This window comes from Lepisosteus oculatus, chromosome 10, assembly GCF_040954835.1.
Source record: "Lepisosteus oculatus isolate fLepOcu1 chromosome 10, fLepOcu1.hap2, whole genome shotgun sequence".
NCBI lineage: Eukaryota > Metazoa > Chordata > Actinopteri > Semionotiformes > Lepisosteidae > Lepisosteus > Lepisosteus oculatus.
Genome location: NC_090705.1, coordinates 28,419,461 through 28,680,777, shown reverse-complemented (window position 1 = coordinate 28,680,777; position 261,317 = coordinate 28,419,461). Strand labels below are relative to the sequence as shown.

Below are 261,317 nucleotides of genomic sequence, written 5' to 3'. Positions count from 1 at the left end.
CTTCACACCCGAAGAAGGCTTCTCCACAGCCGAAACGTTGTTTTCTGTCTTCTCTTTTCAGCATGGAATAAACCTATTACTAGTTCTTTATGTACAATATATTATAATAACATGTACGGTATATGTATTATAATTTGTATACAGTACATTATAGTACAGTATAGCATATACACATACCCATACGTACAATGTGAGCTGTTAAGATTTGTATAAAAGGTAATAATTTGGACAGAAAGCAGTGTTAACATGTATGGGTATCAATTGTATAAATATTGTCCTTCATCATGCTTGAATTACTGCAAAAGCCCTTTAGGGCTTATCAACCACATGTTTCTTTATGGCAGCACTTCAATATTCCCCTTATCATTTCTGATTTCTGGTCTAGAAAGAGATATTAAGATAGTGTTGAGGTACATACACCAAATGAAACCTAGTGCAGAGAAGAAGTCAGATGTAGCTGTACGATTATACATACCACTATACCCACTTTGAACAAACAGCTTTCTGTAGAAAGGATAACTGTGTTATTTACTATAATTTTCTTTAGCTAGATAAAATTGATATGTGTTAAAAGTAAAAGAAATAGAATTTCCATTACAGAGATACAGAAAATAAAATAAATTTTCTTAATGTCCAAAAAGAAATCAAGTCCACCCATAGAACACATCAAGTTCAAATGCAGGAGTATTTAAGACTTAAAGCAATAGACACTTTTTTCCTTGAGTGTCTATAAGTAGATGAACAGAATTTACCTAGTCTTGTTGTTGAGGCTTATGTTGTTGAGGCTTTAGGTAACAAGCTGAATGAAAATTATTGGACCATAAACCTCCTAGCAACAGCATAAGCAAGTTTTATTAAAAAAAACTGTTTAGCCATTCAAATTCCTTTGATCCCTATGTCTTAAGTAGAAATTGTAATTATTTTAAAAGGCAAAAAAAAACTTCTGTCTGTACCTTAATGTTTTGTCTGTCAAATACTTGTGCTCCTAGCCAGGTTATTCACCAGATTAAAGAATCATCATACTCTATCTGCCCACTAGCCTCTGGTTGTCTCATTAAATATGTAAGGAGAGATGTTTAAATAAAATGTTGTATCCTGGAAAACTCCTTCTAGATCTATTCAAAGTTTAGTAGAGATATGTCCTGTATACTGTAGTTTTCCCCAAAAATATAATGATCTTAAAGTAATTTTGTAGTAATTCTCCTTTAAAATAAATCAAGGTTGAAAACTACTCAATTTAGTGGCATTTTAACTGTTGTTTATAACAGTTATTTAAAGGTAGAAAATTCCCATAAGAAATTAACAAAGTTGAGATCAAAATGTTAACAGCACAATGTGCATTCTTGTACAAATTACAATATATGTTTTAAATTGTGACAAATACATTAACTATAAAAAGTGAAAAAACAAGCCCTGTCTCGTTTCTCTCTGAATACTGTGACAGAGTAAAAGATTTAAGTGAACAGAGAAGGCCTACACTTGTGTCAAAATCCTCAGATGTCAACAATGTCAACGCAGTTGACTTCTTCAGAATCAACAGTGAAACACAAACCAGAGGAAACAAGTGGAAACTATGTGGCAATTCATTTAAAACTCAGAAAAGAGTGGTGGATCTTAAATTACTCAACTTTGTTTCTGAAATTCATACTCCAGATTTTTCTGAAGGAGCAGCTGGACAAAATCCTGGTATCACTTAACTACTTGCAATCAAACAATACATTGGCTTATAGTTGTAACGGAGTGCCAATGACACCCTCCCCCCCCCAAAAAAAAAATCTCCACAGGGTTAAGTATATTCCATAAATAAAACTGAGATGAATCATCAGATGATTTGGCGTTCCAGAGCAAAGAGACCATTCTGCCCATTTTGCTTAATTGTTTGCTAAGTGATCAGAAGCTCTCATCCATGTCTTGATTGAAACTGGGGGTATCTACCTGTGAAGGTGATTATTCAGTGATTTAGTAAGGCAAAGGTTTACAGTATGTAAACCTGTAGAGAAAAAAAAGAAAATTCTACTTAGCTAGAAATTATCAGTTTTATATGAAAAACTGTCTGCCTTACCTATCAAAATAAGTTAAAACATTGGTAAAATATTATTGTGTAAATAATGGCATAGACAGAAGAAAATAAGTGCCAGGTAAATTAGAATGTGAATGGTAGCACAAAGGTAGTTGTCATTATTCAAAATTGCAAAAATATTAATAAAAAGCAATATTTTGCAGATGATTGAGGAGTACAAATACCAAATTAATTTACTTAAATTATGCCTTTCCGCCAAACACAATTTGTACAATGGTCAAATAATTTCAATTCTACCTTATACCTTCAATCATACACACTAGTGACAACAAAATATAGTACTATTTAAAGAAATCCCTCTGGAAGACATTATGAAACAAAAACCTTAAACTCAAATCCATACAAACCCCTATTGCTGCAATGCCCAGTAGAACAAATGAAGAGAAATGAAAATTAAAATTTGGTAGAGACATTCCTTCTGTGGATTTAACACCCTGTAATACATGGATGCCTTTCCTTCCACAGAAATTTAGAAATTATTAATTGCATCTTACGCTAGTATCCTGAATGGAGAGGGAATGGAAACATTGAGCAATATGTAATTGTTTCATTTAGAAATGGGTAGATTTCCAAACAATCCCCTCATTTTCTAAGCCACTTCACCCAATTGAGGCTCTGGCTCCCCAGTGACTGTATATTGGCAAGCAATGGGTGCTCTCAGGGATCTGGCAGGTAGTTCTCTGGGGATTCTGTGCGTAGCTGTGAGCTCTGCGGGATGCAGAGGCAAACAATCCAAAATCGTAATCCAGAAGGTCGATAGGAGAGGCTAGAGATCAGTAAACCAGAAAGAGCTGAGACAAACTGAGAAGACAATCCAAAAGGTGAAATCCAAGAGACAAGATCAAAAGGGAAAAGTTAAGTCCAAAAACCAGGAAATCCAACAAGACAAAAACGCACTAGAAAACTCTAACAGAGGCTATTCAATAGTGAGCAAGGTTTGGTGCATGAGGGAACTTTAAATAGTGTAGGGAGAGGGACGTGGTTGGATAATTGGTTCAGGAGCGAGAATCTGTAGAATCTGGTGCATGTGAGAATGTAATGGGTTCAGTTAGGAATGGGATTGTGAAACAGTGGGTTTGGGTATATTATGGCGTTTGCAAGGGAGAGTACAAGGCGGAATACATCTTGGACTAGACACAAACTCCTAATTGGAAATTTTCCCAGAAGCCAATTAACCTACCAATATGTCTTTGGACTGTGGGTGGAAACCAGAGTACACAAAGGAAACCCATGGAAACTCCACACAAATAGAACCTCAGGTTTAGAACTGAATGCAGGGCCCCATCACTGCACGGCAGCAATGCTAACAACTGGCCACTGTGTCTCTAAGTTCCCAATCCTAAATAATAATAATAATAATAATAATAATGCTAACACTTACAGTATATAGCACTTTTCTGTACACTCCACTCAAAGTGCTTTACAGGTAATGGGGACTCCCCTCCACCACCACCAATGTGGTGGTATATTTATAGAGCAGCATCGCAAATGGATTTGAATATAAAAGTTTGATTATTTTAATGAATTGCCACCTATTTCATATGAAATAAAATTGACCAAAGATAATCCACCATATGATCTTAAATAATAGGAAGAAGACAAACATGTCTGCCACTGACCAAATTTTATTAAATCCTGTTTGGTTATGATGAATTTATGTAATAATCAAGTATACATTACATGCAAGGACACATGCAGCTTAACATCAGAATTTATTAGGCAAGGTCAATAGCTGGCACAAAGAAATGTGGCATATTTTCAATATTAATCAAATAATTGAACATTTGTCTCTTTTAAAGGACCAGTTATCTCTGTATGTTCACATCATCTTAAATAGTAAGTGTTCCATCTCATCCAAAAGAAATAACTCAGCCATCCAATCTAGGGGATTTGCTTTTGTTCAAACACAGCAATGCTTCCTTCAATTTGCTCAGAAAAAACAGACCCTCCCAGAGAAGCAGATTGACTCTCAGGAACATGGCACCAGAAAGCCTTCATTTGCCCATGTCATGGGGGATGTTAGAACTATTTAATTTTGAATACCAAAAAAATACAATTTACTAAGATTGAATTTGAGTCTATAACTCTACTTGTACTTTTGATATCAAGTTTAATTGTTGCAGAGTCCTAAATCTAGAAGATCACCCCATCTATCCATCAATTCTCTTTCTTACCACATGACCAAGTCTGAATGAAAATAAGTTCAACCAGTCTAATGAACAAGAAACTCTTAAAGTCATGTTTCAGAAAAAGAGACTTTCAATGTGCGCTTACATTATTCCAGTTCTTTATTTTGTAAGTTTTTGTTGTAAGCATTTCTTGAGATTATCATAATAATGTAATATAATGTAATGTTTCTTTATTAGCCCTATACAATTTCATGCATTAGGAATTAATCTTTTCACATACCCCAGCTTTTCTCCATGGAGACACAGACACACACACAGGGAGAGAACTTGGGGTCAGAGCGCAGGGTCTGCCATTGTACAGCGCCCCTGGAGCAGTTAGGGTTAAGGGTTTAAAAGGGTTACAAAGTGTTGAGTAAACCATGCTCTGATGTAAGTCATTCCCTGTTGTCTACACATCCTGTTTTTAAAAGAAACAGGATTACCTGATTCAATGTCAATGCCAACAATTAAATTATGGTTACAGAGGTCTGAAAGTAGTTTAGTTAGAGAATCAAACTAGAGCTGAAAACATCTGTGCCAAATGCTGCCAGTTCATAAAGGAGAGCAAAGACAAGTTATTTTTCACCGAGATGCTTGTTTTCAGAAATGCAGCACTTTCTTCTTAATTGTACCCATTGACCAGATCAGTAAACTCAGATACACTGTAACAGGATTAGAGAATTACACCTCATACGTTTAGTTGAATAAGTGGCCATGTAATAGTATTTATTAGGAACAAGTAATAGGTTTATTCCATGCTGAAAAAGAGAAGAGAGAAAACAACGTTTCGGCCGTAGAGCCTTCTTCAGGTGACAGGTAGACACCTGAAGAAGGCTCTACGGCCGAAACGTGTTTTTTTCAGCATGGAATAAACCTATTACTTGTTCCTTTGCAGCCTACGCATGCTGACGCAGCTACCCACCCAATAGTATTTATTAACTAATCACTCAATAGTCAATCCCATGGATGGTAAAATCTCCTCTCAGCCAACACAAATGTCAGAAAAGTAAGACCACTGACAGAATATTCCAGGCCATCATCATCCCTCATCCAGAGAATGTGCTATCCACCCCTTCCCAACAATACACAGTGTCGTCAGTCACTAGAATGCCACTTCCCATAATTTAGTAAAAACTTATCACTCATTCACAATCCCGTAATCTTATCTTTATTTAATCCTGTGTTGGATAAAATGTGTTATCAAAAGCAGATCTCTTCTTGAACAACTGAACACCATGGACTCAAAAGAATACTTATCGTATCTACATATGACTCTAAACAGAGTAAATCAGAAAATTATTCAGTATTTCTTATGAGAGTCTGACCTTGACTCAGGAAAAAGCTTTATGCTTTACTGCAGTTGTTTTAAAATAAATCATGAAGAAGCAAAGGTAATGATGAGCAACATCTACTAGCTGTGATTCCTGTGTAACCTGGAATATGGCCTGTCAGTTGAACATAGAAGCCTGAAGATCAAAATGTTGGGTTTTATTTCATTCAGCTGGTTAACCACCACAGTCAGAACTGTGCATCTCAGTTTAGCTGATGAATAAGAGGAGAGGCAGAGGACCCAGCAAGGAATATTTGAGGAATATTTGCAGCAACATAACTTATTCTCAACACTAGCTTGACCTGAAATTTATTGACCACAAATAAGAACTATTCCTAACCAGTATAAAGTAAGAAAAAGCAGTCTCTTATCTCAAGGGATAAATTGATTGCAGAACAAAATCACAAACATTTTTCCCCATCTGTAATGTCCTGTCCAAATTTCCCACAAGATTCCTGAAGTGAAACCACAGCAAACTCGCAGAGTACAATAATCTAATACACATCTAAAAAGTAAAATAAACTATCCAATGATGCCTGAAAAGTGAATGTTGATGTTGATGTACCCAACAATGGTACAATCATTAATTTCACTGGGGCTTGATAAAAGAGAACACAATCCCTTCCCCAGGCTTACCCAGACTTCCAGTGTTTCCTTATTCTTCTTGTTAAATTAGACTGTTCATAAAAAGTCAATTCAAATATAACAGAAATATTTTATAAAAATTATTAAAAATAAACCTTCTAAGGCCAAAGCAGGTAACGGTAGATAATTGTAACTCAGAGACACCTAATGAAACCAAACTCAGTAAGATATAACCGAAACCACTCTAACAGTATTGAATTCCGTGTAATGGAAACAAATAGCTGGGGAACCCATGTCTCACCAATAAATCATTCAGTGCTTTAACTAGGTCACTACAATTATTGAGACCAACTCATAAGACAAATTGACAATTGTGCTTCATTTTGATCAGAAAACTGTTGTTTTGTATTAATTAGGCATTATTTCAGTTAGAGAAGGAATAGTAACAAAATTGAAGATAGTTTTATATAATTCCCACTTCGTAGTATTTGTGCTTAAATGTTTTGAGAATAATAAAATATGCTGCCATCAAGGTTTTATTGAACTTGAATTAAATTGTCTCCAATCAGCAAAGTGATTAACCAATCTTTTGCCAGTTAACAATATGAATGTTAACTAGGTATGTAAATTTGCTATAGCAAATGTATTTCTGAAGATTAATGTAACAAGGATTATTGATTATTGTACCAAGTAACACATCCATGGACAAGAACATAAAATAACATAAAAAACTAGTAAATGGATTTAATATGATGACAAAGCTGAAGGTAAAATTAAAGAGAAACCTAGCAGGCTATGTGACTGTGATTTACAGTAGGATTTAAAACAAAGTATACAGTCCCTTGAAAAAGTATTCAGACCTTTCCTATTGTGTCACATTTTGTGACATTCCAAAATTATACATAAGCATGTTTTTAACTTAAAATGTTAATATTGTGACAAATAGGGGTTACGAAAGAAGAGAAATACAAGAAATAGATCAAGTGGATTAAAAATCAAGTAAAATAAATAATCATACCCTAAAAAAAAAGATTTTGCCAAGAATATACCTGAGGAGATTTAGGAGGATCTAAGGTGGGGCCAGCAGAGGGTTGAGTTTCAGAAGTGTTAGTGAAAGAGATACCTAGAAAAGTATGTCTCCACTGGATTGGTGCTTCCTAGATATACAGTAGTAGTCAAAGTCGTAGTTTTAAGAAGAGTGTTACCCGTAGCCTTTAGCAGTACAGCTTAAATGTCGGAACACTGATCTATTGGAGAGTTCTACCTTGAATATTCCACTTAACCAGTGTATTGACTGCCTCATTAATAAATATTTGTTCTAATTAAGAGATGACCAGATCTTGTTTGCACAGGTCTGGAGGAAGGCTAAATCCCCATGCCAATATGCTGGTTGCTCCTGGCTATGATACAAGTCTCTCCCAGTCAGGAAAGTCAGGATTTGATCACTGAATCTTGCACACTTACATCTCAGCAAAAATCCCATTGTGTTGAAGCTCCCAAGAACTAAATATTTTACTCAAAACATGCAGCTGAATATTTTAACTGTAATTAACTGTCAACAAAAACTAAAGAAAAAATTTAATTCTGAAATAAGCTGCTTAACTCAATATTTGGTGGAAGAACCTTCGGCAACAATTACACAAGTTTTTGCACAAGTCTCTATCATTTTTATTTATTGTCCTGGTTCAGTTTTTCCCCATATCTCTAAGATACAACAGGTTTCAAATCAAGTTTGACTTTGTCTTTGACTGGGACACTCAAGGATATGCTCTTTTGATTCTTAATCCATTCCAATATAGTTCTGCTAAAAAGTGAGTTTTTGACCCAGATTCTCATTAGGATTCAAACCATTACTTATAAAAATGCAAACTGGAGACTATAAAAGGCAAAATGGTGACTTATCTAATTTTCCCTAAATAAAATAATTTAGTAGTCAATCCTGCTGAATAGGTCATACCATTAAACAATAAAAATAATGCAGTTATTTCCCATTTATTATTTTGGTCTGATAAATTAAATGTCATGCCTGAGAATATAGATCTACTACACTTTTATATGAGAACAAATATTTAATGGATTATTCTTGTTAGTTCAATATTTGACAGCTTTTACGATCCAATCGAACACCTTTCACACACGAAATCTAAATATGCAATAGATTGATATAACCTAAAATCAGTAGAAAATAAAAGCACACCACAACAAGCTATATATTGTAAGAAATTATCCTTGTAATCCCTGAATGAACAATCAGCATTCACTAGCTGGCAGATCGTTTCTCAGAGATATTCTATTTGTTGTTTGTTATGCATGTTGTTTTTTAAGCATGCTATCATCTCAGCCATTCCTGAAGGAATCATTGTTATCATTCTGGCATTCACCCTACAGATCATTCATTTGAGTATCTTACTTTAGGTGATGGATATTGACCATTGTGGTTTTGGGATGAAACCACCCTGGAGACCTCCTGGAGCCCATCTGCATTATATGTCATTAAATGTATAGCATTGATTCAGGTTAACAATGTCTCTTATCAGAGGTGCCTCTTTAGTCACATTCATCTGCATTTAGAGACAGGCACCAGCTTCTTGGTCAAGGCACACAAAGAATTTTAGAAATCTTTTATGAAACTTAATTCTAAGTGAAATAATAGGTATTTGTCCCTACAATGTCAATAATATCCTGACTTACATTTTGAATACAAGTGTAATATTAAAATATATCTAAAATTAATAAACCTTGCCTTTGCCAAGTTCTACCATCTCAGGTTCAAAGTATAATTTAAAACTGCTTCTGTGTCAAGGTAGATTGAGTAACAAGAAAATGTATTGTTGTTCACTACTTTAGTCACACATAATTCAACTCATAATTTAAAATCTTGGCACAAACTTTTCCTGATGAATGGTCTTTGTGAATCCTTTTGGTTGACCTGACCATAGCCGGGGCACTGTTAAAGGTCAAAGAAAATATTTTGTTGATGTAATTTCCTCTTTCTGCAAAATGATTAATAAATGTCTTAGCTAGATCGTCTACTGTTATTATGCTATGCATGGATTTTTGGCAGCACAGCTCTTCTCGAATTCCATATAAGTAACATGATCTCACAAGAATTGCTAATTGTGGTACTGTACAGTATGTTGCTTATACTGTATTTACGCACTCAAAAAACAAACAACACGTCTTTATGTTGAGCAAATCCATATTCGTCTCTCCAAAATATCTGAAATGAGTAAACATCTAACTTTCTGTGCAACCCCCATTTTGTCCAAAATGTTTGACTTTACATTTTTAAGTATAAAAAATGTTATCAGTGGAAGAGATTGCAAGCTTTCCAGGTGGATGCTGCACATTGGTGGTGGTGGAGGGGAGTCCCCATTACCTGTAAAGTGGTTTGAGTGGAGTGTCCAGAAAAGCGCTATATAAATGTAAGCAATTATTATTAATTATTAATTATTTCCTATGAAAACAATAGGCTAATTTTACACAGGTAGAATGTTGTAGAGAATTACAGGACAGTCATAGTTTTTTATGACTTTTACACGTATCATTAAAAATCCCTTTGTGTTCTAGTAATGACACTGATGCCATAGGTTGCCAATCCCAACCTATATTTTCTTAAGACCTACTGAGTTCCCACAGGCCTGTGAGACAGGTTAACCGAGAACTCCCTCTGGAGCTCTGGAGCCTTTTACTAAAACTCTTTTCTTCCTGGCTGCTACAGTATACATCTCTTCATTAGCCCTGACGACTGGTTAATTCTAAAAAAAAAAAATCCTATCTGCTCCTCTCCCTTATGTTGAATCTACTCTCTCTGCGTGCAGTTATTATGTTAGACCATGATCGTCTCATTTAAACTTGGTCTACTCCATAATAGCTGTCTTTCTCTTAAATCCACCTCTCACTCCCTCATACTTCCTTTCAAATATATTTTCAACAAGGTTTAAAAAAGAAACGTAATGCAAAACCATTTTTTAAATTCTAAAAAATATTTCTGGCAGAAATATCTCAGTTAAATATTGAAAATACTACAAAAGGTCCATCTATCCATTTTCTTAGCTGCTTTATCCAATACAGGGTTGCAGGGGATGCTTCAAGCAATGGGATCAAGGTTAGATACACACTGCATCCTGAATGGGATACCAGTTCATTGCAAGACACATGCAGGAACACAAGCATCTCATTCTAGGGTCTATTTGACAGAATCCAATTAACTTATCACTATTTCTTTAGATTATGGGAGGAAACGTGGTACAGTACATGGAGGCAAACCACATGAACACAGGAAGAACATACAAACTTAATGCAGATAGCACCCCATGAATTTAACCCATGGCCCCAGCATTGTGAGACAGCAATGCTAACCACTGCACCACTATGCTACCCCTCTAAAAACATATTCATGGTAGGATATTAGCGTGGACTTTGCAAATACAACTCATGATCCACCTGATGACAACCTTCTAAACCTAATGGTAAGTGCCTAAGGTTCCCACTGTCTCATTCCAATCAACTTGCAGTACAGAAGGCACCTTCACTGGCATGGTTACAAACCAACCAACTGCACAATCCATTTTAATTAATCTACCATAAAGCTATTTCCTGGAAGAGAGGCAACTGTTTGTCTGGTATCCTCAGAGGTTTATTTTTCCCCCTGGGAGCTCAGATGAGCCGTTAAACACTCAGTGACAAATTGTTTGATTGGAATACTAAAACATTATTGAAGTATTTTGAAATTGTCTCTGATGATTTGAGAAAAACCTACATATCTAAATTTGATTCTGTTAGGAATAAGTGAACATTAAAGTACTGTCTAATCTGGGAAACACCACAGCGACTCTGAATAATGTGACGTGGAAAGCCTTTCAAGCTGTGTCATGGTCTGTATTATTTATCTGTATTGTGTAACACAGGTGCATAAATAGAATGCTTAGCGGGATTCTAAATTTTTAATACACCATTGCTCTGATCCTTAGGGACACAGAGGGAGCCTTGCCACGTACTGTATATCATCAACAAATTCAGCACAATGAAAAAATTGGAATATTTCAGGTTTCCAAGATTTAAGTCACAGATTCCATAGCATGATTCTCAGAACCGCATCCTTTTAATCACAGTTATTTTTATATTCCTTTTTGTATTGAAAAAATCTTAATTTTGTCTTTAGCAAAATTTCAGCAACCAGTAATCAGCAAACAATTTAACTTTAAATTTAAAACTCGAAACCTTATATTGTAATGTACAGTACTGTACAGTCCAAAGACTTACTGGAAGTTTTTTTCTGGCAAAATTGGCTCCAGCGTAAGTGTGTTTCTGGAGGAAAGTATTAGAAGTGATGGTTTCATGATTAAGTATTTCTTCATGGAAGTCTTAAGTAAACAAAGGAAGGATTATTTTAAAATTTCCAGTAACTTGTGAACAGCTTATCAATATGTTGAAGCCGTACCATGACAGTGAATACAGACATTTTACACCTTTAAATGAGTCAGTGTTTACTAAGGTATACTGTCTAGATGCGGTCTAGATGGTCCTGTAATGCTAAATATTTTAGACCAAAGCTCTCGCTTATTAAACTCCAAGATTCTGACTGATTTGACTTTCTATTTGCCACATTTAGCTTAAATGGAAAAAAATAAGACATAGTTAAATTTATTGGATGGCGCATTGTTTTGTTAATAGACACTCTGACTCACGTTTGTGTCATATAGCAAGAAGAAGTGGGTAACGCCGCTGTTGTATCTTCGCATAAAGCAAAGAATGATACGAAGGCGGGTGTGGCAAAACGAACTACTGTATGTATTAAAGAAAAGTTAGTTTGTACAGCACATTACAGTACTGATCCAACATCTTTCTCTCGCGCTAACTATCTCCCAACTGTCCCCCCATTCTCTCTGGTTTTCTCTCTCTTTCTGTCGCCAACACTATAACATCCGGATGAGTCCTACAACCTAGGAAAATGGGTAGAGACACTTGGTGGACTATTACATGTAATTACAACATTTATACATTTCTATATCACTTTCCTACAGCCACCCCAATTAATGTCCTTATCATGTAAAGTGTTGCAGAAGGCGATATACTGTACATTATTTGCTGGAGCACAGTTAAGTTCAAACAAGAAAGTCTGTGGAGTTCCCCTTATTATTGGTACCAAACCTTGATGGGACATCATGATTCTGAAACTCTACCAGACACTGTACAGTATGTATTGCTTAACCATAATCAAGGACCAATAAACTGTTTCCTTTTGTTATAGGGTTACTGGCTGGAAATTAGACACAAGAAGGGCATGGACAATGTTATGTGGCTCTGGGGGAATTTTTCTATAAACTGAATAGTTGCCTCCCTAAAAAGACAAAAGTGACGTCCCTGAACAATAACCACCCAGTAGCATTAATATCTGTGATGATGAAATGCCTGGAGAAGTTGGTGTTGTCAGACATCAACTCCTCCATCACAGAGTCCCTGGACCCCTTGCAGTTCGCCTACCAGAACAACAGATCATTGGATGATGCTGTCTCTCTAGCTCTACATACAGCCTTGCACTTGAACGTGAGTAAAACAAAAGAACTAATAGTGGACTTTCAGAGACACAGGCCGCACACTCACAGCCCACTCAGTATTGATGGAACAGAAGTGGAAACAGTCACCAGTTTAAGGTTTTTAGGAATTCACTTTCATTTTTAATGACCTAACTTGGACATCATCTTGAAGACGGCTCAGCAGTGCCTTTATTTCCTGAGGTGCCTCAAGCGATGGGGGAAACCAGTACCTGTGTTAGTGAATTTCTACCACTACACCATCGAGAGCATCCTCACCAACAGGATCACCGTGTGGTACGGCAACACCTCTTCTCAAGAGAGAGAAACACTGCATAGAACGGTGAATGTGGCCCAGAAGACCATTGGCTAAGATCGCCCCACTGCTCTCAGGGAAGAGGTACAAGAGCATACAGACACTTACCACCAGACTCTTCAATAGCTTCTATCCACAAGCAGTGTGATTGGCGAACATATTTGGCCATGCCCCTCGGACCACACCTACACCATCTCATTATAATTTTATTTATTGCACATCTGCAGTCATTGTTTACATGTTGGTACTTGTTTACTTGTACATTATCTACTGTTTGTTTGTATATTGCTTTGATGCACTGTCTGCACTTTGTGTTTTACACTTTTTTAACAATTGAGAGACATGTTTTTTCTTTGTGCATGTAGTGTAGTTTTAAAACTTGAACAAAGATATGCCACACACATAAAGTCATATCCACAGCAATGCCAATATGATAGCATCCAATTAACTGGGAGTATACTATAAACAATACTGCACATTAAATACAGCATAATGCCATATGTTTTTTTTACGGCAGTATAGACAGCAAGTGTTCATAGAAAATGTTAAAACAATATAGCTTTTTATAAAGTTTTACTTTTTATACTGAGAGTCAGGACCTCAGTTTTACATCTCATCCAAAGGACAGCGCCTGTTTACAGTATAGTGCTCCCATCACTATACTGGGGCACTAGGACCCACATGGACCACAGGATGAGCACCCCCTGCTGGTCCCACTAACACCTCTTCCAGCAGCAACCAGAGTTTTTCCCAGGAGGTCTTCCATTCAGGTAGTGACCAGGCTCACACCTGCTTAGCTTCAGTGGGTTGCCATTTGTGAGTTACAGAGTGATATGGCTGCTAGTCAAATGAGGAGAGAGAAGAGAAATAGGTGAGAAACAAGAGAGGAGTCAGGAAGAGTTGGAACTTGAAGCTTGGGCCCCTACTTCATGATCATTCAAACAAAACTAAGTATTTTTCACTTTTCTGGAGAGACCATGCTATTCTTTGTTTTTTAGGGAACGTGGGTTTCCTGGGTATAATATACCTTGGTTAGAGACGTCTTTCCTGCTTAGATGTGCATTTTTTGAATACGGAGATAGGCTCCCTTTTATTTTGTGACACCCGGGTTTGCAGAGAGAGATGTTGTGTTGCAATTATTAATCAATACAGTATAAGGTAGCTTACCTCTTACTTGGCCTCTGTAGGCATTATTAAAGAGTTTAATACTTAGTAGAAGTATTAACGCCTTGTTTGTACACGCCGTAAACATAATAATGTGTTTTGTTGTGTGTAGTGTAGCCTGTGTCTTAGCCTGTATAGTTAAATACTATACATGTATATTTATTAATCCAAGTGTGCCTGGATAATTACTTTCTTCAACAAGTCTGCGCCAGAGATAAAAAATTATGCTCTAACTTTAGCAACTGCTCGGACATATTCTGAGGAAATCATTTACAATTTGGGGGTTATAAAAATGATTTTACTTATGGACTAAACTGCTCAGTCAATTCCTGATTTTCATAATCCTCCTTTTGTAACAATTGGACTTAGTATTTGATTCTCTCACTTAAACAGTTTTGTGAGTGAAGAGTAATAATTTACATTTTTTTTACATTTGAGCAACAGTTCACTTTAACCTTACAGTGGCATTGACACAGAAAGCTATGGATGTACTGAAATGTTGTGTTTTCTTTCTTCTCTTTTCAGCATGACGCAGCTACCCACCTGATTTAACTCAGAGGGAAGGCTAAAAAACAATATGAAAACAAACTTGCAAAAGCTAGAAAATGAAATAAGTCACTCACAGAGAACCAGGAAATAAAATAGATAACTGGTCTTTAAACTTGGATGTAAAGACTATAGGATCAGTGGAGAGATTGGTAGCTTTAGTGGAGAAGATGAGAGGAAGAAAAGAGAAGAGAAAATAGAAGAAAAAAAAATTCAAGTCAAAAGCAAGTTTGATAGATACATCTGAACCTACATTGAAATCCCTATGAGACGAAAAAGGAAAAAGGAAGACCTGGGGAAGTTTGAACAGCAGATTGGATTTCAGTGAATGCTGTTAGTGAAAAGGTAGAGGTTTGTGACCCCAGAGCTGACCAGATAGATGGATCAGAAATAGGGAGAGTGAGTTGTTCACTAAGCAGGAAAGAAATGTTCTGCTGGTGATAAACCCGGGAAAATCAATTTTCAGGATGATCAAGTATCAAGGCTAGAACAGTCCATGGTAGAATGTTCTACTGTACAGAAGACAGCAAACAGCAATCCACCGCTCAATACAGAGACTGCCACACAGCTATCAGCTCCACAGCAACATCTACAACCAAAGGAACATAACCTGAGGGTGAATCTTAGTTTCCTTCCACCTAGCTTCTACAACATGCCTAAGACTGAAGATCCAGTAGACAAGAGACTCTGAGGACAGCAGCAGCAAAAGCCGCCTTCCCAGACTAAGCAGTGCTGAGAGTGCTGGCTGGTGTCAGTAGCCTAGTGTCTGGGTCCCTGATCCGACAGGTTTGACCATTGATTTGGACCTGGAAGAGCACCGGAGACTCCTGTTATCATCAGACCAGAGCCCTTGTAACACTCAGGCTGTATCAGAAGACTGGGCAAGTTGTGAGACACTGCATGACCAGGGCAGCAGCAACAAGATTTGACAGCACCAATTTGAACTTGGCTGGGAGTTTGCAATGCAGTGCCAACTGGAGACATAGGGGCATTGATTTGGACCAGACTAACATCACAACTGGTAGTCCAGCTTTGCTGAAGAAAATCGGGTATGCTTTTGTGCAGGGTAGACCAAAGCCGCCTGTGGTGATCTGGCATTGTATGAGGGTACCATTTGTGGAGCCTTGTTGAAAAGGAAAAAACAGTGACTGGATTGATAGTCTGTCTCTGAGTGGGGAGGTGTGATCCTAGTGTAACGAACAGTTCTTTCCGGACCCTATGCGGACGACACAGTCCGACGGAGTGGGGAAACACTAGGGAAACGTCATGCAGGAAAACGGGGCTGAAGAGAAGGGGGCGTGTCCAAGGCGCGCTGGTGCATGGGGGAGGTGTGGCCGAGGCGAACAATCCGGAGCAGTCCTTAGGGAAAATCCAAAACGCAATGGTAAGTCCAAAACCAGGAGGTCCATCAGAGCAAGAATTAAAAAACCACGAAGGCCGGGTCGGAACCGGCGGACGGGGAACAGGAACGGGAACCGAGATTAAAACCTTAACGGGACCAGGCGCTTCCAGGTCCCGGACGATATGGAAATCAGATGCAGAGCCCGGATGAGCGTCAGCGCCTGGCTTTTAAGGTGGGCTGGGAAAAGGGAACAGGTGCAGAGAATAAAGTCTTAGTGAAAGGGCTGGAGCACCCTTAAGGAGGGGGAACTAATATCGTGACACCTAGTTTCAGGATAATTTTGGTTTCGGACATCTTTCTGAAATAGGAGTTCTGAAACCCCTCTATGAGGATGCAGACGGACAGATCAGTATGATCATGGCTGTTAGAGGTGAAATGGGAAACTATGGGATTGAAGAGATCTTTGATCCTCACAGCCCTGACATATTCCCCTGATGGTCTTCCAGTCTTTTTCCCGTCTGAGCAACGTAAATAGCTGCACATTTTCTGCAAGAATGCAGTAAATATTGTTGCTGGAAATACAAGATATCATCGGAGTGATCCGGAATTATCCAGGGGGTCCTTAAATGTGAAAGTTCTGTTGCAGGGGAGAGGTGTGAATGCCTGGTGTGGATGATTGCTGTGTGTGGTCAAAGGACCTGTGAACAAGAAGGTTACGCAGATTAGGTGGTCAGTGATATGAAATGTGGAGGGATCATTCATCCTGGCTGGGAGACCTCCTGGGAAAAACTAAGGTTGCTGCTGGAAGAGGTGTTAGTGGGACCAGCAGGGGGCGCTCACCCTGCGGTCCATGTGGGTCCTAATGCCCCAGTATAATGACGGGGACACTATACTGTAAAACAGGCGCCGTCCTTTGGGTGAGCCATAAAACCGAGGTCCTGACTCTCTGTGGTCATTAAAAATCCCCGGATGTTTCTCAAAAAGGGTGTAACCCCGGCGTCCTGGCCAAATTTCCCATTGGCCCTTATCAATCATGGCCTCCTAATTATCCCCCTCAATGAACTGGCTACATCACTCTCCTACCCACTGATAGCTGATGTGTGGTGAGCGTTCTGGCGCACTATGGCTGCAATCGCATCATCCAGGTGGATGCTGCACATTGGTGGTGGTGGAGGGGAGTTCCCATTACCTGTAAAGCGCTTTGAGTGGAGTGTCCAGAAAAGCACTATATAAGTGTAAGCATTATTATTATTATTATTATCCTGTAAGAAAGGGTGTTAGGGTAGTTGGGAAGCACCAATGGAATGCGGTTCTTAGGAGTCTAGGAGTTACTAATTAGGTTGATGATTCAAGGGCTATTTTTGGCTTGGGAGAGGGCCCTGTCAAAAATATGGGTGGGGTAACCTCTGTTAATTAAAAAAGAGTGCATTTTGAGGGGTTGGTTATAGAAATCCATATCATCACTGCAAAGTAGTCAGAGTCTGAAGAACTGTAAAAAAGGAGAGAGTTTTAGTGTGTGTGGGTTGAAAGGAGCTGTACAGAAGACAGCTGTGTGAATCCATGGGTTTATAATAGATAGAAGTACAGAGCTTTGGATGGTCAATGGATATGTTTATGTCCAGAAACAGAAGAGTAATGGAAGTTACTGGGTAGCTGCGTCAGCATGCGTAGGCTGCAAAGGAACAAGTTATAGGTTTATTCCATGCTGAAAAAAAGAAGAAAGAGAACACAACGTTTTGGCCGTGGAGCCTTCTTCAGGTGTGAGAAAGACAGGGCAGTAGGCAAAGGTAAATTAGCGGGAGAACAAAGGTTGGGAGGGAGGAGGAGTGAGAGGCGGGAGCAGGGGACAGAAAGAGGCCAATCAAGAGGTGTGAAGTCAGAATGGGTGGAGAGAGGTGTGAAATGAAACTTCCAATGAATGGAGAAAATGTAAAAGAACAGTAGTCTGTCGTTAAGGGAAGGGAGAATGTGTGATCCTAGCTGCAGAATAATTTTAGTTTCGGTGGTCTTTCTGATGTATGAGTTCGGAAAACCATCTTTGAGAACACAGACGGAGAGATTAGAGTGGTCGTGGCCGTCAGAGGTGAAATGAGAAACTAATTCTATACTTGTCAGATGAGTGGAAGTTAGTGAAGTGATGCAGGAAATGCTCTAGCTGGTCGTTAGAGCATGTGGTGGCATCAATGCAGTCATTGATGTATTGCCTGTAGTGGTGAGGCATAAAGCTGGTGTAGGAAGTGAAGAAGCATTCTCCTATGCAGCCAACAAAAACCTTAGCATAGTTGGGTCCAATCTTGGTGCCCATGGCAACTCCACTAAGCTGCTGATAAAAATTGTTATTGAATGAGAAGGCATTCAGTGTGAGGTTCAACTGGTTCAACATTTTATATTAACTTTCATTAGTAAGTCATTAACAAACATATAATACTTAACCGATCATTAGTTCATTTACATTCACATAGTTATAAATGTAAGTAAATGATCGTTCATATTTTAGGTCATGTGTTAAAAATATTTACAAATTATTTAACAAATGTATAATCAAGTATTTTTTACCATTCCGTAACACATTATTCATGTTGACAAATCATTCATTAACGTCTAGCTAATTTGTAACAAATGTCTTTAAAGACCAATTAAACCTGTTTTATCATATACTGTACAAGTTTGTATTTCATGATTTGTACAGTCTTTAAAACTGTCTATTTCATGTTTCTGCCTCTTTTGTAACATTGAAAGAATGTAAGCAGGCTTTTACACTTTACATATCATTTATATATGAGTTGTACAGTAGATCTTTTTGCAGTACCTAACCTAAAGTTGAAACTATTCATCCATTGTAAAGGTTTACTATCTATTAATGACATTTATAACTATGTGAATGTACATGAATTAATGATCTGTCAAGCATTATATAATGTTTATTAATGAAAGTTATAAAGTGTTACCCAAGTTTTTTTTTATGCAGATGGTGGATAAGGGAATAAGTAGCAACAATTTAAGAACACACTGGTTATCCAGACAGGAAGCAATAACCACACCTTAAGTAGTGAGGTATGGTGGTGTGAGGGTAGCTGTGTTTCAACCAGACCTTGGGCAGAGCAAACAAAGATATAATACAGCCCATGACACCTAAGGCATACTCACAGTTCTCAAATGACCCAAGCTCCCTCCTGATAAACTACAGTTTAGTTGTAGTTCAGTTTCCCACCTCTTCTACTGTGTCGGGTGCAATACAGGGAACCTCCACCAGGCGATAAAGGGTATCAGGGGAGAGAGTGTGGTCCTCCATATAACTTCAGCCAAACTCTGCAAACATGTTTGTTCTTACTGAAAAGAAAATACTTCCTGATTTCCAACTATCATTTCCAGGTTCTGGGTAATGAGCTGGTTAATGGGAGGAATGTCAACCATGTCATAATCTCACAAACAGATGTCAAATCAGGTTAACTTATTTGATTACTTAGAGTCAATTCTAGTATACAGTACTTACAATGTCAGTAGATTTGAACATATCCAAATTATAAAATAATCTCAGACCTAAAATAAGAAGACATAATTTCACCAAATAAAGTTAAATTGGCTACAGGAGCAGAAGGTGCGTTATAGCAGCCTGTGGCTCTCAGACACAATTATTCAAGCTCATAAGGGATGTATTTGAATAAATCAAGAGAGCATTTTAAATGTTCTTTAAAATAAATGTCAACCCTTCTTCCCTTAGAAAATCTATCCATACAAAAGGACCCATTTCATTATCAACCAGATCAGATTTTTGTATAAAACTTTGCCACTTATAAGATGACTACTTAGAGGGCCTGGATTAGGATAAATATTGTCATAGGAAAGTAAACCAAATACACGTAGTGCGAGGGTTACACTGAAAGAGATAGCATATTTTCTGGTGTTGCAATCAGGATGAACATCTGAAGGTAATTTGATAATGATTTGGAAATGTTTCAGCATGAAACACGAGGACAAAGTGGTGAAATCATCCCTCCTAAACAGTAGGTTACTTAAGCGCCTAAAAATAAAGAGTCAGCATCATGTGCAATTTGGAAGTTATTTGACAGTAACTCTAGAAGAAATAACATCATGAGTATAATGTCATGGATTATGGTCCTCACATTGAAGACATGTTAAGAAAACAAAATTATATTTGTCAGAGTAACAGTAATACAAAAAGTTATCGAAGAAAAGCGTAAAAGAAAAAAAATCCCTGCCACATGGTTCACAGCAATTACATGATGGTTCTGAGAGTCATTGTTAGTTGAGTTCATTGGTCTTGTGTTGATCAAGGGTTGTTTTCACAGCTCCAATTTCCAACAACTGGTAAACATGCTTAAAGACCACAGATTAAAAATTGTTTACTAGTCATTGAATATCTCCTTAGTAATATGTATATATGAGGAAAATCTGAAACACTTTTGTTGCTACCTGGTTGAATTTCACATTTCTCAGGAGGAATGTCTTTGGATAGTGAAAGGTTTAATCACAACAGACATCTACAGTAACTCTTACCAGACTGACCTCTATCTAGCAGTCCAACTTAATAGAAGTAGAAGGGAATATTATCATATTATAGCAGAACAAAGGCTAGAGGTTCAAGGAGGTAGCTGCATCAGCATGCGTAGGGTGCAAAGAAACAGGTAAAGGTTTACTCAATGCTGAAAGGAAAAGAAGAGGGATACAGCTGTGGCATACCTTTAGGTGTGAGGGAGAGTGGAAAACCAGCAGGGGAAAGTGCCTGGTGTAGATGATTGCTGGGGGTGGTCAAGGGAGCTGTGAACAAGGTTGCGCAGATTAGGTTGGTCAGTGATATGACATGATGGTGCATCAGGATAGAGGGTACCAGTGGGGGGGGGGGCATCCTGTAAGATGGGGTAGTTGTTAATAATGGTCCAGGGAAGAGAAGAAGGTGTGAGGGAAGCACCAATGTTGTGTGTCCAGGAGTTTCTAATTGAGTTGATGATCCAAGGGCTGTTTCTGGCTCTGGAGAGGACCAGGTTCAACAACATGGCTGGGTAACTGATTTCATACTCCCACAGCCTTTTGGGTAAAAAACCTACTGTTCTTGGTTTTAAATGCACTCCCACAAAATCTTCCCTGGAAATGAAGTAAAGAGACCAGCTCACTTCATCAAGAGTGAGGCAATTTAGCTCTAAGTTAATTATACTTAATTTGCATGTCTTTGTCTTCAAATCATACACAGGGATTTACCAAATACAGAATTATTTATGTTGTGGAGTCTCCGGGGAAAAAGTTCATGTAAATGAGATGAAAGTACTCACACCACACTTTTTCTTTAACTTTTGTAGAGTTTTACTGTTTCTCCAGTACGTTTAGCTTACAAGCCAGTCCACAATCCGTTCTCACAATCCTTATTCAATCCGATTTCCAAAGTCCGTTAAAGTACCACAAATCCGCATCATATCTAATCAAACCATAAATCCTTTTTCCCTTCTGTTAATCCATAATTCGTCAACTCTTTCGTACACCAACCTAATTCCTCTATCTCCTCCAAAATGCATTCACCCACTGGCTTCTGCGCCTGTTCACCGCTTTCATGGGCATTTATATTTTGTTTGTTGACAAGACACACCTGTCATAGCGGGTGATTTCAACGGTGCGAACTTGAAAAAAACAATGCCTAATCTTCATCAACACATCAACTGCCCGAGGCGCGGAACAAACACGTTGGACAATGTTTACACTCCCTTCCGGGATGGTTACAAAGCCCTCCCCCGACCTCCTTTCGGCAAATCTGATCACGCCTCCGTTCTGCTACTTCCCGTTTACAAGCAGAAGCTTAAACAGGAGAGGCCAGCATTAAAAACCATTCAACGTTGGTCAGATGAATCAGATTTTATACTAAATCACTGTTTTGCTACAACTGACTGGCAGATCTTCCGCGAAGCTGCCGAAAATAATATCAATCTGTATACTGACTATGTTACTGGCTACATCAGTAAATGTATAGAAGACGTGGTTCCCAGAATTACTGTTCGCACATATCCAAATCAGAAACCGTGGGTAAATGGCGAGATACGCGCCAAACTGAAAGCTAGGACAGCTGCTTTCAATTCGGGCGATATGGGTAAATACCAAAAATCCAGATACGACCTCAGAAAAGCCATCAAAAGAGCTAAATACAACTACAGAGTAAAACTAGAGTCATATTATCACGGCTGCAACACACGGACCATGTGAAGTGGTATACGCACCATTACAGACTACAAAACGCAACCCAGCTACAGTATATCGCACAACAGTCTGCTTCTCTTCCTGGTAAGCTTAATTCATTCTATGCTCGGTTTGAGGTCAGCAACGCAGATCCAGTCAGGAAGATTCCAGAAATCCAAGACGGAAACCCACTGATCATATCCAGAGCGGATGTGTGTAAAGTTTTTAAAAAGACCAATCCACGCAAGGCTCCTGGCCCTGATGCCATCCCTGGCCGCGTTCTGAAGGCATGTGCAGACCAGCTGGCAGATGTCCTCTCAGACATATTCAATCTCTCCCTAGCTCATCTATAGTTCCTTCCTGCTTTAAGAAAACCACCATTGTTCCTGTTCCTAAAAAATCCAGAGTCAGCTGCCTAAATGACTACCACCCTGTTGCACTCATATCAGTTATCATGAAGTGCTTCGAGCGGTTGGTCAAAGCATCACCTCCTCACTGCCTGACACCCTAGACCCACTGCAATTTGCATACTGCCAGAACAGGTCAACAGAAGATGCTATTGCCACTGCCCTCCATACTGCCCTCTCACATCTGGATAAGAAAGGAACATATGTAAGAATGCTGTTTTTTTATTACAGCTCAGCATTCAATACCATAGTGCCCTCAAAGCTCCTCATCAAGCTCCAGGACCTGAAACTGAACACTTCCCTCTGTAATTGGATCCTGGACTCCTTGATGGAACGTCCGCAGGTGGTGAAAGTGGGCACCAACATATCCTCTACCCTGACTCTAAACACTGGAGCCCCCCAAGGCTGCGTGCTTAGTCCTGTCCTCTACTCCTTATTTACCCATGACTGTGTCACCAGGCATAACTCAAACTACATCATCAAGTTTGTGGACGATACAACAGTCATTGGCCTGTTCACAGATGGTGAGGAGTCTGCATACAAGGAGGAGGTTGAAACCCTGGCAGTATTGTGCCAGGAGAACAACCTCTCTCTGAACATCAGTAAGACTAAGGAGGTGATTGTGGACTATAAGAAACATCAGGATGGAGACCACACACCTATTCACATCAATGGGACTGCAGTGAAGAGGGTCAGCAGCTTTAAGTTCCTGGGAGTTAACATCTCAGAGGATTTAACCTGGACCCACCACACCAACACCGTGGTCAAGACAGTACAGCAGCGCCTGTTCTTTCTCTGCAGGCTAAAGAAGTTCGGCATGCCATCACATATCCAGGACAACTTCTACAGGTGCACTATTGAGAGCATCCTGACTGGTTGCATCACTGCCTGGTATGGGAGGTGCTCCGCACGGGATCGCAAAGTATTGCAGAGGGTGGTGAAGTCAGTGCAGCTTATCACCAGCTGTGAGCTACCAAGCATCCAGGAGATCTACTCAGCTAGATGTCTGAAGAAGGCCAGGTCCATTCTCAAGGACCCCAGTCATCCCAGTCACAAACTGTTTTTCCTCATACCGTCTGGTAAAAGGTACCAAAACATTCGGTCCAGGTCCAACAGACTACGGAACAGCTTCTACCTCCAGGCAATAAGACTGCTAAATAGCCAACCTGTAGCTCCTTAGCAAATCACCTGTAATGGCTACATGGACACACAATTCTCACTATATTCAGCATAACTGCACTACATGTATATATTGCATACACCATGGACACATAGCAGCTCTACTCACATTGAGTTTTATTCAATTTAAAAAATGTAACCTCAATTCTGTGATTTTTGTTATTTTTTGTGGTTCTTGTGAGCTCGCAGAAAAAGACATTTAATTGCCAGCAACTACCCCTGCACGCCATACTGTTGTGCATTTCATAAATAAACTTTGATTTTGATGTGTGTCTCTGTCATGAATGACCCGCTGAGGAAACTGGAGGATGGATCCTATGCGGTACCTAAGGGGCTAGGCGAGAGGCAAAGTCCGTGTCGAGTTCCGACGTTCGTAGAAAAAGGTAGCAGAGTAGGTTTCCAATCCAGAATAGGACAAGGCTGAAGTCGTAATGGAAAAGGCAGTTCCTTGATCAAAAGGTGAAGGTCAATCAAAAAGGCTTCCAAATCCGAAGGGGCAAGGCAGTAGCTGTAGTCAAAGGTGAGTTCCGTGGTCGGTAACAAAGAGTGAGAAGGAAACAGAATCTAAGACGAGGCAGGTGTACAAAAGAACAACCAATACCAGGCGAAGAGCAGAGGGTTCAGAAGGGTTTAAGTACTGTGCGAGGAAGAAGGTGTGTTGATTGATGAAGTGTCGATTTGCAGGGGCGGTGTCGTTTGGCAGAAGTGCTCAGGGCTGGAGTGTAATTAGTGCGGGTGCATTTCCTTGTTTCCTTGTTGAGAATGTGGCGAGTAGAGGGCGAGGCAGTCTCGTTGTTTATTTGAATAAGCCCTTTCCATATGTGGGTCAGCTGTTTTTTCTTAGTGGCAATCTTGCTCAGGTCTAAGATCGGGAAGAGGATTGCTACCTGAGCGATGACCAACGGATCTGGTTTTTGCCTGTGGATTACTCTTTGCCTTGGATTGCTTGGATTTTGGGGATTGCTTTGAAGTCTTTGTGCCTTTGGATTGGAGTGGACCCTTTGGAGAGCCGGCCTGGAGGCTTCTTCCAGGATGGCGGAAGGGTTTGACTCCTATGACTGGCCTTGGGAGGCTCCCATGCTGAAATGGACTTTTCAGTTCTGCTGGATGGGTGAGGGAGAACCACCTGGACAGCGTGAGTTTGAAGGTTGTTTTGTCTGAGGTTTTGGGCCTTAAGTCCAATGATGTGTGGTGTGTGCAAGGGAATAGACCCTTGAAGTATATTGATGTTTCTTTGAGAGATGAAGAGATATATAAGAGGGCGTCTGCTAGAGTTACGGACAAGAAAAAGGATAATTTTTTGAGAGACTATGAGGTGTTGGGTTGCTACAATGACAATTTTGGTGTGGTGATAGTGCACTTATACGACCCCTTTCTTGAGGATGATGATGAAGAAAGTATAGAGTGGTACTCCGATCTGACGCACATGGGGCAGGGGGCTTCCATCACCCCCCGGCATCCTTTTCTTTGGGTTCCAGCAGGGGCTATTTATTTTATCAAAATCAGCCCCAGTTCTGTAGGAAATGTCGTCACTTTGGACATCATGTGTCCGAGTGTAGGGAGAATGTGTGTACAATATGTGATGAGACCGGGCATGTTGCGAAGGAATGTTGAAAGAAGTTGTGCACTCTATGCAGCGTGGAAGGACACTTGTTCAAGGGCTGTAAGTAGAGAAACATACAAATTGCACGGGAACATGACCAAGGCATACTTAGAGTGGATGGAGGAGGAGGAGAAGGCCTCTGAGGAAGAGGAAGTGAGGGCTAGACCCGAAGTGGGTGTGGCTCCAGTTAATGAGGAAGCACAAGAGGTTGAGCTTCAGCAGGAAGCAGCGCAAGGCCCAGCTGGTCAGGATATGGACGACAAAAAACGCCACAGTGCCGGAAACGGCAGAAAGCGAACAGGACCCCGGAAAAGTGATAGCTAAAAGATGAAGGGAAGAGGATGAGGGCGATTCCGGTGCGGAAGAAGAGAAGAAGGTGAGGGAGGAACCAGTGGAAGAGGGCCAGGACGAGGAGATGGAGGATCAACCAATGCCAGGAATGGAGGTCGAAGCAGAAGAATCAGGTGACACTGTTGAGGAGGAATCTCCAGCTTCAGCCAGGAGGAGTGAGAAAACTTACCTGAGGTCCCAGTCGATTGCCCCGGACATCATCGACACAACGTCCGGGGAAGATAGTTCGCGCTATCCCTCTATGGGGGGGTACTTACCTGCGACGGATATTTCAGAGGATTCCAGCTCTGACCAGTCAGATGGCATGGAGAAAGAGACAGGGCTGGAACCACCATGAGTCTCCTTATCTGTATGGTCAATGCAAGAATAAAGAGGACTGCAGTTTTTGAAACTTTGAGGAAGCACAGGTTTGACATGTGCTTCCTACAAGAAGTTTATTTAGCTGGGGAATATGACATTCACAGGTTCGCAAAGGATTGGGGTAGTTTGAAGTCACGGTGGAGTGTGGGGGGAGTGCATTTGGCAGGGGTTGGAATTGTTTTCGGGAGCACAGTGGTGGAGGAAACAGTATTTTGTGGTAAGTCCAGGAAGGGTGATTGTGGTGGATGGATTGTGGGCTGGCACCAAAGTCCGTTTGATATGTGTGTATGCACCAGTAGGGGGATTTTATCTAAGGCATTTTGGCACAGACAACAAGGGCAACCGAGATTAATCAGCTGTTGCATGACTTTGAACCAAAAGACCGTTTTAAAGGTTTCTTCTCAAACTTTCTGGTCACATGGCAAAATACCAGGCGAGGGGGGAAAAGATTGGATTATATGTTTGTACCCTCGGGCATTTCAATCCAAAGTGTCACAGTGACTCCAACATGGTTTTCAGACCATGTAATCATTCAGGTGGAAATCGGTGACTCTTGCATGTGTTTTGGAAGAGGGGTCTGGAAATTAAATACAGCCGTTCTGCAGGAACACGATTACATCCAGCTGATCAGAGACAAACTGCAATTATAGGTAGCCCAGAAAAGCAGCTGGACAGCTTTAATTGAATGGTGGGAAGGTGTGAAACGACGGCTTAAAAGGATCTCTCAGCAGTACTGCACGCTGAGAGCACGTAGAAAGAACATGGAGGTTTGGCAGTTACAGGAGGAACTACAAAAGATCTATGAGCAAGGGAATTGTGGTCTGGTCTTTGACGGTCAAAGAGCTCAAGAGTTGAAGGTCCAGCTGAAGGAGATTCACGTTAGTAGGGCACAAGACTTTTTGTTTCGTTTGGGTGACCGTGTAATGGAGCAATCAGAGGATGTGTCAGACCAGTTCTTTAGGTCCGTGAGGGCGAAACAAGTAAAGAGAAACTTTGAAGGTATCAGAATGAGCTCTGATAGGGTGGTTCGGTCATCAGAAGTAATGGCAGAGGCTGCCTCGAGATATTTTGGGGCATGCTTTCAAGAAGAGAGTAAAAACATAGAACCAATGGAAGAAATAGTTGGACTGGTGGTAAATAGATGGGAGGCACAGGAGATGGAGAGACTGGACTCAGGATTTGAGCTGCTGGAAGTGGAGAAGGCCATGAGCAGCCTGGGGAAAGGCAAGGTCCCGGGCATTGATGGACTGCCCGTGGAAATTTACTTGACCTTTTGGGACCTACTCGGACCAGTTTTGGTAGAGGTGTTTGAGGAAAAGGCCGAGGGTTGAGTGAATCCATGAGGCAGGGGGTCCTGGCCTTACTCTATAAAAAACGCGACTCCTTAGATTTGGGTAACTGGAGGCCAATCCAACTCCTCTGTGTAGATTACAAGATCCTTGCTAAAGTATTGTGTAGGCGACTACGGAAGGTTTTGCCAATATTGATCCACCCTAATCAGTCGTGTGGTGTGGTGGGTAGATCTATATCCTGGAACTTAAAACTTATAAGAGACTCAATTGCCTGGGCAGAAGACAGAAATATGGCTTTGCCTGTAGTAAGCCTGGATCAAGAAAAGGCTTTTGATAAGGTTCATCACACTTTTTTGTGGTTGGTACTGCAAAGGTTTGGATTGAGTCCTAGGTTCGTTAATTGGTTAAAGTTACTTTATGTCAACGTTGGTTTTAGGGTGTGTATCAATGGGCACCTGGGTGGAAAAGTTCTGATAGGAAGAGGGGTAAGAAGGGGATGCCCTTTGTCACCCTTGCTGAATATTCTGTATGTGGAGCCTTTGATTATCATGATTAGATCTAACAGTAAGGTAGACAGTCTGTGTGCGCCAGGAGGTGGAGGTAGGCAAGTTAAGCTTGCTGCATATGCGGATGATGTAACTTTGTTACTGAGTTCGGAGTTTAGTCTGCAGTATGCCCTGGACACTGTGGACAAGTTTGGCCGGGCGACAGGCTCTAAGGTAAAAAGGGACAAAAGCATGATAAAGATCTTTGGAAAGTGGAGAAACAAAGCCGAGGTGTCAGAGACCCTGAGGGCAGAACTTGGGCCAATAAAGATAATAAATAATAAAATCTTCTTAATAAAATACTAGGAGTAGAATTTGGATCTGAGGTGCTAGGGCTACACAACTGGCAAACACAGCTGAACCAGGTTAGCTGAAAGCTAGGCATGTGGAGAAACAGACATTTATCATATATTGGGAAGGTGCAGGTGAGCAAAATGGACATACTTCTTATGCTTGTTTTCTTGGCAAATGTTTTTCCTGTGCCCACATGCTATCATAAAAAGTTGACAAGATTGGTGTTTCAATTCATCTGGCGTGGAAAGTACGAGTATGTGAGAAGGGTGGATATGTACAAAGGATGTCATCAGGGTGGGAGGGATGTACCGGATCTATCTTTAAAGTTAAATGCCATATTTGTTGTGGGTGTGTGTGAAGCTGTGCACATGGAGGTATAACATGAGTACCAGTACTTCACAAGGCTTTGGTTCTCCTGGTCAGTGTGGCCTCTGTGTAAGTGGACAAATACCACGCCCAAAGCGGTAAGGACACCGTGGTTTTATAAACAAGCAACAATGTGGTTGACAAAGTATTCGAATGGAAAGCTGGATGAGGTGTGTGTGCGGCGTAGAGCCTTAGATGAAAGAGCAAGAGGAGATGTGTGTGCAAAAAGAATACCTAGGCATAATGGTCCTGGAGTATCGCTGGAGGTTCCTGCACTATAAAGGTTTATCTAATAAGATGAAAGACCTGAATTGGTTGTGTGGGTGGGGAAGCTCTCAGTGTGGGAAGTTATGCATAAACATAAGCTGACGAAGTCATCTGTGTGTCCGAGGGCTGAGTGTGGTGTGGTAAAGTCAATTGCACGTGTGTTCTGGGGCTATAGGGTGGCACAGTTAGTCTGGGAGAAACACAGTGTCTTATTTTTTGGGTTATGGACGAGTTTCCAGCTAACAGAGGTTGTGGTTTTATGGGGCTGGAAAACCATTAAGGGCAATGAAAGGATCAATTTTCAGTTGTGGTTCATTGTATGTTTAATCAAACAGATTTTATGGGACATTAGGAACCACTTGGTGAAGTATGGATGTGAGGGGGGAGTGCAAGGGATCAGTGGGCATGTAAGGTATGAATTACACAGGCAGCAGAGATATGAGTACAACAAATGGGGCTACCATCCTGCTAAGGAACGGTGGAAAACCCTTTTTGATTTAGGATAAGGATGGACTGTGTTCTGTAATGTGATTGATTTTGTTGTGACTTGTTATTTTTGTATATTAATAAAAAAAAATATTCAGTACGTCATTCCTGAAATACCGGTCTTGATGACCCTTTTTCTGGTCATCTTACAATGTGCACATTGCAACATGAGCATATTCCCCAGATCAAAGACTCTTCATTTTTAAATCGAATCGAATTTCACATTTCGATTAAGATTTCAGTTGTGTAATGATGGGCTTCAGTGTAGCTGAATCTAATCTCTTGTCAAATAGTTTGATGCAATATTGCAAGCCCAGCATTGCTCAATAAAGTAATGAGTGTTGTACACAAATTAAGAGCAAAGTTTTCTTAGAAAGAACAAAGAACAAAGAACACTGTTGGCTCTTCTTACATACAGGATGATATTTGTATTTTCCTCAAAGGTTGTTTGTAATCAACAATAGTGTCAATATATTTGTAACTTGACAATTTCAATTTCTTGTTCCTCAATGAATGTTGGTTTTGGATCTGGTGGATGCTTTCCATAATCAATGATCATGTCTTAACACAATAAATTGAGAAATTCAACAAAATAAGCCATTTGAGGCCCATGATCAATGTCTATGTCCTGGAAAAGACTGACAATAACAAAGTCATTAGCAAACTTAATGATGCATCTGTCCTCAAAAGAGATTCTATAGCTAAATACATACGGTATACTGTAGGAAGAGGGATAGCACACAACCCTGTGGGAGAACAAAGCTGTTCTAACAAAAGAATATTTACCCTCACAATTTGTGTTCTGTTGGTTAAAAAGTTTAACATCCAACCCACAATATTGTTATGAAGTGAATCATTGACAATGGCTACACCTGGCTCTTTCAGATTCCAAGCAAAGGGATGATTGCCAAGATGTAAGGATCCCAGATTAAGTAATAAAAGCAATCATAAGGCTTACCTTGGTTAATTAAGTTCTGGGTAAATGATTAAGTGTCAATCAACAGTCCAGTAACAGAGCATAATACAGGGATTGTCACAAAGCATGTTTAGGACCCTATGCAGACAATAGAATCCGTCTGCATAAAATGCCATTGAGCCACTCCTGGACTCGCTGGTAGGCAGGCTTCCAGGTACTGTAGGTGTCCATCTTCCAAAGCTAAGCCTGGAAGGGTGGAAGCATCTGGCATTTGTAGGGAAGGGCTGGAACAGGAGGCAGGTGTAAAAAATCAAGATGAACAAGAAAGAGGAGTGTCCTTAAGAGGAGGGGCTTACGATCGTGACAGGTATCAAGAAAGGCAGACAATGAAAAGGTTATATTCTGATTGGTTTAGAAGGCAGATTTGTCTTCTTTTAGCCTTTGTAGGCATTATATATGAGTCAAATAATTGGTAACAGTCTGGGTATTTTTTTCTTGGAAGTTAGGATATTAGGCCTCTGAAATGCCTTGTTGGAAAAATTGCAAATAGTGTAACTTTTATGTTGTATGTTTATGTTGTGTGTTGTTTAGTGTGTGTCTTGTCATGGGCAATAAATATTTGTTTAACCTACTGTGCCTGAATAATTGTTTTCACTTAAGCTGTGCCAGAGAACAAAGAACTCATGTGTCGCTAATTATACTAACAACTTGGGTGTGTTATTGGTAAAGTCTTTACAAGCAGGGAGTTAAGATTAATTTATTTTACATATTAATTAATCTGCTGGGTCATTTCCTAAATTACAATTTTGTAACCCCCAATTTGCAACAATATAAAGGTCCAGATTAAAATGTGAGAGTAATCTCTCTACTAACAAGTGTGTTTGAGTGGTGTTAAAAACTGATGAAAAATTAAAGCCTAGCATGTGTCTTGGGACCTTCTAGATGTGAATGTAAGAGATGAAGCAATGTAAGCGTAGCATCTTTGACTCCTCTTTTAGCCCTGTAGGCAAATTGCATGGGATACAGTAGGTCCTCTACCTGATGGAGCATGTGCCTTTTAACAATGTTCTCAAACGACTTCATAACTAAAGAAGAAAATGCAACTGGTAGAAATCGTTTCATGGCGGATTTGTGTTTTGCAAATGGTATGGTTGTTGCCTGTTTCCAAATTTTGGGTACTTTCTGCTGATTCGGAGATCTTGAAATATAGTACAGATACAGTATATCAGCATATGACCTCAGAACCTGCCCAGTGATGTTATCACTGCTAAGATTTTTCCTGACTTTCATTTTTCTGAAAAATGTTACAAGCACATTATGTATCAAATTCAGCCTTGGTGGAAGCAGTTAGCTTCTCTTCCCTGATTTTGTGACCATCGCGGTTCCGTGCGGACTCGTGCCCCTGCAGATCCACCCCACCAGTTCTTCCCACAACACCAGGGGCACGAACCCGGGTCTCCAGCATAACGCAACAGGAAACCAGCTGCATGATTTAAAGGAGATCTCCCCAAGCCCAGGCGGCTGAGGTCCCTGCTACGCGCAGGGAGGACGATAACGTCACCGTGCCCAAACTAGCTCTGCTACAATTTCTCCTGTAGTAATCTAAAGTTGAAGTATATTTTATCAAGCATACAAGGAGTCCGATTAACTACATTAACTACTCTTGTTCTTATTTTGCAGATTTCTTTTCTCCTTCTTACATTGCGTATACACAAGAAATTTAAGGGGAGAAGCAGGGGTTAGTAAAGTAGAGAGACCCAGGGAACCCAGGTGGCCGACTGGGTTGGCTGACTGGGCAGCCTCCGGGGCATGAAAACATGAACTCCCCTGAGTCGCTGAGAGTCACTTTGAGTGGCAATGCCTCACGACCAGGCTTTGCCCTCAGGGAATAGAAAGGGAAGAGGAAGACTTTCCTGACTCCTTGAAGGTCACTTTGAGAGGCGCTACCTTATGACCAGGTGCTGCCCTCAGGGGATAGAAAGGAGGAGATAGCTCCTTGACTCGTTGAGAGTCGAATGAGAGGCTCTGCCTCACAACTGGGAATGAATCCCTCAAGGGGGAAGAGAAAGAACCCTGTAGTGTGCTCTCTGAAGGCACCAGTTCTGCAGGGTTTGGGCATTTACTGGGACAAGTATTAATTGTAGCAGTAAATCACAAAATTGATTCTTTTAATGGCCTTAGAATCCAACCATGCGATATTACTCAAACAACACACACACACACACAGGTACTCATACATGAGGATACATTTATTAATACATAGAATGTGCATGTACACCTAACAGATCTTATCGTGAGGGTTATCAGAATACAAAATATATATATATATTCATTCGGTTACAAAGAGTTACACATATCAAGAGGACATACGTTCAGTATATCATTCATTTAGACCGTTTCGTAAATGAACTTGGTTATAACTTCTACATTGGATACTCAAAACAAGTACATAACTCTTAGGAATTAAATTGATATCAACTAGTTGGGATAACAATTGAAATCTTGAGCTGTAATGCATTGAAGTTGAATACTCATCCAATCTCTGGGGATTCAGATCTCCTGCGGGCACAAAGAAACAGTTGCAGGCTTGTTGCTGTCCAATCCACGCTATCTGGCTATGTGCCAGGCTGTGCTGTGCGGCTTACGACGGTGCGCTGCTGATGCTCTCTGAAGACTGGCTAGTTAGTGTTGGCTTTAACTAGCAAAGTTGTGCTCAGGAGAAAAGATGACTGTGGATCCCAGCAGGTCAGGAAGAGGACCGGTTCGTTCCTGATGAAGCGCTAGTTCTGAATAGTGATTCAGCTGTCCACAGTTCCGACCTGTTCACGAGGCTTGCTGCTGATGCTAACCTCGAGTGGATCCTTGGGTTACTCTCTGGCAACCTCCGCTCTAGACTCTTAGAACAGAGGAAAGTTCTGGCACTCGGACACACTGTCCATTCCGTGGTTGTCTGGGCTGAGTCTCAGGATGGTCAGGAGGCGTGCTGCGAGAATGTCCTGCCCTTGGGAGCCTTTCTGCTTCTGGGCTGTCCTGCCCTGGAATTGTCTCGCACCCCTGGAATTCTTCTTAGAATTCTCCTACTGGAAAAGTCTTTAGAAAAGTCCTTCGAAAAGTTATCCTTCTCCAGGCTTTCTGTTGCCTGTTTTTACCTGGAGGAACTTCAGCTCATTCATTGGCCGAAAGTTCCATGGGCATTAGAGTCCCACGTGGGTTACTCGGCCCTACCAGTCCCTGATTGGTTGATCAAGGTGAGATATGAGTCACTTACTCCTGACACCTAGGAATGCAGTCCAGATGTCCATCTGGCACTCCCTAGACAGATAGGCGCCAATGGATGACCATTGATCATGATAGCCAGGCTTTAGCTAAGTGCATCCACATTTGGGAGCTGTCCCTTATCAAAAGAAAACATCTTTAAATCAGCCTGCATGAATAGTTTGAAGAGAGAGATGGGGCCTCATTTGGAAAAGCACAGCAACACTTAATTCTGTCTTATTAACAAGACAGGGGAAAACCTCTGGTGGCCCCGGCGGAATAGCTCCACTCTGGGCATACTAGCAATAGATAATGTGTAGCTGAAATGCCTGAGAGAGTGACTGACCCGTTGTTTAAATAAGTTGAATATTCAGGATAGCTTGTGCAGTGGAAATGGCACCTCCAATTCTGAAGGAACGAGGAGAGTAAACTGAGGGTTGAGACTAGCGTTAGCATTGCAGATTGAAACTCACAGCTGAGGAGAAAACATGTATTTGGGTACTGAAGTATCCACAACGAAGTGGATCAGGCTATAAAAGCATAGAAAAAAATGAGAGGCTGGGATACAAATCACGTCACTCAATTCTGGAAAACAGAATACAGAAAAACTGGTGAATTGCGGCTCTTAGAATCTGTGGCAGTCAGACACATTGCATCCAGAAGAGTATCCTGAAGGGGTAAAATGGCCTTGTCTCGATAAAAGCGGAGGATGTTGGAGGAGATAGGCTTCCTGGAAGGAGCCCTTAGAGGTGCTGTCTCTGGATTGCATGATGTGCGAGATGGAGTGCCAGAATAGAAAGCAGTGAGGACATTAAAGGGACTGAAACGTGAGGCAGAACAGCAAGAAGAGCAAGGTTAAAATGGAAATAAAGGCAGCTGGTGGCATGGGGGAAAGGGAGAGCGGCAGTCCTGGCAGAAGAGTAGGCTGTGTGGGCAGATAGGCTAAAGCATGTAGTAACATGTCCATTGAAGCTAGGTGGAGATATGATTCTAGATGACCAAAGAATGTGGAACTCGAAACTTGAAAGGGAAAAGAGCTGAGATGGGCATGAGGATGCCCGATATGGGTAACTGTAAACGGTAAAAAGCATTGGTTGAGCATTGGAAAAGCCAGGGACGTGATCCTCGCTAGAGCTGAAGGAAATCCAGGTGAGATGGCGAAGGAAACTTGAAACTAGGAGAAGAGGATCTTCTTATTGGTAATGGAAGTAGTGGATTTGATATCAGAAATAAGATTGATCACTAGTCCTGAGGTGTCACAGACATGGATGGCAGCAACAATATGGTAGGGCTCTGGAATGGTTAAGGATTATAGAGGAGAGAAAAAAATACTGAGTGTTGAATATTACTGAAAGACTGACAGAGGCATTAGAGTAAAAAGGGGGAGGTCATGCAGAGTAGAACACCAATTCTTGTAGGAGAGGCAGTTCTTAAGACGGAGTAGAGATCCACAGTCTGATATCCTTCCAGGAATCTGCTGATATAGTAACATGGGCATTGAGAGATGATAGTTGTAGAAAGTGAGAAGATGGTAGGAAAGATTTGGCTTGAGGTATAATGCAGATATCATAATTTTAATGCGTGGACTTAGATAGCAAGTCACATTAGCGATAATTTAATAATTTAAATAGAGACAGCTGTCAGGAGGAAGAGGAGCTGCAAATCTGACCACATCCAAAGCGATAGGGCTTTTCTGCTAGAAAGCTTACGGAAAGAAATACCAGAAAGGGGGTGATCCAAAATGACGAAGAGGAGACTCTAGGAAGGAGCCAATGACAAAACCATTCGGAGCTCAGCTGTTAGAAGGAAGAAGAGAATTATTTTGGAGCAGTGGGACAGATCAGTCTAGAAAGGACGAGGCCGCTATGTTATGACTGTTCAAATAGGGGTATGCCTTAGAACAGGAAGAGTGGATAAATTACAAATCTGTTCAAACTTAAAATTTAATTGGGCAAAAGAAAGAAACACCTTAACAAAGACAAGCAGTAACAGTCCACTCCTGGTGCCGCGGAGGGTGGAAAGAACAAATGGCATCCCTGAAAGTAGAGAAATTCAGAAAAAATTTGCCGAGAGTGAAAATAAAGAATCCTACGGTTTAGAGCAACTGGAGATCTCCAGATTCCAATACTCAGTAATTGCGATCAGAACCATCTAGTATGAGAGAAATGGAATTGACATCTTTACCTTCAAGGATCTGGTGACGAAAATGAGGGTGGCTGGAGAGCAGCATAGAGTGTGAGGCTTTAGCTGTACTAGCTGTAGCTGTAGAATAAAAAAGAAAATGGGCGGGGCTGAAGGAGGCAGAGTTGAATGAAGGGAATTTTCAGGCTTGAGCAGATGGGAGTTAATATTGGTTACAGTACGAGAAAGTGGTTCGAGAGTTTGAGAAAGCTGCTGGGAAATCTACATAGAAATAATCTGCTAGAGAACTGGGTAGCTGTGGAGGAGACAAGCAGAACTGGAGAGTTGAGTGAAGGAGGAGGGGCTGTCCGATTTGCAGAAGGCAGAGCTGCAGGTACTGCACTAGAGAGAGAAGGATGGAGGACTGGTTGAGCTGAAACGGAATCACATAAAAGTTAAAAAAAGAGGTTAAATGGTCAGAGTGAGGTGGAATAGTAATACATCTGTTGACCAGTGATTTGAGGAGCTTTGGAAGAGGTCAGTCCTTGTACAACAGACGAGTCGGGGCATCGGAGGTGGTGTGGCGGCGTTTTGAACGGCGTAATGCAGGAGGCTGGATTGGAGAGGCAGAAACATCGGTGACAGGGGAGAGGAGGATTAGGTTGAAAATTAGAAGGTTGAGATGGTGAAACAGAGAAAAACGAACGGAGAATCTTCAAGGAGCTGGAGGAGAGAAAGGCGGTTTGGAGATAACGGAGACTTAGACCTGCAAGGTTTCCTCTGCTGTTCAGGGTATCTCAGACCTGAAGGTTCTGCTGGTATTAGCCACTAGTGGGTTTGAGGGAGTAGGAGCAAAGTTATAGAGAGCACTATCCTCCTCATTTGAATCTCAGCTGAAAATACCCTTGTGAAGGTCAACATGAACTTGAATTTTGTGATGATGTAGGGATACATTGTACTTTAGCAATCATCTGTTTCTGAGCACCATTCCTGGCATCTACAGACATTTTGGATGTTTAAAATCATGGACTACTGTCTTGCCAGGATTTAACATTTGGGTCTGGATACCTTATTCCTAGCCTTCTGTTGTGATAGATTGTAAGTGGCAAGGGTGTCATATAAATCAGGTGTTTTGGTAAAACACACAAAAGCAAAGGAGTTTTTTTGGTGAGTGAACAAAAAACATGCCACTGTTTCTGAAATAGGAATGGATTGGAAATGTAGTCTGTTCCACACTTTTTTTTATTTGTGGATCACCATTCTCTGCTGCTCCCTTAGGCTGGTTGATATAGTAGTGTAAGGATATGATAAATTCAATTTCATTTCAATACAAACTGAGGACCATTTTCCGTCAACAATTCTTTTGGTAATCCAAAAGAAGCAAAGAGAAAGTGGAGAAGACACGCCATTCATTATGCAGTTTTCACCAGTGCAGTAGTAAATCAGTATTTTATGAGATCCTGAAAATCCAACCCAGGCGAAATGAGATATCCACGAGCAAATTACCTCACCTTGAGATTCCCAGATGGCATTCATGGAGGTCAGAAGGTAATCACATCCAGAAATGTGGTGGTACAATGATGCAAGATCCCCACAGAACACAGCCCTGTTCACCTGATCCTTATTGTCAATGAAATGGTTAAGTTTTTCATCTCTCAAGTAAGTAGGCCAACCCTAAAGTTAAAACTTTTGAAAGAACAGAATCTTGTCTGGTTCTTTTAGCAATATTTTTCGAAGAAACAAGGAGTTCATCCTTGTGTGAAAGGTGAAAGACTGATCTCTCATCCTCTGTTTCAAAATTATGTTTGCATGATAATACATTAGCATTCCCATGAGCCATAGCATATCTGTCTCAATCTTATAATCTTATTATATGCCAACAATCTTACACTCTAACGTTGTCATTAAGAGGTCAGTCAGCAAACTGAATTTTGTCCATAAGTACTTGTGGAATTTCCTAACTCCAAAAATGACACCCAATGATTCCTTCTTAATTTGAGCATAATTTTGTCCATTGGATGTCAAGATTCTGGGTGCATCACATGGAAGTCTCAAAACCTTGTCTTGGTCATAATGTGCAAGCCTATACTCCTGTTATTTAGGAGTTGTTGAAATGCTTCTTCACATTGTGCAGACCAGTTTCTCTTCTTGCCTGCCTGCAGTTACTCATACAACAGTTGCAAAAAAATTTGCAAAGAACCATTCATAATAAATTAGCAATTCCAAGAATGACTGTAGGTCTGTCACATTTTTGGCTCCTGGTGCACTGACAATAGCATCCACATTGCTCTCTGTTGGATACAAAGCCTTATAATCAGCCTAAATATTCCACAGCATTTAACTAACATCATTCTAGCTCCATACTTCTCCTGTCTATTTGAACTTTTTCCAGAATTGACATCTGTCAGAGCAGACACCAGAATGTCATCCATGTAACATACTACATGATCCAGGCCATGCAAAATCTCATCCATTGTACACTGAAAAATTGCTGGTGATGTACCTGTAAAACCCTCTGTGTGTGTTTATTGTCTTATAGAATTCTGACTCACCAGACAGTCTAATTCCTTTTCCACAGCTTCCTTCATGGCATAAAGCACTGAACAAGGCTTATGGGATACTGGAACTGCTCCGGACTCAATATAAATTTTAGCTTTCATATCCTTCCTTGAAAATAGATTTGTAATTGTTTAGCAGTTTTTGTACGTGCAATTTGTGATACCACATTTTTCCCTTCCCAAACTAAAGATTTCCTTCCAGTTTAATTTTATCTTTTCAACCCTATTCCTCCACAGTAAGCAGGTCGTTCTTCTTGTACCTAAAAGAGGCAGTGTCTTCTGTCTGTTTATACTGTACTAGCACCAAAATCTCTCCTATCACTGGAATAGTGTTCCCCATAGGGTTTCACATGTACTGGTTGCAGTTGGTACTCTGAAAGCTCTTTTTTATAATTGTGCCCCGACACCAGTGATACAGCTGCCCTGTATCAAGTTCATGGTCACAGGTAAATTCCATCATCTGTGCCCTGAGTTGTATAGGCTTGGAAAACCTAAACGCTAAATGTCCCCTGAATCTGGACTTTCAGAGGACCTTTTGATAAGATAAGATTACTTTATTGGCCATATACTATACAATTTCTTGCATTAGGAATTTGTCTTTTCACATACCCCAGCTTGCTCTCCATGAGACACACAGGTACACAAAGGGGGGGGAGAGAGAAGCTTGGGGTCAGAGCACAGAGTCAGCCATTGTACAGCAACCCTGAAGCAGTTGGGGTTAAGGGCCTTGCTCAGGGACCCAACACAGTAGAATAACTCTGCCAGCCGCAGGATTTGAACCGGCAACCTTCAAGCCACAGGCGCCTTAGCCACAGTGCCACCACTCCACCCCAAACTTTGAACTTGATCTCATCCCGGCTGCTAGCAGATAACATCGTAGTAATGCATACATCTCTGCAAGAGATAGACAGGCTCTAGGGGGCCTCACGGTCAGGGAGTATTACTGCCACTGGTTCTTCATAAATGTTGGGGTTTCTATTCCTGTCTACTGGTCCCCATGAAACGTCGCTTGGGACTATTCTGAGCATCATTGCTGTGGATCCCAGAGCCATTCAGTAGAGCATTTCCAGTACTCTGTGAAATAACGGCATCCATTTTCCTCTCTTCATTTTTGTAGCCAGTCACAGAAGGAAAAAGAAAATAATAATAATTGGGCAGCCATGTTCTCCAAGTCCTGTCCAGCACTAATATCAGACCTCCCCTTCAATTCACATAGGTATATGCCCTAGATAGACTCTGCTTCTCCATTCAGGGTCCTCTTCTCTTCTTCATATCCATTCTCAATGTCCTCACCCCTTAACTAGTTTTTTATAGAATTCTCCCATGGGGAAGCTGCCCAGGTCAGACAAACCCCTCATTAAAATTATTTTGGCTTCAAAAAACATAGCTTTGCTTTCCCATCTGTGAGCAGTCATTGATCGAATGCTGAAGTGGTTAAGAAGTCTAATATCAACTTATTTTGATTTACCAAATTCAATTCAAGAGTAGGAGAAAAAAAACTAAACAGACAGACCAATTGAATCAAACACATTCGAAATACATGACAGGAAAGAATATAAATTCGAGGTATAAAAGGGAAACTTTATGGTTACATTTTACTCCTCTGTCACGGAGCTTCTGTTGTTTTTCTTGGAAAATGCTCCACTTGTGCAATTCTTGTCTCCCCTACAGTAATCTATGGTGAGAGTACAGATGCTGCCACTCAGAGTGCAAAACTCTTGTCTGCAGCAAACTGTCTGCGGCATACCGCACTATGCACCTAAATGAACTTTACTACAGTACTTCTTTAAATCCACTTGATATGGTTACTGAAAATAAAAATAACCAAAGCATAATAACATCTCTGAAAGCCATCAATCATATTAATTTATGAATAGAAGTACAACTGTGATGACGTCCTGCATGTCCCGTCCAGCTCTTGGCACTTCAGCGTTGTCACTGACATACACAGAAGGAAACATATTTGAGACCTTAATATATATTTAATAATGGGTTTAGTTTTAACTCTTTAGTTCTTAAACATGTAGGAGGTTGTCTTTAAACAATTGCATTTCAAAGTAATTTTTAATCCTAAAATCTTGAGTACCATTAAAAATAAAAAGGTTCCAACCAAGCAAATTGTTCATTCATTTAATGCAATGAAAAAAATAAGGTCTGTGGGAATGCCTGACATAACACAACACAGGTTTGCCATATATATTGTAAACACAAGGTGTGTATCAAAAGTTTATTTTCTAAAAAATTACAATAAAACATAGGAGAATTTCCAGAGGTACTCACAGGTCAGGAATACTGCAAGCTGGTAGCAGGGATCTACTGTAACTACAGTACCAGCCTGTACGAGGACGCTCATCACTGACTCACCACCTCATCACCTGGTTACAAAGGCTACAGTACGTGATAAATTCATTTAAAATACCTTTTTTGTACGTATTTACATCATGTACCTGTATGTTGTTAACACATAACCATGGACTGCAGTGGGGTGTGCAGGAATGACAAGCTGAATTCCAGCTACTTAACTGGATACGATTTGATCTTGCTTCATGAAACAAAAAATCCAGACTTCTTGAATCTTCACACCCTTAGTAATGTAAAAACAACACCTGCTGAGTACACTCTCTGACTGATTTCACATATAGGTACAAAATAGGGTTAATAATTTCTGTTTTAAAAGATTTTAAATTAGTTTTAGAATTTGTATTTGTTGTAACTGTTAATACAATGGTGAATACATTTGTGGTTCTAGTGTTTATCCTGTAATATTATGAGTAATACACATGATGTGGTTGGGTCTACAATATTACTACTCAGGTTTGGTCTTTCACAATGAAAAGATATGCAGCAATGTTTTATAGTTTTATAAGAAATCCAATATGCATTTTTATTCATTCATGGTATAATTTGTGTTACATACAGTAGTTAAATAATTTTAAGTTACATTTCTAGACTATACACAGTACAATATATACAGCGTCCAGGTGGCACAAAGAAAAAAAAAACATCTAGGTACTGTAGGACTTTTTCCTATCAATTAGGAGTTTTGATACTGGTCTTGTACACGGCAGGCTTCATTAAACACATATTTGCCCAGTATCAGAAATCTTTGTTGTTGTGGCAAGACGTTTCCTATTAGTGCTTTCCTGTACTAATCATACCATACAGTAACACTAAGCATTTCTTTCATATTTCTAATTACAATATACAGAATAATTTTAATTGGCTGCATCTGTACATACTGTAGGTCGGCAGAAGTGAGAATGATCGGGTTTTGATCGCCTTCCAATCTTTTGTTTTAAACTCTATTTATGAGATAAATTAGAATTATAAATACAATATAATATACATTTTATTTGTAATGTAATTGTCAGTATTTGGTTCCATATCCCTTTGAGGTAGTAATGGCATGAAGTCTGTATTCCATTGTACTCAATAATTTCTCATGCTGTATGTTGTAGCACCACCCAATAAATACAAACACATTTTCTTCTACATAAGAGGAGTAAACCAATTCATGAAGTAAGAAGAGTGAGCCATGCATGCATGATACCTACATATGCTTCCATATGAAAGCATGTTGATAATGTGAATCCACAGATGATGCGGTATACTTTGGAGCATCTGCCGTTTCTTTCTTGACACTTTAAGCTTTCCATTGGTAAAGGTTTACGTTAGTCTTATCTGTACATAAAATGTTGTTGCAAAACTATCCTAGTTCATCTTTGTACATCTAAGTAAATTCTAAAGCATGGAGAAGTTCATATAAATGTCTGGAAATTCATGGTTATTTCTGGAAATTAGTCTTATTCAGAGAGCCAGAAACTCTTTATTTCTATATTTAGGCATTAAACAGAATCATATAGCAGACTACATAGAAAACCTGGTATTCATAGTTACATAGAAAATATAGAAAACCATGGTACTAAAGGGTTTAGTTTTATAGCAAATAACCAATTTAATACAGACAAAGAGAAAGGAGAGGATCTCTATCAACAGTTGAAAAATAAGACTCATTCCATACACTTTTGCTACTTCTTGAGGAACAATTTCTCCACAGTTTTCTCTATGTTGACCTTTTCTTTTGCCCCATCATACACACACAGGAAACTGGGCTTCCATATTTTAACTCTGTTGTTTTTTAAGCAGGTGAAAATCAGATCATTCAGACCATTACCAGTAGACCATAAGAAAGTAATCGATCATTTAATACAAAATAAGCAAAACTAGAAGATAAATGACAAAAACAGTGTTTTAATCAGCATAGAAGAAATAATCTAAGTTTTTCACTCAGAGAAACAGAATCTATTTTGCCCAGATCTTGCTAATAATCACAGTACTCTGGGAAAGAATGGGTGTTTTGTTTTCACAGTGACCGTTTCATGAAGGTTTCCGAATAACTGTAGACGGACTGTTGTAAGAATAAGCAGCTGTTCCTCTTTGTTATTATTATTAGCCAAATGTAAATGCCTTGGCAAAAGCACTGCTGCTAGCTAGGTTTCTGTTTTCCTTTTGCCCTGCTAAGGCATTATTATCAGTATGGTGATGTCTATTGTTCCTACCTTAATGTAAACCAACTACTACCATAGTCTTATTTTTAGGGTAAACGTTTTCTATGGGGAAATAATAGATTCCTAAAACTAGTGGTACAAGGGCACACACAATGGTTCTTCCAATCCAATGACATGCAGGTCTTTGTTGTCATAAGCCACTTAATTTCTATATTTTAGTGAATTACCCAATAATCACATGGTTAAGGAGCAGGTTGTCCTTGGACACTGGAAGGTCTGGTAGTCCATTGCTACAGTAGTAGCTTTAGGAAAAGTATAGTATGGCATGGTGAGTATGGTGTTATTTACACAGACATTCCTAAAGAAAAGATCCAGGCAGCAAACTTTACATTTATGAAGAATAATCCCAAATGTATAGATTTTGTGCACTGCAATAGTAAGATATCTAAACTATTGTATACATTTTAATTATCACATTACAAAAATATTACTGCTCTAGAATCATTCCAGAGATAAGCAACAAGATACGTTTCAGCTCTTAAAGGGAATGTCCTTTACTGACAAGCTGAATGAACTGAACCATTGAAGTGTTGAGCAGAGAAGACAACAACCAAGTGAACGTCTTCAGAATTAACAGTGCAATACAAACCAGAGAACACAAATGAAAATACATGGAGAGAAAAATGAGACGAGGAGGCACTTTTTGATGAAAAGTGCTGTGGAAGTCTGTAACTAGCTGCCCAGCCATGTTGTTCAAGCTGACACCCTGGTTTCTTCCCAGAAATTTCTGGATGAGTTCCTCAGCAGACAAATTAGCTACCATTGCCTCTTCTTGTTCTTAACTGTTCTTATGTACATTGTTTGCCATTTTTGGACTTAGATGAAACATTTTATTTCTGATTCCATCATTATATGGTCTAAACGGCCTCCATAAAAATTCCCGTGCAATACAATATCAAATTAAATCACCAGTCTTTCTATTACATAATTTAGTAGCAACTCTAAAGTTGTTATACTAAGCAACTTGTCCATATGCATAATTTTAGTGTAAAGTAAGTCAGTTTTCCCAGTAATGTCCTTAGTAATTTGTACTGTATTATCTGAAAGACAAAAGATCTAAGCAAAAAAAGAAGGAATTTACTGTATGTTAAACTATTTTTAAGACATTCTGGTAAAGATTTTGATTAGGTAAGACAGTGCAATTATGGAAACCTATTCAAAGGCCAGCAGTTCTCTGTGATTTAAGTGCCGTAGTTTTGAAAAAAATACTCCTCTATTCAACACTGAAACGAAGCTCCCAGACTAGCATTTTTTTTGTTGTTCATTTTCTTTTCTGGCAAGTTCCTCTTCCAGAACAGTGCTTCTTAACTGTCTGCTTTACGCAAAACCTTTACCCTCCATTCTAGTTGTGGAAAAAAGACCAGAAGAATCTTACTAAGAATCTTCAGAAAATAGTAAAATTAAACTAATGATTCTTTTGATGTCACTTGCAATTTAAGCAATTTTTAATAAAGATTCAATATTGCAGCAACCTGCTTCTGTCAGTGAAAATCGATGTGTAACTTGAACTAAATTACAGCAGACTTCCCATATTTAAAATCACACTCATTTTCTGAATTGTAAATGTAAAAAAAAAATCAAAAGAAAATGTACATTGAAGTGCCATTAAACCTCCCTTTCATTAAAGTTGTATATTTCTCAAAAATAAATACAGCAAAATTAGGACTTACATATCATTTTTATTTTAATTCAGGTTAAATAAGTATTGAAATTCTGAAATTATAAACTGAATACCAACAGGACCATTGCTTTTAAATTGTATAACACTGGCTGTATGCAAATGCTTTCTATTATCCATGATGTAAAAAGGATCTTTAAAAATATTTTTTCCCTTGTAAGAAATTGTTCAAGTATCAAAATTCCCAACAGTGTAAAACAGTCCATTTGAAAACGATTAACAATAAAAGCACAAGTACTTAGACTTCAGAAGACAACACCTTCTAATACATAAAGCAGCATTTGTGTTTTTTTTCATTTTTTAAATACAAGGAGCATTGATACATCAAGAGGTCAGCATTTAAAATGTTTCACAGAAAAGCTGCTAAACTAGCAAATATTTAATGTCAATTTCTAAAATTCAAAGGCAAAAATATCACTAAACAGTGCATACGTAATAGTATATACCTAGTCAACATTTTTCTCATTGAATACTTATTATGCTACAGATAACTCCTACTAAATAATTTATAAGCCATGAGATGAAAACATAAGATTAATTTATACAGTACTGCAACTAAGTTTCCTTCCTTAGTGCGCAACATAGTCAAAATGCTCAAAATAAATATATTTTCTTTTAAATAGTATTACAAATAATATAAGGCACAGTAAGAACCACATTCTAATATTTAACCCTTTAAAACGTCAGTGCTGCTTTTAAACAAAATAAAGGTTTGCATAATACATCTTTTTGCAGTGAACAGAAATTTATTTTAACCTATTAGGATAAGAGTTGTATGGTAAGTTAACATACACAAGTCAGCTGAAATAGCATGTTTTAAAGGGTTAAGTTTCACATTTTTTTTCTCCTGCATTTCATTCAAAAAGGCATGGACAGGTGCAATACATAAAAAGAGAAGTCTGTTGTAGTCAAGGGCTGATCCTGTTGCAGAATTGGAATAGCTGACACCAGTAGTTAAAGTTTCCCAAACGGACGGGGAGAGGGATTAAAATGTGACAGCTCATCAAACATACACAAGTGATGTGTTCTTTCCAGAGCTGTCTGTGTTATTGATTGTCCAGACAGCTGCTGCACCCTTTTATTCCGCACTGCTCACTCCAGAGTTCCACTCAGGCAGAACACAAGAGAGAAAGGAACTTTGGTGCCTGTCCATCAATAATTTTTAGCTGTTTTTTCATCGTCGTTATTATTTTGGAAACTGACAGATTGCCTTTAATTGTTCGGTGCCCTTTAAAAAGAGATATCAAACTTTTAGTTTCCTGAAACAAAAAAAAATTGCATAGGTCAAAATGAAAGTCAGAAAGGACATTCAGCATTTGGAAGAGCAAAAATAACTCGCATAGAATTAGATACATCTTATTATTATTTTACAGGCTTATTTCTATTATTCCCTGATCTGCAAATTTGTTAAATTAGCTGAAAAATACTGCATTTCCCTGATAACCAGAAAAATCAATGCACTTGTGAAGACCATACAACCGAGCCCTCAAACACTTTACCAATAATAAATAACTTATCTATTATATCAATTAGGGACATCTCTAAAAATGACCCAATCTTTTGCAGAAAGAAAACATCCATGTGTTCTTTTTACAGACAGCAGGATTTAAGATCAACTTTAACACTACAGTTTTTTGCTGTTTTTGTCTTTTAATAAATATCAAGTATGATAAAACAAAAAAGATAATATTCAGGTTTTTTTTTTTTATAAAGTTTTGCTTTCAGAATCACTGCAAGTTGGAAAGCCAAGAAATACCCCCCACCCAGCTCTCAAGGCCATTGCGGTTGTTACTGCAGATGTCCAGGTGCTATTGCATACGGTCAGTCTGCAGTTGCTGTGGTTGGTACTGCCCAAAGGCCGCGGCTGCGGCAGCCGCTGATCCAGGAGCTGCAGCTGCAAGGGGCTGCTGGACTGCGTAGCCATAGCCAGCAGTGGTCACGTAGCCGGCTGCTGCAGGGGAAGCTGCATAGGGGTACTGCTCATAGGCGGCGGCGGCGGCGGCAGTGGCAGCGGCTGAATACTGTGCATAGGCAGCACCAGTGTAGTCGATGTATGGAGAGGTGGCAGCTGCTGTAGCTGCAGCTGGCTGTACGTGTGGAATAACAACGCTGGGCTGTACAAAGGCCTGAGGATAGACATAATGGGCAGGGATCCTGCAGGGCAGAAAAAGTAGCCATCAGCATTTTAAAGATACAATACACAACAAAAACTTCAAATAAACCATTACATTTCAGAAAACTCCATGTAGTTGTTATTAGATACATAGGGTTGCCAAAATAGAAATTTATAAACGTTAAAATGACTTCTGTACACAGCTGCTATTGTATTGATTATAGTTTTTGGATATAATGCTGCTGATAAACTTTTGACTCAGTGTGCACTGTGTGTCATGTGCACTTTGTGTTGCTTTTGTTTGCCTTGCTGTGTAAGCCATGCTTAGAGGGGAATGAATGGGCATTGTGGTAATGTCATTGCCATTTTGACAGCTGGATAGTTTTTCTCGCCTACCATTCCCTGGGTCTCATTAAACAAATCCCTTAGGATGTTATGAACAGTATTTGATTTAACAAGCACCCATCACAATGAGGGAGGACCTCCTGTTGCATGCCATCAGTTTATTTCAGATTATTAATCCCTTCGTACTTCACCCTAATCAATATGACTCTCAACCTATTAATATTCACAGCAATGCATTGTATTTTTCACTTCTGATTTTCACCTATTTACATAAAAAGCTACTTTCAAAACCATACAATACAATAGTGCACCAACTAACAAAGGGTAGAGGCTCTATGCCTTCTCCAGAAGTGTTTGTTCTACAAATAAATACAACGGGTTAGCCACTGAGACACTTATGGTAATCTCAAATTAGTTCTAGGACAGCAGGTATTATAGTATATCACTAATATTGAAGAATTGTAAATATATAGCTGTATAAAATAATTTGTCAGAAATGGTCTGGGTGTAGACAGATTTTATAAGTACTACTTTTATTATTAGAGCATTTGTTATGAATGCTCATTTTCACTGTGTGAATATCTCAAACATAGCAAAGCAAAAGTGCAGGTTTATGAGACAATACACCAGAATCAGTTTTTACGATTTGAACTCTAAAGTGCCTTAATAATCCCACAACAAACTGTTGAAAGACATGTTGTTTATCAATTTTACTTGAATCACTTTTTTCTATAATATGGGAAAATGCTCCAATTTCTTACAGCAACAACTTCAAAAAGGAAACGTAACAAATTCCACAAATTTCAAACCTGTAAAAAAAGAATAGTCTATTATGGCAACCCTATATAATTTGCATACTCAGCAATCCATTATGTAGTTCACAGCTGCACAACCCCGATCACCCTTATTAAAAAAAACAAAGAATGCAGGCGTCACAAAAATGTCAACACAAAATCCACAAGTGTCATATACACAGCAGAATCACTCATTAAAGACAAAAAAGAATACATCTAAAACTCCAGTGCAGCTCTCACTCTGTTTAAATTGTCATCCTTTGACAACAAAGCAGAAAAACTCAGCACTTGTGCATCTCAGTACACTGAAATATCAAAAGCAATGTTATAGTCAAACACTTACACTTACACTGCAGGCCTTCAATATCTGCCCACTTACATAAAGCCAAAAGACACGAGTTAAAGAGTTAACAGATTGCTCAGCTACAAAAGGCCATGATACTTCTTTGTAAAGCAAAGAAGTGAAATATCTGTGTGAACAGCATAACTTAATAAAAAACACTTTTGAAATGTAAAATTTTGACAAGGTTTAACAACTTCCAAAGTAAAGGAATTTACATTTCCCTTACCTGTATATCTGAAAGTTTATTTACAGTTAAGACTGAAGACATTGGAAAGTTACAACATGTAAAGCACAATTAATGGGTATAGTGTTTAAAGGAACAGTCCTTATTAAAATATTTACTGAAAGCCCCCCTGTCTTTGAACATAAAGTATGCAAAGGTTTCTTAAATAATGGGTTGCAAACAGTTGTCATTACTAGGTAATAACCCAATGCAATGAAAATGAATACCTTGCTGATTGGTTTAAAATTTTATCTGTAGCTAAATGTTATTTTAAACTGACTTGATTTGTCTTTCTGTATTACACTGAGAAAATTAATTTATAAATGAAAGTTGTTTTTTCAGATTTTTTATGTTTCCAGAACTTCTGGTAAATTTCACAACGTGGCCCTCTATTATTTACAGGAAAAGAAAAGGCGACAGCAAGATAAATGGCTACAGGTGCTTGTATACAGTTAGCACACAACCCCCTTAAAGTGTTTTTTTTTAAATTAAACTCTGGAGCACAGGGAACAGGTGGTGGGGCAAGAAATCTTATCTGTCAAGCTAAGTCATATGGGAATCAGAAGCACAGAGTCTGGCAGTGTGCTCTTTAGCACCCCACTGACTGACAGGGAGGGCTGAAGCAGAGCTATTTTTATTCTGGTATCATCCAAAAGGCTGTATAAGGTCAAAGGGAACATGTTTCCATACAAGAGATATTCCTTGCATGTTCTGGAATTCCTTTTCCACTCTTAACCCACCCTGTGCCATTTCTTAATCTCCCTCTTGTGTGCACATCAGAGAAAACCTCTTTCTTGTACTCTCATACAGATGAAGACCTCATCTTGCCAAAAGAAAAAATGCTCCGACATATACTTTAGGTTGGTTGCTTTCAAAGAAAAGGCTGCCAAGTATGAAAATTAAAAAAAGACATGTTAAATTATATATCACTTCTCAACATAATAACCCTGCTTTTCTTACCACAGAGTGTGGATAGTTATGCTTTATTAAATTGAATGCCTGTCATTCAATGTCAGGAACTGTCTTTAGTGTGCTACAGATAAAACGTTTATGTAAACACATTCTTAGAAAATTTGCAATTTTCAAACTAGAAGAAGTTTTTTTCTTAATTAGCAAGAACACAAAACATTCCAAACTTACAGATTGACCCAGCATTTGTGTAATACTGCATGCTCCTCAATATAAATTTATTTTTAAGGCTGACCTCAGTGGTCTTTGAAACTTCAGGGCTATATATAGACTCTTTGTCAATCACATGGGTAACCATTAAGGAAATATTAATTCTGCTATTCCACTGACCACCTGTTGTTTTTTGCTGGGTTTAAATCATCCATTATTTATCACTGTGAAACAGATCTAACTTTCCCAATTAATTTGAGAAAGGGAGTAATTTAACATCAACAATGAGTTATACTTTTGATACAACATTTCAATTGATTTTTTTATGTTGATCTGTTTATGTGTATAGCCCTGGTGTTCAGCTACTGTATTGTTAATGTTTCACCTCAATGACAGCCACAATGTTTCAAAACTACTGATTCACTTTGTGCACTTGTGTACTCAATATTTTCTGGGTACAGAAATATGTGGTTTAGAACAGAGGAAACATTTGAGACAAAAAACATCTCTATTGCTTTTATTTCTACATGCTCATAATATAAATCCCCCTTGCATAATAAAGGCCGGGGATGTAATAGTATTAAATACATGTATTTTTTGCAATATTTCAAAAGTCTGATATGTTCTTCAATAAAAACAACACATCAATTATATACGCAGAATATCTGTCCATGATATAAAAAACTTTAACCCTGTTAGTATGCTGTTAGTCTAAGGAGGACAATGCTTAATAAATACCACTACCAGATGCCCCCCAGCTATTCTGTATTACTGTATTTCAATGATTTATAACAAAACCCTCTCTTTCACCAAACACACAACAGTTCCATGTATACTATAAAGATTAAACTCTACAGCGGATTTAGAATCTGTGTTTTTACACCTCCTAACCAATGCCTGACAAAGAGCAGAGCTACAGGAGCTCTTTGGTAGTGGGCTATCTCTACAATGTCAGACATACAGGGAATACACACACTGAACCTGAAGTATTTACAAAGAGAAACTAAAAGGAGACCAGGGAAGCAAGGCATTCCCTTCTAAGGAGGTGACAGTGTAAGCATGTAGTTAATAGAAGGGAACAAACCAACATCAAAACCAAAAGAAATGGAAAGAAAATTCCCGCAACATGCAAGCAACAAGTGAAATATTCGTCATCAACTTCACACAGAAAGTTTGCACTCACTCCAACAAAAAATATTTGTTAAACAACAAAAAAGAAATTGCAGGCTGCAGCATAAAAAGCATAAAAACAAAAAAGACCGTTTGCTCCCCATGGGCAAAGTCAACACTCCTCAACAAAAATGAAAAAAAAAAAACCCAAATCCTTAATTCAGCTTTTTTCCATTAAATAAAAGCACACAGTTTAGCTATCAACACCACTTCATTACAGTAAGAAAGCACACACAGGTCTATTGACTATTAAAAGAAAAAACATACATGCATCGTTAATCACCATTTTAGCTTGTTTGTGTGTGTTTGAGTCTACTGGTAACAGTTTTAGATCTGCTCAATGCGGATCAGAGCTATTCCACCTCATATCATCATATCCTTCTCATGACATCAGTTATCTTAACTGTAAACGATCCTGTCAGATCAGAAAGAAATAGATAACATTGAGTCAAGCTTGAATGAGAACATGTGGACTTCCATAAAAACACACCTCTTTGCACAACAAATATTAATGATTTGGTGGTCATTTTCACTAGGCTCAAATTAAGGTTGACAACAGTACTTGACTCAGGCACATAATCATAATAACTTATTCTTGTTAACCAAAACATACTACAAGAAAATTTAACATTTTGAAAAGGAAACAGAAAAAAATAATTTAAATTAATATTTCCACATACAGTTCTGAGTTTCCACAGAAAAAGTTCATGTACAGAATATAGAATTTAGAGTGCTATTTATAAAATACAGTATTCATGTTCAAGGACAACAACATACCCATAAGGCCGCTGGATGAATGCAGGTGGGAATTGCTGAACACCAAAGGTAAAACCTAAAAAATAAGACACGTTTTAAAAGAAACCAATACACCTAATTATTGTATTTTAAATGTAATAAAAAACATTTACTATTTAGCAAATTACACTAAATATACTGTTTACAAAAGCAGTTTAAGATTAGCTATTTGCTTTTTTGATAGCCAACAAAAAGCTAATTTTATGTCAAATCTTTTCTGCACAATCTATAATCCTAAAGCAACAAAGTATTTGAAATGTCAGGTCAAATCAAATGTTTCATCTGCATTTTGAAACAGGGTGAAGTGAATTTACTAACAGTGTTTAAAAAGTTAATATTTTCTTGACATACTGTATGCAGTTTTATTTTGATGTATTGATTATACAGTTACACTACTGCATCTCACAGATTTGAAGGATTTGAGGGATTTAAAATTCTTTTGACACAGATTAGATCCTCAGACATCTTAAAAGGAAGTGGTCTACTTACCTGGTTGCATTACCCTTGGTTTAGCTCCTAGATACGCCAAGTTGACATTTGCTTTCCTGCCATCTATGATAGGATTGGGATCTTTACAGGCCCTTTCAGCAGCAGCTCTGTCAGCCATGGTGACCTCAAAGACACAAACAATATCATGAGAACCCATTCCTACAATGGCGATACAGTATTTATTAAGAAATACAGGGAAAAAACACTCTTATTTAGAATTGTGAACTCAGAGAACACTACAGAGAAAGAGAATATACCAATACGCATGCTGAAAACCGTTAATCCCTTATTTTTTGCTAATAACCAAAATAATATTGGTGTTTGGATGTGCAAGCGTATACACTATTCAGTGCTGTTTAAATTAGGAGTATGGCTATTATAGATTTTGCAGTCAATCTGCAAATAGTGCATTTGTAATTTAGTATGATTTTGTAAACTAATCTTACACGAAAATTGTGTTAATTCTTTAATAACCAAAAAACTAGGGGGAAACTCATATCCCTACAAATAAGTCCTTGTTAAATGACTGAAATATTTATATCCTTGTTAACCCACATTTAGATAATTTTGGATGACAAATTATCAGCAGAATACCGGAACATGATGTAAAGGCTTATATAGTATTTCTCCTTATGTATTATCATTTAAGGTTTACACGCAAGCTCAATAACACTTAAATGAAATGGCTCAAAATGAAATGCAATGACAGTTATGACGTCAGTATTTAATTATTCTCGTTCAGATTAGTAAGCATCTGCACTTCATAAACAAACAGAAGGAGCAAACAGAGAATGAACAACAGTAGTTTCCCCATGTTTTCCACCACGGCAAGTTATCCCGAAAGGTATTATACATCTGCGTTTGTTTTAATTACTCGCAAGCACAGTTAACCATCATTGTTTACTAGAGGAACAAGTAAATATTTATTCCCTGCTGAAAAGAGAAGAAAAACAATGTTTCGGCAGTGGAACCTTCTTTGGTTGATATGGTTTACTAGAGCTACTCTTAACATTGGCCATCTTAACGCAACTTAACGGAGTTTTTTTCCTACATCACCTTTTTCAGGTACTCGGTCACGAGACCTTCAGCTTTGCACTAAAACCCCAAAAGTGTGGACGAAAAAGAAACATCTCCGAGCGCGATTTTGAAGGTCTGATTAAAATAATCAATCTGTTTCGACTGAACACTTGCAACGGCAATTAAAATTGCGGATGAGCATATTAAATACTTACGAATCCATATCCCCTGGATTTGCCTGTTTGCCGGTCAGTAATGACTACGGCTTCCTCTATTTCACCAAACACTTCGAAATATTTCCTGAGACTCGAGTCCGTTGTATGATAAGGTAAACCTCCAACAAAAATCTTGGTGTAAGTAGTGTCCTTCTGAGTGGTGTGCATCTTCAGAAAGCAGTAGTGCAAAACAAGTCAAAGGAAGAAAAACAGTGCCACTTGTTTATATCAGGTATTAATATTCCTATTAAAAACAACTAGTAAGTAAATAGAACCGGAGACAGAACTTCGAGAACAAAATCGAGGTAGATGAATTTTTAACACTGGAAAAAGAATAGATTGTCCAGAACAACTGCGAGCAACTTTGCTTCCCCTTGATTCTGTTGTATCTGGTTTCCCCCTGACCCATTCCTCTAATGAACTCATGGAAACTCCACCCTGTTTGAAAGCAGAGGGAGGAATCGGACACAAATTCCTCCCCACCCACAGCTCACTTCGGCAGCCAGCTGTTAAAGCGCTGAACGGCTGGTTTGTTCGCTGGGTAACCACTTTGATGGTGAGGCTATTGTCAATTCTAGTGCTCCTTACAATGGTCACTGATATAAGAGCTTGAATATTATATATCATATACCTTAACTCAATCCAAATAAAGTTAACAACTGTTTGTCCAACTGCAAACGTTAAGTTCATCTTATTAAACATAATTACAGATATTTAGACAGAATATAATTGTACTGTACCTTCCTTCAGGTACTGTACAGTTGTCAGGTTGTGTTATGTTGAAATGTAGTTTGGACGCATTGTAATGTCACCCATTGCTGTGCACAGTTAATTGTTAAAATGTAAATCAACACCCAGTAGATGCTATCTGACAAACAACATTAAAACTTCATGATGTGTAAATAATTAACTTTATGTTTAATTTTAATTTTCAGAATTTAGTTTTTACTTGCAATGGACTGGCACCAGGGTGTACTTTCTCCCTAAACCCTAAAAGGATAGGCTCTGGGATATTTCAACACAGGTGGCACAGTGACACAGTGTGTTACAGTGTTGGGGCCCTGAGTTAAATTCCTGGGGTGATATACATGTGAATTTTGTATGTTCTCTGTATGTTTGATGTTCGAACAACATGTTGGTACTGTAAGTTAATTGGCTCCTGGGATAATTTGACCTTGGGTGAGTGTGTACATGTCTGTTTCTGTTTGTGCCCGGAGATGGACTGGTGTCCTGTTCTGTGTGTATTCTACATTCCGCCCAATGCATGCTCCAGATTCTCCATGACCGTGAGTTGGCTGAAGCAATGAGGAAATGATTTAAATCATCATCATCATCATCATCTTTATTGGGATCTCACAGAACTACTGAATATGGTAATTGATGGTATATATCTAGAAATCTTAAGTCTAAAATAGTTTTTTACTATTTTAATATCATTTTAACCAAGCAAAATATAACATGATCAGACAGAGTTTAACTTCATGGGCAAACCAGTTAAATTGGTAGATTAAATTTGTGGGTACCTAGGACAGGCTCCCCAGCCATGTGGCTGAAGTCCAGACTGGGCTCGTTATACTAAAGGCTGGATGAAATTTTAAATGCACTTATCTACTTAAAGTACTAAGCTAGTAATTTAAACTCAATGGTGTCCTGTTATTTTCAGTCTTTCTTATACTCATCTTAGACACATGTATTAAATGTGTCTGTACATTTGATTTTGTGATTTTTAGAAAGCCAACTGTGAAAGTAATACCATTTTTATTAATAATAATATTGCTAAATTGCTTAATATTAAGTATTACTATATAACTACGGCTGCTATTATGCTGCTAAAGAATTTCTTGCATTTACGACAGTATATAGTGTTTATATGACTTTTCATCTCAAAAGATCCCAAAGAACTTTCCATATAATACTGTATATGATGGGACCCACTTCATCATTATTTAAATGAAGCACCCACCTGAGTGAAGCTGTTCCACTGCCGAATAGATTAGGTAAAGAAGTGAGAAATTGCATTAAGGGAGAGCACATTGTGCTTAATATAACAATTAAATAAGTAGAATTTAGTTAGGAGTAACACCTCTACCGATGGAGTAGCATATTGTTTACAGAATATTCTTAGCTTGGAAATAAACTCTGTGACAGTAGCCACTATTTATATAGCAAATAGATAGCTAATGACTTACCAATGATTACCTAACAATTGTAGATTAGTGTTTATCATTCTAAACACTCTACCACTATTGTGTTAATACTTCTCTCCATGTATGACATCACTTTCATCCTAGGTATTTCAAAACGATGAAATTATTTAAGAAAACTGTTAGCCAAACTGGTATGGAATATGTTAAATATTAAATCTTTACATTTTTAGAGTGAACAGCAATACTATACAGTTTTCATACTGTATGTAGTTAATATTTGACGACAACTCTTTTAAAGTAGCTAGCCTGAGGGGTCTGTCACCTGCAGTTATCTGCTTTTGAATGTGGTCAGCTATTATTTGGATAAATAAACCAGTAGAAGACAGTCTGACAATCTACCAAATGTTACTAGCACCTTAATCCAGCAACTTGATCAAGGACTGTATCTTGTGGCTTTGTAAATTATTCATTTGGTGCCATATGCCTATCATGCCAAATAAAAGTAGGTGCATTAAAGCAAGTCATCATGTTACAGAACATAACAAAGAAGGCCAGATTGTGTTGCTGGCTACTACCTTAGTTTCATTCCATTTTGAAGCAGCACCTGAGGAACAGTGGACAGGGAGCAGAACTGCTTTAGCTTCCATTTGAAACTTGCTGTCCAGAAAAGTAAGCAAGAATCCAGAATTAAATTTCCTGACAATCTTAGAGAAAAAATAACAAGTTCAAATTTTGAAATGTGCCATTTTCTTAATTTTACACAGGGTAATTATTAGATTGAGTTCTAATGAAAGGCCAGGAGGGATGTTGACAGCTAAACAACCTGACAGAATTGCCTCAGTTTCCCATATAAACCACACTTCACCCTCTACTCCTTGCTTTTTGCATCACACAGTCCGTGCTCTACTCCGATTTACCATTACCTTAGCGCATCTCACTTCCCCATAGATCTTCATGGACAACAAACTCTTAGGTAGTATCCAGGAATTTCCTACTCACTACAATAACCTTCTTCTTCTCTTTCTGCTGTAAAGCCACCTCAATCACCTGCCTTTTCTCAGCACAGCTCATTTCCCAGTCATACAGTACCTTGCAGGCTTCTACATATCGCTAAAGAATATGATTATGATACTTATTCATTGCTGGCGAACTCTACAGGAATCCTCAGTCTCAGACGTAAACATTTGCAGCGCAGTATCTGTATTCGCACCTCGTTCATCCTGTCATCACCAACTCAACTGTAACAAAGCTTCAGAGAATGCTTCAACTGCATGAAATCCCTTTCAAAAGAAATACTGTACCTCCAAATGATATTTTTTTCTCTATAACTAGCTAATATCTACAGCAAGCAAGCTTCAGATGTTCAGCATTCCTCTGCACCCTCTAATGATGTCACCCGTGTTAGTAATCCCATTCTCACCTCCGATTTGCATTATGTCATGATCAACCACACTCTTTCCCTTATCAAGATGGTGGGCCCAGGAGCTTGGCATGCTAAAGTTGACATCTCTCTTATCTCTCAAGACATCACTCGATGCCTCTCAACCCTGATTTCTTGCACCTCTTTTGTGTTTGTTGGTGACATAAATTCTACATTGTACTTTGCAATTTGTCTAACCTTTGGTTGCAAGAATAGCCAAAATATCTTTGACACCTTAGCTGAATCTTTCTATTTTGAATAACTACAACCTCCTCTTTCTTATCCTTCTCAATGATTTGCCTTATCATCAATTTTCCTCACACACCCTCAGCAAGAACCTCATCCACCTTTATTTCTGTTTTCGGAAAACTGGGGGTGTGTCCCACCCTGGACAAAATATCTGGTCTATCCCAAATTACTGAATTCGTCAGGATCATTCACAATTCTATTTTTCTGCTTCCCTGCCTTACGACAAGCTTTTGTGCACATTTCTATACACTCCTCTACTAAGTTTTACACTAAAAAATCCCTGCTGGGCCACCTTAATTACACTATGCAAATCATTCCTCAAGCCCCATCATTTTTTCTTCCCATCTTGATTTCACTTTTTCACTGTCCTTCCTTCATCATTATGTAGACATTTCTGCAAACTGCAAAACTGAACTCCAGTTATGGAAATTGTTCTTTGCCAACTGGAAAATCATCTCCCACGATTTCTTGATTTATCCAACTCCATGCAGTTTCACACCTTATCTGGAGCATCTCCTATCGACTCCTTGTTTGTTCATGAGAAAAACCTTGACCCAGGCCTGGTTTCTCTTTCACCTCCATGAAGTACTATTAAATGCTGGATTTCCTCCTTAACAATTCTCTGGTCATTCCTTCAGGATGGGGGTTGCTTCCTACGCAACTTGCCAAAGCTTATGTTATTAAACAACTTGGGTGTAGGTCCTCAGAGGCCTATCACGGATACATTAAAACCTACTCCAACATCCTCAAATGAGCATTCTTCCTCCTGGAATGAGTTTAGGACAATGATCACACCTTGTCTTCTCCACTGGTGGTTGGGGTCCTGCTTGATTCTTTTGGGGGTCCTAGCCTCCCCGTCCTATGGCCAGGAGGTGGGCCCTCAACCAAGAGGTTAAGTTTTTGCAAAATTCAATAAATTAATCTGTAACTCCACAGTCTACGGCTGCTATCATTCCTCATTAATTTATTAAGTCAGTGATTAGCTGAGCATTGCTTAGCTAAAGAATGCTGAATTGGTCTATTTTGGATAGAGAGAGATGTTGAATGATCACACTGAAACAGGCAGGGTAAGACCTACTAGGTTGGAGGCAAGCACTATAAAAGTGGAAATTAATCTTGCTGCCCACAAATAAGTCTATTAATAAGATAGAACTGAGGTTTATGGTGTTGATGATGAAGATCCTATTGACCTTAGATCCATAACCCTGAATAGGTTTAAAGAAGTGAGTCAACCACACATACATCAAAGAACCTCAGAGTGTTGCCATAAGTTAGATGTCTGGTTCTAGAGGTAACATTGCTCTATTTGTATAACATTGGGAGGCCTACATAGTTCAAGGGTGAAGGACACAGTCTCCTCAAGTAATGGGGTGTATTTGTGTGTTTTGTTGTATTCTAGTTTAAATTCATTATAACATTTTAAAGTAAAAGTGATATTGTAAGTATTTTCATAATTTACTATGTGGGACTTCATCCCAAAGCATGTTCAATATATAGTAGGAAAAGACACACATCATGAACCACTGAAGTGCATCATTTACCTGGGCTCTGGGTGTCAGCCATTATGTAGCAGTAACCCCACTACAGTAATGTGAGTGGAGAAGTGAAATCTTACTTCCCCAACTCAATCAATCGGAAAATGTGGTGTGATAGTGTCAGTAGAGTTAGGAAGCTGCCTGAGCACTGGCAGAGCTTGTGATGTCTTCCCTGCGGTGTGCCAGTGTGTAGTCATCTGCAGAGATTTCGGTTCTCTGGTACAGGAGAGAAATCTTTCTCTAAGCAGAGAAATTAGTTTGTGTCGCCGGTGAGGGGAACGCATTCAGTTCTATCGTGAATGCCGTCTAGCGGCGCGTGGGGATCTTAAATCGCAGCGCTGATTGGAGTCAGGTGTGGAAGCTGCACATTCAAACACACCGCTGAGTAGGAAGTGCAGTGGGAGGTGTGTTCCACTGTCATATACCCTCCCCCTCAACTTGGAGGGGAACCCCCAAGCGTCCACTTGATGTTGTCGGGAGAGAACATCCACGTTTCGGTGTGCAATCCCTGCCCAGTGTTGTACCTTGAAATGATAAGGGTGTAGTGCAAGGAACCACCTGGTCACCTGAGCATTTTTCTCTTTATTAGACTTCATCCAGGTGAGCGGTGCATGATCCGTAACAAGGGTGAATTCCCTGCCAAACAGGTAATACCTAAGCTTTTCGATTGCCAACTTGACCGCCACTCTTTCTCCACGACAGCATATTTTTGCTCCCAGGGCAGTAGCTTTCTGCTCAGGTGTAGGACAGGATGTTCTTCGCCATTAAATTCCTGAGATAAGACTGCCCCAATGCCCTTTTCGAAGGCATCCGTTTGAGGGATGAACCTCTGTTGAAAGTTCGGGACCCTTAAGACTGGATCCTGGCATAAAGCAACCTTGAAGTTACTAAAGGCTTTAGCCACTTCCTGGGTCCAGCGCACGGTCTGGGGAGCTGCCACGTGTGTGAAACCGGTCAGGGGTGCCCTCTTGGGAAGGTTGGGAAGCCCCAGGAAAACCTTGATCTGGGTCTTTGATTTTGGTATCAGCCAATCCTGGACGGCCTCTATTTTGTCCAATTGAGGCCGGATTTTTCCCTCTCCCACAATGTACCCGAGGTATTTGGTGCATGCGAACCTGAACCGGCTTTTCTTCAGGTTAATATGCAGACCCCCCTCTTCCAGTGAAGAGAGGACGGACTGGCAATATTCCAAATGTTCTGGCCAAGATTCACTGAAAATAACCAGGTCGTCCAGGTAGGCAGCCACATAGTGTAGATGGGGTCTCAGAAGCCGGTCCATCAGGCGTTGAAAGGTGGCGGGGGCTCCATGGAGTCCGAAGGGGAGCACTTTGTACTGGTAAAGCCCCAGAGGAGTCGAAAAATCGGTCTTCGGCTTTGTGTTGCTCGACAGGGGGATTTGCCAATAACCTTTTGTAAGATCTAAGGTGGTCATACATTTGGCCTAGCCCCGCTTCTCCAGGAGCTCATCTATCCTGGGCATCGGGTAAGCATGAAAACAGGAGACGTCATTGAATTTCCTGAAGTCATTGCAGAAGTGCCAGGAGCCTTCAGGCTTCGGGATGAGCACAATGGGGCTGGACCAGGGGCTGTGGCTTTCCTCGATGACGTCCAGCTCCAACATCCTCTGGACTTCCTTTCAGATCTCCTCACACTTCGCTTCGGGTATCTGGTAAGGGGGCACTTGTTCAACAACTCCAGCGGGCGTCTCCACGTGATGCTGTGCCAACTGTGTGCCCCAGCAGATGTGAAAAGAGGTGACGGTTCCGGTGCAGGAGCATCTGGGCTTCCTTGACCTGTGGGGGGGAGAGGTTTGGAGAGAGATTAATTATATCCACAGAGGAGGAGGTAGAGTTGCTGGACAGCAATGCAGGGACTGTCTCTTCCGCAGGGGGTTCTCTCCAAGGTTTCAGGGCGTTCATCTTTTCGGTGGTCTGGATGGTATACCTTGTATGTAACTGGCCCTGTTCGTTCGCGGATTTCGTAGGGTCCCTGCCATCTCGCGTAAAGCTTGCACTCCGGTGAGGGTAGTAGCAACATTACGCGATCCCCATGTCGAAAGATCCTTTGCCGCGCTGAACGATCATAGTACTCCTTTTGTCTGCCTTGCGCTCGCTGTAGGTGTTCTCCTACAGCCACCTCAATCACCTGCCTGAAGGGAATGGACATAGTCGAGCACATTGTGGGAGGACAAGCGCTGCGACTCCCAAACCTCCCGGGTGACGTCTAAGATTCCTTGGGGTTGTCTCCCATATAATAACTCAAAGGGGGAGAACCCTGTGGAGGCCTGGGGTACCTCTCGGATGGCGAACATCGGGATAGGAAGTATTAGGTCCTAATCTTTCCTGTTGGCTTGCAAGACCTTTTTTAGCATCTGCTTCAGGGTTTTATTAAATCTTTCCACCAGCCCGTTTGTGGATGCTGTATTGAAGTTCTCAGAAATTTTATGTTCATGAGTTTAGCTATCTTCTGCATCAGGCGTGAAGTGAACGGAGTCCCTTGGTTAGTTAATATTTCTTTTGGCAAGCCGAAATGGGTGAAGAGATTTACCATCTCTTTAGCGTTGCTGGTGCTGATGGCCGTACGTAGTGGTATCACCTCCAGATACCTGGAAGCGTAATCCACTATCACGAGGATATATCCGTTTCCCCAGGCAGATTTAGGAAGAGGACCTACTATATCCATGGCGATGCGAATGAAGGGCTCGTCAATGACCGGCAGGGGCTGTAATGGTGCCCAGAACAGCGGTTTCAGGGCACTTAGCTGACAGTCAGGGCAAGGTGTACAAAAGAGCCTGACGTCTGCGTATACTCCTGACCAGAAGAACGTTTCAGGACTCGCTCCCGGGTTTTGTCTACGCCCAGGTGTGCTCCCAACAGATGTGTGTGTGCCAGGTGGAGGACAAACCGACGGTGTTTCGAGGGAACCAGAAGACGCTCCTGATTGGGACTGTTACATTGGCATACCAGGTCATTCTTTACAATAAAAGAATTTGGGCGTCCCCGACAAGTCTCCACCAGTTGTCCTTTCCATTCAATCGCCTGGGATCAGGCATGGGCCAAGGTAGGGTCCTCGGCTTGGTCTTGGGGAAAGTCTGCAGTTAGGATGCCCATTTCCCAGTTGTCAAAGGGGTCCGTAGACGACGTGGCTTGCTTAGATCTGGGGGGGCGAAGACGGCGAGGCAGATGCACTAGTATTAATTTGGGTAACGCCCCCTTTCTTTTTGCACTTCCCCAGGGCACAGATGCCTACCTCTGGCTTGGAGTTTTGTTTGCATTTCGGTTTCTTTGCCAAGTCGCAGTTCGATTTAGAGCTGTTTCCAGAGTACAGCTCACTGAACAGGGGGAAATTCCTTCTGAGAATCAGGGGGTGTGGCAGCCCCTGTGCTACAGCAGCTGTGATCACTACTGTGCACCCTCAAAAACTAAGCTGAAGGCGGGCTACCAGGTGTTCTTGTTGTTCCCCATGAATGCAGCCGATAGAGATCTCATGATGTTTTTCAGCCTGGTGTGGTTGGACTACATCAGTGGTGACCAAACAGAGAGCGCTACTGGAATCGACGAGGGCTAGAAGGGGCTGTCCATTAAATAGGATGGGTTCTACCGGTGGACTCGTTTGCGCCGTCCCCTTATGCCAGTTATGGGAGGAGTGGACGATGTTGCAGTCCATTTTTGTATCTTCAGCAAGACACTGAACAGACTCGTGTCCCTCTTTGGCACCTTGGGTACAACAAGATGACCCCTGAATTCTCCTGGTGGCCGGTCTACGGGGGTTGAGTGCACCTCGAATTTGGGGTAGACCTCCCGGTAGGTTACTGATGTCATCCCCTCCTGCTGTGTACCTGCGCTGGTGGCTACCTCGTCCCACCCTACAAGGTCGGATGCGGCCAGGTGTTTCTCTAGGGTGGCCATATAATCGTCCACTGTCTGTGGGTCATGCTGGGCCACTGAACGTCGCAGCTTGGGGGGCAATTGCTGCAGGTAAACGTCTAGGATGACAAGCTCGACTATTTGACCCGGAGACAGGGTGTCTGGCTCAAGTCATTTTTTGACAAGATATATCAAGTCGTACATTTGAGAGTGGGTGGAGACCTGGGGCTCATAGCGCCACTAATGGAGCCGCTGGGCTCTGACGCGACCCCTTCCCGGGCGAGGATTTCTGCCTTCAGGCGGTTATAGTCCGAGGCAGACGCGCTGTCCAGATCGTAATATGCCTTCTGGGCCTCACCACAAAGAAAGGTAGCCACGATGCTGGCCCATAGGTTGCGGTCCCATTGCAGGCGCTCTGCCATCCGCTCAAAAGCTCTCAAGTAAGCCTCCACATTGTCTTCAGGCGTTATCTTCTGCAGGACATGGCTGGGCTGGACCTGAACCGGTGCCGGTGATGCGGGCGTGGGTGAGGTGGGTGAAATCTGAATTCGCTCTCCCAACTGTCGGCACAGATCCTGTAAAGCAGTTACTTGGTCCTGTAAATATCTGGCCTGAACAGAAGCTGTCTCCTGGACGGTGGAGATCTGAGCCTAGAGGGTGCCCTGAGTTTGTCGCTGTAACTTGTTGGTTTCCCGTTGTACCATTACAGAGGCAGCGAGGGCTTGGATTGCCTCTTCCATCAGGGGCAGGCGATCAGCCATGACGACTAAAAAAACAGGCAGCCCAACGTTGGGAGCCAAGTGTGATAGTGTCGGTAGAGTTAGGAGGCTTCCTGAGCACCAGCAGAGCACATCACGTCTTCCCTGTGGTGTGCCAGTGTGTAGTCATCTGCAGAGATTTCAGTTCTCTGGTACAGGAGAGAAATCTTTCTCTAAGTGGAGAAATTAGTTTGTGTCACTGGTGAGGCGAATACATTCGATTCTATCGTGAACGCCATCTGTGGGCGTGTGGGGATCTTAAACCACAACGCTGATTGGCGTCAGGTGTGGAAGCTGCACATTCCCACACGCCGCTGAGTAGGAAGCGCAGTGGGAGGTGTGTTCCACTGTCACAGTGGGTAAACCTTTTCTTGCAAGTTGGAAGTTAAATTTCTCCTAAACGACAGTGGGGTTAATATAACAAGTCTTTCAAACAATATAATGTGAATGTAGACCGAGTGATCTGGTTTGACTACACATCTGAAGAATAACATCTCCTACAGTATAGTGTCCCATCATCATAGTGGTTTTGAAATTGTTGTAAAGACACCAGAACAGTGGTCTCTGATCCTGCTCCTGTTGAACCCCTGTCCCACATACAGTTTAAATTGCCAAATAAATTGTCATTTTAGAAAAACATGGAACAACTTAAATTTGGACAACCAAACAAATTAAAGCTATGTTGTCCTTAAATCAATACCTCTACGAGGCCTCCTCGTGTTTGCAACTATCTTATGTCTTTTAGATTAAAGAAATAAATCTGTGAGCCTTGGGAGGTTGACTGATTGATCCAACTCTTTTAAGACATAATTGTGATTTTTGGTGGCTTGAGATGTGTAAGAAAACCGGCTCAGGGACGCCAAATATGTAATCATAGTGGCTCTCTGAAGGCACCAGTTCTGTAGGGTTTGGGCATTTACTGAGACAATTATTAATTGTAGCAGTAAATCACAAAGTTGATTCTTTTGATGGCTTTAGAATCCAACCATGCGACATAACTCAAACAACGCACACACAGGTACTAACACACGAGGATACATTTATTAATACATAGAATATGCATGTAAACATAACAGATCTTATCGAGAGGGTTATCAGAATACAAAAGGTATATATTCAGTCAGTTACAAAGAGTTACATATATCAAGAGGACATACGTTCAGTATATCATTCATTAAGACCGTTTCATAAATGAACTTGGTTATAACTTCTACATTAGATACTCAAAACAAGTACATAACTCTTAGGAATTAAATTGATATCAACTGGTTGGGATAACAATTGAATTCTCGAGCTGTAATGCAGTGAAGTTGAATACTCATCCAATTTCTGGGGATCTCCTGCGGGCACAAAGAAACAGTTGCAGGCTGTTGCTGTCCAATCCGCACTCTCTGGCTCCATGCCAGGCTGTGCTGTGCGGCTTGTGACGGTGCGCTGCTGATGCTCACTGTTGGCTTTACTAGCAAAGTTTGTGCACAAGCGAAAAGATGACTGTGGGTCCCAGCAGGTCAGGAAGAGGACCGGTTCGTTCCTGATGAAGAGCTAGTTCTGAATAGTGATTCAGCTGTCCACAGTTCCGACCTGTTCACGAGGCCTGCTGCTGGTTACTCTCTGGCAACCTCCACTCTAGACTCTTAGAACAAAGGAAAGTTCTGGCACTTGGACACACTGGCCGTTCCGTGGTTGTCCGGGCTGAGTCTCAGGATGGTCACGAGGCGCGCTGCGAGAATGTCCTGCCCTTGGGAGCCTTCTGCTCCTGGGCCGTCCTGCCCTGGAATTCTCCTTTGAATTCTTTTAGAACAGTCCACAGAATCCTCTCCAGAATCTTACTGAATCTTACTGAATCTCACAGGCTCTCTGTGTTGCCTGTTTTTATCTGGAGGAACTTCAGCTCATTGATTGGCTGAAAGTTCCATGGGCATCAGAGTCCCACGTGGGTTACTCGGCCCTACCAGTCCCTGATTGGTTGATCAAGGTGAGATATGAGTCACTTACTACTGACACTTAGGAATGCAGTCCAGATGTCCAACTGGCACTCCCTAGACAGATAGGCGCCAATGGATGACCATTGATCATGATAGCCAGGCTTAGCTAAGTGCATCCCCCTTTGGGAGCTGTCCTTATCAGGAACCTTAAATCAGCCTGCATGAATAGTTTCTCTGTGGCTGCACCACAGAGATGAACAGAGAAATGGGGCCTCATTTGGGAAGGCTCAGAACACTTAATTCTTTCTTATTAATAAGCCTCACCGCTACAGATGTCTGATACGTAAGGATAGAACAATTGAAGCAAGAAGTGGAGTCTGAACTTGAGTGTATTGTTAGTGAATGTGGAGCAGTAGCTGTTCATGAGTGTGAAGCTCTTTGGTTACAGGATGGTATTCATTTTAAAGAAGATTTTCAGAATTTTCTAGACTCTGGGTGTGAAATACAGTACATACTGTAATGCGTAAGAACAGGAAACCTGAATGACCTTCAGAGCTCTTTGTGAGCAATGTCAACATAACAGCTCTCATCTTACACATGTTTTACAACAGCATTTTCAGGTTAAGGTACCTCAAGAGGGATTACCCCTTTAATAAAGCAAGAAAAGAAATAGAATATCACAATATCACAAATGGAATATCATTTTGACAAAACAAGTGGAGCATCAGAAGGTGGAACTGTTGGGACTGGCTGCTCCAGATACCGTATATGCAACTGTGTTATGGTAGTAATTGTAAGACAGCAAAATTTTCAGATACAAAGATACAGAATTGCAACATCAAGAAATAACGCTAAGCAAACCATGATTTGAATTTGAATTTCCAGCACATTTGGTATGGCTCTCATGGATGGAAATACTATGTACCTGTATTGTTTTGCTTTCCTTTACTTAGGAAAACTGGTTCCATTCTTCACCCCTCTGCTTTTCTTAGTACCACCATCCATGGTCTCCTCTATATATTATAATTATGTTTTATTTTTTGTCTTCTTATTTATTGTTGTTGTCATCCTGTAAAGCGCTTTGAGAAGCTACCTTTAAAGGCGCTATATAAAATAACGTTTATTATTATTTCCTTGTGAGTCAAATGACCTTAAATTAATCAAATACGTACCCTGAATAAAGTGTACAAACTGAAACAGGAATATGGGGAGAACATACAGGTTCCATGTAGATAGCACCCAAGGTCTAAAATTGAAATTGGGTCCAAACTCTGCAAGACAGCAATGGTTACCATTGTGTCACCTTAAAAGAAGATCATGCTTAATGTAAAGATAGCAGCTTAAACAATCTTTTGTCAACTCTTTAAATTAATTTAATAATTAATAATGTATGGAGAACAATGACTTTGAAAAAATAACAACACTATCCCATTACATTCATTACTGATGACAATACCAGCTATAAATCTTTAAAATATATTCAGTATTCTCTTTTCAAACCCACAAACACTATACATATTTCCTCAATGTTGATGCAAAATATCAAAGGGTTCTGGCTAAGATTATCACAGACTTAATTCTTATATGCAGTGGAGAGGGTACTCATTCTATCATTCTATCTTCATAAGAAGTCAGTATAATATAATATATATCCCATAGGAGCTTATTTTGAGATACTGTACTGTAGATGATCATCTACTGTAATTCACTGGTTTCTAGTTAACATTTCTTGCTTCCCAAAGTATAGTATATCTGATAAAATACCACCAGTCCTAGAAGATCTGTTTATCTTAAATGATTCTAGTACCAGTAAAATGTCTACTTCTTCTATGATATTATTATTTAAAATAATGTAAAACTTTGTCTTTCTTCAGTCCAAGACACATTTTCATTTCTTCTGTGGTGAACACCTGAGTGAAATATTCTTATAACACATACTGTATCAATGTGATACCACAAAAGCTGTTCATTTAATTTATCCTTCCTTTTCCTTAAAAAATCTTAGCAAAATTTAATGGGCACTTTATTTTATTATTTTTTCATTATTTACAGATATTTTTTCAGTTCAGTTGAATGAGCAGTTGGATTGTTTTTTTCTTAATAATACCTTACTTCTGTCCTCTAACAGTTGCTACAGCTATGATGTTAAGACCTATGATAGGAGATGGAAGGGTCTGATCCCCCTGCACTTAAAGTTTCTGTGTGGGAATCTTCCCCTCCTGCATTACTTTGGGTGTTAGGTGCAACATCCATCAAACTCCTGTAGCTATCACCATTTCCTTTCCCAACACTGGGCATAGAGACACCATGGGGGTAGGGAGGTTGCCTAGGAAATGAAGGGACACTGGAAATGCAGTGAGCTGTGTGTGTTTGTGCCAGAACTTACCTACAGTACAGCTATGAAGACTGTCCTGCATTCCTTTTTTTAATTTTTGAGTTACCACTTCAGTTTGTGAATAGCCATTTCTGTACATTAAAAGGGCATTAAAAGATCTTTCTTTGTACAGTACATCATGGTATTGACCTCAGTCACTCACTGTACACTCTGATACAAACTGACATTTGCCCTCCATGAAACCCCTGGTTGTATTGCCCTGTGATCGGGGTCAGTTATAATGTTGCAAATAACACACTTGACAAATGTAATCACTATTTATTTAACTAAATTAATACGGTATAGTTGACTGCTTGCCTTTACATTTCACAAAATGAAACACATTTGTTTGGTACAACCTTAACCGAATATGTAATTCTAAATTACATTTTGAACATAAGATTTGTTTCCTTCTTATAAGTTTTGTATGTCTGTGAGATACTTGATTAACATCGGACCCATACAAGTTTGGAGAGTGTGTTAGTGTGTTTGGAGAGTTCTGGTGTATTTTCCTTAACAGGAGGTATTCAGGGGTGATTGTCTCATCACTTTCTGTATGTACTCATCAGTGCAGCCTTGTGCTGCTCATTGATTGCAAAAAAAAAGGAAAATTTCTCTAGAAATGTGAAATTATTTTGTACAGAAATAGGAGACCTCTGTAGCTTGTTTGACGTTTAATCAGAATGTTTGATACTCTAGAATTTCTACAGGCACACCTGTTGAAATCTGTTGACGTCCTCTGTTTAACTTATTAAAAATGTTCAAGCTAAACTTGCATGAATTTAACGGTATGAACTGTCTGAGCATTGATCGATGCAGAGAGTTTTTTATTTAAGAAAATAGTTGTTAGTGAAATTATATTACTCAATACAGTACACCCTCAGCTTAACAGAATAATGAGCAGAAGGGGTATCCATTATTGCTCAATATAGGTTAAATAATAATGCTGTATTTTTAACAAAAAAAACCCAACAAAAACCAACACCTCCTCCTCCACACTCTGGCCCTCCCGTCTGCGTGGAACAGGCTGAAGAGTGACTCGTTTGTGAAGAGGACCTGATGCTACTGCTGACAAGTCCATTGCAGCCTCTGTCTGGCCCAAGCCAGTTGGGTGTGACGTCTAGGAGGTGTGAGCGAAGGGCCTCTGACAGGTCGCCTCCCTCTAAGGCCAGCAGCATGGAGCCTCACTGTCCTGTCACTGAGGCAGGCATTGTGTCTGCCAGCAATTTCAGCAGCAGTACAGGTGGCAGATCTCTCTGATGGACCAGTCTGATGTGTCGGCCCTGCTCTGTTGTGGTCACTCGAGGGCGACCGGATCTTAGACGGTCATCTGTCCTGCCGGTCTGCTGAAACCGTCTCTGCAGTCGGGACACAGTGGAGAGGCTTACTCCATAGTGGCTGGCAACGCTGGCATATGACATGCCTGCCTGCAGTATGCCAATGGCCCTCTCCCTTGCTTCTGGTGACATTGGAGGCATAATTGAATGCTCAGAAATGTGATTGGCAAGTTGCAATGCCTCACTGCACAAGCTGTATTGCTGGTCAGAGGACTCAAATTGACAACTTTTTGTGAAAGTAAATAAGCTATAACTATAGTATTCTCATTCCAGAAAATGTTGTGTTTCTTTTATCCTTCAGTATACTGTATATACACTATATACATGTATACTATAAACTTTCTGGATCTTTTGACTTATTGTATTAACAATTACATTAATGGTCATTGACAATTATTTCTGTGCCTTTATTATCATTAATATGCAAGCTCTGGGCAATACAATTGTACAGTAGTTAGTATTACTGCCTCACAGTGCTAGGGCCCTGGGTTCACATGTTCTCCCCACATTCAGGTTCCTGACAGTGTCCAAAAACAGTTAGTTAATGGGCTTCTAAGAGAATTGATCCGGGGATGAGTGCGTGTATGTCCCCAGCAATGCTAACCACTGTGTATAGCTAACCTTAGTATGTTGTACAAATTATGTTATTTATTGTTTCATTATTTTTGCATGTTACTGAGACCATTATTGTGGAGAAAGTCAGTTATTTCTGATTTTACAGACAAAATTCCCCTTTAGCATATTTTGCTAAACCTATTATTTACTACCGTATACAGTCATATATTATGAAGTTTGAAATTTCAGAATGTGACTTCTGTGCTATTTAGTTGCTGGTTATTGAATTCTGATATGATGCCATTTAAGACAGAAGCTGGATATGTTTCATACTTTATTCATGTGCAAAACAATATGAAAACACATAATGAATGTATGGACACTATTGTGTACCCAATCATGCACTCACTCTGCACTTTCTCATGTAAAAATCAACACATAAGAATGATGGTACTGTGCTATCCTCATGACTTGCCGTTACTGATATGAGGTGAAAGTACTGGAGCAGTGTGCCAGATAGCGTAATAAAACAGTGCCATCTAGTGTTCAAGAAAAAAAGTTTTGTCTTTTAACTTTTTCCTTTCAGCTACTTTTTGTCTTGTACTTTACCTTAATGTACCTTCACTTTGACCACCAAACACACAAAAGATAAATTATAGTTACAAATAGGGAGTTACAAAGATGGTGAATATAAAAAATAGGACAAGTCTATTTGACAATACACACACTAAACAACATGCAACATTAACATACTGTACAAGTTACACTATGTAGAAATAGGGTGATCTATAGGCCCGAATACCGAGAAAATAAAAAAACAGCTCCTACCAAGTATTTAAATCCTCTATAGCACCTACACAGGCCGACAAGAGTGATATATCTGCCTTCTAAACTAAACAGAATAAGACCTACAGGTAAATCTCTCTGTAAACCTGGATGCTATGAAATTAATAGGAATCTCCCTATTTTAAAAATTCATCCACCAACCAGGAGAATCAGTTTTTAACTGAGTACTTGTTTAAGAGGACTTCTTCATACAGGAAATCAGAGTGTCTTAAAAAAACACAGAATGACAACCTCTCTTAACAAGGTTCAATTTGCTTGAATATTTAACTCGAAACTGTATTTCTGTCTCTTCTCATGTCTTTATTTTCTCTCTGTACCTGCCTGTATTCAAACTGTGTTCCTATACTGCTGATGACACTCTTAATGATTTACCATTAACTTATTTAACTAAGGTAAACCTTATGATTGCTTTGATCAGTGAATTTCAGACCCCTACATCTCAGCAAACAGCTCCTTGTTTTGAAGCTCCTGAGAGCTAGAAATGTTGGCACTACCCATATGCTGATCATTGTCTACTGTGTAGGAAAACCGGCTCAGGGACGCCAAATATGTAATCATAGCCAAAACGTAATGTAGTGGCTCTCTGAAGGCACCAGTTCTGTAGGGTTTGGGCATTTACTGAGACAATTATTAATTGTAGCAGTAAATCACAAAGTTGATTCTTTTGATGGCTTTAGAGTCCAACCATGCGACATAACTCAAACAACGCGCACACACAGGTACTAATACACGATGATACATGTATTAATACATAGAATATGCATATAAACCTAACAGATCTTATCGAGAGGGTTATCAGAATACAAAAGGTATATATTCAGTCAGTTACAAAGTGTTACACATATCAAGAGGACATACGTTCAGTATATCATTCATTAAGACCTTTTCGTAAATGAACTTGGTTACAACGTCTACATTAGATACTCAAAACAAGTACATAACTCTTAGGAATTAAATTGATATCAACTGGTTGGGATAACAATTGAATTCTCGAGCTGTAATGCATTGAAGTTGAATACTCATCCAATTTCTGGGGATTCAGATCTCCTGCGGGCACAAAGAAAAAGTTGCAGGCTGTTGCTGTCCAATCCGCGCTCTCTGGCTCCGTGCCAGGCTGTGCTGTGCGGTTTGCGATGGTGCGCTGCTGATGCTCACTGTTGGCTTTAACTAGCAAAGTTTGTGCACAGGAGAAAAGATGACTGTGGGTCCCAGCAAGTCAGGAAGAGGACCGGTTTGTTCCTGATGAAGAGCTAGTTCTGAATAGTGATTCAGCTGTCCACAGTTCTGACCTGTTCACGAGGCCTGCTGCTGGTGCTCACCTCGGGTGGATCCTCTAGTTACTCTCTGGCAACCTCCGCTCTAGACTCTTTGAACAAAAGAAAGTTCTGGCATTCGGACACACTGGCCGTTCCGTGGTTGTCCAGATTGAGTCTCAGGATGGTCAGGAGGCGCGCTGCGAGAATGTCCTGCCCTTGGGAGCCTTCTGCTCCTGGGCCGTCCTGCCCTGGAATTCTCCTTTGAATTCCCTTTAGAATTGTCCGCAGAATTCTCCTGGATCCCTTCTGAATCTTACTGAATCTTACTGAATCTCCCAGGCTCTCTGTGTTGCCTGTTTTTACCTGGAGGAACTTCAGCTCGTTGATTGGCTGAATGTTCCATGGGCATCAGAGTCCCACGTGGGTTACTCGGCCCTACCAGTCCCTGATTGGTTGATCAAGGTGAGATATGAGTCATTTACTCCTGACACCTAGGAATGCAGTCCAGATGTCCATCTGGCACTCCCTAGACAGATAGGCGCCAATGGATGACCATTGATCATGATAGCCAGGCTTAGCTAAGTGCATCCCCCTTTGGGAGCTTGTTTCTTATCAAAAGAAAACATCTTAAATCAGCCTGCATGAATAGTTTCTCTGTGGCTGCACCACAAAGATGAACAGAGGCCTCATTTGGGAAGGCTCAGAACACTTAATTCTTTCTTATTAATAAGTCTTGCCGCTTCAACTGTAAGGGTAAGTCTCCCTGTCCTAATAGCACAAGCTAATAGTTCGATGGAATATAAATATTTGAATATTCTAATGAAGAACCAAAAAGGTAAATCTACCTGTTATAGGATTTGTTACTTACCATTAAGGTAATTTTTATCTTTGTGAGATATATATAATCACTGATAAAATCAGGGTGTTTTCTTTAAAATTCCACCAGAAACATCACTTGTTGGAGAAAATGGTTTCAGATGTACTATATGCTGGGAGTTGGAACACCTTTTGGATGGTGAATAAATGGGGTTCAAGATAGACACATCCACATTTAAGTCCACAAGGAAAATATTTTATTGAAAACAAAACACAAAACAGCAGGAAAATAAATCCCAAGCTCTTGTGTGGTGCAACTGACTACACTAAAGATATCTCTGTATAGAAAAATTGCAAAAATGTACTCTTCTTTCTTTTCCTTTCAGTGTTTCTGTCTTCGTTCGCTCTTTATCTCACACTTATTAGGCAGCCTGCCTCCCTGCAGGATCCCTCTGGACTTACAAGACAGAAAGACAGAGAGAAGTCCCTCTTCTCTCTCTTTCTTTCTCTCTTCTACCTCACACATGAAAGTTTTTTAACTCGTAACAATATAGAGCTTATTCACTGATACAAAAATGAAAATAGCATTTCTTTGGTATACTACCTCTAGGGGCATTACATCACCCCTAATTTGGACATCATTTTCCTGTGCACCCTACGCATTAAGGCTGAACATCTGTGACAATGCATCCACATTAGCCTGCATCTTCCAGAATGATGCATAATAATAAAACTAAGGATAAAGCATTTTTTAAAGTTGTGAAGGCTTCTTCTGGCTCAGGGGACCACCTGACCTGGTCTGGCAGGGAGCCTTTTGTTAAGGGGAAAGTTATTCTTGCAAAGTTGATGATGAATCTCCTACAGTATTCGGCATGTACAGCATAGAGTGTTCCACCAACAATATAGATAATTTTAAATGCCAGAAATGTTTAGTTATAGTAGAGTTGGAGGATAGAATTCACATTTTGGAGGGACGCATTAGCACACTATTAGATATTAAACAGATTGAGGGATGGATAGATTCAGCTCAGTCAGAGCACTCAGTCAATTCAGAATTGGCTGCAGTCCCTCCCGGCACAGCTGTCTCCAGCTCGGCGCCGGCATAAGCAGCAACCACACGCAAGCCCTGGGTCACAGTCAGACGGGGGTCTAAGAGCTCAAAGACTAGACCTCCTGTACACCAGTCATCAATCTGACTCAGCAATAGGTTCTCTGATTTAGGCAGTGCATCTGTCGCTGTAGATAAGGTGCTCATAATTGGCAACTCAATAATCATGAATGTTAAAATTCCTAACCATCAAAAAGTAGCGGCCTCTGTAAAATGCCTCCCTGGGACCAGAGTTTCTGACATTGAGGTGAAACTAGACACATTTTCAAGCAATGAATGAAGTCTCCACCTTGGTTGTTCACGCTGGAACTAATGATATTGTAACGCATACGGCCGACAGGCACTGTGTCAGAGCTGGCTTACCAGAGCGGTGACGTCACTACCCTTCCCTGTAATAGCAGGACCACAGCCGCTAGGCTGCCAAGAGATCTCGAGGATGGCAAAGGGCTGTCCCATCCCACTCTGACACCAATGTAAAGCTTCGGGGTTCTGGTGGGCGCCCTTGCCTGCTGCCTACACAGGTCAGCCCCGCACCGTCGGGGACGCGAACCAAGGCCTCCGGCGTCACTCAACAGGGACCCAGCCTGGTGAGTTAAAGAGAGATCTCTCGCCAGCCTAGCAGCTGTGGTCCTGCTATTACAGGGAAGGGCGGTGATGTCACCGCTCTGGTAAGCCGGCTCTGACACAGTGCCTGTCGGCCGTATCCGTTACAATATAAAGTACCAACAATCCGAGCTGTTAAAGAGCAACTTCATTTCTATGTACAAAAGAGCACAAAGAAAATGTCGGAATTTAATTGTGTGTGGTCCCTTACCAATCCTATACAGAGGGGATGTACCCTATAGTAGGCTATACTCCCTAAATCGCTGGTTAGAGACTTGGTGTGAATCCAATAAAATAACCTTTAATAATAATTGGGACATTTTTTGGGAACGGCCTGGCTTTTATAAACAGGATGGTCTCCACCTTAACCAGAGGGGATAATTAATTCTATCCCAAAATATAGCAGAGAAGTTGATTGCTTGACTACTAAGAGCACAACCCAGGCCTCAGCCATGTGATCTTAAATTGCGTGCTGTCTGTAGTCCCACCTCTGGTTCACCTTCTGTACTGACACAGGTTTTCTACCACACGGCATACCATCTATCACATTACTATTCAGAACCAGATATGAGTGTAAATCAACAGAGTATTGCAACTATCACTAGACCTAGATTAGAATTCAGACGTTCCTTTAGGGGCTCCTGTGTTGACAATTTAATCTCCATTCCACTGGTAGACCTAAATCAGTTAAAACATGAAACAACCATAAAATGCTCACTATTAAATGTTCGCTAACTAGGCAACAAATCAGTTCTGGTTAATGATATGGTGCTTGATACCAACTCTGACTTGTAACTACTAACAGAAACCTGGCTTAGGCCCACTGACACTATTCCTTTAGTTGAAGCCTTACCTAATGGCTATACTTTGTTACAGAAAGCTTGTTGCTCAGGGCATGGAGGTGGCCTAGCAGCCATCTTAAGTGAGTCTCTGAGAATTTAATTAAAAACTACTGACTTTCACACATTTGAAGCAATGCTCCTTAAAATTGCACCCAAATCATCTACATACTGTACATTCTTTTACTGTACAGACCCCCAGGACCATATGCATTGTTTCTTGCCGAATTTGGTGAACTGATTTAATTATTAATTTAGACAAAGTTGTAATATTAGGTGACTTTAATATACATATGGACATACAGACAGACACCTTCAGTCAAAATTTCTTGTCTCTCCTTGACTCTGTAGCTTGTAGTCAGCATTTAACAGGACCAACACACACAAACAATCATAGACTAGACTTAATTATCACTCATAGAGCTGATATTCATCATGTACTAATCCATCTTATCAATATCTCTTTTTCTGACCACTCTTTATTTACTTTTGAGATTCGACTGCCCTTGATAGCTGCCAAGGAGAAGACTATTTCAATTCGACACATCAACAGGGGTACTTCATTAAATTTCATGAACACGATGAACAATGCTAGCTTCATCTCTAGTAATAATGTTCATGAAATCACATATAACTATAATACAGTGGTCAGACAGGCCCTCGATGAAATTGCCCAGTTAAAGACTAAGGTAGTCAAAACCACTGGACACTTGCCATGGTATAATGATCACAAACAATCCCTTAAACAGAAGTGCCGCAAACTAGAGCACAAATGGAGGTCTACTGGTTTTCAAGTATTCAAGTCAGCATGGACTGATGGCCTGCAACAATATAAGAAAGCCCTTTATACTGTAGATCATTCAGCTTACTATGCTGAACTAATAGAAAGCAATAAAAATAACACTCCCTACCTATTTAAGACAATAGCTAACCTAACAAATTAGACCGATTCTATAGTACCATCTAACGTTAGTAGTGATGATTTAATTTACTTCTTTAATGATAAAATAAACACCATCAGACTTCAAACACAATCAAATAAGCCACAAAGAAGTCTGGTACAGAAACAATATGAGCACTTCTTTAGTGTTTTTCAATTAGTTAATGAACAAGAACTCAAGAAATTAATTATTAAGACAAAGTCAACCACCTATCCGTTAGATCCCATCCCCACTCAGCCAGTGAAAGATTCCCCTGAAGTACTGGCAGGACCTATAATTAGTAATTAGTATGATGAACATGTCCCTTGCATCGGCATTGTACCTGATCAATTTAAGGTAGCAGTTGATAGACCACTCCTTAAGAAGACAAATTTGGATCCACAAGTTCTCAACAACTACAGGCCTGTCTCAAACGTTCCATTTCTATCTAAAATTCTTGAGAGGATAGTTGTGGCCCAACTTCAATTGTATCTGGATTCAAAAAATATACTTCAGAAATTTCAGTCTGGTTTCTGCCCAGGCCACAGCACCGAAACTGCATTAACAAGAGTCATAAATTATATTCTGTTAGCTACTGATGCAGGGAATGCAACAGTGCTTGTGCTTCTAGATCTTAGTGCTGCCTTTGACACGGTTGACCACTCTGTTTTGTTACACAGGCTTGAGTTTGACGTTGGCTTATCTGGAAATTCATACTTGAATACTTCATATTTAACTAATTGTTTGCATTATGTTCAAATACCTAATAATTGTAGGGCTTTGTCAATCTCACCAGTTCAATTTGGGGTACCACAGGAATCAGTGCTGGGACACTTATAGTTCTCTCTTTTCATGCTGCTGCTAGGTACGATAATACAAAAACATAATATTAACTTTCATTCATATGCTGATTACTCAAATATACATTTTGTTTACACCAAACAACAACTCCTCTATTATCACTTTAGTTAATTGCATTAATGAAGTAAAGACTTGGATGTGTGAAAACTTTTTGTTACTCAACTGTAATAAAACTGAGGGTCTGTTGTTTGAAGGCAACAATACTGATAGGACTACTATAACTTCAGCACTTAACTCAGAGGATTTAAAAATTTGCCTCAAAGACTTGGCACGTAAACTAGGCGTCATATTAGACACAAGGCTCTCATTTAACTCTCATGATAAAACAGTATCTAAAACACGTTTCCTACAGTTAAGAAATATGGCAAAACTAAGGCAGTTTCTCTCCACTCAAGACACAGAGAAATTAATACATGCTCTTTGTATACAGCAGGTTAGACTACTGCAATGCCCTACTATCAGGAAGCACCCACCACTCTTTCAACACCTTACAGCAAATTCAGAAAGCAGCAGCTAGAATTGATACTAGGAGCAGAGGGTACGGCCATATAACCCCCCTACTTAGCTCTCTTCATTGTCTTCCTGTCAGGTACAGGGTGGACTTCTACTTACTTACAAGGCTCTCAGAGGTCTATCTAATGGAACTTATTGATGTTTATCATCCAAGTCGCCTGCTTAGATCTCAGAATGCAGGTCTTCTTCATATTTCACAAATTAATAAAATAACAGTTGGCGGTAAAACCTTTAGTTACAGGCCCCCTAGCTTATGGAACAGTCTCCCAGCCCATATTTTGGATGCCGAGTCAATCTCAGTATTCAAAAGCAGACTGAAGACCTATTACTTCAGCCTAGCCTACTCACACCTTACATTATAGCCTGCTGCAACCAGCAGCCTTATCACTCTGCAACTCACAACTGGCAACCCACTGAAGCTAAGCAGGTGTGAGCCTGGTCAGTACCTGCATGGGAGACCTTCTGGGAAAAACTAAGGTTGCTTCTGGAAGAGGTGTTAGTGGGGCTAGCAGGGGGCGCTCACCCTGTGGTCTATGTGGGTCTTAATGCCCCAGTATAGTGACCGGGACACTATACTGTAAACAGGCACCGTCCTTTGGATGAGATGTAAAACTGACGTCCTAACTCTCTGTGGTAATTAAAAATCCCAGGGCGCTTCTCGAGAAGAGTAGGGGTGTAACCCCGGTTTCCTGGCCAAATTTCCCATTGGCCCTTACCAATCATGGCTTCCTAATAAACCCCATCTATGAATTGGCTTCATTACTCTGCTCTCCTCCACACTGACAGCTGATGTGAGCGTTCTGGTTCCTCAATGATTCCTGTCTTGGCCATTGCTTGGACGTCTTCATAGATAGCTTCCAAGAGAGGTTCTGGTACACAGTAAGGAGGCAGTCATTTTCTTACCAAGTTCTGTGATGTGATGTAGTATGACATTGGTCCTAACTGGTCAATGTGAGAAGACATCCCTATTTTACTCCAGAAATTCCCATATCTTCTGTTTCTATGAGGGGGTTAGGTCTCCAAGGTGAACTTTTGTTTCAACAATCTCCTCCAGAGGGTTGGGTGGAAATAAGCAATTCTCTTTCAAAAGTTTTCAGTAAATTCACATACTCTGGGAGTCTTGAGCCAGGCTGATGGACCTTATAATTCACTAGATTCACTTTGTCTATTATTTCTTAAGGATCTTTCCAAGTGGCTAAAAGTTTGCACTCGGTTGTGTGAACTAGTCACAGGGCAGGAATTATCTTAATGTAGCTTCTCCTCTGCTGTTTTGGGGCTTTCTCAAGGTGTTCCTTAACAATAGGCAAGATGGTTTTCATCCTCTCTCACATCTGTTCTACATGCTAATTTATTGAATGATGTGGGCAGTGTTGTTTCTCCCATGTCTCCTTAGTAATATTACGCAATCAAGGTCTTCTGGTGTGGAGAAGTTCAAATGGTGAGATACCCATAGAGGCCTGAGAGACTTCCTGACAGCAGGTGGCTGTGCACGAGGTTGAGTACTATGGCCTTGTAAGCCTTTGGAACTAATAGTTGTTCAAGTTCTTGTTCCTTTTCTCAGCAAACCCAATGCACCAGACCATTCTTTATGGCAACCTAAGGGAACCTATAGGAACAGTATGGAGTCCAACTGATTTCTTACTGGGATTCTGACTCGTTTCCATGCACTTATTAAATTGTTATTCTCAATTTGTGCAATGCCAAACTAACCACGGCAGGGTTCAATCTCTTTCCCTGGGATTTCCATGGAAGGAAATTTTTCTTCCATGGGTTCCTGTAGAGCAGGTTGTCTGAGTCGAAGGAATCTTGACTCACCATGGGTTTCTCTGGTTGCTTCTCTGAGTTCTTCTTTGGAGTGTAGATCTTCCTGAGGAGAGTCTTCACTCCTATCCTCACCTGGCTCAGCTGTTGGTGTAATCTCCACTGTGGGAGCCTCTTCGGTTTCCTTGTCTTCCGTAGCTTCCTTTTCTCCCACACAAGCAAGGAGTTCTTCTGGATTGCCATCTGTACTCTCCCATAGGACCTGAAAGTATGGGCAGTTGCATCTTAAAATGGCAGCATAGGTAAGTTTGGCTTGACACCTACCATGGCCATATGATCTCCTTGGGAGTTTTAAACTCTTAGTATCCCTATGGATACTAATAGGCATTTTTCATAGGGAGATGATGTGGATTTGGTCTAATAAGACCCATAGAGCGATCAGCGTTATGCTGCTACCCAAGTCCAGGGGCATCAACTGCACATTCTTCTGTTGTAATTGCTAGATATCTGGCAATGAAAGCCAGGAAAGGAGCATGAAACTTTTCCAAGGTGAGACAAAGTTGAAGTACCCTGTATCTGCATGGTTTCTAATCCCTGGGGGCAGTCCCAGGCAAAGTGTCCCTCATTCTGACAATTATAACACCAGACCAGCCTTGGAGGGCAGTACACTGGTCTTTGGGGTCATGTTCCGAGGTCTCAGGTTTCCGAGATCCTTCACGTTTTTCTTCTGGCTTGATGGTGGAGCTAGTGTCTTAGAGGCTGACTCTCTCTCAGTGAAAGTGCATTTTGCATTGATCCACAATGGTTTGGTCCCCTCCAATAATGTACGAGAGATTTGACATCCCTCCACCAATGACACCATTTTGTCAACCATCTTGGGCTGTTCTTCGCTCACATACATCTTCTGATCGACTGGTAAGACTCCTCCAATGGTAGACTCCACGAAATGGTTGACTATTCTTTCAACCACTTGGGGTGTGCACCTGTGGCTGTAGCCATTTCCTCACTAGTACCTCAAGTACTTGAACTTGAACTTTATTGCCATATGTAACCGGTACACGTACTGGTACAATGGAATTCTTACTTACAGAAAGTCTCTAGATTGTTAAAAAAGTGTAAAAACACAAAGTGCAGACAGTGCATTAAGACAATATACAAAGTAAACAAGTAAACAGCTTGAATGCAAACAATGATCAGGTCAACCATTTGGGAGCAAGGAGGCTGCCCCGAATGGTACACAACAGTGAAACCACTGAACGTGCATTGCAGTGATGACCCCAAACATGTCTAATATTTTCCTTTTCAAGATGGTGTAGCTTTCAGCCCTTTGTTGTTCCAGGTCATCATTTACTTTGTGTACTTTTCCAATTAAAAGGGGAACAAGGAGGCCAGCCCACTGTGATGCTGGCCATCTGTTTCATTCTGCTGTTCTCTCAAAACTAATAAGAAACACTTTATCAACATAATCAGAAGGGGTCATTTTTTGCTGTCCTAGGTTCCCTATTTCTGTAAGGAAAGGAGCCTCGGGGACCCTTGTTCGAAGTTCCACTATAGTTTCACTATCAGAAATCACATTGCTCTGTAAAGAGGGAAAAAATCAAGAAGAAAGATAAAGAAAAAATAATAAATTTCCTTTTGAGGAGAGGAAAAATTCCTGACTTCCTATAAGGGTGCCGTCTTGTACACACCTATATATTCATCTTCCACCACTGATGTCCTGGGGGGTTGGAACACATTTTGGCCATGAATAGGTGGGGCTCAAGACGGTAACATTCAAGTTTAAAATAAAAAAATAAATTGTATCACATTGCACAGATTCCTCTGGGGCATGACCTGCTGCTCTATCACCTGACCAATTGGATTCCTGTAACTTGTCAGGTGATAGAGCAGCAGGTCATGCCCCAGAGGAATCTGTGCAATGTGATACAATGTTTTTTTATTTTAAACTTGAATGTTACTGTCTTGAGCCCCACCTATTCATTAAAAAAGGAAGTGGAAGCATCTAGCAGTCAGTCTGGGGGTGTGCATTCCTTCTGTTGCAGGCTTACAGAAGATAGAACCCCCCTGTGTGCACCACTCACCATAGGAGAAGGACTGAACAAGTACCAAGGAAGTTTTTGTGAGGAGTCTTGGAAAAAAAACATTCTAATTTGAAAATTATAGAAGAGTCTGAGAGACTGTTTTAGGAAAGATTTTGATAGTATGATAGTAGATAGTTGATAGAGAATAGTAAGGATCTGCAAGATGTGTACTGTAGGTAGGAACTCAAGGAAGAGCTTAGGCTTTTGTTTTGTTGGTCAATACAATGTAACATTTCAAGCATTACAATTACAATACACTTCATTCACACCAGACACTTTTAACTTAAGGTCTTAACACACTTAACTAATATAGTTCAGTATTTCTCTCTGACTGCCACAGCCTCCCATGTACGCCTTTGTATACCTTTAAAACAAACACTTAAACCTTAAACAATGAACCAGTAACATTACTAAACATACAAGTGTATTTTAAAACCCTATTTTCTCAGGTTTATTGGTCTTACCTAAAAAGTGAAAATAAACATGGGAGGGTTTCATAGGCATTCACAGGACAGGAGTTCTACAACTGGCAGCAGGGATTAAAGTACAGTTGCAGTTGAGGCCTCAAAGGATGCTACCTCTGACTCCTGACCCAAAACCTCATCACATATTAGTTACACAAATATACCTTAATATCATCGATATAGATACTATATGCACCAACATTGTTTTACCTTTCTGTTGATATTAAATGAAATAATTGCACGGTTATACCAGTTATACATATAATAAATATAGCAAACTGCATTAAAACTCAAGTAACAAGGGATATCTGAGCAAAAGCTCTGAGATATCACTTGTTTGGTCTTACATTAAAGAGCTAGTCATGAGAGATGAAACAGATGCCGTTCTGATTGCCACAAACATAACTGAAGAATGTCAAATTTAGAGGTTAGGATTAGGGCACTTAGTGATGCCATCTACTGTCAAAATAAAGAGTGAAACCTCCTATTGCTTGTAAGGATATCAGAATTTAGAACAAATAGCACCTTTCATTCTTTATTGGTAAAAGACTGCTCAAATTATTGGATGTTTTGCCACATTATGTATGCCATTCTCTTACAAAGGGGCAAATTCAAAATTTTAAATTAAAATTGAATATTATGCACCATAGTTGTTGGAAGGAAGAATAGAAAAAGTTGAGTTTTCACATTTTGTTTCCATCTGTTACTCCTGATAGAAGCAATAAAATTCCTAAAGGTGAGATATGCAAATATCTCATATTTGAACTGGCCACCCCAAAACTGGCACACAATACTTTGGAATGTGTTTGTCTGTGGCCAATATAGGGTAAGCTTAGAAACAGAATGTGTAAGTTAGAAAGAAGAGGTAGTTAGGAAGATTCAAAATTCAGGGCCAAGGATGTCAAGACCCAAGGAAGACAGTATGCCAAGGAGTAGAAATACTGAGAGCTCAAATGGACCATGGAAACAAAGTCTTATATGCAGCTCCAGCGTCTTCAACCAGCAATCAATCTACATGCACTCCATAGAAACGTTGGATCAGCTCCTAGGCCAGTTCACACTGCTCCTTGCATTGATGAATTCTAAAGGATCAAGTGATGTCTAGTTTCCTACCATCTGGCACACTGAAATTTTCTAATTTGGACATCTCCTAAGGGAATAATTTGCATTTACCTTGTCCTTGGGTTCAATGCTTGATATGAATAGCATAAAATCTTAGCCTTGATAAGTAATTTCTGTAACTCCAGGCCTTTGCCTCAAATTTAGTAAAACTTACACTTAGTTGTTCTAATCCTTATCAACTTTAACTTTTCTAATTTTCCACTTTCTTGCCATTCCTTCAACTCTTGCTATAAGCCTTTTATTTGTATTATTTTTGTACCTAAGAAACATCTATATTAATACACTTATTTAGTCCTGAACTGAATTCACACAGATCAACCCTGAATTTGGGTTGTTAAGCATTGTGTTAATTGTCCCATTAAACTGCGTTTTCAGACAGTCATTTTCATAGGGGTTGTTGGGAATGTCACTAGCCCATAAGACCTGTTTCATCCCTTCCCTTGGTGTTTCAATAATGTTAAGCACAAAGTGGTATGTGTCTTGCATTCGAAAGTGCTTACAACAGAGTCTAAGCTTTAGTCACATGTGCTGCTCTCCTAGAATATGTGCCTGATTGACTGAAGGTTCAAGCAACCTTCTTACCTTTCAGATCCACATGGTGTATTGCTACATCATCCCCCTGCTAAATCCTGACACTAATGCCAATGTTCCTCAAGGGCTTTTTCCTTGGAAATCACTGAAATGTTGAATAAATATCTAATTTACATTTAATGATTTACCACAGCAAATATTCACTACTATAAATGTTATTATTACCAATTTGTAATACCCTGTTAATTGTACGGTTATACAATTAATAACAATAACACATCAACAATCATAATTTAACAAACAACTCAGTGATTTAATATCAAAGTAAATTATGAAGTCCTGCAAAACTTCTGAGGTGTGAAAGGCATATTTCCCATATTTTGTTTTTGTTTGTAAAGATTAGTTGGATACTTTAGCATAATTTAAAAATTCTTACGAATTTCTCAATAAATGTTATAAGTCATCAATACCAAATTTGGGTAATCCACATAGTCATACTTTACATACTGGACATGAAGACCTATGGATGTTGCAAGTAACAAAATATTCAATTATAACATTTTGTAAGTATGAGGAATAAAAGACTGAATTCCAAATAATTGATTTCTATACACTGAGTGTACATAACATTAGGGATGCTTGCTCTTTCCTTGATATAGATTGATCAAGTGAATCCAATTGAAAGCTATGATCCCTAATTGGTTTTAACTATTAAATCCACTTCAATCACTGTAGATGAAGGGGAGGTGACAGGTTAAAGAAAGATTTTTAAGGCTTGAGACGATTGAAACATGGACTGTGTATTTAAGGGAGAATGGGCAAGAACAATTAAGTGCCTTTCAACGGGGTATGATGGTAAGTGCCAAGTGCAATAGTTTGAGTGTTATTTTTCAACCGTATTCCATGTATATCTGTAATGGCCCACCAACCAAAAGACATCCAGCCAACAACATTCCAGTGGTCAAAAATGGCTCATTGATTAAAGAAGTTTAAGGAGGGAGACACGAATTGTGCAGATCAACAGATGGTCTACAGTTAGTCAACTGACAGTCCAGTACAACTTTTGTGCCGAAAGACCCATAAAAGAAAGCAGAACTTGTTGCACCATGACACAAATGGGGTATGGCAGTCGACAACCTTAAAGAGTTGCACTTCTTTCCACAAAAAACAAGAAACTGCAGTTGCAGTGGGCTATAGAATGGAAACATTGGACAGCGGAGGACTGGAAAAACATTTCCTGGTCTGATGAATCCTGGTTCCTGTTGTTTCGAGTTGATGGGAGGACTAGAGTTAGAAGAAAACCACCTGTATCCATGCATCTATCATACCGTAAGTCAATACTGTAGGCTAATGGTGGTGTGATGGTGTGGGGTGTGTTTTCAAGGGCACACATTGGGCCCCTTGAAAAAAGTGGAGTAAAGTTTAAATGCCACAGGATATCTGAACATCATTGCCAATCAGGTGCATCCCTTCATGGATGCAGTGTATCCATCTGCGATTGGATTTTTTCACCAGAGTAATGCCTGGTGCCTCAAGGCTAAGATTGTTGAGTAATGGTTCCACGAACATGACAATGAAGGCAGCTTAATGCAGTGTCCTGTATTGACACCAGATCTTAAACTAATTTAACTTGTGTGGGATAAGATGGAACAAGCTATTTGGAGTAGAGATCTGCTGTCAGCCAACACGACACAACTATGGGAAGCACTGGAATCAAAAGGAGCCAGCATCCCTGTGGAATGCTTTTGACACCATGTTGACTTCATGCACTGCCCTGAGGGCAAAAGGGGGTGCAACACAATATTAGAAAGGTGTCCCTAATATTTTGCGCACACAGTCTAAACACATAAAGATGTAGCTATTCAAAGTGAGCGGTACAGACACGTACCGGAGGTAATTGGCTACGGCCTCGCGTGCGTTGACGCAAAATACCGCGGTACGTGATTGGTTAACCGACAGGGGGACTCGTGGTCCGTTGGTCGGTCGTAGAAAGATTTAAATCTCTTTACTGTGTCTGTTTTAGTATTGAATATTTATATGGAATTTTACCACTGAAGGGAAATCTTAGTAGCTGAGCATAAAAAGAATAGGAGCATACTGTAACGCGTGTGAAGGCCATCAATGATATTCATTTTGGAACATAAACATACAGTATATGGCTGGTCTCGTTACTTTAAAGAAAAAATACACACCAGTATTCCATTTCTCCCTAAACATTTTAAGCATCGAAGTCTTTAACTAACGTGATACCGGAGTCAACAAGCATACTTTTAGAATTTGATTAAAAGGGAATATAATATGGAATCGCGTATCTAAAGAAATTAATAATACAGTCTTTGATGTGCTCTTGAGTATCCTCGTGATATTTTGAGCTCTGGTTGAATGATAAGTGTCGCAGTTTAAATAATTTTCGTAGTTAGAAATTATGAAACGCTCTGTTAAAAGCAGGGGAGTTTTTATGTCCGTTGCAGTAAAAGAAAATGCCTGACAAAGTAGGGATTGGACAGATTCCAAGTGCTTGTACAAATGTGCTAAAGAAATTAGCAAAAAAAGTCATTCCTTAATCGTATTGGCTAGCTAATGTCCTGTCCTCGTTTGTTAGGTCTACGGAATGCTGTGGTGTTTGTCAAAGAAAAAACTAAAAGTATTTTCATTTAAAATGACGGTTAGAAAGAATGTGGACCAGTGTTACAGTATACTTTGAGTTTACAGCTTGTCCAAAGTCATCCATTATTAATACTATTAGTAATATTTTCGGTAAAGGCTTTGATGCATAAATATTTCTGATAAAGGTAGGTTGTGTACTTTTGTCCAACTGAGCAATCTTGCTTTCATAAAATATACCAACTTTCTAATGACTGATGATTAACATGCTGTAATACACAGTTTAAATTTAAAAGCTCAAATGCTGTACATGAGAGGTTAAGGTTTATTGGCTCCTCCTGGCGGTTTTACAAGGTGATTCCGGATACTTTCCGGTATGACATCAAATGACACGATATACCGCGTGATACTGCGTTTTGATGCGACACGCCCACTGGGGTATACCACAAAATACACCACCTATTTTGAATGGCTGTATCTGTATCAATCTTATTGTAGATCTTTGTGGTGGTAATATCACCCAAATTTCAGCATTTACATTTAGGCTCAGAAGATTTATTTATCTTATGTTCTTCTAATACCTCTACCTCTTCTGCTTCTTCTATGCTAATCTTATTCGAGAGTTTTTTACTCAGTCTTAGGCAAATTGGCAATTACTTCTTTGCTTAACAACCTACAGAAAATACAATTCAATACAACTATTATCTCCCTTTTATTATCAAGGTTTTTCAGTATATTCTTTGAGATACTTCATCCTTTACATTTTGTTGCTGTTGAAATACTGAAGAAAACACATTCTCAGTCTACTATCCACTTCTAGAAAGATGTTGTTTACGTGTGCTTCCAATTCATTATATTCCTTATCTTTATCTGGATCCTGTTCTTTTTAGTTTTCAAAAAGGTGCTTTTATCTCTATTTTCATTTTGTATAGGTATGTATTTTACTATTCAGGCCACTACTGTCTTTACTTGAGGTGCAGTTTTTCTTATTCCTTTCTCTTTTGTTGGGTTCCTCATTTCCAGGTTTGAACCACACCCTACACATCTGCCTTGACTTTGTGGAAAGTGATGTAGTATGTAATTCTGTGATAGTGCTACCATTGTGCTAATTAAATTAAGAGGACTAGAACACCTGATTAAAAGGAGCTGCCGCAGACACACAGTAGAGCCTCTGCAGACCTGGAAGGAGGCACATTTTCTTTTTTTGGGATTGCTTTCCCTAGGACAAGCTACTTTGCTTACTGGAATTCAGCAGAGTAGCACAGGAATCCAGGAGGATGATTTTAACTTTATTCGGATAAGCCTGTTGATGTTAAATGTTATCTTGGGTGTACTTTTAGGTCCGCACAGTGCTTGTTTTGTGATAGCTCAGCAGTGTGTTTATCACAATTATTTATATTGTTACTCCTGTAAATTGCTAACAGTTTACATTACATTGTGACACATGTGACACCATCTGGGCTGCTTTGTGGGTTTTCACTCTCTTGAAAGCTCTACACACCACATGTTTAGAGAGCTGTAACACAAAGTTCCCTGGTTCACAGGGAGCCTTGATAGCAGGCTTGGTGTTCTGAGCCTCAAAACTGGAGTAAAAGGTATTCAGCTCACCTGATAGAGATGCTTCAGTGGAGAAAATACTGCTGGTATTGCCTTTGTAATTTGTGATATTCTGCAAGCCTTGCCACAAGTGCCTCGAATCACCCCCAAGCTGTTTTTCTAATTTGTCCTTGTATTCCTGCTTTGCCAGTTTAATAGCTTTCTCCAGGTCGTACCTTATTGTTTTACACAGTTCTCTGTCACCTGACCACGCTTTAAGGAAGGAAGGCAGCAGACCATGCTTTAAGTTTGGAGCAAATGTCTGTGTTCATTCAGGGGTTCTGATTGGGGAAATATCTGTCTATCCACACAGTAGTTGACGTAGGATGTGACCATCTCTGTACAATCATTTAGATCAGTGGACAAATCTTTGATTCATGACTCATGATTAAAGCAAATGCTATTAAATAGTGCAGGTAGTACTTATTAAATCTGTGGTTCAATTTCAGAATAAAACATCTTTTATGTGGAAATGACATGTTCTCCTTGTGTTCCTGTGCACCTTTTCTGGGTGTTTCTGTTTCCTTTCACTTACCAAAGTCACAAATGTTAGATTAATTGATGTCTCTATATCTTCTTTGTGAATATTTCCACTATAATAGACTTGTATTCTGTACAGAGTGTAGTCTTAATATGCAACCTATGCTTCCTGGATAGGATCTGGGTATCTGTGCCTCTCACCAGGAATAAACAGCTTTTTAATTTTGGATGGATATTACACAATTGAGAGTGATTTGAATGAATGTAAAAGCTGCAGTTTAAAATGTGTTACAGAGTTTCTTGAGACTTTTTGCAAGTTATCTTTGGTAATGTAACACAACTAACAATTTATACATAAGTAGAATATTTCTGAAGTTTTAAAATAACTAAAATTTGCAGGAAAGTAACAGCTTGAAGTTTTGTAGCAGTTTTTTAAAACATATTAATAATTACTATACAGTATATTAAATAACATCATAAGGTATTTAGTGAGAATAGAACTATCACATAAGAAGAAACACTAAAACAATAGACAGGTATTCATAAAAGAAAGCTGAGCAGCCACATACTGAAATAGAACTGGGGGCAGAGAGGAAACTAAATCTCAAGATAAATATGATTTGATATGTTGTCAGACAATGAGAAATCAGACAAGAAGAGACCATTCACTCCATCATGCTCACCTGGTTCAATTTCTTTATACTCTCATATAGCCTTTATACAACTAAATATGACATTCTCCAGAAACTGATACTTTAGAGTAGCTAATTAACAATCTTTGTGTCTTTGGGAGGTTGTTTCCATCAGAGCACTGTGCAAAAAAGAACATGCACATTCCACACAGACAGGCCCCTACTTGGAATTAAACCAACAACTGAAGAACAGCAACACAGTTTCAAAAAATGAATGGAATTTCTGCTAACAGAGATAAGACTCCTTATGGATAGGAAGAAAAACTGTATTGTAGAGATGCTCCCACAAAATTATTTCTGAGACCTGCTAAACAATAAATGTGTAAGAGGACCAACACACTGATGTGTGTCCAGTACAGGATGCAATCCACCCTTAATTCTACCCTATGTTTCCAAGATAGACTCTGTGTTACCACAACCCTTACCAGGAATATGAAGCTTCCTATTAATTGATAATCGCAGGAAAATACACACATTATACTATAATCCTATTTCCATGGTCTGCTTCCCATAACTAGGAAATGTGTACTATAAAGCTCTTTAGGTATTTTATCTAAATTGATCTGAATCCCCTTACAACAACTAACACTAGGTGTTTTATTATTGAAAAAGCTCAGTCAGTTGTAAAGTGTACTACGAAGCATAGAGCCTTTTGGGTAGCAAATAGAAGTAGAAAGTATTCTAAACAAACAGATTATGCATTCTTCCCTATGTGAATAATATTAATAGATTTAAAAACTATTTGAAAAAAAACTACCTAATAAATTTCTAATAATAATTGTTTATTAAATATTATTGTTAACGAGAGGCAGAAAATCGAGAGAAATAAGTCAAAAAAGAGAGTTCCTAATTATAATGGACCAACTGGATATTATTACTAAACAGAACTAATACGGAAGTCGCTGCAGGCACTTCGTGTGTACCAAGTATTTTCTTTCACTTTAAGAAGGCGTTTACCGTGTGATACAATGTGTTTATAAGGATTTTAAGAAGTGGTACATGGAAACATTACAGTAACTCTTATTCAACATGGCGAAATCTAATGTTCCTTTTCTGTCTTTCACATGTTCTTTAGATGGCTTAAAATCGTCCACATTCATTTCCTGGAAATAACTTAAAAGTCTTTCAGATACTCAGACTAAAAGCTAAGATACGTACAGTAACGTAACTGAGAAGAACGCAAGCCTAATAATGCCAGAAGCGCATGTAGGCTGCAATCAATGGTTAGCCAAGTAATATGATCAAAAAGAACAAGAAACAATAAACGAGAATTAAATCTACACAAATTTAAAAACCATCGGTGTTCCAAACGGGTGACTGAATTGGATACGACAGAGGGAAGTGAAATGGACTGCGAATATAAATCGATTATCAGCCGCATCTGGACCGTCTGCATTTAATTTATATAACGGAACTAACGATGGCAGCATCAAGTAACTCCAGTTTGTCTGGTTCTTCTATGTCCTCTGGTGAGTAGCCTCTTAAGAACAAACCATTTTGTATTTTGAGAAGTTTAACACTTTAATGAAATGATCAGAAAATATGTAATAGTATGAAAGTGATAATACTTAAGATCCCACCTTATTGTGAACCAAAAAAACTTGAATCTGAATCATACCAGAAAATAGTGGGAAATACAGGTTTACGTAATATTTCGAATGTCGTTTATTGAATGATTGATTGAGTGCCTTGCGTGTTATACATTAAAAATATTTTTTTAAATGATAAGCGGTAGCATGATTTTTTAAAGTTCTATACTGCGTCCTTAACGCCTAGCTGGTGCAGTGGGTTGTTATTAAGCTGAATAATTTTTTTATGAACATGACTCCAGGGGTGTTTTTCCCAAATTAAATCCATCAGACCGGTAGGATCACCACACAATCCGTTTTGTGTTTCTGTGTTTTTGGAGCGGTTCAAAATTTAACGCCGGGTTGCTTGGAACCTTTCTCTGAAAGGATTACTGCGCGTTCTGTTCAGTTATACACTACAATACATGCGTATCCTGATAAAGTGAGCTCTGTTTTTTAGTACCAATCAAACATTAAGGAGGGATGATTGATAAACAGGCTTGTCTGTTTAAACGTCTAGGACATCTGTCTTCAATAGATAAGTAACACAATTGCAGCTACAATATAATTTGATCAAAAGATAATAAACACTATACAACCCTGTGCAGTTCTCAAAAAGCCTTTTCATTAAAGGCTTCCTGGACCGTTTTAATCGTTATATCCCCCCAACAAACCGCAATAATATACGAAGCTGTTAGATAAAAACCAAAGAAGCAGTAGATAAAATATGCTCTGCCTGGAGAACATTTTCTTTGTCGACGATTTGTCCGACAAGGTTTATAACAGAATAATTAACATGACAACAAAGAGCACAGATGGTTGTATTATCTACTCTGCCATTACAGGTATGTTACTTGTGAAATGTCATGTTGTCGTATACAGTACGTGCTGCAGGTTGTTAGCCACATAGCCTGAAATAACCACGCGTTGAAGACTGTTGTATCTGTTTTGACGTTTTTGTGGCCACCAAATACTTAGAAGATATTTGAAGTCTTACATGTTCGAGATGGGCAGCCGCAGTAATTTAAGCTTTTGAGTTTTAAGAGGTCAGCATCATATCTAGTTAACAACTTAGGCTACATGGAAGTTGCATTATGTACTGTACATTTATGAGTTCGTTATTGAAAAATAAAATTGAAAAAAAACACTTTTGATTGTGGATTAATGTTTTATATTATTATAAACATTAATGTTAATAGTATATAGTATATAGTTCATAGTAGAACAATAGCAATAAGATATGATTCTATGACCAATAAGGCTGATTTATCAAATATGTTTATGTGAAAAGGGTTAAAAATATTGCATATATTCTTTATGTACTTTGTTGTTATCTAGTTCAAATATTGCAGACATTGCGATTAAAGGTATGCTATAATATCTTAACATTATATTGAAAAACATAAATATTGCATTGATTCCATGATAAATTATAACCTTTAAGAGGGATCTATTAGTGCCAGGTCATAAGTATCCTATCATTCTTAAGATATCCAAGAATAAATTACTTGACAAAAAATGTCAATTTCGGTTTTAATGAGGTCTAATAAATTAGTGAAAGACATAATTCATTATTAAGTATTGTATAGGTAGTGGACAAAATGGAAACACTTGTGTAAATGAGTGACACCAAGTACTGTATATTGAAAGCAAGAGATTCCATACAGGTGTAATTCATGTGATGGTAAAGCAAGTAATGTCCCAGCATGCTTAGTGTTATGTATAGAAATGCCTGGTTTCCTTTCAGTGACTCTGAATAGGGGTAATTTTTGGGGTGTGTTGGGCAGGGGTTTCAGTGACCAAGATAAACTTTACTTACAGTATGTACCTATGACTGTCTGTTGCTGCCAGCACATCAGGGGTGTACGAGCTTCATTCTGTGCGAATCCCTCAGTCATTACAATAGTTTAAAATGCATCATGTCAATTGGCGTTTACCCCTCTTTTTGCAAGTTTCAGAGTGAAAGTGCCTAGGGCCTAAGAACACCAAAATCTGGCCCTGAATCCACATATAGGACTATATAGGACGTGATTCCTTCAATGTATACTGAGATCAGGGTACACCCTAACAATCTTCTTGATATCTGCTGTACCTTATTCTGTAACACAACTGTTTTTACATTGCCTGCAGACTTATTTTTATGAAACCAAGATAGAATTTGGACTTAAGTGGAAAAGACCAGCTATTAATGTTCCAGCTTTGTGACATATAGCTCATCTCACATGTTCCTGGGTGTTTCTATGTTTAAGAGACTAAGGGCCTTCTCGACCTTATACCATCTGTAAAACCTCTGTACATATTATTCAGGGTTACACTTTGAAGGTCATTTCTCAGTCGAACTGCATTCAAAAAAGGCTACCAATGTGACACAATTAAATATAGCATTGTTGGCTATGGTTTGTGATTTTTGTGCTTCTCCTGGCGTGATATCTTCCTGACATTGGTTCAGGTTTGGTAATGACACCTTATACTTGAAAAAATGCATTAGAACACCTAAACATAATGAGTGAGTTTCCTCCTTGTAAACCTTTTTGATGACATTGTTCCTATCCTCATTACTTGGCCAGTGTATAATTTGTCTCACGACTATTATGTTTAAAGATGAGAGATTGTAAAGAAGTACAATGTGGATAGCTCCATCTACTATTAAATTAATTCACCTGTGGTTTAGAAAAGTGTATTCCAAACCTGACCACAACATTTAAAGAAATAATTATATTGTGTGTTGTCATTGAAAAGAATAATAAGGCATCAGTACCAGTGAGAGAATTTAAATGAACCAGTACTCATGTGTGTCTGACCTAAAAGGTTGAGAAGTATTCAATTAGCTACTGTATTAAGCGAAGTTGTGGTTATCTGTCTGCCTAGAATTCCATAGGTCAAGGTGCCTTGTATTTGAAAGGATCTTGAAGAGTGCCAATAATTTTGGCACCTATGTTTTTCAGGTTAAACAGCGTTACTTGTTTACAATTGGACCCTGAAATGAAAACATGTTTTAGAAAAAAAAGAAGTATTTCCCTAACATATTAAATATATTAAATATTAAATATCTCATTATCTTTGTGGTTTATTTTGGACTTTTTACTTCAGATTTATCAAGGGGTTCCAAGAATTCTGGAGTCCACTATATATGTAGTGCACAGTATAGTTAAGTGCAATTTAAGTACACTATCCTTGTAAATGGCATTAAAGTAAAGTAGGTTTATTGTTACATTTAGAACGTCTTTACTCTTCCTAATATATGTTTTTTAAATTGTTTTAAAGAAAAAAATACAATGATTGCATGTTACGATCATGTCCTGCACAGTGTCCCGCGCCTAGTGGTTGCCCTGGGAAACCATCTTATTTTCACGAAGGCTCACTGAATAATTCAGATTTACTTTAGGGGATCTACATTTTTTTTCCTGTAATTAACATCTCTCTATTTAAAGCCAGAGCCCTGCTTCAATGGGGCTCTGTCTTTGTCTTTTCCCCCCGTCCTGTTTTCCTGTCTGCACTTATTTTTCTCTTGTCCCAGTTTTATTTTTTGCCGGTCCTGTCTGTTCTGGTCTGCACTCTGATTCCCCTGTAGTGATTGCAGCAGTCTCGCTGGGTGATCATCTCACCCTGGGTCCTGAAGCCTGTCTGCATTTCTGCCTGTGGTTCTTGATGCCAAGATGCCGCTCCAAAGTCGAATGTCCAATTCTTCCCTGGAAGCCCAGTTTGGGATTTCGCTCTGTAGCCACGGCTGCACAAATCTATGATGGTCTGTCTTGCCAGGGTAGGCTGTCTTGCCTGGGCTAAATGCTGACCACCTGCTTCTTGTTGTTGAGGCAGTCTGATCACAGTCTGCTCAGATTACTGCTGTCTACTTTCACCCTGCTCCAGACGTCTGCAACCTACTCGGACCTTGATGTTCTCCGGTCTGCTTGTACCCTGCCCCGGATCATGGCAGCCTGCTCGTAATCTACTCCAGACATCTACAGCTTATTCAGACCTTGACCCAGATACACTCTGTTCTGCTCGCACTCTGCCCCGGATCTAGGCAGCCTGCTCACACCTGGCTCCAGTATACTAGACCTGCTCACATCCTGCCCTGGATCATGGCAGCCTACTCGTACTCCACTCCAGACCTCTGCAACCTGCTCGGACCCTGTCCCTGATCACCGCAACCTTGAGGACTGGTCTGTACAGAGGCTTTGTCTGTGCAGTTCCCTCACCTCCTTGCCCACAGCCCAGTTCTGTTTCCAGTTTGGCCCCTGTCCCTTTTCGCCTTTTCTGTTCCCTGTCTTTTTCTGGGTACTCTTCTGGCTCTTCTTCGGGGCAGCTTCCTTCCTTGGTTCAGGGCTCTGTCCCTTTCCTCACATTCTTTGTTCTCGGGCTGTCTGAGTTCTGCTCTGTCCTGTTCTCCCTGTTTTTCAGAGCAGAGCCCTCTGTTCTGTCCTGGGGAGCCAGGCATCCTGTATCTGATCTGTCTGGAGAGCATTTCCGTTAGCCAGGCCTCCCTGAGGATTTTTGTTTCAAGGCTCTGACTGGGACTGCTCCTGGCCGCTGTACTGACTCAGGGCTCTGAGAGTTCAGAGGGTTGTTGGGACGAGTCCTTGCCGCCCGTCCTTGCAGATATCTTCTCCGGTGGGTCTAGAGGACAATTCCGATCGCATCCATGCATCTCTGTCAGAAAGAGCACCTGGGAGACCGTATTGACATGGTCTGGCTGCGCTTTGAATCACCGGCTCCCGGGCCCTCTGACTAGATCACTGTGAGGGGGTTACCTGCCTCGCCTGCTCAGCGAGACCCCTCCTCTCAGTCAAGTCCCAGGGAGCATCTCAGCTGCACTCCGAGGAGACTTCTTTTCTGTCCCGTGCATCAGCCAGGGAGTGTGCTGGCCTGCTCCGCTGGCTATCTGGAGGACTGCCTCCGAGACCCATGCAGGTCCATTTCCTGGTTGGGGCTCGGTGGGTGGTCCTGTCTTGGAGCCGAGGACACCAGATTCCGGTTGGCGGTTTGGGTTGAGCGGTCTAAGTAGGGGCTGGCATTTTTGTGTCAGTCTCTCTCTCTCTGGAGGCTAGGGATGCAGACACCTAGCATTCCCTGGATCACTGGACTGCACCTGGTTTTCTTTCTGTCCTTCTGTTCTCACTTTCCCTTTCTGCCAGAGCATCCTAACCCTCAATTAGTTGGGCCTCGTTGAGAGTTCCACTTCTCTCAGGTCCTTTGTGCATGGGCTCTTACACGTCGCACCCAAGTGGCAGTCTCCTGCCATGTCGTAACATTGCGGTTACAGTTTTGTTGAATGTAGAAAGTCTCAGTATTTAGATCAACAAATGTAACATCTCAGCATATGTTTTATAAATGTGTTATTTTTAAAACCTATTATTGCTGTAAGCTAAGCATTGCATGCCACTAGCATACTGTGGGAATTTTTTGAAAATCTTTTTCTCCATCTCCGTAACAGAATTAATTCAAAACATGTATGGGAGAAAATTTTCTAGCTCTAGTTTGTGAAAAGTGCATTGCTCCTATTAGGTGTTATAGACCAATATACAACAGCGTTTTCTGCATTAGTTAAATATGATAAGAATAAAACAGTTACTTTAGTAGTTAAAGTAGGTAGCTGCATCAGCCTGCATAGGCTGCAAAGGAACAAGTAAAGGTTTATGTTGGTTCCATGCTGAAAAGGGAAGAAAAGAAACACAATGTTTCAGCTGTGGAGCCTTCTTTGGTGACACCCTAATTTAGTGAATATCCATTGACTGAAAAATTGTTACGTTGATATTGTAACACCTGCCTACCCATGAGAAGGTTGACAAAACGTGATCAAGTCATTATACCCCTAGATGAATTACTCCTATTACATGCAGATGCAGCCATTCAAAATGCACTGTAAATCTCCGTACTGTGCAAAATGATCTACAGTCTAGCACGTTATACCGCAGTACGTGATTGGCTGGCTAAAATGACCAACACTCATGGTGAATTGGTTGTTCGTGAAACGATTGCTTAGTTTAATCTCTTTACTGTGCGTGTTTAAATTCGCTTAATATTGAATAATAATATGTAAATGTACAACTAAAGGGAAATTTTGGTAGCTGATCACAAAGATAACAGGAGCATAACGTCTCTGAACATCATAAATTATATTAATTTAGGAATATAAACATATTATGTAAGCAGTATATGGCTGGTATTGGTGGTTTAAATAAAAAATACACACCAGTACTTTCTTCATAAAGATTTTAAGCATCAGTCTTTCATTTGGTTACTTACTGTGGTTATATTGGAAAAGTTTTTACATGCTCCTTCTGACTACATTAAGTTGATATACTTTATAAAAGTTTTCTTTGAATACTTGCGCTCGTTATCGAGTACAAAAATGCATACTTTTAGAATTTGATTAATAGGGAATATAATATGGAATTGTGTATCTAAAAAAATAATAACAATATTAATTTAAGGATCTAAATATATGTAATTATATAGCTGGTAGTATTACTGTAATCCACTTTCTTTGTAAGCACGTTTTATTTTTTATTTGACTCATTCACGCATGATGAAGTAATATGTACACTATATTAATGTTTTTTTGTATATATATATTATAACATATTCAATGTTAAGTTATATTAATAATGAAATGTGAATTAGCAAATGTGAATACTGTTCAACCGGTTTAATTCAAAACACTATTCGGTGGGACAATTTTATAGACGCCTCAAGCCTTAAAATGAAATTGTATATATTGTAATGTCAGAAATCCATTGGTTTGTTCAATGGTGTGAGAAACATAACCTGACTTTGAATGTGAAAAAAAACGAAAGAAATCATGTTCAGATGTAAGGTTAAGATAAGAACCCTAACCCATCACATCTATTGCACATGCATAACTCATTACATATTACACATACAGTACATAGTTTGTTACAGCATACTGTAAATGGTTTATGCTGACTTGCATTGGATTTACCCTTGCAATGTGTTTGCATTAACTACTTTAATATATAAGATAACAAATGAATATTTGTATTGATCTAATCTACATTTTGGAACCCTAAAATCTGTCTTCCAGAGATTAGAAATTTATATTCAGAATTAATAATATGAAAGGGATCTAATATATTTTTTTCGGCCTGTCTAATCATGGACTATTTAACTATTTCGTTGTGCAATACAACTTTTTTCTGTACTGTTCTGTTCTGGTTTGTTCTTTGTGTGTTCTGGACTGTGAGTAACTCTTCTTAGTGCACTTCTCACTGTACTGATTGTATTGTATGTATTGTATTATTATTATTGTATCATTTGTTACACTGTTGCTGTGTTGTCTGTGTTAAGCTGCTGTTGCACTGCAGTTTCCCTCACGGGTCAATAAAGTATCTATGTGTAATAAAAACATGTTTTTTATGGCCAGCAGCCATATCCACCTGTAAGGCTCTTTGAGTGGAGTGTCCAGAAAAGCGCTATATAAGTGTAAGCAATTATTATTATTATTTATTATTAACATATATAGACATGCAAGTCTGTGTGTTTCAGAGGCCTACATTCTACAGATCCAGAAACACAAAATGCCGGCCCTATAACCTGAAATCCTATACAATACCTAAACAGGGCACAAAGAGAAGAAAATCTTGCATCCTAAAAAAAAGGAATATGACTTAACAATAAATTCTCATTTCCTACAACCTCGATGCTCAAAAGTGAAGTAAATGTGCTCTCTAAACAAGGAGAGAACATTTTAAGTCTGAGGATTCCATGATAAATTAAATAACTAAAATAACTAAAATTAAATAAAATAAATAAATTCTGGCTAACTCATCTTAACCTTAAAGAATCTGGCCTCTTGAATGGAACAGCTAAGAGAAAGAGGAAGGTGATGGTCTTGCTCCATCTCTCTGTATCCTATCTTTGTCTCTCTTTTTTGCTTCCTTCCTCTGTTCCTTCTGTTAATTTCTTTGGTCCTGAAGGTTCTATTGATTTACTTTAAAGTTAATTTACTGAAATAATCACCAGAACATAATTTTTGATCATCTACAGCTAGACATACACCTCTAATTCTACCCATTGCTCCCAGACTCTCTGTTTAGATCTTGAGTAGTACAATAATATGTGAACTGCAACAATAACAATATAACAATTATTAACAACAATGTAACAATGTACAGTATTCTGTGTAATAATGGAAATATTGTGCAATCCATCGGTTTGCACCATAAGGCATTTGAGGAAAGAAAAGCAAGCCAGATTATATTTGACTTCCTTCCGTAATTGAAATAATGATGTTGAAAGTTAAATTATAGCAGATTTAAAAGTACTGTATTGAAAACACAATGGAAAGAAGAACAAAAATGTGTGACTGCTTAAACAGTGTACAGAAGTCTGTGTTTTTCATTAAGGTAGACATACTATAATTTGAGCTAAATTCAGTGAACAAATGAATGTAAAATTTGTGTTGCAGATGAGGTAGGGATACTGTACTTTATGTGATAGTTGTAAAACTACATTTTATGTACTGGTGTCATATTGGGAATGATGTTCTAAATATTAAACTTATCTTTTTGATTTTGAGGGATTTTTGAAAGTATCACATTATTAGAAACAGAATGCACTTGCATACTTTTCTCCAACAATACTGTACCATGTTTTCCCTACTTTATTGTGATCCCTATTGCCTAATCAATTTGGCACCTCAGCGCCTGCTTTCTTCTCCACTGTTCCTATATAGCTATTGACATTTTAAAGATGTTTAAAGTTCCAATGTATTTGTTTGGCATTGCATTGAGGTAAAATGTGACATTTGGTGTGCTAGAACCTCATATGGCTTAACAAGACATGCCATAGTTCAGGGTCCTTTGGATAGAATACTTACCTCTGTGAAAAAGTTGAGGAATTGCTGTTTTGCAAATACTGTGTCATCTTTTATTTTTTACTCATCTAAATCAGCTGCTGCTCGTGAAAGAGCTTGTGCAGTGTAATGGGAAAAGGTAAACCACAATTCAGTAGACTAAAATGTAAGCTAACCCCCTTATTCTAATACATTAACCAAATATAATTATTATAATAGGCTAAAAAGAACAAAATATCACTCTATTTATGCATATGAATGTTTAGAATAATATAGTGTATGGATTTTGAAAACTGATTAAATATTTGTAGCATTACATTAATTAATTGTTCATTCATGACTGACCATGACATACTAATAATTCACTGTTACTGTGAGTTTGGACTGATAATGAGGTGAATTCATCTGTCAAGGACTGACGGGAAGGAATCAATATGCTCTGTTTATCATATGAATGCTCTTTGAGCTCCTTGAATGTTTTTGGGAGGAGCAGGGTTTTGCAAGAGGAATGAGACAGAATCCCACAAAAATGGCAGCCACAAACTGGTGCAAAGCATGTGTCACTGATGTGTAGTCTGTACGAGACTGTGTGAGACTATATGAGACTACTGTGGTATGAGCCTTCCACCTTAATAGATCTTCTGCTGATCAACCATATGAATGGTAACTCTTAATCCAAATTAAGAATTAAATTATTTCATGTCTGTTCCTTAAAATGTCAGTGCATCAGCTACAAAACATTAAAGTTTCTTGATATTAAATTAGTTTTTAAAAGATTGCTCTAGCTACATGTATGTGTGTATCTGAACAGCATGGGACCACACAGTTATAATATTGCATTTAAAGTATATTCTTTCAGTTAAATTGTTCAATGGAGCATAAGCATAAGAATCAGCATTTTTAAAATCTGATTTGTTGAGGTATTAGTTAGAATCATCAAATTAATTTGAGCAAAACAACTTTCTCAGGGCTATTTTAACTTCAGTGTACTAACAGCATGTCAGTTAAGAAACATCTTGCAATCTATTTTAAACAATGCAGCATGACAGCAAGTTACACAATTAGGTGCTAAACTTGCTTTATATTTTTAAAGATGACTTTCTAAAAATAAATGGATTAATTCTGTCAAAACCATATCTGATTTTCACAATGAAAACCACAAATAGAGATATGAATATGTCATAAAATGCCACGGGTGCTGTTTTGTCATATACAGTTGAGAAAGTTACTGAAACACCTGTTCATTTCTATTGGAGGGCTTTTTTTTAACACTCACATTGTGTGAACAGCAAGTACAGAAATTGGGTTTAAATAATTCCAACCTTAAAAGGATAAAAAAATGTTCCAAATAATTTATTTTTCTTGATGCCCGAAACTAAATACATATCAATCCAAAGTAGATAATTATAAATCACATACAGCAATAGGGTCTTGCAAAACTGTTCACTCCCTTCCAATAATGTCTAATTTTATTTAATTACAAATGGGCTGTATAATTTTTTTAAATTCATATAATAATAATCAAAACTTGAGTGCTCAGAAGGAACAGTTGTATGGGTAAAATAAATTAAATTTCAACCAAAGCAACAATGTGGATGCATGTGCTGTAGTTTCTTGTGTGCTCTCATTTACTTTATCTAAGCAAAATAAAGATTAATTGAATAGATTGTACTCGTTGTGCCCTGAAATCTGTCATTATGTGTGCAATTTATCAAGATACATATAAAATATGAGTCCTTTATCTTATTTGTCTTATTTAGATTTGTCTGAAAACTATTGTGTTTTTTTTAGACTTTTTTCTATTTTTTTAATACCTTCTATTCTAAAGCCCTTTTGAGTTTTCTGTTCCTGTAAACTAAACTTGGACCTGACATTTGTGCTGGATTTTTTATCCTTAAGGTGGAGTGTTTTGTAGAGATTTTGTGTTTATGTGTGTACTGAATTCAGTCTGCTGGCACACTTTGATGGCAAACATTTATTGAAATCTGAGAACAAAGCTGTCATAGTTTCAGTTCATATGGCAGTCTGTGATTGTTGGCTGTTCATTTAGAATCCATATAGTTTGTTTCCTTTTTATGGCAACCTACTGTTACACCAGTATTTTTATGCAGCAGAGTTTCTTAAAGCATGCTTCACAATTTCATAGTAAATACATAGAACTTTATCTTTTAAATAGTGGCCTTTCCTCTTCCTTTTAACATGATTTCTTTGAAAGCCTTTTGAAAAGCAATAGTCACAGTTTGTACATGGCTTCTGTTAAAGCATAAAGTGCTCTTACTGGAGGCTGAGTGCTATTTTATGCATGTTTCACCAGGTGCATGGCCAAAACAGACAGACATGCCAAGGCAAGCTGAAAGAATCATAAAGTCACTACTTCCCTAGGGCCTGAAATTACAAAGAAGAAATGGTCTTTAAACAAGCATTGCAAATTAATCTAATTGTGATCTTTTCAGGTTCTGGTTTGCAAAGTACATATGCACATATGCTTGTGACATTTAATTGGATTTAATTTATGCAGTTCATCCTGTGAAGAATGCTCTGAATTTAATGAAACTACAGTATGAAAAACATTTAAATCAATCTTAGTTCTAAACAGAAATTCACTAACAAAACAAAAGTTATTGAAAGGTGTTTTAGTCACAGCAAATCTGTCTTAACCTGCATTGATTAGGGGCAGAAGATAGAAATGGGGCGGAGGGCAAAACACATATGTGCGGGAGTATTTAGAATTATTTATGTGAAGAAATTACATCAGGATTGATTACAAATTACTGACAGCTAAGGTTGATTGAATTTGACTATTGGCATCCCTTCTGAACCTTCGCTGTAAACTCAGTTTTATAAGGTTGAAATGTTATGGTTTATTGTGTTGTGGACAAACTTAAAAGTGAATGATAGTGTACTGTGTTCTTAAATAGCTTTACTTTTAAAAAACACGCAAAACTTACACACAACGTTCATTTAACTTGAAAATGAGCATCCATTACACACTAGCAGAAAATTAGGTGGAGAAGTGAGAAATTACTTTGCCAATTGTGTAACCCAAAAGTGGACTTTCATCAAGAACACTGTGTTAACACTACTCTTATGGTAATATGGGATCTTTAAGGATCAGAACAACAGAACGGTTTAAAGTCTCATTTGAAAAACAGGAAAGAACTACCATCATTTAAGTACCATTTTTCTTTGTAATGATGCATAGCCCAACAGGCTGTGAGGTGAGCCACCTGTCAGTGTTAAATTCCTCTACATTATGTGACAACATACAGATCCACCCATTCAAACTGGGCGGAGTATGCTACGTTAAAACGCATTTGAGCTGTCGCCAGAAAATGCCTGGTTTCAAATCCTGGTTACTGCAGACGGACAATCTTTTTCCAATTAAGAATTTATGTTGTATACTTTTTATACTTTTACTAATTTTAATTGGGTATTACCGCATGTTAATCATTAAACATTAAAATGTCGGTATATTTTATAAAAGCAAGATTGCTCAGTTGGACAGAAGTACACAACCTTCCACCTTCATCATAAATATTTTAATAATGCATAAATTTTTTTATGTATCAAAGTCTTTAACTTGGTAATTTACATGGGTTCTGGCTTTAACGTGCTTGTTCTAACATTATTAAGCTTATATTCTGTACTTTATAAAACGTTTTAATGTTTTATCCTTTTCCAAGAATACGTAGTAAGAACACTACTTGCTGTTATTGTAAAAAGATAAATGTTGGAGTGATTTAACATCAGTATGGAATCGTGTAACCTAGCAGCTAAAGTATCACAAGTGGACGTTTTGGAAACATTCTTATATCCGTTTCTTTTAAAAAAACTTTTATTGTCCTTTTAGTGGTAATGGACAAAGCACTGCACCCAATGGTTCATTCTTTCGGTTTGTTTCTTATATATTGAATACAAAACAATAGTCCACTATTATAGCTTGCTGTTGGCTCTGGCGTGAATTTGTGTATCTTGATAAATAAAGTGATGGTATTGTGATTAATGATTTCTTCGCAAAATTCTTTAAGTTAAACAAAGGAGGGAAGAAGGGTTATTTTTACAATTGGTACTCTGACATTCTGACTGATTTAATTCCCCTCATTTAGCTAAAATGGATACAGAAGTCATGCAGTAGTTACAGTAAAAAAACAAGTAATAGGTTGTGAGCTGAAGCCCTCACACCTGAAGAAGGCTTCACAGCTAAAACATTGTGTTTCCTCTTTTCTTTTTTGCTCTCTTCTCTTTTCAGCATGGAATAAACCTATTACTTGTTCCTTTGCAGACTACGCATGCTGACGCAGCTACCCACCTGAAGTAGTTACGGTATATGTATTCGAAGGAGCTCTGTTTTATTAACAAACAATCTGACTCAAACAAGTGTTGTACAGTGATATAGACTTGGGTAATGTCATCCCCATTATACAATGTGCTTATCACACAAATCCTGCTAAACTAAAAATAAGACACAAGAAGAGTATTATTGGACAATGTGTGAGGCTCTGGTGGAATTTCTCTGTAAACTGAAGAGTTATAGAGGAAACATGTTGTATATCGCCTCTTTTTACACTTGTAAGAATATTCCAATGTTAATGCGACACTGAAGATATTATTAATAACCTTTTAAATCTGAAGCTGTTAAATCTACTTCACACCTGCATGTCAAGATCATGGTTTCAGAATAAAAAAACATCAAACCATTGATTGGATGAGAACGTCATGATTGTTTCGCAAGGATGTGAAATGTGACAATTTGTTACAGTTACCATCAGGAGAAAATTTGTGACTGCTGCAGTGGCTTGCAATGGCTGGATAGTTAACACTTCCCAAATGCTTTGTTAAGTCTGTCCATGGGGGGGAAGGGGGGAAAGGGGGACTCCGAGGTACGCTGTTCAAAGTCAGATTCTTCCACGAGGGGGGTACCTTTAAAGCGGAAATCACGGCCCTGAATTTTTTGGCGTGCCCTCATTTTAAAGCCCTGGCCAAATATGAAGATAGTACATGCTGTTATAATTCAAACTGAATTAAAACCTCCACAGCCCAGTTAACATGGCGGTGCTTGTGATCCTTGCGATTAACCAACGAAACAGGCAGAAAATCAGTTACATGACTTTGGGGCTGAGTTTCGAAAGCTTAACCTATCAGCAACAAAGTGAAATTTACATGATATGCTACCTCAAACTTTCAGTTACAAAACTGTGTATGTCGCTTAAGCCTACTTGGCTTTTTAGTTATGGAGGTGGGAAGACGTCCCCCCTCCCCTTCCCTCTGGGTGCCTGACTTGTTGCCATCTTTAACCATTCGAATTGCAGTAGTAGAGACGCATATGAAAAAACGTTAATCCCAGCTGCACTACAAATATATTTTTGTGGTAAGGGGGAGCAAAACATCAGTATTTACTGCTAGTAATCAGTTTAAGATTTATAGTTAAAATCTGAGAATAAATATAAAGTTAAAATCTCAACAAACAAAGAATGTAGGAAATGCGCGCTTTTTCTGCAACAGAAATACACATAGAAAATAAATCCTTTCTGACATTTCAAATCAGTTTCGATCAAGGTCTCCAAAACTAACAGGAAAAATAACATTTTCAGAGAGCAATTAACATTGTGTTTATGTATAATAAGTGATTAGATTTATGAGCAATTTAATTTCTTATTCGTTTAAATGGTGACATTTCAGCTGCAAAAGATCGCACCAGAGACAGCCCTATCTCTGTTTTTCATAGACGTTCAGCAAAGGGTGAATGAAAGAAGTCATGTCATGTGCAATAATTTGGTGATCAATAATAACAGTTGTAGGACAAGAAACTAAAGATAGAGAAAACTTAAGCTTTTTGAGGCTAAAAATAAAATTCAGTTACAAATTAAGGCAAATGAAAATTTAGGACGTTAAAGTGCTAGAGGTGTAAATAAATGTAAACATACAAAAATAGACATGAGCAAAAAGTTTTAGAAATGGTGCAGGTGTTACTTTGAAATAAGCAAACAGAAAAAAGCCATGACTAGACATAGTGCAGAAGAGGGATGCAAGACACTTGCAAAAGCTTAGATATATAAAACAATCACAGAAAGGTGTGTGTTACAAAAGAACTTGCAAACATGAAATAGATTTGGCAGAGAGTGTGGGGCTTAAATAATCAGGTGCATTTCTGGCAGGGAGAGTATGAAGGTTTGATGGGATAGAGTCAGAAAATTAGCACACATAAAAAACAGCAATTCTGTCAAAGAGCCTTATATGAATTAATAGCAAAAATGGTTTCATGGAGGGCTTCTCAGATAGTTGGGCATTCAGATAGATTGCCAGGCAAAAGGATTTGTAAATATATTTTGTAAAAGCAGGTCAATTGTGTGCAACACATAAAAGACAGTTTTCCAAGAACGTATAGCCTTTGTAAGTAATAAAACCACTAAATAAAGACATAAAAATAGAAATATTAAAGATTTTATTTATTCAATGTTGGTTTTTTAGAAGATTCAAGAAGATTTTCAGAATAATTTTTAATCTAGCAGGATAGAGAAAGTACAGAAAATAGGTAGATTTACCAGATTAGTATGCAAAGCCATTTACTAAGAGGGTGTGAGAAGAGTGACAAAGTAACATCTCAAAGCAATACAGCAGTAGGTGTAATAACAGTTATAAGGACCACAGATTACAAAAAAATATACTTAGAAGAAAGACAAGCAGTTAGAAGTGCTACCAAAATAAGAAAATGAAGCAGATACAGACACTAAATAAGTCGTCTGATAAGAAAGGTTTTGAGGTTAGATTTAAATGCTCTCAGGGTAATTGACTCTGATATCACTGGGGATACAAATCCAGAGCTCTGAGGTGCAGCTAGAGATGGTCCTGTCACCCACAGAATGTAAATGTTCTTGAGGACAGCTAGAAGACCAGAATTAGACGGACAACATTTGCAAGCTGGGGAGTAGACAGATACTAAGCCAGATAGGTACTGAATGAAGATGAGGATTTGGAAGTTGACTCAAAACCTGATAGGAAGCCAGTGCAAGGACATGAAGACATGTGTAATCCAACCCGATCAGGATTCTGGATGTCAGATTCTAAACATATTGGAAATTGGATTTAATTACCTCAGTGAACAGGATGTGCGTGTATTAATTCTAGAACAAAAGCCTTTCTTGATTTCTCTAGTTCCCTTTAAAAGAAACTATTATTCCACAATGCAGAGTACCACATGGCCGGTATTTACAAATGATATTTTGTGATTAAAACAAATTAACACAAGTAGTTTCTGAGAATTTAAGTGTTGGCTGAGTCATTGCAGGATGTAAGGCTAGAGATGTAGGTAAGAGTAAGATAGTTTGGGGAACGCTGTGGAATACACTGATAACAAGATCACTTCCACATAGGGTTAGGCATACTTTTGCCAAAATGACAGTAGATGTTATAGACTGCGGTGGAAGATGATGAAGATAACAGATTGTATGTTTACATAGATACTGAAATGAGGATTGCATTTTAGATTTTGTGTAGTTGCTAGCATTGAACTGTGTGTTGGATACACATGAAATGAAGGAATGGGCAAACATAACGGATGCTGATCCACAGAGCTAGCATCTTAAGATGTTTATATTTCAAGGCAATTTGTTTAAATAACTAACTAGGTATGGATACTAATTTGCAAGAGAGGTGGAAAGGCTGTTTCCTTAAGCCAGCACTATAAAATAATTTATCCTCAGTGAGATGCTGCCATCTCATAATGGGTTTCTAACACTGTGTATAGTTCCATCCACAAAGTGCCTTTACTTCCATCAATTTTCTAATCTGCTTATCCAGTACAGAGGATTTGGATCCTATCCCAGCAAGCAATAGACGCAAGGCAGAATACACCCTGGATATAGCACCAGTCCATCACAGGACAGTCAGAAAAGAACACACACACACCAGGGCCAGTTTTCCGTAAGCCAATTAACCTACCGGTATGTTTTGAACTGCGATAGGAAATCATATCATACATACGGAGAAAACCCATGGAACTTAGAGAGAACATGCAAACTCCACACACACAGGATGGCAGGAATTGAACCTAGGGCCCCAGTGCTGCAAGAGAGCAATGCTAACCACTTCGCCACCATTATAAATGGATGGATATCTTAGTTATCTTTCTAGTTCAATGAAACATCTGGTACTATTGTTGTATTTATCAAAAAAACATACAAAAAGCATGCTAACAACTGTGCCATCCTATTTTTAGTTACTATTTTTCCTTCCCCCTTATATTCTCATGTACAAATAGAATAGTCGAACCTTCCAATGAAAGACAGGTTCCTTTCTCCCAAGACTGGGGGGAAACAGTCGAAACTCGCCACACCCAGACTCGATCAACCTTTTTTAATAGCCTTGCAAATGCGCTCACACTGTAGGATATGCACTCGACGCATCACATGTGTCACAATTACTGTACATGTAAAACAGTTGCTTTCCATTGCAGATGCGCTTTTATGCTCAGCTACTAAAATTTTCCTTTAGTTGTAAAAGTCCATATAAATATTCAATATTAAGCGGATTGAAACATGCACAGTAAAGAAATTAAATGATTAAATCGTTTCACTAACAACCAGTGCACCATGCGTTAACTTTGTCTGTCAGTGAAAAAAAATGACGGCGGGCACTTTTCCTTCCCCGCAGGTTGTTTAAAAAAAACTCGCTCTTAATGGGCTAAACCTACAGTCATTCTCTCTGGTGCAGTGCATCAGCTGGTCAGGTGACTGAAGGTGAATGACATTATTTCCCACTGTATTCTGGGGAATGAAGTTTTGACAAGAACCTCCATCTTGTCTCTGTCACTCTCTCACAATTCATCATGTGTGAATGAGTCAAATTAAAAATAAAACGTGTTTACAAAGAAAGTGGATTACAGTACTGTTGGGTATGCATGTTTGTAACACAGGGTCATTGTTATGATTTCTCTATTATTATCAAATCCCTCAATTCGTTCACTTGTGGTTATTTTGGAAACATTTTTTGACATGTTCCTTGTAATTACATTGCTGTCGAAATTGTAGCAATAGACAAGATGAAACGCTTGGTGTTTGAAATGTAGGGCGCTCTGAACAAGTTAAACTTTGGTGCAGGACAAATAAATGTATTTCCCACAAGCTACTGTACACTGTAGTGGCAGTAAAGTAGCCGTTTGAAATTATTCATTGTTATTAATAAATCACTTAGCTTAGAAAATTTTGTGATATTTAGAAATATCAAAAATGTCAATATAGTGTCCATAATATTTGCCATTTTATTTTTTCAAAGAAATGTTTATTTGTTAAAAGAAATCTCAGAGTGGCGGCTGGGTTTGAACCACTGTCCTCCATGCAAGGCACATGCCTAAGCCATTACACCACACACGTAATCACAGGGGAATAAGTTAAACTGATGCAGACATTTACAAAGAAAGTGTACTACTGTGATAATTTGAGCTATATGAATATAATTATAGCATTATTAATTTATTTAGATATGCAATTCCATAGTATATTCCCTATTAATCAAATTCTAAAAAGTATGTGTTTTTTTACTGCATAATGAGCATAAGTATTCAGAGAAAAGGTTAAAACATTATAACTTTTTATGAAGTATAAACTTAATGTAGTGAGTAGGAGCATGTAAAAACTTTTCCAAAATAACCACAGTATGTAACCGAATGAAAGACTTTGATGCTTAAAGTGTTTAGAAAGAAAGGGGAATAGTGCTGTGTAATTTTTAATTTAAACTACCAATACCAGCCATATACACTTTACGTAATATGTTTATGTTCCTAAATTAATATTGTTTATGGCCTTCAGATGCGTTATGCTCCTCTACTCAGCTCAGCTACTAAAATTTCCCTTTAGTTGTAAAATTCCATATACATATTCAATATTAAGTGGAATAAAACATGCACAGTAAAGAGATTAAATGATTAAATCGCTTCACTAACGACCAATGCACAATGAGTGCCCCTGTCTGTCATTTTGGCCAGCCAATCACGTACTGCGGTACAATGCGGCGAACTTTGGGTAATTTTGCGCGGTATGGGATTGTACTGTGCATTTTGAATGGCTGCATCTGTATATTTCAGGAAACAAAATGCATGGGAGTGTGTTACAGTCACAGTAGAAAAAAAATCTAGTACAAATAAATTTGTAATTGTTACATGTAAAAGTACTGAAAAGAAAATCAAAGCATTGTATATGACATGATTTTGTTTATATATAGTTATTTTGACATTTATATTTAGCAGACTTAAACATGTATTTTCCTGGATTTAATTATTTTTAAATGTAATTTATAAATTGCTGACAACATTGGTCCTTATTAAAGCAAAATAAAACTTGCCCAACAAAATAACTGCTGCTGTGCTAGCACTGGAACTTTTAACAGGTTGGAAGAAATAGAAACTAGTTAATAAGGAACTGCAATTCAAAATTTCAACAGTACTTCTGAGATTGATAATTAAAAGAAGAATCTTGGGGACTGGAAATTCCACATGCAGTACATTGCTTTCCAAGAGACCAACTTGGAAACATAAATCCAATGTGTATATTACTACAGGGTAATCATGTGGCAAAGGAAAGTCTGTCTAAAGAAATCCCAGTGTTATGGTAAAGCAGTTAAAAATATATTTTCTTACTAATTTTGGTACTTTTATCTATTTGTTTTTTATTAATTTCTCATTTACTTCAATAACTGATGTCTCAGCTGTTTTCTTTTTGTAATGTAGGTTGTGCACATTCGGTATAACAGAAAAGGATTTCCTGTCTAAATGTCAGCTGTGGTGGCCAGTTGCTTAGGCAGTTTGCCTGATATATCCAAGCAATATCTACAAGGAAGTCAAACTGACATGAGACCAGGAATTTGTGTTATGCGATCAGAAGGTATCAATACATCTTTTGACCCTGGTTGTCAGAAAATATGACTGTTTCTTGGAATGATTACTGCACCTGCACCTACAGTATAATATACTCTATAATAAACAACTCTTTATTTTCTATTTTTAAATTCTTTATTTTACAAATAATATTCCAATTTTTACCATATGTGGAGTAAACCACTTCCAAATGTACAGAACATTCCTGAAATAGAAATTTCCAGAGACCTAAAAAACATAGGAAACTGAGCCCCATGTATGTGATTATTATAGTCCTATTGTAATATTGTTGTCTTAATTTTGGAATACATTTGGAACTAAAATATAATGGTTTGTCAAAATTAGTGACAAACATTACCATGTGATAGTAAGGGTCAAAATATAGCATTGTAATAGGAAATATATTAGAAATCTTATTTATAAAAATATCAGTCTGAGGAGCTCTAGAATGAACATTGTATTAATTCATTTGATTTATTTTATTTTATATTACAGATCATCAACATATGGTATTTGTGTATTAGGTTGTGTTGTTTTATAACCTGTAGTACCTGACTCAAAATATTAATTTCTATAAATTATTTAAAACTGTTTTAAAGGTGTGAGGAATTTATGTGGTTCCTTTTCAAAGATGGAACATAGTCATCACCAAAAGTGTTTTGTCACTGATATCTGCAAACTTGGTCATTTTGAATTATTGTATTTGATTTATTGTTCCTTGTGTGAGAATCAGATTCTTCAGCCTCTGGTTTGTGTTGAATTACTTGATTTATTAAATTGTTAACCCTTCAAGCTTTTTTTCCTTTTTTCTTAGCCTCTTACTATCTCTATCAGACAGACTTTCTGGATATTACTTAAGTGTATTTCACTAAATAGTCCCTTGTGCAATGTGCTAAACAAGTGACAGTGTTAACAACCACCTTGGCTCCATCTGTGATGGAACAACTCAGATGAATCTTCGCGAAACGATTGCCATCATCTTTCTCTTTAATCCACAGATGGTGGTATTGAATGTTCTCCCTTGCTATAGAAAATACAGTACACATTGGAACAGTCCTCTTGGGTATTATCCAACAGAGCTCACCATCATTTATTAGAGGATATCTGACATCAGTCAAACAAGGTGGAGGTAGGCCACCTAACTGCACCCTACAACGTGCAGGGACCAGTTGAAGCTAGCGGGTGGTGATGAACCTGGTTCTCACCCCTAAGGTCAAATAGGTTAGGAGGGCATTGTTGCCATCTGGCAAAGATATATTGCCAAAAGCACCTGAGCAATGTAAGCAAGAATATGCATAACACTTTATGCACCAGACTCTCTTGTGTTTAACTCACGAGAGCCTTGCAAACTATTGAAATGGTAGAATAGCTTTATATTCATGTATTCAACATGCTGGGGCATGAACAAGAGAGAGCATTCTTACATTATGAAAAGGAGGCATGACAAAATCCAAACATTTTCATAATCAAACACTAGACAAATTTAGTAGAATTTACACATTCACCAAGGATTGTGTTGTGCAGGAAAGGTTCTTTAGTAAAATGTTTTATAGGCATACATTTAATAATGTAAAGGCTTTAAATTAATGAGCTTGGAAGTGTACGGTATATGACTCCATGTCAATGATAAATGGAGGCTTAGTATAGTTTTAATGTTATGAATACATATAATCTGTATATAATAATTTGCACTTTTCCAAATTGTTTAAAAAACAGGCACAAAACTAATGCTTTCGTCTTTGCTCATAAGATTGTCAGGTATTTTAAAAGAGAGAGCAGTAGAGAATTTAAATTTGATTCAGATAATTCAAATCTTTAAATTCAGATAAGAAACTCTCATGTTTCAATATTTTCTATTTACAATGTATACATGTCTGCAAATCTAAAAACACACGTAAATGTGCTTGTATGAGAATAATTACAAAGGACACAGTCCATAATAATTTACAAGATAATTCAGCTAGAATGATGTGCAAATCATAAGGGGCTATTCAAAATGCTTCCATGAAGATATCTTGGATCTAAAGGGTTGCTGGCCTGGTTTCTGCTTTCTCTGCAAATGAGACATGAAAATACTATCACTGTGCATCAGAACAATCAAAGAACAACTTTGGAATGGTTAAAGATTATACATAATCTCTATTAAAAAGGTGACACTGGCATTCTGTCACTGCAATGGAAAACAGTATTGCATCAGACATTCAATGGAATGCTAATTCCCTTTGAATACTTATACTCTCTAATACTTAATATTAAGGGCATTTGTTTTTGGTAATATCTGAAATAATGTTTGTCAGTGCAATGTTTGTGCAAAAAATTTAAATATGTTTAAGTTAAAATGATAAAGACCAAACACCAAATACTCTGTCAATATGCTTATAATTTTCTTCAAATCATTATCACTTTCTGTAGTTTCTAGAGCTATTTTCTGTATCCATGGAAATGGATTCTAATGTAATGGGTTAGATAACTGTTAACTTGGTGTGTTTTAGTAAGATAAAGCTTACTTTGGTATTTATGAAGAAAGCTCTGTGCTATATTCTGTTAGCTGTCATAAACATAAATAATACATTCATTTTCTGATTAAAAAACATTTACCTGGAATGTTTTACTACATTGCACAGTTACGGTTACTCAAATTAAATAAACTACTTAACATGAAAATATATGTGATGCTGTACCGAGAAGAGACTGTATGTTATTTGATCATTGTTCCATGATAAATAATCTGAATTCACTTTCTTGAAGCTAAGTCATATGTGACTTTTTTTCTAAAAGAAAATAATGACAGTCGTTAAAATAGAGCCCTGCTCCTATCAGACCTGCCTGATACATTGTCTGGTTATTGTTAATATTATGTAGATCTGCTTTGTGTTACTGCAGCAGTGCTCTACAATGCTATAACTGTTTGTCTGCAATGCAACAGCTTGTCTTCTGTTTCCGGTTTCATGGCAAATCTACAGTACAGAACCCACACATCAGGAATACAGTCATGCCATCACATTTCTATTTGTTACCAATGGCTCAAGTCCAGAGAACCAATCACAGGAAACATCTCTTGACTACAGAACAGAACATTCAAGTGAGTTAATCACAAACTGCCAATTTTAAGTATGTAAACCAAATTCCGCATAGAAGGATTTGTCTCGCCTAATTTGCCTAATAATAGCCTAATTTGTCTCACTAAACTCCAACTAACAGCTCAGCACAAAAGAAAATTGTTTTGAACTTAGATTGCACAAGCTGAAAGCCACATAGCTACTGTCTTTAATCAAATTGTTGTCTGCCTTCACATCTGTGCCACAAACCCACAAGGACCTTTTCTTACACAAAAAATAAGCTTATAAATTGAACATGGAACTTGAATTATCCCCTAACCAGTGTTATACTGCCATTAGTGAAGATAACAATATCAAAATAATCCAATTTAAAAATGCTTCAGAAACATAATAATCATCATTTAATATACAAATCATAATAAATATTGATTGAGCAATAAAATAAATTAAACAAAGTAATATACAATATTAATCTTTACTGTATATATTAACTACAATATTAAGGTGTGCGTAGGTAAATGCTCTTGTTTGGCACACAAGCACCTTTTATTAATCCTCGATCAGCCAGCAATGGGTAACAGAGACAAACTTGAAACTCAGTGTTTACATACACTAGGGAGGTAAATGAGACACATATGCAGGTTCAGGGTAGTTACACATTAAGGGATAATAACAGACAAATACACAGGTAAACACTAAACAGCTGTCTACTCAAATGCAAATGGGGGCTATTTACGTTAGCAGAATGACCTAGTGGTCACTCGGTGCTCTCACACCTCCCCTGGCTATAACTCCCAGCCTTCATAGGTGTTGGTGGCAGATGTGTGAATATGTGTGAGGATTTCTTTGCTCATTATTTAATGATCTTAATTATTCATTACTGCTGTATAAATTTAATGTTAACCAGGGGAAAATCAAAAGAGCATAAAAGATAGGGCTTGATATCACGCATTGACAATTTGAAATGAGAATAATTTCATAGGCACAGCACTTAAAAAACAGTTGTAGTTAGTCCTGGCTGTAATCCAATAAAATTGACTTATTTTACAAACATAAATAGAACATTCAACATGGACTAATAAGGCAAACAAAAAGATTGTACCGTAGAGCTAGATGACTTATTAAAATGTATACTAAAACTTACCTGTATTTTTAGTGAACAATATGTTGCCAGATGCAATGAATAATGTTTTTATCCAATCTGCAATGTATACTAATATATACTGTATGTTCAAAAGATTATTTTAGTTCCAAAATATATTGTTTCAAATATGATTGTATTCCATAATTATCTAAATTATCTAAAATCATTATATAAATTTGGAATACAGAAGCTTGAAAGTATTATTATTATTATTATTATTATTATTATTATTATTAAATTAATACAGTTAATAATGACCAAACACATTATTATAGTTTCAGTGTTTTTTTTTAATACTGCTTTGTTAATCTCAATTCAAATTATAATATATACGAATTTGTTTTAAGGCTTGAGGCGTCTGTTAAATTGCCCCGCTGAGTAAAGTTTTTTAAATTAAACCGGTTGAACAGTTGACAGTATTCACGTTTGCTAATTCACATTTTTATTTCATTATTAAGATAACTTAACATTGAATATGTTAAAATATATATGCAAAAAACCCTGAAAAACATTAAGATAGTGTACATAATACTTCATCATGCGTGAATGAGTCAAATTAAAAATAAAATGTGTTTACAAAGAAAGTGGATTACAGTAATACTACCAGCTATATAAATACATATATTTAGATCCTTAAATCATTGTTAATTTCTTTAAATATGCGATACTATATTATATTCCCTATTAATCAAAATCTAAAAAATGTGTTTTTTTACTGCGATAATGAGCGCAAATATTCATAGGAAGGTTAAAACATTGTAACTTAAAGTATATTGAACTTGAAGTATATAAACTTAATATAGTCAGGAGCGCATAAAAACACGTATGTTACAGTATTTCATTCAGTATGTAACTGAATGAAAGACTTTGATGCTTAAAATGTTTAGGAAGAAAGTGGAATACTGGTACTGTATGTATTTTTTATTTAAACTACAAATACCAGCCATATACAGTTTACAAAAGAGAAGAAAGAAAACACAACTTTTCGGCCGTGGAGCCAGCTTCATATTTTCTTTCTTCTTTTTTCAGCACAGAATAAACGTATTACTTGTTCCTTTGCAGCCTACACATGCTGATGCAGCTACCCACCTGAACTACAATTTACATCATATGTTTATGTTCCTAAATTAATATTGTTTATGACCTTCAGACGCGTTATGCTCAGCTACTAAAATTTCCCTTTAGTTGTAAAATTCTGTATAAATATTCAATATTAGGTGGATTTAAACATGCACAGTAAAGAGATTAAATGATTTAAATTGTTTCAGTTATACAGCAGTATGGTTGGCCAAAACGACCGACAGGCGGCACTTGTGGTGCATTGGCTGTTAGTGAAATGATTAAATTAATCTCTTAACTGTGTATGTTTAAATCCACTTAATATTGAATATTAATATGGAATTTTACAACTAAGGGGAACTTTTAGTTGCTGAGCATAAAAATAAGAGGAGCATAACCTCATAAACAATATTAATTTAGGAATTTAAACTGGTAGTGGTAGTTTAAATAAAAAAAACACAAAAGTATTCCACTTTCTTCATAAACATTTTAAGCATCAAAATCTTTCATTTGGTTACTTGCTGTGGTAATTGTGGTAATTTTGGAAAAGTTTTTACGTGCTCCTTCTGACTATATTAAGTTTATATACTTCATAAAAAGTTATAATGGTTTAACCTTTTCCATGAATACTTGCGCTCATTATCACAGTAAAAAAGCATTATTTTTAGAATTGTATTAATAGGGAATATAATATGGAATCACATATCAAAAGAAATTAATAATGATATTTAAGAATTTATTTTCTTAAAGCTCAAAGTATTATCGTAGTCCACTTTCTTTGTAATCATCTGCATTAATTTGACTTATTCACCCATGATTACTTGAAAACCTTTTGCCTGCCCTTTTCTGCTATAACTTAAGTTCTCAAGTGGTGCATTGGTGTAATGGCTTTGGCCATTTCAAGTCTGTGCCGATGCACTGCACGTACAAAAAAGAGACGCTCTTTTCCTCTGGTTTAACAGTCTGCGTGGCAACAAAACAATCAGAATAAACGAGAGTGTGACGTTACTTTTTGTCAATGAAAAAATAGTTCATTTAGGTGTCTTTCTTTCATTTGGATTGCATGCTTAGCATGAAACAACTCGGGGTTTTTTATATGATTTCTCTTTTATTATCGAATCCCTCAACTCATTCACTTGTGGTTATTTTGGAAACATTTGACATGTTCCTTATAACATTGCTGCTGATACTGTTGCAATAGACAATGAAACACTCATTAATGTAATGTAGGGCGCTCTGATTGAGTTAAACTTTGATGCAGAACAAATAAATGTATTGCCTACAAGCTATACTGTAGTGGCTTTAAAACTATACAACATTGCGCTGTATGCATGTGGCACGTCTTTGTTGACATCAGAGCCTGCTACTGAAAATTACTTCCCCTCCTCCAGCAGAACTGTCTAATCTACATAAAACCTAGCCTAGCCTTTGTGAGAAGTACGGAGCTGCTTTACATAAAGTGGCAGCAATGGAATATACAGTAGTAGGTAAAAGTTAATTTCAAGCTGAAAAGAAAAGACTCAGCGTGTCTCCTCTAGAAATCTTCAGCTTACAGAGTGTCTAAGGTCATAATATCTTCCGTATCGCATTAAAATCGGAACGTTTTGTAGTGTCAAACAAATGACAAAGTTCAGGTGTCTGTGAAGCAGAAGTCCCTTTATTCATATGCATATGGTAGACTGGCTTGCGACCACCAGACTTAAAAAATAAGTAGCTGAAGATGATCCTTTATACCTTAAAACACAAAGAGTTACTATGACATATTCTAAAAAAATGATAAAACAGCAACACCTGCCAATTAATTATATCTAAGTTGCAGACTAGTTAGCAGTTAGTTCTTTTCATGTTCTGGGCGTATAGCCAGTTTACCAAATACATGCCCTTATCTTACTAACCAAGGACAGGCAGCATCTTTATATATATTTGAGCACAAAACCTACATCAAGCCACTAAACTGCATAGTTTGCAAAAAACATACAAAAAATGAAAATTATATTATTATCCCACTTCCTGGGCATGTCTCTTATCTCTTCATTCTTCAGTTTCTTACAAGTGTAAATCCACCTATTTTCTAACTGCTTTATCCAGGACAGGTAACTGTTTCACCAATACTATTTGGTAACATTTTTTACGATTTTGTCAGACTTAAGAATGCTTTGACTGACGCTTAAAGATGTAACATAATGCGTACTGTGGTAAAAGAGCTATTGAGCACAGAACATCTTTCTGCCTGTGAAAAGATTTACACGTAGTTTATTTTTATCGGTGTGAAAACAGGAAATACCGAGGGTGTTTCAGAAATTAAACAGGGTCTGGAACATAGACATTTAATAAATGGAAGTTTCTGAAAACAGTGACAAATCACCCCAAACAAAATATAATTTTAGAATACAAGCAGTTTGAAATTCTAAGTTGTTATTTATAAATCACTTAACTTTGAATGTTGTGATATTTAGAAATAGCAACAAATTCAATATAGTGTCGATAATATTTACTATTTTAGTTTTTCAAAGAAATGTTTATTTGTTAAAGGAACACTCATGGCAGGAGCTGGGTTCAAACCCCTGATCTCCAACATGCAAGTCACATGCGAAAGCTACTGTATAACACCAACGTGCTGCTTGACAATGTAAGTTTGATGCGGATGTTTACAAAGAAAGTGGACTATGGTAATACTTTGAGCTTACACCCCGTCAAAAGTCATTTATTATTAATGTTATTAATAATATCTTCCATATTGCATTAAAATTGGTACGTTTTTACCAGTATAAGAGATGATACACAACGTGTCTCTTGTATAACTCTTCAGTGTAATTTTTAATCAGTTTAATGTTTAACATGATGTAATACAAAGCTTAAATTATTACAAGTCTAAACAGTATACAACTTAAATTCTTCAATTGGCAAAAGATTGTCCCTCATTATTGACCGTGATTCAAAACCGAGAGTTTTCTGGTGACAGATTTTGGAAGAAACTGAAAAATTAATAAATCCTGTCTGAGATAAAACTAACTTTGTACCTAAAGTGGTACTTATAGTCACTTTTGGAACGTATAGCCACCCTTACAAATTAGAAATGGTTATGTTAGAAAATGTTTGCTATTTCTAGTCCCTGAGATCTTATTTAAGTATTGTTTGTGGGTGATTAGAGGAATATTGAATTATGGTGTTCAAAAAAAGAAATTGCTGTTCAAAAAAGAAATTGGTGTAGATAGTATGGTGTGCCCTTGGAAACATTTCTTGGAAACAGATAGAAGAAATACATTTACAGGAAAAACATTTTAAGAAAAATAGTTTTGACACAATATGTAATGGGATGTATTATAACACAACAAATGAGTATTTGAACCAGTTTTTAAAGTATAAATAAATACTGCAGCTGGGTGAAGGAGTAGCTAAGAGTGTGTCTAAGGGTGTGGCTTTAATACTGAAAGGGGGTGGCCATACAGTAAATCCCGGTGGGGCACAGTCATTATTCCTACTGTAGCGATACAGGGACATCCTTTGAAAGACACTCATTAGTCTTCGTAACTTACAGTACATATATCTAGTGGGCAGTTTAATTTGGCACAAAGTCAGTTTGTACTCTTATAGCTTAGGAGTCATAATGTAGGTTGATGCACATTGCACTAAGACATTCATTAAGTGTGAATAAGGAATGATTTAGAACAAATCAATTTAAAGGTGTACTGGAAACGTTATTTTCCATTAAACCCAGATGTAGGACAGAGAAGAAACATAGCCATTTGAAAAGAATAGAATAATGAGATGGGGTGCCCTATTTCCCCCTAGATCGTGTATCATGTAAGCTTTTCATTTTTTAATTTGCAAGTGTTAATTTGTGTATTCTTCGATGTTGTGTGTTAAGTGGTTTACACATAAGAAAAATAATTCTAACTATTCTAGGATAAATAAAAAACACATTAGAAATATCCTTCTTAAAATCCATGTTGTGAAGCAGAAATAAATTAGCATTTTAGTTTCCCGATTGCCATTTGATAAGGTTTTTAAAACATGCAACATCAGGATGCCTCTCCTTATAAACCATTCCACATATTCAAGGTTAGGTAAATAATTATTTCAAATGCTAGTGAAATAGAAAATTTGCGAAATGTGGCTTTCAAAGAGAAGATCCTTGGAATCTGTAAAACAAGATGAAGCATAAGTCAAACGTCATATGGTAGTGTGGTGGTTAGCACCACTGCGTCACAGTTGCAGGGTACTGTGTTTGATTCCAGGTTGGGGTGCCTGAATGTGGGGACTATGCATATTAGCCCCTCTTTGTGTAGGAATTTACTTGGATTCCTCCCAAAAATGTAAAGGTTAGGGCTGATGGGCTTAATTATTATAATTAGCTGATTTATTCATAATCATCTATTGAACTCAAAAATATTTTTTTTGTGCATCAATAATTTAAGTGCAAAGGAAGGAAAATAAAACATTTCTGACACCTCACCTTACACTGTCATCTTGCACTCTATGATTTCTCATTCTACAGTCACATTCCCAGCACTTGCTCTGCATGAATTCCACCTTCCTCCCACACACATCAATTCCATCAACAGAATAGCTGCTGTATTGGTTTTCAAACACCTTTTATTCACCATGTTTAAAACCGTTTTAATACCATGTTTTAAATATCACATTTGGCTGTGCAACCAGTTTAGTTTCACATAATTCTTTCTTCAAATGTTAATTAATTATACAATTTATTGTACTGTTTTTTGTATTATGTTAAATGTGTTTTTAGATTAATAACACTGTATATGTAATCATAACAAACAGGGTGCAGTGTGAGTAAATAACAGGTTAAATAAAAGCTCATTTTGAAACCAGCCTGAATGCAAGCAAAAAATACCACTAGTCAGGGAAAACTGAGCTAGCTCATAAGCCATTTTTAATCTTATCTAAACAATTTGGTGGAAAAATAAGCAAGAACTTGAAAGACAAACAGTTGTTAAACACCAACATTAAATACATTAACATTTTCAAACTAGTATATTCAGACTACTATGTACAGTTGTAATATGAGAAACGCTGAACACAACTCATCATTTCCACATAGTGGAATAGTTAGTGCACTACCACTACTGACAAATCCCAGGAGCAACATCAGCTTCAGACGTTTTTACTTCTAAGAAAGAGTTATACTTTAAAATGATAAGATCTGCAAATGGCAGGGGGGCAGTTGGCTTTAGTAGCTAAATTAATCTAAATTTTGTATCTTAAAGGTGCCCAGAGTTTGGGCCTCAACCACCTGGCTGAGAGCTGGTTCCAGATGCCCAATACTCTTTGAGATGTTTCTTATACTCTGTCCTACATGAATTCGCCTTAATGAATTCCCCTTCTCATTGTTTTATTTCTGAATATGAACCAGAACATGTTTGCATTTTTTTTCCTTGGAAGCTCTGGTTTCCTCCTACAGTCCAAAAACATTCCAGTGGGTTAATTGGCTTCTGGGAAAATTGGCCCTAGTGTCAGTGTGTGCTTGGTCATGTTTGTGTCTGCCTTGCAATGGACTGGCATCCCCCTATGAACCTGTATTGGATAAAGCAGTTAGAAAATGGATGGATTTATAATTGCAAAAAAGTTCAATTTCAAATAAAATATGGAAGACATTGTCTTCAAAATTTATTGACTTAACAAATACAGCTTTAAAAACATTTCAAATATGACTAAACTCTGTTTATTAAACGGATAGTTCCAGTCCTGAAATCTGATTGGCTGACACGCTTTCGAAGCCGTGCTATATTCTCTGATATACGCACACCCCGGATAAGGAAGAAAGCTTGGATTCTCAGGTATTTGATACATGTATTTTCTTCTGCTGTCTTTGTTGTGCTGTTGAGTATCCTTGTGATTTTTTGTGCTCTCGTTGAATGATAGTGTCGCATAGTTTAAATCATTTTAATTCTTAGATATTGTCAAACGCTCAATTAAAAGCAAGGGAAATTATGTCTGTTATAGTTATAGCGAGAGTTTGCTACAGAGTTATTGGAAACCCAATTTTAATGACAAAGCCCTGGAGTGATATCCTGACAGGCACCAAAACCAGCACCAGTGGAAGCAATCAAATAAATGTGCTAAAGAAATAAACAAAAAAAAGTCATTTATTCCTTTTTATTGGCTAGCTAATGTCTTCTCTTTGCTAGTTAATGTTACTTATGGCTGTGTTTCTGTGTTGCGTAGCAATGAGAGACTATATTCTCAGGCGGAGGAACGTACTGTAAACAGCTTAATTTTCGTGTTAAATAATTTTTTTTAAATTAAAGTTCATTCTATACAACAATCGCATATTTGGGGATCGAGGCCTGTGCTATACCGCCTTTTAAGATAACACCTTTTAACTGTGACTATATTCACGATATAGCACGGCCTCGAGTGCCATATTGCTTAAATATATGATATGGCAGTGTTTTCAAAGTTATTTTAGAGATTTGTTATTAACTGCTTAGGTCAACTTAGTACATAATACCCTTAACAAAACGTATCCAATTTCCTGGTACTTTCCCATGTTTTTGTATTTGCTTTGTATAAAATAGTACAACAGTGGCCTTTGACAGGAAGTTGCTCCTTCTAACCTTTTTAAATGCATGGCTCAAAAGATGGGTTGAAACTTTAAATGTTCTTTGAATTGCCTGGTTATTTATAAAGGATACAATAAAAAACTGTTTGGATTATATTTTCAGTTTTTTTTTAATTACACAGCTGCGAAGTATTACGGTGATGTGAAAAAGTAATTACACCCCATGAAAAGGATTGTCCTTTTTTTACGTTTTTTGACAAAAGGATATTTGATTGTCATTTCAGCAATACTGATAGATAAAGGAGATCTAATTTGAAAAATCATTGAAAAATCCAATTTTGCACTCATTTTTACTATTTAAATAAACAGAAATCCAATTTCCTTATGCCGAAAAAGTTAGTACACTCCTACCTTTATCATCAAATGCCTAAAATTAGAGTCACATAAACAAAAACAGGTGCAAATGATTAGAACATCATTAGAGAGTAACTTGGAGGGCACTGCCTTATGTAAACATCAGAAATCTGTGGTCTGGTTTGGTCAATTGAGGTGTGTGGCTACATCATGCCAAGATCAAAAGAGCTCTCTGAGGCCCTCAGAAGATTGTTGATGCCTATGAGTCTGGGAAAGGTTTTAAAGGCATTTCCAAGCAATTTGTAGTCAATCACTTAATTGTCCGAAAGATCATCTACAAATGAAGAAAATTTCAAAGCACTGGCAATCTATCAAGGCCAGGTTATCTCACCAAATTCAGCCCACGAGCTGAACGAAAGATGCAGCAGGAAGTCTCCAAGAACCCCAGGATAAAATCAAGGAATGTACAGGCAAGTCTTGCCTCATTCAATGTCAAAGTGCAAGAGGCAACCATCCGAAAGAGACTACGCAAGTTTCCCTACATGAGAGGTCTTTTTAAGAATATAGATGCACTACTGAAGTTTGCCAGACAACTTAGGTGAAGATCAGGACAATTGGAACAATGTGTTCTGTATGGGGGAGAAAAGATAGAGCTGTTTGGCCACAATGCCAGACATCATGTCTGGTGAAAAGCAAAAACTGCCTTTGAACAAAAGAACCTCATATCAACTGTAAAGCATGGTGGTGGAAGCATTATGGTTTGGGTCTGCTTTTGTGCCTTAGGGCCTGGTCAGCTTGCCATCATAGAGTCAACCAGGAATTCCACATTTTACCAGAGAGTAGTTGAGGAGAAAGTGAGGCCATCTGTCAAAAAGCTGAAGCTGAACTGTAAGTGGACCTTGCAACAAGACAATGACCCAAAACACTCAAGCAAATCCACAAAAGAATGGCTCAGAAAGGAGAAATGGAGGGTTATGGAATAACCAAGTAAAAACCCAGATCTTAACCCCATAGAAATGCAGTGGGGGGACTTGAAGCAATTACAAGAAATGCCTACAAGATGTGATTTCTGCTAAAGGGGATAACACCAGCTACTGAAACTAGGGTGTGTACTTATTTTTTCCACAGGAGACAATTGCATTTCTGACTTGTTTGTTGAATAAATGATTGCAAATAATTATTTTCATTGTTATTTGTTAAATTAGATCATCTTTATCTATTAGTATTGTTGAAATGAATATTCATCCATGCAAGTATGTTGAAAAAACACACACTTTTTCAAAGCACTGTATATCATGCTAGTTAAAGCCCTTTTAAAGAAAATGTATTTTGTTTCTGTTGTTCCCTTTTTAAGGCTTAAACGACAACTCTTGTGTTTTTTGCATGATTTAATTTTACTTTTCACACAAAGTCTGTTGAATACACACTGTTGAATACAAAGTCAAATGTTTGAGTGCTGTTATTCTCTCATCTAGTAATTCAGTACCTGAAATGTCCAGACAGTGTTACTAATGGTCAAGTTCCTTGTACATAACTAACATATGATTATCTGGTTATCTATTATAAAATACCATATCTCGGGAACGAAAGCAGCACAAACATTACTTTTAATAGCACAAACCAGCACAAATGGAGAAATGCAGGTCAAAACTAGGGTAAATAACTTACATTTAAAAGATTTCATATTTGTTTTAAAATTTGTATCTGTTGGAACTGTTAATACAGTGGCACATATCATTGCAATTGTACTGTTATTGCCTTACATTGTCATACACATGTTCCAAACCAAAGATAAATTCACTCAAAAACCACCCTAAACATAAAATACCATACAGACCATTATTACAAGTTAAGTGAATAATGCAGTTCTACTAAAATAAGCCAACTACAGCTGTAAAATAATATCATATTTACATTTTTTCATTCTTTCGTAATAGATCGCTATCCAAGTGATCGGCTAGAACGATGTGCTGTCGACTATTACACTAAAGAATCTTTTCCTTAGGGCCCATAATGAACAGCAACTACAAAACAAACTCAAAAAACAATTTGAAAATGAGAGCACAAGCTTTTGCTGGGATCGTAAACAAAACACTGCTGTCTCACGGTGTCCTTAACCATAATGCCTTGTGCCTGCTCAGAAACAAACAGCTGTTCGGAGGCGCTGAATTCAAATGTTTGCAGAAGGTTCTCAGCCAAAATTGGTCACTTTCGAAATTCAAAGTTTGGATTAGAGAAATTTCGTTCTTCTAACGAAATACAAGGTACACATTCTTCATGTTCGGATTAGCAAAAACTGGTATATCGAATGTTTTTATACCAGGATATGAGCATATTTGCGAGTTTAAGTGATCTCCAAATAAAATAAAGGTGGAATATTTGTTAGAGGCAAATCTTGCACATTGACTGGAATCGAACTTTGACCTTTCCATGTGGCAGGCAGTAACTCTGCCAGTCAGTCTCTCTGCGTGGATTTGCTAAATATATATTTATATATATATATTTAAACACTGCTTTTTGCATTACACTACAAAGAAGCATATAATATAAGATATGTTAAATATGTATAAACAGCAAATAATTAAAATTACTGGTCTTATAATTTCTTACAGAGGATGTAAACACAACAGGGGACGTGTTTTTGAAATAAATAATAAACTCAACAAAAACTACTGGATTACAGAGAAACCCACTAAAAATCAGCGTATTATTAAAGCCATTTTGTTGTAAATACAGTATGTTTTTAAAGCCATTATGTATAATGTATATTTAGAAATTAAAATCTGAGATCAAATTATCTGTTTCTTATTAGTATTTCTTCAAAATTATTGAACTAGTGAATAATTCAGTATGCTGTACGTAATTAAAAAATGAAAAAAAATCTATTAGTATTATTGTTCAGTGTGATTAGCACTGGAACGCACTAATGGGTTAATACACTTAATTTTTTTGTTAAAATAAGATTTACTGTCTGCGACAGACACAGCTGTCACATGATACATTAAGAATTCCTTTGTCATCTGGCAGTTTTAGAGAGTAGTGCAGTCCTGCATCAGAGTACTTGAAAAAATAAAAAAGTGTTGCGTGGTACCTTTCGTCATCCCATGGCAGTTATTCAGGTATGGCACATTACATCTCAAGCATTCTGAGTGTCTGCATCTGTATGTTAGAATCAAGTCTGTCATTGGAACCCACATTTCACTGTCATAAAGGGCAGTGGGTTGGATTACATTTTCAGACAGATTTGATATTAATGACAGGGTGTTGATATTGTACAGCCTCCTTCTAATGGTGTAAAACCTGGCTCTCTATAACTGATTGTGGGACAGTGCAGAAAATTCCAATAAAAAAAGGAATTACAAATACCAAGAGATACATGCATTCAGTATACAATTCATTTATACTGTTTCATTATGAGCTTTTTGATTGCAACTACTACACTAGATACTCAAAAGCAAGTGCATCACTCATATGAATTAAATTGACATCAACTGGGATTGAGGTAACAATTGAATTCTCGAGCTGCAACGTAAAGTGTTGAATACTCATCCTATTCCCGCGGACACAAAGGAACAGTGGCAGGCTCCTGCTGCATCCAAATAGCATTCTCTGGCCGAAGGGAGAGGTAGGGTGAGATTCCTGCTGTGGTGCGCTGGCAGTGCCTCTCTGAGGACCTGGCTAGTTAGTCCTGACTGAACTACCAGAGTTTGTGCACATGAAAGGTGACTGTGCAAGTCACACTCTTTAGATGAGAAGACTGGTTAATTCCAGATGTAATCCTAGTCCTGAATACTAAGATTCAGTTGTCGAAAGTTCTGACCGTAGTTCACTCGGTGATCAGGCGAGTATTTTCAGTGGGTTACTGGCGGTTCACAAGGCTTGCTGTTGGGCTAACCTCGGGCGGATCCTTTGGTTATGCGCGGGCGACCTCCGGTCTCGACTCTTAGAAAAAGGTAAAGTCCTGGCACTCAGACACACTGGCCGTCACGTGATTGTCCAGGCCAAGTCTGAAAATGTCTTGGAGGGGTGCATTCTGGGCCCTGTGCTGCCTCTTTTATATGGAGGAACTATGGTCATTCATTGGTTGAAAGTTTCACGAGCATTCGAGACCCACGTGGGGTTACCCTGCCCTACCAGTTCGTGATTGGCTGATCGAGGTGGAGAATGAGTAACAATGCTCTCTGACCTTAGGGTTTTAAACACTGGGATGAGACGATCCCTTGGAATCTCCCAGACAGAAAGGCACCAGAGATGATCATTCATTATGATGGCTGGAGAATTTCAGACCTGTGAGTTCAGGAAACTCTTTCTGACAGAAAAACACCTTAAATATGAACCACATGGAATGGCCTCTCTGTGTCCAGCACCCCAGAGATGAGGGAGAGAGAGACTGGCAAGGGAACAGCAAACTTGATTCCTGTATTATTAATAAGCATTGCCACTACATACCATAGATAAGTATAACAGGTTTTTTAAACTTACTAGCTGTGTACAGCATGTTGTATATAGTGTATACTGTGTATAGTATGCTTTTCCGGAAATGTGTTAATCTTTGGATTCATGTGTAATAAAATAGGAGCATAATAAATATTGCTTCACAGGACACTGGAAAAGAGGGTATTTGGTGCATCTTGTGTGTTTATAAATCAATAACTATAATCTGGGTGTTGATAGTAGTTATCAGCTTCACCAACAGACCAATGACCTATTTTTAATGAAAAATACTCTTGCTCACTATTTCAGCTCATAGCAAACAAGCAAAAGCTTGTTTCTTTGACCTGTGGGTGGAACATGCAAGTGTGAAAATGGAGCTTTATGTGACATATGCAGTATACACCCACTTATATGGCAATAACTGAACCACCATTGGACAAAACTCTGTATCCAAAGCTGATTACTTTTTTAAACGTGGCACATATAAATAAGTAATAGTGACAAATTGGTTGTGAAATATTTAAGAAATGTTATCATTTTGAATGCATTGCAAGTATTTCTCAATATATTTTGCATCGTAAACTATGAAAAATGAGTTATTATATTTGAAACATTATTAAGAAAGGTTATCGAGAGGGTTATCAGAATACAAAAGGTATATATTCAATCAGTCACAAAGAGTTACATATATCAAGAGGACATACGTTCAGTATATCATTCGTTTAGACGGTTTCGTAAATGAACTTGGTTATAACTTCTACATTAGATACTCAAAACAAGTACATAACTCTTAGGAATTAAATTGATATCAACTGGTTGGGATAACAATTGAATTCTCGAGCTGTAATGCAGTGAAGTTGAATACTCATCCAATCTCTGGGGATTCAGATCTCCTGCAGGCACAAAAAAACAGTTGCAGGCTTGTTGCTGTCCAATCCGCGCTCGCTGGCTTCGTGCCAGGCTGTGCTGTGCAGCTTGAGAGAAGTTTCTGCGATGCGCTGCTCTCTGAAGACTGGCTAGTTAGTGTTGGCTTTAACTAGCAAAGTTGTGCTCAGGAGAAAAGATGACTGTGGGACCAAGCAGGTCAGGAAGAAGACCGCTTCGTTCATGATGAAGCACTAGTTCTGAATAGTGATTCAGCTGTCCACAGTTCCGACCTGTTCACGAGGCTTGCTGCTGATGCTAACCTCGGGTGGATCCTCTGGTTACTCTCTGGCAACCCCCGCTCTAGACTCTTAGAATAGAGGAAAGTTCAGGCACTCGGTCACACTGGCCATTCTGTGGTTGTCCGGGCTGAGTCTCAGGATGGTCAGGAGGCACGCTGCGAGAATGTCCTGCCCTTGGGAGCCTTTCTGCTCCTGGGCCGTCCTGCCCTGGAATTGTCTCGCACCCCTGGAATTCTCCTTAGAATTCTCTTTAGAATTTCTCCTCAGGCCCTCTGTGTTGCCTGTTTTTACCTGGAGGAACTTCAGCTCGTTCATTGGCTGAAAGTTTCATGGGCATCAGAGACCCATGTGGGTTACTCGGCCCTACCAGTCCCTGATTGCTTAATCAAGGTGAGATATGATTCACTTACTACTGATACTTAGGAATGCAGTCCAGATGTCCATCTGGCACTCCCTAGACAGATAGGCGCCAACGGATGACCATTGATCATGATAGCCAGGCTTAGCTAAGTGCATCCCCATTTGGGAGCTGTCCCTTATCAAAAGAAAACATCTTTAAATCAGCCTGCCTGAATAGTTCCCTGTGGCTGCACCACTGAGATGAAGAGAGAGATGGGGCCTCATTTGGGAAAGCACAGCAACACTTAATTCTGTCTTATTAATAAGCCTCGCCGCTACAATGGTATTGCTTTTAAAACCAAGAATGAGTTTGTGGAAGAATGAAACAAGCTATCCATGTTAAATCTAATACTGTGTTGCAGCTAATACCCATCTAACCGGCTAGTTGGTAGTGTTCAGGTGCTAGTACTCAGGTAGTTTCAGAGACTTCCAAATGTACCTTAAGGTGTAGGGCTCACAGGTATTCACAGACATTAGAGGATGCGATGAGGAGAGGGGCTGCCAACTGGCCACATGCTAATGTCTCTGTAGTTGCTTCAGGTCGATGTGGAGACTGGCTGGCTATGCGGCTGGTCTGCTATAGCAGGTTGTGTGGCTGTAGAAGTGGACCAAATGGCAACCTGATCGAGTCCTGACAACCGTGATCGCCCGTAAGAATGTCTCAGTCTTCTAGAGCACCTGCAGGCTGCAAACTGCCACCAGCCTGGGTGTGACAACCATTATTATGTTCTTATCTTTACTGGCTTTAAGCAGTTTTAACTGAGCACTGGGCACCTTCATGGATTTAGTAGAACATACTGTAACTTATTCAGCTACCAAATGAGAGGAAGTCATTCATCACATTTCATTCATTCATAACCTTTTTGTGTTCCTAATTGTTCAGTAGGTGATTTGCTATAGGAATATTTAAAAAAAAACAGAATTTAAAAAACTAATTAAAAAAATTTAATTTCAGTCATTTTAAAGCCCCACAGATCTCACCACATATAATTTATAAATGATAAAGGCAAATGTGTAATATATTAATTAGAGAAGCAGAGCTCAGTGAAAATATTTACTCTCTGCTATCCATCATATGCTCTATAGAGAAGATCACTTTATTGGCAATATATAATTTCTTGTATTAGGACTTTGTCTTTTTTCTCCATGGGACACACAGACAGGGAGAGAAGCTTGGGGTTAGAGCGCAGGTTCAGCCATTTATACAACACCCCTGGAGCAGTTGGGGTTAAGGGCCTTGCTCAGGGGCCCAATGGAGTAGGATTTCTCTGCTGGCCACGGGATATGAACCGGCAACAGCCACAGAGCCACTGCACCACCTATGTGAATCTGGTTAAGAAAAATAGTGTTTCCTAGAACACTAAAAACAGATGTTGTGTATGAAATCTGTGAACCAATTAACTTCTACCAAATAGGCTAGATGGGCTGAACAGCCTCCATTTTTAACATTGCACTTACGTTCTATGAATATGGACAACACTGGTTTTTAAGTGGTGTCTTTAGTAGTCAAATTTATTTTAAACCACTGATGTATTATTACAAATATTTATTTTAAATTGGTCCATGATACTCTGTTTAGATATGAGGTTTCTTTGGAGTAAAGTGCCTAAAATAACCCAGACAACACTGAGATAGAAAAAAGCAACATTCTATACTTTATAATCTATGGAATTGGACAAACATCAATTTATGTTTTTCTTAAGTAAGGCTTCACTTTATATTAATATCAGTCCAAATTAAATGTACATGCTTTATAATCTCCATTGGTGATGTTATTTAATATTCATTCATTTACTGCTTTGAAAATGCCTTTGATGTACAGATACAGCCATTCAGAATGTACACCAAAACTTTTGTCCATGGCAAACAAGGTGCACTGTACCATGGTATGATTTGGCTGGTCGAATTAAGCTTTAGTTTGCCTAAAGAAGATTGATAGGTGGGTGCGTTAGATGTTAGTAAAACAGTAGGATCATTTATTTTGTTGTACTTCTGCTTTAAATCCACTTAATATGGAATATTAATATGGAATCATGTAACTAAGTTTTGGTAGATGAAAATAAAACTACTGAATTATATTAAAGTTTCCAAATAACATTAACAATCTTAATCAATATTAATGAATATGAGTAAATATATTTGTATAGCTGGAAGTGTTATATGAAAATAGAAAAATAAGGTTCACAACAGTATTCCACCTTCTTTATAAACATTTTCTGCATTGAATTATTTAACTTGGTAACTCACTGTCCTTATTTGTGGAAAGATTTAACATGGTCGTTTTAACTACATTTTCCATGAACACTTGCAAGATTCAAATAAATAAAAACATACAATTCTTAAAAAAACATAAGTTGATCAGTTTTTTCCAAGTAGTGTCTATCTCCAGTGTAAGTTTGGGATAATATTTTCATTCTCTGATCAATTAACTTCTTAATTACATATCTCCTCAATTATAAAAAGGTTTTTGTACATTTTAAAATCCATTGATTAATTGAGTCATTTTAATCACCAAGGGGTGATTTGTTGAAGTACAACTTGTGCATTGGCTAAAAAGCCCTCTTACATGGCAGGAGAGAATTCTTCTACTGAACTGCCAATGTATCACTCTGATTAGATGAGTGCAGACTTTTATCAGCTACAGTACAATTCATAGTCAGTGACCATCTCTGAAAGTCATTGAAATCATTATTCGTCTCCTTTTTGTTTTTTACATATATATTTGCTTTTGAAATACAATTTATTTTTACAGCCAATAAGTATAATATATTTTTATAATTGAATTTGAAAATAAAATGATTTGTTGTCTAATAAGTATTTATACACAACTACTAATTATTGTGTATACTGTATGTAATAAAAACAATAATTCTGTTAGAGTTATACAGTAACATACTGTATCTTATGTAGAGTTGTGCATAATCATTGTATTTAATTAAATTGTCACTAGTACAGTATACAGTATGCTAGTACACTATATAGTATGCAGTATGATTAGCACAGGAAATCATCCATGGGTAAATGAAATTCAATTTTTAATTATTAAAATAAGAATTTCTGACAATCATAGACATTTGCGGTACTTTAAGGATTCTCTGCAACACCTGGTAGCTTTACAGAGTAGTACAGTTCCACATCAGATTATTTAAAAAATAAGAACTGCGAGACTCACTACTGTTTTACATGCCACAGCACTTCTTATAGTATGCCACCTTACACCTTGCACATTTTAAATGGGTGCATGTGTAACTGAAGGAACCTTAATTATCACTTGTAATTAAATCAAGATACAGTATTAGCAAATATAGTGCAAGATTCACTGTGATAATCAGGAAAGTTATAAGTATTGTTGTATTAATATGATTAACTCTTGTTTTCATTTCTATTATCTTAACTAATTTTGTATTAATTTATTCATTTACACAATAGTGACTTATTTTAAAACAAATTGTGTTTGTGTTTTCATGGTATCAAACAATGATCAGGGACTAAAATAGATACAGTACATGTACAGTATGTATCTAATCTATAATAAGGTACTGTATATGAGTGTAAAGACTTTCTATAGCAATGTAAATCCAGGAAGAATACTTGTATATTTTTTGGAAAACTGTTATTTTAATTGATTAAAAAATATTGGTTTAAACATTTTCATTGCCTTGTGTGAATCAAGCTGTTTTGAAAAATACAAATTTTGTAATTGTTTTTGAATCTACTCTTTAACTGAAAGACCATTACATTTATTAAATAAAGCATTCATCAATTATCCAAGCTGTTTCGTAACTTTTTGTTAAAGATGGAGGAGATGGGCATTAGATTCCCATATTTATGGGTTTTGTGTGGCCCAAATTAAGTCTGAGAATACAAAATACCATTAGGAGAAGATGACAAAAGTAATATTCTGGTATTTGGATTTCTAGTATGAGTATGAATATGTTTGCATTGTTTTCCTCTTTAGAAAAACTACTATAATAACTACTGTTATATTGAGAAAATGTTTCATGAAGCAATCAAATATTTTAGCTGTAATACTAATAATAATTTATAGTTGTGTATGTTTAAAGTTATTGGGTCCTAAGCTTTATGAATAAGTAAAGGAAAACATGAGGAGACCAATTTCTGAGCCTAAATGTTGTTATCAACACCAGTTGTTTAAATTTAACATCCCATCGTAAATTGGTGTATCACACAAGATTGTTGCACAGCAGATGAATATGAATGCACAGATGGAGATCACAGCCAGAACTGCTTTATACTTCCTATCACACTGAGAGTATAATGTCGGGAGCCCTGTTTTCAAAATAGCATGTAACCATGGTGCACATCACTTCTTTGTCTTTAAAATGCCTTTAGAATGTTGCCGCTTATGATGTGTTACACTTTTATACCTGAAAAGTACTTCCATCTGAGGAATTACTAACATTTGACTTTGTTATTGTAGTTTGAAGGTAAAATGTTAGACGGGAAAATATATTTAAATAGGTTGACCTGTATAATTTCATGTGAGGGCACAATTAATATATTCCAATGAATCCATTTAATATGAACAATGACATTCCTATAGTTTACAGTGTATCAGACTGCAGCTTGTGTATGTAGACTAAAGCTCAAATTAATTTATGATCACTTTTGCAGTAAAGTATTGAGATATAGCAGGGTTTGTTTTGCCAATAATACTTTTTTCAGTGTTATTAGGTTTGGCAAGGGTTTCTTGGTTACAGTTAACAGATAATAAAACAAAATTAAGCTTTTAGAAACAATTAAAATCAGCAGCCCTGGAGAGGCAACATGTTGAAAATGTGTTTTCTTTGCAGATAAAAGCTCTGAGTTGCAGCATTTGAATTGTACTATCTGAAAAGCTGTGGTGTCTGGTAAAATGCCAGAACTTTACTGGGCTTGGAAATGTTTCAGATAAAAAGTGTGGAGAGAAATATGAATTTATGGCATTTACTATAGTACAGAAATAACAAGTAACTTTGGTGACACAGATGCATATTTTGAGCACAAACTCTGATAGTAATAGAAATCTCTTCATAGAAAGTCTGGCTAAAATTTAAAAACTTTGTTTACGTTTTTATTAAATATGACCTCTACATGAAAGGTATCTTAGGACGCCTCCTCTTAAACCTATAAATGTATAACTACAATTATTACTTCATCAACCTTTTCATTTGGCTTTGAAATTCTATCAGTAACATAAGTGAAAGCTACACAATCATTGCCATACACAGCAAAATTTAGACAGGCAAAAAAAACCTCCACAGTTTTCCTGAGACTGGTCAAGTTCTAAATGAGATATAACTTGGTACCCCGATATTTATAAACCAAACTTCAGATGCAGGCATTCAAAACGCGTGGGGTATTTCACGGTACACCGCGGTGGGCGTGTCGCATCCCAACGCGGTATGACGTCATATTGGAAAGTATCCGGAATCACCTTGTAAAACCGCCAGGAGGAGCCAATAAAGCTTAACCTCTCATGTACAGCATTTGAGCTTTTAAATTTAAACTGTGTATTACAGCATGTTAATCATCAGTCATTAAAAAGTTGGTATATTTTATGAAAGCAAGATTGCTCAGTTGGGCAAAAGTACACAACCTAACTTTATCATAAATATTTTAATTATGCAGAAATATTTTATGCATCAAAGCCTTTCCCGAAGATATTACTAATAGAATTAATAATGAATGACTATGGACAAGCTGTAAACTCAAAGTATTACGCTGGTCCACATTCTTTCTAACCGTCATTTTAAACGAAAAATACTTTATTTTTTTCATTGACAAACACCACAGCATTTCATTGATCTAACTAACGAGGACAGGACATTAGCTAGCCAATATGATAAATGAATATGATGAAGAAATAAATGACTTTTTTGTTCATTTCTTTAGCAAATTTGTACAAGCACTTGGAAACTGTCCAATCCCTACTTTGTCATGCAATTTATTTTACTATAAAGGACATAAAAACTCCCTTGCTTTTAACAGAGCATTTCATAATTTCTAACAACGAAAATTATTTAAACTGCAACAGTTATCATTCAAACAGCTCAAAATATCACAATGATTCTCAAGAGCGCAACAAAGACTGTATTAAAAGATACTTGTATCAGATACATGAGAATCCAAGCTTTTTTATCTACACTTTCTTATCTAAAAAGTAAAAAGTCAAATTTCTGGGGTGTCTGTATACCAGAGATTATGGTACCGCTTCAGAAGGGTGTCAGCCAGTCAGATTCCAGGACCGGAATTATCTGTTTCATAATCGAGAATATAATATGTAATCATGTATCTAAAGAAATAAATAATTATATTAATTTAAGGATCTAAATATCTAAATCTATGTATCTATATAGCTGGTAGTATTACTGTATTTTACTTTCTTTGTAAACATGTTTTGTTAACACCTGAATCGCAGGTGGATTCTGTTTTTGTTATGGTCTGTACTAGCTCAAATCCTGCTTAACTAAAAATTAGACACAAGAAGAGTATTATTGGACAATGTTGTGAGGTTCTGGCGGAATTTCTCTGTAAACTGAAGAGTTATAGAGGAGACAGGTTGTATTGCTTCTTTTGACACTTGTAAAAAAACATTTCAATGTTAATGCGACACAGAAGATAATGTGGTGTATTGGTCGTTAGTGAAAAGATTTAATCATTTAATCTCTTTACTGTGCACATTTTAATCCACTTAGTATTGAATATTTATATGGAATTTTACAAGTAAAGGGAAATTTCAGTAGCTAAGCATAAAACGCAGAGGAGCATAACGAAGGTCATAAAGGTCATAAATGATATTAATTTAGGAACATAAACATATTATGTAAACAGTATGTTGCTGTTATTGGCATTTTAAAGAAAAAATACACACCAATACTCCATTTCTCCCTAAACATTTTAAGCACCAAAGTCTTACATGTGGTTGACCTTCTGACCATATTACTGTTATATCTGTATTGCTGTTTCAGTGTGTGTCACATGACTTGTCTTGGTGGCGTCACGCCTTAAACGACTGATTTACAGTATAAACTTGAGGTCGGGTGTTCAAATCCAGCAATTGCTGTAAGTTTTCTTTTAACAAAAACACTTCTTTGAAAAACTAAAATAGCAAATATTATGGATACTACAGTATATTGACATTTTTTATATTTCAAAATAACACATGTTCATACTGTATGTACAGTACACAGCGGTACCGCAGGTTGAACTGTAGGGCGCAAATCCACTTGAGCCCAAAAGCCCAACATAATGTGCATTCGTCTGGCGCAGCACGGTTTTCATCACTCTCTGTGGGAGTGCTGGCTGTGACGAATTAAACCAGTTTCACAGGTATTTTCAAAGTAGAAGGGGTTGAGTCTTCCAGCGAAAGACACCTTCCCACCCCCTCCAAAACCACTTTTGTTTGCTTACAGTGGTACTTGTACATCAACAAAGACTACAGAAAAAGATATGTGTATAAGATACTGTCCATGGGAATCCAAGCTTTTTTATCTATGCTAAGAAGTAGTCTTTAAAATTTCTTCATTACACAGTGAAGTCAAAATTCCGGGCTGTGCCTATATTAGAAAATATAGGACTTCTTCAAATGTACAGTGCCTTGCGAAAGTATTCGGCCCCCTTGAACTTTTCAACCTTTTGCCACATTTCAGGCTTCAAACATAAAGATATAATTTTTTTATTTTATGTGAAGAATCACCAACAAGTGGGACACAATTGTGAAGTGGAACGAAATCTATTGGATTTTTGAAACTTTTTTAACTAATGAAAAAATGAAAAGTGGGGCGTGCAAAATTATTCGGCCCCCTTGCGTTAATACTTTGTAGAGCCACCTTTTGCTGCGATTACAGCTGCAAGTCGCTTGGGGTATGTCTCTATCAGTTTTGCACATCGAGAGACTGAAATTCTTGCCCATTCTTCCTTGCAAAACAGCTCGAGCTCAGTGAGGTTGGATGGAGAGCGTTTGTGAACAGCAGTTTTCAGCTCTTTCCACAGATTCTCGATTGGATTCAGGCCTGGACTTTGACTTGGCCATTCAAACACCTGGATACGTTTATTTGTGAACCATTCCTTTGTAGATTTTGCTGTATGTTTGGGATCATTGTCTTGTTGGAAGATAAATCTCCGTCCCAGTTTCAGGTCTTTTGCAGACTCCAACAGGTTTTCATCCAGAATGGTCCTGTATTTGGCTGCATCCATCTTCCCCTCAATTTTAACCATCTTCCCTGTCCCTGCTGAAGAAAAGCAGGCCCAAACCATGATGCTGCCACCACCATGTTTGACAGTGGGGATGGTGTGTTGAGGGTGATGAGCTGTGTTGCTTTTACGCCAAACATATCGTTTTGCATTGTGGCCAAAAAGTTCGATTTTGGTTTCATCTGACCAGAGCACCTTCTTCCACATGTTTGGGGTGTCTCCCAGGTGGCTTGTGGCAAACTTTAGACGAGACTTTTTATGGATATCTTTGAGAAATGGCTTTCTTCTTGCCACTCTTCCATAAAGGCCAGATTTGTGCAGTGTAAGACTGATTGTTGTCCTATGGACAGACTCTCCCACCTCAGCTGTAGTTCTCTGCAGTTCATCCAGAGTGATCATGGGCCTCTTGGCTGCATCTCTGATCAGTCTTCTCCTTGTCTGAGCTGAAAGTTTAGAGGGACGGCCAGGTCTTGGTAGATTTGCAGTGGTCTGATACTCCTTCCATTTCAAGATGATCGCTTGCACAGTGCTCCTTGGGATGTTTGAAGCTTGGGAAATCTTTTTGTATCCAAATCCGGCTTTAAACTTCTCCACAACAGTATTACGGACCTGCCTGGTGTGTTCCTTGGTCTTCATGATGCTCTCTGCGCTTTCAACAGAACCTTGAGACTATCACAGAGCAGGTGCATTTATACAGAGACTTGATTACACACAGGTGGATTCTATTTATCACCATCAGTCATTTAGGACAACATTGGATCATTCAGAGATCCTCGCTGAACTTCTGGAGTGAGTTTGCTGCACTGAAAGTAAAGGGGCCGAATAATTTTGCACGCCCCACTTTTCATTTTTTTATTAGTTAAAAAAGTTTCAAAAATCCAATAGATTTCGTTCCACTTCACAATTGTGTCCCACTTGTTGGTGATTCTTCACATAAAATAAAAAATTTATATCTTTATGTTTGAAGCCTGAAATGTGGCAAAAGGTTGAAAAGTTCAAGGGGGCCGAATACTTTCGCAAGGCACTGTATGTCAGGCAGTCAGACTTCAGGACCGGAATTATCCATTTTATAATGAGGAATATAGTGTAAAATCCTGGGTTCGGTAAAATGTTTCAGGATTCATGTGAAGGACAACAGAGCTTTCACTGGCCAATTATCATTATTATCATTATTATTAATAATTATATTAATTTAAGGGTCTAAATATCTAAACATATGTATCTATATAGCAGGTAGTATCACTGTATTCCACTTTCTTTGTTAACACTGAAAAACAGATTCACAACGTGATGCTGTGTCACTGTGTAAAAAAACGGTTTGAACACCCTATATTGTAATAGGCTGCTGAGCTAAGAATAGGAATGTTCCTGCTGTCCGCGGTCATTTAATTAGTATTACAATTCGCACTGATTCCCTTGCGAATATATGGACAAAAGAATGGTCAAAAAATGGCATTAAGCACTTAAAATTAGTATGGTTAATAATAGTAAACTGTAACTTGCTGTCACAAGATCGGCTAAACTGGGAAGAAAATGTTTTCAGAGAAAATGTTTCAGGTGTGGAGAACATAGATCTCCAATGCAATTTCAACCACACACCCTGCCCCCACTGCCATTAGAATATACACAAAGCACTGAAATCTTTCGAGCTGATGATCAGGTGTTTTCGTCAACACCTTCCAACCCAGACGTGAGAGAGACACAAGACAAGCCCGCCAGCCCGAGAGAGAGTGAGAGAAACACCAGAGGGTGCGGAACCAGGGAACTATTTACATGGAAAAGGGGTGATCTCCCCAGACTGTCCCCCCGTTTCACTGTTACCTGGATACCTCTTTATTTAGAACTCACTCTCCCCCTTGCCTGTCTGACTTTTTTTAATCCTTCTGTGCCCGGATTGCAGCGGATAAGATGTTTTTCCAAGAAAAAAAGAGAAATTAAAAAAAGAAATTTCACCAGAGCATCTTCTCTTCTTGTGTCTAATTTTTAGTTTAGAAGGATTCAAGCAGGATTTTAAATGAAAGGCAGCGACCTTAATCAAGCCCAAATCATAATTGAACCCATTCAGAGGCTACTTTACATTTTAGCATTTCATTCTGAGCAGAAGACCCTCACACCTGAAGAAGGCTTGCGTTTTCTCTCTTCTCTTTTAAGCATGTGTACAATGCTGTAATACAATTTAAAATAATTAAAAGTTTAAAAAGTATCAACTAAACTCCATTAATATAAATATAGAGTGGTATTAAATAAATACAGCTTTTTAGTATAGATTCCACTTTTCTAAAATGTATTTAAAAAATAAAAATGATTACAATCTAATCTTTCCACGTTTGATCCCAAAATCCAAAGAAAAATAAATCTAGACGAGGAGAAAGCTATGCTGAAAGTTTATTAAGATACTTAGAAGACAAAGATAACAATTTATGTTGCATTTGTCTGATTGTGAATAAAAAAATACATTCAATTAAACATGCGTTTGCAATTTAAATCAAAATGCGATTTAAATAAATAAAAATGTTTATATTGTAACGCATACTGTACAGCCTCCATTTTTCTATAAAAATTTAAAAGATCGTTTGCGCAGCCTAAGAGGGGGTGTCTGCTCTCAGTGACAGCTGACAATCCTTTATACACTCAAGTGAAAAATTAATAATGCCAATGTAAACGTCATATTTACAATTTGTTGATAATAGAAATGTTAAGTTCTCTAAAGCTTTGTGATAGTTTACCCAGGCAGCAAAAGATCAGCTACATTGGGAAGATGCAACACCGAAGATATGATTAATAACCTTTTAAATCTGAAGGGAGATCTAAAGGGATCCTCCCCACACACACACACACGATAGAAACAGGAAGCAGAAGCAGGGACCATTGTCAGAAGGAAAGAAGGTGACTATTCATTATTATTAAAAATGACTTAAATTCGAACTTGTTCGAATATAAAAAGTCAATTAATTGTCCATAATATTGCTATTTTATTTTTTTAAAGAAATGTTTGTTAAAAGAAAAGTCATGCTGCTGGTTGGATTTGAATACCCAACCTGTGGTTCAGAAGTCGGGAACATAGACCACAGTACCACCTGCAAGGTCACCTGAGGAATGGTGAAACAGCCCTACACATACAGTATCAACAGACATTGTAGAGCATGAACTATTGTGTTGCAGTATATGAATATAATTATATCGTTATTAATTTCTTTAGATACGCGATTCCATATTATATTCGCAGAAAAGCTTAAAACTACCACTTTTTATATACATTATTTCACATGTTAGTTAAAGACTTCGATGCTTAAAATGTTTAGGGAGAAATGGAATACTGGTGTGTATTTTTTCTTTAAAATACCCAGACCAGCCATATACTGTAATACTGTGTGTTTATGTTCCAAAATTTATATAGTTTATGGCCTTCACACGTGTTGTGCTCCTATTCTTTTTATGCTCAGCTACTAAGATTTTCTTTCAGTGGTAAAATTCCATGTAAATATTCTAAAACGGGCACAGTAAAGACATTTAAATCTTTCTACGACCGACCCACGCACCACGAGTGCCCCTGTCGGTCAACCAATCACGTACCACAGTATGACGCGCGATGACATAGCCAATTACCCACGGTACGTGTCTGTGCCGCGCACTTTGGGCTGCATCTGTAGGTAATTCCAGAAACAACTGTGGGAATAATGTTTATTGGGGTTTCTGTAGCTGTCAGAAAGGAAGCATTTGTGTTCACTATATTAAAAGTTTGGAGAGTGACAATCTCAATCCATTTCTGGCTGTTAACTATGGGCCTGTACCTAACAGTTAATGGCTGATGGGAGGCTCAGAATAAAGAATTCCTAGAATTACTTCTAAACCTTCTAATTTATAGTACCGTAATCTGTGGGTTTCATATTAATTTAGCTTTTATAAACTAGGAGGACATTTAGTTTGACAAGTTAATTTGTTTGCTAGTAGCTAAGTGAATTAAGGATGCTTTACAGTGGTAAGCGGTCATTCTTATCATTAATTTAGTAATGTTTATTGAAATAAAAATGCATAAGGTATCTAGGGTTGCTCACATCTCTACAATCCCTGAGGATACAATGTGGAAAGAATTAATAAAGAATTCTTAAAAATATTTGCTTTTATCAGGAACCATATTGAAAACAAATCTTACATTTCAATTGTAAAGAGGTTTAAAGCCTAGACTTTCTCCTTTGTGGTAGCAACATATACCTACTCTTGATACCAATTAAAGTGATTAAATATTCAGGGCAAGTAAAGTAGAACTACAGATCATTGTTTTCTCTTGCTAATCCCTAGATGACACCTAAGATCTTCCATGCAGTGTACAGCTTGATGCTGTAGGGAGAAAAGTATATCTCTTTTCTGTATATCTCAATGTGCCAATTATTTTATTTGTTACAGTGCCCTTCACAATGATTTGCCACAGAGTGATTTTTAAAGTGCTTAACACTATAACAATTATTTCAAAAACTGAGTAGTTCTGCAAAGTCAAAGACTGATATTCTTCTATTCTGGGTTTGTTGTACATCTGCAAAGGACTGCTGTGTCTTATTTTCCAGGCCACTAGAAGTTGTTTTATTGCCACAAGAACTGCTCTGACATAATCATATCTGGAAGCACCTTGTAAAACTGCCAGGTGGAGCTAATAAAGCTTAATATCTCATGTACAGCATTTGAGCTGTTGCCAGAAAAGCCCCGGTTTCGAATCCCGGTCACTGCTGAGGGACAATCTTTTTCCAATTGAGAATTTAAGTTGTATACTCTTTAGACTAATTTTAAACTGTGTATTACAGCATGTTAATCATTAAACATTAAAATGTCAATATGTTTTATAAAAGCAAGATTGCTCAGATGGATGAAAGTACACAACCTTCCACCTTCACCATAATTAATTTAATTATGCATAAATATATTTTGCGACAAAGTCTTCAACTTGGTAACTTACAGTAGGTTCTGGTTTTAATGTGCTTGTTCTAACATTATTAAGCTTATATTCTGTACTTCATAAAAAGTTATAATGTTTTATCCTTTTCTAAGAATACGTAGTAAGAACACCACTTGCTGCTATTGTAAAAAGATCAATGTTATAGTGATTTAACATCACTTGACAGTTATATTAATATGGAATCGTGTAACCAAGCAGCTAAAGTATCACAAGTGGGCGTTTTGGACATTCGTTTCTTTTTTAAAAAAACTTATATTGCCCTTCTAGTGGTATTGAGCACAGTAATTTAGCGAGCTGCACCCAGGCGGTTCAAAGCGCGATCAGAGCATTGCTTTCAGTTTGTTTCTCATATATCCGAATGCATAAAAATAGTCCACTATTATAGCTTATTGTGAACATAAGTCTGTTTCTGGTTTACATCCGAATTGAGAAAATCTATATTTTGTCTTAATCCAAAAGCATCAAGTAATTAACCAACAATTGAACTTGAAATTAAAAAAAATGTTTAACTGTACTATATTGTACACCGCCTGGAATTGAACCTGGTACATGAGCGTCATTCAATAGAGAACCACCTGGATGAATTATTATACTTGATGGGTTTGTGTTTAAGGATTTCTTCACAGAAATCTTTTCATTAAACAAGGAAGGGGGGAAGGATTATTTTTTACAATTGCCAGTAATCAGGGAACATCTTATCAACACGATGGGCAAATGATTTTTTTTAAATGAAATAAAAAAATAAGATACAATGACGTTCTCCTGCCTAACTCAAACATTGCATGACTTTAAAAGCCGTAAGCTTCCCTGGTGCGAAGTGATAATGCGGAAAATGTTTTTTTATTCTACTTGGAGGGTGAGCATTGAGTGAGCAGCAGGGCGTACAGTGAGATTAACATAGTGAGATTACTGAGATGCATAGTTATAGTAAATATGTTGACAAATAACTGAATTTTTATTTTCACAAGGCAAGATAAAATTGTATCCAGCTTTGAATTAGCTACGTAACCTTGCCCCTGTGAATTCTATGGGAAAGAGGTTTAGTGGGCAGTGTTACTCACAGTGTAGTGCCCATAGACTTTTAGTTTTAATACACGGTACAGTATAACAGTATAAAGTATGTTTTTTTTTTATTTTTGTAATCGCTATTCTTGCAAGTACATTTTGTATTCAGTTTGCTTCTGTGTGTTAGCTGGTGGGCAAACATTCGAGGTGAAAATTCCACAAGGAGTGTACCTTTAAAGTGGAGAAGACAGCACCAAACCTTTTCGGCTCTGTACTGTATGTCGCTCAAGCCATTTCTCTTTTTCATTTTAGTCATAGTCCCCCTTAGTCCCCCTTCCCCCTGCCTACCTGACTTGTTCCCATTTTTAACCATTCTGTGTCCGAATTGCAGCAGGTGAGAGACAGTAGGGTGAGACAGAAAAAAAGTGAACCCTGGTTTAATTTTAACCTTCATTTTTTAGTTTATAAGTTTGTATTTTACTTATTTTTTTATTGTCAGATTTAACATATGTTTGAACACAGTTTTGTAAATTAATGTTTTTACAACATGTGGAAGTGAAACAATTCATGACTATTAAAATTTATCACTGAATTTTAATACTAATTATTGATTACTAATAGTTTATGCACCTGACACCTGACTTTATTTAGATGTATATAAAATATTGAACTGTGACATAACATTCAGAAATACAATCAAAAATAGTCTGATATTTGTGTAGATGAAACATTTCTAAAATGTATTTTTTTTTAAATTAAAAACGATTAAAATGTATAATCTTTCCATGTGTAATGTCATTAGAATGTACAATAAGCCCCTGCTTTGTTTAACGATGGTTTCAAATATAAAACTAACTGGTGAGAAAGCTTTGTTAAATGATATTTAAAAGAAATATACATTTACATTTCATTATTATGTTTTAAAGGCAGACATGCTCAGTGCCATAAACACTGCAAGCTGCAGAACTGTCTCCTTACGGCACCCCTCTTCTCTGACTGAGCTCAGTGGGCAGTGCATTATTTTCTCAGCCACCTGCTAATTTTCTTCACACCATGGGAAGACAGGAGAATGTGATTGTACTGTATCTGTAGGAAATGCATGTTGCATTAACAAAATTAAAGTGTTTAAAATGTTTAATTAAGAAGTTAAAGAACTTACGGCCATACTTACGGAATACAAAGATTCTAGGCTGATATTTTTAACTATACCTATTTTTATGGGTTTTAAAACCACGACTCTATTTGAGGCACACACGTTATTGCGTCCTATTTTTGATTTTCTTTAAAATTAAAAGAATCGGTTGCCCATCGTGTCCCACAAAATTATGTTACATTTTTATGTTTTTGAGAGACTTCAGAAAGCTTCATTAAACTGATGCATAAAAAATATAGCATAATGCTGTATTTCTTGCATTAATAAAATATATATCCTCACGTTATGAAGTCACTTGCAGCTGGGATCTGCTTTATTCAAACTAAGGTTTCTAAAAATGCAACCAGGTACTAAATATTGTTTTTAATAAAACCTGTGAATTTTTAACTTTAAATCCTTAGGTTGCAGGCTGTGTCATTCACATTTTTATTTCATTATTAATATCACTTTACATTGAATATGTTATTATATATAAAAACCACAAAAAATGTTAATATAGTGTACATAATATTCACTATTTTTTATTTTTTTTTAAAGTCTTTGTTAGAAGAAAAACTTGTGCTCCAACCAGGTATTGAACTCATATTGCCTAGATAGAACCTCCTATGGGCAAACCCACTGTACCAACGGGCTGCTCAGAAATACAGCTGCGACGAGCAAATTAAAAAGGTTTCTAAAGTAATCATGTGGGAATGAGTCAGATTAAAAATAAAGCATTTTTACAAAGAAAGTGGATTACAGTAATACTACCAGCTATAAAATACATATATTAAGATCCTTAAATTAATACCGTTATTAATTTCTTAAGCGATTCCATATTATTGTAGCGTTCTCAGGTTCACGTGGGTATGTACCCTTGCTGCTGCCACCTCAGGTCAGCCCCCCACCGCTGGGGACTCGAACGCAGACCACTGGTGTCACTCAACAGGGACCCAGCCACTTGAGCTAAAGGGAAATCTCTCCTCAGCCTCGTGGCTGAGGTCCCTGCTATTCACAGGGAAGGGCGGTGACATCACCGCCCTGGTAAGCCGGCTCGCACAACCTCTAATGTCGGCTGTATGCATTACATTATATCCCTTATTTAGCAGATTCTAAAAAGTATGAGGTTTTTTACTGCGATAACAAGTGCGAGTATTCATAGAAAAGGTTAAAACATGGAATACAGAGGGAGTTTCAGAAATTATACAAAGGTTTGGAACACCCTGTCTCAAAAATAAACATTTAATAAATTGAAGTTTGTGTGGGTTCGGACCCCCGACCTCCAGCATTGAAGTCATATGCCAAAGCCATCACACCAACACTTCGCTTGACAGACTAATGCTATAGCAATTATAGGGCAGGCAAAAAGTTTCCAAGTAATTGCGGGTAAATGAGTCAAATTGATGCAGATGTTTACCACGAAAGTGTACTACTGTAATAATTTGATTTGAATATAATTATATCATTATTAATTTCTTTAGAGATGCGATTCCATATTATATTCCCTATTAAATACATTTTAAGAAGTATGCGTTTTTTTTACTGCGATAATGAAGTATATAAACTTAATATAATCAGAAGGTGCATGTAAAAACTTTTCCAAAATAACCACAGTACTGTATGTTACCAAATGAAAGACTGATGCTTTAAGAATTGATGCCTAAAGTGTTTTTGAAGAAAGTGGAAAACTGGTGTGTATTTTTTTATTTAAACTACCAATACCAGCCATATACAGTTTACATAATATGTTTATATTCCTAAATCGTTAATGACCTAAAAATATGTTACGCTCCTCTTCTTTTTATGCTCAGCTACTAGAATTTCCCTTTAGTTGTAAAATTCCATATTAATATTCAATATTCAGTGGATTTAAAATACACAGTAAAGAGATTAAATGAAGCAATCGTTTCACTAACAACCAATGCACCACTAGTGCCTGCGTGTCATTTTGCCCGGCCAATCACAGTCCTGCAGTGCTGAGGTTAAATGTGAAATGATTAAGTACTAACACAGGCTGATTTACATTTTCTTAAAAAGGTTTTTACTAGCAACTATCATAATAATTCATAGTTGTGTCAGTTTTTAAACCATAGACAGTTCTGTAGCAGCATGGCTTATTAATAATACAGGAATTAAGTTTGCTGCTCCCTTGCCAATCTCTCTCTCCCTAATCTCAGTGGTGCTGGACACAGAGAGGCAATTCCATGTGGTTCAGATTTAAGGTGTTTTTCTGTCTGATAGTTTCCTGATGAGAAAAAAATTATAGGGATTAGATTCTCCAGCCACCCTATTGAATAGATTCTATAGCCACCCTATTGAACTGGTGACAAAGCTCAGGGGATTAGGTCTGTGCAACTCTGTCTGCAACTGGCTGCTGGACTTTCTTATCGAGAGACCACAGGTGGTGCGGATAGGCAATAAAACATCAACACCACTCACCCTGAGCACTGGAACTCCACAAGGCTGCTGTCTGAGTCCAAGGTTGTACTCCCTATTTACTCACGACTGCACAGCAAGACACAGCAACAACCGCATCATTAAGTTTGCCGATGACACCACTATAATAGGCCTGATCAGTGATGATGACGAGTCCATTTACAGGGATGAAGTTGTACAGCTGCTTAGGTGGTGTCATAGCAATAACCTGGACTTGAACATAAAGAAAACGAAAGAGCTAATAGTGGACTTTCGGAGACACAGGCCACACACTCACAGCCCACTCAGTATTGATGGAACGGAAGTGGAAACAGTCACCAGCTTTAGGTTTTTGGGAATCCACATCTCTAAATATCTAACCTGGACTGTGAACACTGACTCTATCATGAAGAAGGCTCAGCAGCGCCTTTATTTCTTGAGGTGCCTCAAGCGATGGGGGATGCCAATACATGTGTTGGTGAACTTCTACCGCTGCACTATCGAGAGCGTCCTCACCAACGGGATCACCGTGTGGTATGGCAACACCTCTTCGTGAGAAAAAAAGGCACTGCAGAGAATGGTCAATATGGCCCAGAAGATCATCGGCTGCGGTCTCACCGAGATTAAACAGCTCTATGAGGACTGCTGCCGTGGTAGAATTCCACCCCGGGCATGAGCTCTTCACCCCACTGCCCTCAGGCAAGAGATATAAGAGCATACGGTCACTTACCACTAGATTCTTCAATAGCTTCTATCCACAAGCAGTGAGACTGGCGAACACATTTAGCCATCCCCCTCGGACCACACCTACACCATCACCATCTACCTCATTGTAATTTATTTATTGTACGTCTCCAGTCATTATTTACACGTCTGTATTGTTTACATTCAAACTGTCTGCATGTTTACTTGCACATTGTCTATTGTTTGTTTGTACATTGTCTTGATGCACTGTTTGCACTTTGTTTTGTTTTTTACACTTGTTTTACAAACGAGAGACTTTCTGTAAGTAAGAATTCCCTTGTACCAGTACCGGTTACATATGGCAATAAAGTTCAAGTTCAAGTTCAAGTTCAATAGTCATTTCTTTCTGGTAGATTCCAAGGGAGAGTCTCATCCCAAAGTGTTTACAACCTTAAGGTCAGAGAGCATTGTTACTCATCCTCCACTTTGATCAGCCATTCATGAACTGGTAGGGCAAGATAACCCCACGTGGGTCTTGAAAGCCCGCGAAACTTTCAACCAATGAATGACCAAAGTTCCTGCAGATAAATTCCTTCAAGGACATTCTCAGACTGAGTGGCAGGATTTTACCTTGTTCTAAGAGTCGAGACTGGAGGTCGCCCGCGCGTAACCAAAGGATTCGCCCGAGGTTAGCCCAACAGCAAGCCTCGTGAACCGCCGGTAACCCACCGAAAATGCTTGCCTGATCACCGAGTGAACTACGGTCAGAACTGTCGACAGCTGAATCTCAGTATTCAGGACTAGTGTTACATCTGGAACGAACCGGTCTTTTTCCTGTCTAAAGAGTGTGACTTGCTCAGACCTGCAGTCACTTTTCATGTGCACAAACTTTGCTAGTTCAGGCAGGACTAACTAGCCAGTCTTCAGAGAGTCACTGCAGGAATCTCTCCCTCCTTCTCCCACACCTCCAGCCACACCAGTACTGGCTGGCCCTGAGCCAAAGGATGACGATTGGACTCAGCAACAGCCTGTCACTGTACCTTTGTGTCTGCGGGAGATATGAATCCACATAAATTGGATGAGTATTTAACATTCTGCATTACATCTCGAGAATTCAATTGTTACCTCAACCCCAGTTGATGTCAGTTTAATTCCTATGAGTGATGTACTTGCTTTTGAGTATGGAGTGTAGAAGTTGTAATCAAAGCTCATTAACAAAACGGTATAAATGAACGGTATACTGAATGTATGTGTCTCTTGGTATTTGTAACTCTTCATGATTGAATATATACCTTTTGTATTCTGCTAACCCTCACTATAATATCTGTAATGTTTATAAGCACATTTTATGTATTAATAAATGTACTGTTGTGTATTAGTATCCGTGTGTGTGGTGCTTAGTTGTTCTGCAAGGTTGATTTCTAATTGCCATCGAAGAATCATTTTGTGAAATACTGCTACAATTAATAAATGTCCCAGTTAATGCACAAAACCCCTACAGTTCTGATCAGTTACTCATTGCATCCTTTGTAAATAACTAGGCAATTCAAAAAATATTTAAAGTTTCAACCCATCTGTCAAGCCACACATTTAAAAGGGCACTATGTACTAAGTTTACTTCAGCAGTTAATAAGATATCTATAAAACAACATTGGAAACACTACCATATCACACATACAGACTTCAGTAAAATGTAAAAACTATAACTAGGCAATTGAAAGAAAGTTTAATGTCTTAACCCAAATTATGCTTTGGTATAGTGGTTAAGTGCTTGCTACTCAGAAGGTCCAAGGTTATATTCACATTTCCGATAATGTTATATATCACAATATGTCAAAAATTAAACTAAGAAAAAAGTGAGGGAATTTAAAGATGCCCTTAAAAAGATATCGCAGTTTAGTTTTTTTGTTAATATACAGCACTTAGTTTTAAATACAAATTGTATGTTTTTAATATATAAAATTTAAAATCTAAATGAGATTTTACATACATGTTTTTTGCTGCCATACTAATATTATTATATTCATTTTTTAAATTATTTGGCTTCATCAGAGTTTTTAGAAAAATTTGATGGTAATACAAGAGATCAACAAATGGACTGGCACTGAAGGGACTATTTTGTACCTTGGCGGAGCATTCTGTCCTCACGGAAGTGGAGGGATACTGAGTGTGACCTTTTATTTTCACTCTCTGTCAATATATGTTCCCAGTAGTCACTGTTTACCTTAGGAACTCCAATTCGCATGAACCTCACAGACCTATTTCCTGGAGTCTGCGTCTACTGGTTACTAATGCACCTTACTGTGAGGCAAGTTGCAGTACGTGACACATTCATTCAAATGAGTACTCAAAAGCTTTGTTTTTATCTGGCCTTTTAAATATGAAGATTTTAAAGTCACTATGTCCAATATTTTTTATACTTAAAATCCTAAATAAAAAATAATTCTTCAATGTTGACATGAAATTAATATACTATATTGTTTTTATTAATTTAATCACAGTACATTAAATATTCACTTTACCTTCATAATCTCGAAGCCCATATTGGTACAGGGGACATATCGGATGTTAAATTGGGGAAATGGATACAATAACTTCAGCCCCAACCCCCACCCTCGGACAGACTTTGAAAGGTATATCCAATCAAAAGGGTGTAGTGTTGCAGAGTTCAGCGCATTTGTAAGTTAATGAGAGGCTATGAACTGCAGCGGCCTTACATCCTGCTCCTGTGTCCATGTCAGTGGTTTTAAAAATAAATCAAATTCCAGTAACTACAGAACATCTTTTTATGTTTCAGCTAATTTAGACAAATAGAAAGTCAAGACCTTAAGATCTGATATGAAAGTAGGTGTTGGAATTGTTGAGTTTTTCTAATTTCCCTGAGAGGAGGGTCGAACAGTAGTTGTAAACACATTCTTATGTGTTAACACAAACTCATCTGCTGACACAGCCACTTGTAAGAGCAAGGTACACTGTAACCTTCTGCTCAATGCAATAAGCTACAATACCGTCAAATAGATTTTAAATTCTTCAAGGAAAATTAGCTGTTTATGTTTGCCAAAATCAGCTACTTTGCAAGCAGTACACGACTTCTCAAAAGGTATCCTTTGCAGACTCAACAGAGGTTTTATTTTTTTTAGAATTTCAAAATCTTTGTCGGTATGCCTCAGTGGCTATTTAGATAGATAGATACTTTATTGATCCCATGAGGGAAATTGCAGTGCTACAACAGCTTATCACAGTCAACACATCACAGTGGAATGAAATGATACAATAAGACAACAATACAATACAGTCAGTAGTAATTTATAGTATAAGTAAAACAAAACATCCTTGATCAAACCAAATCATTCTTTTCTGTATACGAGACTATGACTGGTAAAGGGGGGGGGGGGGTGGGTTGGCCAGAACACTGTGTTTAACACCCCTTCTTTTTTCAAGAAATACCCTGGGATTTTCATTGACCATGGAGAGGACCTCAATCTCATCTGAAAAACGGTGCCTTTGTTTAAAGTGTATACATAGTCTTCTCTCCCTCACTATCCAGGGGCATAAGGAATTACACTGACCTACTGGTCCCACTAACATCTCTTTTAGCTTTCCCAGGAGGTCTCTCATCCATGTGCTGGCCAGGCTCATACCTGCTTAGCTTCAGGGGATTGCTAGTTGTGAGTGTCTGGGTCGTATAACTGCAATTATGTTCAAGGCTGTCCACAGCCTAATTTTGGCCCGAGTTATTCATACTGCTTCTTTTTTAATCAGCCTGCATCATCTTTCAATAACATTTCTGAAGTCTCCAAAGGGAGGCTTCTCTGTGAGTCTGCACCTGGAACTCAGCTTGCAATTCGCCCTTGAACCTCAGTACCACAGCATAACCGTTACTGTACAGTTCATCTAGAGATACAAGCAGCAAAAACACTACTTTCAACAACACATTCAGTGATTAAAGGTGGTGCAACTCCGTTATCACATAAAATGGTATGGTCTATATATAATGGAACATATTTCATTCACAATTTGTACTTTTAAAATTTCGGCTATGTGAATCGAATACATGAATAAAGACTACAGTTTATGAAGTCCCACACTTGCGAATCACAGATTGCCTAAGTTAATGATCGGTATACTATATAAAAATACTGCACATTTAAAGCCAATACAGTACAGAATATATTTTTTATAATCATTTTTTTTAATTGTCCATGATTACTTGCTGCTGAAATTTGCATTAAGACAAAGACAAAAAGATATTTCAAAATAAAAAGATTGACAAAATATAAATTATTAAAATGCAGATGTGAACCTGAAAGAAGCACATTGGGCTATTTTTATATATTCAACTGAGTTACTGAGTTTTTTTATATAGCCCTGTTTAAAATTAATTTAATATTTAACATACTGTAGTATACACTATAAAATTTATAAAAGTTGAAACAGTATACAACTTCACTTCTATAAGGGGCTCAGCATTGACCTGTATTCAAAACCAGGTATTTTCTGGTGACAGTCCAAATGCTTCCACATGCCACATTAAGCATTTACTGCGCCACCTGGTGGTTTTACAAAGGAGTGCAGTCCTGCAATAGAACAATTTTTTTAAAGCTTCCACTGGATTTTGCTGCATTATTCACCATGCTTTCTGAATGGCTGGATCTCTATGTAGGTAATACAACTTTATTATGTTGCCATAGAAATATATTTGTATGTTAGGTTTGTTAGTAGAAAATTATGTTTGGAAAAAAGTCTAAAAATACCTATTAGTATTGTTGAAAGTACTATATACTTAATTTATCAAAACATCTGTCAAAATTAAGTTCCTTTGCATTCAAAATGTCAGTCATTCTATGAATGCAGTGAGCAGTGAAAAATCCTTTTTGCTTATTCCATTTGAAATGAAATCACTTTTAACAAATAATAAAGGAGGAAGAATAAATATAAGTCATTCATTGTCATTTATGTAAAATGAGAGCTTTGAAAATACAGTTAGTAGATATTTATTTAGCTCAGAAATATTATTTTGTTTAGATCAGGTTAATGATGAGCAAAAATCTTCTTGTTAAATGATTAGAGCCACAATAATAAACAAAAAACAGCCAACAGTTACTGGGCATTCACATCGAGATCATTAGCCAGCCTTCAAAGGATGGAATAGCACCATTAATGGGTTAGATTACAGGGTAAACAGGACACTGAAGAACAGTGGTGTAACAAGACAGACAGACAAAGAGAAGAAGAGAATAATTGTCATGTCAGTTGTTATTATCATCTTAAGTCATCCTTCATTTCCTCCAAATGTTGAACCATTTGAGAACCCTTGTTTTAATCAGTCTTTGAAGACCAAATTCTGGTTAATAGGAATGAGAGTGGGTTGATAACCTAGTGAGCAGAGGAAGGGAGAGAGACCTGTGGAGGAGGAGGTAAGAGAATTATTGGCATTTTCTGCCCAGGGAAGTAGTGATGACCAGTCATCCTGCGAGTTGGAGGTGAAGGCTCTCAAAAAGGTAAGGAGGCTTTGGTTGGTCCGTTCCACCTGACCATTGGCCTCAGGATGATAACCCGAAGTCAGAGATACATGGGTCCCTAAAGCTTGGCAGAACGCTTTCCAAAAGGCCGAGACAAATTGAGGTCCCCTGTCTGAGACCACATCGTTGGGCAACCCATGTATCCGAACGACCTGTTGCACAAACAGTGATGCCATGTAATCCGTCCAGGTGCAATCGGGGATCCATCTTTAGGCTCGGTATTCTGTTAGGAATCCCTGGTGAGAAGATACACGGATCCTGTGCAGACGCAGGCACGGGTGATAGATGAGGTAAGGTCGTAGTAAAAAGGCGAAAGGCAAGTCGTAATCCAGGAAGTTCACCGGTAGCAGACAGTCCGAGTCGAGAGGCGAGGTGCAAAGTCGAAAAGGCAGAAGGGGAATCCAAAAACCAGAATAAACGAGGTACGGGGAAAAACGCCAGGTAGAGCTCTCAAGGAGTAGACTCAATACCGAGCAGTGGGAAGCAGGTGAAGATGGTTTAAATAGCAGTGTGCACCGCAATGAGTGTGCGCAGGTGGTTTAACTCGTGCGGCGGCGTTTGTTAATAATCACCTGCTGCTGGGTCTGATTAGCTCAAATATAAATTAATAATATAAATTATTAAAATGCAGATGTGAACCTGAAAGAAGCACATTGGGCTATTTTTATATATTCAACTGAGTTACTGAGTTTTTTTATATAGCCCTGTTTAAAATTAATTTAATATTTAACATACTGTAGTATACACTATAAAATTTATAAAAGTTGAAACAGTATACAACTTCACTTCTATAAGGGGCTCAGCATTGACCTGTATTCAAAACCAGGTATTTTCTGGTGACAGTCCAAATGCTTCCACATGCCACATTAAGCATTTACTGCGCCACCTGGTGGTTTTACAAAGGAGTGCAGTCCTGCAATAGAACAATTTTTTTAAAGCTTCCACTGGATTTTGCTGCATTATTCACCATGCTTTCTGAATGGCTGGATCTCTATGTAGGTAATACAACTTTATTATGTTGCCATAGAAATATATTTGTATGTTAGGTTTGTTAGTAGAAAATTATGTTTGGAAAAAAGTCTAAAAATACCTATTAGTATTGTTGAAAGTACTATATACTTAATTTATCAAAACATCTGTCAAAATTAAGTTCCTTTGCATTCAAAATGTCAGTCATTCTATGAATGCAGTGAGCAGTGAAAAATCCTTTTTGCTTATTCCATTTGAAATGAAATCACTTTTAACAAATAATAAAGGAGGAAGAATAAATATAAGTCATTCATTGTCTTTTATGTAAAATGAGAGCTTTGAAAATACAGTTAGTAGATATTTATTTAGCTCAGAAATATTATTTTGTTTAGATCAGGTTAATGATGAGCAAAAATCTTCTTGTTAAATGATTAGAGCCACAATAATAAACAAAAAACAGCCAACAGTTACTGGGCATTCACATCGAGATCATTAGCCAGCCTTCAAAGGATGGAATAGCACCATTAATGGGTTAGATTACAGGGTAAACAGGACACTGAAGAACAGTGGTGTAACAAGACAGACAGACAAAGAGAAGAAGAGAATAATTGTCATGTCAGTTGTTATTATCATCTTAAGTCATCCTTCATTTCCTCCAAATGTTGAACCATTTGAGAACCCTTGTTTTAATCAGTCTTTGAAGACCAAATTCTGGTTAATAGTCTGTTAGGAATCCCTGGTGAGAAGATACACGGATCCTGTGCAGACGCAGGCACAGGTGATAGATGAGGCAAGGTCGTAGTAAAAAGGCGAAAGGCAAGTCGTAATCCAGGAAGTTCACCGGTAGCAGACAGTCCGAGTCGAGAGGCGAGGTGCAAAGTCGAAAAGGCAGAAGGGGAATCCAAAAACCAGAATAAACGAGGTACGGGGAAAAACGCCAGGTAGAGCTCTCAAGGAGTAGACTCAATACCGAGCAGTGGGAAGCAGGTGAAGATGGTTTAAATAGCAGTGCGCACCGCAATGAGTGTGCGCAGGTGGTTTAACTCGTGCAGCGGCGTTTGTTAATAATCACCCGCTGCTGGGTCTGATTAGCTCGCTTACGCTTTGGTCTTGACTGCCTGGTGGTCGTGACAATACCCCCCCCTTCACGGGCGGCTCCCGACGCCCGAGACGGCCGATCGGGATAGTCCCTGTGGAAGTCTCCAATTAGCGCAGGGTCCAAAATATCCCTCTCCGGAACCCAGGATCTTTCTTCAGGGCCATAACCCTCCCAGTCAACCAGATACTGAAGGGTACCGCGGTTCCATCTAGAGTCGAGGATCTTGTGGACTGTATATGCCTGGTGCCCCCGAATGCGACGCGGGGGTGGCGGGCGACGTTGGGGAGCCGCCAGAGGTGAGCGGTAGAAGGGTTTCAGGAGGGAGACGTGGAAAGACGGGTGGATTTTAAGGGTGGGGGGAAGTGCAAGACGGAAGGTAACTGGGGTGATCCGGGAGAGTATCCTGAAGGGGCCGATATACCTAGGCCCGAGCTTCTTGGAAGGCAGGTGTAGAGGTAGGTTCCTTGTTGAAAGCCAAACAAACTGGCCTCTGCGAAAACGGGGGGCTGGTCTGCGGTGTCGGTTTGCGAATTTGGCCTGGCGCTGGGATGACTTGGTGAGAGCTGTCCTCGCCATTCTCCAGGTCCTGCGCAGCTTGGAAATATATTGACGCACCGACGGCACCGCCGTGTCCGGAGGGTTGGCAGGAATGAGAGTGGGTTGATAACCTAGTGAGCAGAGGAAGGGAGAGAGACCTGTGGAGGAGGAGGTAAGAGAATTATTGGCATTTTCTGCCCAGGGAAGTAGTGATGACCAGTCATCCTGCGAGTTGGAGGTGAAGGCTCTCAAAAAGGTAAGGAGGCTTTGGTTGGTCCGTTCCACCTGACCATTGGCCTCAGGATGATAACCCGAAGTCAGAGATACATGGGTCCCTAAAGCTTGGCAGAACGCTTTCCAAAAGGCCGAGACAAATTGAGGTCCCCTGTCTGAGACCACATCGTTGGGCAACCCATGTATCCGAACGACCTGTTGCACAAACAGTGATGCCATGTAATCCGTCCAGGTGCAATCGGGGATCCATCTTTAGGCTCGGTATTCTGTTAGGAATCCCTGGTGAGAAGATACACGGATCCTGTGCAGACGCAGGCACGGGTGATAGATGAGGTAAGGTCGTAGTAAAAAGGCGAAAGGCAAGTCGTAATCCAGGAAGTTCACCGGTAGCAGACAGTCCGAGTCGAGAGGCGAGGTGCAAAGTCGAAAAGGCAGAAGGGGAATCCAAAAACCAGAATAAACGAGGTACGGGGAAAAACGCCAGGTAGAGCTCTCAAGGAGTAGACTCAATACCGAGCAGTGGGAAGCAGGTGAAGATGGTTTAAATAGCAGTGTGCACCGCAATGAGTGTGCGCAGGTGGTTTAACTCGTGCGGCGGCGTTTGTTAATAATCACCTGCTGCTGGGTCTGATTAGCTCGCTTACGCTTTGGTCTTGACTGCCTGGTGGTCGTGACATAATCCAAGCATTACAATAAGAGAGCTTGCTGACTTAATTTAGGACTTTCCTATATTGTAGAATCCTCAAGCTAAAAAATATCTGTCATGACACATCCATCATACTGTAATTGCTGGCTAGCTGTGTTATTTATTGTTAATAAATATTTATTCTTGTTCAAGTTTGAACCTGATTTGTTACTCTATCACCAGAGTGGTGCTTGAAAATAAAAAAACACAGATTTTATGTAACGCTCAATTATAATCTTAACCCCCTGGTTTGTTATAATACAGTGCCTTGCAAAATTACTCTTTAAAAAAATCTTTCAAATGTTGCTGAATTACAAATGATACTTACGCATGTTTTTTTCTGTCAAACATCAAAAACAGTTTATGCTGCTTGTGTAAGTATTCAGAGCCTTGTGCACTGGTAGCTCTCAATTTACACAGGTGAAAGAAATTGCCGTAACAAGGATATACAATAATTGTCTTACAATTGGTCTCTATCTGGGCCAATGAAGTGACTGGCACATATACTGGATAAAAACATCAATGTGTTTAGGCATCAATGGTCAGGCAGTGAAACTGAAGGATGAGATAAAGTGATAATTTTGCATATATTAGGAAACAGGGTACAAAAGTATATCCAAACACTTAAATGTATATTGTGTAGAAAAATATAAGGGTTTGGGTATCCCAGTGAGCACTGTTGGCTCTATAATCAAGAAGTGGAAGCTGCATCATGCCAAACAGACACTACCTAGAAAAGGTAGTTTATCAAAACAACATCAGAACCAGTGAAACCACTGAGTGGTCAACAATCTCTTTAAAAGATCTACAGAGTTTACTGGCTGAGAGTCAAGTAAAGGTGACTGATTGACTGATGTGTAAAACAGTGTCCTGGTGGAGGCCACATTACTCTCACTCTGTGCTGTTCATCCTTGGAAGAAACCTGATGCAGTCCTTATCTCCTTATTCTTTACACATGTAACATAAACCCTTCCTTACTAAGTAAATATAATGGGAATCGTAGGACATTTATATATAAAGTCGAATATGTGGAAGCTAAATCTTGCATAACCTGGGTGTACAAAGTTGCAGTGAGCCAGAATCTAAATCAACAGATAAACATGACAGGAAACACCTGAGATCCCATCCAATACAGGGCACATATCCATGCATGCAGGGGACAATTCAGAGACATCATTTAACCTAGTCTATGTACTGTGGGAGGAAAGCAAAGCATTCACTGAAGTCCCACTCAGTCACGGGTGAAAGCTCTGTTTAGGAAATAATGCAATTAAATCCAAGACCTTAAGAGCTGTGAGACAGCAGTGCTAACATCTATAGCCAAAAAATTGTTGTTTCAAAATGATAACATTCTGCTAAAATGTTTATCTGAAAGTTATTAATAGTGATACCTGATGTAAAACACACTTAATTTGTATTATCAAAATTAGATTATTTATTTTACTGAGTCAAGAAAAAGTATATGAAAAATATTATTGTTCCAATGAGCATGAATAATTATTAGCCTTTGCTATTCTTTGGGAAATCAATTTAAAAAAATTCAAAATAGATAATTATCTTTGTAAACTGTACTGGATACTCTTAGAACATGCTTACCTTTATATCTGGACAGACTGTTTTTATTTAACTGATTTTTGACTGATTTATTCTTTTATTATTTTTCTAGATGTAGAAGATTACCAGCCGCCAATATGGAAATCGTACTGTGAGTATTAAATATATGTCATTCCAAGTAATAATAATCATAGAAATCTGCAAATAAACACTGATATATATTAGTTTGAGGGAAACTGGTAAAGGTTCCTAAGGAAAAAAAAATAGAAAATAACAATTAACAAAAATATCTACCTTTAAGATGCTGGTTTTTAGAGCTTTATTGTCCCTATTAAAAGCTGTGTATGTTCTACTCATACTGCCAAAAGTACACATATTCAGCTAAAGTTAATCCTAGTTTAATTTTGGATTGGTGTTTTTATAAATAGGATGCCTTATATTTAATAAGTGCTTCATTGCTTTCAAAAAGCTGTCTGAAATGCATTTTTGCAGTTTTTCAAAGTTACTCCATTATGGGATAAAGACATCAGAGTTCTCAGTAATTTTCAGCCTAAAATGGATGAAGACACTATATTTATGAGGGTGACCATGTTTTATATTGCATTATGATTTCATTACTTAAAAGTCATTTTGGTTGTGCAAAAAGCAATGTTTAAGTAATGCAGTATCCACACAAATAGTATTTTTTCTATGTCTGGCTTAATTGTTTAATTTTCTCTCTGTTAAATATGTGCATATGTTAGATTAGTAATGATAGTTTACAGACTATTGATTACAACTTTAAATGGGGCTAAGCATTATCAATTTATCACCAAATATGGAGAATCCTGTACAAGAGGCATGAAAGAATATGTTTTAAAGCAACATAGAAATGCTTAAAGCTATGGTTATTCACATTAGAGCATACATCCAAAAGTGGAAATGCCACAAGAAATATTTAAATTGGATATTAGACATTTTCTTCAACTAAGAGAATACACTAAATCAGCCATAATTAAGTGCAACTAATATATATGTATTTTTGAAAAACTCCAACATTTTTACATCCCTTTTGAAAATATTTTGGGGTGAAATTGATAGGATGAAGACATCAAATTCTGCATAAGGTTTTATGAGGCCACCCTCAAGGGTTCCCAGAGCTCTCCAGACCTCTCCAAGCCTCCGCAAAATGTAAAAATGTGTTATAGCCAGTCAAACCCTAGTTTTATGAGCAGATTGTATTTGGGATATTAACGTCTGTCACCTCAGATATTATACTTTGCCTTAAAATCACAATCCACTGTTTTTATTTATGGTCTTCACTCTGCATAGGATTGTCTCACCTGTGTACACCTTATGGATGGACCCCTATTTGAGTGCAGGTGGCAATGGAACACCCTAGAATCTGAAGAGCTAGGCAATAAGAGCTCTAATAAACCCCTTTTTTAACTTAACTAATTTTTGCATCAAAGGCAACAAGACCTGCTAACAACAACAATAATAATAATACAAACAAATGTGGTGCAAATGTGGTGCAAGAAGATTGATATCTCAAGGTAGTTTTTAAGTTTAAAAAAATAAAAATCAGACTTCACACCCCAATGTCTTTGTGGCACAGGAAGGGCGTATTCTGATTACAAATACTGCAATATGACAAAAATTAGAGCATTTACAAGATAATGTAAAGCTATAAAAAAGGTTGATAATCAACAATCAATTATCTGCATCATGCTTGTCTTGGAAGACAGGACCTGGGCTTACCTAAGAAGGTTTGGCATTCCTAAACTTACAGTAATACTGATATAAATAAGTTGGGATTTCATTGAATTCGTATTTTTAAAAATCTGTGAATCTTCAGCACAACTGCCACAGTATGGTGACCAAGATATTTTACGGGACACTTGGCGCTTCAGTACCAATTGCCTCGGTTCACAAAGAGCGAAAGGTAAGCAAATACTTAAGGCTTCATTATATGATTATAGTATATATTACAGAGTATCATTGCTCTATTGATTTATACATTATATTTTTTTAATATTTCTTCTAGCCTGTTCTTCGGGAAAATACTCAAAGCCATCTTGCAGGATCATCAGGACAATAAGAAAGAAAGCGAAAAGATGGATAACGATGGATAAACAGAAAACTTTTTTTTAACTCTGTTCTAAAGAAACAGTATAATAGGACATTCTTCCTACATGTCTTCTTTTATGTGTCATAGGCTGTGGGTGTCAGCTGGATTGAAATTGGTACTGGATAGAACTTCTGTGTTTCAGGTTACAAGTCTTGTCCAGCACTGTCAGTTTCTTGTCATTTTATTGGTGTTCTTTTAAATTTCATGAAAATACTTTTATCATAGTTTCATTTATTTTGCATTATGTCACCACTTTTATTCGTAACGCAGTCACTTAACAGAGGGGTTGTTCTGATTAGTTTATTTTCCAAAACACCAACTTGAGCACCTGTAAAAGGGATGTACCAAAGATTTTACAGAGATTTAACAACAGATCAAAGTGTAAAAATCTTTGTCATCTTTCAGTGTTCTCGCAAAAAATTGATGTCTGGGTTTTTAGACGGCTTGTGATCTACTTGTTAGAACAAGGTATGGAAATACTGTATATAATGCCTCTCAGGTAAGACTAAAGGTAAGGAATTGACTTGTCTGTTTCCACTGAATAGATCTTTTATTAACAATCTTAATGAAAAGAGGAATGCAAAGCTGCTAAAAATTATAACAGCCAGGCGAAGGTTCAGGGAAAGTAGCTGCGGTTAACTTTCTATTTAAACCTCGAGCTCTCGAGTATTTATGTCTAGGCTTTTGAGTTCCTAAAGTCTCAAGTTCAATCCTCTTTGTTCATTCACTTTTGCCACCTGGCAATGTTTCAACTTCTGCTTTGCAGCCACTGCCGGCGTCACTCTGCGTCAAGCAGTACTCTCAAAAAGCTCCTAAATTTCTTTTTGTCTAATGCATCCCTACTCTTCCACAATGCAATCATGCGGACCTTTTCTTCTTCTTTGTGAACCAGCAGAACCAGTCCTGCCTTCTTAATACCTTGACTCAATAAATCACTTGCATTTCTGTACTCTCTCTCTCACACTATAGCTAATCTCAACTGTCTGGATAAAAGTGAAGGTGCCTCTCTTTGACCCTGCCTCCAACTCCAGTGCCTTCCCTCTTCCCCACTCCTTCTGCTGCACTTGACTTCACTCCGGGAGCAGCCCTAGCTTTTGGGGGCTCCAGGCAAGATCTTGGAAAGGGGCCCCTCCAGTGTATTTGTGCATACACTTGTAATGACAAGGCATATTATTTCACTTAGAATTAAGTGTTATTAAAGATTTCTAACGATCTTTATGTGGCTTGACCAAGTAGCCTGGTGCTGTCTGTGGATGGCACAAGAATGTGGCTAAAGAGGTTAAGAGACATCATAAAGCTGTATCAGGCTGAAGAGTTTAAAGATGTATAGCACAGATGGACTCCAGCAAGTCTCCAGGCAGGATTATCCCTAGAACCACAGTACAAAGATCACTGTCCATCCCCAAAGGAAAATCCACAAATTGTGGATCTGTAGGGTGGGCACCAGCACCATACCTTGATGGGATCTCAGCCAGCCACCAACCTGTGATGTTGCTCCATATAAACTGTATCCCAATACATCTTTGCCGATTAATCACTGGCTCTCTCAATCTCTCCATCTAAACTGGCAAACTTTTACAATCATGTGACAGTAAACAGTCCAAGTCAGGTCAAAAGAGTGAGTCAGTAAAGTATAGAATTCTGTCCAAGATATTCTTCCTAAAAAATCTACTGTTATTTTCACCTGATTAATGAAATTAGAATTTCGGACCCTTTCTTTTTATTTGAATATCGAAGCATATTCTAAACAAAAGTATAGCATAGAATGAACGAAGTTACCCTTTTGTCTACCTTGTGGCCCCCAAGAAGACAAAATGTGTACAGACTGTTTTAAAGACTAAAGTCATTAAGACTCAAGACCTTTGGCAGAGCTGCCTGAGCCCAAACACAGCTAGTTTTGGAAACCCAGCCCAGCCTCTTTTTTACCAGTGCAAGGTATCATCAAGGACATTTTGACAATGGATCTTTGAGTATTACATTTATTGTTCACATTATAATTCTTGAGAACCGAAACATTATCTTAAATGCATGTGTATGTTTAGTTCATGATAGTAAATCCATATTTGCTTGTGTCTGAGAATATAAATGTGATGTGACTGATAGACCTGTAAAATGACTGTAGTTGATGTGTATTTAATTATGATTTTTTTACCTCTATTCTTTGTAATCCCTGTTGTTTGTTATGCATGTTTTGGTTATATCAATAAATTGTATGTTTAGAATTAATGTGTGAGACTCTAAATCATTATATTTGATTGGTTCATAAAAATCATCAAGAATATACTGTTACAATTTCAGATTGTTACATCAAATTAAAACCCCACTCTCCTACCCAGAGCTTAATTTACTATTTAGAACATTTAGGTAAATTGTTACAGTTTTAGGTGACTTAGAAGTCTCTCTTAGATTTTAGGTACAGTTTGTGACACTGGGAAGAGTAAATACTTCTAACTTCAAAGGAGACATGATGTTTGCTGAGGTCTGGGGGGTCCCTTGAGCAGAAACAATGGTAAAGTTTACCTAAGTATACCTAAGGAAATTGTGGATTTATGATTGGCCAGGAGCAGCACAGAAAAAGACAAGCAGGGAGAAGAGAGAGGTGTCCAGAGGTGTTGGGATTTGAAGCTTGTGCCAGGCAAGGGCCCCTACTTCTTGATCATCAAAACTAAACCTGACTGGAGCTATGTTTTTAGGGAACTTGGGTTTCCTGGGTAAGAGATTGGTATTTCGTAAGAAGACAGCTCATCTCTTGTGTGGCCTCTGTAGGCATATTAAGAGTTAAGTGGTTAGTTGCAGTCTGGGGTTTTCTGGGTGACCAGAATGTTAGGCCTCTGAAATACCTTGTCTGTAAATACTGAATACAATGTAACTTGTAATGATTATTCCTTGCTAAAAAGGAAACACAACATTTCGGCCGTGGAGCCTTCTCACCTGAATTGTTATTTAAAACCTTTTTTACAATCTAAATCCTATACTATACTTCCTCCCTGTTCTTTTGAGTGCTTTGTTTTAAAGGTTTCTATCCCCCAATCTACTATTATTGCCACAGTTTAGAGACCACCCAAACCCAGTGAAGCCTTCTTAAGTGAGGTTGCAGATTTTCTCTCATTTTTATGCCTTAATTTTAAAAGGATCCTTATTCTTGGGGACTTTAATATCGATTCAAGGTCTTCCAGTCTGGCTAAAGACTTCCCTTTTCTATTGGGATTCTGATTCTGGTTCTCTTTCTATGCTCATCCTTCTTGATCTCAGTGCTGCTTTTGACACTGTTGACCATAAAATCTTACTTTCTCGTCTTGAGACTGTTTGGAGTTTCTGACACTGCTCTCAAATGGTTCAAATCTTACCTCACTGATTGCTGTCACTTTGTCTCTCTTAATGGGTATAGGTATGAAATTGGTGTTGTTAAGTCTGGTGTTCGTCAGGGCTCAATACTGGGCCCCTTGCTCTGCAGCATTTACATGTTTCCACTTGGTCAGCTTTTAAGATCACATGGCCTCAGCTTTCATTTCTATGCTGACAATACTCAAATATACAGTGCCTTGCGAAAGTATTCGGCCCCCTTGAACTTTTCAACCTTTTGCCACATTTCAGGCTTCAAACATAAAGATATAAATTTTTTATTTTATGTGAAGAATCACCAACAAGTGGGACACAATTGTGAAGTGGAACGAAATCTATTGGATTTTTGAAACTTTTTTAACTAATAAAAAAATGAAAAGTGGGGCGTGCAAAATTATTCGGCCCCCTTGCGTTAATACTTTGTAGAGCCACCTTTTGCTGCGATTACAGCTGCAAGTCGCTTGGGGTATGTCTCTATCAGTTTTGCACATCGAGAGACTGAAATTCTTGCCCATTCTTCCTTGCAAAACAGCTCGAGCTCAGTGAGGTTGGATGGAGAGCGTTTGTGAACAGCAGTTTTCAGCTCTTTCCACAGATTCTCGATTGGATTCAGGTCTGGACTTTGACTTGGCCATTCAAACACCTGGATACATTTATTTGTGAACCATTCCTTTGTAGATTTTGCTGTATGTTTGGGATCATTGTCTTGTTGGAAGATAAATCTCCGTCCCAATTTCAGGTCTTTTGCAGACTCCAACAGGTTTTCATCCAGAATGGTCCTGTATTTGGCTGCATCCATCTTCCCCTCAATTTTAACCATCTTCCCTGTCCCTGCTGAAGAAAAGCAGGCCCAAACCATGATGCTGCCACCACCATGTTTGACAGTGGGGATGGTGTGTTGAGGGTGATGAGCTGTGTTGCTTTTACGCCAAACATATCGTTTTGCATTGTGGCCAAAAAGTTCGATTTTGGTTCCATCTGACCAGAGCACCTTCTTCCACATGTTTGGGGTGTTTCCCAGGTGGCTTGTGGCAAACTTTAGACGAGACTTTTTATGGATATCTTTGAGAAATGGCTTTCTTCTTGCCACTCTTCCATAAAGGCCAGATTTGTGCAGTGTAAGACTGATTGTTGTCCTATGGACAGACTCTCCCACCTCAGCTGTAGTTCTCTGCAGTTCATCCAGAGTGATCATGGGCCTCTTGGCTGCATCTCTGATCAGTCTTCTCCTTGTCTGAGCTGAAAGTTTAGAGGGACGGCCAGGTCTTGGTAGATTTGCAGTGGTCTGATACTCCTTCCATTTCAAGATGATCGCTTGCACAGTGCTCCTTGGGATGTTTGAAGCTTGGGAAATCTTTTTGTATCCAAATCCGGCTTTAAACTTCTCCACAACAGTATTACGGACCTGCCTGGTGTGTTCCTTGGTCTTCATGATGCTCTCTGCACTTTCAACAGAACCTTGAGACTATCACAGAGCAGGTGCATTTATACAGAGACTTGATTACACACAGGTGGATTCTATTTATCACCATCAGTCATTTAGGACAACATTGGATCATTCAGAGATCCTCGCTGAACTTCTGGAGTGAGTTTGCTGCACTGAAAGTAAAGGGGCCGAATAATTTTGCACGCCCCACTTTTCATTTTTTTATTAGTTAAAAAAGTTTCAAAAATCCAATAGATTTCGTTCCACTTCACAATTGTGTCCCACTTGTTGGTGATTCTTCACATAAAATAAAAAATTTATATCTTTATGTTTGAAGCCTGAAATGTGGCAAAAGGTTGAAAAGTTCAAGGGGGCCGAATACTTTCGCAAGGCACTGTACATCCATACCAAACCTGACATTAATGTGGCTGTCTCTATTCTATCTAATTGCATCTCTGACATAAAATTTGGGTGACTCAAAATTTCCTTCATCTTAACTGTGACAAGACTGAAGTCATACTTATTGGCACCCCCCATCAACTTCATAAAGCCAGTCCTGTAACCGTATCTGTAGGTGGTTCCGTACTTGAGCTTCAATCTAAATTGAAAAACCTTGGGGTTATATTCGATTCTGGCTTAACATTCGACCCACATGTGCAGCATATTGTTAAAACATCTTTTTTTTCACCTCAGAAATATCACTAGACTTCACCCTATGCTATCACTAACTGTGGCTGAAAAGCTGATCAACACATTTGTGTTCTCTCGAATTGATTACTGTAATGCTCTATTTGCTGGGGTATCTAAATCTACTTTGAACAAACTGCAGTATATCCAAAATTCAGCAGCCAGAATCTTGACCAGGTCTAGTGCAAATGATCACATTACTCCTATACTGGAGTCCTTGCACTGGCTTCCGATCAAATTCTGTTTAGACTTTAAAATCTTCATGCTCACCTATAAGGCTCTGCATGGCTTGGCACTTCAGTACCTGTCTAAACTATTATCGCCCTACTCCCCACCTCGCAAACTTTGCTCTTCTAATTCTGGTCTCCTTACTGTCCCCCAAGCCCATCTACATTGTATGGGTGACAGGGCCTTCTCCTGTTATGCCCCAAGCTCTGGTACTCTCTCCTTAGATATCAGAGAGTCACCTTCTCTAAACTCCTTCAAATCCAGACTCAAAACCCACTTCTTTAGAAAAGCCTTTACTTAAGCCATTTTTTACCCATCTGCTTTTCGTAGTACCACCATCCACGGTCTCCTCTATATATTGTAATTGTGTTTTATCTTGTGTATTCTTTTTATTTATTATTGTTGTCATTCTGTAAAGCGCTTTGAGAAGCCACCTTTAAAGGTGCTATATAAAATAAAGTTTATTTTTATTATTATTATTATTATTATTCAATATTTGCTTAAACCAAGTGTGCCTGGATTATTACTCCTCTCAACAAACCTGTTCCGGAGAATAAAGAATTCACCTGGCTCTAGTTATACCTATAACTATATCTGGGTATATGGTTAGAAATCTCGTACAAGTTGGGGGTTATGAATAATTATTTCACTTATTGACTAAACTGCTCGGTCAGTTGCTGATTTTTACCAGTTTCATAACCCCCCATTTGTTACAATATTATATATATATGAGTAAATATATATTGTATATATAAAAGTTTTAAACCAGTTTTGAAAAGCTCATAATAAATAACTTGCTAACAATAACAAGAAGCCAACATTTTACAAAGAAAATATGTATTTTAACTTTGAAAGGAATCAACGGGAACATTAATAACAACAAAATGACGATAAACCGGATCTCTGTTACTTCAGAATTATAGCAAATTATAACTTACAAACTACAGTACTGCACTGAAACCTTTGTAAAAAGGAATTGTAGAAATAAATATGAAATTAAGTAAAAAAAAACAAGTACATTCAATAGAAAGGGAGGTGAGATCAGTAAGGCTGCGCAGATAAGAAAGTCACATTAAAAAACATTCTATACAGTAAATCAATTTGTCTAGATTTTCTGGAGGCATTATTTGGTGTCACAGATGAGGAACAAGGGAGTGATGGTGAATAGCAGCTAGAATCTGGGAACCTGAAGCTACTGCCATGTTGAGAGTGAAGCAGGACTGGTCCTTGGCATAAGTGAACTAAGCGACTGACTAGAGTTCTGACGCCGGAAGGTGGAGCCCATCGATGTGCAACACAATTTTTTTTATTTGGCACATTCAAATGTGAGTCAAAAATTCTCTCTTGTGGCTCCTACTGTTGCTGCTGTGGATGTTTATAATACAAGTCCAGTCAAAACTTGAAAAATCATAAGCAAGTACATAATATCCCATGTTTGTTTCTGATAAGTCAAGAAAACATTTTGCTGTTTAATTAATTCAGGATTTTCTTAAGTTATCTGGATAGAATTAACCCGATAACTGAGTTCAGATTAATTGTATTTCACAAAAGAGCTCTGCTCTGTCTACCCTCTCTGGCATTAGTAATTAGGTCATTGTATGTATCCATGTAATCCATATATGTATCAACCTCTCAGTTTCTATTGTGGTACCCTGTTTTGCCTTCGCAGCAAAAGCAGCTGCTATTCTCGGAGCAGAATTTCATATCACCATATCAACGACTGGTCCTCTTATGGTACCAACCTTTTTCTCTGTATATTTAATGGACTCAGACCTCACACCTCCAGGGTCTGCTTTCATAGCCCTCTATTTCCCTTTGTCTAAGAGCTGCAGCTTCTGCCTCTACCTGCAATTTTTTGTAAATCTTCAATTTCTGCAGAGATTCTCACTTCAGGCTCATCTGTCTGCAGCCTCCAGACGATTGGCAGCCTTCCTCCACTTATCGCAACTGCAAAGCTCAAGTTCCAAGTCATGCCAAGTTATTTAAACTTCACTATCTGCATCTACCCAAGGAAGGTCAGTAATTTTCCAACAATTAAGTCGTTCAATGCCACTGAAAGACATCTGCCACTTTTCATATACCCCATAATGTCCACTCGTTCAGATGCTTTGGCAACAGATTCAGTCTGTATGGTGCGACAGCCTCTGACCCTGCCAGTCAAAGAACCTTCACAGTCTTCTGCCCATTTGACTGGCCAACACTCCATGAAATCCAGATATTCATCCCTCCAAGAAACCTATTTCTAGCACTGTTTTCTGCATCCCAATTCCCATCCTGAAACTGTTACACCACTGTCACTTGCAGTGCAGTGCCAAGAGCAGTCTGACAGGCTGCAATCCAAGTGCAGGGATTTGGGCTTTTCCTTGTAATTCCAATAAGAGCCATAACTTTGATTTTGCAGATCCAAAGGATGTCCATCTCATCCACCTCCCTCCTCTCTTCAGCATCAGAACCATCATCTCTTATTCAGCTAACATTGAGCCTCTGTACTTTGCTTCAGTCAAACCTACTCAACAGGGACGATTTCAGCTGGCGACCCTACATTATCCACTGTTTTGAATTGGAGCCACCACTTCCACAGCCAGGGCTCAACCTGACCTCTTATCTAATCACATATTAAGAAGCTGGTCTGCTCCTGCAATTAACCTTTGCATTCAGTCTGCTGTCCTGCTTTGTGCCTGTAGCTTGCCAGTATGGGCCCCAGAGGTTAGAAAATAGATGTATGGATGGATTCAATTCTCCTTTTGAGTGAAAGTGTTGGGCATTTGGTCCATCTCTTGAAGCAAGTTTCTTCTGCTAACCTCCACTTCCTTCCATCCCCTAAGGGCTTAGTTACCAATTTTGAGGCAGCACTTGTCAAAGCAGTTCTCTACAAATCAGGGAATGCTTAAAATCTTGCTAATGCTTTATCTGGCTGTTTTGACACTGTTATTATTGGATCACAACCATAAGAATGAGAAAGGGTACATTCCGAAGAGCTATCATAAATAATAATTTCTGTGAAGATCCCAATAAAAATATTTTCTTTAGTAAACCCTTACTTTAAACAACATAAAATAGCCCATTTTACCCGTTTTACACCTATTCTTCAATATCCCTATTCCTGTTACGGATGTCAGAAGGCATGCCATGGAATGACCAGGAGAGCAATAAAGGCCCTATGTGTAGCAGTAAAAGGGGACAACACGGAGGTTAGCCCAGGCTCAGGGGGTCAGACAATGTCGGAGTAGAAACTTATGCCCTCAGGCCACGGACAGGAGCAGCCTGGTACTAAACAGGTCTCAGGACATCCGTACACTCAATGCTGAGCCAGGAGCAGAGCAGACACAGGAAGTAAATAGGCCAAACAACAAGACACACGGGAAAAACATGAATAATCATAGGGAACTAGGAACAGGACAGAAGTAGAGCGTCCTCTAGGTGTAAAGGGTGTGACAATTCCAGAGAGCTCAGGAGGCAGTGAGACCAAGGTGACTTGGTGGAGAGAGTTTAGCAGGCAGGTTGGATATTGTTTGATATCGGGCTGCCAGAAAGCGGCGTAAAGACAGGGGCAAGGGGAGAACTGCCAGAGAAAAATAAAAGTGGTGATTCTCCTCTGGATAGGTGCTTTCGAAGCTAGTCAGGTAGTTGCGATCAGAGAGTGAACACAGCTTAAATGAGCTCAGTGCTTGAGCACCAATGTAGTAGAAACTAAACTTTTAAATGGGCAAATTAAGTGATAGATTGATTAGATGACTAATTGAAAGGCAGCAGGTCAAATGTACAAATGGCCCAACCTGATTCACATGGGACTGGTCCAACATTGAATGCTACAGCAAATTCTAACATTGTAACTGTAATGTTTCTCATGGCAATGGGAAGCTGCAAGTCGCTCCTAGCCTAGGCATTACCAATCAATAGTACAACAAATAGACTCAAGTGACACTTCAGTCCCAGAACATTGATTTGTACTATATGTATCTTATGGAGATAAACTGGAGATATATCTTATGGAGGGAAGTGAACAATTAATAACTGTTCACTTTCCTCCATAGAATATTTATCAGAATTTACATCTCAGAACATTCTATCACATTCAGTATACAGATTCTATGTGCATTAGTAGCCATGGTACTGAAGGCACCTTCATAATTAGACACAGAATTATTGGATTGTGGTTGGAGCGCAATTTTAGTTGAATATTAGAATTTATATCACTGTGTCAGATGCTAAAAATTATGATATTATTTCAGTAATTCCAGTGTTCTGCTTAGTATGATACTAAATTTCGGAATTGGTCTATAGAAAGAGTTTTACTAATTTAGTCCAATATTTCAATATCCTCTCAAAGGAAGCAGCTGTTACTTTGTGTTTGTTGTAATCAAGTTTTTTTTTTGTCAGAGATGGGGACTAATTTCAGCAGTCAAGTTTACTTTGGACCTACTGTACTGGTTTAGTATGAGATAACAACTCACCTGTTAGTTGCTGCTTTATTTTTGTTGCTCTTACATGATTATCCAGTACACTAGTTAAATGTTAATGCAACAAAGTTCAGTCTTGTTTGTCTGTGATACCCTATATGTAGAAAAATAACTTTTTTTCTGTGCAGTGTACCAGTTGCAGCAAGCAGCCCCAAGACCCAAGAGGATTATTTGCCACCGAGAGGTTAGTATTTTTGTATCTTTCAGTTTTGTGTTTTTCTTGTGCCTTTTTGTAGTTGGGCTATTTGCACTTTATGTGTCTGTATTTTTAAATGAATGATAGAAAATGTTTTCCCTGGTAGCCTCTTAGGAATTAGAAGAACAACAGCAACCAGTCTGTTTATCATAATAATGTTCTGAAAATTATTTGGTTTTATTATTCAGGTCAATTAAATGTTGTTTAACTGATAACTCAGGAATATTGCCTCAGGTAATCATATTAAACCCAAGGGAAATCATAATATTTTATTACCAATATAATTATTATTCATATGAGCTTAACATGCAGAGGTTACATAGTTATATTGTCACAGTCAGGTGCCTCAGCCAGTCACAGCTGGCATCATCCAAATCAGTAAAGTTGCCAGGGCATCTGAAGCGAGGGCAGGAGTATAGGATGTGGTCGGCCGTCTGCTCCTTGCCATCACCGCATTGGCAAGTTGGGTCATCAGTGGAGCCCCACTTGTGTAGGGTGGCCCAGAAATGGCCATGTCTGGTTCTTAGTCGGTTCGGCTTGACCAATAGAATACTGATTGTGTACATACTGTGGATGAGTGTATACTGTATATATGTAGTACAGGAATGCTAACGTTAAATTGCAATTTTAAAATTAAAGAGAAATCATAGACTATAGCCTTTTGCCTTTTTAAACATGGCATGCTTTGCTCTGTGCAGTACATATAAATATATACGAATTCCCATGATAATTTAATGTTAGTTTTTAATACATAAAGATTTTTATGCATGCTTAAATAATCCAGATAATGGCATGTAACTTTGTGATATTTTATCAATTTCAGTGCATAATAAAATGAGTACAGTTGCTATGGGTTTAAATTTTGTCAGTAATTTTGGCCAGCCTATCACGTACTGCGGTACAACGCGGTGAACGGTAGATAATTTCTCGCGGTTGTGCCGTGCATTTTGAATGGCTGCATCTGTGCAACTTAAATTCTTAATTGGAAAAAGATTGTCCCTCAGCAGTGACAGGGATTCGAAACCAGGCGTTTTCTGGCAACAGCTCAAATGCTGTACATGAGACATTAAGCTTTAATAATAATAATAATAATAATAATTGCTTACACTTATATAGCACTTTTCTGGACACTCCACTCAAAGCGCTTTACAGGTAATGGGGACTCCCCTCCACTGCCACCAATGTGCAGCATCCACCTGGATGATGCGACAGCAGCCATAGTGCGCCAGAACACTCACCACACATCAGCTATCAGTGGGGAGGAGAACAGAGTAATGAAGCCAATTCATAGACGGGGATTGTTAGGAGGCCATGATTGATAAGGGCCAATGGAAAATTTGGCCAGGACTCCAAGAATTACACCCCTACTCTTTTCGATTTCGATTGGGATTTTTAATGACCACAGAGAGTCAGGACCTCTGTTTTACGCCTCATCCGAAGGACGGCGCCTGTTTACAGTATAGTGTCCCCGTCACTACACTGGGGCATTAGGACCCACATGAGCCACAGGGTGAGCACCCCCTGCTGGCCCCACTAACACCTCTTTCAGCAGCAGGAGCCTTAGTTTTTCCCCAGGAGGTCTCCCATCCAGGTACTGACCAGACTCACACCTGCTTAGCTTCAGTAGTTGTGAGTTGGAGGGTGATATGGCTGCTGGCTATTAGCTCCACCTGGCAGTCTTACAAGGTGCTTCTGGATACTACTATCTGCTCCTCTTCTTTTTATGCTTAGTTTGCCTCCATATACAGAATATTTATCTCAATATATATCCCATAACACTCTGAGTACTGTATTACATAAGTGCATTAGTTGCTGATGACACCTGTTGTGTGAAATTACTGGCACAATTCAATAATTTCTAACTGTCAATTCTGTGATCTTGTCTTGGGTATTAGGAATCAGTCCACAGGATAACAATTAATTGTACATGGATTCAAAATACATGGAATACATTTATTAATGCATACAATGTGCACATAAAAGCATAAAAGTAAATACATGAAACAATCTTCCTAGATACAAATGGTTGATCATTTGTTTGAGGGTTACCAATGTAATGAATCAAGATTATGAAAAGATAAGATACTTTAACATTAGGTAAATTCAATTTATATCAGATGTGTTTGGATAGCAATTGAGTTCTCAAGAATAATAATGTTGAATTCTGAAATACTCATCCAGCACTTATGTCACCCATGTACAAGAAGGAGCAGGGCTGGCGACTAAGCTACTGCCTAGGGCCCCAAGGCCTCCAGGAGGCCCCCTCAATGTACAATGCATCATATTTTAAATCGGCAAGTTCAAATGTGACCCTGTAGTGGCTCTTTCTGTTGCTGCTGTGGAATATCCTAATGGAAGCCCAGTCAAAAAAAATGACCAATCATAATCGAGTAGGTAATGTTTCAAAAGAAGAGCAGGATAAGCAATCACAAAACAGAGGTACACCAAATCAAGTCATTGTAATAATGCACAATCTGTGTAATAATACAGTCATTTGTATTTGTATTAAATTAATTTTGACTCTGTCAGTTCCATTTAACTGGGTTACCATAGACATGTTATATTTTGAAACTAGAGATATTGACTACTTGAGGTGTTTTTACTAGAATTTAACAGATTCTCATTTCCAACATGCCATGTGGTTAGCCTGCTAAAAAGCATGAAATAGACTGTTCAACCATTATAAGTAATTGTCATTAAAACACATTGTTTTCCTTGTGATTTCTCCTATATTTCATTATAGGAGGGTATTATGAACTCAACTTATAGCCTTTTGGATTGCAATCCCTCTCCCAGTGACAGTAGCAGAAGCAGAAAGGTGCTTTTCAGAGCTCAAGTTGATTAAAACATACCTGAGATTGAACATATTGATAAATTGATTAGAGTAGAACTTTTTTAATAAAACTTTCCCATCTATCTTACTGATCTCTCCTCCCTTGTTATTGAGTGCACTTGTTATTTTTTCTTACTTAATTTCATATTTATTTCTGCAGTTCTTTACTACAAAGGTTTCAATGCAGTAATCTGTCAGTTATGATTTACTCAAATTTGGAAGTAACAGAGATTTTGTTTATCATTATTGTTATTAATGCTTCTCTTTGTTACTTTCAGTGTTACAATACATCATCTTTGTAATGTGTACCTCATGTTCTTGTTTCTATGTTAGTTCTTATGTGTTCTCCAAAGCTGGTTAATACAAGTTTTCTAGTTATATAATTATTTTGTTTTATTATTCTTAATAGTAAAATAAGGTTGTGTTGGGAGCTGATAAGAGTAGTGTATGTGCAAATCATGATCTGGAGGGACTGCTTTCTAAAGTCTTACCTAGGGTCCCCTAGGGCCGGTTATGACAGGGTCAAAGCTTTGTCCAACACTTGCTCTGCTGGCCCAGTGTCAACCAATCCTGGCATAGCATCAGAATGTTAAGGAGAGAGAAAGTCCTACTCTACTCTCGCGTTGACAGTTCAGTAGCTCCTCCTGGTTAACGTTGAGCTGGGAAATTGAAAGCAAATGTCCCATCTGGGACAATAAAGGAAGTACAGTAAATGCCTGCTTGGTCAGAGTAAGTCACTGATGGGCATGAAATTCAGTTTGCTCCTGTGAGGTGCCGTTTAGGCCATTTTTCAAACTTTACCTCTCTTACACTCACAAATTGCTCTCACATACACACAAAAAAAATCTTATACATAAAACGCTCTTACATTCCCTAGTTTTACCTCGCACGTACACATAAAATGCTCTCACATTCTCTCACATTCACTGGTTTTATCTCACACATATACATAAAAAACTCCTTCACAATGTGAACGGGAGAGACAGAACATTTTATGTGTATGTGAGAAGTGAATTATGGCCCAATGTAGGCGGTCCGTCTAAATGGCACAAAGTGATTGGTGAGTGTGAATGTGAGAGGTAAAATGGAGAGTGTGAGAGCCTTTTGTGTGTATGTGAGAGCAATTTGTGTATGTATGAGAGGTAAAGTTTGAATTATGGCCTAAACGGCACCTCATATGCTCCTGGCATAGCATTTACTTAAAAATATCGTAATATTCAGGAATGTTGACGAAAGTCCACCATAATGCTGATCAGGTGGACGCATCGTCAGTGGTAGCTAGCTGATCATATATATCCAGCTGATCTTGCTGCAGACCTTGGGCAGAATTCTGTTGCTATATGTACAGGCTCTCTTCTAACACGGCCCTTTAGGCATACTGCAAATTTATATGCCAAGGCTTAGACAACAGTAGTTACCTGGTGTTGTTGTCAGCTTGTCAAGTTGGTTCAGAGAGAGAATTGATTTGAATATCAACACCTGAAGAAATGCCATGCCTAAAAAAAAATCTTAGTCACATGATTTCAAGAGTGCAAAGTGTTTTGTTTACTGAGAAAATAGAGCAACAGATTTTAAATAAACATTATTTTTCACTACTGGAAAAAGTCATAAACATTCTGAATAAAATTAATTTAAATATTAGTTAAGCATCCATAGTTTGACTGCTAGAACAGCCAATCAGCTATTTTTCTTTGAATTCTATACTGAAAAGAAGGAGTTTGCATAAAGCTTGGTAACGTGTCCAGTTATTTCAGATGTACTCTACAGTATTTCTTAACTGACTTTTCAGCGGTCTGGTTATATTTGCAGTGTTTTATTAGCTTCCTGTTTCCTCAAAAGAAGACATTTCAGTACCCTTTCATGTATCAGTAGTATCTCTAAAGCATTATTCCGGTTAGGTTAAAAGCCAGTTTTACCAGTTGCAAACTGCTAAGACTAAAAAAAATAATATTTAACTTTTCCTTCTGCTTAATATGTAAACTATAAAAGGCATATATGATGTTAAGCATTCTGATCAGTGCTAAATAAAATCAGTATTGTTTGCTTTCATTGTGTTGATAGTGAAGTCGGTGGAAGATACAAAACATAGTAATATCCAACAATAGAAAGTATTGTTATACAGTTACATGCCAAAAAATCATGCTATAACCTTATCCAGGATATTAATACAAATCAAAGTATTTGCTGTTATTTTCAAAGTCATTTCCTTGATGCTTGCTACAGAAAAATATGCCATTAAGACATTATGAATAGTATTTCTGCGGCACTGCAGTCATCTGTGGACACATGAAATATTGCCCCCTGCAGGCACGCTGAGGTACAGTATATTAAAAACATCTAAAAATGTTGCTTAGTAAAGATGGAAAGTGATGATTCTGGAAATTATGACCTCGAGACTATTAAACATGTCAGTTTCATGGTCACAGATTTAAGTATGGACTTGAAGTCAACAGTGAAGCACTCTAAATCTAATCTATAACACCTGGAAGACCTTAATACGCATTCCAAAATCACAGCCATTTTCTTCATACTGTAGCTCTTCACGATCAAGACTACCTGGGAGAGCTATGTACTAACTTTTTTGTATTGTCTTTATATATCTTTCTTGTTGGTTTCAGGTTGAGAAGAGGCCAAAGTATTATGGAAGAGAGTACGTATGATTTTTTTCACTATTTTCTTATCCCCGCTGTTATTTTTTTAATAGTGTACTATCGCAGGGACCTGGGAGATGTACAGTGTCTTGCAAAAGTATTCAAACCTGTGAATAGTTTTCAGATTTTGTTACTTTAAAGCTTGCAGTCATGACACTTTAAGGAAGCAATTAATACTTACTATATATATTCATTACCACAGCAAAATTACCTTGTCATGCTATGATTCTGCTCAGAGAATCTTCACTGGCCAATAGGTGGCACTTGTGGTCTGTCAGATGTTAGTGAAAACATTAGTTTCACCTGCTTCTTTATATTCACTTAATATGAAATATTAATATGGAATAATGTACAGTAACTAAAGGGAAATGTTGGTAGCTGAAAATAAAAAAAAATTCTGAACATCATTGGGCATCTGTGTTATAAGAAGGGAGATTTAGTTTTGAGCCATATTCTTGTTTTTGGATGCAGGTTGCATTCCTCTTTGTGACCCGTTAAGGTGTCGCGTAGGGTTTCAGATTACAGGCTGTAACAGTGTGAGTGACTGGGCTGTGATTTCACCTGCTTTAACCTAGCAACCTCAGTAAGATGGTAGAATGCCAGTGTGAAATCACTTGAAAAGTATATATCTTAAGGAAGTAAGATGAGCACTAAAGCTCGATAGAAACGTAAATTCAAATTTATATCTTAAAGTGCTATAATAAGCGCCTCAACAGAGTTGCTTAGATGAGGTTCTGTGCCGAATGCCCCATCAGCCAAGTGAGCATTTGTTACAAGGCTATTAATTGGTAGTGCAGGTGTTGCTGATGATGTGATGATGGAGAGCCCCAAATTCTCATGTGGCTGTGCTGGAGGAAAGCTAGAGGGTTGTTTTGTTGTCTTCCTGGGCCTTCTAGTGGTGACTAGCGCTAAGGAAGGATGAGAAGATTTATCCACTGTCTCACAAGGTATTGAATTCTGTGTACTTTATCTAGGTCTGTAAGATGTAGGCCTCTGATATACAGTACATATATTTGTACTTGTGTTATAGTATAATATTTTGTATTGGTTAGTTGTGTTATGGTGTATTTTTAATAACGATTAAATAGGTTAGATTAGTTTTGCAATGTTTTGACTCTGATTTACTACTCTTTCATCATAGGTGTGCCTCAAATGGAATCTCCTGCTCATGTATTTAAATGCACCCCCTATTTTGTAACAGTATTAAGTTTATAAATGCATGCTTCATTTCACAAAATGGGCCAACATAGAAAGAGTTTGAAAACTTTTGCAAGGCTTTGTACAAATCTCAGTGAATTCAAGGTCGGTGCTCTGCAGTTGATTTGCAGGCTTTTAGGCAGATTTGGGTGTGAGCACTGTTTAACAAAGGTTTTACCAATATTAATAAAAATCATGGCAACAGATCAAAATCAAATTTCCTAACCTATTTGGAGCAAACAACATTTTGGGCAGTTCAGAATTTTTTGTGCAGTCCAGCTATGTCTGCTATAACAGATGATATTTTTTAGAGCGGGCGGTTTGTAGATCCTAATCTTGTGCTTTTCTCTTCTCTGAGGTTTCATGCAATGATTTCTAGGGAGCAAGCTGAAGAGCTCCTGGGTGAGGCAGAGGGTGCCTACCTCATCAGGGAAAGCCAGAGGCAGCCTGGCTCATACACACTGGCTTTACGGTGGGGCATTTCTCTTAATTTCATACAACAGTTCAGCAGCTTTTACTTTTCACATATTAAATTAAATATTTTAAAGTTTAAAAGATAACTTCGTTTTCTGATGAGCTGAGAATGATTATAGACACTGTACAGTGATCTTGCCCATTTCCCTATAATAAGTCATAAAGTAACTTGACTTATTGTTTACACAAAAGATTGTATACATCATTAGCAGCATTATCTACTGGGCCATCTTCAAACTTTGTAGCTTTTGTCTAGCGGGAACAAAATTGATGTAAATACAGGAGCTGGTAAAAATGGGAAAGATAAAAACTATTTCAAGGTAAACTGAGAGAGCAATTCTATAATAAATACATCCTACAAGAAAAGGTCTTGTTTGTGGTTTTCTCAAGTTTTTACCTTGTCACTGTCCCCCCCCCCTTTTTTTTCCTTGCTTCTATGTGAACTTTACAAAATGTTTAATTGTGCTTTTGCCATGGAATACAGAAGTAAATACCATTAATTTTATATTTGATGAAAACATTTTGACTATGATGTACATAAGACTCTGTGGGTCACCTGCTTGATAGCCACAGTATCAACTGTGCTGTAATACCACTGTTCAGTTGATACATTTAGATTAAAGAGTACTATGTCTTATTGATATCCTTCCACAAAATACTCAACAACAGTTCCAACGCAAATCTCAAGATCACATTTTGTACAGATATGGAACTTGTGCGTGATCAACCTCATTCTGTTCATAACAGGTAAAGTAACACATCAGAAATATACAAGACTATAATACAGGGTTAGTCAAAATGCTATCGACAGCTTTGACAGTTTATTACAAATTAATTACATGGGTTTCATGATAACAGAGAACACAAAATTATTTCTCCACAGGTGACGCTTTTGTGGATACTGTTCGACTACAGTGCCATCTGTGGAGGAGAAAAAACTTTAGTAAAATATTTGGCATTCATACTTGTCGACAAGATTTTAACTAACCCTGTATAATCCAATAATAAACTTCTAATTCATCTTTAATTTTTTTAATTTCATATGAAATTAAATTTAATTTTGCCCTATACTAGAGAGGTGTCTCCCTTTCAATTCCCACAGAGGGTAACTTGCCGTAAAGTGATAATTCATTTCTTGTTAAATCATAATGGTAAGAACGATTGAAGTGTGGCAAGGGCTATTAATCTAGAACAGATGATCATTGTTAAAAAAAACATTTTTTTTTACAAGGTTTGGCAATCAAACCTTAAATTACAGGTTGTTCTATGATGGAAAACACTTCGTAGGTGAGAAGAGGTTCGAGTCAATCCATGACCTGGTAACCGATGGATTGATAACACTTTACATTGAGACAAAAGCTTCAGAATATATTTCAAAGATGACAACCAATCCTATTTATGAACACTCTGGCTATGCAACACTGCTCAGAGAAAAGATGACGAGAAGTCCTAGTAAACCAAGACAAGACTTCAAGAAGGTTTCATTCCTCAAGGAAGACAGTAACTCTGTGGAAAAGGTAAGGGAGTTTTATTCTTGTGTGAATAATTGTGAACAAAGGATTTGAGAATTCAATTAAAAAAATTAAAATAGGTTCTTAGATGCACTGTCATGTAGACTTACTGTTTTAATATTAGTTGAAATACTCATATGGTATACAGGTATGCTAAAAACATTTTGTTTTCATCTTATGAACTACATTTTGGTAACAAGTTATGTAGTGTTAAGAGACTGGATAGCAAATGTAAAGAAAATACATCCATCCTTCGGATGAGACGTAAAACCGAGGTCCTGACTCTCTGTGGTCATTAAAAATTCCAGGGCGTTTCTTGAAAGAGTAGGGGTGTAACCCTGGCGTCCTGGCCAAATTTCCCCATTGGCCTTTACCAGTTATGGCCTCCTAATAATCCCCATCTATGAATTGGCTACATTACTCTGCTCTCCTCCCCACTGGTAGCTGATGTGTGGTGAGCATTCTGGCGCACTATGGCTGCCGTCGCATCATCCAGGTGGATGCTGCACATTGGTGGTGGTGGAGGGGAGTCCCCATTACCTGTAAAGCGCTTTGAGTGGAGTGTCCAGAAAAGCGCTATATAAGTGTAAGCAATTATTATTATTATTATTATTATTAAAATGTGGTAGTTGGGCCTTCTATAGTTGCATATAAATAGACATTGTAATGTTGGCAATATAAGAATAGATAATTATTCTATTTAGACATATACTGTATGTGGCATACATGTTAACTAGATACTTAATTTTGATTAACTAGATACTAATCTTTTGCCGTTGCCTCAAGAGAACGCAATATAATTAGACATCTTAAAGGATATGCTCTTTCATTGAACGCAAAGACCTGGTAAAGTAACATATTTATTAAATATTGTTTGATTAGTTCTAAACATATTCAATTCCAGGAAAGCCTTTAGGAACACTGTTTACTGCCAGCAGCTATGTCACTCTGTAACTCTGCATCTCACAATTGGCAACCCACTGAAGCTAATCAGGTGTGAGCCTAGCCACTACCTGGATGGGTAAGCTCCTGAGAAAGCAAAATATGCTGCACTAAGAGGTGTTAGTGTGGCCAGTAGGGGGTGTTCACCCTGTGATCTGTGTGGGTCCCAATGCCCCAGTATAGTGCCAGTGACACTATACTATAAAAAATGGTGCTGTACTTCAGATGAGACCTAAAACCAAGGTCCTGACTATCTGTGGTCATTAAATATTCCAGGATGTTTCTCAAAAAGAGTAGGGGTGTTACCCTGGCATTCTGGCCAAATTTCCCACTGGCCTCTACCAATCATGGCCACCTAATAAGCCCCATGTATGAATTGGCTTCATCACACTGTTCTCCTTCCCACTAACATGGGCGGAGCGGTGGCTCTGTGGCTAAGGATCTGTGCCTGTGACTGGAAGGTTGTTGGTTCAAATCCCGCAGCTGGCAGAGGAATCCTACTCTGTTGGGCCCCTGAGCAAGGCCCTTAACCCTAACTGCTCCAGGGACACCATACAACAGCAGACCCTGCGCTCTGCTTCTCTCCCTGTCTGTCTCCATAGAGAAAAAGGGGTGTGTGAAAAGACAAATTCCTAATGCAAGAAATTGTATAGGGCTAATAAAGAAACATTATCATTATCATAATAGCTGATGTTTAGTGAGCATACTGGCGCACTATGGCTGCCATCGTATCATCCAAGTGGAAGCTGCAGATTGGTGGTAATGGAGGAGAGTCCCCATTACCTGTAAAGTGCTTTGTCCAGAGAACCGCTATATGAGTGTAAGGAATTATTATTATTACTATTAGGTAAGATGTAGTGGTCCATCAAGGCATCCTCTTGCCGAAGGATTTAGTCTCAAGTAAGCCAGATATATATTCTTATTTCCTTGTTTTAGAACAAAATTTTATACAAAAAATTATTGACAGTATCATTGTTGGGAAATGAGAAAAAAATCCCAAAAAAGCATATCAGTTATTAGTATGGAAACTGATGAAGGACTACTCAGTATTACACACAAAACAACATTAAGAACATCTTTTAATATTATATTTTGCTGAAAAAACTATAACAATAAAGTAAAAAAAAAATACAAATGACTAGTAGTTTGATTATCAGCTAGATATTTGTTTCCCTGCATTTTATTGCTAAGTTCATCATGAGTAATGAAAAATGACTTGTGTGATCCAGAAATTTTGTGAATCTTTTATTTAAAAAGAAACATTTGTTCTACAGGCTGCTATTTTGTAAAATTAAAGAAATGGTAGATACATTCTTGGTTATTGTGCTTTTGGATGTATTTTCAAGAGTTTAAAATCTCGTGTCTGATGATATGTGTTTTCAATCTTACAGAAAGCTGTTCTTATATATGTCTAATACATTTTCTGTTCTAGATATTACCCACTAGGTGACAACCTTGCAATGTTTTTGATCAAACCCCATCTAACCTTTCACCACCTTGCTGTTTCCTTGGCTGTTTTACACATTTACTATCCAATAGCTACAGTATATTGCTAATGATAGTAAAAAGGTTTAGATCTTACAGGCTAACTCGCTTGTTATCTCGTAATGTTGGCAGTTGCACTTTCACTGTGACCATCATATAATGTTTTACAGTTTTATTAGTACCTTGCCATAAAATCTCATGCAGAAATCATAAACTCTTGAAAAATCTTGGAAAAATAATTTAAGACACGTGGTGATAATCATGGGAAAGCTCTTAAAGGGCTTATAAAACAGCACTGTAATAATGAATGATGTGCCACACATGATATCTGGACTCTGTATCAGATTCATCTTTGCACAAGTTTAGCTGTGTTGTTCAGTTATTTTCTAGACTTTATCTAAAAGCATGACATTTTCTTTTATTTTACATATTGACACAATTGTTTTTAGGTTTGAAAATTGTAGAAATTGTTTTTACATACTGGAAAAATGACTCAATAGCAAAAAGTCTACAAGGATGACTTACAGTAGTTTGCCAAAAAGCTCAGTGAGTGAATCTTCATAGATAAACTTCTATACTATATGAATTACATGGGCAATTTACACTTTAAAATCTGCTTATACACTATATCTTGAATGATCGTGTTCAAATTAATAGCCATTATGCAAAACATAAATCTAGTGTATAAAACCTGGCTTTGAAAAAACAGATAATAATATTATAATTATCACTTTCATCAATTGAAAAACATCTGGCAATATGTGTAAATGATAATCCAAACTGTAAGCATTATTATTAAAAGTTATTTTGGAAGACTGTTCCTCAGTTTTAATATTTATTTTTCTTATGGTAAAATCTAACATTTAATGAACCTGGGAATAGAACAAAAATAGTATTATTAAACACTGAAATGTCTGGGAGGAGTTCGAATTGTAATCTTACAGAAAGGGTCCAACTCTTTTCTTATTTCTTTGGTCGGACGAAATAACAATAGATTCTCAAAAACAAGATATCTTCTGTTTCAGAAACAACATTTTGGAAATAATTCTGTACTTTACTGTAGGCTCCCTGCCTGGTGTTGTGGAGAAAGTAAGTCGTGACTTGAACTGCTTGCAGTCACATTGGAAAGGAACCAGTGAATTACAGCAAACAATGAAAATGAGTTGGGGTCTTCTTTTAAGGTACAATATCAAAAGTTGGCGATTGGCTGAAATGCTCAGGTCTTACCCATCCTACTGAAAACTCATTGGTGGATCTTCCTTTGGGTGATGACCAGGGACCTTTGGACACATGGTTTTGAGAAAAAAAACAGACTACAACTTGATAGAGTTCATTTGGACTATAGGTCATTACACTGCTTAGCTTTTATATAGCTTTATGATATCTCATATCAGAGAGGCCCCTTACCCACATTCATGTACCCTTGCACACAGTGCCACCAGGCTGCTTGGTCAAGGCAGCACAAGGATTATGAGAAATCTTTAATAACACCTAATTGTAAGTGTAAAAATAGGCCTTGTCCCTTCAACTTCCTCCACCGAAACATTTCCAAACCTACTCCACTCTAGCACACATTCTCAATCATGTGCTCCTGCAAAATTACATAATGATGAAAAATCTACATTGGTATTTTGAGTCTCCTTGTTTCCTTTTTGATGGTTCTGACAGTTCTTGTGTTTTGGTCAGGACTGTCATTTTCACAGCCAGGTGAATTGTACCAAAACTATTGAAATGGTGATATCAAACACAAGGGATACTGTATGTGCATCACATGATAAACTCTTACTATCATATGGAATAGTATAAAGAATAAGCATTCAATGCAACATTACCACATCATTACCATGGCCAACATTACTTTGGATACTAATCAATAATTAAAATTGCAATTAAGGCTTACAGATTATTATGATAGTTCAGCAGAATTTTTGTTTTGATATCCAAAGTATATTCTTACAAGATATTTTGAAGGACAAAAAATCCATATACAGTATAGTGCCATCCATAACTATTGAGGCAGAGTTAATTAAGGTAAAAAAGAAAAAAAAGTCAATCTTTTTATTTAAATCCAATCAAGCATGCATTTCATTTGCTTAAAATGACACTGAATCAGAAAACCTGCAAAGGAAACAGCAACTGCTTTGCAAAGTATCTCAAAAGAACAAATCAAGAGTTTGGTGTTGTCAGTGGGTCATAGGCTTGATGCAGTTATTGCATGCAATACTAAGTTTTATATTACTTTAGTTTACTAAGGCTAAGGAAATGCGCCTGTAGCTGGAAGGTTGCCGGTTCAAATTCCGCAGCCGGCAGAGGAATCCTACACCATTGTGCCCCTGAGCAAGGCCCTTAACCCCACCTGCTCCAGGGGCGCTGTACAATGGCTGACCCTGCACTCTGACCCCATGCTCTCTCCCTATTTGTGTGTCTGTGTGTCTCATGGAGAGCAAGCTGGGGTATGCGGAAAGACAAATTCCTAATGCAAGAAATTGTTATGTTATAAAACGTAAGATTATATACTTTTGCTTAATATTAATCTTTTTGTCTCAAGTCTGAATTGCTTGACTTTACTGTCCCAATACCTACAAAGTATTTGTCTATAAACACTCACAAACCCCTCTAAAAACATGGCATCAAGTGTTACTAGTTCAAGTAGAGATGACATTTCCTATACTTTAATTCAGACATGGTTTAGTTTTAATTTATATAGTGACAAAGGTATTAAAGGGAAAATAGTCCTTTTTCCAGAAACACCTTGGCAGATATTGGCTTGTACAGTACATAACAAATTTCTCAGATAGACTCTACTAGGGTAACATTGACAGGGCAAAGCACAGTATTTTTATGTATCTATTATATACAATTATAATTTAATATGTTATAAAATTATAATATACTATGTTATATAATATGTCTATCTGTTGATTTCTTAAATATAAACGCACATAGTTGAAAGAAAACTTTTTCTCTTTGCAACTGAATCATTCACTGTACATTACCTGGATTCTTGTCTTTCACAACATCTTACCTGGGATTCTGTCATGTGCGTTCTATATTACTGGTGGTTTGTGTTAAAGCTTGCTGTATCATTTGCTCCCTTGCGATTTTTTTGTGTGAACAACAAACAAAATGGCACAGAAATAATACCAACGCTATGCGTGTCTATGTGCATTGTAGTACTGTTTTTTTACTTGTTGTTAATCATCATCTTTCAATAGAATTTGAGGAAAAGTCTTTTTAGTGAAGTTCAGAACAAAACTACATATTATATATGATAAAAATAATTAGTTTTCATCATGATATACTGAAAATAGCATCCACTTCAAATGTCAGGAAGGTAAATTGTCCCTGTATTAAACAAATCTATAAAATCTCTGAAATTACCTAAATTTCATTAATTGTTTTCTTCTTTTTTTATTTAAACACATTTCCAGAAAATACTGTTTGTTCAGACATTATTATATTTATTTTATGTATTTAGCTGTGTATATTTTTACCAATCTATGAGTTATTCCTACTCTAAGTCATTAGCATCCTCTGAGTATGTTGGTTTCTGTGCAAATGATGACATATTTACACTATCACAACTTTATAGTTACAAAATACAGTAATTATGATGAATGCCTAATTTATAAGTAGTTGTAAATAAGCCCTTGCTCTAGGAATTAAATAATATGTACAGTACATAGGATGAATGGTCTTGACCAGGGCTGTTGATTGCTGAAACCTTCTACAAATCTTATAATATCACTGTAATCCTCCAGTTAAGCACTGATGTGACCTACACTCAACCGGTATGCTAATCTACCATATCTTGGAAACTGCATGCTTTGTTTTTCTGTATTCTTATGTGCTTTGATTCATCTCATGAAAAGGATTTCAGAAGTGACAGTACCAGTTGAACAGCTTTATCTGTAAACTTTTGTTTCACATTACACAAATATGTTGAGACGTATCATGGTTTTTCTTTATATACAAAGAAAATGTTTTTCGTGTATTGACAGGTGTGATTTTTATCTTAAGTGTAAAATTCTGTATTTTCTAATATTTCAAGCAATCTTAACATTTTGTAAGGTTTAAAGTATTTACAGTAGGAAATACTTTTCTCATCCCTTTTGTCCCTTAGGATGTAATCTAGAATATGTGTCCAATATACTATTAAAATAAATTAAACCATAAAGCCTTCAAATAAAATTCCTTGATTTCCTTTACATTTAATAATTACAATATATAATCCCTTAGCTTTGATAATGTGAATTATTTGTGCCATCTATAATTATCAAAAGATTTATCAGTATGTAAATGTAACAACATTCAGTATAAGTGTAATACTGATCATAAGATTTATCAGTTTTTATTTTGTTATGGTTTTATTTTATTTTTTTGTATGAACATACAAATATAATCATACAAATAAAATCAGAAATAAAAAAGTTGCCAGTCATCTCAAAACCTCTAGTATTACAAATATAAATGAATATAAAGTCTGTTATTTATCATTCTTATGCATTTTTACAGAGTGTATAGTGCTGGGGAAAAAGGGGTGAAAAGAACAAACTTTCTTCCATTTCATAAATCTCTGAAACAATAAAAATCAATTTTTCTTTGATTGGGGATCTCTTTGTAACTATTTATGTATAATAGCTTTCTTGCTTGCTGCCAAAAATACTTCTAGCAATTATTTATCTCTTCTCACAACCTCATGAGGCAGAATACCCAGATACAGAACTGAACAAGACTTTGGAATTTCTAAACATAATATATCTTGAATCAGAGACGACACTTCGTCCCAATAAAATTGAATTCTTGAACGATGCCAATATATATGGGAATGTCCCGCTTCTCTATTACTACTCTCTCTCCAACATGTTTGTGGCAAAACAAAGTGAGATGATTTTATTTTTGGAGGTATAAAGAATCAAGTTAAATTCTTTCAGCAACATTCCTGCCATCTTTTATTGGTATAAATTTAATACTGTTTAGTTGCTTATTTAACAGTGATAACTCTTCTTCGAGTTTACAGAACGATCTTAGCAAGTAGTAGTGTATATCTCTACAATCAAAGTAACTTCCCTTATGCACTTAAAAATGCCCTCAGGAAAGCTGTGCAAATTCTTTCACTTAATGAATAACCACAAAGACTTGAGGAAATATTTTACCTCTCCTGAGCTTCACAGATTTTGTGTTCTGTCACTATTCAGAGTGTCTGTGTACAGTGTAGATACTAATCTGTTTTGATATGGGATGCACTATCAAGGAATTGAGTTACGTCTGTATGTAAAGCAGATGTATGGATCACTAATACAGTATATATACAGTATATATTATAGTGTATAGTTTACTGGGCACTCCAGATTTTGGAAAACGTTAATCCATGATGGAGGATACATTGATAGTGAAAAGAAGGATGGAAATTGATGTTGAAATTGCAGTAGCTGATTGCTTTAGCAGGTGGCTGCACCAACACAGTCATCTATACGTCACTTGTAGAATTTTGGAACAAAGCATGGTATATACAGTCACCTCCAAAATTAATATTAAAAATTATACAAAAGACTGAAAACAGGAGTGCCAATAATTGTAGCGTTTAATAATTTATTTAACTGAAATACATTTCTGATGTCATTGATTTCATTTAATCATTAATTGAATAAAATACTATATAAACCACATGTTGGAAATGCTCATAACATTTACAATAGCTACAATAATCCTCATTACCCATGTTGTTAATTTTTAAAGTCTTTTTTACTCATCAAGACCAATGGTTTGGAGGTGATTGTATATATACATTGGATATTTAGCAAGTGAAAAGCTGACAGCTTTGCTTCAGTGTTTTTTAAAATAATATTATTCAAATTTATAGTGTATTGCACCTTGAATGAAACTCTATGCAAGATAGAATCTTTGATTTTTCTTGATCTTGTCCACTTCTTACCATCCCTGACAAATGCAACTGTGTTTGTAGATCCTCCTTGAGCTTTCCAATTCTTCCATCTCTCTTTCTACAGGATGTCAGCAAGTATCAACAACGCTTTGAATAATGTTATGGGATACTGTGAATATCACATTGAATCCTGAATTAATTTATTTCAATTTACTTTTTATGTACATTTAGAGGCGAGATGGAAAGGTTAAATACCTGTGAAAATCAGTTTTATGATGGGAAATTAATAGCATTTCTAGACAACCTTTGCATCTGCTGTTTTAATTTAAAATAACATAGTGATTACAAATCTTCCTAGTTGTTTTACATTAAGGCTTGCAAGCAGGAAAAGTGGACCAACAGGTTAGATTGCTAGTATTATTCTGTCTGTACAATAGCAAAATATATTTTCGGTAATCTGCTGCCTTCTCTTAAAAGTCATGACAGATGATTTAAGATATTTATAGTAAGTAATAATCTTTAAAAATGGATGTTATTTGTGTTTCTTGGCTGGTATTTTTATTGTGAAGGACAGGTTAACATCTCTTTAAAATCACATGTTTGGCAGTCCCAAGCTTGTTTGGAATTGTATCAAATGTGTCAGTTGTTACAGTGACACAATGGTTTGCATTGGTGCCTCACACATCTAGGGCCCTGGCTTTAGTTCCTGACCTGGAGTGCTAAAAAATTAACTAAGAATCACCCTGCAACTCACAACTGGCAACCCACTATAGCTAACCGGGTGTGAGCCTGGCCAGTACCTGCATGATAGATTGTTAAGGTTGGCCACTTAACAAGGTTACTTACCCCTTGGCCTTTACCAGCTATGGCCTCTGGTTATGGAACTGGTTGATGTGTGCTGAGCGTAGAGTGTTCACTTGATGATACACTGTCAGTTACTAAAATAGACTAATCTGTAGGGTAGACATACTGGCAAAATGAATCCTAACAAGCTTCTATGGGGCAAGATGATGAGCCTCCCAGATAAAGGATGCTCTCACAGTAGAGAAGGAATTATGTTAACCTAATTTTTTTGGTTTTATACTGTATATATATATTTATTCACATATGCGATTCAGAATGAGGCAACCATCAAGACTTCTGGTGATGTGTTGTGCCCTGATTACATATTAAAGAAAAAGCTTGTGAATACATCTCATTTAATCTAATAGAAATATTGCTCTCGAAGATGGTATTGCTGACAAATACTATTTACTTGTTAACTCTGCATGCAGATCATGTTGGAACATTTCTGTGGCGAAATGTCTGCTGCTCAGCCTTTACTCTCTTGTACTGCACATCACATTACAGTAGTCATTACAGTGACTAGTGAGCAGGAATGGCTGTGTTATGTAGCAATTCTTTTGAACTCAAATGCAAGTTTGCAAAAACATGGAGAATACAGTACTTTAACAAAGTTCACGATTTTGTGCTTAATTCGAATTTTTTTTTCTATTACATCAATGAATTTATTTTATCTAAAATTTAATAACCAGTGTGAGAAATTGGAACCACAGTTCCCCTTTAATAAAGTTTTCTACAAAAATGGAATCTGCTTTTATCAAGAATTTATATGAAGTATTTTTCATGTAATGGCACCCAAAATGTGTATGTAATGTTAATTTCTGCTAAGAAATTCATTTTGGTGCCCCCATAACAAGCCTTCAGTAATAGTAAGCAAAGTATTCTTTTTTGGAAGGTGAAATAGGGAACATGGAAATGTTTTGTAAATGTGAATATTTTCTGAAACATGCACCAATACTTAATTTTGACTATGAAGTGTTTATTAAGTACTAGATTTGGGAACTTTTAGAACATCTTTTGCAGCTTTAATAGTGTTTGGGTAATCTGAAAATGTGGTTAGTTTGTTACTTGCACCAGATTATTTATATAAATTAAGAAGTAGTAACAGCAGTAGTCCTAGTACAGATCACAGAGGTACACAACAAATTATAGCACACATTCTTAGGATTTACTCCTTTCCTGTACCCTATGTTTCATGTCCAGTAACCAGCTCATAATCTATAAAATTTTAGGATGTAAGATGTTCAGTGCATCGTATAGTGGGATTTTATGAACTACAGATGCAGCAACTCAAAATGCACGGTACAACCCTGTAATTCTCTAAATTACCCACAGTTCGCCGCGTTGTACCGCAGTACGTGATTGGCTGGCCAAAATGACCAAGAGGGGCACCTGTGGTGCATTGGTTGTTAGTGAAACAATTTAATCATTTAATCTCTTTACTGTGCATGTTTTAATCTGCTTAATATTAAATATTTTTATGGAATTTTACAGCTAAAGGGAATTTTTAGCACCTGAGCATTAAAAGAAGTTTAGCAAAATGTGTCTGAAGGTCATTAACAATATTAATTTAGCAACATATTATGTAAACTGTATGTGGCTGGTATTGATAGTTTAAATAAAAAAAACACAGCAGTATTCCACTTTTTTCCTAAACATTTTAAGCATCAAAGTCTTTCATTTGGTTACATACTGTGGTTATTTTGGAAAAGTTTTTATGTGCTTCTTCTGAGTATATTAAGTTTATATACTTAGTAAAATGTTATAATGTTTTAACCTTTTCTGTAAATACTTATGCTCGTTATGCAGTAAAACACATACTTTTTAGAATTTTATTAATAGGGAATATAATATGCAATTGCGTATCTATATAATTGTATTCATACAGCTCAAATTATCACAGTAGTAGACTTTCGTTGTAAATGTCTGCATCAGTTTAACTCATTCACCCGTGACTATGTGTGCGGTGTAATGGCTTAGGCATGTGCTATGCATGCTGGAGGTTGGGGGTTTGAGCCCAGCTGTCACCATGAGATTTCTTTTAACAAATAAACATTTCTTTGAAAAATTAAAATAGCAAATATTATGGACACTATATTGATATTTTTTATATTTCTAAATATCACAACATGTTTGAAGCTAAGTGATTTATTAATAACAATGAATAATTTCAAATTGCTACAGTACTGCCACTACAGTATAGCTTGTGGGAAATACATTTATTTGTCCTGCATCAAAGTTTAACTCATTCAGAGCGCCCTACATTACAAACTCCAAGCGTTTCATTTTGTCTATTGCTACAATATTGACAGCAATGTAGTTAAAAGGAACATGTAAAAATGGTTGATCAAGTTAACAGTGCGGGTGTGGTGAGTTTCGACTGTTTCCTGCAAGTCTTGGGTGAGAGGAAGGTTTGTTTGTTTCATTGGAAGGTTCGCCTATTCTACATGTACATGAGAATATAGAAGAGAAGGAAAAGTCCCCGTGGACAGACAAAGTGGTGTTGTGTTATCAAAAACAGAGCCGCTTGTAAGAGCAAGGTGACTTTCTGCTATCTAAACCATTGTTTACAGCTTTTAAAGTCACGCAATGTTTGAGTTAGGCAGGAACATGTCATTGTATCTAATTTTTTATTTCATTTTTAAAAATTAATATAAGGCAACCAGCAATCAAATGTTCCGTTTTTTCATAACACTCATTTTTCCATACTGTAGTTTGAGCCTTTGTGTAAGCTGTAAGTTCTTTTTAATTCTTAATTAAACATTTGGAACACTTTAATTTTGTAAACGCAACACGCATTCCGTACAGATAGAAGTTTTCTACAGGTGTTAAGCAGATTAGCAGGTTGCTGACAAAATAGTACACTGTCCACCACTGCCCAGTGATATAACTTTAATATAAACAAGATCTAGTACATGGTGCAGTTTTTTTTTAAAACATTATTTTGAATTAATCGAATCCCAGGTGTGAGTTCATAAAGCCAGATTTACGTACAGAACTATCCTTACATCTGCGAAACACCTGATCATCTACTGTAAAGCTTTCAGTGCTTTATTTGTGTATATTCTAATCACAGTGGGGGCAGGGTGTGGTTTATGCTGAATTGAATTGGGTATCTGTATTGTTCACACCTGAAACATTGTTTTCTCTGAAAGCGTTTTCTTCCCTGTTTATCTGATCTTTTGCTACCTACACATGCTTACATAGCTCCCTACCTGAATTCTCATTCTTGACTGAGAAAGCTTTAGAGAACTTTATTTTTTTATTTTCAACAAATTGTAAATATGATGTTTACATTGGCGTTTTTATTAATTTTTCACTTAAGCATATGGAGGAGTGTCATCTGTCAATGAAAGCACCCCACCACCCTTAGGCTGGGCAAATGATTTTTTTAATTTTAAAAAAATATATAAAAAATAAGATACAATGATGTGTTTCTGCTTAACTAAGACATTGCATGACTTTAAAAGCTATAAAAATAGGTTTAAATAGTTAATAACCACTTTTTATGTGTGAAAAACAGGTAATTTTTTTTCTTCATGATCAGCTTAGAATCGTTGTGTACGCTGTAAGTTTTTTACTATTAGTAATCAAAAATATTAAATTTAGCACTGTAATAAATTGTTGCACTTTTCCCCGCATCTTGTAAAAATATATTTTCATTGTTCAAATATACATTAAATCTGACTATCAGAAAATAAGTAAAATACAAAATTAAAGAAAAAATAGGGTAAAATATAATTCAAAATATTTTGCTAACAATGTTAACGGTCTATAAAAATAAAATGTATTTACTGAGGAATAGGATGGCACAGTTGTTAGAATGCTTTTTTATGTTTTTTTTCATAAATAAGACGATAGTACCAGATGTCTCAGCGCCTTTCAACATTAAATCATGCGTGCAAGCCTGTGAAGTAGAAAGATAACTAAGCTATCCATCTATTTCTAATGGTGGCAAAGTGGTTAGCATTGCTGTCTTGCAGCACTGGGGCCCTAGGTTCAATTCCTGCCATCCTGTGTGTGTGGAGTTTGCATGTTCTCTCTGAGTTCCATAAGTTTTCTCCATATTTATGAAATGATTTCCCCTCGCAGTTCAAAACATACTGGTAGGTTAATTGGCTTACGGGAAAACTGGCCCTGGTGGATGTGTGTGTTTGTGTCTGTTTGTCTGTCCTGTGATGGACTGGCGCTATGTCCAGGGTGTATTCTGCCTTGCGTCTGTTGCTTGCTGGGATAGGATCCGAAACCTCTGTATTGGATAAAGAGATTAGAAAATGGATGGAAGTAAAGGCACTGTGTGGATGGAACACAGTGTTAGAAACCCACTATGAATGGCAGCATCTCACTGAGGATAAATTATTTTATAGTGCTGGCTTAAGGAAACAGCCTTTCCACCTCTCTTGCACATCAGTATCCATACCTAGTTAGTTATTTAAACAAATTGCCTCTAAATATAAACATCGTAAGATGCTGGCGCTGTGGATCAGCATCAGCTATGTTTGCCCATTCCTTCATTTCATGTGCATCCAACACACAGTTCAATGCTAGCAACTACACAAAATCTAAAATACAATCCTCATTTCAGTATCTATGTAAACATACAATCTGTTATCTTCATCATCTTCCACCGCAGTCTATAACATCTACTGTCATTTTGTAAAAAGTATGCCTAACCCTATTAGTAAGTGATGTTGTTATCAGTGTATTCCACAGCTTTCCCCAAATTATCTTTTTCCTATCTACAGTACATCTCTAGTCTTACATCCTGTAATAACTCAGCCAACACTTAAATCCTCGAAAACTGCTTGTGTTAATTTGTTTAAATCACAAAATATCATATGTAAATACTGGCCATGTAGTACTCTGCATTTTAAAATAATAGTTTCTTTTAAAGGGAAATAGAGAAACTAAAACTAGAGAAATCAAGAAAGGCTTTTTTTTCTATAATTAATAAATGCACATCCTGTTCAATTCAGTTCAATTCATCCTGTTCAATTCAGTTTTTAATTCAGTTTGAATTATTACTGTACATACTGTTTTCATATTTGGCCAGGGCTTAAAAATTAGGGCATGCCAAAAAAATTCAGTGCCGTCGTCTCCACTTTAAAGGTACCCCCCTCGTGGAAGAATTTTACTTTGAACATTTGCCCAGCGTACCTTGGAGTCCCCCCTTCCCCCCTTCCCCCCACGGACAGACTTAACAAAGCATTTGGGAAGTGTTAACTATCCAGCCATTGCAAGCCACTGCAGCAGCCACAAATAAATTAAAAAATTAACTTTTTTTTCTCCTGATGGTAACTGTAACAAATTGTCATGTTTCACATACTTGCGAAACAATCATGGCGTTCTCATCCAATCAAAGGTTTGATGTTTTTTTTATTTTGAAACCGTGATCTTGACATGCAGGTGTGAAGTAGAGTTAACAGCTTCAGATTTAAAAAGTTATTAATAATATCTTCCGTGTCCCATTAACATTGGAATATTCTTACAAGTGTAAAAAGAGGCGATATACAACATGTCTCCTCTATAAGTCTTCAGTTTACAGAGAAATTCCACCAGAGCCTCACAACATTGTCCAATAATGCTCTTCTTGTGTCTTATTTTTAGTTTAGTACGATTTCTGCGATAAGCACATTGTATAATGGGGATGACATGACCCACATTTATATCACTATACTACACTTCTTTGGGTCGAAATGTCTGTTAATAAAACAGAGCGCCTTCCAACACATATACTGTAACTACGTCAGGTGGGTAGCTGTGTCAGCATGCGTAGTCTGCAAAGGAACAATAGGTTTTTTACATGCTGAAAAGAGAAGAAAGAAAACACAACGTTTCGGCTGTGAAGCCTTCTTCAGGTGTGAGGGACTTACACATAGTACGTGAGTACTGTAGTACATATATTACTCATAAATAGTACGTACAAACTCATTGCTTACGGCCCCCAGACTTCTCTTCGCCCAGCAATTTGGATACCCTATTTTTCTAGACTGTACTATTCATCTCTCCGGCTACGCACAGGGTTTAGTCTAAATACCTTCAGACAACGATTGACACATTTACTGCAAAACAATTGTAACTAATCAACTTGAACTACAACTTATAACAGCAGCAACAAAAAGAGCCACTGAAGGGAATTCTGGTTTCACAGTTGTGAACATGCCAATTAAAAAACTGATGTGTTGCACATTAAGGGGGACCCCTTGTCGTTGCCTAGTGGCCTTAGTGGGCCCCAATAGTTGTTGTCATCTATAAAAGATTAAGATAAGATGCTTGTGTGAAATGGATCAAGATTACACATACTGTAACTTATGGTACCTTTGGTGGTCTGTGTATGAAATATGGTAATTCTCTTGTCTGAATGCATACAGGTACTACATTTAAAAGGAGTAGGAAGTTTGGCTGTGGATATAACTGATCTATGCTGTTTACTGCAGTATAGTGCAGATCACTATAATAACTTTTTGTTAGCTGCTTAAAAACTGATTTAAAATGTTTAAAATGTTTAGTATCCCACTTAAAATCTGAAATGGCAACACTTCTTTGGTTATACAGTATGGCTATTGTTTGAAATCCATTTTATTGTTAAAAAACGTTCCTGATATTTTCTGAATATGTTCTGATATTTTCTGAATATGAAAATTGTCAGGAAGAACAAAGTTAACAGTGTCCCAGCTCTGAAATACTGCTTTTCAAAGGGCGTAACCACATACACTAAATAAATTCTTTCTCTAATATGGACCTGTTTTGATAGGGATTTCCACACTAGAATATAAAACTGTGAGTGAGGCTTAAGCTGTTAAATCTCTTGAAATCCTAGACCAGATTGTCTTAAAGCTTACTGGGTCTGATCCATAGAATAATTGGATGCAGCTCTTCTTTGAATGATTACACTGCATTTCTTTAATGTGGTACCAAGTAGAATTGATCTTGCTTTTCAATGCTGTTGTGCTCTCAGGGAGCTGAGCTGCTACCCCCTGCCTGTACTGCTCTGGTCTAGCGTCTGTCTAGATACGGTTGCTGTGGATTTCTTTTTATATTTTTTCTCTGTTCAGTGAATGAATGTGGGCTATTGTCTGAGGCACACTTTTCCTCTAAAAGCTCACTTCAAGACGGACTCTTCCTTATTCAGATGCAGAAACCCCTTCCATCTCCTAAGAAAGCCTATTGAAATCACATGCCAGAGGTCTCAGCAGAATGGAGCACAGCTGCTACAACTTTGCTGACTGCTTTTAGAATAGGGTTTACAGACCTAAGTGATGTCAGCCTCACTGTTTAAGGGAAGAAATGGATAGATTCTGGGACCCAAAAGATTTGCACTCGGAGGAGCTGTGGTTACAGAGTGAGCAGAACTGTAGCCAGATACTGTAGAAGTCAAAACGAGACAGAAAACAGCAGTATCTGTTAGCCATGGTCCTGGGGGTGAAAGTGAGTGGTAGAGGAACATTGGTATGGAAACCTCTAAAACACTTTGCCTTTTCACAGGTTACGTCCCTGGTCAAGAGGGCTGCAATAAAGGAAAATGAAAATAATTTTAACTATGAGAAGGCTCACAACTTTAAGGTAAGAGTCTCCTTTCCTGCTGTATATACATCACTGACCTTTCACTTTCCTTAAGAGTTTTTTTTATGTGAACGTCCTTATATACATGGTATATACACTGACTATGTGTAATACTGTATGTGAATAGACCATGACAGTTGTGATGATTAATAATGTATTGTTCTGACTATAAAAAATGCAGTACTACATTTCATGCTTCATTTCTCAGTTCAATTCCATGTTTTCCTGAAACTTTACATTTTTGCTGAAAACTAAATGCATCAAACTGCAGTATGATTTGAATCTTTTTGTTGCATTTCTTTCTGCATTGTAATTAGAAATCATGAAACTCTAGCTTTACAAATGAAATTTGTCTTGAAGTATTACTAATTATTTGCTGATAAGTCACTTTTGTACTTATTGTGGTCTTATTATGAGTAATCAACATTTTTATTCAAGATAGTTACAAATAATGTGTCTAAAGTCTCTTTAAGACATTACATTACACTGTCTCTTTAAAGTCTCTTTAACACACTACACTACATGTTAGCTCTACATGTTAGCTGTTAGAGGAACACTGGTGTATGTTATTTTTTACTGACGGCATGATGCTGTAAATTTGTTTGTTCCATCTTACTTGGCTGGGCTGTTCTTACCCACATCTTTAATGATACAGGGTGTCTGTGTGTTGTAGTTATCTGCCCATGGAACAGGATTTACTTGTGATATCCCTGAAGTCATTCTTCATGTTAACGTTTGTCATTCCTTTGTTGTAAATATCTGCTGTTAAAGTCAGAATGACAAAAATGATTTAATTGTCTCTTGTACTCAGTTCTCCTTCACTCACTGTACATCTAAATCTCATACACATTATCATTTATTTCGGAAAAACATATTACAATAACACATACAATATGCATTAATAAGAAGTATTCAGCCATCTGTTTTCTAACAAACTCAGAGTTGCAAGAAGCCAGAACCTATCCCAACAAGCAACAGGCTCAAAGCAGGGTACACCCTGGATGAGAGCCCAGTCCATCACAGGGCATACATATTGACATGCACACACTCATGCCTAGGGATAGATTTTTCTGAAGCCAATTAAGGAACCAGTATATTTTTCTGCTGTAGGAAGAAACTGGAACACATGGAAAAAACCCTTGTGTGATCACAACATGGACATACAAACATGCTCTTATTAAACCATTAAAATGAAAAGCGGGTCTCTGCAAGACAGAAATAATTTTGGATGAGCTTCATCTTCTACCTTACTAAGTAGGAAAAAGCTGTCATTCTCATAAACACTTTGAACAATGCACTTGTAGACAACAGTCATGTAACCTGAGGACTCTAGGCCTGGATACACTCACTGCAGCACTAGACAAATACTTTAGGTGGCATGCAAAATAGACACCGAACATAAGTGGTGTGCATATAACAGTTTTCTAAAAGGTCATCTTGTGATGGACTGTTGTACCCTTCTTGCTATAATTACCCTAGCAGTGCACAAAAATTCTTTTTAAAAAACTTAAAAAGTCAGAAACAGATAAAATAACGTGAAAGTAATGAACAACAAAAATACTTCTTCCCAGGATGAGGTAGACAGTAGATATGCTTATGGCCTCAAAACCTTCATACTTTATTGTAACAGTTTAATACTTACTTTCTTCTGAAGGGATTTTTTTACTCATGTCCTATTGATCTACGTTAGATGCAACTTTGCAGCCCAGTTGAATATTGGGCAAGTAGTTATATGGGTAAACACCTAGGGAAACCTCAACAAGGTTTCTGTTGTCATCTAATGAGGGTAACAATTAATTTTTTTCCAAGAAACATGAATAACAATCATATAGTGTCTGTCTGTCGAAATCAACACAACACCAGGAAATATGGCAGTTCTGACATTGAAATTGGTAGTACAAGAAAATAGCCTTATTTACAATTGCCTTAAGGACATGGCCCAAGTTTTTTTCTAATTTGCTCAAGCAAGCCTTAACAATAGGAACTAACCTGTCACCTCTAGGGAGATCAGGTGGTATAACTGCCCTGTGATGAATACCATTTTTAAAGAAAAAGAAACCTATTTTAATTCCCCATTATGGAATCCCCCATATTCCATAACAGGGGAGTAAAATAGGTTTCTTTATCATGTACATCAAAATAATTACTCATTGCAAGAGACATGTGGCACAGTTGTTCAGTAGAGCTAAAGGATACATGCTCTTGATAGAATCAGTGTTTGCTAACATTAACTGGAGATAACAGTAAGATAACTTAGGCTCTGTTTCCTCCTTACTGTCAGTATATCTGCTATCATTTTTTTGCAGGAAGTATGTCCACCTTCCTGCAAAAAGAAATAATAGCATGTCAAAAAACATGTTTACCTTAGCTCTTTTCTTGTGCACATTCTTGCTCTTTTTTCTTTTATAAAAGTTGCAAACTAAAAGGCAAATGCGTTGCATCTTAGGTGTGCTTCAGTAAACATAAACAAAAATGACATTTGGCGTTTCATGTTTACTCATTTGCAGTAATTCACTTGGACAGAGGATGAAAGAGGGGTTGCACAAACCCTTATTTCCAATACATAATTGACTTCCAAAGAATAGTCTCATATGTTAAATTAGGTGTTTTTTTTGTTTGCTTTAGTAGTTATGATTGTCATTAAATACATTTTTTGTGCTGGCTTGTGAACTACTGTAGGTGTTAAAAGTGTGTCTCTGAAAGGACATAATGAACAGTTATAGATTTTGCCTGAACAGTTATAGAGTTTGCCTGGTTTTCTAGTTGGAAATAGTTGGGGTTTTTTATTGTGTTTTCTAAATCAATTATGGTACCCCAGCGTATCGCAGGTTTAACTTGCACAAAAGCACCAGCTGTTGCATGTCGGCGCACTTGATTTAAGAGAGTATCTTAAATGTTGAAAATCACAAAGCGGTTATACAAAAAACTGTGAGAACAGAAATAAAAAAAGTACTGTCATGAGGTTTGCAAATTTGCAAATAAAAGGTGCATTTAATGTATTTATTCTTTTGCAATGTAGCATTTACCATTCCAGGGGGGTTCCTTAATTTTAATCTATTCTGTTATCTATTCCTATTTTCATCTATTAGTTTAATTAAGATCTTTAATTGCATAATCTCCTTAACAACAGTATAGAATTATAACATTTAATGTTTTACGAATTGTGTGCTCTTATGTTTAAGTGAACCACTTTTTGCTTCTCAATCCTGCTGTAGAATAATAAAGTAATAATGATAAATACTTATATTGATTCATATATTCTATGTTATTTCATATTGTTAAAAGTTTCAGATAGTACTATTCGCCATTTTGAATCCAGTCACCCATCCATTTTCTAACTGCTTCATCCAATCAGGATCATGGGGGAGCCAACAAGCAACAGGTGCAAGGTGGGGTGCACCCTGGATGGGAAGCCAGTCCATCACTGGGCAAACAAAGACAGACATACTCACAAACTCACACCAGGGCTAGTTTTCCCAGAAACCAGTTAACATTCTAGTATGTTTTTAGACTGTGTGAGGAAACCTGAGCACCCGGAAGAAACCCACGCAAACACAGGGAGAACATACAAACTCCACACAGATAATAATAATAATAATAATAATAATAATAATAAACTTTATTTTATATAGCGCCTTTAAAGGTGGCTTCTCAAAGCGCTTTACAGGATGACAATAACAATAAATAAGAAGAATACAACAATAAATAAGGAGAATACTCAAGATAAGACACAATTACAATATATAGAGGAGACCGTGGATGGTGGTACTAAGAAGAGCAGAGGGGTGAAGAATGGAACCAGTTAAGTAAAGGCTTTTCTGAAGAAGAGGGTTTTGAGTCTGGATTTGAAGGAGTGACTTTCTCATATCCTTGGGCAAAGAGTTCCAGAGCTTGGGGCATAACAGAAGAAGGCCCTGTCACCCATACAATGTAGATGGGCTTGGGGGACAGTAAGGAGGGCAGAATTTGAAGAGCGGAGGTTGCAAGGTGGGGAGTAGGGCGATAATAGTTCAGACAGGTACTGGGGTGCCAAGCCATGCAGAGCCTTTTAGGTGAGAATTAGGATTTTAAAGTCTACACGGAATTTGACCGGAAGACAGTGCAAGGACTCCAGGACAGTAGTAATGTGAACACTTGCACTAGACCTGGTCAGGATTCTGGCTGCTGAATTTTGGACATGCTGCAGTTTGTTCAGAGTAGATTTAGATACCCCAGCGAGTAGAGCATTACAGTAGTCAATTCGAGAAAATACAAATGTGTTGATCAGCTTTTCAGCCACAGTTAATGATAGCGTAGGGCTTAGTCTTGCGATATTTCTAAGGTGAAAAAAATATGTTTTGACAGTATGGTGCATATGTGGTCGAATGTTAAGCCAAAATCTAATATAACCCCAAGGTTTTTCAATTTTGATTGAAGCTCAAGTACAGAGCCATCTACAGAAAGGGTTACAGGATTGGCTTTAAGAAGTTGATGGGGGGTACCAATAAGCATGACTTCAGTCTTGTCGCAATTAAGATGAAGGAAGTTTTGAGTCATCCAAATTTTTATGTCAGAGATGCAATTAGATAGAATAGAGACAGCCACATCAGTGTCAGGTTTGGTATGGATGTATATTTGAGTATTGTCAGTGTAAAAATGAAAGCTGAGGCCATGTGATTTTAAAAGCTGACCAAGAGGGAACATGTAAATGCTGAAGCGCAAGGGGCCCAGTATTGAGCCCTGAGGAACACCAGACGTAACAAGACCGTTTTCAGACCTGTACCCATTAAGAGAGACAAAGTGACAGCGATCAGTGAGGTAAGATTTGAACCATCTGAAGGCAGTGTCAGAAACTCCAAGCACAGTCTCAAGACAAGAAAGTAAGATGTTATGGTCAACAGTGTCAAAAGCAGGAGTATAGAAAGAGAACCAGAATCAGAAGCTATTAGAAGATCGATGGTGACTTTCACCAGGGCAGTTTCTGGCTGTGAAGTTGACGGAAGCTAGATTGGAGGGGTTCAAAAAGGTTGTTTGTCATGAGGTGGTTATGTAACTGAAGTGTGACAGCACATCTCAGGTCTAGAAATGAACTCAGGGCCTCAGGGCCTCAGGGCTGCAAGGCAGCAATGCTTATTTCGAATCTTTCAAGTATTATTTTTTACCCTTAGTGAGATTTTTAAGTTGGTTTTTTTTATTGAAGTTGGACATTTTGAAGTTGATTATTAAAATGTTACCTAAAACAAACTTGACTGTGTGATACATTTTTTAAACAAATTTTCAGCTACATTTGCCTACTTGTGACTTTGTTTTTAAATTCACTCTTTCTTCAAATCCTTAAGTAGGCTAATCTAATTTTAGAATTTTCCTGGACATAATTAAATATTTTTAGATTTAAATACACATTTTAAAACCATTAACAAGCTCAAAATTTAAATGAGAAACAAAAATAATTGTGACCCAATAAGTTCCCTGTTTAGAAGAGTAATTGATTTATGTCCTCAGTGATTTAAACTTGTTTTGGGCTCTGTTGCTTGTTCTAAAATGACCCTTTTTTCGGTAGAAAGACTACAAGAAACTGAATTAATCATTTGATTCTGGGGTGTTTCTGCTTCTCTGTATGGTCTTGAAAAAGAAGTACTTTCTGTAAAGATTTCATCTGCATTTGTGACAGCATAGCATTCTGTAAATACACAATTACGAGAAAGTTCTTTTTAGTGTTGATCAGTTCAAAGGCAGATAATAATAGAATACCCACACAGTCATCACTGTTTGGCAATGAAATTCCTTCTGTGTAGATTGCTTCTGTTGTCCTTTGTGTGTTCCATCTGCCAGACCATCTGTCTCTCAGCCTCCTGTTTTCTGTGTTCTCTGCTCTTAGGTCCACACGTTTCGAGGTCCACACTGGTGTGAATACTGTGCCAACTTCATGTGGGGATTAATAGCTCAGGGAGTCAGATGTTCAGGTAATGGTCTTACACTCATATTTACAAAGCCAACAGCCTGCTTTTGTAAAGACAAACGAAAAACAAATCACTTTGAAAAATAGGTTCAGAAAAATGAGTAGTTTTGGTTTAATTTTATATAGGTATTTAGTAGTTATCTCTGTTCTATTTTAAAATACATGGAGTGCACAATCAACACCTTGCAAAAATATTCAGACCCTTCCTATAGTGACCCATTTACATTATACTTTATATTTTATTCAAAACTTGAATACTCTGAATTAAGATTTCTAAGAAATATTTTTTAAGTTACAGTAAATGTCAGTGGACACTAATGAGAAAAAAACTGAAAGTGAACATCAACTGATGTTGATTGCATAAATATTCATACCATTGACCTCAATATTTGCTTGAAGCATCTTTGGCATCATATACATCCACTAGTCTTTTTGGGTCTCAACCAAATTTGCACATTGGTTTAGTGCAGTGTTTGGCCATTTTACTTGGTAGATTTGCTTTTCAGTGTTTGTTTTCATACAAATGCAGTGTTTTCAAATTGCTTGGGATTGCTTATGGACAGACATTTTCAAGTACTGTATTTCCACAGAATCTTAGTAAAATTCAAGTCAGGATTTTGGCTTGGCCACTCAAGGGCATTCACTTCCTTCTTCCTAAGCAACTCCAGTGTAGTTTTGTCCTTAAGCTTTGACTCGTTGACCTGCAGAAAGATTAATTTTGTCCTGGGTTTAGGTCTGAAACAGGTTTTCTTCTAAGGCTTTCCAGTACTTCGCTCCATCTATGTTCCCATTAGTCTTGACTATCTTCCAGTCCCTGCTGATGAACAGTAACATAATGCTGCATCCACCATGCTTGACATTAGAGATGGTGGTGATGCCAGTTCCAAATTAGTTTGGTCTTTTAACACATGTTTACAGTATCACTTAAGTGCTTTATTGCAAACTTTATGTGCAATTTGAGAGGGTTTTTTTCCAGTTCCATACAAGCACCCTTATTGGAGTGACAAGGATATCGTTGACCCACAGACTTTCTTACCCATGTTTTATGCTCTTCTTCTGATCTATGCATTTGTACAATTTTTTCTTCTTGACCTTTATAAAAAACACAGGCCATACCCTACCTGGGAGGTTGGTTGCAGTTCTGTCTGAATATAATTGTTGACTCTTCTGCCACTCACTACACAATTATTCTCTTCTCTTCTTTAAAAACTCTATAGTTATCCTGCAGTTATTGGTGTGTCTCTCTCATGTCCCTTAGCCAGCATTCCAAACACACTCTGCAGCTGCCCTTTCCTTGATTTCACCTCTGACCAACATACACACTGCACTGTCAGAGAGCCAGGTGTAGACAAGCAACTGCTGCTCCTCCTCTGGTACAGAGACTGAGTTCCCATGCTCTCTTACCCTTCAGCCACAGTTTTCTCAATCTGGTGGGCAGCCCATACAGCCCTATTGCCACCACATTAACACACCATGCTTTCTTTATAATAGACAGTAATCACACTACATCCCAGTGTGCCATGTACTCGCCCAGGCCAAAACCTTTCTCTTTTCTGACATTGGAGCCGTGCTAGACCCTACTCTCCACCAGAGAGCCAGCAGCCAAAATGATACCCTCTGCCATGTGCAGAGCCAGGGAATACTCCAGCTATCATGATATACTCATGGACAGAACCTCTCCATTTTCTTGACATTGCTGCCCTTCTGGGAAAGACTGCAGCATCAACCTGCTGTGTCCCACACACCAACATACTCCCAAGGGTTTTCACAGCCCACAGCATTAGGTGTCTACCCATGCCACATTGCAGATGAATTGCAGCTACTAACCTCTGCTGGATGCACATCTGCAGATACAAGTCTCTATCTCAGATCCCTAAGAGACAGTGTGGAGTCCTTCAAGACATGTAATTATTATCTCTGTGGCATTCACAGATCAGAAGCATTCCAGGCACTGTGACCACACACAACCTGTTTCTTACACATGCCTGCACCTCTATAGCATCAAGGCCCGCTTGACCAGCAGCTGCTCCCAATGCATGTGCGAGGTGAACACGCAACCCACACACTGCATACTTACACTGCACTTGCAGCAAGATGGGAGAGTCCTCTATCGACACGCTTTGCTAAGGAGTAAAGATTTTCCTTCTCTCTCTAACATTAAATCTAGATCTAGCATTAAGAAGAGAACCACAGGCCCTGTTAGAGAAGTAAGATAGGCCATTCAAGTAGTACCACCCATGACTCCTGTTTAAAGGAACATCTGCCTGTCACCATCTTCATGTTTGGATATTTGCTTGAAATTCACTACCTGACATAGTGTTTTTATTATTATTAGCCACTCAACTAATTATACAGTATGACTCATTAAGGTACTTTTGTACCTAAATTAATTTAAATTGGCAACAAAAGGTTTGAATATGCAGTTTTGAATTCCATTTTTCTTTCATAATAATAAGATACAATATTTATTTCATACTTTATAAGCTACAATAAACAAGCTATAGTTCCTTTTTTGTTTTTGCTTTCAATGTTTTGAGTAGGATGATTAGGAGTAGGATGAGTAGGAATATTAATTGCAACTTAAAAGTGTCATGACTGTGAACTTTAAAGCAACAAATTGTGAAAATTGTGCAAGGGTCTAAATACATTTGCGAGACACTGTAGTCATAATTTGACTATGGTTAGGCTTTCTTGCTTAAGTGCTCTAGAGTATTTCCTTATTTCACCTATATTAATAGACCTGTAATAATTGTCAGAAGGTTACAACGGTGTGGTTAATTACAGCATGGCTAATAACACCCAAGGAAGCTTAACTCACAAAAAAGAAAAACTCAAATGCTGCTTGAGGGCATGAAACTAGTCTGCCTCATTTTCATACAAATGAAACATCCACGAATGTTTCTTTTTACAAGACAGAACCCGAAGTGTAAGTATTCAACATTCTTCTATGACACTGTGTCAAAACCAGTTCTACTGCTTCTTAGCTCAGAGGTTACAGCTAAATTTAGCTGTGATGGCCATAAGTTGAAACTGTACTCGTTTGTGATGCAGTGGAACACACCCATGTGCATTCCACTGCATCACATGACTTTTGAATGTTCTTTTAAAAGTTTGTTTTATTATTTAATGTTTGGTTGACAAAAACATATTGGAGCAGTCTTGCCTGTTTCCTGCTTAAGAAGTAAATAATGTCGTCCATTATTGTCATTTGACATGTATAATCTTATATGTGTGTGCTTTTAGATTAGCAAATGTCACAGCTTTTATTTTTTACAAGCTCACAGAATTAATTTAAAAATCAATACTTAACTTCAATGTAGAAATAGAATATAATATATTAATATTATTAATAATATAATATATAATATAAAATACAACGTGACAATACATCTTAAGTCTGTATTAAAATCAATATAAAGAAGGTAAATAAATGCAAAACATTTCTTAAGTTAGAATTCTTTATTAAATCTGCTTTGAAGTCTGTTTTAACCTGATGTAATACTTCGGTTCATTGTAGCATAAATTGTAAACAGGTACTATACTGTAACATTATAATTTCAAATTAAAACAGACATTGAATGGGTTATTTTAAGGATTTATTTTATGAACAAAGTCCAGCTCTTAATGTCTCTTCGGTCTGGTAATATAGGCTTTCTGCCAGTACTAGGTTCCATACAACTCATTGCCCAAATCCATTAGAGTCTGCACCTGGTGACAGTTTTCTCTTCAATATTCTAATATATAATTTAACTCTTGGTTTTGAGTCAGCTTACTGTGATTTTCTTTTTTCTCTTTCTTTTTAACATTTGTAACAGCCTATTACAAAATTACACCCCACAGGCATTTTATAAACAAAACAATAGAGCTTCAATTTATTTTTATAGAATAAAACTTTCGAGGATTCATTGTTTTCCAACGGCTCATCCATTTTGGCTCCATGTGTCTCCGAGCCCTGGTACGTGGTCTCTGAGACCTTTATCTGCTCCCCTCACACATTTGACAAGAAGGAGCACACATTTAAGATAATTGGAGCTTACTGAATGTCCCATTTGTGTTTGTGTGTGCAATTACACAGTGCTGTCATAAAAGCACTTCTCAATTATTATTATTATTATTATTATTATTATTATTATTACACTATATATAACTATTATATAACACTAGTGAAGACTTTCTATGGTGCTGCGGTCAAAGTTCATGAGTAGCTTCTTCCCCATACCTAATTTATTTAAGCACCACAGAAAGTGCAGGCACTGTTCTGCCTTTTTCAGACTGGCTGCAGTGTAGTGAGATAAATCAGATCAGTGGAGATCAGCAGACTGGGGAATCTGAAGCAGTTGACAGTTTCCACTACTGTGCCCTCGATGCTGATTGGAGTGTACTGCCCTCTCTCCCTTAAAAAATAAATGTTTCCCAAAGTCCATAATGAGTTATTTTGTCTTGTTGACATTCAGGGCCAAATTATTGTCAAAGCACCATCTTGTAAGATGCTCCACCTCACTCCTAAATGTGGACTCATCGTTGTTGCTGATGAGCCCAATATTTGTAGTGTCATCTGCTGACCTGTACACGTTTTCAGGACATTTGGGAAGATACCATCTGGGCCGGCTGCTTTACAGGTTTTCAAATTCTGCACTTAACTATAGACCCAAACATGTTCATTCTTTTTATTGCTTCCCTAATTCATGTAATAGATCAAAAAGATGTTTCTACATAAAAATTATGTGACGTTTCTTTTTTATGAGTAGTCTCTTCAAAATGAGTGTTTCCCAATCATTGTGTTTAAATCATTTTAGTTTTAGCTGTAATTTGTTTTTGCTGTCTATATGCATTTCTAGATTAAATGCCTTATGAAAAGTGTTTGTACAGAATTGGATTTGGACCATGTTTTCTTTTAATATCTTTTGTAGCTTTGGTATCATCTGTGTACTTTGTTGTTACTAACTATACCATGCAGATACAAATCTCCAAGGTACTCCACTAATTACTCTAATTATGATATTCATTTATGATCATTTATCCTGCCAGCAATGAGAGTTATACATCTTTAATGTATAACTTTTTAAAAAGCATTCTGAAAATCTAAATATACCATGTATAGTAGACTTGTGTTTTATGCAGTAGGCAGGTGCCTGACATAGTGCGTACTCCCCAAATCGTGTATAATCAGACAGTACTCCCATCCCATTTACTTAAGTAATCAGTTGGCCTGAATGTAAGAAAAGAAAATGGGATTAATAGCATGAACCTTCCTCCCTTATTTATTTATGTAAATGGAATCTCTGCCTAGGATTCTGCATTTGCATAGATAAAAAAATCTATTTTGAATAGCAGAGTAGAATATCTTGTAATTATCTCCCTGAGAGTACATTGTTCTGTGATAAACAAATGTATATTTTTCAAAAACTCCTATTTACAGTATTACATACATTTCATAACTAAGGTCTTTTATTTTCCTTTAAACAACATGTATTGGAATCTGCAGACTAAGATTAGTAACTCAGTATTAACATTTTAGTAACTAATGTAAATATAACATTAATACTGTCACTACCTTGCATGGTTCTCCCTTTACTTTTTTAAAGCTAACTTAAGTTAATTACTCACTAAAAAAGGTAAGAAAAGTAATAGTTTTATCTGGAAAACCTCTACATTTAAATTAAAAGTATAGTACCTGAGGTAATTCTGATTGGCATTTTATAAGTTTGTAGCATATTTGTTATAGTCAGAGCTATGTCTGAGGCACCTAACATGTAAAAATGGCAACACTGAGCTGGAATTTGAAAAAAGACTCCCTAATGTACAGTTAATGGAGAGGAAATTCTGCAAGTAGGGAGAGTGATTTCAGAAATTCCTGTTTACTGTCATACTAAGTGGATTGACTATCACATCTAACCCAGCAAACAGTACAATGCAAAAGAAATTAAATGATACAGATCTTAGCCTCTATATGACAGCTACCTACAGCTAGTCACAAAATTCAGTTAAGCTCCCAGTATATTAATGAAATAGTTCATTATTTACTTCTTTGCCTGACCTCAGTCTTTGTCACTTCTGTGGTGGTGGACTATAGGAAGTTTAGTGTCCCCCCACCACAACTCCTAGACTAAGCCCTCACCTATCCTTTTTCATTTCTGCATTCAGCTTTAGCACTCAGCCATTTCCCAGGGTCTGAAACAATGAATTATTGTTTCTTTTAGAAATGGATTTCATTGAGGTAAATCTTCAAACTAAAAAGAACATCTGGCATAACAAAAACTAAGAAACATTTAAAAAAATATGTTGACATGTTAATTTTTTTCTCTTTTAGACCTAACACAAGCTCCTAAACATTGCGTTCAAATTTCACATTGATAAGGAGAAACAAAAACATTGGCATTCAGTCCTGAAACTGAGACAGGTATTTTTTTTAAAAGAAAATGAAAACCTTCCTGTAATCAGGCTTTCTTCTGAGAAGAATCCAGTTTCAACTGCTCAACAGGGATTTTGATGGGTGTTATAGAAACGTCTGAATGTCAATGAATAATCACTCTGTATTGGTGGAATGCCTCTGTTACAAGTCCCGGGCAGAGGTGTAAGTAACACATAGTGTTACTGTTTAATTTCGGAAAATCAAGAGACAGGATAAAGTTAGCTGCACTTTCTGGTCTTCCTGAAATGAAATGTTTTGTAATATTTTTTTACAGTCTTTGAAAATTAAATACTACATTGAACAACATTTCTAAACACTTCATAATTAAAATAAATATATATATCTGTGAACACAGATCACTATTATCTAATTTATCTAATTATCTAAATCCCCATGATTTACTTTTGTAGTAAAGAAAAAGAAACGCCACATTGCCTTAATTCACTTCAATGGTAAAACAACTATTGAGTGTAAGACTGACTATGCAGTTCTAATAGAAATATATTAAGTTTTTTTTTTCTTTTTAACCATGGGTGCTTGCCCCTTAAACAACAGATTCGTTAAACTTAATTTCTTTTGTGTGCTTCAGACATCAATACATCAAAATCTTGGTGAATCCCAATTTTAGAAATAAGTATACATAGTATACATAGTATTCACTGAAGATAACAATTACCATATCAAGACATTGATTCTAGAACATTATTATATTTATCATATTACTGTATTGAAATCTTCATGAATAATGCCTGTGTATTAAATAAATTAGGATTTGTTTCATTGTTTGTATAATCTTTAAAAAGTAATATTATGATTCTAAATGTCTTGAATATAACCAAACAAGTGAATATTCAGGGTCACTTATATGTAATGGTGTCATTTTTTAATGCTCATGTATTCTAAAATGTACTTATATTATTTATTTAAACATAAATCAGAATTGCATTAGTATCAGCACTACTTAGAAAAAAATCAAGAGTGAGAGATTTGCAAAACCCAGACTATCCTGACTGCTCATAGATGTTTCAATCACTGCAAGTCCTAGTTCTCCTTGTGAAGAATTCATTTGAAATCAAGTTTCTTTGTATCACTGTATGTCTCACTCACCACAATCAATTACTGCCTAGTTAGTAATGTTTAACAGAAATTAAATGTTTTTGGCCAGCAGCCATATCACCCTACAACTCACAACTGGCAACCCTCTGAAGCTAAGCAGGTGAGAGCCTGGTCAGTACCTGGATGGGAGATCTCCAGGGAAAGGTTGCTGCTGGAAAAGGTGTTAGTGGAGCCAGCAGGGGGCACTCACCCTGTGGTCTGTGTGGGTCCTTATGCCCCAGAATAGTGACGGGGACACTGTACTGTAAAAAGGCGCCTTCCTTTGGATGAGACGTAAAACTGAGATCCTGACCCTCTATGGTCATTAAAACTCCCCAGGCATTTCTTGAAAAGTGTAGGGGTGTCACCCCTGGTCAAATTGGCCCTTATTAATCATGGCCTCCTAATATTCCCCATCTATGAATTGGCTTAATTACTCTGATCTCCTCCCCACTGAAAGCTGATATGTGGTGAGCGTTCTGGCGCACTATGGCTGTCATTGCATCATCCAGGTGGGGCTGCACATTGGTCGTGGTGGAAGTGAGTCCCCATTACCCGTAAAGCGCTGTCGAGTGGAGTGTCCAGAAAAGCGCTATATAAGTGTAAGCAATTACTAATAATAATCATTACAATGTTTGTTTTCTCATCTTATTCTCTAACCATTGGTTAGTATCCGTTGGTTGGTGAGTGTTACAGTGGTAACAGGCAGAAATAGGCAGACCAGGTTTCTCTGCCCGAAATACCTTAACTAGCTCCTCTTGATCCATAAGTGCAGTGACTCTACTCCAAGGTTTTCCTGGATAGCAGAGCTTCTTAACCTGTCATAGAGCGTAAGCCCAGCACCACTATAGAAAAAACCTTCATTTCTGCCACTAACATCTGCAATCTACTCTTTACGTCATTATTAAAATCTCAGGACCATAGGTAAGAATAGGGACATAGACTGATGGACACACTGAGAGCTTCATAATAAAACTCAGCTCCCCTTCAACACTGTGGTTCGGTAGAAGGCCCACATTATTGCAGCTGCTGAACCAGTGCACTGGTCAATCTCATGATGCTCTCTATCCTCACTCGTGAAATCTCCCCTGAGGTACCTAAATTCCTTGACTTTAGGCAGCTGTTCCTCTCTCATCTGGATAGAGCAATCCACTCTTTTCCTGGAGAGAACTAAGACCTCAGACTCGTTGACCCCCTTCCCAACCATATCACACTCTGCTGTGAAATTTCTACAGTGTATGCTGGACATCACAGTCAGAAGTGATAAAGAGGACAGCATCATTTGCAAACAGCAGAGATAAAATCCTTATGTCACCAAACTGGATACACTCCAAGTCTTGTCTGTGCACCTCACAGACAGGAGATAAGACAAGTTCCCTTGGTCTGACACCCACCTTAAACAGGCTTCCATGCAACATCGAGCGCATTGACCACAACCAGCTAACATTGTCCTGTGCCTTAAGCATTACCAGCTCATTGACCCATCCATCTGACCCAACACACCACCAAATGGTGACCAGTTGACAACTCAGCCCCTCTTCTTATCCAAGTTTCCAGGCCTTTGGTCTGATGATACAACCACAAAGTCAATCATCGACCTTCGACCCAAGGTTCACTGGTACCAAGTACACGTATGAGCAACAATGTGTTTGAACATTGTGTTCTAAATGGACAATCCATTACTAACACAGAAGTCCAATAACAACTAAATGCTTGGGTTTAGATCAGGGAGACTGTTCCTCTCAATCACACCCCTCCAGATCTGTCTGCCATTCACCATGTAAGCATTGATATCTCCCATGAGGACTACAGAGTCAATAGGTGACACCCTATCTAACACTTTACACTGTACACTATACACTGTACACTTTCTCTAAGAAGACTGAATACTCTGAACATTTGTTTGGTGCATAAGTACAAATAACAGTAAGAGTTCTGCTTGCTGCAATTTATAGTTGCATTTAGGTAACCCTCTCATGCACTGGGACAAACTTCAACTGTATAGACCCAGCCTGGGATTCATTGGCATCCCCACACTTGTCCGGGGCCTCTCATATGAGGGACATCCAGAGGAGGAGAGAGACCTCCCACAATCGCAAAGGTGTGTGTAGAAATAAAACCAACTATACCTTTTAGTACCTTTCAGCCTTCTGCAACGGCTCTGGCTCTTTCCTGAGCAGTGAAATCTTTCCATGTTCCAAGAACCAGATTCCATTGCCAAGGTCTAGTCTGACCTGACCTTTCCCACCCATGCTCGCATGTTTCCCCCATCTTTCACTTTGTGGGTGGTGAGCCCACATAACAATTCCATTGCCATTTTGGGATAAGCCCAGCTGAGTTTGTGTGGCCACAGGGGTGTGCCCCAGTTTCCCTTACCAGGCAGGTTTCTCTTATTTTTTAAAGGAATCATGGGAATCTACTGGAGCTTGGATTGTTGTTCATCTTGCCCCTCAATTTAGACTAATTTGCCCAGGGTGACCCTACCGGGAGTGCAAAGTTCCTGACAGCTTAAAGGCTACCTGGGGCATTTAAGCCCCTTTCCCACAACAAGGACACAATCCCATGAGGAGTACTTTTTTTGTATTTTAAATATTAATCAGCAGGAAGGAAATGGGTTCCTTTAAAATTACTAACATTGCAGTTCTATTATAATCTATTATAAAGGCAATGCCTTTGTGATAATGCATGTACAGTCTGTATATGTACGGTATATATTAATTATTAAGACATAAAAGATTAGCAAAATGAACTATAACTCTACTCTTAATAAGAATGAAATATGAGTTACCATTAATTTTTAAATTGTGTATTTCAGATTGTGGGCTGAATGTGCACAAACAGTGTTCCAAATATGTTCCAAATGACTGTCAGCCAGACCTGAAGAGAATAAAGAAAGTGTACAGCTGTGATCTGACTACACTGGTGAAGGCACACAACACACAGAGACCTATGGTGGTGGACATGTGCATTCAAGAAATAGAAAAAAGAGGTTAGAATCATTTCTATACAATCCCAACATGCAACATGCAGTTGTAACATGTGGAAAAAATTCTGCAGTGTAGAATAAATTTAGAGTTTCCTGTAACTTGTTCCTAAAAGATGAAAAGGAACAGGTAAAGCTGATGATTGACTTCAAAGTCATTCTATTTCTTTAACACTTTCCTCAAACAGGATTCCTGACTACTCCATTCCCCATCTTTACTCTTTAGTAATACTGGTTGCATTTTCATAAATGTTCACATGTAGAGTCAAAACACTAGCTGACTTGCAGGTTATGTTAATGTTAAAATGTTAAAAAACATTATGATCATCTGACAATACTAAAGGTGGCTTTCACAGTTACCGTATGTTACAAGGTAAATGTAACTTAGGTTGTGCATTTCTGGAAAGAAATACACAGGAGCACATATTAAGTTTGTGAAGTTATTATCAATATAAACTTGAATATGTAGTAATAAGTTTATTCCATACCGTAAAAAAAGAAAGAAAACACATACTTTCGGCCTTGGAGCCTGAAGAAGGCTGTATGTATAGAAATATGTATTATATTAGGACTTGCCATAGCTTAAACAAATTTCATGTTTTTGTTGTGTCTGAGAAAAGAAAGAAAACATTACCACAAGGCTGCATTCATGCAAAGATTAGAATAAAAATAAATGCTTTTTTCTTAAATGAAAATGGCAGTCTGTAAGTAAGGGATAAATATTCTTTTAAAGTAACTGACCATTTGAAAGAAGGAGACACTCATGCAGGACTTTTGCATATCAAAATAGAATCTAGTCCTAATTTTGAAGTCATACACAAAACAGAGCCATAAAGAGTAAAAATTAAAATCTAAGAATTTCTTAGTCTATCATTCTTTTGTTTACAGGTTTGAAATCTGAGGGGCTTTACAGAGTTTCTGGGTTCACTGAACACATTGAAGATGTTAAAATAGCCTTCGATAGAGGTGGGTGATTCATATTCTAACCACAAACTTTGGCCTACAAGTATAACCTAGGGACTGCATTTTTAAACATATCTTGTTAGACACCTGTGTTTTCAGGTGCAAATAATGCTAAAGAAGACAATTCTGGTAATATGATGATGAATCCTCTTCAACTTCTCGAAAGAGCAAAATCACCACACATTTTATCCAATAATTAATGTATTCCTCTGTGTAGAGTAGCCTGTTTTTTTGTTTCATAACAACCATGTCCACTGCATAAACTAAGTAAAACTATTCTCTTAACAACTGTTTAGATAAAATGAAAGGCTGCAGTAATTGAAATTAATTGAGCTTGTGTGCATATCAGCACTATAGAGTAAGACATTTTATGTAAATCTGACCATGTGAATCATTCTGAGAAACTTGTAAAGATATGAATTATCATGACAGTGCTTTGATTCAAGTCCTAAGGAAGTACAGGTGAGAAAACAGGTAAACAGATTTATGCTTTAGGATTCTTTATACTTTTCCCTATTTATTTCTTTGGCTAGTAAGGGAGATTAGGGTGGAGCGGTGGCTCTGTGGTTAAGGATCTGCGCCTGTGACCGGAAGGTTGCTGGTTCAAATCCCCCAGCCAGCAGAGGAATCCTACTCCATTGGGCCCCTGAGCAAGGCCCTTAACCCTAACTGCTCCAGGGGTGCCGTACAATGGCAGACCCTGCACTCTGACCTCAAGCTTCTCTCCCTGTCTCTGTGCCTGTGTCTCCATAGAGAAAAGCTGGGGTATGTGAAAAGATGCATTCCTAATGCAAGAAATTGTGTAGGGCTAATAAAGAAACATTATCATTATCATTGTAGTTAATAAAAATACTTAAATAACATGATATTTTCATAGTGATGTTTTCCAATTTGTCTGTTACCAGCATTATCAGGTAACATACTAGGTATTTGATATTTGATAAATATTTATCCACACTTTACAGTATATAAACACAGCCACAAGGAATACGGCAATGTCTACAATCTAATAATTTTTTAAAATATCAGAGTACCTATTTTATACACATAAAAATGTATTTGTCAAAGCGGTTTTGCCTGACATTTTAAGGGAGAAGTAGAATATATCAGCTTACTGCATAGGTTAAACATTGGGTAACTGAGAGAATTGTAGCCCCTGGGAGGTGAATACGAATGTATCCTGTGTTGTGAAATGTATGTCTTTTGTGTGTGATTTGTCAGATTTCACTGCTTGAGTGATAAAGTGGATTGAATGCCTCTGTGCATTTGATTCAGATTTCCAAGACTGTGCCCTTGGTGTTTATGGACCTGAATGTTTATTCCTTAAAAGTGAAGTCTTTATTTACAAAATAAGACATGCAGTGTTTTAAAAAATAATAAAAATAAAAATAAATTGGACAGCAGGGTGGCACAGTGGTTATCATTGCTATCTCAGGTTTAATCCCAGACCTGGGATTCTATCTGCATGTTCACGTGGGTTTCTTCTGGGTGATACATACTGGTAGATAAACTGGCTTCTGGAAAGATTGGCCCTAGGTGTCAGTGTGTGCGTGTCCGTGTTTATGTATATGTGTGTACCCTATGATGGAGTGGTATCCTGTTCTGGGTGTACCCTATCTTGCACCCGTTACCTGTCGGGATAGGCTCTGGCACCCCCCGCATTCCTGAATTGGAAAAAGCAATGTACTGTATGGATGAGAATTAATTTTTAAAATTCAACTGTTCAATTGAATATAGTAAGAGTCATTAACTATATAACAAGTGAATATTGGAAACATTCCTTAAATTTTAAAACTTTTATAAAATGATCGTATGTAGTAGAGTATACAGTTTGTTTCCTTTCATATGCATGCTGTTGATAAGTTATTGTACTTTTTAGCAATCACCCTTCTTTCCAGTCCAGAAAGATTGGAAACTGACTTTGTTAAGTGACAGTATGCGGGAGTGATGTAGTCACTAGAACATTGAATTCTACCCAGTCTTTGAAATGACATTTGCTGTGAGACAGTATTAATTTTCTTTACATACTGTATTTGTTGCTTCTGTTAGTCACTATTTCATACATTCAATTCAGAAACATAAAAATAAGATGTTTGTATAAGTAATTTAAGGTCAGAATTCCCACTGCCAAGTACAGAGTAGAAGGCAGAAAACAAACAAAACAAATAGCATTAACCAATTTCTGCTTTACTGTAGTTCTGAATATCACTAAAAGGATGCCCACTGGATGTACTCCCATATTTCCATTTTAAGCCTTTTATGATGTCTATTGTTAATTTAAAGCTGTGAATGTTCCCATGATAGTAACGTTGGATCTTCTTGGTACTACAGGGGTCACACTGCTTTTCATTAGATCAGGTTATTAATTGTATGCAAGGGATTCAGTAATGTAGACAATCACATTGTACAAACAAATGCAGCATTAATTTTATATTCTATTGTCTTTCAGATGGTGATAAGGCTGACATCTGTGCTAACACGTACTCAGACATCAACATAATTACAGGAGCACTTAAGCTGTATTTCCGAGACCTACCAATACCAGTGATTACTTATGATGTTTATTCCAAATTTATTGAGGCAGCAAGTAAGTACAACAGATGAAACAGTGCATTTCACAGTGTGTTCTCATTACTGAAAACATGATCAGCTGAAAGCTTCCAAATACAGTTACTGTATAAAGTCACTATGTTTGTCTTGAAAAAGTTCCTTGAATGTTAATTATTAATTTTAATCTGAGTCAATGTTGCCTCTTCTGTAGTATTCCATCATTCCATAACTGTAATATGGTCTGGTTCAATAAGTTTTTTATTAACTTATTGAATTAATTATTATCTATGTTGGATCAGTTTAAGACTTTGGCTAGGTTTAAGCTGCTGATAATTTAAAAAGACTAGATGCAGTAGACTGCTGACCTGTAGCCCTTGAGGATTTGTATGAAGCAAGTTATAGCTTGTCGCTTAAACAACTGTGGCACGAATGCAACAGCACATCTGAAGAAGCCACCTTAGCTGTTCTGTTAAGCGCTAGAATAACTAACTTATTTCATGTTTTTAGAAATAATTCATTCAGAAGCAAGATTAGAAGCTATTCATGATGCCCTTCTGATGCTGCCCCCTGCACATTATGAGACACTTCGTTATTTAATGACTCATCTGAAAAGGTAAGGCAGTTATACAATAAACATATTTTTATCCACATTTTTCAAAGTGTGTTTTTTGACATTATGTTAAATATGTAATATGTGCTCCACATATTACTATTATTATGTGGTAACTGATCCACATATTTATAGACATTAAAAAATCTTCACTGGAGCTGCATAACGGAATTAAGGGGTTAGCTGAATGATTTTCGGCTGTTATTTTAATTGAATCTCTTGTAGATTAAGAGAGGTTGGTTAGAATAATTATTTACATACCACTTCTGACATGAATAATATACAGAAACATTTATATAATATATAACACTGTATAATATATATATACAGTATATTACTATACATAATACATATGAGATGCTGTTCTGATAAAAAGAAAGTGGAGACATTCGCATGTGCAAAGCCTGAGTTTTGGTTGGTGAGAGTGCTTCCAAGGAGAGACTGGTTGAGAGCCGGAATACAGACATGTCAAAATGTCAGACGTTATTATTGTTGTTCTACTAATATAGTAGAAGCTGCAGGAGGAAATCTGGGACCTCAGGGGTTCTTGTACCCAGAGAAGAAACGTAGGGTTCTAGTCAAGTCTGTCAAGTACTGAGATGTACTGGCACCTTGAAAAGAAAGGGAATATTTTGAGCACCATCACTACAACACCCATTAACTTTAGTTACTTTGCACTGAAAAATATACCTTGCTCAAACAAGGCAACCAAAGCTTTTCCCACTTTTGTTATAAAATATATATTGTAGTATTGACGGACTTTTAAAAAATAGTTAAAATATAATAAAATAGTAAAATAAAAATAGTATAAAAAATAATTTAAAAAATATTGAGTGCGTGCTTCCAATAAACCGTATAATATACAATAGACAGTCTAATGGCTCATTTCTACAGAACAGGAAGGCAGCTTCTTTTCATGAAACAGGATTCAGTAAAACCTTAAGATAACACCAAGCGATATCTAGGTCAGCCTTGGACATTTCATAACGCATCATACTTTTTAAAATTTAAAATGCTTTTTGAACATATTCTGCATCCTGCAGCTTCAATACACTATATACTGTACTACATATTGAGTATACAATTTTATAGATTTTTAAATAAACATTGTATTTGTCTATTTGGAATTTTAACAGACTGATTTTCTTTACTTTCTTTGCAGGGTAACATTATATGAAAAGGATAATTTCATGAATGCCGAAAACCTTGGAATAGTGTTTGGACCAACGTTAATTCGGCCTCCAGATCAGAACACTCTTACCACCTTGAATGACATGAGATACCAGAAGTTAATTGTTCAGCTTTTAATTGAAAATGAAGATGTGCTATTTTAAAAAAAAGGAAATGTGCCACATCCACTAGATTCTCTGCTGAAATGGAGTAAATGATGTGCTGCAAATCATTCTGAATGTTTGTTCTGCAGTTGTGCAGATGAATACCAGTATTGCTTCTCTGTCTTATAGACATACCTCTGTGAAGTTGAGGTTGAGAAGTGGCCTTCTGTATTTTATATTTTAATGGCACAGAATAAGTAGCCTGGATTTTGCTGTTCTTATGTTTTGCATGTTATCCATATGTACAGTGCCTTGCGAAAGTATTCGGCCCCCTTGAACTTTTCAACCTTTTGCCACATTTCAGGCTTCAAACATAAAGATATAAATTTTTTATTTTATGTGAAGAATCACCAACAAGTGGGACACAATTGTGAAGTGGAACGAAATCTATTGGATTTTTGAAACTTTTTTAACTAATAAAAAAATGAAAAGTGGGGCGTGCAAAATTATTCGGCCCCTTTACTTTCAGTGCAGCAAACTCACTCCAGAAGTTCAGCGAGGATCTCTGAATGATCCAATGTTGTCCTAAATGACTGATGGTGATAAATAGAATCCACCTGTGTGTAATCAAGTCTCTGTATAAATGCACCTGCTCTGTGATAGTCTCAAGGTTCTGTTGAAAGCGCAGAGAGCATCATGAAGACCAAGGAACACACCAGGCAGGTCCGTAATACTGTTGTGGAGAAGTTTAAACCCGGATTTGGATACAAAAAGATTTCCCCAGCTTCAAACATCCCAAGGAGCACTGTGCAAGCGATCATCTTGAAATGGAAGGAGTATCAGACCACTGCAAATCTACCAAGACCTGGCCGTCCCTCTAAACTTTCAGCTCAGACAAGGAGAAGACTGATCAGAGATGCAGCCAAGAGGCCCATGATCACTCTGGATGAACTGCAGAGAACTACAGCTGAGGTGGGAGAGTCTGTCCATAGGACAACAATCAGTCTTACACTGCACAAATCTGGCCTTTATGGAAGAGTGGCAAGAAGAAAGCCATTTCTCAAAGATATCCATAAAAAGTCTCGTCTAAAGTTTGCCACAAGCCACCTGGGAGACACCCCAAACATGTGGAAGAAGGTGCTCTGGTCAGATGAAACCAAAATCGAACTTTTTGGCCACAATGCAAAACGATATGTTTGGCGTAAAAGCAACACAGCTCATCACCCTCAACACACCATCCCCACTGTCAAACATGGTGGTGGCAGCATCATGGTTTGGGCCTGCTTTTCTTCAGCAGGGACAGGGAAGATGGTTAAAATTGAGGGGAAGATGGATGCAGCCAAATACAGGACCATTCTGGATGAAAACCTGTTGGAGTCTGCAAAAGACCTGAAACTGGGACGGAGATTTATCTTCCAACAAGACAATGATCCCAAACATACAGCAAAATCTACAAAGGAATGGTTCACAAATAAACGTATCCAGGTGTTTGAATGGCCAAGTCAAAGTCCAGACCTGAATCCAATCGAGAATCTGTGGAAAGAGCTGAAAACTGCTGTTCACAAACGCTCTCCATCCAACCTCACTGAGCTCGAGCTGTTTTGCAAGTAGAATGGGCAAGAATTTCAGTCTCTCGATGTGCAAAACTGATAGAGACATACCCCAAGCGACTTGCAGCTGTAATCGCAGCAAAAGGTGGCTCTACAAAGTATTAACGCAAGGGGGCCGAATAATTTTGCACGCCCCACTTTTCATTTTTTTATTAGTTAAAAAAGTTTCAAAAATCCAATAGATTTCGTTCCACTTCACAATTGTGTCCCACTTGTTGGTGATTCTTCACATAAAATAAAAAATTTATATCTTTATGTTTGAAGCCTGAAATGTGGCAAAAGGTTGAAAAGTTCAAGGGGGCCGAATACTTTCGCAAGGCACTGTATGTGCAGTAGGACAAGGAAATAGATAAATTGCACTAAATCAAATTATTTGTGAGAGATTTATAATCTTTGTTAAATATGGTTTGTGTACTTGGCAGTAAATATTTTAATTTAATTTAAAAAAATATATTTTATAGTTTTTACAGGATGTAATTACATTTCAGAACATGTAAGAGGCTATACAGTGTGGTGAAAAAATAAGTACATCCCCTTAGGACTTTATGGATAATAGATAAAACTAACCTCATTTTACATACAATATAATGCAACAAAATTGTACTTTTAAAAATTATTATTTTAAAAATCAGACAGCTACCACAGCTTTGTGTGAAAAAGTAAGTACACCCCTTGATTCAGTTACCTGTGGCACCACTTTTAGCAGCAATGACTTGAATTAAATGTTAAGAGTTGATCACTCACTCACATTGAATTCTAGCCCACTTCCTTACATAACTGCTTCAATCTCTTTATATGCACAACTTTCTTTAGGTTCTACCACAACATATTTATAGGATTTAGATCTGAACTTTGACTTGGCTATTCCATAACTTGAATTTCCTCTTATTGAAATATTTTAATGTAAATTTACTTTTGCATGTTGGATCATTGTTCTATTGCGTGATCCACTTTCTGTTCAAGTTTAGTTGTTGGGCACATGGTCTAACATTTTTCACTAGAATACTCTGGTAAAGTGTGGAATTCAAACTACACCCATAAGGCATCCAGATCCTGAGACAGGAAAGCAGGCCCAATCCAACAGGTGTTACATGCTTGGTTGTTATGAGGTTCTTCTGGTCAAAAGCAGTGTTTAGTTTTTGCCAAACATGATGTTTGATTTATGGCCAAACAACTCCACTTTTGAATCAGTCCAGTGCAAAATGTTGCAGAAATCTTGTTTTTCATTTATGTGCTGTTTTGCCAGCTTTAGCCATGCCGCAATGTTCTTCTTGGAGAGCTTGGAGAGCAGAGGTTTCTCCCTGGCTATCCTTCCATGAAAGCCATTCTTATTCAATGTTTTCCTGATGGTGGATTCTGACACTATTGCAAGAGAGACATGTAGATACCTGAATGTAACCTTGGGGTTCTTTGAGATTTCTTGGTGCATTATATGATCAGATCTTGGAGAGAATTTGGTAGGATTGTCACTCCTGAGTAAATTGGCAATGGTGTTGAATTTTGACCATTTGTAGAATATTGTTCTTATCATGGAATGATGAACTTTGTATTGTTGGAAATGGCTATATAACCCTTCCCAGATTGATAAGCAACAACTAAATATGAAGTCTATAAGACTGTCACAGATTTCTTTTGATCTGGGCATGATGTGTTACCACAAACCTGAGAGCTTAAAATCAAACTAACAAAGTTTCTGATTTTATATACATGTAGAAATCGCTTCCTAAAGATGAACTAATCATTTGCACCATGTTTTGTTAGACCTCATTCTACATTCCCTATTAATTGAGATTGTAGAACTAATGCATGACTTTTTCACACAAAGATATTGAATACTTTCTGATTTTTTTTAAATATTGAAAAACTATAAAATATTTTATTAAAGGGGGTGTAATTACTTTTTAACCACAGTGTAAATTAGTTGTGGATTATTTAAATTAATTGTAAATTAGTTCTAAGTACAACAGTAAGTCCATAGGATGTTTTTAGTTTATTCTTTCTTTTCAGAAGTTACCTTCTTTATTATCTCTTATTTAAAATTGAATTTTTTTCTTCTGAATTTATAAACCTGTTTATTCGAAATACAGTTGATAACTAAAACCGATATCGGAGACTATGTATGAAAGAATGATTTTCAGAATTGTTTATTTTACGTTATCCATGAAATAATGCATTTAATTGCTCACATGTAGTAAACTAAGAGGATTGGTGCACAGGGTTACATCTGTATATTCAGATATGAAGACTTTCAAGCACTTTCTTCCATTGGTAATTTTAATGAACTGAAGTGAAAGAGAAAATATTTTAATTTGTGATTTGCATAATTCTAATACAGTATTTTCACTGTTCTGCGATATACCTATTTAATCATTTGACAGTACAATTTAATATGTGTCATTGATAAACAGTTTCCATACTAGCCTCAAGGTAAAGCAGTAGAACATTCTAGATACCTGCTGGAAGTTTGTCCTTTAGAATGGCAGCAGTTTTTTTTAGATGTTTCTTATTTTATAAGATGTTAGCATATCTGGTATAACTCCACAATTATAAACAAATGCAGTAAGTCCAAGTGTGAACCATTTGTCTACTTGCATTTTTCTGACATATTCTTGTAAACGTTTTAAAAAGCTGGCTTCACAAAAATAAATATACAGTATGAACGTACAATTCCAGTATTATTTTGCTACGGGTATAATACAGATAATCTAAACTGTCCAAATGTTAAAATTAAGTTTTGGATGGACAACTGCTGGAATATTTCTCACATACATAATTATAATTATGTTAAGAATTAATTATAAATCACTCAATAAAAGGAGAGAGTCCACAATATTTAAAACTTTTCACGAGGAATGACAGCAGCTGAAAGCTTGGGAGAAATTAGAATCGTTTATTGTGATGTGGAGATTTGGCGTAACCCGCTTGGCTGAGGGCCAACCTCCCGGCCGTTGGACGGGGAGGATAGGACCCCCATGCGACCAATGGGGTAGCTGCAAAGGTGGAGAGGGGGTGGAGGAGGGATGCAGAAAACGAACGAGGAAGAGGAGAGGGTGACGTTTGATATTTATGGAGACCGGTTGCTTACGTCGGGATTAGTGAGAATTGCAGCAGCTGTGTCGAATGAGCGCGGCTGCCTTCATTCCTCCCGAACTTTCATTAAAAACTCCATTTCACGAGGAATGACAGCAGCTGAAAGCTTGGGAGAAATTAGAATCGTTTATTGTGATGTGGAGATTTGGCGTAACCCGCTTGGCTGAGGGCCAACCTCCCGGCCGTTGGACGGGGAGGATAGGACCCCCAAAAGAACCAAGCGGGACCCCCAGTCACCAGTGCAGAAAAACAAAAACAAAAGATTATTGGACCAATTCAGCTGAGGAGAGAAAGTGCCTGCTTGAGGATACCGGGGTTAGTTTTAATGTATGCATGGTAAGCCTCGGAGGATCAACGGCCGAGTTGCTTGATGAGATACTCGGGTATGCCTTGGCGAGCGGCGGAGGATGCGGCCCCTGATCTAAAGGAGTGCCCGGAGAATTGTTTAAGAGGGTATCATGATACGGCCCTTCTCATTTGCGAACAGAGGGGTAGTAGGCAAAGCTCCGGCAGAGGTGCGAAGATGTGCGTAATGGGATAGAGGCTCGTAAGGGCTTATGTAGGAACAGAGTTTGAAATAATTGATGAGAGTGGCAGATCTGAGTTGGTTGGTTTTGCTTTTCTTGAGATAGAAGGTCAGTGTCTCGGAAGATGAGATGGAGATGTTGGATAAGCAGGGTTGAGGAGAAGGATCGAAGGATGTGGAATTAGCAGTAATTTCGGAGCACCTTAGGAAGATAAAGAAGGCTAACAAGAATAAAGATTCAAGAGGGCGGTCGACCCAGGGTGAGTGGTAACCGGACGACGTTGATGCAGGATTCAAGGATGTCTGAGGTAAGTGGTGCGCGTAGGTTCGGAAGTGATTTTCAAGCCACTGAAAAGCCTTTAAGGAGAGTGATTCGAGGGTGGATAAGGGATGGACGGATCGTGCCGAAAAGGAGTGGATGCCGCACAGGTATACTTTGGTGGTGGATGCTCGTACCTTGAGTGAGTTTCTACGATAGCGAACGAAGGATGATGCGGTGAGAATGTCGAAAGAACAAAATTTTATGTTCGCAGAGAGGTGGAAGGATTGGAAGCCCTTTCAGGCAGTGCAGTAAGAATCGAGAGTTCAAGGGGCGGTAGTTTGCTGGGCCGGCTGGAGATAGCGATGGAAAGGATAATTCGGAGGAATGTGAGTTCCGAATAGGGAGATACTGAGCACGGGTTCGGTCTTGCATCTGGTGCCAAGTTCCTGAAGCGAGAGAGAGAGAGTCAGCTATCTCATTAAGGTGACCTGGAATGTGAGCAGCTACGCGAATGAATTGATGTGTGAGAGAAATCCATTTAAGGCGGCAGAGGAATTTCATGATGGATTGGGATGAAGACCTTCCTTTGTTGATTATATGAACTACTGCATGGATGGCCGAATGGATGAGGATGGTTTATGTTTCCAATTGTGGCCCCAAGGAGAAGCAGCAACGACAATTGGAAATATTTCTAACAAGGCTGATGACTGGTTGGCGAGAGGGATTGGAGAGAAATCAGGAGGCCAAGGGGCCGCAAACCATTGGCCTTTGTAATAGCCTCCGAAACCGACTGAGGGGGCTGCGTCTGTGAAAAGCTGGATATCTTCAGTGTCAGAGAGGAGGTCATCGTAGAAAAGAGATATGCCATTCGAGTTGGCCAAGAAAAGCTGCCAAAGCCTGGGCTCGGATTTGCAGTTGGCTGAAGGGCTTACGTGGTGGTAAAGAGAGGGCACGGAAGAGGCGAGGTCGAGAAGGTAGACCGTCCTTGAGGGATGATACGCATGGCGTAATTGAGGTGGCCGAGCGGAGAGAGAAGTTCCCTCTTTGTGCGAAATTTGGCAGAAGAATAGATAGAGATATACATCTGGATCCTGTCGATTTTGTCGCGAGGCAGGGAAGCGGAGAAATTGATGGAATTGAGGGTGATCCCGAGGAATTGGATTATATGAGAGGGGCCAGTTGTTTTGTCCATGGCAAGGGGTACCCCTAGTTTCCTAAAAACGGAAAGAAGTGTGGTGGAGGCTCTTGCAAGTGGGGTGTGAGGAAAGTCTATGGTAAGGAAATCGTTGAGAAGGTGGACGAGAAAAGGAAGCTTATAGTTATTCGAGGGGATCCAGCCGAGAGCTTCGGCTAAGGTACCGAAAATGTTTTTTTTTTTTTTTTTTTTTGGGCTACTCCTACGTCCGAAGGTAAGGCGGACTGCAAAGAACTTGTTCTGCCAATGAACTCCGAAGAGGCGCCGGAGGTCTGGGTCTAGGAGGCATAATTTTAACGGCACTGGAGATGTTGGCCTTAGCGAGCCAGGTGCCCAGACGAACCGCTATACCAATGGGATTGATGTGGTATGCGGGGAATGGGGAAGAGTCAAGTGGGCCAATCGTGAAACCATTCTTGACTTTGGATGCTAGCAAGGAATCAACGGACTGGGGATCGGCGGTGGCAGATTGCAAATTTTTTTTTTTGCAAAAGACAAAGGAAGAAGGAAGTATGCACGGGCCTGGTGAAAATCTGAAGGAAAGGCCGTCGAGTAAGATGTGGGTGGAAGAGGGGTCGGGGTGATGGAGCAGGCCGAAAACAAGAGCGGGGATGTCAATTGGGGTAGACAGAAAAGCCAGTAGTCTTTTGGGAACGCTGAAGGTGGAGCGAGCATGGAAGGGGCCGGCAGGGGCAGGCAGAGCGAGCATGAGCTTCGCCGCAGAAGCTGCGAATGTGAAGGAAGCGACGAAGGGGAGAGGTACGTGTAGAGGAATTGAAGATGTTGGGAATTTGTTGGCCTCTGATCATCACGATGGGGCGACTGCGAACATCTTTGGACCGGGAAGGTTTGAAGAAGACCTGGCGGGAGAATAGATGCTGTGGGGGAGAAGGGGCGGAGTCGAGGTTGGGCTTGCGGACGGTACCTGGGCAAAGATTTGATGAATGTGTCCAAGAGGAACAGAAGTCGCAGGAAAGAGCTTGGACACCAGTGAAAGTGCGACAGTAAAGCTCAATGTCCAGGGCTCCCCAGTAGGTGCGCTGGTTCCGTTGGAGTAGGCGGGCAGCGGCCTCGGCCAAGAACTGCTTATGGTAATCGTAGAACAGGGAGCCCTCGAAAAGGACAGATAGATCGGGGATGCTGTGCATGTAATCGTCGAGTTCCTGACGACGTTGGGGAAAGGCGGAGCACGTGATGTCGTGGAAAATGCTGAAAGCCAAGCAGAAGTCGGAAATTCGAAGGACTGAAGCAGAGTGAGGGTCAGAAGATTTGAGTAATGGAAATCGAGCCGCAGTCGACTGTTCTAGAATCGGAGTTGTAAGTGGAAGAAGAGAGAAAGTGAGCTAGATTGACGTCCGCACCTCAGAATTTGCTGCCGGAGTGGAAAGGGAATGGGAGGAGGACTAAACTTTAGTGTGTTAGGAGGAGCTGGGAGAGGAACGGCTGTTCAGACAAAAAAGTCCTTAGTAAAGGGGAGATTGGAATCCAGGGCCGAAGGCATGGGATGACGGATGCCGTGTTGGACACCGGGGAAGGGAGAAGATGAGGAGAGAAGAAGAGCGGAAAGCAGATTGTGGTAGGAGGGGTTTGACGGATCTGGGGCCTGAAGCTCGGTGGCTTGGGATATGGAAGCCGAAGACTGCTGGGAATTGAAGCAGGAGCGAAGGCTGCGTTAAGGACTGAGGAGGCTGCCGAGTCGTCTTGGACGCCAGGGGGTGGGGGAGGGTAAGGGCCGCCTGCTAGCTGAGCTGGGGGTCGTTTACTAGCTGGCCTTCGGGCCGTGGAGACAGCAGCATGGGCCAAAAGAAAAGAAACCGGGGCCGAAGGCACCAAGCTGGCGGAGCTTGAGCCGTGTTGGACGCCGGAGGTAGAGACAGGAGAGTGCAGAAATTAGATTAAGCGGAGAAGGGGGGGGAGGGGCGTGAGCCTGGGGCCTTAGACTCGGCAGCAAGGAGTTTAGGGCAGGAGGCTGGGTGGGAGAGGCTAGGTGCAGTTGTTCAGCAGAGGAATGGGTTGCTTGGGGGAAGAGACAGACACGGATATATCAGGACAAGACAAGACAGAAGATGCGACAGGCAGAGGCGCGGGCGGCCTCGGGGTCCTCACGTTGGGATGAGTGGCGGCGGCGCGGGTGATGTCATCAGAGAGCGCCGGGGGAAGCTGGGGAGTTGATGTTTCCTTGTGTAGACTGCGGTTAAGTACGGGGAAACGAAGCGTTTCTTTTAAAAAGGACGCCATGTTTTCGAAGTATCCTCTGGAGGCTTGCTACGGTCCGGTTGGAAATCGCAAGAGATGATCCAGGAGAAGGGGGAGCCGATGTGCATGAAGCGCGGCGGCAGGGAGATCCTCAAGAGAAGCGGGGGTTATTTGGAGATTTTGCCGTGGAGGAACGGGAAGGCTGGGTTTGTAATGAGAGAGGGACTGCGACGGCGGAACGCAGTCTTCGACGAGGAGTTGGATCTTGTGAGGACTGGCTGGGAGATGAGCGGCGCTGATGTTGCACGGCGGCTGAAGGAGGCGATGAGACGGAGGTGAGGGGAGCTGTGGGGGGTGGACTGGACGAGAAGGGGAGGAGAGTCTCCTGCGCTGCGGAAAAGGTCTTCATCGGAGCGGCGGATTTGTAGATCCATGAGAAGGGAGCACGGATTCGAGCTAGGCAAAAACAAACCATGCAGAAAACGAACGAGGAAGAGGAGAGGGTGACGTTTGATATTTATGGAGACCGGTTGCTTACGTCGGGATTAGTGAGAATTGCAGCAGCTGTGTCGAATGAGCGCGGCTGCCTTCATTCCTCCCGAACTTTCATTAAAAACTCCATTAAACATAGGTAAATCTTTTGTGAAACACTTGTTAAACCACTAATTACAAGCATCACAAAAAACAATGATGTGTTATGCTCTGTTTTGCGTATATGAAAAACTTGAGGTTTTGTTGAGAGAATCAATGCTTTATTCAGTTTATGGAAACTAAATTTGAAATTTAAGCTTTAAAACTGCAGTGCTAATGAAAATATTTGTCCCACCTGACTATGAGCACAGAAAATAAAGTGGAAACAGTTTTCGGATCCTTAATATTGAAGTGAAATGTGGTCCAAACAGAAGACATACAGTATTTGTTTGATAGAACATGTTTGAATAAAACCCTATTTGGGAAACAAGATTATCAGAAGTTTTTTGATGTATCACAATCTATATCTATTTGTTATCTTTTAAAGTAAAAAAAGTGTTACAATAATGTTAAATAGAACAACACATATTCCACTTTCACAGATATTTTCTAAAAAAAAAGCTTTAAGGTTGATTATCAATTGCTTCATGATTCTAATATTTTGCCAGTAACACATCTGCAACTGGAAATCAAAAGAATGATTATTTTTTTCTAAGTTGGTAATTACTGTGCATAATAAATATATTTTATAATACATTAAATATAGTTACAATACACAAATAACATCTGTGTTTCTGTTTTAGATGGAATACATTTAAATAAAACACTAAGGGCTTGATTTTGAGGTAAGCCCTTACCTTCAGGAAACCAAAGTTAAAAGTTAAAAGGAAATCAGGAATACAGATGTAAAAAGGAAGGGTTGAGTCACTCCGGCTAAGGATCTGCGCCTGTGGCTGTGGCTGTGGCTGGAAGGTTGCCAGTTCACATCCCACAGCCAGCAGAGGAATCCTACTCCACTGGGCCCCTGAGCTGACCCTGCGCTCTGACCCCAAACTTCTCTCTCCCTGTCTGTGTGCCTGTGTGTCTTGTGGAGAGCAAGCTGGGGTATGCAAAAAGACAAATGCCTAATGCAAGAAATTGTATATGGCTAATAAAGTGATCTTATCATTCATATTCATTATAGAATATCCTTAGGTTATATTTACTCATAACTTTACTCAATGGAAAATCAGAGCCAAACAACATATTTAACATATAACAATGTTATTTACTTTTCATTGCCCCTATAAAATATCACTACATTAATTTGCTGATTATTTTCATCTTGGAAAATATGTGGTAAAACTGTGAATTAGAAATAAAATATCTGTCTCCAAGACATGTTATTTAAAAGGTACAAGAACCCTTCGTTGTAGTACTTTTTATTTTGTTTAAAGACTGTATTTATTTTTTTGGTAAAACAACATGAATGGTTTGTGTCTTGTTTCTGTATTTACTGTATATACAGTTATATTTTTTTAATCAAATAGAACCAGAAATGAATCTGTAAATAGAACCAGTTTTAAAATATCAATGCTAATTGTTCTGGTTTATTATTATTGTTGTGGAAAAAATTTTAGGTTAGGATAACCAAGGAAAAGTCTTATTGGAGCCTCATTTTAGTTCACCTGCAATGCTTATGAATAACGTACTTCATATAACATAAAGAAAGTAAGTGGAAGTATGTTGTATATTAATATATTTGCTTATATATTTGACAGGTTATGCAAATAAATTGGAAGAAAATTGAAGGTTGAAGTTAAATAAAAATTTGCAATTTTTTTCAAAACCTATTTTCTATGATCATGTTATTTAAAAATAAACTATAAATAGTTGCTTTTTATTAATCTACGGAAATATTTACAACATCAACAACAAAAAGAACTGCTTCATTAAAACACCGTTATTTTAAACTTTGTTAGTTTGTACAAAATGAACGTTATTTTTTGCAAAAAAAAATTAGTTTAGATTGCAATTTAGAAAATGGATGTACAGGTAGGTCAGTTTATAAAAGTTTATTAAAAGCATTTTGTTGTGCATCAACTAAAGTGTCCCTTGGGTGACAGAGTGCCTGTGAATTCAGGAAAAGCAAAACACAGATCCTGGAGAGAAGCTAGTATTTGCATTGTTTCCACAATATTCATGAAAAAACTGACTCAGTAGTCTGCCACAAAGTCAGGTGGTTAATCATCCTGAAAATTAAAAAAAGGTTTATTTTTTATCATAGAACTTTGCTATAATGTACATAAATTGAATATTGAAATAGGAACAAGTAATAGGTTTACTCCATGCTAAAAAGAGAAGAAAGAAAACACAATGTTTCAGCCATGAAGCCTTCTTCAGGTGTGAGAAAGACAGGGCAGTAAGCAAAGGTAATGTAGCAGGAGAACAAAAGCAGGGATTGAGGAGGAGCGAGAGGCGGGAGCAAGGGACAGACAGAGTGGCCAGTCAGGTGGTGTGAAGTCAGGATGGGTGAAAAGAGGTGTAAAATGAAACCTACAATGAATGCAGAGAATTTAGAAGAAAAGTAGTCTGTAGTTGAGAGAAGGGGGAAGGCGTGATCTTAGCTACAGGATAATTTTAGTTTCTGTAGCCTTTCTGATGTATGAGTTAGGAAAACCATCTTTAAGAACACAGACAGAGAGATTAGTGTGATCATGCCTGTCAGAGCTGAAATGATAAACAAGGGGCTTGGAGAAATCTTTAATCTTCACAGCCCTAATGTTCTCTGAAGCGATCTCCAAGTCCCCTTCCTGTTTTTCCAACATAGATGGCTGAGCATTTACTACAAGAGATACAGTAAATAAGGTTGCTGGAGGTAAAAGGTCATCTGAGTGATCCAGAATTGTCCTGAGGGGCCTTGAATGAGTGTGGTGTTAGATATGTACTTGCAGGTGATACAACGAGCTCTGTTGCAAGGGAATGTGTCTGGTGTGGATGGTTGCCGAGGGCGGTCAAGAGAGCTGTGAACAAGAAGGTTACACCGATTAGGTGGTTGGCGATATGAGATGATGGGGTGGTCAGAAAAGAGGGCCCCAATGGAGGGATCATCCTGTAGGATGGAATAGTTTTCGTTAATAGTCCTGGGGATAGGAAGTGTGTTGGGGTGGTAGGGAAGCACCAAAGGAATGCTGTTGTTACGGCAAGAGTTCCTGATTGAGTTGATGGTCCAAGGGCTGTTTTTCGCTCGGGCAAGGGCCCTGTCAATAATACTGCTAGGGTATCCTCTGTTGATGGAAAAAAAATACATTTTGAGAGCTTGGTTCTGGAAATCGATGTCGTCACTACATAGCCAAAGGAACTGTGAAAAAGGGAGAGCAAGGTGAAATGAGCTGTACAGAAGATAGCTGTGTGAATCAGTGGGTTTGTAATAGACCAAAGTAAAGAGTCGGGGGTAGTTAATGGAGAAGCTGACGTCTACAAACGGAGTAGTGGAAGATACGTTAACTGTATATTTGAGGGATGGGTGGAAGTTGGTGAAGTGATGCAGAAAGTGCTTAAGCTGGTCATTAGAGCATGTGGTGGCACAGATGCAGTTATCAATGTATCACTTGTAGAGGTCAGGGACATAGCCAGTGTAGGGAGCAAAGAAGTGTTCTTCTACCCAGCCGACAAAAATATTGGCATAGTTGGGTCCCATTCTGGTGCCCATGGCAACTCTACTAACCTGTTGGTAAAAAAGGTTATTGAATGAGAATGCAATTAGTGTGAGAACCAATTCTGCAAGGTGTACCAGGGTGTGGGTGGGTGGAGCAAGCACTGTGTGTTTGTCCAGTGTGGCTTGAGGGCTGTAAGGCCGTCATTATGGGGAATGACGGTGTAAAGAGATATGATATCCATGGTAGAAATGTAGCATTTGGGGCCCTGAAATTGGAAATCATTAAAAAGTTGGAGTTCATGGTTAGTGTTCTTGATGTATGAGGGAAGACTTCATGAGGCTGTCAAGAAAGGCCAAGATGTTAGTAGTCGGACAGTTTCATGCTGATACGACAGGGCGTCCAGGGGTGTCCGGTTTGTGGATTTTGGGGAGGAGGTAAAATTGATATACCTGGGGATGTTCAATGATGAGCCGGTTCGCCTCACCTGGAGGAGCTCCTTGCTGAGAAGGGATAAGAAGGGAGATGGTAGTCAGTGGTAGGGTCCCGTTGGAGAAGGAGGTAGGCAGAAGTGTCTATTAGTTGTCTAGAGGCTTCAAAGATGTATACTGTAGGTCCTTAAGCCACACCACAAAAGAGCCTCCTTTGTCTGCTAGTTTGATGATAAATTTAAATATATGTATTCATTATAAACATAAGGCCTTTTTTATATGTATTTTACCAAAACAATTTCAGGTTTGCCATTCTTTGTAATTTTATTAAACACCTTAGTGATCCGTTCGGCTCTATCCAGTCCCATGTTTCTTTACAGAATTGTAATTATGCGTACCAAAAGATGACTCAGGGGCTGGAGATTGTATAGTATTCTGCAGTTAAGCTTCTTTCGAAACATCAATGAAAAATTGTGTGTACACAATAAACAAAGTTACTGAACTGGAAATCAACAGCATTCTGAGTTTCAGTCAGGCGAGTCATGCCAAGATTGTTAAAGTTTCTGTGCTTGTTGTCGGGTAGCTTTGTGCTATTAATAAACTGGCAGCATATTAAAAACTACAAAGAAACATTGTAATGCTTGTTAAACAGAACATACAGTACACTTTACCTATTCTGAGAACTATAGTTAAAGAATCCTTCCTCTCCAGCAGTGATATTAACATATTTCTAGAAAGTCTTGTATATAATTCGACTACACAATTCTAATTGTTAGTTCTAAAGGATATCAATTAATCCAAACAAGTTGCAAGTTAACAAATTTAAGATACAAGGAGCGGACATTTATGAACGAGTACACACTAGATGTTTTTAGATTACAATTTCACTAACAATCATTATTACACATACAGTAGTGGACAACTTTGTTGGAGATGTGGAGTTACATTCATTTAGGGGCTGTGGTGAGAAGGCTATTTTGGTTGAACCGTCTTCAAGAAAAGATGTATTTTGTATATACAAGTACATCACATACTGTATATAGCTGTAAATGAATAAGCAAAGTACTGAATGACACTTAAAAACATTTTTAAAAACATCTTATTTTTGTTTTGCCTCAGTTAATTTTATATTAATAATATTACATGTAAGGTCTTAATATAAAACGATTTTTGTGAGAATCTACTATAAAATGTTTGAAAATGATTTATAAGTTCCAAGTATCACAATGGTTATATAGAGAAAATCCCCAAGAAAAGATACATTCTAACTTTTATTATTTAAAAGTTAGTTAAAATATTTCTGTCAATTCTGAGATAAATTGCCAAATTTGCCAAAACTTTGATTTCTTTAATCTGTAACTATAGTAATTACATATAGTAGTAGTCTAAAAAGAAAATAAATGACTCTAAGAAAACTGTAAGTTTATATATCTAAAACTAGCATAGCTTTAAAAATTAACTTTACTTAGCTTAATGGCTACTGATATTTTGGTATTATATTTTAAAAGCAATATATGTGGTTACATTTTTATAACAAAAATAATTAATTCCCATTATGACACTCCATTACACATACTGTACATTAGAAGGAACATTGCAGTCCCTTCACTGACACTCAGGTGGGTGTTTTCTGTCACCATTGCACCATTTGCCACACCAGACAATAATTAAAGGACTTAAAACTGCATCATCATCAATAATATTCAATATTGGCTGTCCATACATTAAGAAATGTTCCGCTCGAAGACTGAATGGTGAGTGAATGAAGGTCATCCTCTTGATGAGATGTAAAACCAAGGTCTTGACTACACTATTATTAAAGATCCAATGGCACTGATTGTAAGAATAGTATTATGTCCTGGCTAAAATCCACGTTTACACAATCTGGTCTATCCATAGTTCCCTACAAATTGAAGTGAAGAAGCAATTTCTTATTTCGACACCTGATTTACACTCCTGAAGCATATTGATTGCCACACATTAGCTAGAAGTGTGCTACGGTTTATTTGTGGGTAATGTTATTCCCTGTTATATGTGAACTGCTTTGGGATTGCTTTGGGTGAAAATAGTTCTAAAAAAGCAAGGAATCATTATTACTGTAATTCAGTTGTTACAGAAGATGTGTAGTATGAACCAATGTTCTGGGTTACACATACTGTAAGTACTTCATCAACAGACCCCAGATACAAAATTGTTATTAATGTAAATATAAAGCACAAGACAACATGGGATTTACTTTTTTAAGGTGATGCAATGGGGTCAATGTGGTGTCAGCAACACACAATTTTCAGGTGATATTGAAAACTTCAGACTTTAATATCACCAGTATTTATTTTTAGATATGACATACAGTAAATACCTTTCATATTTTAAATTGAACTTCCAGTTGCTTTGGAATAAATGAAATACACTTTTCTCATTTCAAGTGTTAAAATACTCTTTTCCTCAGTATCTGTAAGTGTATGGTTAAATACTGTAGATGTGTACAGTAGATTACAGTATATAGGTTTTTACGGTTGTATGATGCTACTATTTTCAGAATTAGCAATTAAAATTTACATAAGAGACATTATGTTTTTATGTTTCGGGCTTTGCTTCCTTGTTTCCGATATAAGGTGTGTTGTGTATACTGCTCTTATGTAGCAACAGAGCTGCTGGATAGTTGCTTAGAAACATCGTTCCGCCTACTTCATCTACCTGCATCAGTCTTACCTGGACTCAGTGCACACCTGCGTGCAGTGAAATTGCTGACGTTGTAAATAGGAGAGGACAAAGGTGTGCTCTTCCCTATCGCATAACTCCAGTAGGAATCCAGCAGGTCCAGAAAACAGCACCAACATTCTGTAAACGTGCTTTTCAACAAACCTCCCTATTACGGTGTTTCAGTTCTACAGAAAAAAAAGGCTTACGACTTCTTTATGAAATGACATTTAAAATTAGCGCAAGCCGGGAAAAAATCTTCTAATAATACGTCTATGATTTTTTATCATGCTCAAACAGGTGCGTGTCGACATCAAGTGAACTTGGCACTACAATAGAGGATTTCAGTCACTGATACGTCTCCAGGGATCAACTAAACGTTTAAACGGGAGCAACACATGGATTAATAGCTACAAAAAAGTTTGCTTCATGGGATTTTTCTTTATTTTATTTTCTCATTGGGTTTTGTTCAATTGACAACAAGTTTGAATAACCTGATTTTATTAGGTAAGAAAATCTGCACGAATATAAAGGCTATGAATTCCAAAGATATGAATCATTACAATGAGTTTCTCGCGTATTCTTATTTAAATTAAGATTAGTCTGAAAAATTACTAAATCATAACTATAGAATTTACTTGTTTAATTCGAGTTATCTACTGCATTGATTGAAATTCAAGATTTTAAGATATCAGATATGTTTGTCGCGAACGACGGATGAAAGGTACAATATTTGTCTATTTCGAGTTAGAGTATAAACACCTTTTCTTGGAATCCCATTCAATAGCTTTTTGTATTATTGTCTTAATATTTTTTATCGTACCACGTTCTGCCATCTAATACTAATGTTTGTCCTTAAATGTTAAAAGTGTAACAGTGATTATTATTATTATTATTATTATTATTATTATTATTATTATTATTAGGTGGTACCGAAGAATGGCAGAAAGAAGTACCTGGTGGAAATCCTTCACTCTCAGAAAGAAAAACAAGGACCCTGCAGCCACCCAGTACGAAGGGAATCCGGAACTTCAAACAACACAGGACAAAACGTCAATGGGCTTTACGTCGTCTTCGGACTCGCGGGAGAATCAGAACCAAAATTTAATAAAAGAGCAAGATTATGAAGACTCGAACATCGAGCCTGTTTTTAATGAGAAGACTTGCCGAAGGAATTTGAAAATCTCCCGTTCAGGACGTTTCAAGGAAAAGAGCAGAGTGCGTGCAACACTACCAGCAAACAACAATTTCTTCGAAGGCAGCAACGCTAGCGTCAAAGACTAGTCATCAACCCAGTTCCTCTCAACCCAGACATGTGTCAACCAAGATGAAGGAATAATGTTTTTTTAGACGTTTTATAAACCATCCATTCTGGAATTGAAATTACATTTAATACTCAGTGCATAGCTGCTCAATATTTAATGATTTAAATCATTGTTGTGGTATTTGTTATCTAAGAATATGATTGAAAGCTCATTTGAAAGTTTGTCTCCAGGGGTTTAAGTGGTTTTGTACTCTGCGGTGTAGTTCACTGCGTGCTAAGTTGAATTGTTGTTGTTGTGATTCAGAACTCATAAAGAAAGGGAATGGTAGCATGGATGTTGGCTTTTTTTAGTTATTAATTTGGTATCAGACTACTGTTTGAGGGGAAACCATCAATGGCTAATTGACTTTAATGTCTTTGGATTCTGTAAATTTGTAGCCTTGAATATGGGTTAATATTAATATCTAAGTGTTCAACACTGACCTTTTATGTAAAATAACAAACATCCTATTTGAGCATCAGTTATTTTTTTCTGAATGATTTAACATAATTTATTAAGCTTATCCTTTCATTTAATCAAAAAACCTAAGTAGAATTGCACTATTGTAAAGGATTTGCTGTAATAAAACAGGTGCTCAATTGTCTTACTCCCAAGCTCTCTTACTGACAAGGCTGACTATTTTGAAAGGGACAGTATCCAAAGAGTTTTAACCTGTTTTTAACCGTTACCCTGTTTTGCATTTAGTATTTATTGAGTTTTAAACATAATTTTAAAAAGATTTTCAGTGTTTTAGTAAAAATATTTAGAAGTGTATACTTTTATGGTTGGGTTTTACACTGTTGTTTTATAAATTTTGGTGGTTGGATAAAGATCAACATGACAGTGGCAACATGACTTTCTTCAAAGGTAAATGTACAATATAAGTTATGATGTTTAATTTTAATATGTGCCTATACCACATTGAGCAATGTGTATGTGCATCTATCTAGTTGACAGTTTGGAGAATTACTATGCGATTTTCACACAGGTGAATGAGAATTACAGATGGATTGAGACAGCAAATGATGATAATGATTTGAAGTATAGAAATGATTGTTGTGAAGAAGGGATACCCTGGAAAAGCAAGACATTTTTAAGTGCAATTTAAGGTGGCTTTCTCTTGTGCAATACAAAAAACCCCACTCTGAGTAAATTGATAACCCAGATTAATTAAAGAATAATACCAAAAGTAACGACAAAAAAAAAAAGAAAATACAAAAAATACAGCTCTCGAGAACAAGGACACTCAACAATAGCAAAATATATAATTGTTTAGGATATTAAGGCCTCTTTGAAACAGTATAATTTAAGATCACTAGTTTCAACACCTAATGGTAGTTTTCAGAAGAGATCCTGTCACATGTGTTATTGGTCTGGGGTTATGGTATGAAAGGCCCCTAATATTATTAGAACTCTTTACAATATAGGAAGAAGGGGGTTAAAAACAATTTTGCTAAAGAAAATCCTGTGGATATTATTTTGATTTCTGGTAAACTTTAAGAGAATTAGGAACAAAGTTTTATAATTGTCAATAATAAAATACATACTTGTGCATATATACTGTGTGTGGTATTTTGCTCTTCCTTCTGCAGAGACAAACCATCTTTTATCTCAAAGAATATTCAAAGACGTGAATGTGAGAGGGAAGCCATGATAGAATTCTATGATAGGATTGAATCAATTGTTCTTGTGCTTTACTGTGCTTTAAGATATTTATTTTAGCAACATATATTTTCTCATTATTAATGTTACATGAGTGTCTGGAGTTTATAAATTGTAGGCATTTTCAGGTAAATATAAGAAAAATACAGAGTAATGTTTCATTTACTGGTATACGCATATATTTTTAAACATATACAAACATTGTTCTTTCACTTCCACTATTGTTGTTCTTTCACTATGACTACAGAATTTTTAGCTTCATTATATTATTTACTAAAAATAACAACCCCCAAGAACTAAGTATAATGAAAAGGTTATAGAGTGTTTTAGTCAAAATTTGTCTTAACCCCCTTGGCTGGCCTCCTGCCCATACTGTAGGATGAGGAGGCTAGGACTGCAATGTGAAGAGTGACAAAAGGGTAACTGCAAAGTTGGAGATGGGGTGGTGGTGGAATGCAGAAAAACATATGTGAGGGAGATGGAGATAACGTATTGTATTTGTAACTTTTTAGGTGAAGAGGTGACATCGGGAATGATTGCAAATTACTGATAGCTAAGTCCAATTGAACTTGGCTGTTGTCATTCCTCCCAACCTTAGTTATTATTCCTTTGGCTAAATTCATGGTCCTTAAATACTTTTGAAAATAAGAATTTTACAAGTCCCAGCTGAATTTGTGCTAGCATCATGTATATAAATTAAATATTAGATGCCTCAATATTGTGGAGCAGAGTTTGAGTCCCTGGAGGTTAAATACACCTGTTTGTGTCTTTCAACTGTTTATCCTAATATTCTAATATTCTTTCACAATTGTTCTCCTGTAGTAACACAAATGAAGGTTACAAAACAAAAAAAGGCAATTGAACTCCAATGTATTTTTCAAAAGATGTTTTTAATGATTGACTTTAGTTCCACTTATTCTGTTCTTTCACTCATTATATTTGTTACTGATTTTAAATGTGCTACAGTATGTCTATACAGTCAATCCAGATACAATGCACCCTTTGTGTCCAATATTCCACACAATGTTTTTATGTAAGGTAAATATTTTTTGGGGGTGTTTGTCTTTAATAATGTCTTATAAATATGTCTAAGATAAATATATAAAAAGAAGAAATATAAATGTCTAAGGCAAATAAGGTGTAATTTTCTTGTAAAAAATAAATATTGTGAACCATGTGGTACAGTACCTCTTTCACTATTGCCCCTCAAATTGATATTACTGCTCATACTGTCTCTGTTTTGTTTGATTCTGTATTATCCACTAATGTTTTTTTTACTGTTTACTGTTTCACTAAGAATTATAAATCAAGAACTACAGTATAAGTGCCTTAAAAGCTCTTAAGTAAATACATTCAAACATTATTTAGAAAATCTAATAGTTTAAAACCCTAATGAGACCCCAAAGTAATTCATCACATTGGCATTACTTCCGTTCTTATTTCATTTTTACCAGAATGTTTGCTTTTGTAATGTTGAAAAAAGTATACGCTTTTACCTTTATGATCCTTGCAATATCTTTCAAATGTCATGCACTGGATTATCAAATGTTATACACTGGGTTGAGGTGTATCGTAAATAATCCTTCAATTATAGCTGATCATGGTTTCATTTATTTTTTCTACAAAATTAAATTACAGTAAATTAGTAACTGGAATGTTTCACTTGAAATTTCTGGAACCCTTTTGTTCTATTGCTTCCACATAGCTGCTGCTTACAGTATTCCATCCTTAAATGTGAGTGAGATCACCTGTCCTTTGGAGAGTTCAGTCCTTCTGTAAACAATTTAAGTATTCATGGAAAAGACTTCCCATGAGGCATTTCAAATTGAGTATATGTGCTGTTGTTCATCTCAGTACAAATTAAGGTGGTATACTGTGATCATGTTTTTTTTACTATCGTTACAAAGTAATAATATTTTTAAGTTATGCTTTTTTTTGCAAGTTATCATAGCACACTCTGTCACAGTTTGCAAAAAGGAAAGATACACAATTATATAAATGAGAAAACAGTAAATATAAAACTGTATGACTGCCCATGTGCCTGGTTTTAGAGTACAGGTCTTGTTATTTTATTAAAGTCAACTGCTGCACACGAAGGGATTAGTGAACCATTATATAAAGAGCTTTCCTCTTGAGAAGAGATACTTATGTATTGGCAATATACAGTCTGCAATATAAATTATACAGTCTTCTGCGTTGATAATTTAGTAACACTGTAGTGTTTTCTAGCCTACTACACTCAAGAAAACATTATTTCAGAAAGGAAATAATGGGGTTTTAAGGGTAAGAACTTATTTAAAAACTGAACTCATTTATTTTACTGTTTTGTTCAAAATGTTGGACTTTGCACTTAATTGCTCACCACAGGTTTTACATTTAATTTCATATACAGTTGTAGGCTATCTATCCATTTTCTAACTATTTCATCCAAGTCAGTTACAGTCTCAGGACAGGACACCAGTTTATCGCAGGGCAAGCACAGACACAAACACTCATACATGAGCACCAGGGCCAATTTTCCCAAAAGGCAATTAACCAACCAGTATGTCTTTGGACTGTGAGAAGAATAGCACATAAACATGGGGAGAACATATTACACTTGCAAATGGGTCTTTCCAAATGACCAATGAAGAGCAAAAATTGACGATGTTGTTTTCAATATAAATCTTTATTGTTATGAAGTCACATAATAATCAATGTTTCAAAACATAAAAATTTTTCAACACCTTATGCAGTCATAGGGCTTTTAGAGTGCATACTGACAAGATGTTTGATATCAGAATTGGGAAATGGAAGTAGGAACCTGCTGTTGAACCAAAGGTCTTTAATGTGTGTATATTACAGACCATTTCATCACCATAGCATTCATACCTTAATAATGATTAATCAGAAAAACAGCACCGTAAAAAATGAAAAATAAAATGTAGCAATTGGTTTCTGAAGTGAAGAGTCTACAAAGAAATCAGAGCACCTTGAACCATGAATATGTAAAAAACTTACTGCTACTTCATTATTAGGAACCCCATCAATGCATACACCATCCTTGTGAGACAATGTGGACTGTAACAAATCCGTGAGAAAAGGTAGGATCCTATGTGGAGGTTTTCGGAAGGTCATCAAGCCAAATCATCAGGAAAAGAACCAGGTTCGGTAAACAAGCATCCAAATGTTGGGAAAGAATATTGCTAAACGCGAGTAGCAGAGTGAGCTCTTAGAGACGAGTCTCAATCACTGAGCAGAGAGGTGAGTGTGAGAGGGACTTAAATAGGAAAGGTACATTACCAGGGAAAAGTGTGGTTGGATAATTAGGACAGGGGTGGGCGTTTGTGATAATCAGTGCGTGTGTGAATACTGTGTCTTTTACGAGAGTGCGTGGAATATAATTGTCTGTGTGACAGATTATAATTTTTTTTCATCTAGAGGACTCCTGCTCTGTCCTGTTCCTAGTTTCCCTGTGCTTTACTTGTTCTTCTAGAGTGTCTTGTCTGTGGCTTTATATTTCCGGGTCTCTCTATCCTCCTCGCTCGGCATTGGAATTGGTTATTGAGAGGCTCACCTCACGTCTGCTACCTGAGGGCTTATGTCTTGTTCCAACCCTGCCCGATACTTTCAGCCCGACCGAACCCCGTGTTTGCTCCGTTCCCGCCGCTACGCATCTTCACGACTTCATGTCTCGCCGGTCTCTCTCCATGGCTTCTGCACCACTAATATTAAGGAATATTAAGTAATTTTTGTTTGTAACCCAAATTCACTCATAAATTTAAAAAAGATTATAAATTGTATAGATTTTAAAATAGATTTTAAGAATTCCTATATGGAATAAATACAAAGGGAGGTAATAATAATAATTAATAATTGCTTACACTTATATTGCACGTTTCTGGACACTCCACTCAAAGCGCTTTACAGGTAATGGGGACTCCCCTCCACCACCACCAATGTGCAGCCCCACCTGGATGATGCGACAGCAGCCATAATGCGCCAGAACACTCACCACACATCAGCTATCAGTGGGGAGAAGAGCAGAGTAATGTAGCCAATTCATAGAGGGGGATTATTAGGAGGCCATGATTGGTAAGGGCCAATGGGAAATTTGGCCAGGACGCCAGGGTTACACCCCTACTCTTTTCAAGAAACGCCCTGAGATTTTTAATGACCGCAGAGTGTCAGGACCTCAGTTTTACACCTCATCTGAAGGACGGCGCCTGTTTACAGTATAGTGTCCCCGTCACTATACTGGGGCATTAGGACCCACATGGACCGCAGGGTGAGTTCCCCCTGCTGGCCCCACTAACACCTCTTCCAGCACCTCCCAGGAGGTCTCCCATCCAGGTACTGACCAGGCTCACACCTGCTTATCTTCTGTGGGCCGCCAGTTGTGAGTTGCAGGGTGATATGGCTGCTGGCGATAATGGGTATCATTTTCTTTTAGCCTAATATCTCCACATGTATATGACAGCTAATTCATTGCATCCTACACCTCACTGTGCTGAACATCACAGCGATATCTTAAAACCTACCTTAGAGTTGCTATGAAATAAACACTGTTTATGAAATAAATATAAATACTTTCCCTTTCTATCTAAGATTCAAGAAAGTTTATAGCAGTTAATCATTTGCAAAACAGCAGTTAATATTTATCAAAATTGTTATTGAGGGTATAACAAAAAAAGAAATAGCTTTGATAAGATGAGGCAACTTATGTAAACAGAACTATAAAATCTTAAGAACTAATGCAGTTGCAGGTGCAAAGACAAAACAGAGGTGACAAAGGTTAGAGTGGGGAGCTGCTTCAGTGTACAAGCTGCAGAGGATCAAATAGAGGTTATCCCTTTGTTGCAAAGTTAAAGTTTTTTCCATCTGTAGTATCTTCTTTAGGCTTTTTTTTATCTGTCTTTACTGTGTGATTGGACTCACAGATTCAGATCCATGTCCCAATCCCAAACATAGACTATCCAAACATCCAAAAAAAATTCCAATTATTTTTGTATTTGAAACATATGATCAGAGTATCTTAAAATAAACATTTTAAGAAAAATGCTCCGGGCAATAAAAACAAACCAAACAGTGGACTCCAACAGTATAGCAATGTAATGTTGCCAACACAGTGCACGATGTTGTGTGACGTGAACCTCTGATTCAGAGTGGAAACTTTTTAAAAATTAAATATTAAGAATATTGATTAAATGTGAACTACAAGTTTCTAGCTATCTCACAGTTCCAAGGTCTAGAGTTTTGATTCTAGCTTCAGACATCTGAGTTTTCTTCCATCTCTCAGTGACTGACTGGATTGGATTGGTCTGTTCTACAGGCTACTTTCTCCATAGACTGCCACGCCATCCAGAGGAAGTGTAATGTTTCAAAATGCTACAATTTGCCATATTCTATTTACATTTGGGTTTTGTATTTTCCAATAGAGATAACAAAAAAGAAAATATACAAGACAGTGGATCCATCATGATACTACATATAATATTTCCTGTGATTTCTCTTGTAAATAACTAAAAACTCCTTATAATGTTCACTTTGCAAAAATAGAAAAAAATGTTATAAAATTCTGTTTTGCTTTGATTTTGAGGGAATGCTCAAAAACCCTCAATGAGCAAAATCCTGTTTTGCTCCCTCTAGAGGAGTGTTTTTGAATTAATTCAGAAAACTCTAGTCTAGAGTAGAGAGGGCGCAAAGTACAGAAAAAAAGGAAACAGAGCATGTAATGTAGTGGCATGGTCAAAGTTTGATTTGGAAACAGAAGTTTTGGTTCCAAGTGAGACATCATTATTTACACAGTGTACAGGAAATTACATTTAAGAATATTGTATCATTTCAAATTCTCAGGAAAAAATTTTGAAAGTCTTTACAGTTTAAATTCTATTAATGTGTTCATGTTTGTTTTTTGTATGCTTCCAATTGCTAAAACAGTGTTATTGTTTTATATGTTATGTAGCAGACAAGAGTAATATTTGTTGTAATATATTGTCAAAGCTTTAGGTGACTGGTAAGAGTCTCTTGGATTCCAGATAAAGTTTGTGACCCTTGGCAGAGTAAACACTTCCAACTCCAAATTGGAGAGGATGTTTGCTGAGGTCCCTTGAGCAGAACCAACTGTAAAGTTTACCTTAGTATACCTCGGTAAGTTGTGGGTTAATGATTGTCAACCACACAGGATAAGATGATATAAAGAGCAAAAGAAGAAGAAAGGAAAAGCAGGAAACAATCAGAGGAGAGACAAGAGTCCAGAGGAGTTGGGACGAAGCTTGCCCCAGGCGAGAACCCCTAGTATTTCATGATACTTACCTGGCAGGGGAGATACCTTGATCAGCCTGTAGGTGGAGTTATCAGATTGTTTTTCTGGTTTTGTGAAACAGTATTTTGCTTTTACGTGTTAGGAAATGGCAGCTTTTGGATCCCACAAGAATGCTGTGTGTTTTGAGCTCTTGGATGACCTCATAATGCACTGTATGCAGTTCTGGAGAAAAGTGTTGGAACTCAGCTTTGAACCTTAGCACTTGGATTTCATCTTCGCTCTCCCAGGTCAGGAAACATTTGAGGTTGTATTTGCTACCTACCCTTTGTTGGAACAATGTGTGGAGGTGTTTGTGGCAAAAAGAAGGAAAGTTTCTGCCCTTGAGAAGATCCACTTGCAGACTCTGACACAGAGAAAGAGGAAAACAGTGCATGTTGTTATGTTCTCGGAACTGGCAAAGATGGAGGACACTTGCACCTGGCTTAAACAGTTCTGCACGGTCCTTCATGGAACTGAGGTTAGAGATGTTGACGGAATAAAAACAGGAGCATGGAAATTCGAAGTTTGGATTAATGGGGGCTTAAGTTACCTGCCCTCTACAATCCGACTCGGTGCCTGCAATGATTATGTTTTTTTATGTGGGAGAGCCAAAGGTGGTGCTGTGGTGCTGTGGGACACCTGGAATCATCTTGAACTGTGAAATTTTGCCAGGCCTGCGGCCAACAGGGACTTTTCGCCTCTGATTGTTTAATGCCTCCAAAGTACAATTTATGTGGCTCAGAAGGACACGTTTTTAAGGACTGCCCTCATGCCTACGCCAATAATTCAAAATGAAAAAGGATGAGGCAGTGCGTGTTTCAGCCAAACCAAAGCAAATGACAAATCAAACAAAGAGTCCTTGTTGGACAAAGACTCTCAGCCACCAGCCAGTATCAGTCCTGCTGTGGCTCCAGGGCCAGTGGAAGAGAAATCCACCATGAGCCCACAACCGCAGACTGCACCAGACAAGCACAAGGATTTAAATATCCCAGAGAAAAGGGAGGACCCCTTCCCCACTCCTGTTCCTCAGAACAAGGGCCAGTGTGGGGTCCTTCGGTGGAGCAGGACAAGCAGGGATGTCCAGGATTCAGCAGAGCTGCTATTTTCAAATTCTGCAAGTGCTACAGATGCCCTCCTCTCCTCCATCCAGTCCATTCCAGTCTTCAGCAGCTGGTGGGTGAGGAGGAAGAGGAGACTGGTGCATCGACTGCAACCAATACCCCTCAATTTCTTATGTACTGTATAATGGCTCTAAGCATAGTTTCTCTTAACACCAGAGGTATCAATGACAGAGTTAAGTGCCAGTCTGTCTTTAATTACCTCCAGCAAAGAGAGGGAGATGTGTTTATGTTGCAGGAGTGTGCTTTAGCCTATCAAGAGAGGTATAAAAGCTTTGAAGATAGGTGGGATAAAGGGCCTTCTGTTTGGTCAGGGGACAATAACAAGAGAGCCTCTGGCGTGGCCATTCTTTACAAAGGATGGGCCTTCAAATTGAAAAGTATTCAGAGGGTCATAGATGGCAGGTTACTGTGTGTGGATGTTGAATGGGGGACCGTTAAACTGTGTTTAATCAACGTGTATTGTCCAATTGACATGGGAGGAGGGGTGGAGCTACTGTACTCAAGACTCTCTCTCCCCTATTGTTATGTAGCACAGACGTGATAGTGGGAGGGGATTTTAATTGTATCTTAGAGCACACAGACAGGGAGTCTAGCTCTCTGATAAAATAGGATTCCAGCTCAATGGCCCTGCAAAATTTAAAGACTTTAAACTCTCAGATGCAAATAGATGCCCATATCCCACAACAGCAGGATATACATGGTCAGGGAGGAATAGCAGCTCCAGAATTGACTATTGCTTCGTCTTGGAGAGTGTGAAAGTTGTTGGGGTCACTCTTCAGCCTGTCTTCTTCTCAGATCATCAAGGCTTTAGGGTGCAGAGTGGAACTCCATGGCCGGGCTGTCTTTGGCCCAGGCCTCTGGAAACTCAACACAAAACTGCTAGAGAATGAGGGGGTAGTATCCCGCTACAAGGGGAAACTAACACAGTGGCTGTCCTTGCAGTGTCTGTAAGGGTCAGTAGGAGAGTGGTGGGAAGAGGTGATGGTGAGGACATTGACCTTTTTCATTGTTGAGGGGAGGAAGGCCACTGCCAGATGGAGAGGAGTGCTAGCCAGGAAACAGAGGCAGCTGCAGCATCTCTACACGATGCTGCGCAATGGCTTCGATGTGCTCTAGGATATCACCCTTTTAAAAAAGGACATCCAGAGAATAGCAGAAGAAAGAAGTTGAAGTGTGCTGTAAGAAGCAGAGTGCAATTCTTGGAAGAAAATGAAAAGTGTACTAGCTTCTTTTTCCGAAACATAATAGGATCCAAGTTGATGAGGAGGGAAGAGAGACAACAGACCCTAGTGCTATCCTTTCCTGAGAAAATAATCTTTGACTAACATTGACATCTGTACTGTTGTTTTTTGCCACTCATGAGTTTTCCATTTTTAAGTCCCAATGATTGCCATTGCTCTCATGCACAAACTACCGAAGCCCTACCTTCAAGCATCAATCTGATCTGTAGACTCATGAAATGTAAATTAATTTAAATAATTCAACTGCTTTTTACTGTAAATACCTCAAACTGTGTATGATACCACCGTAATGGTGCACTGCCCTCCAGGATGGTGTGGGAGGGCCAGGAGGTGTTCCTGACTCACAAGCAAGGGGTTGTGACCAGCACACTCCAGAATGGATTCTGCTTCACAGAGCCAAGTGCAGAAAGGGAAACCAGGGACATAGCAGGGCTGGTCAGTAAAAGAAATGTGCACGCTGCAGGGTGGATTGGTAGGGGAGAGCACAGCAAAGGACAGGTTCCCTAGGCAAAGTCTGGGAGGGTCAGGATATGGGCCAGCAACAGGGAAAGTTCAGGCAGGCTGGGAAACAGGAATAGGAAAACAGAGAGCATATAGGCAGACTGGGAACAGGAGGAAGGCAGGGAAAACTCAACTGGGAAACTGCTGGTGGTGGTGGTGCATAAATAAAGTGCAGGGCAAGGACTGAACAACATAATGCTCGATTGCTGAGAAAGGACATAAATAACAGGACTTAAACAATCAGCTGCAGACTTGATTTCTCATTGCATTTTGGTGCTATGAGTAAATTGTCTCCCCAGCAAACAGTGCAGGGCAGGCTGAAATAAGGAAGCCTGTCCCACAGCCAGTACAGCTGCAGATGCCCCACAGTGAAAGTGGTCATGGCAATCACATGTTATACACGTAACAGGAATTTTAAAAATATTATCTTTAATAGGGAAGCATGGTGGTGCAGTGTTAGCATTACTGACTTGCAACACTGGAACCCTGGGTTCAATTCTGGTCCTGGAGTGTTATCTTCATGGTGTTTTTGTGTTATCTCCATGTTTGCATGGGCTACCTCTGGGTGCTCTGGTTTCTTCCCACAGTCCAAAAACATTGGTAATTTAATTGGCCATGGTGTGTGTGTATGTGTCTGTGTTTGTGTTTGTGGCTTTCTGTCCATGGTATAGTGGAAGTGATTTGAAAATGGATGGATGAGCTATCTTCACAAATGGTGGGTTCTTTTTGAAGCCATGTAAAAAATGTTAGGCCTTGATAGCATGCTTGAAACAGACTCTGTTTTAGTCCATTATAAACATTTGTAAGGTTTTAATACATTTTCTTAAACCATGCTTTTACCAGAGATTCGCAGAATGTAGTTCACATTGAATTGAATCTTCAAGAACCTGATCACAAAAATTAAAGGCAAACTATACATCAGCATTCAATAAGAAATGTTGAAATGACTGAATTATAAAATTTACCAGTCAAATCTAATTGACTTTGCACTGTGCTGGACTGGTGTCCTGTCCAGGGGACTGGTGTCCTGTCCTGTCCTGTCCTGTCCTGTCCGGCTCCCCTGCAACCCTGTATTAGATAAAGTAGTTAGAAAATTGATGTATGTGTGTATTAATCTATAACGTCACAAAAAAGAAAATCAGAAGAAGGTATTTAAAAAGTTTGAAAACTTTTGCAAGGCACCATATTTTACCAAACCTAATCTTTTATGTGTACCAACAATTGCAGTTGGATTCAGTTTTAGCACAACACACACAGGACTGTACTGATATCATCTCCTTTCCTTTTGGGGCTTCCCCATTTTTGACGCAGCTGTGGATCAGTTTTTGCAAGGGTGTCTAGCTGACTGCAGCAATAATGAGTACATGTAGAATTGTCAAAAAATAAATTAACTGCAAAGAGTGTGGAGCACCTAGGGCACTTGATTGATAGGGAAGATTTGCAGCTGAGAAAATGTTTGCAGTACAAGCTCTTAATGTAATAAACTTAAATAAAATTTTGAAATTGAATCTGAATTTGAGAGATGTAAGGAAAAAGGTTGTACATTATATTGATTGTAAGGCCACAACCAGTTACAGCCAGGAGGGTGGTGATGCATCAGATTCCACGCGCAAGTGAGTGGAGGTGGCAAAACTCTCAAGGAAACCCGACTGATTTAGGACAGATAGATACTTTGTTGATCTCATGAGGGAAATTGCAGTGCAACAGCAGCTTAACACAGCACAGTGTAACGAATGATACAATAATAATACAATACAATCAATACAATCAATACAGTCAGTGAGAAGTGCACTAAACAGAGTTACTCACAGTCCAGAACATACAACAAACAAACCAGAATAGTACACAAAAAGTTGTATTGCACAATATAAATATAGATGTATAAATATAAATGCAAAAGTCCCTGGCATATATTTAACAAAAACGGTTGTAAACTGGAAAGCCAGATGTAGCAGAGAGTTTACTGTTTACTGTTGGCACTCACCACCACCGACTGATAGAACCTATGTAGCATCTTACTACAGACATTGAAGGACCTGAGCCTCCTCGAGAAGTAAAGTCAGCTCTGACCCTTCTTGTAGATGGTCTCGGCGTTCTTAGACCATTCCAGTCTATCATCGACGTCCACTTCCAGGTACTTGTATGAGTCCACTATCTCCACGCCACTCCCATGGATGTAGACAGGAGTAGGTTGGACCCTTTACTCCTGAAATCTATCACCAGCCCCTTCATCTTTGCTACATTCAATTCCAGGGGGTTCTCCCCACACCACTCCACAAAGCTGCTGACCAGTCCTCTGTACCCTTCCTCCTGCCCACTCTTAATACATCCCACAATTGCAGAGTCGTCAGAGAACATCTGCAGGTGGCATGACTTTGAGTTGTATTTAAAGTCCGAAGTATAGAGGGTGAAGGGGAACAGAGAAAGAACTGTACCCTGAGGAGCCCCTGTGTTACTCACTACCTGTTCAGGCACCCAGTTCTGAAGTGTCACAGACTGTGATCTGACTGTCAGAAAGTCAGTGATCCATGAGATCATGGAGGCACCGACTTGCATCTCCTCCATTGAAAGTACCGGAAAACTTGAAAAACAATCCTTACAGTGTTGCCAGCCTTATCCAGGTGTGAGTAAACTCTTTGCAGCATGTAGATGATTGCATCCTCCACACCAACAATTGGCTGGTAGGCAAACTGTAGGGTGTCCTGTGATGAACTGACCAGGGGTCTAAGGTGGGACAAGACCAGCCTCCCCAGTGTCTTCATGACGTGAGAAGTCAGGGCAACTGGTCTGTCATTGAGGACAGAGGGGTGCCCTTTCTTTGGTACCGGGACCAGGCACGATGTCTTCCAGACCACAGGGACATTCTCCAAGCGCAGGCTCAGGTTGAACAGTTGCTGGAGCTCTCCGCTCAGCACAGCTCAGCACAAGCCCTCAGAACTCTAGGACAGACATTATCTGACTCCTTACCCTGTTGAACTTCAGCTCCTTCTTCACCTGGTCAGCCGTGATGGTCAGCCTGGCCTGAGGGATGGTGCTCATAGCGCTGTCAGTGCTGCAGGTGTTAATGGCGGAGGTGTTGGAGAGTGGCAGCTGTGGGGGATGGGGGGGTGAGTAGCTGTTGGGGGGTTGTAGCTGTAGGAGGCCCCAATTGTGGGGGGATGGAGGAGGTGTTGGGCAGTCGCAGCTATGAGGGCTTAGGGAGCGTGTGGCTGTGGGAGGATTGGTGTTGAGCCACAGACGGCCCTGAATCAAACCTGTTAAAAAACTGGTTCAGCTCGTTGGCCAACACCAGGTTCCCTTCTGTTACACCCCCAGCCTGTTTGAAGTCAGTGATCTCTCTCATGCTGCTCCATACAGATGCAGCCATTCAAAACAAGCGAGGTACGCTGTGGTACAAAGCGGTGGGCATGTCACATCAAAACGTGTCATAACCCGTCTTTTCGTGTCATACCGCACTTTACCGTATGCAAATGAGATTATGTTAATAGTATCCGGAATTACCTTGTAAAACCGCCAGGTGGAGCTAATAAAGCTTAACCTCTCATGTACAGCATTTGAATTGTCACCAGAAAACACCTGGTTTCAAATCCCGATCACTGCTGAGGGACAAACTTTATTCAATTAAGAATTTAAGTTGTATACTCTTTAGACTTTTTAATTTAAACTGTGTATTAGAGCATGTTAATCATTATACATTAAAAAGTTGGTATGTTTTATGAAAGCAAGATTGCTCAGTTGGACAAAAGTACACAACCTACCACCTTTATCATAAATATTTTAATTATGCAGAAATTATATGCATCAAAGTCTTTACCGAAGATATTACTAATAGTATTAATAACGAATAACCTTGGACAAGCTGTAAACACAAAGTATTACCCTGGTCCACATTCTTTGAAATCATCTTTGTAAATGAAAATACTTTATTTTTTCATTGACTAAAAGTAACACCACAGCATTTTTTTAATCCGATCACGTATTCATTTCGAATCATACAAAGTAAGTCTTGAGAATCTCCGATTCACCATGCCTTTCACCTGCTCCTAAACAATATCAATTTAGGAACATAAACATATTATGTAAACTGTACTGTACATGGTTGGTCTTGGTAGTTTAAAGAAAAAATAATTTAAAATAATTTAAGCATCAAAGTCTTACATGTGGTTATTTCAGAAACATTTTTACGTGCTCATTCTGACCATATTACTGTACGTTTATATACTTTGTGAAAATTGATCGTTTGAACCTTTTCTGCGAGTACGTTCGTTATCGGAGTAAACAAAAGCATACTTTTAGAATTGGATTAATAGGGAATATAATATGGAATCGCGTATCTAAATAAATTAATAACAATGTAATTATATTCATGTACTGTTGCACAAACAGTAGTATAAGACTTTCCTTTGATATGTGTATTGTTGTTTCAGTGCTTGATACACAATTGTTTCTGTGGTGTGATAGCTGAAGTGACTGACCTATAAAGCTGAGGGTGGGTGTTCACATCTAGCTGTTACTATGAGTTTTTTTAAAACAAATGAACATTTCTCTGAAAAACTAAAATAGCAAATATTATTGGCATTATATTGCCATTACATTTTTTAGATTTCTAAATATCAGAACATGTTCGTACTGTATGTACACATCGGTACCGCATGGTGTAGTGCACAAACCCGCGTGAGCCTGAAAGCCCTACATTAATGTTGCGAATTTTGCCTGGCGCTGCGGCCAAGGAGCACCCGGCTGGGGAGAACTCTCTCTCTCAATTCAGTTCAATTCAATTCAAGGTGCTTTATTAGCATGACCGATGGGTACAATCAGTGTTGCCAAAGCAAATAAAAATAATGAAATTAACAAAACAAAAAATAAAAGTAAAATAAATTCTACAGACGTATTACAGACATTTACAACAATGACATACTGTACAGTATCAAAATATTTACATATACTGTAGACAGATGGAGTATTATTGGGAGACAGACTCACTGTTCCTCAGGCTGTGACAGGAGATCACATACTGGGCTGCCAGTTCAATTGAGTTCCCTCCTCCTTCTCTCAGTAGGATTTGGATCCGTTGTGATTCTGGCAGGTGTGGGAACTTATTAGGATTAGATTTCTAAATTTAGGGAAGAATGTTTCTCTAATCCCAGAGTATCTGTCCCAGTGCAGTAGGAAGTGCACCTCTGTCTCTTTTTCTCCCTGCTGGCAGTGGGAGCACAACTGGGTGACACAGGCAGACCTGGCTGCCCCAGAGAGGACAGCTCTCTGGGGCAGCCAGGTCTGCCTGTGTCACCCAGTTTCTATAGCCAGGCTGTGGTCACTGAGCCTGTACTTTGTCAGGGTCTGTTTCTTTTTCCTGTTTCTTATCTTGGTCAAATATTCGGCTAGTGTGTATTGTCTGTTTAGGGTTCTGTAGCATTCCAGTTTATGTTGTGTTTGTGTGTGTGTGTCCCAGTGTATGAGATATTGCTGTTTGATCTGTGCTGTGATGTGCTTGAGTCTACGTTGTGGTGCTCTAGCAGTGCTGTCCTGAGGCTGGCTGCTGTCGATGTGACTTGGGTCAGTGAGCCTCAGGACCAGCTGGCTCAGGGGGCTCTGTTTTGGGCTCAGCTCTTGGCTCAGCAGGGCTTTGTGGTAGTAAGAATTTTGGTTGCTGTTTTTTAGGTATATCCAATACTTTAATACTCTTTTCTGTGTGTTTATCAATAGTGGATACTGGCCTAATTCAGCCCTGCATCCGTTGTTAGGTGTTTTTCTCTGCACACGGAGGATGTTTCTACAGATCTCAATGTGCAGAGTTTCTGTGGGGTGTTTGTCCCATTGAGTATACTCCTGGTCTGTGAGGGGACCCCACACTTCACTGCCATATAGGGCAATGGTTTGGATTACACTTTGAAGTATTTTGTGCCAGATTCTTGTTGGTGGGTTGATGTTGCAGAGTCTCCTTCTTATTGCGTAGAAAGCCCTGAGTGCCTTTTCCCTCAGTGCCTTCACTGCCAGGTCAAAACTCCCAGATGAGCTGATAGTGATACCAAGATATGTGTAGCTAGATGTGTGCTCCAATGTGTTGTTATTGAGTGTGAATTTGTTCCTGTTTCCCTGAGGTCTGGCTTTCTTCTGGAAAACCATAACTCTGGTCTTTTCCAGATTGACTGTCAGCACCCAAGTCTGACAGTACTGCTCTAGCAGAGCCAGATGCTGTTGCAGACCCTGTTCTGCTCTCTCTCTCTCTCTCTCTGCTGGCGCACAGAATGCTGGCTGTGCCGAATTTCACTCCGCAAAGTCTGAGTCTCTGTGTCTACATTGTTTGTTAACAAACTGGTTTCACAGGTATTTTCTCAGCCTCTTCATTTTCAAAGTAGAATAGGGTAAGTCTTCCAATGAAAAATAGTCCACCTTCCCCCCATGGACAGACTGACAAATGTTTTCTTAGAAAAACAGATTCAGAACGCGAAGCTGTGTCACTCTTCTGTGTAAAAAAAACAGTTTGAACACCACGGGTGCTGTTTTTAATAAGCTGCTCAGTAAAGAATAGGAATTGTACTGGTGTCAGCAGTATTGTGTATGTAGTTTTACAGCTAGCAGCAATATCACCCTGCAACTCACAACTAGCAACCTACTAAAGCTAAGCAGGTATGAGTTTGGTCAGTACCTGGATGAGAGACCTCCTGGGAAAACTAAGGTTGCTGCTGGAAAAGGTGTTAGTGGGACCAGTAGGGGGCGCTCACCCTGTGGTCCACGTGGGTCCTTATACCCCAGCTTAGTGACGAGGACACTATACTGCAAACAAGCTCCGTCCTTCAGATGGATGCTGCACATTGGTGGTGGTGGAGGGGAGTCCCCATTACCTGTAAAGTGCTTTGAGTGGAGTGTCCAGAAAAGTGCTATATAAGTGTAAGCAATTATTGTTATTAATTAAACGTTAAAATACATGAATTTCATAAAAACAACACACGTTTCGATCAGAAAAAATCATATTTTTTGTAGAACAGATTAGCAGGTCTTTTTTTCCCCAATCAGAGGCTCTGAAAACAGCGTGCCGCCCACTGCGCTGCGTCAAAGGCGGAGGTGGCACCGAGAGAGGGAGGGAGCGAGGAGCTCAGTATTGCACAATGGCTGTAAAGCACCAATTGCATCTGTATTCATAACTTAGTGTTTAAAATTAAACAACACAAATCATTTTTTTGGGCATCTACACTGTAAGTCCCTTGATTATCATTGAGCACAGGTTTCTCACCACTTATACTACTTTTTGATACCATTGTTAGACAAAGCAGGAACTTATTGTACTTTCTAATGACATAACAGGTGGAAAGATTACAGATTTTAATTGTCTTTAATTTTGTTATACATTTTAGAAAGGTCTCATTTATACATACACCACAAAACTATTCTCGATTGTATTTCTGAACGCTGTTACACTTAGTTCACTGTTTTAAATACATCTAATTAAGAAAGTTAGGTGTTAGCATAAACTATTAGTAATCAATAATATTAAATTTAGCACTGTAATAAATTTGCACATTTCCCTGCATCTTGTAAAAATATATTTTCATTGTTCAAATATACATTAAATCTGACTATCAGAAAATAAGTTAAATACACAACTAAAAAAAAAATAGGGAATATAATTCAAAAAATTTTGCTAACAATGTTAACTGTTTATAAAAATAAAATGTATTAACAAAGGAATAGGATGGCACAGTTGTTAGTATACTTTTTGTATGTTTTTATATAAATATAAAACAGTAGTACCAGATGTCTCAGTGGCTTTCAAAATTAAATTATATATGCAAACCTCTGAACTAGAAAGATAATATATCCATCTATTTCTAATGGTGGCAAAGTGGTTGGCATTGCTATCTTGCAGCTGGGGCCCTAGGTTCAATTCTTGCCATCCTGTGTGTGTGGAGTTTGCATGTTCTTTCTGGGTTCCGTGGTTTTTCTCCTTATGCGTGATATGATTCCCTCTCGCACTCCAAAACATACTGGTAGGTTAATTGGATTACGGGAAAACTGGCCCTGATGTGTGTATGTTTGTGCGCAGCGCTCTGAACGAGCTAAACTTTGATGCAGGAAAAATGTATTTCCCAGTACAGTTCATTCAGTTCAGATGTTAAAGACCATGTTGTTTGGCATGCTGGAGTCACAAATGTTTGGATTAATTAAAACAGAAAAGCATTGTGAAAGTACTCCAAAATGTGTTTCAGTTGTACAGACAGAACATAATTTCTTGCTGTAAAAAAACGTCCCTAGGCATAATGTGTTTGCTATAAATATGTTCCTAAAAGGGAATAAAAAAAGCCATTTGATTCAAATAGCTTTGGCAAAATCTATGGATACTTTGCCCTTGAGCTGTGAAGCTTTCAGATTATTTGGGTCCTTTAACTGTAGGAGCATCCAATAAAATTTAAAAACTATAGCTTTCATAAAAATGTGATAGTATCTTCATGCATTCTTCTTCATAGCACTTTACACTTAGTTTAAGCTACTGAGTGAACGAGGTTTAATACAGACAGCAAGGGACAGTTCTTTAGCCAGTTGTGGGTCAACTTCAACATCTGTCCAACTGTGTTTTTGATAATTTAACTTGGGCTTCTTTAAAAAAAGCAGGATAAGGTCCTCCATTACATTTGCTAGATTGAGTGAATGGCCTGTTGTTTGTAACCCTTTTAATGGTTTTAGACTCCAGGCACTATTGATAAGAAAACAGCCACCCCCATACAGCGCAGCATAGCATAATAGCTACAGTATGTTTGAAAACAGTAAAGAAAAGTACATCTTTTCTCAGGATAACTCCCCTCACAAAAAAGCTAGATAACAGTTTCAATATGCCCAAAAAACAGTATGTCTTGCATAAGTGTTAAATTTCAGAACCAATGTGAAACTGAAATAAAACACAGGAAATTACTGGAAGCACCCCCATCCCAGTGTATTACCTGCATTGTTATCTTCAAAAAATCCTAAAAAAATAAAGAACAGTTTCACAACCCAAAGCAAGGTTGTATAAGGTGAGGGGGGCTGTCTGGTGTGTAAATGCTATTGAGTCATGAAGAAGACCCCCCTATTCCAGTGTATAACCTGTAGTGTCATCTTCAAAAAAATAAAAAAACAGTTTCACAACTTAAAGCAAGACTTGGAAAGGTCAGAGGACCTGCTTAATGTGTAAAACACTTACTTGCAGCATTGTGCAGCTGCTAAATAGCTGCTGAGTAAAGAATATTTGAATTTTCCTGCTGTCAGCAGTATTGTGAATATAGTTGACCCTTACCTGAATGAATACAGGACATAAATAAAGGGTTTCAAAAATCAAACAAAGCTTTATTCCCGTGCTTAATTGGAGGTTGCGCTGTTCTGCTTCCTATGGTGACATACAGGTTTTTCGCACGAAGCCGCATTGAGCAGTATTTCTTGCGTTGTGAATGTGTGTTCACAGCAGTCCCCTTGGGTTTCAGTTAGTGCCTAATTACGCATCAATGAAAAACCGAAGGTTTTAATAAAAGATAATTAGTTCACTGATAGTTTTATGTGGAGGTTGTGAAAATTTTCACAAGTCGTGGTCTTTAAAATGCATTTGGTTTGAAGGCTTTCTATGTTTCCCTTCCAAAGATATGGACAGAAGAATATTCGAGCATGATAAAAACGATATAGTGAAGGCTGAGAAAACAGTCACAATGTACTTTGTACACACTGCAAGTGTTTTCGTAACTCTAGGAGGTTTTGTGAAAAAGCTACAGGCATACCAATTGTAATCGCTTTTATTTTTAAATAAATTTTAGAAAAGTGTCATCTATACAATGAAGTTGCATTTAATACCACTCGATAGTTATATTAATAGAGAGAAGCTCTCTATTAAAGCTCAGACCAAAGATCAAGCACAGATCAAACAGCAATATTTCACACACTGGGACTGATCTGTGATCTGTGATGTGGTTGAGTGTGAATTGTGGTGCACTAGCAGGCAGTGCCGAAAAATAAATAAAAAACAGTTCAACAAATCTTAAGCATACTGTAGTTTTTGTTAACACAAGTTTATCAGTGAAAAGACCATTGGCACTTTTCCTCCCCTCTACATTCTCAGAGTAGAATAGGTGTACCTTACAATGAAAGACAGTCCCCCTTCCCCCCACGGACAGACAGACAAACGTTTTCACTGCCTATTTAGTAGCTATTCAGAGAGAAAGGCTGTGATGTCACCGCCCTGGCAAACATGCTCTTTAGATAACGCGATTCCATATTATATTCCCTATTAATCAAATTCTAAAAGCATACTTTTGTTTACTCTGATAGCGAGCGTATGCGCAGAAAAGGTTAAAATATCAATTTTCTCACAAAGTATATAAACAATATGGTCAGAAGGAGCACGTAAAAACCTTTCTAAAATAATAAATAAATTCTGAAAAGTATGAGTTTCTTTTACTGTGATAACGAGTGCAAGTATTCCTGGAAAATGGTAATCACTTAACTTTGAATGTTTTGTGATATTTAGAAAGACCAACAAACTCAATATAGTGTTGATAATATTTATTGTCAGTAATAATATCAGTAGCAGTTTGAAATTCATCAGGGCTATCTCCAGATTCCTCTCCACCCTGATAGCCGGAATTTGACAGCTGTCGTCACACACATCAGTATCTTCCGCTACACAAGGGTGCCCTTTGGATTGAGCTCCGCCCCCAGCTGTTTCCAAAAAGTGTTGTCTACTATCTTCACTGGAATCCCTGGAGCAGTCATCTATCTTGATGACATTGTGGTTCATGGCTCAACCTGTGCCAGCCATGATGAGCGCCTTCACAATGTGTTCAAGGTGCTTCACCACAACCACCTTTCCCTCAATGGAGAGAAATTGGTGTATGCCGCTGACGACCATCGAGTTTGTGGGTTTTCATCTTACAACTGCCGGCCTCACCACGTTGCAGTCCAACATCGAGGCCCTTCAGTGGATCCCAAAGCCTACCACACCAGCTTAGGTTGCCTCCTTCCTTGGAATGACTGCCTACTATCTTTGGTTTCTGCCACACTACTCAGCCACTACAGCCTGGCTGTGTCAGCCGCTGCAGAAGGATGCCCCTTAGGTTTGGACTCCTGCCTGCTCTGAAGCCATCCATCTCCTGAAGGCTCAGCTCACCTCACCGCTTGTCCTGACACACTTCAACCTCTCCAGCCTCACCCTTGTCAACTGTGACGCTTCCAGCACCGCCGTGGGAGCTGTACTGTCCCAGCTTCACAACAGGGTGGAGCAACCTATTGCCTTCGCCTCCCAGGCTCTCAGCCCTACGGAACAGAAGTAGTCTGTGAGGGAGCGGAAGGCCCTAGCCTGCGTTTGGGCATGTGAGGTGGCACATGTATTTGTATGGTTGTGCATTCACGCTACGGACAGACCACCAGGCTCTCACCATGCTGCATGCCACTTCAGGAACAGAGCATTGACCACTCAGGCTTCACCGCTGGTCTTAGAGGCTCCAGCAATACAATTTTGCACTGCAGTTCACTCCAGGACGTGAGAACGTAGTTCCAGATCTACTGTCCCTCTCCTTTCCTAACCCGTCTGGAGGCCCTGATTCAGACACACTCAAGCCCAACCTCATCCAAATGCTCTACACTCCACTTCAGGCCACAGTCTCTCTCCGGGAACTACAGGGGGCCTCAGAACAGGAACCAGTGCTCTCCCAGCTCCACAACTTTAAACACTCAGGTTGGCCCTCCAAGGTCCCTCCTGAACTGGGTCTCTTCCTTCATGTGAAAGATGAGCTCTCTTGCTGGAATGACTCCTGTGTTGCCTGGGGGACCTGCATGGTTATTTCAGCTAGTCTCCAAGCATGTGTTCTCCAGATGGCACATGCAGTACAACTGGGCATTGTTAAGATCAAGCAACGGTGCCGGGATCTGGTGTGGTGGCCGGGACATAGAGGCACTGGTCAGAAACTGCGAGGCCTGCCTCCTTAGCAGGAAAACAGGAGGGCCTCCTCTTCAGCCCCTACACTTGCCAGCCAAGCCCTGGGATCACCTCCAGCTGGACATCTGTGGGGAGCTGCATGGTGTCCTGCCTCATCAGCACTTCCTCATAGCGACAGAGCGGTGGCACTGTGGCAAAGGATCTGCACCTGTGGCTGGAAAGTTGCTGGTTCAAATCCCATGGCTGGCAGAGGAATCATACTCTGGTGGGCTCCTGAGTAAGGCCCTTAACCCCAACTGCTCCAGGGGGCTGTACAATGGCTGACCCTGTACTCTGACTCTCTCCCTGTCTGTGTATCTAATGGAAAGCAAGCTGGGGTTTGTGAAAAAAAGACAAATTCTTAATACAAGAGATTGTATATGGCTAGTAAAGTGATATTATTATTATTTTTAACATAGTGGCCTATGACCTCCATTCAAAATGGCCAGAAGTAGTCTCCTCAGGATCGGTCACTACCCAAGCTGTCACAGACTTCCTGGAATCCCTCTTTGCCCGCTGGGGACTGCCAACCATCATCATCACCGACAATGGACCACAGTTTGTGTCTGAAGTGTTTGAGTCTTTCTTGACTGGCCGAGGCATTCGACATATTTACACTGCTTTCTACAACCCAAAGGCGAACAGGGGTGTGGAATGAATGAACCAGACTCTCAAAAACGGCATCAGAGCCCACCTGTCTAAGGGATGTTCCTTCACAGCCGCGCTCCTCCGCACTCTCCTTCACTACAGGGCCAAACAACATGCCACGACAGGCGGCTCACCAGCCTTCCTCACGCTCAGCCGTGAGCTACAAATGCACCTGGAGAGGTTTCGAGTGTACCCAGCCCCAACCCCACCGGCTGCACCCACAGCAGGGTGGCCGAACGCCAGCATCACATGAAAAGGCAATATGAGAGGTTGCACAGGGTGAAGCCGCCTCGGGTCGCAATCCAGAATTGGGTCCGGATATGAAGACCCAGTCGGGAGCACAAGCTCCAGTCTTTTCAGTCTTCTCCTTTACAGGTCACAGAGCATCTGGGTCCCACCACCTTCTGCCTCTCTGATGGGTCACAATGGCACGCCAGCTGCCTCCGCAGAGTGACAGCGCCCACACACCCTGACGTGGAGGCTGAGGCTGCCCCTGCTGGGCTCCCAGGTGATGTCGACATCCCAGTGGAGCCATCTGTTCCTGTGGCAGACCAACCCATAGCTCCTTCTCCAAGGCCAGCCACGGTCCGGTCTAGACCAGCCTGGCTTAATGACTTTATTACTGATTTTTGATTACTTTTATGGTGCTTGCTGGCCCTACTTCCAGAGGTGCTTTTCACTGTCTGGGAGAACTGTGTTTGTTTCATTTTCTGAAGAGGGGAAAGATGTTGTGTCGCGTACAGCGTCTGTTTGGGGTTTAAAACACTGCCGTGCTTTGTGTTTGGGGGTTACCGCTTTACGTTACTTTCGTGCCTTGGTGGGTTTTTGCCATTCTGTGTCAGTTACGAGTTATGCACAATAAAGAGCAGACGTCTCTGAAATCCGTTCGCCTCAGTCCCTGGTCTTTTGTGGTGTAAGACAGGGGTGGAGACTGGGAAACCCACAGGCTGATGCGCATACATTGGCAAGGCACAGCTGTGCTAGTGCTCAAGGTCTTTATTGAGATAAGGGGTTTTACTGAGGTGGTGAGCCCCACACAGTAGTCCAGTCAGAGGGCCCAATTGCAAAGAGTAGAGAAAGTGATTCAAGGCACACGCCCTTACGGGAAGTGTTCTCCAAGACCAGGTCAGGCATGCACAGTAAGCACAGTCTACCAGGTTCACTCTCTAACTGAAGTGCCTGGGTGTGAACGGAATTGGATACCCAGACATCCTCTGGATCAACTGGGAGACAATACGTTGTGTTTCCTTTCTTCTCGTTTCACCATGGAATAAACCTATTACTTGTTCCTTTGCAGCCTGTGCATGCTGACGCAGCTAACCACCTGAACTTCTTCAGCCTAATTCTGCTGTGACCCAGTATGCCTTCCTCTAAATCTTTTTCACACCCATAGTAGATATAATGTTGGCTTTACATTACATCTCTTACTAAAAGTAATTTTAATGTGTAATGTTTAACCTGGCTACACAGTATAGTAACATAGTAGTAATAGTAAAAGTAGTATTTTTATCATCCATCATATCCCATTTAAACTGCTTTACACCCTAGACAGGATGCCAATCTATTGCATTGCACAATAGACACAAATACAAACACATTCTCACTATAGACAGTTTTTACAGAAGCCAATTCACTCACAGTACAGTATCATAATGTCTTTGAACTGTGGGAAACACTGGTGCACACTGAAAACAAACCTCATGAACTTAGAAGAACATGTAAACACTACACAGACAACACCACAGGACGCCACAAGACAAGAATTGTAAACACTATGTCACTGTACCACCCATCATTTAATTGAAAATGAAAAATGGAGCAGAATGTAAATCTGAAAAAAATATATCATTTTATATTATATTTAATAATTTCATAATGTGCTAAACAATGTACAACAGAAATACAAAGTTCCAAAAGCACAGTCTTTAGTAAATAAAAGTAGAACAATTGAAAAACTAAATCAGACAATCTCCAGTTTGACTAAGGCAGCTCCTGAGAAGACACTGTAGGTGTCAAGAAGGTAACCAAAAATGATACAGTCCTGATGTTTCTGAGTATTTCATTCCACTGTAGGGGTGCTCAGGAGAGAAATAAGTGACGTCAAGAGGTAGGAGAGTGAAAAGAAACAACAACTAAGTGATTAAAGGGCGATGAATGGGGAAGGTGAGAGTGGGTACACAGATGGATGTGATGTATGGAGTACATAAAAACAAGGACCTAATATGATGCAAACAGAAATAGTGCTAGTGAAGACTGCTCATGAAAATGTGTTGCAAGTGAGAAAAGAGGCAGAGACTAAGTGAGCTGTGGAGTTTTGGATAAGTTGGAAAAGATCAGAACCAGGAAGGCTAGCTAGTAGAGTAGTTACAGTACAGCAGTCAAGTGTAGAAAGAACAAGGGCTTGGCGGAAGAAGGAGGAAGAAGGGATAAAGAGAACAACGAGTTTTGAAAGGTTATTGGATTCAAGCAATTTCTAGTTATTGAATGACTCTAAGACCTATGAATATCATAGAATATCAATTTGTCTTGTTTGACAAAATATGAACTCAAATAATATCTTAAACTTTAAGTAAGATACCACACAATCTGTTTTGATTTAAAGACATTCAAATATACATACTGTACTTTTTGAGTGGTTTTAAGCTAACAAAGGCTAAGACCTATATTCTAGCACAACTAAGGATATTCTATTGCATTAAACTGTATATAATTTGACAACCTTTGTTTGTCCAATGTGTAACTTTGGATATCACTATGCTGAATGTTTTAACGGAACAAACAACATTGACTCATTCTGTGACCTCATTTGAATCCAAATGCATTCTATTTACAAACCAAATCACCCACACCACTGCTACTGGATCTCTCACCAATGAATGAAGCCTTTTCTAGCAAGGCAAGAAATATCACTCATTGTTCACAAATATTTGTTTTGCATTATATGTATAATGATGTACCATTAATACTGTCTTGATACTACTTTAATGTAATTTCAAGCCATTAAATTTGTAATTGAATAGGCCAGACACTTGAAAATATATTCTTATTTCTTATAATGCAAAACAAATATTTGTGAACAATGAGTGGTATTTCTTGCCTTGCTAGAACAGGCTTCATTCATTGGTGAGAGATACAGTAGCAGTGATGTGGGTGATTTGGTTTGTAAATAGCATGCCTTTAGATTACATCGACGATAGACTGGAATGGTCTAAGAACATCAAGGCCATCTATAAGAAGGGACAGAGCCGACTTTACTTTTTGAGGAGGCTCAGGTCCTTCAATGTATATAGTAAGATACTTCATATGTTCCATCAGTCAGTGGTAGCAAGCGCCATTTTCTACGCAGTGGTATGCTGGGGCCCTGGGATTAGAGCAGTGGATTCTAAAAGGCTGAACAAGCTCATCAGGAGAGCAAGCTCTGTCATTGGGTCTGATCTGGACCCCTTGAAGGTAGTGGCTGAGAGGAGAATGGTGTCCAAACTAGAGGCCATCATGGACAACATCTCCCATCCCCTCTATGACAGGCTTGCAGAAATGAAGAGCACGTTCAGCAATAGACTGATTCATCCATGGTCTGTCAGGGAGCACTACAGGAGGTCATTCTTGCCTTCTGCCATAAGACTGTAAACACATCCACCTTGCGTCTGGGCAGAGGCAACATTGACTGTGACCTGTTTCTGGACTGAACGCATCTACACATCTACTGCTAGATCTGTTCTTTCTTTTTCTTTTTCCATTCACAACCGTTTTTTGTGCAATATATGCCAGGGACCTGTGCAATACATTTATATCTATATTTATATCTATATTTATATTCATATGTGTGATACGATTTTTCTGTGTACTGTTCTGTTCTAGTTTGTTCTTTGTGTGTCAGGACTGTGAGTAACTCTTGTAATGTATTGTATGTTTGTACTATTATTATTGTAACGCAACGGGGGCTCAGGCGGGCGCCCTTGCCGCATCTGGTCAGCCCCATCCCGACTGGAGGCTCGAACCCGGGACTTCCGTGTCTCTCTGCAGCGACCTAGCCCCGTGAGCTAAAGAGAGATCTCTCTAGAGCCCAGTAGCTGTAGTCCTGCTATCACAGGGAAGGGCGGTGACGT

General features: G+C 38.3%; 3 protein-coding genes and 1 pseudogene across 6 annotated transcripts; 2 read left to right on the top strand and 2 right to left on the bottom strand.

Annotated features, from left to right (window-relative positions):
• Positions 1-44,474: 44,474 nt before the first annotated feature.
• Positions 44,475-53,548, bottom strand: rbm24a (RNA binding motif protein 24a). 3 transcript variants are annotated; one of them, XM_015357534.2, is made up of 5 exons: positions 53,117-53,548; positions 51,885-52,008; positions 51,378-51,432; positions 46,257-46,647; positions 44,475-45,752 (listed from the first exon to the last, which is right to left on the bottom strand). In XM_015357534.2, exons 1-4 carry the CDS (start codon positions 53,282-53,284, stop codon positions 46,302-46,304), a joined length of 693 nt encoding a protein of 230 aa, XP_015213020.1. In that variant the 5' UTR covers positions 53,285-53,548; the 3' UTR covers positions 44,475-45,752; positions 46,257-46,301. The 3 variants fall into 3 exon arrangements, with proteins under 3 accessions (XP_015213020.1, XP_015213021.1, XP_006635821.1); XM_015357535.2 differs by having other exon boundaries at positions 44,475-45,721; XM_006635758.3 differs by having other exon boundaries at positions 44,475-46,647.
• Positions 53,549-89,334: 35,786 nt separating this feature from the next.
• Positions 89,335-216,702, top strand: chn2 (chimerin 2). 2 transcript variants are annotated; one of them, XM_015357548.2, is made up of 14 exons: positions 89,335-89,844; positions 156,859-156,897; positions 166,418-166,554; positions 169,128-169,183; positions 174,647-174,678; positions 176,235-176,348; positions 177,582-177,867; positions 194,501-194,578; positions 200,436-200,520; positions 210,839-211,012; positions 211,895-211,972; positions 214,419-214,556; positions 215,027-215,132; positions 216,292-216,702. In XM_015357548.2, the coding sequence occupies exons 2-14, from the start codon at positions 156,884-156,886 to the stop codon at positions 216,461-216,463; spliced, it is 1,470 nt and encodes a 489-aa protein (XP_015213034.1). In that variant the 5' UTR covers positions 89,335-89,844; positions 156,859-156,883; the 3' UTR covers positions 216,464-216,702. The 2 variants fall into 2 exon arrangements, with proteins under 2 accessions (XP_015213034.1, XP_006635871.2); XM_006635808.3 differs by lacking the exon at positions 166,418-166,554.
• Positions 216,703-222,150: 5,448 nt separating this feature from the next.
• Positions 222,151-225,324, bottom strand: LOC138241623 (uncharacterized; annotated as a pseudogene).
• Positions 225,325-233,458: 8,134 nt separating this feature from the next.
• On the top strand, positions 233,459-233,803 carry LOC102687845 (proline-rich protein 15). Its single transcript, XM_069195274.1, has one exon. The coding sequence runs from the start codon at positions 233,459-233,461 to the stop codon at positions 233,801-233,803; it is 345 nt and encodes a 114-aa protein (XP_069051375.1).
• Positions 233,804-261,317: the final 27,514 nt, after the last annotated feature.

Coding starts and splice junctions, on each gene's coding strand:
- LOC102687845 (XM_069195274.1), top strand. CDS start 233,459: ATGGCAGAAAGAAGTACCTGGTGGAAATCCTTCACTCTCAGAAAGAAA.
- rbm24a (XM_006635758.3), bottom strand. CDS start 53,284: ATGCACACCACTCAGAAGGACACTACTTACACCAAGATTTTTGTTGGA. Junction 51,433..51,884: donor ACCAAGGGTAATGCAACCAG/GTAAGTAGACCA, acceptor CTTATTTTTTAG/GTTTTACCTTTGGTGTTCAG. Junction 46,648..51,377: donor TTCATCCAGCGGCCTTATGG/GTATGTTGTTGT, acceptor TCTGCCCTGCAG/GATCCCTGCCCATTATGTCT.
- chn2 (XM_015357548.2), top strand. Junction 194,579..200,435: donor AGAAGGCTCACAACTTTAAG/GTAAGAGTCTCC, acceptor CTCTGCTCTTAG/GTCCACACGTTTCGAGGTCC. Junction 215,133..216,291: donor TTAATGACTCATCTGAAAAG/GTAAGGCAGTTA, acceptor CTTTCTTTGCAG/GGTAACATTATATGAAAAGG.